The sequence below is a fragment of the Pleurodeles waltl genome, chromosome 4_2 (genome assembly GCF_031143425.1).
Source record: "Pleurodeles waltl isolate 20211129_DDA chromosome 4_2, aPleWal1.hap1.20221129, whole genome shotgun sequence".
Lineage (NCBI taxonomy): Eukaryota > Metazoa > Chordata > Amphibia > Caudata > Salamandridae > Pleurodeles > Pleurodeles waltl.
Genome location: NC_090443.1, coordinates 19948575 through 20236932, shown reverse-complemented (window position 1 = coordinate 20236932; position 288358 = coordinate 19948575). Strand labels below are relative to the sequence as shown.

The 288358-nt window shown below is 46.2% G+C and overlaps 1 protein-coding gene across 3 annotated transcripts; it reads left to right on the top strand.

Moving 5' to 3' along the window:
• The first annotated feature begins 102105 nt into the window (after positions 1 to 102105).
• On the top strand, positions 102106 to 214035 carry LOC138292066 (E3 ubiquitin-protein ligase RNF220-like). Of its 3 annotated transcripts, none has more exons than XM_069230420.1 (13): positions 102106 to 102506; positions 104715 to 105305; positions 183263 to 183389; positions 183528 to 183570; positions 189838 to 189933; positions 195648 to 195690; positions 195784 to 195830; positions 196808 to 196907; positions 198917 to 199013; positions 201708 to 201791; positions 202543 to 202657; positions 206136 to 206210; positions 213312 to 214035. In XM_069230420.1, the coding sequence occupies exons 2-13, from the start codon at positions 104744 to 104746 to the stop codon at positions 213381 to 213383; spliced, it is 1461 nt and encodes a 486-aa protein (XP_069086521.1). In that variant the 5' UTR covers positions 102106 to 102506; positions 104715 to 104743; the 3' UTR covers positions 213384 to 214035. The 3 variants fall into 3 exon arrangements, with proteins under 3 accessions (XP_069086521.1, XP_069086522.1, XP_069086523.1); XM_069230421.1 differs by having other exon boundaries at positions 102108 to 102506; positions 196811 to 196907; positions 213312 to 214034; XM_069230422.1 differs by lacking the exons at positions 102106 to 102506; positions 104715 to 105305 and adding an exon at positions 114280 to 114387 and having other exon boundaries at positions 213312 to 214033.
• The last annotated feature ends 74323 nt before the right edge of the window (positions 214036 to 288358 follow it).

Below are 288358 nucleotides of genomic sequence, written 5' to 3'. Positions count from 1 at the left end.
GCTCCCCTGCAACATACATGGAAGGTGAGCCACACAGTTTGGGCTCAGTAATGTTTTGGCAGGCCAGGTGACAACACTCCACACAGTGCCAAATAGGTCCCCAAGCACCTTAGGACCTACCCTGCACTGCATTGTCTGTTTGTGCCACTACTGAGCCACAGTGAACATTGCTCTGTGGCATGCTTTTTGCCTAGCAGAGTTGGCCTGTAGCATGGCAAGCTAACCCCAAAACATATCTGACACTCGAGTCATAACATCAAGGACACTCTTTTTTCAAGGAGATACATCTATGAGCTCTTGACATATTGGTACTTACCGACAGGCTCACCAACTTGCATGCCCAGATGATCAATCAGATCCGCCTCCCGGCTGATGACATCCACCTATCAATGCTTCGTTTAATGGATAGTCCTGTCTACTCCATATACTCAGTACAGATGGGCCTGCACTTTTGTCCACCGCTCCTGCCTTTCATGTGTAGGGTATCCCCCACTACCCTCTCTCCTGTGGCTATCAGATTTGGGAGGTAGTGGACGATCAGCCACAGGAGGCCCCCAAACTCCTCCTCAGACAGATTTCTGGACCTGGCCATCCCCAACATGTCAACAACGATAAAAAACAGCCTAACAAACACACTACTAAAACTTAGAACTACCCCCTAAAACTATAAACCCTTATTTAGACAAACACCTAACAATACACTACACAAAACAGTACAAGATACAAAGACAAGACAAAAATGTAAGTTTTGTGACACAACAAGAACAGCACAGAAACCAACAATATCAAGGAACAGCGCAAAACTCTCAGACAACCACCAGACACAACCTCCAGCCAGCATAGACAAAAAAGACTGTAAGGGAAAGTGAAAGTTACTTCACACTTCCTGGTTTGCAGCATGGCAGAGTCATTGCATCATTTCCTGGGCGTTTTTTCTGACACATCCATGAAATATTAAGTAATGCGTGAATTACGCACATCGCATGTCAATGCACAATGCTTCCGTTTTGACGCAGTGGCAAGGATGTGGGTTTTTGGGTGACACAACGGGTACAATGTGTCATGCATTAGGCTAATGCCTCTGTTTAAATTGACAGAATGGGCCAAATGTGTGTTCTATAGTGTAGTGTATTGTGCAATGCATGGAAACTCCTCCTAGGATCATTGTTCTGCCTGTAAATTTCTGAGGAGACACGCTCGAGGACTTTTAATGTGTTGAATGTGTATGTTGACAGTGCACATGTGTGACTGATTGCACTAATGGTGTTAAAACTGAGGCACGCAATGTATCAATGTGAAATTGCGTGTCATGTAGGGCCTTAATACGACCTTGACGGAGGGATTTCCTCCATCACAAATATGGCGGCTATCCCGTCAGCCGTATTATGATTCCATTATATTCAATGGAGATCGTAATACGGCGTAAGGGATATCCGTCACATTTGTGATGGAGGTAACCCCTCCGTTAAGGTGGTATTAATGCCCATAGTCTGATCTTGAGAGGTTTACATTAAGGGACTAATTTACAATAGTCCTGTGCTACAGAAGCATCACTTTTTCAGACGACCTGGTGGTGGAGGACTCTCAATCATGTGTATGAGGCAATGCAAACTCACCCTATGTGGCTTTGCATGGCCTCATAGCTATGGATTAAGGCAAGGCAGCACAAACCGCTAGGTTGCCTTACTCTGCATCAAGGAGGCATTCCATGGGTCTTGCAGTGGGTTTTACCATGCAACACACAATGGGTTTTGATGCTGCCCCAGATTTACAGTATCATATAAACCTGGGGTAGCACCAAACCTTTATGCATCCCAGAGCAGGACTAACAAGGATTTTTTTTTCATTTTTTCTTGTTTTTTCTTCTTTCCATGTGTGCTGCATTCTGCAGAACACATAGAAAGTGGGAAACATCTCCAAGGATTGTTTTTGTGCAAGAAAGCTTACATCATGATGCCTGTGTTGGCACTAGGCAGCAACTTCTGTGCCGACGCTGCCTGGAAAGACAGGGATGCAGCGTATCTCATAGATACGGTGCATTCCTGCTGTTTTGATTCGGCGTAGGGCAGTGCAGCAAAACGTCTTGCAGTGCTGCCCCATGCCTAATCTTTTGTAAATAAGGCCCTAGATTTACGTATTCCTGTTAGTATCATGCTTGGGTGAACAAGGCTAGCTTTATTGTTTTTACATTATTTGCCAAAATATAGCTGTTGTATGCAAATGTTGTATCAATACATGAAAATGGACAAACGTCTGTTACTTACTGTAGCCCATTTTTATGGGTGAGTTGTGGAGAACTGTGCTTTGAGTCTTCTTGCAGCGCTGCATTACGCCAATGTGAACATGTAAGAAAAGTAGCATTTTTAAGAATTACAGTACATTCCTGTCTTTCATCTCTTTGTCAGCAGGGAATGTGCTACATTGCGCCAATACAGGCGCCCTTGCACCATACTACTAGGGTACATGTGTTGGAAACAGTATAGTCTTTCTTAAGGTAGGGGCACCTGCCTGCAAAAAACACAATCACAAGAGGTGTGTCCTCCTTCTAAGTGTGCAGCATAAGCCTTTACACATGGAACAAGGTAGAAATTAGGAAATACAGAGCTATGACTCCACGCTACATCTGCTCGGGGAAAGGCATATGCTTTTGTCACAGCACCAGGTTTACATCATTAAGTAAATCTGAGTCCGGCTAAATATGTATGGGTGTTGCCTTGGATTCCAACTCGCAAGACCCCTGAAACACCCACATGGTTCAGAGAAAACTAAGGGGCAGATTTAAGAGCCCCTATTGCCTCCTTGCTCCACGTTAGCGTCATTTTTTTAGGCAAATGTGGCCCAACTAGACCAAAATCGCTGTGCCAAATTCACAAAGTGGTGCAATGGCACTAAGTGGCACAATGCATGCATTGCGCCACTTTGTGACGCTTTGCGCTACATTATGCCTGCTTCAGGCATACTGTATGCAAAGGAGGCGTTCCCCCGTTAGAGGGCCATAAAAATGGCACAAAGAAATCTAAGAGATTTCTTTGCATCATTTTTTTCTGCACTTTTAACGCCTGCTGAGAGTAGGTGTTAAAGGGAGGCACACCATTGTTTACAATGAGCCTCAATTGGCTTTGCAGGATTAGCGTCAACATTTTTGACACTAATGCTGCAAAGCTCCGAACTAGTGTCAAAAAACTTTCTTATATCCAACCTTAAGTCTGTCAAATTTCTGTGCCTTGACTTCACATCTCTGAGACCCTGATGAGTCACCCAAAGTGACTTAGGTGGTCATTACAACCCTAGCGGTTGGTGTTAAAGTGGTGGTAAGACCGCCAACAGGCCGGCGGTAAAAAAAATTCAATTACGACCGTGGTGGAAACCGCCAACAAAGACAGCCACTTTAACACTCCGACCGCCACGGCAGTACAAACAAACAGCACAACGCGGTCACCGCCAACAGACAGGCGGAGGACAAAGTACCACCCACAGTATCACAACAGGCCAATCCGCCACCTTTTCCGGGGCGGATTCACTGCGGATAAAAACATGGCGGAAACAGGACTTCGAAGAGAAAATGCTCACCTCGACACACCCCACGAGGAACGAGGACACCATGGACCCGGAACTCCAAATTTTCCCTGCGATTGTCTTCCTGCTCCTCTACCAGGAGCACGAACACCGGCGGCGAAGACCACGGTGAGTACTGCACCTATGACACAGGGGAGGAGGGAGGGAAAAAACAGGGACACACACATGCAACACCTCCACCCCCACCCTCACCCACTACAACACACACACTAATACATATTGATACATCACTGTTACACCACCCAACCCCCCCCACGGAAGAATGCAAAGACAAAAGGAAATGAGTGTAACCATTGCAATATATAAAAATCAAGTAGGCAAAAAAATATATATACACCATGTACAAAATATATACCAAGCATAGTAGTCCAGGTAGTGCTCCAAATAAGTCTGTGGAACACTGGGCCCACACAGTATGGACGAGGCCCACACAAGATCCCCGACCATGACGGAAAGAACACTGCAGGGGCATCAGAGAGCAAGAAAACAGGCACCTCAGGGGCAGGGAAAGGGGGGCACCTCAGCCGGTTGAGTGCACAACGCCAAATCCACGAGAGGGCCACATGCCCACTGTTCCATCCTGGGGAGTGCACAGCCACAGTCTCTCAAGTCTCACAAGTGGGTGGCTTGCCCACTGTTCCATCCTGGGGAGTGCAAAGCCACAGTCTCTCAAGTCTCTACAGTGGGTGGTTTGCCCACTGCTTCATCCTGGGGAGTGCAAAGCCACAGTCTCTCAAGTCTCTACAGTGGGTGGTTTGCCCACTGTTCCATCCTGGGGAGTGCAAAGCCACAGTCTATCAAGTCTCCCAAGTGGGTGGTTTGCCCACTGCTTCATCGTGGGGAGTGCAAAGCCACATTCTCTCAAGTCTCTACAGTGGGTGGTTTGCCCACTGTTCCATCCTGGGGAATGCAAAGCCACAGTCTCTCACGTCTCCAACGTGGGTGGTTTGCCCACTGCTTCATCCTGGGGAGTGCAAAGCCACAGTCTCTCAAGTCTCTACAGTGGGTGGTTTGCCCACTGTTCCACCTGGGGAGTGCAAAGCCACAGTCTCTCAAGTCTCTACAGTGGGTGGGTTGCCCACTGTTCCATCCTGGGGAGTGCAAAGCCACAGTCTCTCAAGTCTCTACAGTGGGTGGGTTGCCCACTGTGCAATCCTGGGGAGTGCAAAGCCACAGTCTCTCATGTGGATAACAGTCTCCACTGGTTCTGGAGGGGGCATGGTGCCCAGAGTGCTTCATCCTGCTAAGGACAGAGGTAGTGGATGGATCTCTCCACTGGTTCTGGAGGGGGCATGGTGCCTAGAGTGCTTCATCCTGCTAAGGACAGAGGTAGTGGATGGATCTCTCCACTGGTTCTGTAGGGGGCATGGTGCCCAGATTGCTTCATCCTGCTAAGGGCAGAGGTAGTGGATGGATCTCTCCACTGGTTCTGGAGGGGGTATGGTGCCCAGAGTGCTTCATCCTGCTAAGGATAGAGGTAGTGGATGGATCTCTCCATTGGTTCTGGAGGGGTCATGGTGCCCAGAGTGCTTCTTTCTGCCCGTGACGGACTCAGTAGCATCAGTGCCCTTGGTGCTCATAGGCCAGCATTGCTTGATGCGGCGGTGCCCTGTTCAGCGGTGCTTGATGCGGTGGTGCCCTGTTCAGAGGTGCCTGATGCGGCGGTGCCCTGTTCAGCGGTGGTTGAGGCAGCGGAGCCATGTTCATCGGTGCTTGAGGCGGTGGTGCCCTGTTCAGCGGTGCTTGAGGCGGCGGTGCCCTGTTCAACAGTGCTTGAGGCGGCGGTGCCCTGTTCAGTGGTGCTTGATGCGGTGGTGCCCTGTTCAGCGGTGATTGATGTGGCGGTGCCCTGTTCAGCGGTACTTGGAGTGGCGGTCTCCTTTGCAGTGACTCAGCTGCTGGGGGTCCTTCATGGCCCAGCGGGGCTTGTGCTGCGGTCCTCTCTGTCCCAGCGGGGCTTGTGCTGGCGGTCCTCTCTGTCCCAGCAGGGCTTTTGCTGGCGGTCCTTCATGGCCCAGCGGGGCTTTTGCTGGCGGTCCTTCATGGCCCAGCTGGGCTGGTGCTGGCGGTGGCCTCCTAGGCAGGTGGGCTGGTGCTGGCCTCCTGGGCAGCTAGGCTGGTGCTGGCCTCCTGGGCAGGTGGGCTGGTGCTGGCGGTGGCCTTCTGGCCAGCTGGGCTGGTGCTGGCAGTGGCCTCCTGGGCAGCTGGGCTGGTGCTGGTGGTGGCCTCCTGGGCAGGTGCTAGTTCAGGCCCTAGGAGATGGACGGGATGGGGGAGGTGTGGGAAAGAGGTCAAGGTTGGACAGGAAAAGTTTTTTAGAGACACTGGGACGGGTAGCTGGAGGGGGTTTGGGAGTGGAGGAAAAGGTTGTGGTTGTAGGAGGTGTTAGTTTGCTGACTTTGGGTGAAGGTGCATGCGCTGGAGGCTGTCGTGAGGTGGATGGCTGTTGGGTGGGTGTGTGCCTGCGTTTGTTTATCTTGGGAGGGGGCATCACAGACACACTGGGAGAGGACACAGGGGACGTGTGAATGGTAGTGGGGGTGGTGACTGCACGTGAGCGGGGTGTGTTGGTGGGTGTGCTGGTGATGGTAGTAGTGGCTGTAGAGGTAGAGCATGCAGGTGTGAGTGTAGACAAGACTGGGAGGGAGGAGGGAGACGAGGAGGAGGGGGACACAGTGGAGGCAGTGGATGTTGGTGTGTCTGCATGTGTGTGATGCTTGCGTCAATGCCTGTGAGATGTGTGGTGCTTATGTTTGCCTGAGCTTCCCTTGGGTGTTGACGTGTGTGCATGCTGGTCTGTAGGTGTGCTGGGGATAGGCTGGGGTACATGGGATTGGGTCTGGGTGGAGGAAGGTGGAGGGGGGAGGCTAGACACAGGGACAATGGCTGCCATCAGTGCTGAGGCCAGAGTCTGAAAAGCTCGCTGAAGGGCCGCCTGACCAGAATGAATGCCCTACAGGAATGCATTTGTTTGTTGCAACTGCCTTTCTACACCCTGGATGGCATTCAAAATGGTATACTGCCCAACAGTGCCCTCACTGGCCTCCTCACTGAGGGCAGCAGGGGTGACTGGGGCAGGGCCTGAGGTGCCTGGGGCGAAGGTGATGCCCACTCTCCCGGGTGAGCGGGCACGGGGCGAAGGCTGAGGGGATGCTGGGAGGGCGGTGCTGGAAGAGGGAGCTCCCATCAGAGGATGAGTCTGTGTCACTGGTCTCAGCTCCTGTCCCCGCTGTGGAGCTCCCCTCACCCTCTGTCCCACTGATAAAGTCCGATTCTGTAGTGTGGCCCTCCATGGCCATGTGGGATGAAGCCCCCTCGTGCTTCCGTGCCACTGCTCCTCCGCCTGATGATGCTAATGCACACAAGAATAGGGAGACCACAAAAAGTGGGGGGACGACAGAAGAAAGACATGTTGAGTGCATGCATAACCGCTACCGTTGGCGGACACGACAGACACAGAAGCCCCTGGCACTACGCCGCGGTCTTGGGCTCCACTGTTCAATTCCTGGGAAATGGCCTACTAGGCTATGGAGGACATCTGCACACACGGATGACACAGGGGCATGACTAGGTGTACTTGACACTCTACAGAGGTGTGGTGGGGTGCCACATGGCCTGCCTTATGGAGGGACCTTGCCTATGGAACTCGCCCTGGCCTAGGGAAACCCACAGCCCACCTCCCCCACCCAGACACCTCCACTGCACGCAAAATCAGCAGAATGCGAGTGTACTCACCCCCTTGTGGCTGCTGTGATGCCCTCAAGCGCCCATCCAACTCCGGGTACGCCACTGCCAGGATCCTGAGCATCAGGGGGGTCATGGTGCGACGGGCACCCCTCCCACGTTGGAGGCCATCCCTAGCTGAGCCTCTGCCGTCTTCTTGCTCCAGCGGCGAATGTCCTTCCATCTTTTCCGGCAGTGGGTGCTCCGTCTGTGGTAGACCCCCAGGGTCCGGACGTCCTTGGCGATGGCACGCCAAATATATTTTTTCTGGTGGGCGCTGACCTAAATGATTTGTACAGGGGGAAGAGAAACTTATTACCAACTGCACTGTCAAAGTGATTGGCCCCCATCCCTACCCTTGCCATGTGGCACATGCACTCACCGTCGTTTCATGCACGCCGCACTCTCCCCCTTCCTTCTTACATCCACCCCTCTCCACACAGGCATAGCCCACACAGCATGCTCCCAGTGTACTTACCTGTTTGTCTGGAGGACCATAGAGTAGCGTGTAGTGGGGGAGGACCCCATCCACCAGTTTATCCAACTACTCCGATGTGAAGGCAGGGGCCCTTTCCCCAGACACTCGAGCCATTGTCTCTTCCAGACCAAGGTCACAGCAGCAATTGCAGTGTAGGTCCTCTCCTGTCGAAGATCAGGTATTGAGTGATTGAACAAATAGAAAATGGCAGTCACGTCCGCGGCGGTGCGTACCGTCACCTCCGGAGTACATCGTCATTGGCTCCTGGGACCCATATGGTCCAATGTTAACCAATGCAGCATTGCGCCGCGGTCTCCGACCGCCTACCGCGACGGTGTACAACGCCAGCGCAGTTACCTCACATCCCATTGTCCCACTTTACAGGTCAGGCAGCCGCCATTTCAGGGGCCCACATGGCTTAATTTTTAACTGCGTCACACATACCTAGGCCTAGACTCAACACACATACAGGCCACTTTTCGGATTAGGATCCGTGTTCTTTGTAAGCTGTGGGTACGTACCTCTGAGTTGGTTGACTCTATGCTCGCTGTTGTCCTTCATAGGCACCGTCCGCTGGGACATGTGAGGAGATGGCGGCATCCTCCGGTGTACCGACCATTGGTGGACCGGTCAACAATAGAGGAAAGACGTGATTATTACATGCAGGCTTGACCGTGCCACAATCCAGGAACTGTGTACCCAGTTGGAGCCAGACCTGATGTCAGCTATCCGCCATCCCACAGGAATCCCCCCTCAAGTGCAGGTGCTGTCAATGCTCCATTTCCTTGCAAGTGGGTCATTTCAAACAACAGTGGCCATAGCATCAGGGATGTCCCAGCCTATGTTTTCCAACGTGTTGTCCAGAGTGTTGTCTGCCCTGCTGAAACACATGCGGAGCTACATCGTTTTCCCTCAGGTGGAGGATTTGCCTACAGTGAAGGGTGATTTCTATGCCCTGGGACATATCCCCAACATCATAGGTGCCATTGATGGGACACATGTGGCCTTGGTCCCCCCCTGTGGGAGTGAACAGGTGTAGAGAAACCGGAAGAGTTATCATTCCATGAATGTACAGATGGTATGTTTGGCAGACCATTACATCTCCCATGTGCATGCCATGTTCCCTGGCTCAGTGCATGACGCTTACATCCTGAGGAGTAGCAGCATCCCTTATGTGATGGGTCAACTCCAGAGGCACCGTGTGTGGCTATTAGGTGAGCACCTGGAAGCAAGTCAGTGGGAATGGTTATCTGGGTCTGGGGATATCCCTCCAGGTTAATGTATGTCATGGCTACTGACCCCAGTGAGGAATCCCAGGACAAGGGCAGAGGAACGCTACAATGAGGCCCATGGGCGAACTAGGAGGGTGATCGAACGGACCTTCGGCCTCCTGAAGGCCAGGTTCTGGTGCCTCCATATGACAGGTGGATCCCTATTCTACTCACCAAAGAAGGCGAACCAGATCATCGTGGCCTGCTGCATGCTTCACAACTTGGCTTTGCGACAACAGGTGCCTTTTCTGCAGGAGGATGGTCCAGATGGCAGTGTTGTTGCAGCTGTGGAGCCTGTGGACAGTGAAGATGAGGAAGCAGAGGAAGAAGACATGGACAACAGGGACTCAGTGATCCAGCAATATTTCCAGTGAAACACAGGTAAGAATACAGACCTGCCTACTACATGTACTTAAACACTACTGCCTCTCTACTGTCTGTCGTTTCACCCAGTGTATGGTCACTGAGTTGTCACTTTCCCTTCCGATTTCACAGATGTGGGTCCCACTGTGTGACATCTACTTTGATTCCTCATGGACTAGAGCTGTGTGACATAGGTATGTTGACATTACAAATGAAATAGCTTTTGCCACAGTTATTGCTAATACAGTATTCTGAAATCACAGACTGACTCCAGATTGTTTTGTGCTTTAAGGGAGTTTATTTAAGTGCTCAATATTGGAGGGGGTTGTAAAATGGTGAGGGGTGATGGTGGAGGAATGTCCATGGCAGAGTCCAATCTATTAGTCTCACAGGTACATTGCCCAAATGGGCATAGGAAGTGGAGCTGGGGCAGTTAAAGGATGGACAGGGTGACAAAGTGAGACAGTAGGATGACAATCAGGGTGGTCTCATTTCTTGGTGGAGGTCTTGGGATCGTTCTCTGTCTTGTTCCTGGATCTCAGGGACCGTTTGCGAGGTGGTCCTCCCTCTGCAGGGGGTGGGGTGCTGGTGTGGTGGTCCTGTGGCGGCACCTCCTGTCCACTAGCGCCGGCGGAGGTGGTGGGCAGTTCATCGTCAATGCTAGTGTCAGGGGGCCCTTGTAGTGCCACAGTGTCCCTCCTGGTGTTGAGTACTTCCTTCAGCACCCCTACGATGGTGCCCAGGGTGGAATTGATGGTTCTGAGCTCCTCCCTGAAGCCCAAATACTGTTCCTCCTGCAGGCGCTGGGTCCTCTGAAACTTGGCCAGTACCGTTGCCATCGTCTCCTGGGAGTGGTGGTAGGATCCCATGATGGAGGAGAGGGCCTCGTGGAGAGTGGGTTCCCTGGGCCTGTCCGCCCCTGTCACACATCAGCCTTCCCAGTTCCCCTGTGTTCCTGGGCCTCCGTCCCCTGGACCGTGTGCCTACTACCACTGCCCCCAGGTCCCTGTTGTTGTTGGGGTGTTGGTTAGCCTGGGTTCCCTGTAGTGGTGGACACACTGCTGATTAACGTGTCCTGGGGACGGAGGTATGGGCCGGCTGGGTGGGTGCTGTGCTGGTGTTTTCAGAGAGGGGAAGCTCTGTGGTGGCCTGTGACTGTGTGAGGGGAACCGACTGTCCCGAGGTCGCCAATGGGCCAGGCTGGTCATCTAGATCCAGTTGGACAGAGGTGCTGTCATCATTGTGGGCCTCTACTGTTGGTGGTGTGGACATGTGTGGACCCTCCTGTCTGGTGACGTTGGGTAGGGGTCCTGCAGGTTTATAAAAGGATGTTTATTACATCTGTGTGTGGCATGGTGTGCAATGGGTGGATGACCGTGTACCCCAGTGCTTGCATTCCTGTGTGGGACCTTGTGTGATGATGGTTTAGGGGGGTGTATGGGTATGTGCAGTGGCCATGCTTTACTGATGGGTGTCCATGCTTTGTTGTTGCATGCAGGGCTTGGTCTTGGGATGTGTGGTTTGTGATGTTGGGACATTTGTGAGGAGTTAGAGTGATGGGGGGGGGGGGTGGGGGTATGTGCTGGCATGCAGGTAGGGTGGGGGATGTAATAGTTAAGATTTGACTTACTAGAGTCCATTCCTCCACCTACTCCTGCGAGGCCCTCAGGATGCAGAATCGCCAAGACCTGCTCCTCCCATGTTGTTAGTTGTGGGGGAGGAGGTGGGGATCCGCCGCCAGTCCGCTGAACTTCCAGGTGGTGTCTTGAGACCACAGAACGCACCTTCCCCCGTAGGTCATTCCACCTCTTCCTGATGTCCTCCCGATTTCTTGGGTGCTGTTCCACTGCGTTGACCCTGTCCACTATTCTTCGCCATAGCTCCATCTTCCTTGCAATTGAGGTGTGCTGCACCTGTGATCCGAATAGCTGTGGCTCTACCCGGACAATTTCCTCCACCATGACCCTGAGCTCCTCCTCCGAGAACCTGGGGTGTTGTTGCTGTGCCATGGGGTGGTGTGGGTGATGTGTGGGGTGGTGTGTGGGGTGATAAGTGTGCTGATATGTAGTGGTGTGTAGTGTGTGGTGCGTGGAAGTTATGTGGGTGATGGTGTTGTGTGCCTGTGGATGCTTGTATTGTTGATGGTGGTGTCTCTCTCTGGCCTTCGTTCGTGATTTGTTTTCATAAGCGTTTGTGAGTGAAGTGGGTGTATGTTTTATATAGTATTGGGTGTGTGGGAGTGGTGTGTGTATGTGTATCAGGTGTGTGTATTTCGAATTGTCCAATGTGGCTGTGTTTTGTAAGTGTGTGTGTATTTTGAGCGCGGCGGTGTGTACCACCAATGGAATACAGCAGTTGAAAGACCGCCACGTGGATTCGTGTGTCGTGATAGTGTGGGCGTATTTCTGTTGGCGTGGCGGTGGAGGTTTTGTTTTTGACAGTTTATCATTGACCTTTGGTGTGGCAGACTTGTGTGGGTGTCTAGATTTTGGCAGATTCCGAACTGTGGGTTATAATAGCTGTGGTGGTTTTCCGCGCCCGCAGTGGTGTGTTGGCGGTCTTCTGCACGGCAGTAAGCGGCTTTTACCGCCAATGTTGTAATGACCGCCTGAGTGTGGCCTCATCAATATGGTTGAAAGGCTTGTACCATCTGAGCTACAAAATTAGTGAGCTACCAGTGGCACTGGCTTCTAGTAAATAGGCCCATATCTGACTCCATTCTAACCTAGGATGTGCTATGGATGCATTACCCACTCAGGGAATACATACACTAGCTGGATCAGTCAGTCTACAGAGTATGTGGTATCGGGGGACAGACTGACTGTCAAGATATGTAATGTATGTGGCTAGGCCTATATGACACACGTTAATATGTGCAAAACAAAATTTACCAAACAGAAATACCCAACAATCACCCTATCATGTTGTGGTACTCACACATCTGCTGTTTGGGCTTGGGTCTGAACAATATGTGTTACACATGCACACTAGCACTACAAATAAGTCTTCGCCTGAATTTTCATCCATTATTTCTGAGATTATGGGCACCAGCTTTGGTAGCCAAAACAAGTCTGATTACTTCCAAGAGGGTATATTTTTACAATTGGCATGCATCACCACAGTTTGCAATACTGAGGAGTTCAGTGAACTTAGGATGTGGGTAGTCATTCACACAAGATGCTCGTCTGGGCTTTAATGACACATTCTGCCACTATAACCCGGAATGCATCAGCACATGGCACCTTGGCAGACATTACCTTGCATATAGTCATTGCTTCTAAGAACTTGTTTAATTTTTTAACTCTTTGTGTCTTGTTTTTACAAACACACATAGATGGAGCTGTAAGAGTGACCACATTGTTTGAGTAAGACACATCAATATGATAACATACATCCCTCCTGGTGCCTAGTGGGGCAAGTGTGGCAGCATTGGCTAGGTAGCCAATCCTGCACCAAGCACAGTTGAGAAATCTGCATTTATATGTGTTATGTGAGATGCCACAATGAATTTACTATGTGCTTGTAGAGATTGATGGAGCATATGCAGACTCTAAGGGTTGCACTGTGTTCCCTTGCACATCATATGTGCCTCTATTCACAGTTATCAGACTATGGGCCTGATTCTAACTTTGGAGGATGGTGTTAAACCGTCCCAAAAGTGGCGGATATACCACCTACCGTATTACGAGTCCATTATATCCTATGGAACTCGTAATACGGTAGGTGGTATATCCGCCACTTTTGGGACGGTTTAACACCGTCCTCCAAAGTTAGAATCAGGCCCTATGACTTCACTTTACTGTCCTCCACATGAATGAGACTGTACAAATGGCTAGATGTAGAATACACACATGCAGTAATGCACACAATTTACATTTACACATCCTTTGGAATGTGGTAATATGTCTGATGGTCCGTACACTGCACCAGCACACATACTCACAACATATCCACAATGTGCCAAACTTCTATCTTTCTTTGGTGTATATCTTCCCAATGCACATGCATTTGGCACATGTTGTTGACTTGCACACATTTTTGTATACGCATGATGGTGTCCTTCAGTGTTTGTTTCACATTGCTACATACCTTTGTTATGGGCTGATAACTACTATGTGAGATTTGAGTGTTTTGAAGGTTACAGTGACATTTTGGACTTGGTCCTCATCTTCCTCATGCTCATCCGGGACCTTCGTGGTCCTCTTTTCCCTCATCCCAATGGATATTGGTAGGCACACATATGTTGTGAAATATACAGCACACAAGGATCATTTTACATACCAAAGGTGGGAGTAATGCAATCTACCCCGGACATGTCGAGGCAGCGGAAGAGGGACTTAAGAGCTCCAAACGTCTGCTTCACTATGGACTGGGACCTACTAAGTGCTTGGTTGTAGCTCCGCTGGCCCTCTATCTGGGGATGTGCAAATGGGATCATGACACACTGCTGCAGACCATACCCTTTGCCAGCTGAAAAGGCAGGAGAGGAACAATCAGTCAATGATCATGATGGTTGGTGCACCCACATTAAAGTACATGTCTATTTTGTGTCCTCAATGACTCATACACATTTCCACCAGTGTGGGACTTGCACTGACATTGTTTAACACGCACACACACACACCTTCATTTTTGGTATGACTGACACTGTTCTACACATACAAGTATCCTGGCCTGTGTGATACTCTTATAATATGTAATTCTTGTGAGTTCCAATGCCATCAACGTGGTGGATCTTTACTGATATAGAGAGTTTGCCATTGAGGAAACACCTCTTTCACACTTCTCTATTATTTTGATTTGGCACTACTCTTGGCATTTCTGGCCTACTACATGTCTGAATTTCCAATATTTACACAGTGCAGATGATATGGGCCCATTCATTCACACATATTGGATGTGACAGTAGTTGTCACAGTTGTTCAGTAGCTACTGCCATTGATAGATTAGCGAGTGCATGTCAGTGTGGAACATCATTGTCTACACATGGCAGAGCACTGTGTTCACTATGTTGACAGAACACAAGGGGAAAAATATATGGGAGTCTTACGCTGTACAGTGCAACTGGTAAACTATCAACACTGCACTGCCTCACTGATTGAGGGCAACGTAGGACATATTTTTGGACATACACCAATGCCCTTACTTTGAAGGCTACACTGGCACCCAATGGGCCGCATCGCACCAAGACAGGCATGTTAGCAAAATTGTGAATGTGCAGATGCATTTCCTGTGAGATGTACTTTGTGCATTAGGGGTTACTGTGCTGCACAGTCTGAAGCCTTCGAGGACTGATAGAGTAGATCTGTGTGTCACAAAATGAACCACACATAGGATGGCAAGAATGCATCTGATGACTAATGTAATTTTCCATGGTACACATGACCTGGAGAAGGCCAATTATTTGAAGCTTTCTGAATTTTAGAGGTATTGGATACATCACATGCCTCATAATCATTGGAATTACCCGTAGACACACAAAGAACAGACATGGAGGCCCTTCCTTCCACACAGTGTTGCAACACAGAATTTTTCATTGTGTTGTATTGTTGTGGATCTTTCACCATTTCAAGACACACACAGCAGCTTAGCATGTCTTAACATGTCTGACTTGCAGGGATGTACTGCACATGCACCATGTTGTATGGTGCAAGTATGAGGCCCACACCTCTTACTTATACTCAGTCATCCAACACAAAGATGGCTACTTTATCAAACATAATTGACTGTCATGAGGTCTGTTGTGCTCCAGATGTACTTCCAAACCAGTAGTCCATTCCCCTAATTCCCATTCTGGAAGTGCTCATTGATGATGGAGTGCCTGAAGATGTAGGCATCTTGAGCACTCCCTGGGTACTTTGCCAGCACATTTATTAACATCCTCAGATTGTCCACTATTTTCTGCACGTTGATGGCATATGTGTGATTCCTATTGCAGTACTGGTGCGATGTAGCAGTAGGAAGCACAAGTTGCACATGTGTGCAGTCCATTGCCCCCAACACATGTGGGACTCCAGCAATGGCATAGAAGCCTACCTTGTTTTTCAGTTGTTTCTGCTGTGTTGGGGAATATGTTGTACTGGGGTGTGAGGCTTATGATGGCATCCAGGACAGAGGTAGGAGTACTGAAAAGGATAGCTAGGATATTCCTGCCACTCCGGCTGTGGTGGTTTGGAATGGGCCAGATGCCAGTATGTGGAGTACTGACATCAGCTTGGCCTGTGGAGGAATGTTGGTGCACTTCTGGGATGTTGTCTGTAGTCTTGGTGCAATCTGGTACAGGAGCTGGATGATGGAGTCCCTCCTGAGCCTTTAGAAGTTGATGACCTCCTCCTCCCTGCGGTCAATGAGGGTTATCCTCTGGTGATAGCCACGCTCCCTTCTCCTGTACTGCCTATGTGGTGGTGGTCAAGGTGGTCGTGGTGGTGGTCTTCTCATTATTCCTAGATGTAGTATGAGCAGATCCATGGCATAGCTGAGCTTGCCAAAGTGCTTTGGGCATGTTCTATTTATGTACCAGTGCCAAAGCATAATTTCTTATTCCTGGGTTTCTGAGGTGCAGAAATTTCGACACATTTTGGGCTCCACAAGTCATTTGCCAACCGTGCGTCACTTTCCCAGAAACTTGTAAATATCGGTGCTTCGGTTCTGTGTTGAGTTTTAGAGGGAACGCCTACCTAGCATATGTTCAAAGTTATGTGATGCAGCAGGTTGAGGTGCAGGGGAAAAAAATCATGCAGAACAGTGAAAAGTGACGCATTGGGCCTAATGCATCACTTTGTAAATAATGAGCATGGAATGTGCTGCCGCTGCGTCAAACAAAATGAGGCAGTGGTGGCGCAAGCTCCTTGTGAATATAGAGGTATTTATGCAATAGTTTTTCCAAATTAACCAATAAAGTTACTGATCAAATATACAACTGCAGTTCCTGCCAAATTTTGGGAGCTAGTGGCATGAAAGAACGAAATCAAGATGAAGCACAACAAAGGAAGCGATAAGTGAGAAATCGCAAAGAGGCAGAAATTAGATAATGCTGATCGGAACAAGACATAAAGCAGGGCTAGGGAATAAAATAAGTAAAAACAATATACACAAATTGAAATCTGCATTGCACATAAAAAAGAAAGCCAGTCAAGATGAGCATTGATAGGGGAAAAAGGAGCATGGGGGTGGAAGGGGAAAGGAAAGATAAGGTGGATACAGGCATTTGGATGTCTTGGACTGACCCCATAAGGGACCTAGGAAGCCCACACAGAGACAGAATCAATAGTTAAGACACATGGGAAACAAAGATAAAGTAGTCTGAAAGCAGAAAAGGACAGAAAATGTTTCTTTTTAGGATATTATGCAAGTAGAATTTGAAATATGTTGTAACTGCAGAAATGCGTGGGGTGAATCCAAGAGATAAGTTAAATGATGTGCTTAATTTGTGAAATAATACGTGCTGGTGCCCAAAGTGCTGCTTAGAAGTTCACAGCCAGCGCTATTAAGTGTTGGTATGCTGATTACCAAGGATGCGTAGTCCTGAATCCATCTCAGGCCTCTTTAATCCATTGCCAGATACTCCCTGCCCCCATATCTCATGTTCCTGCTTTCTCTCTTGGTGATGGTTTTTCCATCTTTGGCTTCCTCATTCTTTGCCATATGTGTGTTTTTCCTTCTTGCTCTGGTTCAATGTCTGATGATTCACAGTAAGTGTGAGTCATCACAAATGCGTGTCGGCAACCTCCACCAGCAATCACCAGCTCAAATTAGGCAGTGCTAAAATGGAAAACCAACAGTCTGACCTGAAGAAGAAAGAGGTATCTGCACTGGAGGAAACAGAAGAAATGAAGAGGCAGATGATGAATTACCAGGGAATAAAACTCTGTTTTTTAGGTTGACTTTGAAAACAGAAAAAAGGTGAGAACGCATTGCTGTAGATGTGTTTAAAAATAGAAGTTTTGTGAATCAACAGCATAAAAATGAGAATCAAATCCAAATAGAGAAATTATACTAAAAAGAGACACTATGGCTCATTATGACTTTGGTGTTCTTTTTGCAAGACCACAAAAGCCATGGGTGCCACTTCAGCTTTGTGGAAGACAGTGTCTGTCTCATCGTCATTATTTTCCCTATTGCGAGGGTGATGCATGCAGTTTGTTTTTCAAAGGTCCTAATCAATTTTCCTGCTCCCTTTGTGAGCAGTTGTAACAGCTTTTTGAGGTTTTTCTTATCCATTTGTGGTCATGGGACATAATGAGGTGCAACAGGTCCCTTACGTAGCAGGGGCATCTGATGCACTGGGGTAAGGGGATGTTGGGGATTATAGTATCTGGCATACTTTTGCCATATGCACAGAATCTGTTGCATATAGGGAGAGTCCCAGTCTGGATTTACCTCCCCATAGAGGATAAAATCCTCAGCATTTGTCATGGCATGTAGATCAAAGGACCCTTCTCTTGGCCATAGGCTTATCTGTAGGGCTAGGCCTTGAGTCTACCCAGCTAAATTATCTGTTTATGGTACGACATTATACCAACTGCTTTCTCCTTGGCCAACCATCTCATTAGAGGTGAGATCATTGCCACGCGATGACAATTAAGCACTCAGCTGTGGTGTTGGTCTGTCACGTAGCGTCACTCCCCCGTAACCTCACAAGGTCCTTTTCTGAGATATGGTTGACCATGCATTCCCTGAAACCGTAACTGTTTCAGCCCTGTCGCTCTGGGTTTCCTAATATTAGAGAAAGCGCCTGCTCTCCTTCTCTTGTTATCTTTCTAAACATATTAGTGTGACTAGGCAACCTAATTAATACATCCCTATGATCAAGATTGATGAGGGGGCTATCTCAGGTTCTAAGGTTGTAGGTGGGGAGTCTAGTCTCCTGAGATTGAAGTACTTCACCCACGTCATCTGCATACCTATGTACTGATTCTATTTTGACTGCCATTCTCCCAAAATTTCCATGAAATCGTTCTGATATAATATTGTGATGTCCTTCTTTCCCTGTGTTTTTCTCTTTTCTATCTTCACTTCGTCATAACCATTTCTGAATCTTCTCTGGTGTAATTATAATGCTTGCTTTCTCCTTTTTGCCAAGGTGGCAAATCATCCTCAGTCTTTTTAAAGTCCTCATCCTTTTCTCAAGGTACCCGCCATCAGGCCATACCAACAGCCCTATCTACCTAATCATTCCACCTTGCATCATCTGCATCTCTCTTTTGCAGAGTACACACCCGCTCTTTGAGCCTCTTTTTTGTAAAAATGTGCAATGTTGCTGATGAGATATGTGACTGATCGTCAATGTCTCGTGGACCCTGCCCCTCGTCTCTACCCTCTTGGGAAGGGACCCGACCAAACGTAACCGAGAATCACCTGAACTTGTTTGTTGTTTGGGAGTATTTGAGTGTTTTGGCCTTGATGTCTGTAGGGAAACACTAAGGGGTATCTTTGGAGAGAGTGATGGGGTCACAACCTCTGGATTCTCATATCCCACTACAGCTTCTTACAACTGTGCTAATGGCTAAATACTGGGTACCTTGGAAGAGTTACTTGTAGGGTTACATGGCAGTGGGGGAGCAAATAAGGTACAAGAAGTCCATATTTAAAGAGTTTTTAGGCTTCTCACAAAAGACTCACCACAAGGCTATGGAGACTTCTCGCTTCTGTAAGTTAACTCTTGTATATTTACTTTTAAGGTATGTGGTAGTATATTCTAATATGTTATCATCAAATGTCCCTTCGTTTGGCCATGGGAACGAGGGTTTCTGGGTAGCCTTAAACCACAATATTTATAATATTTCTGTAATATTTTCTCCAGGAAAGGTTTTCTTCTTGTGTTCTAGGGGAGTCTCCATAGTCCCTAATTTCTAGCAACTTTTTTATATTAACTTTTTAGCTTTCTATCTAAACACTTGATGTTTTACCTATTTAAAACTCCTTTTCCTGCTTTTTTACAGTATCCGTCAATCCGGAATCTGTCAATTTATTTCTTAGTTACACATTATGGGGGTCATTATGACCCCGACGTTGAGTGGTAATGTGGCGGCAGTACTGCCAACAGGCTGGCGGTACATACCGCCATATTATGAGAATGGTAGGTTGGCTGCAGGCAACGCGCCACTCCTCCACTCAAACTGCCATGGCGGTAGCAGCTGCCGGGCCGGAGATATCAATCTCCAGCCCGGCGGCCGCTATAGTACCACCAGCGGCATTTTGAGCCAGCCTACCACCTTGGTTTTCGTGACGTTAGCAACGCCACGAAAAACATGGCGGTAGGCCCTACCAGTGACAGGGAATTCCTTCCCTGTCACTGATAGGCAGCTCACCTACCCCAGATACCCTCACCCCCCTCCTTCCACACTCCCCCCTTCCGATCCCTCACCCCCCCAGACACGCACACACCCACAGACACGGACCACGCATACAGCTACTCACTCACACTGCCATACACGCATTCATATGCATACATTCAGTCATGCTCACACACAAAGGTACACACATTCACACTGACATGCAGACATGCACTCACATTACCATTCATACACGCATTCACACACATCATACACCCATGCAAACACTACTACATACACAGATGCATTCACGCACACATTCACACATTCATGCACACAACCCCACACCCCTCACCCTCCTCCCCTGTCGGAAGCCCAATTTACCTTCTTCCACGTGGTCTTCCGGCAGGGCACGGGAAGGGGCGCTGCTACCGCCAGCAGCGCCCGCCAGCAGAACACCGCCAGGCCATATTACAGGTCATGATACGGCTAGTGACGGTCTACTGGCGTGGCGGTGCTGGTGGTAGCAGCGCCACCTTACCACCATCCGCCAGTATGATCATTGCCGGATTTCCACCCTTCTTGTGGCGGAAGTCCGGCTGTAGTCATAATTGGGCGGACAGATGGTAGCCGTAGTGATGGTCTTTTGGTGGCTGTCACCTCGGCGGTAGGTGGTTTTTAACGCCAAGGACATAATTAGGGCCTATGAGTCATAACAATATGAAACAACATTACACTTTGGTCTATTTCCATACACATACACACATTCATCACCAACATATTTAAAATATAAACACTAACTATTTCTAAAAGTCAATGACAGTTTTTTACTCTAAACTATATAGTAGGCCGGTAGCAGCTGGTCACTTCCATCCAAATCAAGAGAGGATAACCCCCAAACTCATAAGCCAACTAGGGAAAACTCTCTACTGACTACGTAGCACCTAAACCTAATACTGTGCAATGTTCATACACAATCATGCATATGACAAACCTATTTACACTTCATCCAAATTTACCATTGCCAAATAAACAATTCATAAAATATGCAAACATGGAACAGAGTCTGAGTTTTCCTCACCTTAAAGACAGCAATCTCCAGGTCCTACCTGCCTCCATGGCTAGGAAGGACTTTAGGTAACACGTTGTCTGCTTACCTTGCCAAAATACGCAATTGTCTATGCAGTGTGGGTAGATGGTATTCCAGTGAGAACAGCCTGTCAAGGGCAAATGGGACTCCTGGCTGGCTCATCGACTGTTGTGGGAAAACAGAAATAAAGACAGAAAAGACTTCTCTTGGCAAGGTAAAGGTAGGTGTATTTGTTGTGGCCTTGAGACCTGTTACTTCCCCAGAGGTAAACAGCTGATCTCAATCTGCTGCTGGCAGGCAGGTATTTGTATAGTTGAGAAAGTAATGACCTAAACACAATTGTCTAAAAAAAGCAAATAACAGGTCAAAGAATACATTACTAAATATACTTTTATATAAACATCACCGTACCTGTGTCTTTTAAACTCTCTGCATTCTCTTATTGTAAGTCTAACAAAGCTTTGATGAAACATTAGCTCCCCCTTGAGCCTGTGTGAGTGTTTTTTGCTCTGCTCCCAAGACTCCTTATCAGAGTCTGTGTACTCTTGAATGAAGTTACCTTTCACCCATGTTCTCCAGGTCACGTGTCCTTTAACTAGGAAAATGTGCTTGTGTGCTGTGATCATAAACTCTTCAAGGCTTGTTTAAACATGTGTTTCGATTTCACTGAAATTTGCTGATCTACCGCGGACTATATGACCTCCCCTCCTTTAGACAGACAACCTCAGGTTGATGACTTCCTCAAAGATATTGAACTCCCTCACCCCAATCCCCTGGGAAGAGAGGAATTGAACACCCCACTGACCGTCCAGGAGGTCAGGACAGCCATCAGAGGCGCTGCTACCCAGAAAACCACCAGCTTCGATGGGCTTGCGGTTGAGTTCCACAAAACTTATGAAACGCTCCAAGCCCCGAAATTGCTAGAGCTCTATCAGGCTGCTCTTGAGGAGGGCTGTCTCCCACCAACTTTTCATGAATCACTGCTAGCGTCCTTGCCCAAGCTGAACAGAGACCCATTAGGTGTTACATATTACATCCACTTTCAATGTTAGGGACAGACTGCAAGATACTCAGTAAAATCATAGCCCTTAGGTTAATGGTCCATCTACCTCGCTGGTGCACAAGCACCAAAACGGCTTTGTACCCGGGAGATCCACTACTCACAACATTCAGGGACTTTATAGGCTCATGGAAGTAGCCTTGCATTGCTAGCCATATGTGCCCTTTCTTCTGTTGGTACCTTGAAAAGGTATTCAACATAGTATATTAGACATACCTATTCTCTGTACTGGCCCGATTTGGCATTAATGGCCCACTTCTGAGGCTCATTCACCTTTTCTATACTGCCCCCTCTCCCTGTTCCTGTTCATCATGGCAATGGAGCCATAGGCCCACAGACTGAGCCAGTGGGGCGCGGCTTGAGGGATCCTGTTGCCTGCTAAACTGCATGTAGCGTCACTGTATGCAGACAACAGACTCATATATGTACATGACATCAGTGAAGGGATCACAGAAATTGCACAGATCCTATCAGAATTTCACAGGGCCTCAGGACTTGCTGTTAAATGGAATAACTCATGAGTCTTCCCCTTGAGATGGGAATGCCTCCACAACTCCTACAGGATGACTTCTACACTTTACAATGAGAACCCTTCACCTTTTGTTATCTTGGTATCTGAATATATCACAACACCCAAAATATTATAGATGGCAACCTCCCATGTACCATCTCCTCCCTCCATCCCCATCAAATGCAGTTCTGGGGCACATTACCAATGTCGGTTCTGGGGCGTGTAGCCCTTGCCAAAATGGTGGTGCTGCATCAGTTATTTTTCTTTTCACAATCTTCTTGTTCTTATCCCACAGAACCACCTTTCACGCCCTACAGGCAGCTCTTGGCAGCTTCCTCTGGAACAAATGCAGGAGAAGAGTAGCATTACATAATTTCAGCTGCCACCAGACAAGAGGGGCCTGGGGGTGCTGAATTTTTGACATTATTATTTGACCGCACAGCTACAGCGGCCGGCTCAATGGGTAGTAGGGTGGCCGACAGAGGAAATAGGCCCCATGCAGGTGACTAAGGCAAAGGAAATTGTAGGCACAACACTTCTCCCACAGGCCCGCCTCCTCACAGTGGCTAACTCCTTTTGCTTACGCTTTATGGCAGGCCTTACTCCATACTCACGGGAATATGGCTGGACACTCTTTCAACCTTCTGTACACACATCGGATGGGAGGGTGTCAGAACATTGGCTGAAGCAGGAGAACAAACAGTTGGTGATCTTTTCCATGACGGTACACTGATGCCATTTGCTTAATTACAAGAGGAACATAATCTCCCAATGGGACACTTCCTGGCATATGGGACACTGGTGGCTGAGTTAGACTGCTTATGATACAGAACGTACATAGAGCCGGAACATCACCCGATAGTACATACCCTCCACATAAAGGTCATTGGTCACCGACTTGTCACGTGGTTTGCCAAAGTGCTGAAGTCTAACCCCTGTGATCCCTTAGTTGCAATGCGGAGATGCTGGGAGTGGGATGCGAGTTTACAACAAAGAGTTGGATACAGTCCTTCAATACGTGTGCAAACACTCCAAAAACTCAAAATTCCAGTACATCCAGCACAACGTATTGCACAGAGTGTATCTCACCCCTGTTACTTTGTACAAAATGTACGGTTCCTCCCCTCACTGCCCCAGTTGTTGAGCACCGATCGCCAATATGGTTCACAAGTTTTGGGGTTGATCCGGAATGGGCACTAGATGGAAGGAGATCACTGACACTCTTTCATGAAATAACGGGGCGCACTGATATTCCCACCATGGAGGAACTCCTGCTGGGTCTGTATAAAAAACGCAAAACTTCAAAAGACACCACTAGATTCAGTGACCTGGGACTTTTCCTAGCCAAACGGTATATAGCAATGCATTGGAAAGCGAACACCATTCCTTCCATGCAGCATTGGTGTGCAGTAACCTTAAAATGGGGCAGGGCAGAAGCTGTTGCTCTACATCGCAAAGAGTCCCCCTGGCAGCATCTAGGGATGCCCTGCTGCAAGAATTACAGGTATATGAAGATGCTTTATCCACTTGAGAAGCAGTTACCCCCACCCCTCAGTTTACATTGCTGGGAATCACATGACCTGAGCTCCATCGTCATCGGTGGAGTGGGCCTCCCCGACTGTTGACTCAGTCGTTATTCATGACAAGTGCAGCACCGGGCTTGCCAATGGGAACTCTACCACCTGCATTAGTGTGTTATTGTTACTGTACTATATCCCATAGTAAAGCACCTACCATGTCATACCACTGTTTTTGTTCTATATGTCATGTAGTGATCTGTAGTTTAGCACCTTTTCTTTAACAATGCTGTTACAGAACCATTGGCTGCAGCCACATGGCCAAGCCTCTATATAGTATTAGAGAGTGTAAGTAAATGTTGTTAACTGATGTGACAAACTGTACAATGTATTATAATGTGAAAATCAATAAAAATGGTTAAAAGAATTACTGTAGTGGGATCCTGGAGGAGGAGAAGAAGTTAGTGAACAGAGCATGGCCATCGGCAGGGCCCAACCTTGCTGGACAGCTCACATGGGTAATTTCTACCACTATGGTTAATGTGCTTATGTTGATTTTACCGTAACAGACTGGAGAAAAGCTTATGCACAGTTCACAACCCCCCCTTGTCCCATCCCCCCCCCCTCCCAACTGTGACACAGTGGAAGAAGGATCTGATGGATGGATAATAGCTGATAAAATTCATATTAGGCTTACAAGGTGAGACGAAGCAGTGGAGGACAATTTAGTAACTTGGAGTGAGATGATTCACAGAGTCACAGAACCATCAGATGACAGAACCATGAACATAATGGTGGGGAGGGACAGGGAAAGGGGTGGAAAATGGGATAGGGGAAACCCTGAGAGAAATGGACCTAGAAGTAGGACCCTCTGTACATTACACAAAAAGATGTGCAGAACATAAACTGAGTGTAAGGATATTAATGGAAACCTAGCACCCAAGTAGCTGCTGCATTGCATTGGGCCTGAGTCACAATCTGCATTTTGTCCAGCGTGAAATAAATAGTACTACAGTAGTAGTGTATTACTTAATGCAGTTCACAAACCTATGGCCAGAGACCTCTGCCTCACATATCTTTTCTGTGAAGAGGCCTCTGACACATGGCAGGAAACTCTTCACATTTAAGTCATATATTTACTCAAATGTTTTGCAACACATTACAAGAAACAAAGTTGCTGAATTGCATTGCATGAGAGGGAGAGAGCAAGACAGCACCGTATCTACAGAGATATGGGGGTAGATTTATGGAAAGTGGCACTGCACCGAGTGCAGCGCCACTTTTCCTGCGCCCCTTAGCACCCCCCTACCACCACTATGTGTGTGCCGTATTTAAAATATGGTGCACCGTGGTGCAGGGTAGGGGGCAATAGCATCATTTCTCATGATGCTATTGATGTACTCTGCAGGAGTAGCGCCAAAATGTTGGCGCTACTCCTGCAGAGTACAGAGGACTCATTCTAAAGAATGCAAACCCCTTTTTAATGCCTGCTCTTGAGCAGACGTTAAAAGTGCAGTAAAAAATGGCGCCATTTTTCCAGCTCCCCTAATGGGAGAATGCCCCCTTTGCATACTTTATGCCTGGGTTACAGGCATTGCGCCACTCTGTAAATACAGGGAGTGCAGAATTATTAGGCAAGTTGTATTTTTGAGGATTCATTTTATTATTGAACAACAACCATGTTCTCAATGAACCCAAAAAACTCATTAATATCAAAGCTGAAATTTTTGGAAGTAGTTTTTAGTTTGTTTTTAGTTTTAGCTATGTTAGGGGGATATCTGTGTGTGCAGGTGACTATTACTGTGCATAATTATTAGGCAACTTAAGAAAAAAAAAATATACCCATTTCAATTATTTATTATTACCAGTGAAACCAATATAACATCTCAACATTCACAAATATACATTTCTGACATTCAAAAACAAAACAAAAACAAATCAGTGACCAATATAGCCACCTTTCTTTGCAAGGACACTCAAAAGCCTGCCATCCATGGATTCTGTCAGTGTTTTGATCTGTTCACCATCAACATTGCGTGCAGCAGCAACCACAGCCTCCCAGACACTGTTCAGAGAGGTGTACTGTTTTCCCTCCTTGTAAATCTCATATTTGATGATGGACCACAGGTTCTCAATGGGGTTCAGATCAGGTGAACAAGGAGGCCATGTCATTAGATTTCCTTCTTTTATACCCTTTCTTGCCAGCCACGCTGTGGAGTACTTGGACGCGTGTGATGGAGCATTGTCCTGCATGAAAATCATGTTTTTCTTGAAGGATGCAGACTTCTTCCTGTACCACTGCTTGAAGAAGGTGTCTTCCAGGAACTGGCAGTAGGACTGGGAGTTGAGCTTGACTCCATCCTCAACCCGAACAGGCCCCACAAGCTCATCTTTGATGATACCAGCCCAAACCAGTACTCCACCTCCACCCTGCTGGCGTCTGAATCGGACTGGAGCTCTCTGCCCTTTACCAATCCAGCCACGGGCCCATCCATCTGGCCCATCAAGATTCACTCTCATTTCATCAGTCCATAAAACCTTAGGAAAATCAGTCTTGAGATATTTCTTGGCCCAGTTTTGACGTTTCAGCTTGTGTGTCTTGTTCAGTGGTGGTCGTCTTTCAGCCTTTCTTACCTTGGCCATGTCTCTGAGTATTGCACACCTTGTGCTTTTGGGCACTCCAGTGATGTTGCAGCTCTGAAATATGGCCAAACTGGTGGCACGTGGCATCGTGGCAGCTGCACGCTTGACTTTTCTCAGTTCATGGGCAGCTAATTTGCGCCTTGGTTTTTCCACATGCTTCTTGCGACCCTGTTGACTATTTTGAATGAAACGCTTGATTGTTCGATGATCACGCTTCAGAAGCTTTGCAATTTTAAGAGTGCTGCATCCCTCTGCAAGATATCTCACTATTTTTGACTTTTCTGAGCCTGTCAAGTCCTTCTTTTGACCCATTTTGCCAAAGGAAAGGAAGTTGCCTAATAATTATGCACACCTGATATAGGGTGTTGATGTCATTAGACCACACCCCTTCTCATTACAGAGATGCACATCACCTAATATGCTTAATTGGTAGTAGGCTTTCGAGCCTATACAGCTTGGAGTAAGACAACATGCATAAAGAGGATGATGTGGTCAAAATACTCATTTGCCTAATAATTCTGCACTCCCTGTACAGCGCAGAGATTTCGGCCTTCTTGGGCCACATTAACGTAAAAAATAATGACGGTAATGTGGCGCAAGGTGACACTAGGGCATTACAAATTTGCCACATGGTGCTGTCCTGATCTCTCTCAAGTGCTTTTGTGCCTCACACACACCTTTATGCAGGGGTGAGCTAGAGTGTGTACTTGATGTCAAGCATAGGTTTTGTACTGGAAGGATACCCTTCTAGTACAAAATAGTATGCTTAGACTATATTTTAAACCTTACCTACTTTGTATGTGTATTGTACAGTGCATCACTCAGCTGCAAAGTTGGAAAAGATTAGAGAAATAAAAGTATTTATTCTCCTTAATGCCTATGTCAAAGCTGCATGCTTTTTGGATGTAAAACCCTGTCCATTTTTTTAGTAGCTAGGGTTTTGATTAAAAAACTGTGGGTGGTTGCATTGAAATGCTCATGTACCACCCGTGAGACACACCTTGATGCCAAGTAATACAGCTCTAGGAACTGATTTGCTTTACTTTCAGGCGACTTTCAAGGTTTTCTATTTTTGCGGTGGAAATCAAATTTGAAATAATCATCTTGTGTCAAATTGTGTCACTTTTGTGATGAAAACCTAGTAGAAATTGTTAGTAAATATGTCCCAAAGTATACAACTTTTGAGTTAATGTTGGAGGGATGAAGAGAACCGATGGAAAAATAGGGAAAATAACTTAAAAATGGGTGAGAATAAGGGAAAATAAACTTAATAAGGGGTTTGGGAAGGACATGCTATTTCAAAACACCCAAAAAGTGAAAAACCATTGCAAAAAGGATGATAATGCATATGTATATGTGTGTATGTATATATATATATATATATATATATATATATATATATATATATATATATATATATATGCATATATATAGATATATATATATATCTATGGATAGATAGATAGATAGATAGATAGATAGATAGATAGATAGATAGATAGATAGATAGATAGATAGATAGATAGATAGATAGATAGATAGATAGATAGATAGATAGTGTTTCTTTGGCTCCAACCAACGCTGCCTCTCCTCCATGCCAGGCTTCATGCAACAAAAACGCTCCCAACTAGGAAACAATGACTGGCACTCCAGAGCATTGATTGAATTCTATGTCAGGACCGGAGGTTCCGATTATGCTTCTCTTTCTTTACTACACATTTCACAGCAGCCAATCAAATACAATAACAATAAAACTGTAATGAAAAACTACACATCCCATGAACCCCAGATCTTGTGTCACATGGACCAATACTTCCACCATCCTAACCTCCTCTTTCTTTGCTGCTCAGCAGCCAGATAAGCCACATTTGTTCCTTCTCCTGATGTGTGCATTATGCTAGCGACTGTGAACATTATTGCTTATTTCTAGCGGATGTGAGCGTTGGTCTTGGAATTTCTGTTACTGTGGCAACGGTGTTGCTGACAGCGCTGACTTCGCGGGCCATCAGCAACGCGTACTGCCAGTGGGACATGCGCTCCATAACAGCGTCACTGTTTTTAAATGTTGTATTTATTTCTGTCAGCAGGGAGTGCTCCAGCCTCTCGAGGCTGCTACATCTTGTCGCACACCTTCATTTCTTGTGGAGAGGGAGCAGGAGTGGCCGTCATATTAAGCCGGCCACTAATCCCCATTCTAGTCCTTCGGGACTGTAGCACTCGCGTGCATGCATGTTTTCACTTGCGCATTTTTTGAATGCAGATCTGAGGTGAAATGAATGATCCCAGTGTGCTCTAGAGTCTAGGAGCAGCGTTTTGGGATAAAAAATACAGAAATTGTGTGCTACCTGGCTCCCTACACCCTGAGGCATCGGAAAGTGTCTAGGGTTGTATAAAATTGTGCATAGGCTCTGCCTAGAGTGCTTGCAGGTGCCTCCCTCCACGCTTTAATCTAACTGCTTGCTCCTGCTGGGTTTGCACTCCCCCTTCGGACAGTTCATAGACTGTTTATCGTCAGTGAGTGGCTGCACTCTCTAAACTGCAATATGAATCATCACGATTCCTATGAGGCAGAGTGTGGGGGAAATGCAGGAGATACCCCCTCCTTTGAGGAGAGTCTGGTGGAGGCGTTGGATTCTAATGTTCAACTCTCCATGAATAGGGTTTTGACCAAGGCTCTCGGCCCTCTGACGTCCTACCTTAAAAGTATTGTGCGCCAGCAAGGCTGGTTGCCCTCTATCGCAGCCTCTCTGGAGTCTACATCTCAGCCGCCTAAACCTTCCAAAGGGAAATCCAAGGCTACGAAATGGGAGCATGCTAAGGCATTCAAACGATTGTCAGCGAATGTTCTAGATAAACATGGATATAGCAACCCACGCAATCAGGCGCCCTCCTCAGAAGATTCTCACCATTCTGATTCCTCTCATGAATCACTAGATAGTGTCCAGGAAGAGCGACCTGGCCTCAGCAAAAGAAAGTGCCCGGATTGTGGCTCAGATTCACGCCTGGCGCCTCTGTAGGTATTAACTTTCGACCCTACGGAGATAGTTCATCCCCATTCCACCAACTGGACCCCCTTCCTGAGGGGCAAGCAATGTCCAATCACACCTCAGATAGGCTTCGACAAGGACGTCAGGATGAGGCTCAGGTCTGAATGCCCCAGACCGGAACTTGAGGGCAAGGTTTCAGATACACCAGAGGTGGACCCCACCATGGTGAAATTTATGAAAAAATGGGCCAAGGACCCCCAAAAATGGCTGTCAAGATCGACTACTGGACATTTCAGGCCCCATAACTAAGATATTGGAGCTGGGGTTCCAAGCCAAGGAATCCGGTGTACCAGATGACCCGGATGTGCTTATTGGAGGTGCACAACGCGCCGTTTGTCAGTTGGGCAAAGCCAATGTGGCAATATAGACAGAACGAAGGTGCTCGATTCTAATGTGCATAGATCCCAAGCTCAATGATCTTGCTTCCTCTGAGGCAGGGCCTGTGGTCCAAGGCCTCCTCTTTGGTGGGCCATTTGTCAAAGACTTGGACAAGTTTGCGGCAACCTACAACACCTTGGATAAGGCACGCCTATCTTTAAAGAAGGTCTTTCGAACCTACCTTTTTGGGAGGGCTGGATGATATGGGCCAGTTCATCAGGCCGAAGTGTGTACCAGGGCTCCCAACGAGATGGTTTTAATTGCCCCTGTGGAGGGTGGCAAGACCAGCAGACGGACCAGACCTTCTACCCCACCAGATCTCGTGGGGGCCACCACTGCTTCCGCAGAGGCTATGGCAGGGGCCCTCAAAGAGGCAACTCTGAGGCAGGATACTTAGGTGAGGCTTATACTGTTATCAGAAGTGATTTTGGGGGCAGAATCAGATCATTGCTTCACAACTGAAGATCTCTGACTCAAGATCCGTGGGTCCTCGAGTTTGTAATGGGGTACAAGATGAAGATCTACAGCTCCCCAGTACAGGCTACCCCTCCTCAGTAGCGACATTTTTCCCAACAAGTTCACGAACTCAATTCAGAGGAGATTTCTGCTCTCAGACAAAAAGACGCTGTATGTTTTTCCACCCCTCATCCCGGGGGATTCATCAGCACCATATATCTGGTCAGCAAAAGAGGGGGTGGTGCGCGATTAGTGCTCAGTTTAAAGTTGTTCAATTCTTGGATTGTCTATCAACATTTCAAGATGGAAGGTACCCGCCTTCTTTGAGATCTACTGCAAGAGGGAAACTGGATTGTCCCTCCGGACCTAAAAGACCCATACCTTTCAGTTCCCATTTTTCCTCCGCACAGATGTTTTCTTCAGTTCTATTGGCTCGGTTAATGTTACGAATACAAGGTCCTTCCTTTCGGACTCTCTTCGGCTCCATGGTGTTTCACCAAGCTGATGAGGCCAGTGGTAGAGTCTCTTCGAGCTCGAAGAGTCAGGTTAATCATCCACCTAGACGATATCCTCCTTATGGCCCAGGATCCTTAGGCGGTAACTCTGCATTTGTCATGGACAATTCAACTTCTGCAGGACCTGGGGTTCATCATCAATCAATCGAAGTCGTGCCTGGTTCCCTCCCAGCAGATGGACTTTTTGGGATTCACGATAAATTCGGTGTTGTCACAGTTGATCCTTCTGGCACAGAAAGTCCAGTCGATTAAGAAGGAGTTGAGGTCTGCGTTGCGAGGCCAGACAATATCATAGAGGTCAGTAGCTCTGATTGTGGGTCTATTGGCCTCCAACATCCAGGCCATATTTCTAGGTCCCCTTCATTACAGGATCCTTCAACGCCTCAAGATAAAACATCTTCAGAAGGGGCTGAGTTACTCAGAACAGATACAACTACTGTCGGAAGCCAGTCTGGAGATGAATTGGTGGTCATCCCACATCGAGGCCTGGAATGGCAGAGCAATATTTGGAAGTGCCCCCGACATAATATTGCAGTCAGATGCCAGCAGGTGGGTTGGGGAGCCAGATGCGGGTCCCTTTCCACAGGAGGCCATTGGTTAGAGCAAGAACTTCAGCTCCACATCAATTGCCTGGAACTCCTAGCAGGCTCCTTTGCGGTCAAGAGCTTATTACCGTCCAGGACGGATTGCTGCATTTTATTGTGGATGGACAACATCTCAGCAGTCAGATATGTCAACAGGCTGGGAGGTACAAAGAGAGGTATCTTGGTGTAACGAAAGGAATGCACATCCCTCTCGAGCAGATGCCTGTCTTATAGTCAGTTTTCTATCCTCATTGGAAGAACCTACAGGTCAGTGAACAACTACAGATCGGCTATTTCAGCAGGCCATATCCAGGTGAATGGCAAACCTGTTGGTGAAGATCTCTTGGTGTGTAAGTTACTGAAAGGCATTCGATTTTGTAAACCCCCCCAAGCCAGATACTCAGCCCAGTGGGATGTGAACGGGGTGCTCCGATTCTTGGTATAACGGCCTGATAATAAGTACCTATCGCCTAACCATGCTGCTATGCCTGATTTCTTGCAAAAGGGTCTCAGATGTCCGAGATCTAGATATCAGAAGTAGGACATTTTCTCCATAGGGGGTCAGTTTTTCCATATCCTGCAGAACTAAGACGAACATCAAGTCAGTAACTGTTTCAGCTTTTACAACTGACAAAAAGCTTTGTGCAGTAGACTATATCAAAGCCTATGAGGTGGCTACCAGTGAGTTTCGAGTAGAGCCAGAGGGCCAGTTGCACATTACTCTCCGGAAACCTTTTGGACAGGTACCATCAGCCATCCTGGGTAGATGGATGAGATGGTTGCTTTCTGAAGCAGGAATTGATATCTCTATTTTTGGTGCTCATTCAGCGTGAGGCGCTTTGGCATCAAAATGCTTTCGTTGGGATCTCGTCTGTTAGATATAATGAGAGCAGCAAACTGGTCTTTGGAATCCACTTTCAAAGCTTTCTATTACAAGCCAATTATGGATGTGGCGTCAGTGGTGGTGGCACACCTTTGATCAAGCATAATCGGAGCCTCGAGTCTTGACATAGAATACAAATAATTCTAGCTGACGCGATAAGTATTTTCAATTCTACTAAGGACACAGTGGATTATCCCACCCTGGATTACAGAATACTACGTAAGGTATAAGTATATGGTTTTTGATAGTTCCAATGTACGAAATATTCATTCCCAACTGTTAGTTTATTGCATAAGCATATTATGGATACAGATTTTACAGCTCTGGTTCTTCTCCTAGGTAACAAACAGAAGCAGGCCTGAAGCGGCATTTGGGTTCCAAATAGTTTGGCAGTTTTCCAATGTTTCCTTTTGAAGAACATTGTCTCATTACACATATGGATTTGTAGAGTTCCGGGTCTTGTTGTGTGAATATTCAGACTTTTACTTCAACCTTGCAAAGAAAGAGGAGGTTAAGGTGGTGGAAGTGTCCATTGAGGGGCTGAGTCATTGGGAATTGGTCCATGTGACAGAAGAACAGGGGTTCATGGAATGTGAAGTTTTTCATTACAGTTTTATTGTATTTGAATGGCTGCTCTGAAATGTGTAGTAAAGAAAGGGAAGCATAATCCTCACCTATGTGTCCTTAATAGAATTGAAATTATTGCGTCAGCTAGAAAACATTTTACTTTTGAAGAATTATCACCACAACAAAACAAACAGACTCATTTCAGATCCTGGCCTTCGTCAGTGTCAATAACGTGGACTTCGTCATATCCTTAAGTTCTCTTCCGTCGAGACAACAAAATAAAGAATGGCTTGCTGCTCTTAATAGTCACAGCAGGCAATACATATTGCGGCGCCAGATTGGAATATGTTAAAATTCTTTACATGTCATAAGAATAACAAAACCTACCCGATTGTACCTCAATTGGACACATTGGAATCTCGGCCACCATTCTTACACATTGGAATGTACACTACCTGTTGTGGTGACATTGTTGGAACTTGGAACTTGTTTATAGTGTATTTCATGGTTGTAGTTGGCATAACTCCCTCAATAGAGCCCTGGGTGGGCAACTGCTCACCACAACTCCTCTGCATACCTTGTCCTTTCCGCCCTCGGAAGGGCTCCAAATTACATCAATTGCTCCCTAAATGGGCAGACAGAATTCACCTAAGGAAGTGTACAGAGAAAATACGGAGGCAACTGCAGCTAAACAAAATATGTGAAATATGTGAACCTTACCGAGTGAATTGGTTACAAAGATCCCTCAAATCCAAATTTGATTTGACTCATCACCTATATTAACATTTCATCTCACTACATTTCATCTCATTAAAACAAGCTTTATCAGGTTTCATCCTCTTATCAATTCATTATTGGTTTTAAGGGTGTTAATTCCCAAATCTTTTGTGATAATGTTAAATTCTTTACAAAGTAATTGCTCCCATAAACAAATCTTGTTCCCTTGAAGCAAAGTACAAAAACAATGTTTTGTTCCATGTAGTGTCTAAAAATCACTTTCCATGTACATTAGTGAACTTACAATAAATTAAAACCATACTTGTGACATCTGGATATAATTGACATCAGGCCATGAGAGGCATAAATCTCAGTTATTTCAAGGTTGAATGGACAACTCTTTGTCGCAGGTAATCCCCCACAGGACTACAGTGTTTGTGTCTACTATAAAACAAGACTCTAATCTTCGTAATTATATTGTTCTCTCTCCCCCTCTGATGTGTTTAGGTATATGGTCAATGACAAAAAATCTCAATTTGATCCAATCGATTTCATGACAATCTTTGAAATGTTTGGCAGTACTATCGTTCAAATCTTGATTATTAATTGCCCTGATATGTTTAAGGATCCGTCTTTTGACTGGAAATAGAGAGCTGCCAATGTACAATTTGGTCAGAAACAGCTGATGCCATAAGTTGTGAACTCAGTATTACACGTAATGTGTTTTTTTATCTCGTACTTAATCCCCTGTATTTTAGGATCAGGATGGTTTGTACTTTGTAAGTGCTTCTTTGTTTGGTGGAGATGTGATCATATTTCTGTGCATCAAGAACGCATCTTCAAAATCAGCGGGAAACATGCTTGGGGGCTTTTCGTAAACTCTCCATTACCCTTGGAAAAGGGCAAGAAGACGTTGCATACCGCTAATGTATACGGGGCGGGGCTTCTAGGCCATTTTACATGCTCATAGTATCACTAAATAAGATATTGCGCTCAAAACAGCAAGGATGCAAACATCTCCATCGAGGATTACAAATAACTTTTCAAGGTGGAACTGCAGAGAAAACACACTTGCTTTGCCTTGATCGTGCACAGGAAATTAGGATGATCTGTACTTTACAGAAGTAAGTGTTTCTTTGTTTGGCAGAGATGTGATCATATTCCTGTGCATCAAAAATGTGTCTCCAAAATTGGTGGGAAATGTGCTCGGAGGGCTTTTAGGATGCTGACAATCAACCTGGTAAAAGGGCGCAAAGACGTTGTATACCATTAATGTGTATGGGGTGGGGCTTTTAGGCCATTTTACATGCGTGAGTATCACTACACATGATACTGTGCCCCAAAGAGCAAGGAAGCAAATGCCTCCATCAAGGACTACAGATAACTTTTCAAGGTGAAAAAGCAGAGAAAACATACTTTGCCTTGGCCATGCGCTCGGGGGCATTTTAGTAAGCTGTCCTTCACCCTAGGAAAAGGGCAGGAAGACCTTGACACTGATAGGGATCACGCAAAGATCCTCAAGGACCCACGGTTCCATCCGGCTCCCTACCTCCTACGGGAGCCGGCATTGCTTCTGCACGCAAGTAGCTGCTAAATATGCAGTTCCCTGCATGCATGAGCAATCTTTCATCTGTATCCCTACCCGCATGACAGCAGGTAGGAAAACAGATTGTTGGAAAGTGTATTATTGGTAAGGGCAGGAAAGTATCTACACCTTGCAATAGGCCACAAACTCCCACTAAGGTCCAGTTTGGTCTCAATAAATTAACCCAGCTCAAACCTTGGTAGCCTGGCAACGAGCGACAAGGCTTAACTTAGGAGACAAAGGTGTGTAAAGCATTTAAAAATCACAAAACAGTAAATAAGTAAAACACAAACAAAATCCAACACCAATTTATAAAATAGGTTATATTTTTATCTTTAAAATGGCACTAAATGATTAAAAACGAATAAAGGGAACTTGAGATAAGCTTTTTTTTAAAGAATTAATGTTTTCTAGCACATAGAAGCAACAAGCGCTCAATGGGTTCAAAAAGGTCACACTGGACCGGGACAAAGGCCAGTGTTCAGGCCACTCACAAGGTAACACTGTTACGCTTACTTTCTGAAGTGTTTCTTGATTCGGGAAAGTGGTTCACAGCACCAGCGAAGGGTTCAGGGTCTCTGGTTTGCCTCTTAGGGTCTGAGACTACAACTCCCACAATGCACCTCTCCAACTTATGATGATGCTTCAAACGCCTCCAAACTTCTGGATCTTCTTCCAGAGGTCCCTTTTGGGTCTTTGAAGTGTCTTCAACTTGATCCAAGGTTCCAGAAGCTCTGGGAGGTGGTACAACAATTCCCATAATGCACCTGGTCAGAATCCTCAAATGGCTACTGGACACTGTTCAGCTGGGCTCTTCTTGCAAGACTTGACGCAGGGGAGTCTGGGCAGCTCCTTTGTAACTATAGCAAACAAGGAGTCCCTTCTTGAAGCAGTAAAAGACAGGCAAAGTCCTTTTAGCGATGAAGCCCAAATGTGCAGCTGGTGCAGTCCTTCAGAGTGCAGTGTCTAAGTGCAGGTCAGGGGTCCAACAGGGCAGTCCTTCTTCTTCTTTGTCTTGTTCCTTATAGGGATCTGAGGTGTGGGTGCAGCTCTGCACTATTTATCCTTGCTCCTGGGGTGGAAAGCAGGGAGCTTGACTGTCCAATCACAGGCAGGCTCCTTCCCCCTTTGATGACCAGTTACTGGGAAGTGTGGCAAAAATCAATCCCAGGGAGCAACATTCTTTAAAAATCCATCATGACTGAAACTGATTTTTGGGGGTTAGACCTGGCAAAGCCCACCCACTGGTGTGGCTAAAAATCCTAAACACACCCCTCTCCAGCCCTCTCCTAATCTAATCAAGAGGGCACCCAATTGTCTGGGGTTGCAGGACATGGGAAAGGTCCTGAGCTGCTCCAACTGTCCTTCCCTGCCTTTGAAAAACAGATTGGCTGCTCTCCCTACATCCTGTTTCACCATCTGCTGAGGCAGATCTCCTTCCTCAGGCGCATCCCTTGTGTTCAGCCCAGGACACTTCACACCTCATCAAGGAAGCCTGGCCAGGCTGCCAGAGGCTGGTCAATCAGAGAAGGACACTACAGAGCTGAAAGAAGAGTTTTAAAACTCTTTACCTGAACTAGTTATATTAAATCCAACAAGGGCAAGTGTGGGATTTATTATAACAATTGATGTGATACAAAACTCAAGGTATCTGTCTTTTATGGGAGTCTGTTAATTAATCTAAAGTCTCCCCATTTAAGCCTATGGTGGCCATTCACTACAGTGAGGGGGAAATGATTTTGGCTATTTTAACTCACCAGGGCTTATAAAACATTTTTTATGAGTACCCTGCTTATAGTTACATGGCACCCAACCCTAGGGGCACTTAGGGCACACCTTAGGGGTGACTTATTTGTAAAAATAAGGTAGTTTAAGATTTTGGAAGTACTTTTATCTCCAAAGTCAAATTTACACATAACTTTAGCTTCAAAGCAGCCAGCAAGGCAGGCCTGCCTTAAAAATGACACTGGGCACCTCAGTAGTGCACCTATGGGGCCAATACTTATGCTGGGGTCCCTAAACCTACATGTCCTACCATATACTAGGTACTTATAGGTAGGTTGACATAGACAATTATAATTAGCCTCATTTGCATACTGATTTTACACAGAGCACAGGCCCTGGGACTGGTTAGCAGTACCCAGGGCACCATCAGAGTTAGGAAAACATCAGCAAAAAGTGAAAAATGGGGGCAAAAAGCTAGGGGGCCTCTGCAATCAGTCCTGTTTTCTCACACAGATCAAAATTCTGCTCACAACAAGAAGGAGCACTTTGACAGCTCCCGCTTGTAGGAGCAGAGTTAGTTTGCTCCTGCTTTGGGCGAGCTGTCACAGCTCCTGCCAAAAAAAAGCACACAGCTATCTCCCGAGGGTGGGCACCTTGGGAGATAGAAGTAGCTGGCCCTGGGGGGGTGGGTGCAGTCCCCTGGCTCCAGGAGGGGGACATCTGGTCCCTGTCCTTTTCGTACACGGGCTGGCCCCAAAGAGATGGTGGACCCAAATATGGCCCAGGTGGGGGGCTGCGCGGCCCCACTCCCAGTTTCTGAAATGTTATTTAGCCCTGGTTAGATGGTTGTCCCCAGGGCAAATTGAAGCCACAGGAGGGGGTGTGTGTGACCCCACATCTTTTTTTACATAAAGCCTCAGGGAGGTGGTGGTCCCTGGGGCTTCGAAGAGCCCAATCGAGGGTGGGGTCTGCGAGGCCCCTCTGCAATATTAGCATAAAGCCTCAGGGAGGTGGTGTTGCCAGGGCTCCAAATAGCCCTAGGAAGGGGTTCCCTTGTGCCCTCCTCCTTATTTTAATATAACAATCTACCCCCGGGACCTGACCAACCTGGAGGCCAAATAGTAAATAAATGCTTGTTTTTCTTTTTTTACATTTTTTTGCCTTGGATTCACGAGTCTGCCACAATTTCATGGCAAAAATGTTTTCAAAAAATGCTTTTTTGCCCTAGTGGGGTCCCAGGGGAATTCCAGCACAAAGGCTAGGGGGGGTCAGGATATTCCTAGCCTGCTCCTTTTCTTTTTTTTTACCTTTTTTTTGGAACTGAGCCGAGTCCCAAACTGGCTGCCAACACTTCCTGCTTGAAGTGGCGGCAGCCAATCAGATCTCAGAATGAGATTGGGAGAATTTGTGAAGTGTTTGCACCTCTAGATATACACATTTTGTTTTCTTTTAATATCCTAAGTAACTCTAAACAGATTTACACCAAATAACAAAAAGGGCTCTTTTATGAACCAAGAGCTACCTTCCTGTCAACTTTGGTATAATTCCACTCAGTGGTTCGGGCTGTAGCTGTGTTCAAAATCCCCTGGGAATTAACATGGGAAACACACTTTTTTTTACCCCTTTTTTTCTCAGCCCCGTTTGAAGAATCACCCTGAAACTTACCATGCACAATGAGACACAACGGGGCATTTTTCTTTGGAAAATTTCTGAAATGGCGCCAGAGTTATAGGCAAGTAAAAAAATGCTTTTCCTATGGACACTAGGCTCTAACTAGTGAGCGCAAGTAGATTTTATATATATATATATATATATATATATATATATATATATATATATATTTATATATATGCACTGCTAACTACCCCATAAATTACTTCAGTGATGACTTCTTCTATGGCATTATTGAAAGTATCACTGCAACATTTGCAGTAAAATTAATGATGAGGAAACTGTGCGTGGCAGGACCACCAGTAGAAGATATATACCTTACCTAGCGGTGGTCGCCACCAGGTAGTTATAGTTAGGACCATGTTTCCGCTACAAAAAATGCATTTTTTGACTTGCCTAGATCTTTGCCACTGTTTGATCTTCATGACATTTTCCCCAAAAAGTGCCCAGAGTGATTCTTGTTGTGCACTGAAAGTTTCCAGGAGATCTGTCAAGCGCGGGCCAGGAAAATGGGGGGAGCAAAAATTTTGTGTTTCCCATGTTAATTCCCATAGGGCCATCAAACACAACTACAAGCCCGAACCACTGGACCAAATTATACCAAATTTGTCAGCAAGCTAGCTTAGCTTCTGGCACACAAATTACGCTTTCCCTTATTTGGTGTAAATCCATTCAGTAATTTTTGAGATATTAAAGGGAAAATAAATTTGTATATCTGAGGTTGCAAACTCTTTGTGATTACTTCACTAACAATAACAGCTTGTGCACAGAGCTGCAAAGCTCTTACTGGCTGCCAACACTTCAAACCAGAAAGTGTTGGCAGCCATCTTGGGACTTGGCTTCAGTTGAGTCTCAGAAAAAAATGTTTAAAAAAACCATGACCCTTTAGCTCTGGTGCTGGGGTTCCAGAGGGACCCTCCCTGATCTAAAAAGGGGATGGGGTCCTCAGGGCAAAGATCGGCTTGGGGATGAGGGGCTGCTCTGTGCCTCTCCCCTAAAAACAAAAATATTTAGGCAAGGTTCAGGGATAGGGTCCAGGGCCGAGATCAGTCTGGAAAGGGGGGCGGCACGAATAGTGATACTTCATTTTGTGGCCACTGGATCTTTTCAATACACTGTGGCAGTATCTGGAGGCATGTCACAGCCAACCGTCAGTGGTGTGCCACAAGAAGTCCTTGCTTCAAAGGTGAGACACATCCACAGCTTCATCCAGTTTCCAAGAGCTCAGGATTTCACCAATGTGAAGGGAGAACTTTATGATTTGGGTGGCTTCCACATGTGGTTGGAGCAAATGTTGGCACACATATTGTCTTGGTGCCACCACACACCAAGGAACTGATCTATTGCAATTGGAAGAACTTCCATTTCATCAATGTGCAAGTTGTCTGCTTACAGGGTTTAAACATCTCAAGTGTGTGTGCCTGCTTCCCTGGGTCAACGCATAATTCCTTTGCACTGCGGAACAGCACCATACCTCTGCAAATGTCACAACTTCAACCTGAAATGTCCTGGTTTGTTGGTAAGTACAATATAACTTGAGGATCATGTGCTTTAATCATAGCTCAGGAAAGTACAATGTCTTGATATGATTTTAACCTTCCAATTTATGGTTCTGGCCAGGGGTCCACTTGGCTCTACCAGCCTGCCCCGTGCCCCTGATCCTTCCAACTGCCGCCTGGACAGCAGTTCGAGGCCCTCCTCCACCCGCAGGCACCCGCCTGCGCCTCATCCCTGGTGCCTAGTGGTAGGCTTCTCCGATTTCCGTGTAAGTGATCCTTGTGTGTTTTTGGTATTTTTGTATTCTGTATATGACGTTTTATGTACTCTTGTATTTTGCCGATGCCTTTCTCTTCTGCCTTTTTCTAATTCTCCTGCGATCCTCTCACTGCGCTTTTCTGCCCCCCTGCCCCTCCCCGTTTTGAGCTCTCGCTTCGCTCTTGTGTGTTTTTGGTATTTTTGTATTCCGTATATGCTGCTTTATGTACGCTTGTATTCTGTTTATGCCTTTCTCTTCTGTCTTCTCCTAATCCTCCTGCGTTCCTCTCACTGCGCTTTTCTGCCCCCCTGCCCCCCCTGTTTTGAGCTTTCGTCTCTCTCTCTCTCTCCCGCCCGTTTTCACTCTTCCGGCTCCGGCCGATCTCCGTCTCCCCTGCCGCTGCCTCCCCTGCGGCCCGACCCCCGCGCACACCCATTGGCCCCCTCCCACCCCAACCTCTTAATGGCAGCCGCGCGGAGAAGATGCACCGCTGGCATGCCAGAGGCAATCCCGTCTGCGCCCGTCCGTGCCTGGACTGCACCCAGCGCCGGTCCCCCTGGTCCCCCAGCCAAGATTCCCCCAGACAACAGTACTCCCCATTTACTCTACACTCCGGCAACCCAGGACCACGCCCCGCCTGCATACAATCCAGCCCCACACACACTCAGGGTCCCTTCACCTGCTACACCTGCTAATTCTCCTGCTCCACCTCCCACACCTCAAACACCCACACGCCCCACACCAACCCCAGCGCCCCCACACCAAACACAAAAACCTCAATGCACTAAACTCCCGCACAGCCCCCGCACCCACCAACCAGCCCCACCACAAAACACCCCACAACCTGAACACACCCCAAAACAACACCACCACAACCCACACCAACACTATTGCACAACACAACAACAACACCCCCCACAACCATCTCAACTGCTTGCTCCTAAACACCTGCTCCCTACACAAACACGCCATAGAACTCTGGGACCTCATCACATCACACTCACCTGACATCGTCTTCTTCACGGAAACCTGGACGAACCACTCTTCTGAGCCCCACATAGCCACAGCCACCACTATGGGATACAAACTCCAACGCAAAGACCGCCTAAACAATCCAGGAGGTGGCATCGCCATCCTGCACAAAGACACCTTTAAGGTCACCACCAACACTCACGATACCCTTGACAGCGCGGAACACATGCACTTCCTAATCCACATAAACAACAACACCACCCTCAGAGGCACACTCATTTACAGACCCCCAGGGCCATGCCCCCCTTCTGTGACACCATCGCTGACACCATCAGCACGCATGCCCTCACCTCCACAGACTACATCCTCCTCGGTGATTTAAACTTTCACTTGGAGAACCTTCAAGGCAACAATTCCTCTTCCCTCCTGGACAACCTCACCAACCTCGGACTCAAACAACTGGTCACAGCGCCCACCCACTCAGCAGGACACACACTTGACGCAATCTTCACTTCAAGCCAACAGATAACCTGCACCCACACCACCGAACTCCACTGGACCGACCACCACTGCGTCCACTTATCCTTCGCCAAACCCCACACACCACCACCAACACACCACCCCCTACCGCATGTGGGACAAGATCCCCACAGAACTCCTGAACTCCCAACTGGCACAGACCCCCCCACACCAACGACCCCAACACTGAGGTCCACAACCTCACAAAATAGATCAGTACCTGCGCAGACTCACTCACCCCCTCAGAAAAAACATCAGCCACCCCAATATCAAGAACGCCCCATGGTTCACTACTGAACTCCAAGACTCCAAGCGCAAATGCTGCAAAGCGGAGAAAGCCTGGCGACAAGAACCCTCAACCACCAACTTCTCCACCCTCAAAACCTCCATTCACAATCACAACCAACTAATACGCACCACCAAAAGAGCACACTACAAGGAACGCATTGACAACAACTCCCAAAACAGCAAAGAACTCTTTACTATCATCAAAGAGCTCTCCAAACCCAAAGCCAGCAACATAGACCTCACACACACACAACCCCTCTGCGACTCCCTCTCAAACCACTTCCACTGCAAAATCCTGGACATACACAACAGTTTCATACCACAAACACCTACCCTACACCCCCCACCCGTCCAACACAGACCCCCCACACACACCCCCAACCTACTTATCACCTGTGCCCCAACCACGACAAAGAAACTGAAAAACAAAATGAATTCCATCCACTTTGGATCCCCCTCCGACCCCTGCCCCCATTGCATTTACAATAAAGCCAGCCCAACCATCGCCCCAAGCTTCACGACATAATCAACACCACACCGCCACCTCCCCAGACCTCTGGAAGCACGCAGAAATCACTGCACTTCTAAAAAAGCCCAAAGCCGACCAAGACGACCTCTCCAACTACCGCCTGATCTCTCTCCTCCCTTTCCCCGCCAAGGTCGCTGAGAAACTAGTTAACACCCGCCTATCCCACTTCCTTGAGGAAAGCAACACACTCGACCCCTGCCAATCTGGGTTCCACAAGAACCACAGCACGGAAACCGCCCTCATCGCCCTCATCGCATGTACTGATGACATCAGAACCAGAGTTGACAAGGGCGAGACAGTCGCACTCATCCACCTGGACCTCTCCACGGCCTTTGACACTGTCTGCCACCACACACTCCGCGCACACCTCCACAACACAGGGATTCAACACAAAGCCCTAGACTGGCTCACCTCCTTCCTCACCAATAGAATCCAAAAAGTCTGCCTCCCACCCTTCCACTCCACTGCCACCAAAATCATCTGTGGAGTCCCCCAAGGGTCCTCCCTCAGCCCCACACTCTTCAACATTTACATGACCCCACTCGCCAACATCTCCGACCACACGGAATCACCATCCTCTCCTACGCAGACGACACCCAACTCATCATCTCCCTCACCCGCAACCACACTATCACCAAAACCAACCTCCACGCTGCACTCCTTGACACCGCCACCTGGATGACAATAAATCACCTCAAGCTCAACTCTAACAAAACCGAAATAATCATCTTCGGCCCCAACAAAACCGTATGGGATGACTCCTGGTGGCCCACCGCCCTAGGCCCCACACCTACCCCCGCAAACCACGCACGCAACCTCGGCATCATCCTGGACCCCTCCCTCTCCATGACCCAGCAAATCAACGCCGTCCCCTCCTCCTGTTTCAACACACTCCGCATGCTGGAAAAAACCTTCAAATGGATTCCCACAGAGACCAGAAAGACCGTCACCCACGCACTCATCAGCAGCAGGCTAAACTACGGTAACGCCCTCTATGCCGGCACCACACTCAAACTCAAACGCAAACTCCAGAGAATCCAGAACACAGCCGCACTCCTCATCCTGGACCTCCCTCGCCACGAACACATCTCACCACACCTCAAATCCCTTCACTGGTTCCCCATAGACAAGAGGATCACCTTCAAAATCCTCATCCACGCACACAAATCCCTCCACAACACCGGCCCAACCTACCTCAACGAAATAGTAAACTTCCACACTCCCACCCGCCACCTCCGATCTGCCGACCTCACACTCACCACAGTCCCCCGCATCCAACGCACCACCACAGGAGGCAGGTCCTTCTCCTACCTCGCCCCCAAGGCCTGGAACTCCCTCCCCACCAACCTCTGCAAGACCCAAGACCTCCTGCTTTTCAGAAAAAACCTCAAGACATGGCTGTTCGAACAGTGATCCTCCTTCACCCGCCCCCCCCTTACCCGCCCAGCGCCTTCAGACCCTCACAGGTGAGTTAGCGCGCTCTATACATTTTTTGGATTGATTGATTGACTGAATTTATTGCTGCCATGTAGGAGATTCAGTGTATCTTAACCAACCATGGTTGATGGCACCGCTGAGGAATCCAACAACACCAGGATAAGTCTGCTTCAATAAGGCCTATGGATGAACATGGATGCCAGTGGAGCAGGCTTTTGGACTTCTGAAGACCATATTTTGGTGTCTGGGCAAGACCGGTGGAGCCTTCTTCTACTCACCTATTAAAGTGTGCCAAATCACAGATGCCTGCTGCATGCTGCCTAACATTGCCCTGCGATTGAACATCCCAATCATCGCAGAGGATAGAGACCATGAAGAGCCACCGGGTGAGGATGTTGAAGTGTCCAATGAAGATGTCACTGACCACTTCTTCACCTGAGTGTGAGTGTACCCATACATATGGTAACATTCAGTGTCAGAACAACTTATGACATACTGAACATATCAGTCTGTGATGGTAAATTGGTAGGAATGGTCAGTTCAGGAAAGTCCAAGGCAAAGATGTTTGTAGATCAAAGTTTCCCTTCATTGACTACTGTGTTTGTTAACATAGATTAACTTTGCTTGTACTAAATATATGTGTGCTCCTAACTTATCAGATGAGTCAAATTTAATATATGAAATCGTTAGTTTTCCCTTGTTATTCCTTTTTATGATCCTTCACCATGTCATCTTCATTTGGACATAGCACAGTTGTGACATTTGTAATGATATGTTGCTATTGGAAAGTACAACAGGAACAAGAGTTGATCCTGGGACAGACACCTAATTTGAATGGACAGATCTTGTACATCAAAAACTTGCACTGTGATTGAATTGAAGTTCTTGAGATTGTATCAGACCTGTTTTCTGATGGATGTTGCCACCAAGGCAATAGGTGCCGCTTAAATTGTTCTAACCACATGTATATGTTAAGACATAGCATACTGTTTTCCCTTCACATCGGCTAAATCTTCAATTTGTGTCAGTGTAGGAAGCTGTTAAAGTGTCTCCTCATGGTAAGAAAACGTTTTAGCACACCCCTGAATGGTGGTTCCGACATTGCGCCAGATACTGTGACTGTGTCCTGAAATGGTCATGTGGCCTCAATTTTTGTTACTGCCATGATGTAGACTTTTGGTGTTATTGATATAGGACTTCCATTGTCAGGGCAGGATGTCTGGGTCCAGCTGAGGTCATGAATCAATAATAGTTTGCGTATTCTATTTGATTTTATGAAATTTTCTCTTTCTTCCATGGTGCCAAGGTTCTGGAGCGTCAACTTCTAAATGGCACAGACTGACTTCTGCGTGGTTTGTGAAAAGCATATTTGATTGTGTCACAGGCGTGTCACCTAAAAATGTACGACAGAAATACACTGTGATGTCGTTGTTTCTTTTTCCATCTTTTTTACATGGGAAACACATTACCAAGTTGGTATCTATTATTTGTTTTAGAATCATATTGTTTGACAGGTTTAAAAAATGATGGTGTACAGAAGACATAGAAAATGAATTACCACAATAAAAATAATACCAGTCATTGACTTTGACTTATTTTATGTACATTTATTTTGAACAAAACAAATGAGTGCAATATATTTGAAACCAGAATGAAAAAGAAGAAGAATGAAAAAGAAGAAGAATAAAAAAACAAGGGCCACATGTACAAAGCGTTTTTCTAGACGCAAAAGGGCCGTTTGCAACTAGAAAAACACTTTTTTGGAGATGTTCAAAGGCCAAATTGTGATTCAGTAACTTGTTATCGAATCTCAATTTGGGTTTTGCTATTTAGTATTAGGAGGGGATGTGTTGAGGGGGTCCCTTCCTAATACCCAATGGGAAAGGAATGAACAAATGTTTTGAAACTGAATGCTGTCACAAAACACTCACAGTTTACCACCAATGGAAAGTTGGAGGTAACCCATTGCCAAATGGGAAGAGGTTCCTAACGGACCCCTTTCCCTTTGAGAATGGTGGAGAAAATATTTTTTGAGAGCAGTCAGTGGTCCCACGGACTACTGCCTACTCTTAAAAAACTAAAACGTAAACGTTTCATTTTTTTCTTTTAAAACACATCCCATTTTCCTTTAAGAAAAATGAGCTGCATCTAAAAAAAAAAGATTGCTTTATTTAAAAGCGACCACAGACATGGTGATCTGCTGAGCCCAGTAGGCCACACCCCTGTGATTGCTGAATCCTCTCTTCCTGACCAGGCGGAAAACTAACTGGCTCGATAACTTCTGAGACCATTTTATTGAGCGTTTCTTTCAATACGGCCTCACATCTTCTGGCTAATACCACCAGTCCAGTACCTCGACATCTGACTCTTATTGTGATGTTAGTGTTGTCCCCTCAGGTTCGTAAGGTCATTCCCATATTCCTTGACTCTGTGGCTACCGGAAACTTTTTAGACTTGGGTTTGGCTAAAACCCTAAATATTACGACTGTCAGAAAAGAAGTCCCTGAACCAGTCAGAGCTGTGGATGGCTCAGAATTGTCCTCTGGGCTTATCGTTTATCAAACAACACCCTTGTCCATGCTTTGTGCAAACAACCATACAGAACAAATTCAGTTTGACCTCATAGATACCCCAGTATTTGGAGCCATTTTGGGGATACCCTAGCTTCAGTTACACAATCCCAAAATTGACTGGGCAGCAAGGACAGTGACATTAGACTCTAAACATTGCTGGCACTCCTGTTACCAAGACAAACCATTACTAGTGACACCCTTGCATTGTGTGTCTACACATAGTACGGCTATCAAGCTGGACGACACACTGGCCATTCCTGCAACATATAAAGACTTCCATGATGTCTTTAGTGAACAGAAGGCCACCCAGCTGCCACCACACAGGTCATATGATTGTCGTATAAACTTGCTTCCAGGAGAAACGTTACCATATAGTAGGGTGTATGCTCCTTCTGAGCCTGAGAATTGATACCTGCAAGATTACCTGGATGATCCATTGGCTAAGGGTTTCATTCATCATTCAACGTCACCAGTATCGTCGTCTTTGCTCTTCATGCCCAAGAAGAATCGCGAGCTGCGCCCCTGTGTAGATTATTGCACAGCGAGCAAAGTGACCATAAACAATCGGTATCCACTTCCGTTGATCCTGGTACTTTTAGATCAGGTACATCAGTAGACCATTTATACTAAACTCGACCTCCGGGGTGCCTACCACTTGATCCGAGTGATGAAGGGGGATGAGTGGAAGATGGCGTTCTTAGCTCAATTTAGACTCTTCAAGTACACAGTGATGTCCTTCGGATTGTGTAACGCTCCTGCAGCGTTTCAATTTTTCATCAATGAAGTGCTGCAGGAGTTTCTGGATATCTTTGTAGTGGTATACATAGACTACATTTTGATCTATTCGTCTTCCACAGAGGAACATATAGGGAATGTAAAAGCGGTTTTACAACGGCTTCGTGAACATTGTCTCTTCGCCAAGCTGGAAAAATGTGTTTTTCACGCTACAACTGTAGAACTCCTGGGATATGTGATCACTCCCGATGGAATTTCCATGGATAGGTCCAAGGTACAGGCCATCCTGGATTGGGTAGCCCGAAGATCCATCAAGGAAGTGAAACTATTCCCCTGATACCCGCAATGCCCCACCACCTCCCCCAGGTAAAAGTACACGGGCAATGGGGATTTGAAGTGGCAAAACTTCTTGACTCCAGGTGTGTCCGTGGTGTTCTACACTAATAATTGGCTTGGAGAGGCTATGGGCCTGAGGACAATTCCTGGGAACTTGCGTCCACAGTTTAAGCTCCACGTCTTCCTAAAAGATTCCATCTCCTGCACCCTTCCAAGCCCCTCCCTTTGAGAGGGTCCTTGGTGGGGAGGATTGTCAGGAATCCCCAAGGTGCCTCCTGCGTTATCTGTCAGCATCCCCAGGGATTAGGGTTAAATGATATCTCTGTTCTTGGTTAAACCTTCATGTTTCTAAGTAAACATAATGTGCTGAGTTACACAATTGGTTTTTATCAATGCTTGTTTTACCAATGCTTGTTTGCTAATCTGAGCAGGCGTAGACATGTATTTCTAATTGGGTGTGGTGTAGACATGTGCTTCTAATTGGGTTTGGTTACTCATCCACATGTGGAAACTCAACTGCTTTCCTGATTGGCTATAAATAGAGTGAAGCGTGCCTCCCTGCTTGGCTTTGTTTTGCTTCTTGATCTCAGCATCTGACTTGGCAGTCTAGCCCCTGCTGTCATCCTCATATTCAGGACTTTTGAGGCAATTATTTTCTTCACTCCTGTACCAGCTGATACCAGGCATTCCTCCAGCACTCCGGAAAAGGCTGCAGCTAAGTGACTAATATTCTCCTGGGTGTTTGTTCTTTGAGCTCTGCACTTTGTTCTTTGAGCGCCGCGCTTTCCTAGAACAGCTGGTGTATTTCAGACCTCGTATTTTTGCAGAGTGCTTATCTTTAAGAGACAAATGTATTTCTGAACATTCTACGTTATTATTGTAGTTACTTGCCTAAATGTGCTTCAGGGAATCTGCTTCAGCTCAAGTACTACAAAAAGTGACAGTGCAATTTTAAAAGAGCATTTACATGACTTTTCTTTCTCTAATAGCATAACTCTTGGATTTAAATTCTGTCATTCGGGCCTGTGTTTCAGGTTTGAGGAATATGCTTTTGAAGGGTTTTTCACACACACAGTGAAACCAAATCAAACTGTGCCACCCTAACTGTTTAAACCAAGAGTGGAAATTTGTATTTCTTGGATTGTTTTTGTTCCTTTTAGTTTAACCCTATGCATGCAGGAAAGTTAAATGTGATATAATTATTGCCCTTGTTTGTCTTTCTTGTGCATGATAAGTGCAATCACAGTTCTAATTGCAGTGTGCAAAATTGAATCTCTGTTAAGCCAGCCCTAGTGTAGCAGTACTTATTGTTATGGTACTCAGTTTGGGTTTTTGGTAATGCAGCGTTAGTAATTGTGCCAACAGTTATTATTATCCAAGAAAAGTGCTGGAGCATCCCAGTGTTCTTCTACGCTCCTGTGTCCATATCAGAAAGAGAGATATAGTTTCAAGGAAGTTGAGTGCACTAACTGTACTATCACTCTGTCAGCAACGACCTGCCCCCCGAAGATACAGTGTGCCTGGCTGGACCGGCAAGACGTGGCAGTATTTTGTCACTTTCTCTTTCACGCCCCCTTTCCTTTTGGGACACCTGCCGGGGTTTCTGTGTCCACCAGGAAGTGCCGAGAGGTGTTCCAGGAGGTCGGGGCATACCATCGCCTCTGCAGCTTCATGCTTTGAGTGGCCCCGTCTCGACAACAGACAGGGGTAGATGACACAGGAAAAGCCCAGTACATGTGATGATAAATGTCAAACATCACCCCAGTTAAGGAGCAAAAATTGAAGTTGTGATTCTGCAGCTCAAGAATGTGCTCACTCTTCACCTGCTTATGGTCCTGGATCTCTGTTACAACCTGGCAAGTCATTTCTTGGAACTGTTGTAGGGCTCCCAAGACTGTGACAATGGTGGTCTGGGAGACAATGATGCCAGTGGCCTCACTTTGCTGGCCCATTGATTCCCTCCCATGGCTCCTACCACCACTACCCTGTGCCCTTGAGGCAGTGTGGCCCATCCCACTGTGTCCTGGCACAACAGGAAGTGGTGGTGGTTGCTCAACAGTGTCTAGGACTGGGGGGAAGGGCACATAATGGGAGTTGTATTCCTCTGCACACAGGAAGTAGAGGCATCCATGAGTTGAGTTGTTTTAGCAGCTATGATGGGAGGTGTAGGTGTGGGCCGAGTGTGACCCACTGGGGCTGTCTGCCCAGACAGACTAGGTGGACCAGGCATCCCCTCATCAACCAGGCTTGCAGGAGTGGTTTCCTCACTGAAGGCTTGATCCTGGCCTGGAGTGGAGGTTTCTTCTGTTTCAGACTGTGGCCCACTGGCCCGGGGTGTTGGTCCTAATATGAATTACAAAAACAGACATAAAAGGTCTGTATTATACCTCAAATGTGTCTCCAGTTACAAATGAAGCAACCTAAAAAAATGAAAAACTTATATAATTAATGGGATGTTTAGGCATGTGTGTGATTTTTTACTTTCTACTCGTGCAGGTTAATCTACACAGATGCACACTTCACTAACAATGATGAAGAAATGTCCTGAAATGTTAAATGTTATTTAGAAAGTATATATTACATGTGCAAGACATGCAACTCGAAGCAGTAGAGAGTAGATTTGGGAGCTGAGCCATATCAAGGCCCAGTAGCCTCAAAAACAAACCAAGGTACAACCTATTGGATTATAGGTAATTAGCTATATGAACACTGCAAGTGGATTGTATATCAATACTGCTTATAATTTGCATGCCACAGAATATGGTTGGAAACCTTTGAATACACAAATTATGATTTATGCAAGCACGTAGATCAATTCAATGGAATAACAAGAAAGTGACAACATACTGGATCAGCACAGCATATGACATTTTAATACATACCATGAAATGGTGGATGACAAAGACATAAAGCTTTGACTTTTGTGCATTTGTGGAAGGAAAAGGAAGTTGGGCAGCATCGCATTGCAATATTGTTTTGCAGAGACAAAAACAGGACATGATAGCAGTTGTAGTAATTTTTTAACACTATTGCCAATAATTGTGGAAATGCGAGTAACACAAATCTATATAAATTATTACTGTGAAAGTAAGCACACATTTACGAAATGGACACACGTGTATAATGTGAATAGGTTAAGATACCACTTTGAAGCACTGTACCTTCATGTGAATATAGATGGAGTTTGGAACCTGTTTGTTGAAGGACAACAGCCTACATTGAAATACAGAAAAGGACTAGGCAAATGCAAGGGGTGATCCAAGGGGAACAACACCCAAGCTGACAATACATATTGTTCATTGTTAAATATATAGAAACAACCATGAAGCTACTGATTTGGATAACACAAGGTATTCTGGAAAATGAAATTGCAATATATATGTTTTGATAGGTGTCAAGAAACATTCCGAACAGCTATGTTTAAGGCGAGTACTCCATTTATGATTAGTGAGACATACATAGGTGTAACGTACTGGTCTCCATTCCACCAGGGACTCCTGTCAAGCATTCAGGATTTAGAATCAGCAAGAACTTCTCCTCCCATGATAAAAGCTGTAATGGGGATGGGAGAACCACCACCTGTCTTCTGGGCCTCCAGGTGACACTTGGAAGCCAGGGAATGGACAATCCCCGCAGGTCATTCCGCCTCTTCCTAATTTCCTCCTGTGTCCACAGATTGTTAGGTACAGCATACACTGTTGACCATTCTGCCCCACATTTACCTTTCTGAGACATACTAGTATTTTGTACTTGTACTCCAAACAATTGTGGCTCTACTTTTCTAAGTTCATCTATCATTACTATCAATTCTTTCTCTGTAAAATATTCTGGCTGTTCAGTAGCAAGGTTGTCCTCAGAATGGTGGTCAGCAGTGGAACGGCAAACGATCATGGTCTGAAATGGCGTATGTTTTATAGTGTGCTTTGTAGGTGTTCACAATTCTCCGATATACATCAGGTATAAGCTGCTATCATCCATCCAAGAACTACAGCCATAGTACAATGCTGCCGGGTCCCATGATGGACTCCCGCCATCATGGGACAGCTACTGGCACACTGCCAGCTCAACTGTGCTATCTAAATCTGGTTGGCACAATGCCGCTGCTAGACCTGCCATCCTCAGGGTTGTCTTGTCTTGCATGTGTTTCTTTCGTAAATATGGTAAAATTGGTGTGTCAACAATTGGCATATTTAATTTACATGTATGTTCCTTGTAAAGTGGTATACCATATACCCAGGGTCTTTAAATTAAATGCTACCAGTGGACCTTCAACCACTGATTGTGCCACCTACTTAAGTAGCCCTGTAAACATGCCTCCGGCCTGCCATTGCAGAGCCTGCTTGTGCAGTCTCACTACCACCTTGACTTGGCATTCAAAACCTCTTACCAAGCCTGAAACTCCCCTTTCCTTGGAGATAAGTCACCCATGAGGTAGGCCCTAGGTAGCCTATAGTGTAGGGTGCCATGTAAGTAAAAGGCAGGACATGTACCTTTTAGTTTTACATGTCCTGGTAATGAAAAACTCCCAAAGTCGTTTTTCATTACTTAAAGACTGCTTTTCTCATAGGCCAGCATTGGGAATTCCTTAAAATACCTTTAAGCTGTAATTCCTGATCTAAGAGGGATAGCTCCATCATGTTTAGTATCATTGGAAAGGTAATGATAAATCCTCTTTACTGGTAAAGTCAAATTTTATATTAATATTTTAGTAATGCCACTTTTAGAAAGTGGGCATGTTTCTGCTTTCATTGCCCTATCTGCCTACAGCCTGCCTCCGATACACATCTGACCTTGACTAAGTGACAGCTATACTTGTGCATTCCGTTCAGACACCCACAACACAGGATACACCACTACATCTGCATTCATCTGCATTCTGACGGGTTTTCCTGGAGAGGAGGTTGAGAAGAGCTCACATTTACACTTCAAAGAGCAGTGACCAGAGCCCACTCAAAGGGGCTGATTACCTCCCACTGATAGTCTGAAGCATGGGCTGCACTGAAAGGGGGACCTGTGAGCTTCAGAGAAACCTTTTGAAGTCATCACCCACATTAAAGGTACTTTTTAGTATAAGAACTGGGCCTCTGACCCACTAAAACCAGTAGAATGTGGATCTGGAAAAATCTACACTGAAGTAAAGGTGCTGAAAGACTGCCATCTTGCTGAGCTTCACTGTTCCAAGGGACTGCTACTCTGCCTGACTCAGCTGCCCTACTGCCTGCTGACCTCTGGCAAGCTGCAGGAATCAAGAACTATCCTCAGGACGACTCCAATGGCTTGCTGGCTTGCTCCCTGTTTTCCCCAAGGTCTCAGATTCATCAAAGACCTCATAAGCGGAGCTCCATCATGGGCCCTGTGCCGCCGTGCTGAAGTGGAACTTTGTTAAAGGAAGAGCATGGTGCTCTGCCAAGGTGATGTTTGCTGCGCAAGGATTCCTGCCTACCAGCGAGAGTGGTGTTTCTGCACAATCCTCTGATGCTTTGCTATAGTGGTGCTGGCCGTCGAGGAGGAGCCCGACATGAAACTTCCCCTCAGGACTTCCCTGGGTAAGTGCAGTGCTCTCCCCATGGCCCTACCAAAGCGCACTGGCACTTGAGGGCCGCTCCAACCCGTGGCAGGCTTCCGCTAAACCTCCACCCTACTTCACCTATGATAGCCCGTCCCATGGGAATTGCTCAGTCTTCCAAAAGCAGTGCTTTCCCCACCCTTACCTCAGTGCGGAGTCGCAGCGGGATTCGGAAGGCAGTGGCTCCCCTTGCTCACCGCAACACCGGCGATTACTTGTGTCTGTAGTGGCCTACAAGACACCCTAAGAGGTTGTGACATCCTGGCCCCTTTGAAATCGGAGAGGGCTGACACGCTACAAACAGGTACACTCAGCGCCTGCAAAGAAACATTACCGTATTCCCCATAATAAGAGTACAATTGATTTGTACAGCACTGCTTCAGCATTAATTAATTTAAACAATACCTCATGATGTACTGTTTGCATTTTTGTTGTTTTGGGCTTGATTTACACAGATAACTAATCTTTACATTCATAGACCTGTGGGGAGTTTTGTTGTCGTGTCTGCACTGTGATTGCTGCATGCGTGCTGCACAAATACTTTACACATTGCCTTCTAAGTCAAGCCTTCCTGCTCTGCACCAAGCTACCAGAGGGTGAGCACATGTATTTGACTGACCCTGACTAGGAATGTGGTCCCTATTTGGACAGGGTACATAACGCTGCCAACTAGAGACCCAGTTACCAACAGCTGCCATCCCTACGGCGACGCAATGCTACTCGTCAGCACTGGAGTCTGTCGCATTGGCTGTGTGATACAGCTAGAGTGAGGGATTAAACTCCGGGGACGCAGATGCAGACTATAACTTGTGCCCTAAGGTAACTATAATTCGCATCCCCGCCATGCACAGTTTTTTCCTCAACCATTTTACTGCAAATCTTACATTGATATTATCAAGTATGTTATCAAAAAAGTAATGATTGCCGTAATTTGTGGGGTAATTAGCAGGGCATGGTGAGGGTGCAAGTTATAGTTCTCTTAGGACACGAGCTATAGTTACTTGAGATAACTCAAACTATAACTGGTGAATTTCTATGGTTTGGTATGTTTAAAATGAGAGCCTAACTATAACGTCCCTGTAACCTTTGTTTTTTAGTGAATTTCTATGGTTAATTTAAACGTATAATAATTTTCATGAATATACGTTAATCCAACCAGAGCTGGCCAAAAGTCATGCACAGCAGTGGTTGGCAGACCTATAAGCACCCAACCTTACGCCGTGCATGGCCTTTGCTCGTGTGTAGCGGAGGTTGCCTGCAAGACCTGGCCTGCAACCAGACCCTGCAGCTAAGCCCCCTAACCACCCAAAGCCATGCTGTGCATGGCCCTTTGGCCGTGCATGGCACAAGATGGGCATGGCCTCTCTGGGTGTCAAAATAGGTGTGAGAAGGTGTATCTGGGAGTGAAAATGGGTGAGACAGTGTCTGTCTGGGTATGAGAGTGTGTACATCAGTGTTTTAGTGGGTGCATAAGTGTCTGCTTGGGTCTGTGAGTGGGTGCATGAAGCTGTTAGTGGGTCTGTGAGTGGGTGTATGAGGCTTCAGTGGGTCTGTGAGTGGGTGTGTGAGAGTCTGAGTGGGTCTGTGAGTGGACACGTGAGGGTCTGATTGGGGCGGTGTGTGTGCACGAGGCTCTGAGTGGGTCTGTAAGTGGGTGAGTGAGTGTCTGAGTGGGTCAGTGAGTGGGTGTGTAAGGGTCTGAGTGCATGTGTGGGTGGGAGAAAGAGACTGAAAGAGAGAGACAAAGAGAGCGAGAGGGAGAGAGCTAGAGACTTTTTTAGGCTTTAATGTATGATATATTTAGAATGAGATATTTCAATTTTAAAAAAATGTGTCTGTCATTTTAAAAAAAATGAAAATTATTTTTTACTTTAAAAAAAAAAAAGGGGGAAAAAAGAGAAGTGAGTCCACCCGGACTTGAACCTTGATTGCTCATTGTGAAGGTCTGTGACATCACACTGGGCTATAGCTTCTTTTGCTTCTTTTTTATTTAGCTCTTCGTGGGTTATCTGGTTCCGCGGGCTCCCTTACGGTACCTATATATTTTTTTATTTACATTTTAAAAATTGTTTTTACAGGGTCTCTGGCACTGTGGGTAATGCCTTAAGGCTTCCTTTGTGGTGCCATTGCTTCAGCAAGCAAGGAGCTGCTTTAACAGCAGGTCTCTCCTTGCTGAAGTATTTTATCTCTGTTCCCTGACCGTGTGCAAAGGACAGAGATGAAAGCTTAATTTTTTGACAACTAGAACTATTTGACGGATCCCACTGTCAAAAACCAAAGTGTTTGCTGTGCCCCAAGGGTGGGCACCCCGAGACATAGGAGCCAGCCCTGAGGGGTGGCAGTCCCCATGGCCATCAGTGGCTCATTGAGGTGGGGAGGTGGTGATCCCTGGGGCTACAGGGGGTCTGCAAAACTGACCCTCTTCACTACTGCGAAGAGGGTCAGAATATTTAGCAAATGCCAAGTTTTAACACATGCCCACGGGACTTGGACCAGCTGGAGGCTTTATAATAACGAAATGCTTCATTTTGTTAAAAAGTTACGCCAGATCCATGGATCCACTAAAATATCTTTGCAGCCCTGGGGGGTCCCTTTGAGACCCCACCAGCAGAGCTAAGGGGTCCGGGTGTTGGTACCCTGGCCCCTTTTCTTTATTTTTTACATGTTTCATGCTTCAGCCGAGTCCCAAGATGGCTGACAACACTTCAATGACTTCCTTCTTGAAGTGTTACCAGCCAATCAGATCTCAGCACGAGATCGGGAGGGGTCGCAAATCCTTAGCATCCCTATATATATAAAATAGTTTTCCCCTTAATTTCTCAAAACCTACTGAACGGAATTACACCAAAACAAAAAAAGGTTGCTTTCTGGACCAGGGCCTACATTTCTGTACATTTGGTGCAATTCCGTTCAATAGGTTTGGCGCTATCACTGTTCAAAATCCCTATGGACAAATGAATGAGGAAAACGTGTTTCAGGACACCCCCATTTTTCTCGGCCCCCCCTCGGACGGATCACCCAGAAACTTTACAAACAGCAGCTGACATGACTAGCAAATTATGGGGAAGAGTTTCAAGAAGATTCATCAAGCAGCGACCAAAGATATAGGCAAGTAGAAAAACACTTTTTATATAGAAACTAGGTCCTAACTTCAACTACCTAGTGGCGACCGCCACTGGGTAATACATATATATATATATATTCATTGATGTTACAGTTAGGCTCACATGGTAAATGTACAAAACCATTGAAATTCACCTGTTATAGTTAGAGATGATTCAAATAACTATAACTCGTGAACTAAGGTAACTATTATTTTCACCCCCACCATGCACATTTTTTTTTATAAATAATTCTACAGCGAATGTTAAAGTGATATTATCAATGATGTTATAAAAGATGTCATGAGTGCTGTAATTTCTAGGGCAATTGGCAGTGCATGGTGAGTGTGCAAGTTATAGTCACCTTAGGGCACGAGTTATAGTTATTTGAAATAACTCTAACTGTAACAGGTGAATTTCCATGGTTTTGTACGTTTAAAATGTGAACCTACCTATAACGTCCCTGTAACCTTTGGCTTTTTAATTGAATTTCTATGTTTTTTAAATTTTATTTCCTAACTATAAATGCCCTGTAACCTTTGTTTTTTTAAGTGAATTTCCATGTTTTTTTATCATGAAGTAATTTTAATTACTGTATGTTAATCCAACCACCACCATGCACAGCCACGCACGTGACGGCCAGGCTTTTTGCTCAACCCCCTTTAAGCTCCAAACCCCGCTCCACAAATGGCTGAAGGTGTTTGGAGTTTAAAGGGGGAAACATTAAATATATATATTTAGGGGGACCGCATGTCCCTCCCCAGGGACCACTACCTCCCCGGGGCTACATAATGAAAAAACGTAGTAAAAGGACAAAACCACCCCCCCCCCCCGGGACAACATTTTAAAAATGTTTGGGGGGCCATACAGACCACCCCAAGGACTACCACCCCCCTGGGGCTTCATATTAAAAAAACTGAGTGGGGCCAGGCAGACCCCCCAGGGACCACCACCACCCTGGGACAACATTTAAAAAATAGATGGGGGCAGCATGAACCCCTCAGTACCCAGGGACCATGAGGCCTGGGAATGTGGACCCATCCCCAGGGGCCTGGCCACATGTTACTGGCTGCCAAGGGCATCCAGCCTACAGTTATGGGGACCAGCAGGGGAGCCTCAAGGCCACCGCGGTCCCACTGGCTCCCAGCTCATGTAGGAGCTGACATTGCTCCCACATGCAGGGAGCTGCTACAAATGAAAGCTCCCTGCATGCAGGATCAGTGTTTTCCTCTCTTTCCCTGCACTCATGTTAGTGATCTGAGAAAGAGATGAAAACTCCACTTTCAGCAAGCGGGAGCTGTTCGATAGCTCCCGCTTGCTGAAAGCGGAGTTATGTTTGATTTTGCTTGGTGGGAGCTGTCACAGCTCCTGCCAAGCAAAAGCAATCAACTACGTCCCAAGGGTGGTCACCTCAGGAGCTAGGGTCATATATGGCTTAAGGAGGGGGCCGCATGCCCCCCTCCTTATATTTTATGGGAAGTGGAAGCCCCAGGGTGCGAGAGTGCCGCGGGGCACACCCCTCATACTTGACATTGTATATTGCTCTGGAGAGGTGGCAGTCACTCGGACACAGGGAGCCACGTGGCACACCCTGCATACTTACTATGTATATAGCTCAGGGTAGGTGGTGGTCCCCAGGATGCGGGGGTCTCACGCAGCACCCTCGCATACTTGATATAGTATATTGCACCAGGGAGATGGCTGTCCCGGGGGGTCACACAGCCCCCATTCAAACTTGACATTCTATATTGCCCTGGGGAAGTGGTGGTCCCTGGGGTGCTGGGAGTGCCACGGGGCACCCCCCCACATTCTTACAATGTATATTGGCCTGGGGAGGTGGTGGTCACTGGGGCATGGGGTGCCGCATGCAACCCCGCATAATTGACATTGTATATTGCCTCAGGGAGATGGCGGACCCTGGGGCGCAGGGAGTGCCATGCAGCACCCCTGCATACTTACTATGTATATTTCCCCAGGGAGATGGCAGTCCCCAGAGTGTGGTGGGGCACTGCACGGCCCCCTGCATACGTTCTATGCATATTTCTACTGGGAGGTGGTGGTCCCCGGGGCATGGCCCCCTGGATACTTAATAGGCATAGCCCCACCCAGGGAGGTGGTGGTTCCTAGGGTTTCTGAAAGCCCTAGATGCGGTGGCCCGTTGCAACCCCTTCCTATTTCAACCTCACAATGCCCCCGGGACTTGGCCCACCCGGGAACATAACATTCAGTCACACCGGAGACTGCATGTTATTTTTTTTTATCACAGAGAAATCCGCAGATCAGGCCGTGGATTTTTCCATTATATTTTTTTTTTCAAAATGCTTTTTAGTCTTGTAGGGGATCCCAGGGGAACCCCTGGACCAAGGCTACGGGGGCATGGTAAACATACCCTGATCTCTGTTTTTTGTTTTTGACTTTTTTGGGGGGACTCAGCTGAAGCCAAGTCCCAAACTAGCTGCCACCACTTGAAGTGTTGGCAGCCAACCATGTCTCAGAAGGAGATCTCCCTTGATCCACGGCCTTAGATATACAGATTTCTTTTCCCTTTAATATCTTGAAAACTACCGAACAGATTTACACCAAAAAAAAGAGTGATCTGCAGACCGAAAGCTAACTTATTGCTAAACTTGATGTAATGCTGTCCAGTAGTTCGGGCTGCAGGCGTGTCTACAGAGTCTATGGGAATTAACATGGGAAATGCACTTTTGTTGACCCCGCATTTTTCTCAGTCTTTGCTTGACAGATCATTCCAACACTTTCCATGCACAATATGACCCGAGAGGGCATTGTTTTTGGAAAATGTTATGAAGATTCATTAAATGGTGCCAACACTGTGTAAACTAAGTTCTAACTATAACTACCTACTGGTGACTGCTAGTTTCCATTGAAAAAGTGCTTTTTGACTTGCCTGTATCTTTGGCACCATTTGACTGACCTTCATAAACATTTCCAAAAAAGAGTGTGTCCATGAATCTTGTTACGCATGGGATGTTTCGGGGTGATCCATCAAGCAGGGGCTGGGAAAAAGGGGGGGGGGATAAACAAAAGTGCATTTCTCATTTTAATTTCTACAGGGATTTTGAGCACAACCACAGCCCGAACTGTTAGACGGAATGGCACCACATGTGTAAGAAAGGTAGCTTTTGGTCCAGAAAGAAGCCTTTTTCCTAACAGTATTGAATCCCTTTTTGAAATATTAAGAGAAAACCAAATTTGTATTTCTGGAGTTGAGTAGCCTTTGTTAATATTCCCTATCTAGTTCAGAGATCTGATTGGCTGTCAACACATCAACCAGGAAGTGTTGGCAGCTTGAGGCTCCGCTTCAGCCGAGTCTAAAAAAAAAAGGGAAAAAGGAGCATAGTAGTCTATGTCACATGAGTCAGGATGGTGGCAGACGCAACCCGCATGCTCTGTTGCTAACGCACTCACCTGGCCCCTCCCACAGAACTACATGCAGCAGGGCTCTGGATGACGAGGTCTTGCTACGCTAGAGCTGAAGGTAATGACTGCAATGCTGGAAGACAGAGTGTCGGCAGACTAATCTGCAGGATATGGTCTGTTTTCTTCATGGAAAGACATGGCAGAGGCAGTACGGTTCATGAAAATGACCAGTGAGCCCTCTTCGAGTACATTCCAGGCATACGCGACAAGAGCCCTAATCTTTGAGCTGATTGCGGACCCCTGTGAGGAGTTGGGACTCATCGCCATAATGGATAACAGCTGCTGGAAGTAGTGGGCTCTGCCCAACTGGGTCTAAGAAGAGAATGATAAACTTGTTTTAAAAGGGACTGGAACCCGATAAGAAAGCTCAGAGAAACTCCAGCGCTTGACACAGAGCGAGTTGGGTTCAGTAGTTCTATAGTTGGCATTATAGGTCAACAAATATCAAAGCAAACTAGTGGTCTCGTTTTGGATAGGTGCGAAAGAGGTGTTGTTTGCATTTTCCCTGCTGCCAGTCGATGTTTAAACTGCCATAATTCAAGTAATTTAAGTCTTCTGCAGTCAATAAGACAAGTCGAGCTACCTCAGATTGGGCTTTTATTTCCCAGATCTTGTGTGAGAGAATAACCAGCTGCTGCATGCGAACACTGCAACGCACAAGGGGGGACACTACCTGTACTTCAATTAGCCAATCCACCCTGGTCCAGAAACTGAAGCAAAGAGGGGGCAAAGTGAAACCAGCCATAGTTCATGTGAATAGTTACGAGCAACAAAGGATGGGAATCTAAAGCTAGAGGAGCCTTCTGAGGTCAAGAAGCTCAGGGACCTCAGTACTCAAAGAGAGAGTGAAAAGGGATTTGAAATTGAAAGCAGGGGGAGTTGTCAGGTTCCTAGTTGTTGAATTCCCTTCCAGGTCTGGAGTGCACAGTTAATAACATCAAACTGGGTACCAACACTACAGTAAATACAACAGAAGCTATTTTAAGTGTGGCCGGGCCTAAACAATACCCTCTGTTTTCAAAATATTTGAAAGTAAACACGCAGATGGATGTTCCAGTAATGCCCCAAGTAGAGAAAATAGTGAGCAACAGGCTCTCTTTCCACATCAGGCACCGCCTGTCCCAGTGGTATCCCAGACCAGGAAGTTTGACAAGGAAACAAGATAGATGTCACCCTAGCATGAAGCTATTTCAAGGAGGCCCAATTTGCAGCAGGAATTTGGGAGCACTTGTGGTACTGAGCAGTCAATTAAAGGTATATTTGAATTAATTCTGGCTGAGATTAGAGAGCTGAAAACATCACAGGCACAAGAAATCGTGGCTCTTTGTGAGCAATTGTCAAAGATTGAGGAGGGTATGTCTCTGATCCTGGAAAGATTAATAGAGGCTGAATCTAGAATTTCAGACCTGGAGGACAGCTTTGTGTCTACGCAGCAGGAAGTGGATCAACCTGAAAAAGAGTAAAGGCCTTTCTGAAAATAAACTGCAAGATGTGTAGAACTACAATAGGCGGTTAAACCTTCAAATCATAGGAGTACCAGAGGGAAGCGAAGGTCAGCAGGCACTTGAATGGGTGAATGCCATGCTGAAGAAGGCAATGTCACAATGATTATCTGGAGTTAACAAGCGATTTGATTATCACTAGGGCTCACAGGGTGCCAGCTCAACAGTTTCCTAATGCTAAGTACCCATTTACAATATTGGTGAATTTTGCAGATTATCTAGTTAAGGAACGCAACCTATGTAAAGTCATAGAAAAAAGATCTTTTTGACTTCGAAGGTACCTCATTTTCTAATTTTCTCAGACAATTCTGCAATCACAGCACAGAGATAAAGAACATTTGCTAGGATGATTGATTCCTTAAAAGCCAGGTATCTATTGTATAGCAGGCCAAGTTCAAGAACAATGTCATCTTTTTTCAGACACTTAGGAGGCCCAGGAGCTTCTCCAGTAGTTATCTAATTAGGCTTTGAAACATATATGTAGGTATAAGTAGGTCATGCGCCTTCACTTGGGGAGCGTATGTATTCATAACGATCTACAATTAATTTTACCTCCAGTGTGAGTGATACTCAGTAAAATGTTATATGCTCATTGTGCTTGCTGTGCTACAGGATAAGCATTTCAAGGGTGGTGAGAGTAGGTACACCTGAGGTTTAGCGGAATGCTTGATTGTTGAAGTTTATTTTCTGTTTAACATGTTTTTACTAGGGCTGGATGGGGGACTCTTGGGACATGAGTGCAAAGGGGTACAGTGCCATGGCACACTGGCTGCTTTGGGGTGAGAGGGAGACTATGGGGGTCATTACGACCCTGGCGGTTGGTGGTAAAGCGGCGGTAAGACCGCAAACAGGACGGCGAAAAAAAATAATGGAATTATGACTCTGCGGTTACCGCCGCAGTCATCCTCCACTTCATCATTCCGACCGCCATGGCGGTGAATACCGCTGGGCTGGAGATTGCGCCAACAGTATCAGGACCCTGCATACCGCCATGGATCTCAGGTGGTTGGGAACCGCCATGAGTTCCATGGCTTTAGGCACTCTCATTGCCAGGGAATTCCTTCCCTGGCACTGATAGGGGTCTCCCCCACCCCCGCAACCCCCCATGAATCCTCGCCCCCACATCCCCCATCCCCCTGCCACCCCCAAAGGTGGCACAACCCCCCTCTCCACCCCCACCCCGAACATGCACATATACACACCCCTACACGCACACACCCCAACATGCACATATACACACCCCTCCACGCACACATACACCCCGACAACACATACAAACAGACATGCACACCGTCCGACCCGCACACATTTCCCAAACACACAGCACCCCCGCACGCATACACTCACTCACTCACCCCCTCTACACTCACACCCCATGCACACACACAACACAGAACACCCCCCAGGCCCTCCCTAATGGACGATCAACTTACCTTGTCCGTTGATCCTCCGGGAGGGTACGGGATCCATGGAGACAGCTCCGCCACCAGAACACCGTCACCAGAACACCGCCACACCGAATCATGGGACGTGATTCAGTGGGCGGTGTTCTGTTGACGTGGCGGTGGAGGTTGAGCAAACTCCACTTTCCCGCCGTCCGCCAGCGTTGCTGCTGGCGGCTTTCCATACGAAAAAGGACGGCGGCCTGCCAGCGGTCATAATACACGGCGCGGAAGACCACCACCACTAGCTTTCTTCAGCACAGCGGTACCTCGGCGGTCTTGCGAAAAGACGGCCGAGGTCGTAATGACCCCCTATGTGGGCAACTTCCCCCTCAGGTGGTCACAGTATGAGTCTTAATGGTTGGGGGGAGGTCAGGGGATTACTGCAGATAAAAACAATGGAAGAGTTCACAATTGATTATCTGGAGGCATGCATTCGCTACTGGTAATGTAAATGTAGTAAGAATAGTAGAGGAAGTGTTAGATGTAAAACAGTTAGTAATGTCTAATGAAGCAAAAAGTATTTAGGCACTTTAAAGCCAAAAAGATGAAATGTATATGTGCAATGCAGTTGGGCGAATAGGATGGCAAAATACTATGAAGCATTATGGAAAATAAAATATGGAGATGGATCAAACCAAATGGGCATTAATTGATTGTAACGTTTGAGCATCTGTATACTTTTGCATTCCACTTTAGTTTCCAATACAGCATACTGATAGAAACGTGATCTGCCTTTGGAATTTATGAATGTTCTGGGAGTTTTTAATCTTAAAGCTTACTTTAGAATCGAATTAGAGGTTTGTACATGCTGTCACTTAAATTATGCAACAGGGAATATGCACTCAATGGATACAGTATCTAAACACTGCTCCATGAAGATTTTGTGGAATTTAGATGAAGGTTTATAAAGATAATTTGCGAATTGTTACATTTAATGCAAATGGCCTTAATAATAAGTGTAAGACTCGTGCAATCGAAGACTGGGTGGGAAGGCATTTACCAGATATTGTGCTTATTCAAGAGACACACTTCTAGGACAAAAAGGAACCAAAATGTAAGATGTTTAAGCAATGGGTAGGGCATCAGTGTACTTCAAGTGAGATTGCAGCTCACAAGGGGGTGGCAAGTTATAAAATAGACACCTCCTGAATCAAGTTACCTTCTACCAAACAGATAAAGGAGGAAGGTGGGCTCTGGTTAGTGGTTAATAAGTTTAGAGTGACTATAGCCACAGTCTGTACTCAGTTTCTGATGACCCAGCTCCAATGGTAGAACTAGGCCATTGGAGCTGGATAGTGATGGTGATATTAGGAGGGGATTTTAACTTTCTTCCAAATCCAGAGTTAGACTCTATTTCTGACACTTGCAAGCAAATAAGCTGTGAATGGCCAGAACAATGTCAGATTGTATCAAGATCCTGAATTTGGTGGCTCTATGGCGAGAGTAGTACCCAGTAATACAGGAATATTCCTGCTTTTCCGAGAGGCATAAATCTGCAGCACAATTAGTGTACTTTCTTTCTTCTTGTGAATTGAAGCTAGGCAGTCCAAACAGTTTCTCAGATCACTCTTTAGAAGAGAGGGGAGTGTCAGGCATTAAGGTAGAAAAGCCCAGCGAGAGAAGGTATTTTAGTAAAGTAAAATTGGAGATGAAGAATGGTGTAAAGGGATACAAAGTGAGATAGTAAACTATTTTAAGGTGAATGTTAACATGGCCAGGGTGGAAAACATCTGTAATGCATTTAAGACAACTATCCACGGCTGTATACCGTCCAGAGGAATTACAGAGAGAAAACACCTATTAGAACATAAGGTAGTGCTAGAAGTAGAGCTCCATCAGGCGAACATGGAATATTTACGAATTAGAACCTCCGCTAATAAGCTGGTGCTCAGACAGGCCACACTGCATATGCAAGACTATTGCTATGAACAAGGTTACACTGCCAGCACAACTTATCTTAAAAAAAACAATAAAGAAAGCCAATATGCAGGGAAGCTTTTAGCCTGGCAGACCCATGAGCATCAAGCACAGAACAGGATAGCACCACTCTACAATTAGAAAACAAAAACTCACATTGTAGATCCTATTCAAATCCACGAAAAATTCCTCAAACATTATGAATCTATACATAGTGCACAAGAGAAGGTGGATGTTTCCCGACTCAGCTTTTCATTCCAAAGCTGCGGTTTAGAAAAGCTCAAGCATGGTAGCTAAATTCTCTTCTGAATAAATCGAGGGGACAGTGAAACCATTAGCCAACGAGAAGGCCTGTGGCGAAGACGGCTTACCAGCCGAGGTATATAACAAATGTGCTCCTGTTTTAAATCATGAGACATTAAACCTCTCCAATAGTATTATGGGAGTGGGAGAAATCCTGGCATCATTTTGTACCACAGTAGTGGTCAGTTTCGTAAAAAGGGATAAAAACAAATTAAATTTTAATTCATATAGGCATTCAGCTGTTTAAATGTTGATTATAAGATCGTTACAAAATTATTGGCCAATTGTCCTAGTAGAATCCTTGGTGCAATTGTTGATCCGGATCAGTGCGGTTTTGTTTCTGGCAGACAGTTGTTCTCCAATACAAATTTTTTGATCGAAGCCTTAAATTACTTTTTACAAACACGAGTTTCCAGTCAGATCCTTTTATTAGATTCAGAAAAGGCATTTGACCTAGTTGTTATCCTCAGAGAGTTTGGATTCCCTACTAATTTTGTTCAGATTATATCACTGTTATATAAAGGTGCAGCAGCCCAAATAATTATTAACTCTCCTAACATTGACGCTTTACAGGTCATAAGAGGTACAAGGCAAAGGTGTTCCGTGACACCTATACTTATTGCTCTTTTTATAGAACTCTTAGCTACAGCGATCCGGACCGATATGAGCATAAAGCCACCAATAAGTGGGATGAACAACTTCAAGTTGTATGCCGATAATATAGCTTTATTTTTAAAACTGGGTATAGAGATTCAGAAGAGGATTTTTCACATTTTTAAAGAGTACCAAACACTGGGTGTGTATAAAATCAGTAAGCTGAAAACAGAGATCTTATTATGTAATTGCGCACTCAACACTTTATTTATAGAATTTCGTTCCCTTGGTAACTCGAGGCCTAAGCGATATTTGGGAATACATGTCACAGAAAACATCAATGACTTATATACTTTGAATCACTCCCCTCTGATCAGTAAGAGTAAGGCACTCTTCACAAGATGAACTAATTTACTACTCTTTCAATAATGGGCCGTGTTGTATTGATAAGGATGTCAATTCTACCGCTGTATAATTTTCTGTTTGCTGCTATTCCTTGCGCCCTCCAGATGAAGTCTTTAGGGAAATGGAGGAAATGTTTTCTGCCTTTTTATGGGCCAATAAAATGCCTAGATTCACATTAGACCAATTATGTAAGCCAATGACAAAAGGGAGTCTTGCTTTGCCCAATTTAAAAGAATATTATTGGGCGAATTTTGCACATGGTTCTGATAGGTATTTAAAAACCCCAGGAATAAACCGGATGGATATCTTTTCTTAACTTGATATTTCAGGAATACAAGTCTGATGTTTTTTTTATGCCTCACAAGATCATCTAAAAAGGTTAGATATAAGACTCTGCAGTGATCCTTCAAATGCAAGGAACAACTGTTTAAATACTACAATATCCCTGTCATCAGTGGAGTCACACACTTGGCAGGCATATGTAGTGGGAATCGATCCCTACTAGTTAGGGTTATAGTTTCTAGATAAGAGTGCAATGGATATCGAAAGATCATGAACTTACTTAATTAAGATGCATGGAAGGACTGGTCTGAAGTTGAGCCTTCTATTAGGCATTATAAAACAATGCTGCATTGGTTGTTTATTAGGATAATATATTTTCTGAAAGAGCTGGACCTTTGTAGAATCTTGACAAGTCTAAAACTGGTTGAAGACTTGATAGAAACTAAACCCATTCATTGTTGGGTTTCTATCCTGAGACAAAAGAAGGCCAACAAGATGTTTATGAAGGCCCGAGATAATTGGCGGTCTAAGGAAAGGCCCCAGATCTTAGTGGGGATCTAGAATAAGATAAATGAGTTTCATTTCTCTCTAATAAAGGGAGTGAATTTCCAACAAATGCAATTTTATAAAAGGTGGTTACTCTATAGAAGCCCAGCTTTTTGCATCAAATTAACCCCCAGTTGTTTTAGGTGTTTAATGGAGTAGGAGGGTAACTGGACCCACATCATCTGGGGTTGCTCTGAAGTAAATCAATTTTGGGTGGGGATTCAGGAACATTGTCTTTGAACATTAGGGATTGAACAATCAATAGATGCGCAAACAGTGATTCTAGGGTACTCTCTTGACGTCAAAATAGAACTCTTGCAGAAAAAAAGATTGTTTATCATGTATTAACAGCAAGATCAATAATTCTTCAAAATTGGCATTCGCAGCGATCCCGACTTTCCATCATTGGTGGTCAAAAATGTTAAAAATTTAGAAGTTAGCATATTGATATGTGTTAAGGTCAGGAGATTATAACAAATTTCAGAGATTATGGGGGGTGTTGGGATAGTTGGGGGGATAGAGGGAGGCTTCTTCCCGCTCCCTGGAACAAAACTTATAAGAATAATGAACTGAGATTGGGGACAAACAGCAATGTAAGATTATCTATTGATGGTATCATATTGTGATATATTTTTGTTCTTTCTGAAATTTGAACGCTGTCTTTTTAACATGATGCATTGAATTAATGAATAAGTCACTTGATGGTGGTAAAAACTCTTCCAATAAAAATATTTTTTTTAAAAGGGGAAAAAAAGGGAGGGCAGAGTACCGTTGCACGACTCCCCCCCAGCTGTGGTGTAAGGGGTCCTCCAGGGATCCCCCCCCCCCCCAAAGCTTAAACTTAATTTTTTCTTAAATCACTACTAAAATCGTGGCAGATCTGCAAATTTCACAGTGATTTCAAATTAAAAAGCAAGCGCGTCTCACATGCTTGCTTTTTATTTTGACCCCAGGTGGGCCAGGGCTTGGGGGCACAGCAAAAAAACAGGAGGGGGGTACCCAGGGATCACATTCAAGGGCTTATAAAAGCCCGGGGGACTGTCCCTCTCCGGGGCACTGCTTATTATGTAATTTAGGGGTGTCCTGGGGACCGCCACCTCACCAGGGCAAAAGTTTATAAATTAATGTGAGGGGCTAGCGCAGCCCCAAAGACAGCCACTTCCCCGAAAAATATGTATGCAGGTGGGTCCACTGGGCCTGCCCGCAACCCAAGGATTGCCACTTTCCCCATGGAAAAGTTCTTAAATGAATGCGTCACCCCCCCACACCCTCGTGACCACCACCTCCACTGGGGCAATTTGCACAATTTATGGGCTGGGGACCAGGGGGGCCGCAACCTCCCATGGGCTGAAATACCTTAATATGGGGGTCTCTCGCAGGCTCCTGGTCCCAGGTACCACCACCTCCCCAGGGGTAAATTAAACGATGGAGGGAGGTTGCGCGTCCCCCTCATGGAGCCACAGATGGCCGTGGGGACCTTCAACCCCCAGGGCCAGCTCCTCCTACCTCCTGATGTGCCCTCCCTAGGGAGGTAGCTGTTTGCTTTTGCTTGGTGGGAACCTACAGCTCCCCCCAAGCAAAAGCAAACATAACTCTGCTTCCTGCAAGCAGGAACTGTCAAAGAGCTCCCGCTCGCAGAAAGCGGAGTTTTTATCTGTTTTCCTGCACACACATATGCGTGCAGGGAAAGAGATGAAAACATTGCTCCCACAAGCAGGAAGCAGCCATATAAAGCAGCTCCCTGCTTGCGGGAGTAATGCTGGCTCCCTCAGGATGCGGGGAGCCAGCTAGGATCGCAGGGGCCTTGAGGCTCCCACCAGGGCCCTGTGCTGTCACCAAGCATCTTGCTTGTGTGATGCTTTGAAGTCATTCTATGGTGAGACCAGTGCTATAACAATACCAATGGTTTCTCTGTACAATGATTTCAAAGTGGCACAGAAACAAGGTATTTGGTACAAATGTCACAGTTCATTTGGATGCACAGCAGAACAGCCACTGCTGGTGTAATGGCAACATTCTTTGACTATCTCTCAATAGGTTGAAGGTTCAAATCCTAGTATTTAATGGTAGTGTTTCTGTTTATTTACTATTGTTTTGAATGTGAAACATTCTTAGGGAAGGAGTATTTACTCTTTTTCCCATCACCATCTTTGGGTTGAATGTCATGGATAAGTCTGGAGCCTGTATAGGACGTATTCACTTGTGGCCTAGTGGGTAAGCTCTCAGACCCTCCCACTGAAGGTTGAGGATTCCAGTCTATGGCCCTGATTGAAACCTTTTGGTGCAAAACTGCACTAATGTAGTTTTGCACCAAAAAGTTCAGCACAGCTTGCACCATTTCTGTGCACCAGCTGGGCACCATATTTATGAAATGGTGCAAGCCGGTGTAAAGGGTAGGCTAGTATAAAAAAAAATGACGTTAGTCGGGTGGGGCTGGCGGTATGGAAGAAGGGGGTTTTGCACCAAAAAATGACGTTAAGCAGGTTAGAGTAAAAATAAATGAATCTCACCTGCCTAGAGTCATTTTCTGGCACAAAACCATCCATACCACATGACTCCTGTCTTAGACAAGACAGGAGTCATGCCAACCACCTCAATGGCCAGCACAGGGGACCAGGGTCCCCTGGTCATGGCAATTGCACTGTGTGCCATATATGGGGGCCCATTTCAGGGCCCCCTATGGCACTTTAAAAAATAAAATACTTACCTGTACTTACCTGGGTCGGGGTCCCCCATCCTCCGCTGTCCCTCTGGTGTGGGTTGGGGTTTTTGCACAGGAGTATAAATATGGCATTAAAGCCAGAGAGTAATTTTTTTGCACGGGAACGGCTACCTTGCATCTCATTAAAGCAAGGTAGGTTTCTACATCCCAAAATGACTTTAACTTTATACATTTGGCACTAGATGGGTCTAGCGCCAAAGTATAAATATGGAGTTAGTTTTGCACCAATTTAGTGTAAAACAAAATGACGCTAATTCAGTGCAAACAAAGTATAAATATGTCCCTATGTGTGTTAGTGGTCATTTCCTTGTTTTGATTTCTTTCCAACAGCAAATATTTAAGGTACATACCAAAAGGGGACCTCACTATTTTTATTTCACAGATACATTTTTCTTTTCAATTTGTCCAGAAATGTCTCATTCTAAGTATACCACTCACCAAAGCCTAAAAAAACCCTCTCTTTCTGTCACTCTCTCTCTCAATTTCGGCGTTGAGTGGCTATACTCCAGGACAGTTGCCAAATTGACAGGACGCTACAGCTGGGTGTTCTCAGTTCAGTGGCCCCATTGCTCTCCAAGTTGGCGAGCGGGGGAGATAAGCTGAATATGAGCTCCTCCCTGATTTCCCTGTGGGCCCCATCCAACACAGTCTTTTCCGCTATCACAGAATTGAGGAAACAGATTAAGGCAATACGCAAAACTTGCACTGGCATAGTGGTGAGCCTACAAGGGGGGAGAGCAGTGAAGCTAAGTCATCTGGGGCCAGGACACTTCAATGGTTGAATCAGGTAAAGAGACTGATGGGGGTGGGCTTGGGGGGATGGGGGATTCTGCATCCACCAAAGCAATTGGGGCCATGACAACGTTTTGTTGAGGCCCGGCAAGATGGCTTCCCATGTGTCTGCAGACATCAAAGAGAAGGTATAGAAAGGTGAATTTGTAGATGTTTTTTTCACTATTAAGGGCTAGGAGAGGGGACTGTGAGCACAAAGATAATGGAAACAACACATCAATAAAGGATAGGAAATCTAGAGTTGAGAAGTCTATTACAAATTGGCTATTCAGCTTCAATGTCTGCATGTCGGTAATACTTGAAAAGAAACCGTAGGTCGCAATCTCCATGATATTCTATTCCAGCAAGATACTTAAAACACACCACATATATGGGACACTGTGTGGCTGGATAGTGATCGCGATTTTAGATGGGCGAAAGTGGAAGATCCTGGGATAGGATGGGATCAGATAGGGGTTAATGTCAGGTGTCAACAACAAAACCCCACAGAAGCCTCATTTTCAGCACCATCTCTCCAGGGAGAGGAAGGGGCCATGCTGGGACTTCAATAGAAAGTTATGCTCACACCTGGCAGGGTCATGAAAATACAAGCATGTTTGTTCCTTTTCCGACTACCCTGCCCACCCCAAGTTCACGTGTAACAAGAAGTCCAAAGAAAAAAGAAAGGATAGCGTTTAGCCCCCTAACTAGTTTTCAGTTGTCAACTCCTGTACTGGTCACCAAGTTACTCCCATGGTTGAATGTGTATTCTAACAAGGAGGCTGCAAAGTTGTTGTACTTGGACTTTCCCACTGGTTTCAGGATCCCCGCATTCGGAGTGGCCCCCATCGCACATTGTAACAATTTGGTTTCTGCCCACCTGTATCAAGCTCTGAAAAGTTAGCAAAAGAGAGTGCTTTGGGGAGGATTTCTGGTTGTTTCCCTACTCCCCTTTTTGGGGATTTTGTTTGTTCTCTCTCCCCACAAGGCATCGTACCTATGAAGGATCCTGGGAACTTTAGGTTGATTCATAACCTTTCAGCGCCCAACGGGTCTTCTGTAAATGATGCTATCGACCACCAGTCTTGCTCCATTAGGTACTCCTCAGTTGATGAGGCATTGTTCAGACTGCATAGGCTGGGCCCTAGGGCTTTACTAGCAAAAACAGACATAGAATATGCCTTTAGACTCCTCCCAGTCCACCCTGATGTCTATCATCTCTTGTGATTCCAATTTGGGGACTCGTATTATTATGACAAGTGTATGCTATTGGGCTACATGGTGTCATACATATACTTTGAACAATTCAGCTCACTGCTACCGTCACAACAATGACTGGCCATCAGGAGGTGATTCATTACTTGGATGATTTCTCTAGCTTGGGGCCACCTGGGACCAGGGCATGCTCATGGGCGTTGACTGTATTAACTGCTTTGTTCATGGATCTGGGGCTTCCCCGGGCACCAAATAAGACTGTTGGCCCAACCACTTGTCTCACTTTCCTGGGTATTAAAATAGATACCTAGGCCGGCAAGTGCTGCCTTCCCTTCGAAGAGGTACTCGTTTTAGCCAGTCAATTGACACCATGTTAGCTCTATAGAAAGTGACCCTGCACCAGCTGTAGGTGCTAATTGGTCAGTTCACCTTGCGGTTTATTTTCATGGCAATCCCCTTTTCAAGATCAATTGCAAGAGCAACAGTCATTGCCTCACACACAAATATCATCATACACGACTCCCGGCAGAAGTAAAAGAGAACCTGAGAATCTGGTACAGTTTTCTGCAGCAATTCAATGGCTCTGTCATTTGGCCTGTGCAGCCAATTTCCAATCACACTCTTGGCCTTTTCACTGATGTGGCAGGCAGCGTGGGATGATGTAGGGGCAATTGGCCCTCAGACTGGCGTGTTAGCGGAGTCACAAGGAATGTGACCTTTTTGGAATTGTTCCCAATTGTAGTGGTTATACCCATATGGGCAAATGTTTTCCAAAACAAAAGTGTGGTCTTTTGGTCTGACAACATGGCTGTAGCTGAGGCCATTAATAGAAAGGGGGCTTCTTACCAGTTTATTTTGGGATTGCTGAAACATCTGGTGTTGCCGTGTATGAAGTTTAACATTTTGTTTAGAGCTAAGCCTGTGCCCGGGATCCACAATAACACTGCTGATGCTTTGTCTCGCTCTAAGTTACAGGAAATTCAGATTGTTCACCCTCAGCCAAGAAGATGAAAGATTTTCCATCATATCTGTAGATGACTGGAGTCCCAACTTTCAGGATCTAGTGGCGGCCTCACTAACAAAGCGCAAGCAGCTGTTACATGAAAACTGTTTTGCGCATTTAAGATCCTTTTCACACAAGCATAACATTTTGGGCCTGTTACTGCTGATGTCACCTGTCTCTTTCTCAGCCCCTCAGAGGGCAGGGCAGGCCACTCTCTTACTCAACTGCATGCTAAACTTAGAGGCATAAGGGATCTGGGTGGTTATCTTTTGATTAAAAAAGCATTGTCCGGTTGGGCTACACTAAATGGCAGTGTTAAAGATGGCAGGAGTCCCCTTAATGTGTATATACTGGGCCTTCTTTTAGACGACTTGCACAAGGCATGCAGCTCTCCTTACAAGACAGCAGTGTTTGCAGCCGCATATACAATGGAATTCTGCGTTGCTTTTAGGGTCAGCAAACTTGTGGGGTCTCCTAAATCTGATTATATGGGTGGCCTACACTGGGCAGATGTCTGTTTAGACTGGGATAGGATCTGCATCTGGTTAAGGGAATCTAAGGGAAGGGGAAATCAGTTGAACTCAGATCAGCCACTGTCTCGCCTATTTGTCCAGTGTTTCACATGTAGTTCTACCTCTTTGTCCAGCTCAATCTCACTACTTCAGCATTATTCATACATGACAACAGAGCTGAATAATGCTACCAGTTTGTTGCAGTCATGTCTTGCACCCTTAATGCGGCAGGTGTCAATCCTGATGGCTACTCCTCAAGCTCTTTTAGGATAGGTGCGGCTATGTTCACAGCTGTGACAGGCCTGTCTCATAAGGAAGTTCATGTTTATCACTTTATTTGACAAATGTACTTGATTCTTGCTGTGTGATGTTATTCCAAGTGTTTCGACCCTTACAAAGTTATGTTCATTTTGTGTGCTTCTCACCTATACTAAATATGACTTTCCCACCAAACACTGTATGTACTGTCAGTGTCTTGTTTGGGTTTGGAGGGGGGTTTCTTCACCGGAAGGTCCTTAGGCTTGGTTTTGGGAGGGGGTTGGTCCTTGCCCCTCCGTTTAGGTGGGGAGGTGTGGGCTTGGGGCCGGAGAGCCACTCTTGTGCCTCTTAGTGGCAGCTGAAGTATCAGGGGAGGAACAGGGCTTGATTTTGTGCTTGAGGTACTGGGCTGGGGGGGTGGGACTTTTCACTTACAGGCAGGACAGGGGGGAGTTTGAGGGATGAGGTCAAGGTGGGAAAGGAAAAGCTTCTTAGGACCAATGGGGTGGGTTGTGGGAGGAGGTATGGGAGTGGAGGTAGAGGGCGTGGTTGTAGGAGGAGGAGGTGTGCTGGACTTGGGTGCAGGTGAATGGACAGTGTGCGTGTGTGAGGTGGAAGGCTGTTGGGGGTCTGAGTGCGTTTGTGTCTTTGGAGGGGGCAGACAGGGTGGGGGAGGTCAAACAGGACGTGTGGATGGATGTTGTGGTGATGTCTGCAAGTGAGGAGTGTGTAATGCATGAGGTGGTGAGGATGGTGGTGGTGGTGGTGACTGCGCATGTGGTGTGTGGGGTGCATGTCTGCGGGTCTGAAGTTGTTGTGACTGCGGGCAAGGCTGTGGATGTGGCAGGATCTGGGACTGTTGATGCTGTGTATGCAGGTGTCAGTGCTGATGTGACTGTGAGGGGGGCAAGGGGGGACAGTGAAGGTGGTGGGTCTATTGTATGTTCTTCTGTGTGTTGGTTATGTGTGTGGACACACTGCCATACCGTTGGCTACATACTACAGCAGTTAGGATCCAAACACTGCCATCTGCACACCTACTAGGACCAACTAAGCACTATCTGCCAAGGAAAGCCAGTGATCTAGAAATTAAAAAAATGCATACCACCCAACATACCAAAGCTGTACCATGCAGCAATGTCTAAACTGGCATATTGGGGCATCCGCTGACTAGAACCCTGCACCCAAATCCCATGCCTGGCAACAAATGATGAATGTCTCACACACACTGTACTCACCCCCTTGTGGCTGCTGTGCTGCCCTCAAGTGCCCATCCACCTCTGGGTAGGCCACCGCCAGAATGCGGGCCTTTAGGGGGGCCAGGCTCCGACAGGCACCCCTGCCTCGTTGGGAGGACGTCCCCAGCTGGGCCTCCACGGTCTTCCGGGCTCAGAGTCTCAGGTCCTCCCACTGTTTCCTGCAGTGGATGCTCCACCGGCTATGGACCTCCAGGGTCCACATGTCCTTGGCGATGGCACACCACAACCCCTTCTTCTGATGGGCGCTGACCTGCAGAGGAAAAACAGCCAAAGGGACATCATGAACCATACAATCTAGTCTGTCACACCTATGGCCTACATACAGCATTTGCCCCTCATCAAGCACACACATGACCCGTACCCCATCTTTCACATTGCCTGCAGCCATACCCCCCAAATGACACACTGACAGCACACACATACACCTACATGCAGCCATGTTGCATGCAACATACCCATGATGTACTCACCTGTTGGTCTGGAGGCCCATACAACTGCCAATACAAGGATAGTACCCCATCCACGAGCCTCTCCAACTCCCCCGACATGAAGGCTGGGGCCCTGTACCCTGTAGCACAGGCCATGGCAGGTACAAGACTCAGGTCACAGCGGCACGCCCAGTGAAGATGTAGTCCAGTGGAAAGTCAAGAATCAAGTGAAGTAGTAGGAGGAAAATGGCTGTCACGGCCGTGGCGGTGAACACTGTCACCGCTGACGTTGATCATCGTTGATTCCTGTACTCCATAGAGCCCCATGTTAGCCAATGAGGAATTGCACGGTGGTGCAGGCCGCCTTCCGCCATGACACCTAACACCGGCGGAGTGAGGTCACTTCCACCTGTCCCTGTATACAGGACAGGCGGTTGCGATTTTCTACTGCTAGTACTTGTGTATTGAATTTAAAAGTGCGTCATTGGTGTTGAATGTACACACCTAGACAATTCTAGTGTCCAACATACATACATGCTCTGTGTACTCTGATGTTGTGTGTCCATAGGTCCTGTTGTCACTCCCTTTTTACTTTTGTGTCCCTTAGGGACCAACCACTGCGGAGGAATAGGAGGAGGAGGCAAGCACCCGTGTACAGACCCCTTGTGGACTTGGCTACACTGGAGGACAGGCACATCATACTCACCTATCGTCTGGACAGGGCCACAATCACAGAGCTGTGTGCACACTTGGATACCTGCTATCTGTTGCACCACTTTAATACCCCTTCTTGTGCAGGTACTATCAATGCTCCATTTCCTCGCAACATCCACCAAGGCAATTGGGGCCATGACAACGTTTTGTGGAGGCCCGGCAAGATGGCTTCCCATGTGTCTGCAGACATCAAAGAGAAGATTTGGAAAGGTGAATTTGTAGATGTTTTTTTCACTAATAAGGGCTAAGAGAGGGGACTATGAGCACAAAGATAAAGGAAACAACACATCAGTAAAGGATAGGAAATCTAGAGTTGAGGAGTCTATTACAAATTGGTTATTCAGCTTCAATGTCTACATGCCTTCCCTCATTGCAGATGTTGGTGTGGTACAACAGTGTAATGCTGTGATGTGTACAGACTGCTGAGACACATATGTAGGATGGATGAACACATTACAGGACATTTGCTCAGGACCATGCAGCTCAATACAGTCCAATGCATTGTACATTTCCTTCAGATAAAGCACTATTACTCAAGATGTGACCAAGGGTGTTTATTTATACATTTGGTATACAATACAAAGTGCAATAGGGTGGGGTGATGGTTGGGAAAAGTCCAGTGTAGTTGCCCAGTCTGTTTGTAGCACAGGTCCAGTGCACAAGGGGCCATAGGAAGAGGAGCAATGGCATTTGAAAGTGGACAGGGTGACACAGTGGAGCACAAGGGTGACATTCTGGAGGGGCTCATTTCCTGACAGTGGTCTTGGTCTTGGCAACTGTCTCTGGTGTCTGCCTGGGTCACAGGGAATGTTTGCAGGGTGGTTTACCTTCTGCAGGGGAAGGGGTGCTTGTGGCCTGTGGGTCCTGTGGCAGGGCCTCCTGTCCACTAGCTGCAGCAGATGTCGAGGGCTGGTCAGTACACTGGCTAGTAGTAGGGGCCCGCTGGTGTGCTGTGTACTCCTGCATGATGTTGGCCATGTCACCCAGCACCCCTGCAATGGAGGCCATCGTGGTATTCAAGGCCTGCAATTGTTGCATGATCTCCTGGTGGTGTTCCCCCTGCAGCCGCTGGTTCTCCTGCATGATGTTGAGCACCTGACCCATCCTGTCCTGGGATTGTTGGTATGCCCCCAGGACATTTGTGAGTGCCTCCTGGGCAGTGGGCTCCCTGGGCCTGTCCTCCGCCTGGCACACAGCTGTCCAACGACTGTCCCTGGCCCCCTGTGCCTGTGTCCCCTGAATGGTGTGCCCACTCCCACTGACAACAGGACCCTCATTGTCTTGCCTTTGTGGTGTGGACTCGGGTCCCTGTTCAGGTGGGCACACTACTGATTGACGTGTCCTGGGGACAGAGGTCTGGGGGCGTTAGCTGGCTGCTATGGTGTTAGATTCAGAGGGGGAGAGCTCTGTAGTGGACTGGCTATGGGATGGGGTAGCCAACTGACCAGTGATCCCAGATGGGCCAGGGAGTTCATCCAGATCCAGACCTCATGAGTTGCTGTCATCACAAGGGGCATCTTCTGGTAGCTGTGGCACTGGGTAGCTGTGGCACCTCCTCGCCGTTGTGATTGGCTGGGGCACCTGTGGTGGTGTGAGTGATGTGTTAGGGTACTTGTCTGTAACATATTCCGCATTCCTAGCTTTCCCAGTGATAATGGTGGTGTCCTCCCACCTTTGATAGTGTATGGTGATGGATTGTGGGATTGGTTGTTCTACCTGCTGTGCATGCATTCGTGGTGGGTGTGCATGCAGAGCTGGAAGAGATGTGCTTGCAGTTGGTATGTCATGCAGGGGTTGCAATTTGGGTGTGGTAAATAGGGTGGTGCACTGTGTGAGATGGAGTGGGGTGTAGGGAGTCAGGGTGAGAGGGTTAGATGGCATGCACGTATATGGGGGTGATAGGTTGTAAATGGTGACTCACCAGTGTCCAGTTCTCCGGCTACTCCAGTGAGTCCCTCAGGATGCAGTATTGCCAAGACTTGCTCCTCCCATGCTGTGAGCTATGGGGGAGGAGGTGAGGGTCCACTGCCAGTCCTTCTAATGGCGAGCTGGTGCCTTGCTGCAATGGAACACACTTTCCCCCGTAGCTCATTCCACCTCTTCTGAATGTAGTCCCTTGTGCGTGGATGTTATCCCACCGCATTCACCATATCCACGATTCTCTGCCATAGCTCCATCTTCCTGGCAATGGAGATCTCCTGTATCTGTACTCAAAACAGATGTGGCTCTACCTGACTATTTCCTCCACCATGATCCGCAAATCCTCTTCAGTAAAATGGGGGTGCTTTGTGGAGATATGGGTGTTGTGTGGTTTGTGTGTTGTGCAGAAGGTGAAGTGTGATGTGGTGGGGTGTGTGGTGCGTGACGGATGAATGGGTAGTTGTGGTATGTGTGTGCAGTTGTCTCAGGGATTGACCTGGCAAGTTGTGGCGGTCTTCTCATGTTTGGAAAGGTTTGTGGGAATTGTGGGGGGTTGTTTTATAGTGCCATTGGTGGGTGTCTGGGGTGGGTAATTGTGTCAGGTTTGCTTTTTTTTGTTCTGGCCAATCGTGTATTGTTTTGTATTTGGGTGGCCATTCCCACCTTGGCGGTATGCACCGCCAATGGTTTACTGCCGTTGAATGTCCGCTGTGGTGATTCGTGGGTCATTATTTGGAGGTCGTTGTTTTGGTGGCATAACGGTATGGGTGGTAGTTCTGACAGTTTATCGCATTCAGTGGGTCTAGTGGATTTGTGTTTGTGGCTGTTTTTTGTCAGTTTTGTGTGTATGTGTCATAATCTGGCGGACGGATGTTCGCCTTCCCAGCGGTATGTTGGCGGCAGTCACCGCGCCGGTATTTGGTATTTACCACCAATGTCATAAAGAGGGCCTTCGTTTTTTCATGGAATATATAACGTTTTTTCTCATGTCAATTTTACTAAACACTTATAATAAATATTAAACTTGTGTTTGACCTTTGCTCTGTAATATTGTGTGAATGTGCATTTACTAGTACAGTTGTTCTAAATAGCCTGTGTAATTAGACCATATTGGGCCTTATTTTCACTGCCATGGCACAAATCACGTGCGGGGGGGGTGTATGTGTGTCTATGTGTACATATACACACACAAACATATATATTTTAAGATACATCAACCCAGAGAAATAGGCTTGCTTATTTAAGCACGGTTCCCTGTACAGCTTCAATGTCTATATCGTGGTTACTTTTTCATGTTCTTTTTCTCCATGTATACTAAACAAAACTAATCCTTCACCTACAGTTAGCCGGTATTTCCCCAGTGCAGTTTGTTATACCTAATTCGTAACTTACCCTGATACGTGAATCACACATTTCTCCTAGCTAACCAGTTTTTTCTTTTATTTATGTTTTATGAATGTTTTTGGCTACTCCATTATCTTTATAACGTTGGATTTAATTACTTTCTTTTTAAAGAGAGTCACAAAGCTTGGTATCAGCAAGTGGGGTGAACGAAGAAACGTTAAGGCACACAAGTAATATGAGTACAAACAGTAATGAGAAATGTCCACTGTCCCAACATTCCTGGGAGCTCAGTAAGGGCGGGGAGCAGCCACTCCCATGCTCTCCAAGTTCAAAAATAAACCCCAATTCAGAAACAAAACTAGTTCAAACACACCACTTGAAATAAACAAAGTTGCTTCAATCTATCAAATATGTTTTCTTTTATTCCAGCCTTCTTTGGGTATGCAGTGTTCTAACTGGACAAAAAGTGTTTAATTTAAGCAGGAGTAACCCATTTACATCCTCAGGACTCAAACTCTTATTAAGTGATGGTTTGAAGTCAGGTTGCTTATTTCAAGTAGTGCCTTGCCTGAGGTTTGTTTACAAAATTTGGCGTAACATTTTGTTCTCATAAAATGGAAAATGCAGCCCTCCTGTGGGTAATTTATGAAGTGTACTCAAACTTTTTCATTCGTAATGCAATGAACTTCCATCATGTGTCTGAATAGTTATTTTTGTGCAGTTGTAACCGAATCAGTACTAATTGGAATACTGAATCCATTTGCGGAGCTTAAATTTATGATTATTGTGCCCTCAAGTGAATTGGTTCTAACAAATTCTCATTATCACCATATGGCAATATTATTCCTGTATGCAAGTTCTACAAGTACGCTTTACTGTGTGCTATTATTGACATGGCAGCAATTGTTTTGTAATATACCCTCCAACGGGCGTGTGATAATGCAAAGGCAACTGCAACACATTTTAAACATCATTTGAATTAATTACAGATGTATGATCAAAATGTAATCCCAAGCATTACCTTGTTTCCAATGTTATACTGTATGATTCCAATTGTCATAACATCCTCAATAGATCTGCACATCTTCTTATTTCATCGACCGCACAGAATCTCAGACTGCTTGAATCATTCTGTCGTCCATTATAGTTTTGTGATTATATTGCTAAAATCCTCGATTTGCAGAGCCTTGATAAATTCAAATAGTCTTTTTTGAGAACACGAGTGGTACTGCAAACATATTCAGGGACATTCAATGACATACATTACAATGGTGTTGCTCCAGTATAAAAAGAGTTCCAGTTCCTTGCTTTTGCCCAATCTCTTGTTTTGCCGCTTCTGAATGTAAAGCTTGGTCCGTTTCTACCATCTCTGCATGCTTTGTGCTAGCCATAGGTATTAAGACGTTTAAGCTTTCGTGTAAGCCATGTGGCTTTGGGCCTCCCGTCTCTAAAATGACTCTTCGGTAGGCAAGCTTGCATCGATTTGGCCTTTCAACATGATATTTGTTGGGCCTGCACCTTTCCCTGACATTATCTTAATAAGTACCAATAAGATTTTTCTATTTTTTGAGGATCCCTTTGTGTAGATCTAAACCGACATGGTCTTTTCATTTCCACCAGCTTTGTGTCCTTGTTTTGTCTTTTAACATATGATGCTTCCTGTTTCCTCTGTTTGGGTTGTGCCTTTCAGTTCTCAATTGAATTTCTGGTATGAACTAGGTTAAAGAATAAAAACCTTTTGAGCTTATGCGTCAAGAATTTTCAATTCTATTAAGGACACTGAGACGAGGATTATGCTTTCTCTTCTTTTTACTGTCTCAACACAGAGGCCAATCAAATAACAGTAAAACAAAAAACATCAAAACCCATGATGTTTTGCATTAAATCACATGTTCCAATTACAACTCTAGACCCCTGTCCATATAAACCATGACCCCTTAAGTCACTTCCTCTGTCTTTGCCAGAGTCAGATAAACATCAAGCATCAGAAACGAAACTTCTTACAGATTAACTATTCCAACGATCACCAGATCCATAATTCTGGAAAAACACAAGCCGAACTCAACAGGAGCCACATCCAGAAGGAAAAACCTTCCAACAATAACAAAGTCCACAGAGCTTTCTTCTCCAATAGCTGAGCAGCGGAAGATGCAAACTTCACAGTGTCTTCTCATCAGACCCTAAAATAGCAAAAATAACGGAAGGTAATATCTCCCGAAATAGATGTACCAATATCAACATTTCTGTGAGCAAATCTATATAAATACAAGGGAGGGCAAAATCCATAAACATGTATAACAATAAAATACCAAAGATTCTTCACAATTAAATTCTCATGAGAGTCGTAAATATATTTATATGGGAGGGATAATCCTCGCCTCTGTGTCCTTACTAGAATTGAAAATTCTTGACGCGTAAGCTAGAAATTCTTTTATTCTATGTCAGGACCGGAGGCTCCGATTATGCTAGTTTAAAGCTGTCCAAATACCACTGTAGCGACATCAACAACAGGTTTGTGATAGAAGTTACGAAAAGTAGACTCAGAAGACCAATCTGCCGCCCTCATAATGTCCTCTAAACGAGAACCTAATGCATATGTCTTGGAAGCCATGGCTCCTCTTGCTGAATGTGCCCCAAATTTTTTGTATCTATACCAGCCTCGTTCATTAACCATTTTGTCCATCTAGATAATGTAGCGGGCAAAACCGCCTTAAATGGTTTCTGTAATGAAATTAATAATTGACCCCTGGAGTCTTGTCTGAATTCTTCAGTGGCCACTTCATAAACTTTGAAGCATTGAACTACACACAATTGTAGATTATCAGGAAACACTGGATAAGTTACTGACCTGCTATTAGTCTTAGTCCTTTTCGTGATGGTACAAGTTAAACCTTCAGGAGAATAAACTCTCCCTGCCAGATCCAAAGCTCTGACATCTGATACTCTTTTACAAGAAATAAGGCAGAGTAACATAGTCAATTTTGCTGAAATCTGTTTTCGAGAAAGATTCCTAGTAGAAGGCCAAGTGTCTAAGAACCGCAACATGACATTCACATCCCATAAAGCAAAATATCGGGCCTCAGGAGGATTCGACATGTGGATACCTTTCATAACCTTCCATACCAAAGGATGTTCCCCTACAGGCTTACCTTCAATATGCTCATGCCCAACAGAGATGGCGGATCAGACATTTTTAATCGTTCTATATGCCAATCCTGAATCTGCGAGTTCAGCTAAGAAATTTACAATCAACTCAACGTCCAACCCCATGGGATCGAACCCTGCCCGTCATGCCAACTACTCCATCTACGCCAGGCTGAGGTGTGTTGCTTATGAGTGCCTGCCGCCCAAGCCTGTTTGATGAAATTTGCAGCTTGCAAAGAACCGCAACGAGATCCTCAGCCCCAATGGCCGGCATCCGATTCGATCACCACATATGGGTAAGAACCGAAAATGGCTTGGTTGTTCCAAGCTTCCATATGCTGGAGCCACCAATCCAATGAATCTCCGACCTCACTTCGTCGGATAACAGAATCTGCTCCGAATAATTCAGACCCTTCCGCAAGTGTTGAATTTTGAGTCTTTGCAAAGCACGATAGTGAAGGGGAGCTGGAAAAATGGCCTGAATAGACGAAGCAAGAATACTGACTAACCTGCCAATCGTCCTCAATGACACAGTCTGGCTGACTAATGCAGACCTCAATTCCCTCTTGGTGTTGCAAATTTTCTGAGAGGGAAGAATACGCTGAGAGCGGACTGAGTCAATCCTGAAACTCAGGAAGTCTATCACCTGAGACGGACTTAATAGTGACTTCGGCACATTGATAAGGAAGACCAGCTCCTGTAAAAGATGAATGGTCCAATCTAAATGCGTCAGGAGAGTCTGTACTTCCTGAGCCATCAAAAATATGTCATCCAAAGATATGATCAATCGCACCCCTTTGGCTCAAAGAGATTCCACCACTGGTCTCATCAACTTCGTGAAGCACCAGGGGGCTGACGACAGACCGAAAGGTAGCGCATTGAACTCCAGGCAGTGACTCCTCAACAGGAATTGTAAATATCTCCTGCGAGGATGAAAAATGGGAATCGAGAGATGGGCATCCTTTAGGTCCAGGTGGACCATCCAGTCGCCTTCTAATAGAATATCTTTCAACATGTGTATTCCTTCCATTTTTAAGTTTTTGTACAAGATCCAATAATTGACTTCTTTTAGGTTTAACACAAGACGATGACCCTCGCCTTTCTGGTCTACTAAGAAAATGGGGCTGATAAAGCTGTATGGGCGAGGGGAAGAAAAACGTACTGCCCCTTTGTCGATCAGGGCTTGAACCTCTAAATTTATAAAGGACTGATGTGCAAGGGAAAAATACATTTCAAGAGGGATTTTTAATTGCTTCTGAGTACTGAAAAACTCCAACCGGAACCCCAAGACTGTCTGAAGAACCCAAGGATCCCCAGAAATCTGTTTCCAATTGCCAGAAACAATCCCACTCTGCCCCCCAGAAGTACCTGAGAATGTGGTGTAATGCTTACCAGAGTAACCAGCATCTTGAATTGCTCCCTGTTGTCCTCAGCAGGGCCCTCTACGGAATTTGGAGTGTCCTCCTCTGGAGCAGGTGGGATAGAAGGTGGAGTCTGCAGATTGATCTCCATACCAACCTCCTCTCCCTCTGGGGTAGTAGTTCTGAGGACTTGAGAAAGATCCTCAACTGGACATTTGCCCTCCATAACTACCGACCCTGAGAAAAAGGTTTCTTTTCACAACCTTTCTGAGGGACATCTGTGCTTTATCGAGGTAGGAACAAGTAGAGCAGAACTTAACCAGTTCTTTATTTAATGAAGCCCCAAATAGTAATCCATCGGCAGAAGGGCCAGCCTCTGAGGTAGCCAAATCATTTAGTTTATGGTCAATATGCATGAGTATGGTAGAGCGCCCTCCCAAAATGGGGGAGTGCGGCCCCTTAGGACTCGCGCCGTCGTGGCCCAAAACCTTGCACACTAGTCATGCGTCGGGCTGGCCTAAAACACTTCCGCCCCTATACCTCGCGAGGTGTGGGGGCGGAAGTGATTTCCTGGGAGTCACAGGGGGGCCACGTCATTTCTGGGCCCCAGCCGCTACCACGTATAGGATGGGGGTGGCTATTTAACTGCCCCCCCCAGAAAGGCCTCAGCCTTTATTGCTGTGGCGGCGGTGATGGCACCAGGAGAGTTGGAGAGTAGGCGGACCTCGTGTGGCGGAAGACATTGGAATTGCACGCAGCACCAGGGACGTCCATCAGATCCTGAGGAGCCGCACACACGCTGCCCGGATTCGTGCTTCACTACCTCCCCTTCCTCCTGCCGCGTAGAGCCGAGTGTTGGAGGATTTTGGACACGGACAAGGTTTGCAAGCAGCCTCCCCTCCTCCTGCAGCGTACACGCTGTACCTTGGCCCGATAGAGCTTGGTGTAGCGCGCATGCTACACTATTCCCATGTCCTCATTTTGCACAGAGAGCCCTAGTGGTGCTCTCGGTTGTAGCGCGGTATCTTGGGTTGTCACGCTAGCTGCCTTATCTGCCCAATATAAGTCGAGGTGCTGCTGGAGGGAAGGTTTAAATCATCTTCGCCCGTTTTTGTAAAGGGAAAAGCTCCCAGTTGCTCTGCATGATTTGGCCAAGCTTTTGATTACCGCCAGTGCTGCTTGGGCAGGTTTTTTCTTATTTTGGCTGGTGCTATACCCCAAGTACCAGGCATTGTCCCCCAAATGCGTTCTACCCTGCATTTATTAAATATTGTTTAGGCCTTCCTGACCTGGCTGGGTGACTACCAGGTTTTTTCATCTGCGCAAAGTCAGCCCGATATGGCCCAGGAACGCTCATCAGGACCAGGGTAAGTGGGGACATTGCGGGGAGGAAGAAATGAAGAAAAATACCATGTAATTATTTATTGATATTATTCGTGGCTACAGTAGTACTGTGTTGTATACATTTCATTGCGCATTTAGAAAGTGAAGGGAAGTGGTGCTTAATTAATTACATTGTGTAACACATTTGATTGCGCATTAAGGGTCATGGCTTGCAATCGCAGTAAAGTTGGTAAGAGAAAGGGCAAAGACCCTGAATTGTGGCAATTGTTGAAATTGGTGTTAGCCAAAATAGGGGATGGGGATTCAGACAGTGGGAACTCCGCTTCAGAAGGGGAAAACAATGGGGCAGGGGGTGACCGCCCTAGGCGTTTGCATGTGCCCCCTCATGCACATTCCCTCCTGTGAAGCGTAGAAGTAAGAAACAGGTTTCAAACAATCATCAGGCATCTGCCACCCCTGCATTAACTCCCCGTCCTGCGCAGTCCCCTAGGGCCGATACTTTAATCGTATCTTTATGCACTACTCCAGAGGACCCCCCCGGTAGAGCAGAGAGCAGTGCCTACGCTGGAGTTAGGGGTCATGGCCATTCTAACACATATTCGGCAGGCATTGGCAAACTTAACGTCACCCCCTTCAATACCAGTAGTCCAGACTACAGCGCAAAGGGTCCCTCCCCCGATTTGCAAGGGCATGGCAGCGCCACTGCCCAGATAACTACCCAAGATGCAACCATGCAATCGCTGCTGTCGGCGGTACAGCTTTTGTCTAGCCTTGAGGCTTCCTCTGGCCCAGTTCCCCCTACTGCTCCATGGGCCACAACTGATACACTAAAGATAGGGGTGTGTTCTGGCCCCCATGCTGTTCAATCTCTATATTAATAATGATGTGGTTGACCAGCTGATGCACTGCAATCACGAAGCCCCAAAGTTAGCAGGAATTTCTGTCCCTATTTTAATGTTCGCAGACGATACCTTACTGATCTCACAAACTCCAATGGGCCTCCAAAACAAACTCAACGCCTTTCTTAAATTTTGTGTAAAGAGGGGCCTAGAGATTAATTTTTCTACAACTACATTTGTGGCTTTTAATCCTCATAAGTCTTTTAGGGGGAAAATGACTCTGGCAGACCAACTGATAGAGCGAGTTAAGCAGTTCGATTATTTGGGGATCAGGATATCTGATGACCAAAGGTGTTGGGCACAGAAGAGTGTGTCCATCCTACGACAGAGGTCAACTGCGATAGCTAGAAAAATTGCCAGCACCACGGAAGGAGAAATTTCACCTGCTATCACAGTATACAAGGCAACGGCCGTGGCTGCTTCAATCTATGGCGCTGAATTATGGGGGCACTGTAATTCCAGCTGCTTGACGAAGGTGGAAAATCGCTTTACGTGTAATTTTCTGCGCTTACCGACAAGTACCCCTCTTATACCCCTAAGACTGGACTTAGCCCTAAATGAGATCCATAATGAGGCCGCCTTAAGACCCCTTATGTATTGGGTCCGCCTTTGGACATCCGAATACTTGTCCCCCTATCAAACAGCAGTTGCTGAACTCTTAGCGGACCGCGGTGTGGTAAAAGTTCCCTGGTTTAAATACATCAGAGACACGTGCCAACTCAATAAAATGGATGAGGTATGGAAAGACCCCATAGTTTGACAAAGGAAGTAAAGGCACGGATAAAGCGGTGTTACCGGGAGTTCATTTTGACACAGCTTTGGTCCAAAAAGGACCATGGTAGTAGGACGGTACAGTTTTTGGACCACAAGTGTAGTCCCAGGTTCGAGGTCTTTATGGGCAATATCAATCCCCCCATGCCAAATCGCTATTTATTAAATTTAGACTTGGGGTATTGCCTCTCAACACATTTACTGTAAGATGGTGCAAGGAGGTTCAAAAATCGAGATTCTGCCACTTCTGTCCTGAACAATCTGAGACATTGGCCCATTTGATGTTTTTTTGTCCTAGATATTTGGCGCCCAGGAAGAAATGGATAATCCCCTTATGCAGATCAATGGGGATAAGGAAATATAATATATCCTTGCAAATTCTTACTAGTTACACAAGAGACAAGGTGGTCTTTGCCGTTGCTAAGTACCTACAAAATGCTTGGGCTATAAGAATCAGAGAATACACCGCTGATCGATTGGATTAGCTATAATTAACCTAGGCCGTAGCTGACCATCATGGGCATCAAACCACGAAGGATTGGTTGTTAAAGAAAAAGGAAATTTGGCCTTAGCTTTGCACTGTTGCTATAACTATGTGTATCAACAGCTCATTTTTTTTGCACAACCTATTGTAGGAAGAAATAGACTATTTTATGGAATCAATTTCAGGCAGGCTTTCAGGTCTACAAAACGAGATAGTTGTCCTGTATTGTTTTAACAAATTAGTTTTTAAATTTTAATTCAGCATAACTATTTGTTTCTCTTTTTAATGTTTTTGTGGAATCTGTGTCTTTTTATTTATAATCTTATTGCATGGTATTGTTTGTTATTTATTGGATACTTTTATGGCTTTTAGACAAAATAAAGTTATTTATTGATTGATTGATACACTAAAGAATACAGTGGCGGAACTCAAAAGCCAGATAGAGGCAACTGCAGCAGCGCACAGTGTTAAACCAATGGCTACTGGAACTACAGGTCTGAGTGACATCCAGTCACCGGGCGTTAAGTCTCATATCCCCAACAATGTAAACAAAGGTAAGATCACAGAGACCAGCACAGATACATCTGGGGGGGTACTGCAGCAGTGGTCACCAAGCAAGACACTTTACTATCCAGGCCAGGTAAGCTCACGGCCCACGTTGCGGCAGATGTGAAAGAAAAGATCTGGAAAGGGGATTTTGTAGACATCTTTTCGCTCATCAGAGCTAAAAAAAGGGAGGTAGAATTGAAAGATAAGGAGGGGAACGCATCATCTTCCAGTGACAAAAAAAAACAGAGTTGAAGAGAACATAACAAATTGGCTGTTTGGGTTTAATATTTACATGTCTGTCATGCTTGAGAAGAAACCGGATTTGGCAACGTCTATGATTTTCTATGCTAATAAGATTTTGAAAGCACACCATATGTATGGGGGTAATGCTTGGATGGAATATGATACAAACTTCAGGTGGGCTACGGTTGAGGACCCAGAAATAGGTTGGGACCAAACTGAAGTGAATGTATAGCTGGAATGGTTGAACAGCAAGCTGCCTGGGAAGCATCCCTTTCGCACACTTCGGTGAGAAAAAGGGGTTGTGCTGGGCATTCAATAGAAAGGTGTGTTCTTGACCAGCGGGGTCCTGCAAATTTAAACATACCTACTCCTTCTGCGGACACCTTTCGCACCCAGAGTTCAAGTGCATTAAGAAATCCAAGGAAAAGGTTAAGGAAGGGAGTGAGCCCTCTAGCTGACATAACTTTGCAGTCACCCATACATATTAACGCTTTCCTCCCATGGTTACAGTCCTATTCTAACAAAGACTCTGCAGACCTATTGTTAAGAGGCTTCTTTTGTGGTTTCAGGATCCCCGCCTTAAAAGTGCCTTCTATTCCGTATTGCAACAATTTCCTGTCAGCCCGGAAAAAGCTGGGGGTGGTTGCAAAGAAGGTTGGGAAGGAAAGGCTGTGGGCCCCTTCTCCTCCCTTCCATTCAAGAATTTTGTCTGTTCTCCTTTGGGGTTGGTACCTAAAAAAGAGCCTAGCCAGTTTAGATTGATTCATAACCTCTCAGCCCCACGTGGATCTTCAGTGAAAAAAGCAATTGACCCCCAACTATGCTCAGTCCAATATGCAACGTAGACCAGGCCCTTGAGAAGTTGCGCTACCTAGGACAAAGGGCCCTTCTGGCAAAAATTGACAATGAGTCCACTTTTCGGCTCCTCCCAGTACATCCAGATGATTACCATGTATTGGGATTTCAATTTCCAGGGTCTTATTTCTACGATAAATACATGCCAATGGGCTGTAGTGTGTCCTGCAGTTACTTTGAACAGTTCAGCTCCTTCTTACAATGGATCTTCACCAAGCACACTGGGCACAAGGAGGTGATTCACTATTTAGATGATTTTCTGGTACTGGGCCCTCCGGGGTCTGCAAGGTGTCTGTGGGCCTTACGGGCTGGGGTGGACAATCTCTGTGGGATCAAAATCTAGGACCTTAAGAGGAGAAGCTTGCTTTTTAGGTTTCTTGGTGGGTCCCGGAATCTCAGAGTCATTAGAATCCTCCGAACAGGAATTTTTGTTTGACGAAGATGGGGAAAAAACAGTCTTTTTTGGTGCTATAGTTATGTTCATTAACTTGTTTACCTGGAAGTTTCTCAAAAGCGTCAGCATGGACGTCCACAGACGCAGAATACAATCCCTTATCTAGGTTCTTGGGTTTTGATTTAGATTTAGACCCCTCGTTCTGAGTCTGGGTCTCCTGCAGCCAACCCTGGGTGTGGGCAAAATCAAATAATTGGCCAGAAAAAGGTCCTAAAGCCCTGACAAGGTCATCATTGACAGAGTGTTGAACCCTGCAATCAAAGGCTTCAACCAGGTTCATCTCCAACTGATATCCAGTTTCCACAGGGAAATAACCTGATTCATGCTCATCCCATTGAGCCATTCTCCGGATATATATATATATATATCGTGATATATAAAATCAATTAAATCCAAAAGATATACAGGAGATATTAATATAGGGGAGTGCAAAAACCTCTGACAGGCTTAAAGCCCAATAAAATGTGAAGGGAGCAGCCTGTGGGAAAAAACAAACACTCTACGCAAAGCCTTTTACTTGATTACAGCCCATGTTCTCAAGGTAACAGGGTGTATAGGGAGCACAAAGAAGGGTCAGAGGGGTGCCTCCACACGCACACATCCCAGATACATGAGCTGATCTCCTAGAGGAACACTCTGAACAGATCGGCTTGCAAAACTGCAATGCGACGCCACGAGGAGGAGGGAATTAAAAATAGATATAGGACTAGCGCTCGTCGCATAGTCTGCTCCCGCTCCCACTCCACAAAAGGGCCAACTCGGCAAGAAGCTGATCATAAAATAAACAATGCGCGAAAGTGCTGAGAGCATCAAAAATGTAAGCGAGCTGAATCGCTTTGCTCCAAAGATCAAACAATCGCCTATACAGTGCAAAAAACTATACTACACAACCATAAATGTACTGTAAACAATCGAGTACTTATCTGCTGCAGAGCAGCAAAGAAAGAGGAAGTGACTTAAGGGGTCATGGATTATATGGGTTCTCAAGTTGTGATTGGAACATGTGATTTAATGTAAAGCATCATGGGTTTTGATGTTTTTTGTTTTACTGTTATTTGATTGGCTGCTGTGTTGAGACAGTAAAAGAAAGAGAAAGCATAATCGGAGCCTCCAGTCCTGACATAGAATCTCTTTTCCATATTCTCATTATGTTGGTCAAATTATTCACTTGATGTACAGTTTTTTCGTAAATGGAGGAATTCATCATAAGGGATACTATGGGCCTCTTTATGACTATCGCGGTCTACAACGTAGATCGCCGAAGTCCCGGCAGCCACAAGACCGCCAGGGATGGGGGTCTTCAGACCGCCATATAATGACTGCTGGTGGCTCTCTGCCCAAATCTGGGCGGAGAGCCACCAGCAACCAAACTGGCAGTCGGCGGTGCAGAAGAGGCTGCTCCGCTTGCACCGCCACGTCATCACAACACTGCCACACCTATTACAAGTTGGTAATAGGCGTGGCGGTGTTGTGGTGATGGGGCGCTGGTGGCGGAGCAGGCCCCAAGGATCCTGTCCCCTCCCGGATGACCACTGAGAAAAGGTAAGTGTCCATCCATGGGGGGGGGGGTGATGAATGGTGTGTGCGTGCAAGGGGGTGTGCGTTTGTGTGATTGGAGGGGGTGGTGCTTGTGTGCGTGTATTTTGTGATTGTGAGTGTCTGTGTGAGTGCGTGAATGGATACGGGGTGGGGGTGTGTGCGAGTGTCTTTATGAGTGCGTGAATGCCTAATGGCATGTGTGTGTGTGTGTGGATGCTTGGATGGGGTGGGGGTGGGAGGGGTCTCTACGGGGTTAGGTGGTCCCTACGGGCTTAGGGGGGACAGTGGCTGTGGGGGGGGGGTGGGGGGAGTCACATACTGGCGACAGTAACGTAAATTCCTGTCGCCAGTATCCTTTTTGCCAGGGAGTTCCGGGCAGGGTTGACTCCAGGAAATCCCTGGCAGAAAGGAGACTACGAATACCGTCGGCGGCACAGGCGGTGAACTGGCAGCCTGTTCACCGCCGTGGTCATAATCTGGTGGTCCAGCACCGTAACGCCGTCGGCTGTGTTACCGCCACCACCAGCATGGTGGAGCAGGACCACCAGATTCATAATGACCCCCTATGTTTAAAATTATGTTGGTTGAATATGCTCAGGGCTAGTTAATTATGTGGCAGGGGAGGACCAAATTATGCTGCAGGGGAGGACCAAATTGTACGGCAAGAAAAGACAAATTATGTGACTTAATGTGCCATATTTTGTGATAGTAATACGTCATGAATGTGTCATTTTTACACGTTAACACTGTCTGGGCAAAGGCCTCACCCTATTGATTGCTACCAGTTTAATACCCAAAATACAGCAATAAGCAGCTGGATTTTTTCAACATTTTGTGTAAGGAGATGGCTCCCTGTTGCAGTTACCCCCCACTTTTTGTCTGATACTGATGCTGACTTGACTGAGAAGTGTGCTGGGACCCTGCTAACCAGGCCCCGGCACCAGTGTTCTTTCACCTAAAATGTACCATTGTTTCCACAATTGGCACACCCCTGGCACACAGATAAGTCCCTTGTAAAAGGTACCAGTGGTACCAAGGGCCCTGTGACCAGGGAAGGTCCCTAAGGGCTGCAGCATATGTTGTGTCACCCTCAGGGACCCCTCACCTAACACATGCACACTGTCATTGCAGATTGTTTGTGTTGGTGGGAAGAAAAAGGCAAAGTCGACATGGCATCCCCCTCAGGATGCCATGCACACAAAATGATGCCTGTGGCATAGGTAAGTCACCCCTCTAGCAGGCCTTACAGCCCTAAGGCAGGGTGCACTATACCACAGGTGAGGGCATAGGTGCATGAGCAATATGCCCCTATAGTGACTAAGTCTATTCTTAGACATTGTAAGTACAGTGTGGCCATATTAAGTATATGGTCTGGGAGTTTGGCAAAAACAAACTCCACAGCTCCATAATGGCTACACTGAATACTGGGAAGTTTGGTCTCAAACTTCTCAGAATAATAAACCCACACTGATGCCAGTGGTGGATTTATAAAAAAAAGCACACAGAGAGCATCTTAGAGATGCCCCCTGTATTTTACCCAATTGTTCAGTGCAGGACTGACCGGTCTGTGCCAGCTTGCTGCTGAGAGACGAGTTTCTGACCCCATGTGCTGAGGGCCTTTGTGCTCTCTGAGGACAGAAACAAAAGCCTGCTCTGGGTGGAGGTGCTTCACACCTCCCCCTGCAGGAATGTAACACCTAGCAGTGAGCCTCAAAGGCTCAGGCTTCGTGTTACAATGCCCCAAGGCACTCCAGCTAGTGGAGATGCCCGCTCCCTGGACACAGCCCCCACTTTTGACAGCAAGTCCAAGGGAGATAATGAGAAAAACAAGGAGTAGTCACCCACCAGTCTGGATAGCCCCTAAGGTGTACTGAGCTGAGGTGACCCCTGCCTTTAGAAATCCTCCATCTCGATTTTGGAGGATTCCCCCAATAGGGATGTGCCCCCTCCCCTCAGGGAGGAGGCACAAAGAGGGTGTAGCCTCCCTCAAGGACAGTAGCCATTGGCTACTGCCCTCCCAGACCTAAACACACCCCTAAAATCAATATTTAGGGGCTCTCCAGAACCTAGGAAACTAGATTCCTGCAACCTGAAGACGAAGGACTGCTGACCTAAACCCCTGCAGAGAAGACGGAGACACCAACTGCTTTGGCCCCAGCCATACCGGCCTGTCTACCCACTTCAAGAAAAACTGCAACAGCGACGCGTCCCCCAGGGTCCAGCGACCTCTGAAGCCTCAGAGGACTACCCTGCAACAAATACTTACCTCCCCCAGGAACTGTTGACTTTTGCAGTGTCCAAATTTAAAATAGCTTATTGCCATTTTTGCCAAAACTGTACATGCTATTGTGATGATTCAAAGTTCCTAAGATACCTGAGTGAAATACCTTTCATTTAAAGTATTGTTTGTAAATCTTGAACCTGTGGTTCTTAAAATAAACTAGGAAAAGATATTTTTTCTATATAAAAACATATTGGCCTGGAATTGTCTTTGAGTGTGTGTTCCTCATTTATTGCCTGTGTGTGTACAACAAATGCTTAACACTACCCTCTGATAAGCCTACTGCTCAACCACATTACCACAAAATAGAGCATAAGAATTATCTCTTTTTGCCACTATCTTACCTCTAAGGGGAACCCTTGGACTCTGTGCATGCTATTTCTTACTTTGAAATAGTACATACAGAGCCAACTTCCTACAGTTTGCATAAGGCTTTCCACTGTTCAGAAATGTGTTGCTGCAATTTTAGTAACTTGTGATCCGTTTGAGCTAGAAACTATTTTTTGTTAACACCTGCAGAATATGCAGCAAACCATGAATTTGCCAAAAGTGACAAACCCATAATTATGCAGAAAAGGCCACAATCGCATATTTCCTGTGGACCTGAATATGCTGCATTTAGTAAACAGTTCGTGGTTGTCTCTTTTTGATAACGGGTTGCTTGGATGTCCAAAAAAAACATCATTCCTCTTTTCACTGCTGCCATACCTGAATGCCAAATTTCCATGGCTACCGACCAGCTTTACAAACATTTTTCCATCTTTTTTTGCTCCATACCAATGATCAGTAAATTGTCACAGTATTTGCTGTGGATTTCTCATTCTCTGCAGTGGTGTAGGTCCATTGTATTTACCAAAGCGGTTCAGGTATAAGCAGCAGGATTCGCCCCTGCTAAAACATGCAATATTATCCGCCTGCAAGGGTAAAGCGCCCCCCTCCAACATTGGGAGTGGGGCACGGCCCGTTAGGAGACGGGGCCAGCGAGGCCCAACAATCCCCTCCGCACTAGTTGTGCGGCAGGCTGGCCTTCGACTTCCTCCCTCACGCCTCCAGAGGCGTGGGGGCGGAAGCTGGGTGTGAGTGAACGTAGCGGCTGCGTTGGCCGCTAACCAGTTTTAGCCACCATGCACCGGTGGGGGGCTATTTAAATGCCTCCTCGAGAAGGCTCGACCTTCTTCTTGTGGTGGCACGGCGTCTGGAGCTGTCAGAGGCTGAATCGTCACGCTGGGAATTGGGAGTCGCGTAGGATTGCGAGCGCGTTTCTGGAGCGATCGGGAGCTGTGCCTGTGAGCGCGGGCACATTTAAACGTTCGTATCAGAAGGAGCAGAGGAGCCGGGAACAAGTTAAAGGAGCATCACGTAAGTGTGGAGAGGGGTTATAATAATTAGCGCGGATACCAATTTGTTTCAGTTTTTTTAAAGTGCTTTCTCCGCACGTATTGTGTATGTTGCATCGGTTGTTTTTAATATATGTATACCACGTTGATTCCGCTTAAATAAGTGTACATTTTTTATTCGAACTGTTGTTGTTGTCCCTGGCTACAGAAATCTTTGGTTCTATAGACGAATACCACACTGGCTACCCCCTTTTTTAAGTGTTTTTGCTGAACGTTTAGAACGGTTGTTGCTTAACCCCTTGCCTCTGACAACACTTGAATCCTTTGTCAATGTTTTATTTATTACTGAATCCTAATAACGGTTTTGCATTAAATGACTGCTGGGGCAGTTCAGTGAGAGTATTATTATGGACATGATCATTATGTAGCAATTGGTTAGATTCTGTTTAATAAGAACTGTGTGCGCCTCGGTTTATTTAAAGAAGCATCGTTTTTTCTTTAATGTGTATATTGCTTCGCGCAAAGGTTTATTTAAAGAAACATATTAGTCTCTTCATGTGAAGTTGCTAAATCAATGTGCATAATACTTTTTGCCAGGTTTCTGGCTTGGTGAAAACGAGCTGGACAGGGGGTCTTTAACTGTGGTCTCATTGGCCTAGTCTCATGACGGAAAAGTAATCCATGATGATTGTAATGGTGGATGTATAACTCTTAAATATTGTTATTTTGTTTACAGGTACATCGCTAAGACCTTAGTATACACTGCGCTGAGTTTTGCGTATAAAAACTGTTTAAAAAAATGTGCTGCAGGTTAGGCGTTGTTAATTCCTTTAAATTATGCCGTCTAACAAGGCTACTACAGGGAAAAGAAAAGGGAGGGACCCAGAATTATCCCAGCTCTTAAAGATGGTTCTTGAAAAATTAGGCAATGATGATACAGACAGTAGTGATGCAGCATCTGATAACGATGTTAATGGGATGAATAGCAGTCGCCCTAGATGGTCTCACGTAACTCCTCGCGCTGCGTTCCCCCCAGTGAAGCATAGAAATAAAGGGAGGGCTCCAACTTCACAGTCTTCTGCTACGGTGGTTAATATCCCGGAGCAGACTGTTATGCCAGAGATTCCAGTCCCCTCTTCGAGTGGGGCGTCCAAACAGCAAGGTGGGAACGAGGGTGCGATCACGACACCAGGTCAAGATGTGGTTGAAGTTTTAGCCAATATACGTAAATCATTGGCTTCTCTGTCACCTGTAATGGGGCCAGCGGTCCCGCCATCCCCCTTGCCAGTAGTTCCAAGGTCAGCAACACTAACCACGGCACCCCCTACTCCTCAGTTACCCCTACAGCCTGCGCAGGTGCAAGATCCAACCATGCAAGCCTTTCTTGAAGTATCTAGGTTACTAACAAGTATTAACGTCCCAGCTAGTAACCCCCCCCACCTACAACTCCTTGGATTTTGAATGATTCTTTCCAGAATTCAATAACAGAGCTGAAGCGCCAGGTAGACGCGTTATCATCAGCACATAGGTCAATTTCAGTGCAGGCGGCAACAAGTAGCCCGAGTGTCACTCCGGCACCGGGCACAGTGACCCCTACTACACCTTTAGTTAATAAGGGGTCTACCGAAACTAGCAAAACTCCAGAAAAAGATAATTCGGCGAAGGAGGGGCCGGCCATCGACGCATTACTGTCAAGACCAGTTAAGCTGGCAGCGCATGTTAGTGCGTAAATGAAGGAAAAGATTTGGAAAGGGGAATTTGTTGACATATTTTCTTTAATCAGGGCAAAAAGAAGGGAGGTAGAAAACAAAGACGTTAAGGGGTCTTCAACAGGGGACAAATAAACCAAGGTGGAGGAGAGCATTACGAACTGGTTGTTCGTTTTCAATGTATTCATGTCAGTATTGTTAGAAAAGAAACCTGATTTGGGTATTTCAATGATCTGCTATTCCAACAAAATACTGAAGGCACAACACACTTATGGAGGTACTGACTGGTTAGAATACGACAGGGATTTTCGCTGGGCTAAAGTAGAAGACCCATCTATTGGTTGGGACCAGACGGAGGTGAACGTCTGGTTAGAATGCGTCAATAACAAGATGGGGAGGCAACCCTTTCGTGCACAGTATTCAAACGAGAAGAAAGGGTCTTGTTGGGCGTTCAATAGGAAGTTATGTTCGAGACCCGCAGGGTCTTGCAAATTCAGGCACAACTGTTCCTTTTGTGGACGCCCTTCTCATCCAGAATTTAAATGCATCAAAAAATCAAAACAGAAAGGCAGAGATGGGAACAAACCAACTAACTGAATCACCGTTGCCGTCCCCCATTAACATTGACGCTCTGCTCCCGTGGTCACAGGCTTATCCTGCGACTGGGTCGGCAGAATTACTAGCACATGGTTTTTCCTTTGGTTTTAGAATCCCGGCCTCTAATGTACCCCAGTTGACCATTGCAATAATCTAGTATCCGCATTACGGAACCCAGGAGTGGTGGCCAAGTTATCAAAAGAATGCTCCTTTGGCAGGTTAGCAGGCCCCTTCCCTTACCCGCCTTTAAAAGGCTTTGTTTGTTCTCCTTTGGGCGTAGTGCCTAAGTAGGAGCCTGGACAGTTCAGGCTAATTCAGGCTAATTCATAATTTATCTGCTCCTCGGGGAGCATCAGTGAATAAGGCTATCAATCCACAACTGTGCTCGGTCCGCTACGCGACTGTTGATCAAGCATTGGAAAAATTGAGGGCCATGGGGCTTTGTTAGCAAAAACTGACATAGAATAAGCCTTCAGACTTCTCCCGGTTCACCCTGAAGATTACCACTATTAGGTTTCCAGTTCCAGGGAGGGTACTTTTCGGATAAATGCATGCCCATCGGTTGTAGTGTATCTTGCAGTTATTTTGAGCAGTTTAGCACCTTCCTGCAGTGGATCTTTTCAAATCGCACTGGACACCTCGATGTCATACATTATTTGGATGATTTCCTAGTACTGGGCCCACTTAGGTCAGAGAAATGCGGGTGGGCACTCCAGGCCTTCAACACGATGTTTAAAGACTTTGGAGTTCCACTGGCTCGTGAAAAAACAGCAGGGCCCGCAACTTGCATTACTTTCCTAGGGATTGAGATTGATTCGGTGGCTGGTGAGTGTCGCTTGCCTAAGGATAAGCTGCAGGTATTCAAGGAGTCCATAAAAAAGATGTTATCTCAGAAAAAAGTCACCTTTCACCAATTGCAGGTTCTGGTGGGTCAACTGAATTTCGCCCTTAGAATTATTCCCATGGCCCGCCCCTTTTCAAGGTCCATCGCTAGATCAATAGCTGGGTTGTCTGAGAGGCACCATCACACTCGGTTGTCGTGAGAAGTCAGGGAAGATTTAAAGCTGTAGGAGGTTTTTCTGCAGGACTTTAATGGAGCTGTAATCTGGCCTCATACAGCGGTTTCAAGCCCCACTCTGGGGCTTTATACGGATGCAGCAGGAAGCATGGGTTTTGGGGCAATCTTGGGGCCCTTGTGGTGCCGGGCGGATTGGCCAACCAAGTGGGTTAGCGTGGGCTTGACGAAGAATATAGCCTTTTTTTTAGAACTCTTCCCTATTATTGTCGCAGTCACCATCTGGGGGGAAGATTTTAAGGATAGGTCTGTAATCTTTTGGTCTGACAACATGGCTGTGGTAGAAGCCATTAATAGACAAAGGGCTACATGCCCATTGTTACACTGTCTTCTCAAACATTTAATCCTAACTTGTTTACAGTGCAACATTACATTCAGGGCTAAACATGTGCCAGGGATATATAACAATGCTGCTGACGCCCTATCTTGCTCGTTGATGCAGAACTTTATGTGGTATCATCCTTAGGCGAAGGAGAAGATGACGGAGTTCCAAGAATCTCTGTGGAAGATTGGTGTCCCGCCCTCCCTGGCTTATTAGCAACATCTATAGCAGAGCGTACAAGAAGGGCTTATGAGAATGATTTTTACCAGTACAGGAGGTTCTTGAAGGTACAACAAATTTCAGCCTTCTTTTCAGGATCAGCTATATGTGCATTTTTGCAGCACCTGAAGGACAGGGGGAGACCAGTTTCTTGTGCAAAAGCATACCTAGCCGCCATCCGTTTTTTCACTAGAATCAAAAACATGGAAGGCCTGATAAACACTTTTATTATTAAACGGGCTGGTTGGGCCAGGGGAGACAATGTTAGGTCAGACTCTAGCTGCCCGATAACAGCAGTATTGCTGGAAAATCTTCTCCACACTCTCCCCGTAGTGTGTTCTTCGCAGGCTGAGTCAGCCCTATTTTCAGCAGCATTCGTGGTAGCCTTCTACGGTGCATTCCACATCAGTGAACTGGTTGGCTCCTCCAGAAGCGATCACGCAGGAGGGTTGCAGTGGAGTGACGTGTTGGTCAGTCCAGAATTTTTGTCTATAGTGCTGCGCAAGTCTAAAACAGACCAGCTTAAAAGAGGAGCGGGTATTACCCTCAGTGCAGCTAATGGGTCCCCCCTTTGCCCTGTGGAGCTGATGTGGTCTTACCTTTCTGTCCGCCCGCCGGCAGGCTCTTCCGCTTTGTTCATCCACGCTAACGGGGAATGTCTTTCACGCTATTAATTCTCAGAGGTTTTCAAAGTAGCGCTGAGGTCAATGGGAGTGGACCCATAAGGGTACTCCCTGCATTCCTTCAGAATTGGGGCAGCTACGTTAGCAGCCAGTGCGGGGCTGCTAGTGTCCAAGGTGAAGTGCATTAGTCGTTGGCCGTCTAATTGTTATAGACGGTACATTAGGCCGGAACTAGTCTAAGCAAAAATTCCTTGTTAAAAACTGATTACTGAAGTATGATCTACTCGTGCAATTTTCTTTCATTTCAGTTCAATGTCACCTCGGGTAGTATGGGTCTTGGGGCATTCGTTTGTTCGACGGGTGGCCTACAGGGTGCAACAACTCTGTGAGCCGAATCCGGCAGTGGTTCAAGGCCTGGCTTTCCGTTGGTGCGGGGTTGGCAGAATGGGAATCGCGCAACTTCAACAGCTCGTAACATTGGCGAGAGGATTTAAGGGACTCCAGTTCCCGGATCTCATCATTATTCACCTGGGAGGCACTGACTTGGTGCGAATGGGTCGCAAGGCACTGAGAGAAACGATATTTATCGAAATCACGAAGTTGGCAAAACAATACCCAAATGCGGCCATTGCATGGTCTCACATAGTGCCTCGCTGAAGGTGGGGTGCAGGAATTAAATCAAGAACAATTAATGTCTCAGTACTCCGACTTAATGTAGAAATGGTTAAGCTATGCCCAGGTCCAGGGCGCTTATGGAACATCCCCCACAGACTCTTGAAGGGCCCTAACATGTTTCACAAGGATATGGTGCATTTGTCTGATGCCGGTACCGATCAGTTCATTTCCGACATGTGTTTTTTTACTCGCAGCCTTTTTGCGGGTGGGGAGGGCGAAGGACCTTTGGGGCCCTGGTCGCACTCGTAGCGGAAAGTGAGGTATTAAAGTGACCAGAAACAACAGAAGGGTCCCCAAGGCTGGGCCCCGGGAGGACACCAAGGATAGGATCCTGAGGTCCTGAGCCAACCTGCGGATGTACACACCAGATTAAGGGATAAGGGAGCCCAGGTCGCTGGGGGGGGCCATGGGGCTCTGCTCCTGGCCGCCCCGTTACATCCCGAGTCAGATTGGTGTTTGGAGGGGGGGCGGAACCCTGAGCGTGGGGACAAGGAACGGTGTAGTCAGGGTAACCTCCCCTCCTAGGGATACAGGTGAGGTACGGTTCACTTGTGTGGTCCAATGGTGGTTCAGGACAGGAACGGATCCTGTCAGGTAAGATTTATGGTTACTGTTTGTATCTCATGTTTTTGTAAATATTACTGTATTTTGAAGTGGAGTGATTTGTGATTTGGTGTAAAGAGAATACCATAAAAATGTTGTAATACAAAGCTTCTTCCAACAACTAAGTAGGTCGGTCTGCGTATAGCTGGTGGGGGGATGAGGGCTGTCTGGTGGTCTCCGGATCCTAATACCGAGTGAGGTAAAACTACGCCATTTGTGAATCCTAGGGGAGCAGTAACTCCTGTTGCTGTTCCCCTTTGGAAATTTCGGGCCAAAGAGGGTTAAAAAGGAGGGAAAGGGACAAATGGGTTGAGAAAAAAAGAGAGAGGGTAAAACAGAGGAGTAGGGTTCAAAACAGAGAAGGAGGGAAACTGTAAGTAAAAAGGGAAGAAAAGCAAGGGCAAAAAATGAAGGAGAGAAATGAGGCAAAAGAAGAGTAAGCGAAATGGGGCACATAAAAAGGAAAAGAATAAAAGCGTCAAGAAAAGAGTTAAATAAGGCGAATAAATGGTAACAGACCACAAAAGAGAATACTAGAAAAAATGACTGATAAATAATAGAGGAGAGAGGAAGTAGCGAGAAAGGGTAAAAGAGAGGTGCGGAGGACAACAGGTAGGAGAAAAAGTGGCAAAAAATGGTGGAAGAGAAAATGAGCAAGAAAATAAAGAAGGAGGCACGGGTCAAGAAATGAAGGTGGGGACGAAGAGGGCAGAAAACATGGGACTAGAGTACATAAGGAGAAAATGAGGAAAGTAGTGACATTGGTTAAAAAAAGAGTGGGAAAGGGAGCTGGTAAGAAGGATAGAGAAAATAAGAGAAAGGGGAGGAAATAAAAGTGTGAGGTGAGACAGGCGGGAGGAAAGTAGGGTCGAAAGAGGTTAAAATGATTGAGAGGAGGAAATACAGGCATCGGGGATAAGAAGGGAGCTTTTAAAAGGGTGTGAATAAAGAAAGAAGGAAGAGGCAAGTACTGTGAGAAACGGGGTAAGATAAGAAAGAGAAGAATGTGGGCACGAAAAGCGAGAAGCAGAAGAAAAAGAACGAAGGAAAAAGAGCAGAGAGAGAAGGAGTGAAAGCGAGGGTAAAAAGCTGAGACTGGAGGCAGGAAGAGGGGGAAGAGTGAAAGGGCCTAAAACAGATAAAAGGAGAACGATGAGGCAAGAAAAGAGAAAGGGGGGCATAATTGGGGCAGGAAAAAGCTGGCAAAGGAAGGTAGCAAGGAAATGGTCAGGAGAAGAGACACGACAGGAGGGAAAGGGCAAGGAAATGGTGGAGAGTGAAAGGGCCGTAAGTGAAGTTGACAAAGAAACGACCCAAGAAAAGAAAGGCGGTGAAGACGGAAAGGATAGAACAAGGCAAGGTGAGAAAGAAGCAGAGGGGGTCAAGAAAGAGGCCAAGAAAGAAGGAATGGAAGGAAATGTAGGTCGGCAAATAGAAGAGAGAAGAGGAGTAAAAGGAGGACAAGGGAATGTGGAAAAGAAAAAAGAGCAGGCGAGAAGGAGCAACAAAAGAAAACGACATGGGGTGCCCTAAGAGAAAAGGAGGGGCATTGTAAATAAAATAATGACGACTATAAAGTTGAAAGGAGAGAAAGTGTGGGGGAGAAAAGAGAGAAATAGAACTAAAGGGGGAAAATAGAAAAGAAAACGGGAAGAATGTAGGAAAGAGGGCAGGGGTGAAGAGAAAAGAAACCTGTTGGTTGCGGAACGGAATACAAGAAGGCAAACAGACAGTGAAGAGTGAAAACTTGACTACAAACGGATGGGAGCAACGGACGTGGGAGTCTGAAGTGACAGTTGACGTGGAAATGGGGAAGCAAGAGAAAAGAGGAGAAGGGAAAGAAACAGAAATCTGACAAACCCGGTGAGGTCTGGAGGTCTGGGGGTCTGGGGTGAGAGCCGGGGGAGCAGGGTGGGCAGGGGGTCGCGAGGAGCGACTTGCAGAAAGCAAATGATGGGGCAGAGAGAGGGAAAGTTCAGAGACAAAGCGAGCGTCAGAGCCCCCTCCCCTCCTCCGGAGGAAAATAGGGGAAACAGAAAAAAGGCAGAGGGAGGGGCTCGTAGAACGAGGGTGTGGGGCTGCGGGGTCCCCTGCACTGAGCACACACATCCCAGACTGCCCAGGGAGCAATAGGCAATCTCTTCGGTGCAAGCAAAGCGCAAGAGAGGCATCTGGTCTCAGTCGGGCACACACCAGCCTGTACCCCCTGGAGCAACCTGCACCCCGCGCCATACACCAGTCTGAACCCCGCACCTGCCCCTTCCCCCGATCCGGAGCAGCAGCCTGTACCACTCGACGTCGAGCAGTCTGCAACCCATGATTGGGGACCTCTATGACCTCCCTTTGGAACAGTCTCGGCCTCTTTTCCAGAACAGTGGATGCTGCGGAGTGTTAGGTGAGTACCAGTTTATTTCTCACACGATCTGGTGCAAATAGCGCACGGGGACCCCTCTCTGGGATAGGTCTCACTGCTAGTCGAACTGTGCATAATCGAGAAAATAGTTTTTGCTGTATGTTGCGTCCTTAAGCAACAGGAAATAGACAAGCTAATTTTGTTCAACTTTTCAAATGCGAAAGACGGCGCTAGCTGGGAAGCCTTAAGGCTGTTCGGTATGACAAGGTTAAGTGCACGATAAAGACTGAGCTGTCCACATGTCAAACGTTAATAATATTCACCTGAATGATCATCAGAAGTGTGGAGAGGAAGATTGTGTGTGTGTTTGGAGGAGGTGCGATATTCTACTGAACCTGCGACCTGTAGCTAACATAGAGAACCATGCAGCAGTAAATTGATCCATCGAGCTTCAAGGGTCACGGCGGAGTGTCACGCATCTACACAGTAAACACTTTCAGATTCCCCTTTTTACCTGCCACACCTCCATTCTGCGTCACTTCGGCTGTCACAGTCCCACTCGGTGACTTGTATCATGTGTCATTTCACCCGCCATAGCCCTCCCAGTGAGCATCTTCATGGGTCACACGCCACAGAGCCACTCACCGAGTATTATAATTTGTCACATCACTTGTCACACCCTACTCACTGAGCATCTTCAGTTGTCACATCACCTGTCAGACCCCCACCCCCTACGTTGAGGACCTTCAGATATCGATTTACCTGTCACTTCTCTGCTTTGGAGTGGGGAGTAGGGGCGACCAGACTCAAGTGGGCCATTCAAATTCAGAAACTAGCAGGTCACAGGAGGGGGCAGGTTTCACGAAAAGGCTAGCTAATCACAGGCCCAAGTGGAGATTATCCCCTTATTGTTTGACTAATGGGATTAGGAGAGGAGATCCTAGTTATAGGGGGGCGGTGGTGGGACTGGCTGAAGAGCTTTTGTGTGCATACACGACTGGCTACCATCCATCGCCCTCTCGCAGTCCCTGCTGTGGAGGTGCTGACATTGTCTGCCTGACTTTTCTCACAGTCTCTTTCGAAGCCTGTCCGCTATCTCTTCCTCTCACAGTCCATGTACTGATGCTCTGCTGTCCTCCCCTCTCTCCCCGCCACCGAACATGCTCAGAGCCCGCTATGCAGACACCAGCCTACCCTGTCTAAATCTCCATCTACTTCTCTCTCCATCATCCTTGACCGCAAGCCAGCTCAGCTGTTGCCGTCTTCGCCCACCATCAAACAGGCCTACTGGTCAACCTGGGCTATCTTTAGCCCTCTCCAGGCCTTCTATCTCCATCTACGTCCAGTAAACCAACAAGTGTCTTGTTCACCTTGCTGGTAGGTGTCTGGTTGCACAATAGCTCTCCTGCCCGCCCTGCGCCAAGCCTGGCATCACACAGTCATTCTATCGCTATCTATGTCCCACAAAACATCAGGTCTTCTGTGTTCCCTGCACTCTCCTGCGCTGCAGTCATACTTCACCTCACCACCTAACCAGTCTACTGTCAACTCTGCAGCTCCCGTAACACATTTGTTGATGCACTCTCGGGTGATTAGTGAGCTATACAAATCAACATAATATAACATCACATCAGTACATCTTAGATGCCACTCACCATCAAACAGGCCTATCCCGTGCATGTCCAACAATCCGCAGCCCCATCTTTTCATGAACTAACTGGTACCCTCCCTTGTGAAGGATGGAGGCAAAGGCCGTCATTACTTGTTAGGTGGAATAGGATGAGGTAGTTACCATAAAAGTTAAAAACCTCCTACTCTGAGTTTTTAACTTTTACGTAGACCATAATATGCAGAATTGGTATTGAACTCCTCAAACTTTGCATGTTTTTCCTTTTTTATATCTCTCCCCCCTTAAATTCTGACAGGTTTGACCTGACAGGGGAAAACTGCAAGGGTCTGATAATTATCACACAACTACTAATTCTGATCCCTGTGCAAACAGGAGTTTACTTAGGTCTCATAATTTAGGCCCACATTTGTAATGAAGGCCTGGCAGGGAGGGAGCATGGGGGCAGGAGGGACAGTGAAAAATGTTGCCATTGAGAAGGAAGATGGATGATGTACATATAAAAATGTCTTGGAAGTTAGGGAAATAATGCGAGGGGGAGAGCAGTCTGAGGAAGGCCTTGACACTCACAAGTGTTGAGTAAAAAAACAGATTGCCTTTGACAAATCTCTTTCTTTTAACAGGTCTCAGTAGGAAAACCCGCTCCTGATTCATGGATAACTCCTCAGGCCTCATCAATACACTCTCATCACCTGCACTCTTGGTGTTAGCATCGACCGCCGAGGGCACACGCAGCACCAACACGCCCTGCCAGCAAACCCGCCATTTTGGAGTACCCATGGACAAGTCAAACCACATGCCCTTCCTCAGTACAGCCTACTCACTCATGTACCATCACCCAGACCGTTTGGGCACAGCAGCACCAAGCAGGGAGTACCCACCCCACCTAGTCTCACTGCACCCACAGTTTGGGCACCCTAGCCTGGACTGTGGGCCAGTTGGGATGCTTGGGTACGGGGCGCTTCACCCCTTCCCTCCCTTCCACCTTCCAGAGGACATGGAGTGCTTCCAAGCTGGATACCTGTCCACCAAGAGGCCGAAGATGTTGAGTACCTCGGAACCCCCCCAGGTGCGGTACCTGGCTCTGGAGAAGGGTCTGGAGACACCACGCACCCCACTGTCCCGGGAGATAGGGAATGGGCCTGAAGGCCTCTCACCAGGTTCTGCCAAGTACAGGAGCTCACCACCCACGAGGCAAACAGTGACCAAGCGAGGTAAGATGTTCTCTTAAACTATATCATGCTCCCCCAGCACCAGTGGGGTCAAGAGAATCTTTCACAGTAACACCCAGAATTATATCACATTCCAATAGAACTGCTATAGATTCAGCAATGCGGTAAACTTTTCTGACATGATCATTCAAGTACCACGTTCCCCAGGCACGACATTCATACAGTCATGTAGTAGAGAGCCTCTCTTTAAGTATCATCCAAGTACCGACCATCCGACCTATGGAGGTTACACAGCGATGTAGGTAAGTGCCTCACTTACAGTTCCATCCAAATACCACATTTCTCTAGAACAGTTATTCATGTCCCAGTTTAATCAAATGACGTTATTAAAGTACCATCAAAATATCACTTTCCCTCAACAACTCACCTGAAGAAATGGAGTAGAAAGCCTCTCTAGGGCACTAATTACATGTCGGCATAATGGAAGGAGGCGGTATCTACCAAATATGGTAAATCCGCAAGCCCGGGGTAAAGTATTTAGCATATGTGGCAAAACCTTTTTATTTCATGTAAATGAGGCATCACACTCAGATTAGTTTTTTAACACATTGCCTGGTTTTCTTTTGTTGCCAGGCCTTTCCCCCCTGAATTGAGTAGGTTTTACCTGTTGGAATCTATCAGGAGAAAACTGCAAAGATGTGATAATCATCACACAAACTGTAATGTGGTCCACAAAGTGTAATTAAAGATAATTCAATGTCCTCTGCCTCCCCTTAGTTCTTGTGGTATTTTAGTACATGATGCTATCTGCTTGTCGTAGGCCTTCATTACTCGAGAGATTAGGATGAGCTGTACCGATCCTAAGCATTGTAGTACTTCAGTTTGGGATGCTCGCTGCTTGTCTTAGACTCTAAAGGACTCCAGTTTGCAATGATTTGCACCTTCCCTCTGCCCTGTACTTAGCTATATGAAGCTCCTTATCCATTGGGCCTGCAGTACTCTTGTTTATGATAATCTCTGTACGCTGGGCACAGGGCCCGTCCCCGTATAAGGTCGGGCCGCGGTGGCCCCGGGTCCTAAATGCCACGCCTCCCCATGGGGAGGCGCTCTGTCAGAGTTTAGAAACCCACTACCTCTCCAACCACTCAATGATTCCATTCTTGCCTTTCACCTTGCACAGCTTTCTGCTAGCTTTTTTTAGGTTTGCTCTACACAGATATCACATATTACATACATAAAAATACATGCATACTGTACTTTCTTACACTCTCTGTCTGTCCTGGGGCGGGCCCTATTCCAGTGTAAGATGCTCTCTACTTGCTACAAACTATGGATATTCTGGTGCAGGCTGCCCTCTGCTTCCCACGTCTTGCAGTATTCCAGAACAGAAAGATCTCTTTCTGCGCTGACCATGTAGATAAATGCTGCCCTCTGGCTATACCAGGGTCTGATGTAGTCCAGTGCAAGATGCTCTCCAACTGCTACTCTGGTATAGGCTGCCCTATGCTTTCCACAGACCCTGCAGCAAGCTAGTATACAAAACTCAGAGTCCCAGGTCATATTACCTAGGCTGTGTGTGTTTGCCTGGCACCTGATGTCCATAACGCTCTTTGACTCCCAGCAACTCTATGGCACTCCGACGAAGACTGAGTCTGCCAGTCACTAGATATGCAGTGTCTTAGTACACACTTGTACATTTAGTACAACGTCTTAGTACCAAGACCATGACTGAGATCAACAAACCATCGAGAACAATATATATAAAATAATTACCTTAACAGAGAACTCAAGAATAAATTAATACAAATAAAATAAAAAAAACTTTAAAAATGTACAAATCTTACAGCTTACATACTAATTTTGAGAAAGCTGCTAGAATTTTCAAGCACCAATCACTGATTTTACACAGTTGTAGGAACTTCAAATGTTGTGTTCTTATGGTATGACAAACAAAAACACAAGATTAAAATCCTCGATTCCATTGGCACACAGTACTATGTTCACAGTGGAACGACACACCCCCTTAACCCGAGTTGCACTCTGCATACATTGTGTTCAGGTGACAGTACAAGGTATGAAGGCTGATGTCATTATCACTTTGCATTTCTTAAGTTTCGAACAGTATTCTGTGCCTGTTTAAGGCTCACATGAGAAACCACTTTTTTCAGGGCTATTTTTAAATGTCCAGGAGATAACTCAAGAGTACCTTCTGAAAGAGTCGATAGATTTGCAGAGCGTTGTTAAAATTTGTTCGGAAGAAGTGCTTCAAATGACCCGGTACTGTCCGGTACTGAGTACCGGTACTGTCCGGTACTGAGTACCGGCACTTTTTTATTTTGAGAGGGAGAGTACCTGCACATCTAAAAAAAACGTAATACTTCTAATTGGAGATTAATGGCACTTCTCTGAAGCAAGCAGGTGCAGAGTACCTGCACTTCAATTTTTCCATTTCAAGCACTTTTCGGAAGGAACTGTGATTCCCTTCCTCGTACATAAACTTCATTTTCGATAGTTCCTCCAGCGACCCCTCAGGAGAATGGAGCAGTCGTTCCCCCTAACAAATCATGCCAGCCATCCCCATAAAGAAAGAACTCTGCAGTCCATATTCCCGTTTCCGTGCATGTGCCGACACTGAAGGTTCAATGAGCAGAGCTTGACTAGTTTTACCTTCTGCTTTGTGTAAGTATCTTTAGCTAACATTTGGATATACTGCGCCATACTTTGGTGCAGTATAAGATATTCTGGCCAGGCCCCAGTGGCTGTGGTGCTCTGGTGTGCACACTCTCTTCCTGTCTAAGTTCCTGTGAATCTCTAGTATAAGGTATGTTGTACCTCTTTCTCAATTCCTGTTGTGCTGTTTAATACACATCCTGCCTTTTCCCTGGTCCCTGTGATACGCAGAGGATAAAAAGCGGACTCAGGGAAATTGAACCTGTTGATGAAAATTCTTGTACATGGGATTATCTCCTTCACTTTTCTTCGTGAGGCTTAAATAATGTAGGATATATTCCACAGAGGAAATATTCAACTGCAAATATTTACTGGCTATTTATTTTGTCTGAAATCTCATAGTACACCCTACACAATATACACATTGGGATTACTCCTTATACGGTAGAGTCAGGTAACAGTGATGCTAAGGTCCTGAAGAAGGAAACAGGCCTGCTGTTTGTAGCGGCCAAAACATGTTGACCAGTAGACGGAGGGTTTAATACATTTTCCAAAATGTTCTACCTTTTTATTTTTAATGTTAGCGGGGCGAATAGAATAAAGGGTTTTTTAGTTTAGCTGACAGATGATTTTGATCTCAGTTAGATCCCACCATTTCTATTGAACAATCCTCCTTCTAACGGAATTAAACATAGTTCCTGATAAGAGATCCTGTGGAGCCAATTCAGGACTGATACAATGCATTTTCTGAACGAGGTGGTAAACCAGTGATGAAGCATTGATGGGCTGAGGGTCCCTTGTCCTAAATAAAGAATATCCTGTAGAAGATGTTTAATCTCTCTGTGTATCAGTTTGTTTTGCCTTGCTGCTTTTGTGTACATATCATTCAGTACACCTGCCCCTGGTAGTTGTGGTGTCTATGACTGTGCTCTGAATGTCTGCCACCCCTAAAAGTACTCTATTATATGATGCTTTCTGCCTACCTTCTAGTTTTGCATGGATCTATATTTCATGCTTTATGTTTCTCCTTATTCCTGCAGTACTCTGATATATTATGCTCTATCATTGGCACTCAGTCCTGCAGTTCTTTAATATATATTGGGCTCTTCCTAGCCTTCAGTCCTGGAGTACTCTGGTATATTATGCTCTCTCCCTGACCCTCAGTCCTGTAGTACTCTGGTATACTATGCTCTCCCTCCCCCCAGTTCTGCAATGCTCTTGTATATTACGCTCTTTCCCACGCCTTCAGTCTTGTAGTACTTTGGTATATTGTGCTCTTCTGGCCATTAGTCCAGCAGTATTCTGGTATATTATGCTCTCTCTTTGTATTTTAGCCCTGCAGTATTCTGAAATATTGCTCTCTTTCTGGACATCAGCTAGTCAGCATTGTGGTATATTACGCTCTCTTCCTCGCCTTCAATCCTTTGGTAATCTGGTATTTTGTGGTTTCCTTTGCCCTCAACCCTGCATTCTCTGGGATAGTATGTGCCTCCTGTCTTTCAGTCCTTAAGTTCCTGGTATATTATGCACTCCCTGGACTTCCATCCTGCAGTACTCTAGTGTATTATGCTGTCTCTGATCCTCAGTCCAGCAATATTTGGGTTTATTATGTTCTGTTCATATAATCATTCCTGCAGTATTTTGGTATATTATGCTCTCTCCATGGCTTTCAGATCTGCAGTACTCTGGACTATTACACTCTTCCTGACCATCGGTCCAGGAGTAGTCTGGTATATTACACTCTCACTGCCCTCACTCCGGCAGGACTCAGTATATTCTGTGTTTCTTGTCCCTTAGTCCTGCAGTTCTTTGGTGTATTATGCTCTCCCTCTGGCCCTCACTCCTGCAGTACTCTGGACTCCTGCGCTCTTGCCCCATCCCTCAGCCCTGCAGCACTCTGGTATATTATGTGTTGCCTGGTCATCAGCTCTTCAGTTTTCTGTTATATTATGCTTGAGACCAGCACTCAGTCCTGCAGTATTCTGGAATATTATGCTCTTCCTCGGCTCTGCTGTACTCTGATATATTATGCTGTTCCTCTGGTCTTCACTCCTGTAGGGCTCTGGCATATTATGCTCTCTCCCTGGCCCTCAACCCTGCAGTACTCTCGTAATGATGCTATCTCCCTAGCCTTTGGTCCTGGAGTGCTCTTGTATATTATGCTTTCATCCTGGGCTTCAGGCCTGGAATATTTTTGTATATTATGATCCCCCTGCATCCAGTCTTGTAAAACTCTGGTATATTACACCCTCTCACTGGCCCTCACTCCTGCAGTACTCTAGTGCATACTTCACTCTCTGGTCTCAGTCATGCAGTACTCTGGTATAGTATGCTCTTCCTTACCCTCAGCCCTCTAGTACTCTGCTACATTAAGCAGACGCTCTGGCCTCAGTCCTGCAGCACTCTGGTATATGAGGCTCTCTCCCTGGCTCTCGGACCTGCAGTACTCTGGTATGTTGTCCTCTGTTCCTGGCCTTCAGTGCTGTATTACTCTAGTATGTTCTTCTTTCCAAGGCCCTTTGTTGTGCAGTACTCTGTTATATTATGCTCTCCCCCTGGCCCTCAGCCCAGCAGTACTATGGTATATGATGCTCTCCCAGGCCCTCAGTCCTGTACTGCTGTGGCTTCCTGGTCCTCAGTCCTGCAGTACTCTGGTATATTATACTCTCTCTCTGGCCCTCAGTCATGCAGTATTTTGGTATATTTTACTCTCCCTAGTCCTCAGCCCTTGAGTACTCTGGTATAGTGTGCTCTTCCTGGCCCTCAGCCCTGCAGTATTCTGGTCTATAATTATTTCCCTGGCACTCAGCTATGCAGTATTCTGGTATATTATGCTATCTCTAAGGTCCTCAGCACTTGAGTACTCTGGTATAGTGTGCTCTCCTTGGCCCTCGGCCCTGCAGTACTCTGGTATATTAAGCTCTTTTTCTCTGGCATCAGCCATAGAGTACTCTGGCATATTATGCTCCCTCGCTGGCTCTCAGTCCTGCAGTACTCGGGTTTATTATACTCTTCCTGGCACTTGGCCTTACAATACTCTGGTATATTATGTTCTTTTTTTAGTCCTGATTCCTCCAGTACTCTGGTATACTACGCTCTCTCCCTGCCCTGCAGTACTATTGTATATGATGCGCTCCCTGGCCCTCAGCCATGCAGTACTTGGTAATAATGCTATTTCCATAGCCTTCTGTCCTACAGTGTTCCTATATAATATGCTCTTCCTGGCCCTCAGTCCTCCAGTTCACTGTTCTTTCACTCTGGCCTTCAGATCTATAGTACTCTTGTATATTATGCTCTCCCCTGCCTTCAGTCTTGTAATACTCTGGTCTATTTTAACCTGTCCCTGGCTGTCACTCCTCCAGTTCTCTGGTACATAATTCACTCTCTGGCCTCAGTCCTGCAGTACTCTAGTAGATTATGCTCTTCCATGCCCTCAGCCCTCTAGTACTCTGTTATATTATGCAGACACGCTCTGGCTCTCAGTCCGGCATCATTTTGGTATGCTCTCTCCCTGGCCTGCAGATCTGCATTACTCCAGTATGTTATCCTCTCTTCCTGGCTCCCAGTCCTGCATTACTCTGGTATGTTATGCTTTCCGATACGCTAAGTTGTGCAGTACTCTGGTATATTATGCTCTCTCCCTGACCCTCAAACCTGCATTGCTTTGGTGTATTACACTCTCTCCCTGGCCCTCAGCCCTGCAGTATTCTGGTAAATGATGCTGTCTCCCTGGAACTCATCTGTGCAGTACTCTGGTATATTATGCTGTCTCTCGCTGGCCATCAGCCCTGCAGTACTCATGTAAATGATGCTCTCTCCCTGGTCCTTAGCCCTCCAGTACTCTTGTATATTATGCTCTCTCTCTCTGGCCATCAGCCCTGCAGTACTCTGGTATATTATACTCTTTACCTGGCTCTCAGCCCTTCAGTACTCTGGTAAATTACGCTTTCTCCCTCGGCCTCAGTCCAGCAGTGTTCTGGTGTATTATACTCTCCTTGGCCCTTAACCCTTCAGTACTATATTTTATGCTCTCTCCCTGACCCTCGGCCTTCCAGTACCCCGGTATATTATGTTCTCCTTGGCCCTCGGCCCTCTAGTACTCTGGTATATTATACTTTCCCTGCCCCTGAGCCCGCCAGCACTCTGTTATATTACACTCTACCCCTGGCACCCAGCCCTTCAGTACTCTGGTATATTATACTCTACCCCTGGCACTCAGCCCTCCAGTACTCTGGTATATTATACTTTCCCTTGCAGTCAGCCCTCCAGTACTCTGGTGTATTATACTCTCTCTGTGGAAGTCAGCCCTCCAGTGTTCTGGTATATTATACTCTCTTCCTAGAAGTCAACCCTCCAGTGCTCTGGTATATTATACTCTCTCCCTAGAAGTCAACACTCCAGTGCTCTGGTATATTATACTCTCTCCCTGGAAGTCAGTCCTCCAGTGCTCTGGTATATTATACTCACTCCCTAGAAGTCAGCCCTTTAGTGCTCTGGTGTATTATACTCTCTCCATGGAAGTCAGCCCTCCAGTGCTCTGGTATATTATACTCTCTCCCTGGAAGTCAGCCCTCCAGTGCTCTGGTATGTATTATACTCTCTCCCTAGAAGTCAACCCTCCAGTGCTCTGGTATAGTATACTCTCTCCCTGGAAGTCAGCCCTCCAGTGCGCTGGTATATAATACTCTCTCCCTAGAAGTCAAACCTCCAGTGCTCTGGTATAGTATACTCTCTCCCTGGAAGTCAGCCCTCCAGTACTCTGGTATAGTATACTCTCTCCCTAGAAGTCAGCCCTCCAGTGCTCTGGTATAGTATACTCTCTCCCTGGAAGTCAGCCCTCCAGTGCTCTGGTATGTATTATACTCTCTCCCTAGAAGTCAACCCTCCAGTGCTCTGGTATAGTATACTCTCTCCCTGGAAGTCAGCCCTCCAGTGCTCTGGTATATATTATACTCTCTCCCTAGAAGTCAACCCTCCATGCTCTGGTATAGTATACTCTCTCCCTGGAAGTCAGCCCTCCAGTGCTCTGGTATAGTATACTCTCTCCCTGGAAGTCAGCCCTCCAGTGCTCTGGTATGTATTATACTCTCTCCCTAGAAGTCAACCCTCCAGTGCTCTGGTATAGTATACTCTCTCCCTGGAAGTCAGCCCTCCAGTGCTCTGGTATATATTATACTCTCTCCCTGGAAGTCAGCCCTCCAGTGCTCTGGTATATATTATACTCTCTCCCTGGAAGTCAGCCCTCCAGTGCTCTTGTATAGTATACTCTCTCCCTGGAAGTCAGCCCTCCAGTGCTCTGGTATGTATTATACTCTCTCCCTAGAAGTCAACCCTCCAGTGCTCTGGTATAGTATACTCTCTCCCTGGAAGTCAGCCCTCCAGTGCTCTGGTACTTTCTGCTCTCTCCTCGCATAGGTGCACTGTGCGCGCCCGGCGCTTGCTGCCCTCCCCGAGCCCTGCACCCGTTGCCCTCCCTGGGGAGCGCTCTGGCTGCAGCGGATCTAATCTCGGTGTGAAATTGCTCGTATTGAGGGCACTGGTTCCCCTGTCATCCTTGCTGTTCCCTTAACTGCCGCATCCAAGGGGAGGGGCTCGAGGGCAACGATTGCTCTGCGAGGTGGGTGGGATTCAGAGGGGCCCCGAGCTGCGGCCTGACTCACCCACCCTCCCTTACCGCACTCACTCTGCCTTTACCCGCCCTTCATTCTCATTCATGTTACTTCCTCTCGCCCGTCTTCTGCTTTCTCTCTCTATCATCCCCATCAATCTTGCTTCGCATTTACTTCTGCTCCCTCTCCATTCACTCTCACGTACTCCTCTTTTCTGTCTCTCACACTGTTCCTTCACTCTGAGTCTGTCTCCTCAATCTCATTTGTCTTCGTTCTGACATACTCTACCTTTACCCCCCCCCTCCCATGCACATGGTTTGGGGGTTATGGATCAGTCGAGGCAGATATCATGCGACTCCCCCCTGCATTACTGACCGTGGACTAGAAGCCCTCTCCATGTCAGGGGTTCGACCTTAAGCACACACACCTGCAGTGGATGCATGTGAAAGAACCGGCGCCATTGTTGGGTCTCTGGATTGGGGCAGTTTTACTGTGCATGGAGGCCCCCACCCCATCATGGTTCAGATTGGAATTGCTAATCACTACGGCAAACACAAACGTCTGTTCTTCCCAACCCTAGCCCTTCCGCCCCCCACCTGTGTCTACAGTCATACATCCATTGCGTCAGATATAAGATATAGGGCTTCAGGTCTCTTACGTAGATTGGGCGGTCCTGGAAGACGAAGACCCTTCGGCAATTGGCGGGATTGCTACTTGTAGAGGTATTATATGGCGGAATGCAGTGAGATATTTACCGCACCTGGTCAATGCAATTCTCCCGGCAATGAGGTACTTACCATACGTGGTAAATGCTTCCCTTTTCGACTTTTCAACTTGCAAAAGAGGTATAACACTTGGAACCGTTTTTTTTTTTTACCACATCAAAGTCTGCTTGTTTCGGGTTTTGTCAAAGCCCTGCACCCTAAAACAGTTCGGTGGGTTTGGCCTGCCTTGTACAGGGATCAGTATTCACAGTTTTTGAAGAAGAATTAGTATTCACATGCTATGGATTTGGGGAGTCAGCGGTCGCACACTGAGGAGCAGAGGGGCCAGTACTGACTGACTCTGGAGAAGCGGTTTCCGAACGCATAGGCTGTGGAGAGGAGGGGCCCAGTACTCACAATCAGTGGATATAGGGGTTAGTACTAAGGGGAAGTGGAGGTGAGGAACAAACAACTATACTCAGTGGAGAGAGGGCTCAAAGGCGGTGGACAGCACAGTGATTATATGTAAGTTATATGTAGGAGGTGTAAGGGGCACTCAACCCCGAGGGTCAGTACTTCTACACACGGAAGAGTAGGGGGCGGTGTTCACTGGCAGGTGAGATCTCCATCCTCACTCGTTAGAGACGCCAGGTCTCTCTACGTCGAGGCTTGTGAGGAGGACGCAAGCCGGCATGGGGGGGGGGGGGGGGAGAGGACAATAGGCACGGGGAAAATACACGGAGATGTGTGGGCTGACAAACACCGAGAAGTGGTAAGAGTGGGGAGAGAGCACAGTGAGGCAGTGCTGGGGTGACGCGAGTGGGGTCACGAGCGCTGAGGTAGGGTGAGAGTCGGGTGTGAGGAGGGAGGCTTGGGCAGACCCCCCCCCCTCTCAGAGGTGGAAGGTTAATGTGTAACCGGCTCCGGGTGAGCACCGACACTGGGCCTGTTTGTCTCCCAGCAGGGGGCAATGACACGGTACAAACACTCGCCTTTCAGCCAGGCCGGGGCTCCCCCTGCTACGCGCACAAAGCAGCTTCTGGTGGTCTATTCCCCAGCTGCCTTTTCATTCAGCCCCCTCTCCGGGATCCTGCCCCTTTGTCATGGTAAAGCCTCGGCCTCCATTCATGCCCGTCCTCTCTATCCTCCGGAGAGGGCCGTGGCAGATGGGGTGGAGGACTTCCAAAGGGCTGGGCCTGGAGCGGGACCTGTTACTGTTGGAGCACTGCGGAGGGTGGGGGTGGGGGGGTGTACTCTGTCTGCAGGGCAATCAATAAACTAAACTGGGGCAGCTCATGTCATGAGGAACCCTTCCCTCTACCCCAGTCTAGGGAAGAGAGCTTAGGAGAAGAAAACTAGGGAAAGCAGGTTGCGAGGGGAAGTCGGGAGAAGGAGAGAGAGGAAGGCGAGAGCACTAAGAAGATATAGATACGGGGAGAAAGAGAAAGCATGTAGGAAGGAACGAGAGCGAGCAAGTGAGATAGGACAGGGAGAGAGGGAGGACGATAGGAGGAAGACAGGAGAATGATTTTGAATGTGTGTGTAAGAGAGAGGATCAGTGAAAGAGAAGCAGACAGAGTATAAGGAAGAGAAGAAAGGAAGTGTGAGGTAAGGGGGCAAAGAGAGGTGCAGAGAGAAAGAGTGAAGGAGGGATAAAGAGAGATTGGGTGACGGAGTGCGTGAGAAGGAGAGAGAGAAGGCAAACAAGAGGGTCCTTGTGAGCAGTGCTTTAAATGGGCCGGTACTGAGTGCCGGCACTTTTTTATTTTGAGAGGGAGAGTACCTTTTTATTTTGAGAGGGAGAGTACCGGCACATCTCAAGAAAAACATAATACTTTTAATTGGAGAGTACTGGCACTTCTCAGAAACAAGCAGGCACTCTGGCACAGAGTACCTGCACTTTAATTTTTCCATTTCAAGCACTGCTTGTGAGTGAGTGAGAGGAAGCAAGACAAAGTGGACCAGATGGAGAACAAGTGAGAAAAAGGGGTAAAGAGAAAGAATCAGAGAGGAAGAGAGGGTAAGGGGTCGGGAAGGAGAGTATGTGTGAGAGAGATAGGTCACTGCGTTCTCGTGCCCCCGCCATGCACAGCGTTGTCTTCAATGATGTCATTTCAGATGTTGCACTGATGCTCTCAATGGTGTCCTAGAACAGGTCATGAGTGATGTAATATGCCAGATCATAAGCTGGGCAATCCAAGGGCGCGATTTATAGTTACTTGAAATAATTATAACTAGTACATTTCAATGGTTTTATTAGATTAAACCATTTGTTTAAACTGTCCTTGTCACCGAAGTATAACATCACTCTAACCTTTGTTTTTTCAGTGAAGATAGCTAGATAGGAGTTTAACTTACCTTAACTATATTTATCTTGTGTTGTAAAGGCATGTTTGTGATAAAGGATGTGTATTAAAGCCATGCGTGGTAAACGCATGTGTTAGAAAGTCATACATCCTCTTTTGAGTGCTTCTATGGTATACATTACAGGTTTACATTCATAGCATGGGGGTTGTACAGCACAGTATTATATTGACACAAGTAAAACCTTGCTAAGATACAAAGGTTGTATAGTACAACTGTGGTGACATTGTGCAACCTCTGTATGTTAAGTTTTGAACCAATGTGACATTACATGTGCATTGTTAGAAATTGGGTTTCTGGTTGGCAGAAGTATGCACCCTGTCCAAGCAGGAACCACAATCCTAGTCAGGGTAAGTAAATTAACCTGTGCTCACTCCCTGGTAGTTTGGCACAGACCAGTCAGGCTTAATTTAAGAGACAATTTGCTAAAGTATTTGTGCAACACTTCAAACAGTAGAAGAGTCAAAACATCACGCAAAAACATACCACGCCTGGTTAGAAAAACAAAACTTAATTTATTGAACACAACAGGACCAAAACAACAAAAATACAATAAGTAGAACGTGAGTTATGAATTTTAAAAGAATAAACTGAAGTGTAGTGCTTAAAAGGAAAAAGTGCCAACCAGGGCTATCTCGTTGCGCTTCAGCAGGTCAAATCTGAAATGTCACACAACTGCAATGTAGTGCAGATCGGATTAAGGGAACGGCCTTGGCCTGCTGAAAAAGTACCCTGTTTGCATCAACGTCTTAGAAGATGCAAGGAGCAGAGGAGGCAATGCGTCATCGTCAATCCTTGAGATGGAGGTTACGGGTCGGCTCAAAGCCATGCATAGTTGGAGATCTGTCAGAAATGGAGGTGATGTACTGCACAGTCAGTGATGCATTGAACTTGATCCTTGCAGCAGCTGTGATTAGTCGGGATTGATGGAGATGTGCCAGTTCCAAGTGGCGCAACAACGTCAATGCGTTAATTCTTGGCTGGAGCAGCACTTTATACCCACTTCCAAGGGCCCAGGACTGGATTGGCACCACGTGGCAGAGCAAGACTCACAGCTTGTAGAGACCAGGTACCATGTGTGATGAGTGAGAGTCTTGTGTCCCTGAGACTTTAGAAAACGGGAGGCAAGCCAGCAAGCCCTTGAAGTCACTCAGTTCTGGGTTCAAGTGATGTGAGACCTTCTCACACAGGCAAGGAGGGCATCAGGCAGAGCAAGAAAGCAGTTCTTCCAGAGCAGCAGTCCAGCAGAGTGGCAATCCTTCAGCAGCACAGCAGTCCTTCTTTTTAGCAGGCTAACCATAGGTCCATAAATGTACTGAGATGATAGGGTTAGATGCCCAGTTCTTATACTCAGCGGTGCCTTTGATGGGGGCAACTTCAAAAAGGGCTTTAAAGTGCACAGAGGTCCTCCCTTCCTGTCCTGGCTCCAGACTCAGTAAAGAGGGTTAAGCAATCCTTTGTGTGGGAGCAGAACACTGCCTCTGCAGTTATAAATGTCAGTGCCTCCTTCCCAGGATTACCCAACAACATGCAGATGGCACTCAGTCACACCTACCCTTCCTTTGTGTGAGGCTGTCTAGAGGGAATGCAGGAAACCAGCTGTCACCCCACCCCAGACATGTATTGGAGACAGGTTGCAGGCACACGGGGCTGAGAGCAGGAAAATGGCAACCTTCTAAATGTGGCATTTTCAAAATTATAACAATAAACCTGACTTTACAATTAAAGAGTATTTGTTATTTAAATTCCATAGCTATTAAACATGATATCTCTACCCCTTGACATTAATGAATTACAGCGTATTGAATGTAATAAGGAATCCCCAAAGTTATCCTATGAGAGGGGTAGGCCACTCAGTATTAAAAAATGAATGTGGGTGTTTTTCACCACCAGGACATGTAAAACTCAAAAGTATATGCCCTGCCTTTTAATTGCATAGCACCCTGCAATATGGGAAACTAGAGGCAACCTAGGGCCTACCCTAGGGGTGACATATATAATAAAAGGGGAGTCTAAGGCTTGGCAAGGAGTTTTAAATGCCAAGTCGACATGTCAGTGTGATTGTATTCAGACTGCAATGGCAGGTCTGGCACATGCTTTAAAGTGCCACTTAAGTGGGTGACACAAACAGTGCTGTAGGCCAACTAGTAGCATTTAATTTACAGGCCCTGGGCACATGTAGTGCACTTTACTAGGAAGTACATTAAATATGTCAATTATGTGTATACCAATCAAACCATGTTTTAGGGAGATAGCACAAGCACTTTAGCACTGGATAGCAGTGGTAAAGTGCACAGAGCTGTAAGGTCAACAAAAAAGAATTCAGTAAATGTGGAGGAAAAAGGCAAAAGATTTTGGAGGTGACCCTGCTGACGGCGTCATTTCCAACATGCATGAATGCACTGGGTTAAAAACTAGGAAATAGCATCTTGCATGCCTTGCATTACCACAAATTAAGTCTAAAATGGAGTATTCAATTTAGAGAATTTCTGAGACTTAAAATTAATTATCCACTGGAGTGTGAGTTTTGACAAACACACAACAAAAAGGAAAATGCGTTTTGAAGATCAAGGACATCCTCAGGCTGTGATAAACGGTGGTCTAGAGAAAACAAAATTGAGGGTTAACAGTAACTCGGAACGTCTAGTAAGAAAACTTCAGAACCAGGAATTATAGGAGCAACAAAATCAGGGCACCCAGACTCGAAAGATACTGACATACAAAATGGGTTCACATAAAGTAAACAAACTTTTACAAAAATACTATAATTGAATAAAAGGCAACACTGGTATTAGTGATTACTTGGAAGTGAAACCAACAGTTACAAAACAAAAATGCAGAGCATTGACAGATATGTTAGTACAAAGTTGTTTCAATGAAATCAGTTCTATAGATACCTTGGCTGAATGACATGAACATGGAATTCATCCTCTGCAGACACTGTAGGGGTTGTAAAAATTGGCAAAACACAAAGATATTGAATTTTCCCAATGGAAAAACAAGAAATCAAAGGGATCACAAGCAGTAAACATGTAGTCTGTTTCTTAGAATTCTTGTGTCAGATAAAAATCAAAATATTTTATTAGGCTCTTAGAACAATGTTTCCCCTAGGTTTGAATACACGTGAATTACATAGGCATTTTAAGTGAGAGGATTTACTTTAGCCTTATACCTAATGTCTAAAGTGAAGAGAACAAGTACTTAGTAGACTTCAAATGGTAGGAATATTGAAAAGTTGGAAAACATTCTCAGGCAGCTTAGTGGCAGATATGATTAAAGGCGACAAGAAAAAAGGACACTTGAGGGCTAAAAGAAAAAAAATGAGAAGTCCTAATTATATGAGTAGTGCGATTGCCATTTAAATAAATTAAGTTGAAAATGCAGAACACTAAAATATAGTAATGCCCATAGAACATACTTATGAAAATATAAAATAAATAGGAGCAATGATATTTAATTGTACAGGTTTTAACTGATACTGAGGAATAGCTGAATAGTGGCAAAGGATTAATAACTGCAAATCTCAGAAAGTATTTGGAGGTGAAGTTAAAAATATGAATGTGGTGAAATAAAAATGACTGAAAGGGAAGACAAACTAAACCCCAGAATATGAGCAAAACTTACAGAGGGTCAAAAGCGAATTACAGATTTGTTTAAGAAATACATTTTGTGCCCACTTCCTCAGGTGTTGGTTGCTAATATAGCCTTAGAACCCGCCGTAGCGGGCTCTACCGGCTATTAAAGGCCCGCTCCCCGCGTTAAATGCCCGAGCCGAAGGCGAGGGCATTTAACAAGGGAGAGGGACTTTAATAGCCGGTAGAGCCCGCTACGGCGGGTTCTAAGGCTATTAGAACATTCTGCCACACAGGGCAGAATGTTCTGTTAAAAAAAAAAAATGTTCACGGAGCCCGAGGGGATTTAAATCCCCTCGGGCTCCGTGAGGCTTTGTTCACAGCTGTTGCTGTGAACAAAGCGAACATTGGAATGTTGGCGCTGTGGGCTTTTACCGGCCAGTAAAAGCCAGCAGCACTCCATTGTTTTCAATGGAGCCTCCAGCATTCCAATGTTCTAATTGATCTTCTCATTGAAGAATTAAGTTATAGTTAGGTCTATGTTTCCATAGGAAGAGCATTTCTGGTTTGCTAATAACTTTCACGCCTTATGAATCTTCACAAAACTTTAAAAAAAAATGTTCCTCCACCTCAGCTATTTCTTACAAAGTTTCAGAGTGATCCAACAAGAGGGGCAAAGACAAAAAGGAGGGTGAATATTGCACTGGGCCCTGAGGAATGGGATTCCCAAGGCTGTGATCATCTCAGCAAGGGAGGCCTTTCATCCGCTCCCCTTTCCTAATGTCAGGGTCTGGGGAAAGAGGTGCCCAGGGCCCTAATCAGCTCAAGAAGGGGAGCCCCATGCACCCCCCACCCAATAAATAATTTAATTGAACCCCAGGCCCTGGCCTACCTGGGGTCCTTTTTCTTTTAAAACAATAGGCAGCAAAAAACACAATAAAATATTATTTTACATTAATAAAGAATCCTACAAATTCACAAAAAAAAGCAAAGTTTAAAGTGACATTATAGTTAGAAATTATAAGTACATCTTAGCTTACATAAAAAATGCTGGAAATTCCCCCCAAAAAACAAAGGTTAAAGTTACCTTATAGTTATGTGAAAGTTTCAGTGACAACATAATGTTTTAAACGAGGGTTTGGTGGGGAGACGTGGCTGGGAGCTGATGGAGTGAGCAACACCCGCGGGAGCTCTGGCCAGTCAAACCCTATCAAGTGGCTTCCTGACCTCTCATGAACTCTGGGGGGCATCAGAGTACCAGAGCAGGGATAAGTGTGTTGGGCATCGACTACGACGACAATAGTTGAACAGAGGCTATAGAAGACTGACCCCCGAAACACCGAAAGGACCATGAGGCTGTGAGCTGCAGTAGAACTTCATCTGGGTCTGCCCCGCCCCTCCGGAGCCGATCAATGGTGTGCTCGACTAAAAGGTTGTGCTGGATTACTGGGTGGGTCCCTGGGACATCGGGCCACCTCTGGATTAGGTCAGACCCGGGCTGTGCAGGAGGAGACTGGGCCTCAGCCGAGAGTCGGGGGACCGCAACCTGGGCTCTGATGCGCTGCTGCAGGAACTGAAAAGATGGTGGGTGGCACTGAGGCTGCTGCTGCACCTGAGGAGTGGGCCAGACCTAACTTCAGAACTTCAGGGGGGATCCCTTTGTGGGGATGGCTGAGGGGACAAGAGCCCTGTCTGGAGTACTCCCGGAGTTGGCGGCTGCAGCCAGAGGCGTCTGGGTCCATGTAGGGTGGAGTGTAAGGCAGACAGTGGCTTGCAGGGTGCAGGCGGCTGAGCTGGCACCTGTACTATGGAGGAGGTGAGAGAGGTGAGTCAGGCGGGTTCCCAAATGAGCATCTGCACCAGGTGAGAGTCCCATGAGGATGGGGACAGTCTGTCTGATCTGAAGGAGGGGCCCTGGGGAGCTGCCAATAAGGGAAAGGCTAGCCAGCGGAGACTGCACACAAGGGGCCCCAAACCTTGCCAAGCCTGTCTGACTAAGGGGCCCTGTATAAGCCCATCGACCCTAGGGGCCTCAGGACTGAGTGCCCATGCTTAACTGCTCAGTTAAACAGGCAAATATGGCGAACGTGGGCACTATAAATAACCCTGGAGGGAGCAGGTGAGACTAATCCACAAGGCCAGTGTGGCACAGAGGACATGGCCACTGGAGGGACTTCTAATTGAAGGACTGGCACAATAGCATGACACGTGGCATTTGAGGGTGACATTCACAATCAACAACCTCGAGGGGGATGCCAGCATTCCTTAGCTGAATATATTATATGTGAGCAGGGGTGTGGAATTTATTAAAATATCTACTTGTCCACGGGACAGGTTGCTTCTCAAATCTACTTGTCCTGTAAAAAGATCTACTTGTCCCTTTGGTGCCATGTAGTGTGGCGCCAAATTATAGCAGCAATCTCATTATGTAAGAGCTCTGATAATAGCCTCTCTGATTATGCCAGGGCTACTACCATAGTAGGGCTTGAATACTAGCAGTTTCAATCCCTACTGTAGCAATTTCCTTATTTTTCCACCTTTCTGCAGATCTGCATACTGGGGCTGGAGGAAGCAGTAAGCAATAGTTCCAGGGCTGGAATGCATTTGAGTCTGCAAACCTACTAACCTGCATGTTTTAAAGATTTTCACCAGCTTCTCTCTAATATTTTCCCATAATAAGAAAGGTTGGACATTTACTCCTGACAATGGCAGAATTAGAACTTCTTCCAGGGTTGGGAAGAAAGTGGCTGGAGGGAAAATGAACTTGCAAATGCTCAATAGATTTTCACATGAGCAAATCTACACATGCGTATTTACCCATGCTAAAATACAGTTCACAAATATTTTATAGGGGTACGACATATACCATGGGTGCACTTTTGTGACTTTCTTTAAGAATTTGGGGCCACATGTAGGTAGGTTCAGATTTGTGACCCGCAAATTGCGAGTCGCAAATCCGAATGTAGGATGGTGTCCCTGACACCATCTGTGATTCGCAAGGGCTTCTCAAATGCTCACCTCATGAATAATCATGAGGTGGGTCGCAATTTGCGACCCCCTTGCGAATGGCGGCCTCACAGGGATGGTGGCCTGCTGGAGACAGCAGACCACCATGTCTGTGACTGCTTTTCAATAAAGCAGTTTTTTTTTTTTTTTGTAATGCAGCCCGTTTTCCTTAAAGGAAAACGAGATGCATTACAAAAACGAAAAATGAAACGTTTTCGTTTCATTTTTTCAGAGCAGGCAGTGGTCCACAGGACCACTGCCTGCTCTGAATTTTTTTTTACAGTGACATTCACAATGGGGAAGGGGTCCCAGAGGGACCCCTTCCCTTTGGTGAAAGTGTTAGCACCCATTTGAAATGGGTGCAAACTGAGATTGGTTTGCGCCCGCATTCGCAAAACAATCCTACATTGCACTGCGAGTCGCAATTAGGAAGGGAACACCCCTTCCTAATTGCGAGTCACAAACCCGTTTTGCGATTCGGTAACCAGGTTACTGAATCGCAAAACTGGGTTTGTGCATCGCAATGTACTTTTTGCACGTCGCAAACAGCGAAAGTCGCTGTTTGCGACATGCAAAAAGCTACCTACATGTGGGTCTTGGTCCCTAATTAGGTCTGGTGTTAACAATGATATTTTGTTTTTATTAAACTTCTATTTCTCTCTCTTTCGGCTGGCTTTACTGTGAGTGATCGCATTCTTCTCTTCCACAAGGAGCATATTGGCACACAAAGTAGTTTTGTTCAGTGTCAGGAACTACAGTGGCAATCAGTGACGTAATGAAACTGGAGGGTGCCCCTTTGCAAAGAACATGGAGGAGCCCCCTCTCCAGACTCACTCAGGGCAGGTGCTGTGCTGAAGGGACCCCCTGGAGGGCAGCTGCGGGGCCTTTGTTATGCCACTGGTGGCAACATGTGCTTTTAGAGTTCAAAAACGTTTTGGTTTTTTTTTGCCAGTGTTTGTTACAATGTTGAGGACCTGGTAGCTCCCACAACAATAAAGTGTTACAAAAGCCATGTCAAAACAATACACGCATTGATGAAACTAAAAGACTTATAAAAATATGTCAGATCAGTTGGCTTTGTCAGTGTTTGTTTATTTTCATGCTTCCCATAATCGTGTTGAAAATGGTTACACTGATTTTCCATTAGAAATATTTTTGAGAAATACTAGCATGCATCAAAACATTTTACTAAATGACACTTCATTTGCATATAATCAGAGAGCATTCTGGGAGCATTATACTTAGCCTCATAACCTAAACTTTTCAAACATGTGTATACACGTTTTTTTTGTTGTTGTACTGGAACCAACGTCAGTAGTGAAGTGTGACATTAAAACATTTATTTACAGCACTCACCCTAATAATGAAGGTTTTCAAATAATGAACCATAAATACAAGTTCGAACAGCATTATCTCTTGGAAACACATTACCTCAACTGCAGAGAGTTCCACTCTCTGTAAACAGGCAGCCAAAGGGTTTGTGCTGCAGAGAGTTGGGTCTACTTGTCCCAAGGACAAAGTAAACATAAAATCTTGTTGCCCTTGACCCCAAACAAGATGTCCCGGGCGTCGCGTCGGGCGATAGGAATTCCACATCCCTGGTGAGGCTCTATTGTTGCCCTCCTATCATATCACCCCTGATTAGCCACAGCTGAGGGCTGGATACCTGGGTCGCAAGTGAGACCTACTTGCCCGAGACACCCTTCTACAGGCCTCATTTGGAGGGGTATTGAACCACATTTTGCCCTTGAGACCTGACACTGGTGAATCTGTTGCAGATTACCTACTAACAACGGCCCTCATACCAGTAAATGTAGGAAGGCGAGGAGGAGGAAAGACCGGGATACTGAGGACTCCCAGGCAGGAGCCCTTATGGACCTCATCAGAGATGCTGGTGATCATGATAACCACATTGCACAACTAAGAGCCTCAACTCTCCAAGATGCTGTCCAGGCCATCATGGCCTCCCGGGAGGCATTAGAAACAAAGATAGACACCTTAAGGGCAGATTTGGGCCTATTATGAGATGATCAGTGCCACCTGGCTAATGGGGTCTCCAATGTGAAATGCGACCTGGCTGAGGTCCCATCTATCCTCACCTCAACAAATAGCAGACTCACTGCTTTGGAAATGAAGATCTGCACACTGGAGCTCCGAGCTGAGGATTCTGAAAACTGCTTCTGGAGAAACAACATAAGACTGGAAGGATTACCAGAGCAGGTAGAAGGGGGCAGCATGCTCACATGCTTAGAACAGTGGCTCCATTACCGGGTCATGATGGAGGGACTGTCTTTGCTCTATCCACTGGAACGGGCCCATAGAATGCCAGCAAGACTGCCATTCCCGGGGGCTCAGCCGAGACCGATAGTCGGGCGGCTCTTATGCTACCGGACAGGACACAATTTATTCAGGCCCTGCAGAGGATATGGGACTGGCTGGTACAGCAGTCTCGGCCAGGACTTAGCTGTGAGTCCTAGAATGTGCCCCCAGAACAGCCTTGGTTGAGGAGAAGAAGCAGATCTCCCAGCTCTGCCACCCTGTCATAGGATGAGACTCAACTGGAAAGGTAGCTGGCAATGGAGGCGGTGGCGTTCTTGAGTGGCATGGGAACGGGGCCCTCCTCGACAGGGCTTTAGATGCCTTGGACTCTGATTTTGGGTCTGGCACCTTGGTGGTCTCTAGTTTCATACTTCCGAAGGTCACGCCCTGGGATGTCAGATGAACTCATATGACGTAACCACAGAGGTGGCACAGCCCAGGAACGTAACTATATTTCATTCAACTAACATTGGGCAGCCACTGAGGGAGGGACAGAGCTAATCACATTACTTCCCCCGGGAATTATGATAGCAGACTGGTAACAGTGCTGGATGGGGGGGACCCATGACCGGGATGTCTCACTAATACCACCCCTCTACCAGTTAGGCTTGTGGATACTCCACGAGTACCAACAGTTTGTTATATTAGTTTGGATGCAAGGCCCTGACCTATTTATCCTGAGGCGTGGAAGTTGGTTTAACTGTTATGTGTTTAAATTTAAGGTACATATGAGTTGTGACATCCTGCATTACTTGCCCACAGGCCTCATGAGAATGATATTTGATAACAGAGATGGGGAGGGGGAGTCTGGAAGGGGGGTTTCTATCAGTCCACATCATTCAAAGGCTACACCACAGACATACAAGTCCCTATCTTGGAACATACGTAGAATGCACACTATATCTAAAAGGTATACAGTGTTTTCATACCTGAATAGAAGGGGCGTTCATGTAGCACTCCTGAAAGAAACCCACTTAACAGGCAAGGGGGGGTTGGCACTGCACTGCCGCTGGAGAGGTTAGGCCTATTACACCACCTACTCTGCATATGCCAGGGGGGTGCTTATATGGATCAGGACGGGGACAAGGTTTCAACACACAAGCAACATAATAGACTCAGTGGCCCGCTATGTGGTAGTGACAGGCAGACTGGAAGGCTGGGACATAGTCATAGTAAATGTCTACGATTGCAATGCAGACCAGGGTAAGTTTCTGATGGGGCTGTCAGGCCCCCTTTCCCGTTTTCTCCAGCAACCCACCATCATTGGAGGGGATTTTAATTGCGTGGCAGATTCCTTGCTGGACCGCTCACACCCCGCTATTGGGATTTCAAGTAAATAGAGTAGCCCACAAGCTCACAGACTGGCAGACACAGTGGGGATTGGCAGACACATGGAGGCAAACTAACCCAGAGACCCAAGACTATTGTTTCTTCTCAGGCTTACACAAGCTCCATGTTTGCCTCCACACTTTCCTCTGCACCCCTGAAGTGCATAGTCAGGTCCACACTACTGAATAATTGACCTGCTCACATTGTTGGCTGCTGCATAATGCAAGGAGAGGGGTGGGTAGGGACAGAGACAAGGTTAAAAAAAAAAAAGAACTTACCATGACTCTGTCCCTGCCGCCTCCTTCCGCCTCGTGCTCCTCTTCGTCTGATGCAGATGTCCTAGAATTCACTGGGACTCCAGCACAGGCTCCCCAGCAATTCTGGCACTGCTTTCATGCAAAATCCTGCATGAAAGCAGCGCCAGGATTGGTCTGAGCGGCAGTGACTGCTGGTTCAACACAGCCAGGCTGGAGAAACCTAAGTGCGCATGTGTGTTTGCACTAAGGTGCACTCTCCCCTGCCCCCCACCCCACCTCTGGTGGCCCAGCCCCGCCCCTCCCTGTACTGCTGGCTGTGCTAGAAGCAGACAAATAAAATAATCTATCTGTTTATTTGTCTGCTTCTGGTGCAGCCTGTGGGGCGACGTTCCTTTGCCATAGCGAAGGAGCAGTCCTGCCTGCACGATCTCTGACCATAATCTCATTCTGCTCCACCTAAACTGGACTCGAAACAGGGCCCACATCCCTATGTGGCAGCTGAAGCCAGAATACCTGAAGGATCAGGCCTTTAGGGAAGAAATTGGTTCTGGAATGGCGCAGTATTTCCTGCAAAACAATGGAACGGCCTCCACTCCTCAAGTGAAGTGAGACACCTTAAAGACAGTACTCGGGGACACTGCATGGTGAGGTCAGTCTGAGTTAGGGGCACCCTGTTTCACAAAGTAACAGAGGTAGAGCACACCCTAGAGGTCCAGACGCCTGGCGGGCCAGACTTCCAACAAGCCCTCATAGATAAGAGAGAGGAGGTGGTGACTCACATAGAGTGGTTGCGCAGCTTCGATTTCCAAGTCTACATGGACCACACCCATGCTGAGCTCGACTGTACTGTGACCCTGTGGTCCTGGCTAGCCTACCCGTGAAGCAGGGCTCACCAATAATGGAACTGGTAAATATATAGCCAAGGGGGGATCAATAGCCACTTCTACCGATATAATTCGGAGTTGTATAGAAGCACCAATTAGTATGACAGAGAGGCAGTCAGGGATTGCATGGAATTATTGCTCCTTCCGTGCATTACCATAGAGGATGCAGAGGATCTAGGTAGAAACATGAATCCACAGGAAGTAAAAGTGGCTATCAAAAACCTAGTGCAGGGAAAGACTCCGGGAATGGATGGATTCCCTGCTTGGATCTATATGACCTACACTGAGGAGCTGACCCTCAAATTTGTTGCGCTCTCTGAGGTCAGTAGTGCTTCTGGATGTCTACTGGTTACCTCTAGGGAGGCTCTGGTGATCCCCCAGCTAAAGCTGGGAAAACCTGCTCATGGCCACAGGGCATATAGTCCACTATCAATGTTAGGTATCAACTGTAAGAATTTGAGCAAGATTCTGGCGACTAGGCTTCTTCAATACATGACAGAGTTAATCCATCCAGATCAGGCGGGTTTCATACCAGGCTGGAACACAGCAATTAACATTAGGTGACTGCTATCAATACTGGAGGCATGAGATTATGACATTACGAGCGCAGCGGTTTTCACCATGGATGTTGAAAAGGCCTTCAATAGCCCAGAGTGGGGATACCTATATGCTGTAATGCAACATATGCAGCTAGATGAGGGCTTTGTTGCATGATCTAAACTGCTATACATTGACCCGATAGCTCGGGTCCGCATGTGTAGAAGCATCTCTGAAGCTTATACAGTGGGCTGTGGAATATGGCAGGGATGTCCCCTGTTACCCCTCCTCTTTGTGCTGGCCATGGAGCCGCTGGCTGCATGTGCGAGGTGAGGGGTATATTATCAGGGGTTGCATATACATGGCCTTCGACACTGGATAGCCTTATACGCAGACGGCTTACTGCTCTTCCTACAGAAAATTACTGGGGCGCTAGAGCCACGTTAGTGCAATTTGGGCCAATGTCGGGACTGCAGGTGAACTGGCAGAAATCCAGTTTGTTCTGAATCACTCCAGAACTAACCCACCAGGATGGCTGGAGTTACTAGTCTGGGGACCCCAGTGTTTATTGTATCTGTGGGGGGCGGGGGGTCAAGGTTTATCATACCAGACCTGACATACTAGGTGGGAAACTAAGCCAAGTGATTAGGGTGCTTTAATATCACATGGGCCTCTGGAAAACCCTGCGAATATTGATGATGGGCCGAATAGGGCTAATTAAAATGATTGGGCTCCCCTGACTCCTGTACCTCTTCAGGACGATCCCTGTGTGGATCCCTAAAGCAACGTTCATGGCTTTTATCCGGGATACAGGAGAGTGGCTTTGTCATTGCTAAAACATCCAACAGTGGTTGGGGGACTGGCAGTGTCTGATTTTGAGAATTACTATCTCTCTGCCCAAATTCAATGGTTTGTGCAATGGTTGGCAGGCAGGTGTATCCCTGTTAGAATTATGAAACCTCATGTTCTAGGTCTCTCAAACGTCACCAAAGTCCTCCTACAAGTGAAGCACCCCTCAGCTGAGGACACCCAGGAGATCAAGGTGATTGTGAAATGCTGGTCTTGATGTCTCCAGAAAACAGCAGCAAAATCTCACATGCACAGGACCTGAATAACACCATGCTGACAGAATTGCCGCTCAGGGTAGCCTGGAGCCGGTTGGAGGACTGGGTAGTAGTGGGAGCAGCACAAGAGGATAATGGATGGAGTGCTGAAACTTTTCAAACACTCACCCCAGTCACAGACCTGGGTTTAATCCATTGTTTTTTTGCTCACTATGGCACCCCAGTTCGGACCCAGCCATATGCAAATCAGTCTTGACCCTGCAACGGGAGCAACCACAGATGGGGACCTCTACCAAGCAGCGGAACTAATGCCGTTCGAGGGATTTCACTTCCATTTTGACCTCCCTCAGAGCCCCTTTTTGCTCCACCAGGCTGTCATGACAGCGCTCCACATACACTGGTTGGGATGGGTTTGACAGAACCAAACACATACTGTAGTTGCCAGTACATAACTCTTTCCTAAAGCACCATAAAAGCTGCCACATGCTTGCATAGGGCAATAGGGATGGAAAGCCACTGGAGCAGTTGAAGGCTAACTGGGAGGAGGATCGTGGCACCCCAGCACCTGAGAGGGACTATGACACTATCTTGGACATAGTTCAGGTTATTTAAGAAGTTAACCCTCATCACCTTTGCTTGGGTAAATGATGTAACATGACAATGTATCTGATTTAGACAGTTGACCAATATTCAAGGGAGGAATGTTGTAATACTCAATAAAGTTTGTTAAAAAAACATGATATTTTAAACAAAAGCACTGACGTTCACCAGGTATAGGTACCTTTAGTAACTTCAACTCATGCCCAAAGGTAGCTATAACGTGCCCTCTCGCCACGAAGTGCTAATTATGCCACATAACAAAAACAAAGCAGAGATCTCTGGGCAGTGTCCTAGTCGCAAGTTTGGTGGAGAGCAGTCCCTAGATGGAGCAAACTACAACACCAGCGATTGTTGCAAATTGTTAGATATTGACTGTTTCTGTTCTTCGTAGAGACGCCATAGCAGTATCACAACTCATACACAGACAGTGTATGGTTAGACAGATCATCCATGAGTTGTACAGTGAGGCATTATGTGTGCACATGCTGTACATGATTAAGTATATCATAAAAGGGTCACGCTGCACAGCTTTACATACATGCATATAGTAGAGTGTTAAATGCATCATACATGGCCTATACAGTTCTGCATCTCTTATAGACATGGTGTACTGCATTACGGATATTCAGCACTTATTGTATTGTATTGTAATCGTATTTATATAGCGCTTACTACCCCTGACGAGGCGTCGAAGCGCTTTTCGATGAGTAGCACGCTACTCCGGAACCCAACAAGAATTAGTTATGGATTAGTATCATTTAATAATGAGTACAGTTTTAGTATTATTATGAGTTAATTTGAGCCGCGGATATGAGAGTTTGTTAGTTAGATTGACTGGAGTAATGGAGGGGTGGAGGAGGAAAGAAATCCAGAAGTGTTAATTGGGAGTATATCCTTCATTTACTCAATCCTAAGGCTTGGGATGAATAAAGGGGGGTGGAGGGGGGAAGAGTATGTGGAAGGGTTAGGGAGAGCATAGTAGCAGGGTGAGATGAATGCAGGAGAATTTAGTAGGGTTGTGTGGGAGGTCACAGAGGTAGAGTGAGGTTTGGTGAGTTAGATGTGGAGGTGGAGGGAAGAGCTTAGGCAGAGTTATTTAGGAGATGAAAGTGCTCGAAGGGATTTTGGGATGAGTCAGAGTGAGAATGGAGGATAGTTTGATAGAGACATGACATAAGAGTGATGAAAAATGAGAGCAGAAATTCATAGATATCTAGTATAACAACCCAAAAACCAGGAGCCATGCAATGATCCACAAACATGCCAAGCACAGAAACAACATATACACATACATACACATATATATATATATATTTATACACACACACATGAATACACACACATATGCACATACAAGACATAATTAGAATCATGGGTAAAAAATACTTAGTCAGACAGGTTTAAAAGAGTGTGTGTGTATTTTATTGTTATGACAGTGGCAATACATATTTTCCAAAGAAACTATAAGTATACTTATAGATACAAACAGTATAGGTTCAGACATATCACACAATAGTTGTACAGTGAAGCATTACATTCAGACATACAGTACAGGATTAAATATGCCATACATGAGTAGTACAGTGCAGCATTACATATACTCATACAGCACAGGGTTATAGCTAACATAAATGAGTTGTAAAGCGCAGCATTATATACACACAGACAGCACCGATTTTAATATATAGCACAGTTGTACAGTGCAGCATCACAAACACTCATACGGGACAGGGTTAAATACATCAGAAGTTGTTCAGTGCACCATTACATACAGTGCAGGTTTGGATATAGAATGCAGGAGTCATTTAGTGCAGCATTACACACACATACAGTGCAGAGTTAAATATAGCATAGTGGAGTTGTACGGGGCAGCATTATAAACATGCATATGGTACAAGGTTGAATATTGAATACAGGAGTTGTACAGTGCAGCATTATGAACACATACAGTACAGGGTTGATACAAAATACAAGAGTTGTACAGTGCAACATTACGTGCACTCATACAGTACAGGGTTAAGTATATCATATAGGAGTTGTACAGTGTCGCACATACATACATAATAAGGCTGAATATTGCATAGGGAGTTGTACAGTGCCCCACACACACACACACACACACACACAGTGCAGGGTGAAATAGCATACATTGGTTGCACAGGCAGCATTACATATACACAAACAGGAAAGGGTTAGAAATTGACAGTCCTTTGTGAGGTCGCTATAGAGGCCCCTAGAGGAATGAAGAGTTAGGACTCGGAGACCACCAGACGGCCCTCACCCTTGCACCTGCCACACGCAGACCGACAAACTCATCTTTGTTGGAAGAATTTTTATTCATAACTTTATCAATTACTTCTTAAAATACCGTCAGTAAAAATTCAATTCAAAAAGTAATTTTCAAATCATATTTACAATCATTCATAGAGCCATTTTAATGAGATTAATCAAATAACCATAAATCAATGTGACAGGATCCCTTCCTGAACCTTTTTTGGACCACACAGGTGAACCATACCTCACCTGTATCCCTGGGGGTGGCGGCTCCCACGACTTCACCGTTCCTTGTCCTCATGCTCAGGGTTCCGCCCCCTCCCCAAACACCAATCTGCCAAGGGGGTGTAACGAGGCGGCCAGGAGCGGGAGCCCCATGGCCACCCCAGCGATCTGGGCTCCCTACCCCCAAAGCTGGTGTGCACATCCGCAGGTTGGATCAGGACTTCAGGATCCTACCTCTGGTGTTACTCTGGGGCCCCAGCCTTGGGGACCCCTCTGTTGGTTACAGTTACTTTAATACTTCTTCTCCCGCCGTGAGGGCGACCAGGGGCCCAAAGGTCCTTCGCCCTGCCCACCTGCAATCAAGCTGTGAGAGAAGAACCTCATATCTGCAATAAATTGATCTGTCTCCGCATCGGACAAATGTATCATGTCTCTCTGAAACATATCTGGGCCCTTTAAAAGTTTATGCGGAATGTTCCATAAACGTCCGGGACCTGGGCATGGTCGTGCCATTTCAGCATTGAGCCTCCGAACCGACACATTAATTGTCCTTGATTTAATGTTTGGACCCCAATTGCAGCGAGGTACCATATGCGACCATGCAATGGCTGCGTTCGGGAATTCTTTAGATAACGTGGTTATTTCCGCAAAAATTGTTTCCCTGAGTGTCTTGCGTCCCATGCGCACCAAGTCACTGCCTCCAATATGTATAAAGATGAGATCCGGGAACTGAAGTCCCTCGCATCTCCATGCCAATTCGACGAGTTGCTGTAGCTGCATGACTCCTAGTCCACCAACCCCTCACCAGCGAAAAGCCACATCCTCGATAGCCACCACCTTAGGCTTATGGAGCTGTTGCAACCTGTAGGCCTCCCCCGAACGAAAGAATGTCCTAAGACCCAGACCACATGAGGAGCCATTGAACTGCAACGAAAGAACATTGTATGAGAAACCAGCACGCATTTTGGAATTCATAGTAAGGGAGCACCCATCATTGCAATTCAGGTCTAATGTATTGCTTGTACCAATTGGATGACCATCTCCCTATGGACTTTACCTCAGCTACAGACATCCCTGCGCCAGCCGCTAGAGTCGCTGCCCCAATCCAGAATGAATGCAAAGATTACCTCTGTGGGTCCACCCCCGCGGCCCTAAGAGTCACCCTTAGTACTGTTAAAAATTGGTAGCGAGATAGGCATTCGCCGTTTGCATGAAGAAAAAGGGCAGATGACCCAGAGGAAGGGCGGGCCACCAGGTAAGATCCCAAGTGATCCACCGGACATAACGGAGATCTCGGCGCAGCTCTAAGCTCAATGCGTGAGCCCTTACTCAATTGATCAGTTTTGGACTTACGCAGTCGAATTGTTGCCATTCCTGGAGTGATATGTACATCTGCCCACTGAAGACCTCCTGAGTGGTCCCCCTTGGAAGACCCAACTAATTCACCAACGCGAAAAGCGCCATAGAAAGCTGTAGTAAAAACGGCGGCGGAAAATGTCGCCTCAAAACAGCGAGGATCACACAATAGGGATTCTCTCTAAGTGCATCCCTAGTAAGGCAGAAGTTATTGGGCGCCTAGTGTCTGTTTGGGCCCTCTAGTCGAGCCCAACCAGCCACCGCCCTTTTAATGATAAAGGTTTTCAAATGTGACTCCTGATTCTGAAGCTTTGCGAAGAAACAAATAGCAGATAAGTGAGCCTTGGCGCATGAAACTGGTCTGCCCCTTTCTTTTAAATGATTAAAAAAAAAACAAATGGCCTGCGTAGAAAACAATTTAGAAATTTGTTTTGAGTTAAAAATTATCTGTATTGCTGAAATGATCTCTCATAAGCCCCCCTTGTGTGGGCTGATAGGGATGCAGCTACTAAAGAGGGAAGGGAGGGGGTCCAATCTTCCACAGATATGCTGGGAACTCCGTCATCTTCTCTGCTGCCTGTGGGTGGAACCTCAGAAAGTCCTGCATTACTGAGCGAGATAGAGCATCAGCAGCATTGTTATGGACCCCAGGCACATGTTTCGCACGAAAGGTAATGTTAAGTTTCAAGCAGATTAAAACCAAGTGTTTCAGGAGACGAAGCACCATTCTGCAAGATGCCTTTTGTCTATTAATCACCTCTACCACCGCCATGTTGTCTGACCAGAATATTACTGACCTATCTTTAAATGTCAGGGCCTAAATGGTGACAGCGACAATAATGGGGAATAGTTCTAAAAATGCTACGTGCTCAGTAAACCCCTTCTCAACCCACTCCAGGGGCCAGTTGGCCCTGCACCAGCAGGTGCCCAAGATGGTGCCAAAACCTACACTGCCGGCAGCATCAGTGAAGAGCCCCAGGGTAGGACTAGGAACTGGAGGATGAGGCCAAATGTCCGCCCGTTAAAATCTGGTAAAAAGGCATTCCATATTTTCAAATCGTCCCATACCTCAAGCGACAGCCTAGTGTGATGGTGTTTCTCAGTCAAACCAACCATTGCCCTGGTGATGGACCTGGAAAAGGGACGAGTCATGAGAATAATCCATAAGGCGAAGTTCAGTTGACCTACCAAAACCTAAAGCTGGTGCAGGTTGACTTTCTTTTGAGACAATACAGAGCCAATGGAATCCTTAAATACTTGTAATTTATCCACCGGTAAGCAACACTCACCCGCTATGGAATCTATCTTAATCCCCAGAAATGTGATGTGGGTAGAGGGTCCTTCTGTTTTGTCATGGGAAATGGGGACCCCAAATTCATCAAGCATAGTAGCTGGCCCCAAAAAACCACACGCCGACGCAGCAGAAAAGGCTGAGCCTTTTTTGGGGGGGTGCTTAATTAGCCCCCCCCAATCTTGGGGGGGGGGGGGCGCTTTACCAAATGTTGCATATATTCTTTATTGGTCTGGATGCTGAGCACACAGACTGATACAGAAAGTTGTCCTCTTATACCTCCGTGACTCTCAGGGTCCAGACCCGCCAACTCAGACGATGCCACCGTGTGTCACACAATTTCAGGTCCCTTAACACGGTCACCGGTGATGAGTTGAAATCCCACTGTGGCAGGAAATGCGAGCTGGAAACCACCACAGAGAGTGGATTTCCAGCTGGTCTTTTGAGGCTGCAATCAGGTGATGTCCGTTAAGTGTTGTAAAACACCTCAGGATATCACCAGCAACCTCAAGAACCTTTTGTTTTAACTTTTTTTAGGTGGAGCGTGCAAGTGCTCTGACTGTTGCGATCTATCTGTGGAATTTTAACCACAGCCCACAGCACGCCCATCACGGTCACTCGTTCATGGGCTTGCCTTTCCAAAATCCTTTGTTATCACTGGTAAATGCTTGACGTTTGTCCCTCCTTGGGGCAATTTTGTTACTGCCTTGGCCATCGACCCTGTTACATGGATAAATGCACGTTTGCTGATAAGTTTGACTGCGAGCAAAATTCTTTTTCATTTTGTCTCTCTTTTGCACTCACACTCATGGCGGCCATGGCGCTTTGAACTGGCTCGCTTATGTCAACTGTTTTACTTTTACTTTTCAATTTATGTGGCAAGAAAAGTACAGTTAGGAATTTACAATGATAACTCGAGCAAACTTGAGACCCATTGCAGTGCAAATGCTTGTTTTTAATGGAAGGAGGAAGTCGCAGGGAATGGGGGAAGAATGCCCTCTCTGGACATTCTCGGCACAAAGCCCCCCACCTTCCAAGGCCATGCCCCCTCATTACCCAGCCAATTTTGTGGGCAAGTTGGCAGGTCTGTGGGTCACTTATTTGAGTTGGTGTAACAGATACACAGATCACATTCTATTTTCACACCCTCTTTCATAAGTACCTAAATCAAATAGAACTAAATGCATAAAAATGTCAAATATGAACATTTGAACCCCTAGCTGGTACACTAGATGTACACGCACATAGCACTAGGCAGCGGGAGTAGTGAGGTTTCATACCTTTTTCCTGCCAGAAAAATACACAGACAACTCTCTCACATGTATAGTACATATATCTGTATTTATTGCAAGGGAAATGAAAATACAAAATTCAGATTCAAGATTAGCATTGAAATTTTGTGGAACATTACATAATATTTAAGACACCAGACAAAATCACCTGATAAAAACAAGCATTGTCAAAACCAATAGGTCTTGCCTATGCGATCTATTGCCTTTGTCAATGTTTTGAGCCATGTTGTACAGCAGCCTGCTTTACCGCTTCATGCCAAAATAGAGTAGAGCCTACCACTACCACCTCCCAATCTACACCAGTGCAAGGGAATGGGTGGATTTTCATGCACACATCGCCCTGCTGATCTTGGAAGACAAAATGCCCACCAAAATAATAATTTCCTCCCTTCCTGCAAAACCAGTTGGCTCAGGATGCAGAGTTCACGCCAACCACTTCCTGCTTGCCCCGTCAGCCAGAGCCTGGTCAAATCTCGCACAAGTGGGAGTACAGGAAGTAACTCCCAGGCCACACAGTTGGGGGCCGCACTGAGAGCTATTCAATTACCATCCAGTGCCTCCCACCGCCCCCTTTCCAGGGTGGCAACTTTACCCCGTAGAATGACAGAGACAAGCTAAGGACATTCTTGCACTTAGAGAATATAAGAATTCTCAGGCCATATTTATTACAATTCATAAACACAACATTAAAAACATTCATAGCATTCTTGCATAATATTTACAATATGTACATCACTTCATTGGGATAACTAATACCTGGAATCTCCTAACAATAGCTTTCAAAGGAGTCATGGTTGACTGGCCCTCAGGCACCCATGGCATAGACTATTCCAATTGACTCAGGGCTAATGCCAGCCCCCCACACAAGTTGCACATCACAAGGCGAACTCACCTGCCTCTTCAAGCTAGAGAGAGCGCAGGCCAGCATGAAGTTTGGAACCCCAAAAACAGTAATGTCTAACCAACTCAAAAAGGTACCCCCGTTACCCAGTGGGAGATGGGTTTGGGCAACCCGGTCATACCTTGGGCCTCTGGTGAAGTCAGGATCTGCCATCATTACCAGGGCCTTGGGAGGCTTTGGACAATTGCTGTAGCGGTCGTTCAGAGCCCTTCTCTATATACCACAGTACCCCAGCTCTGGTTTGAGTCAAAGGCTTCCATTTCCATCTTGAATTCACCTGCACGTCTATTCCTGATGTCAGGGCTGTCCACCAGCTTTGTTTCTAAACATGACTTCTTCACTGCCAGAGCCCACACCAACTCCTCTGAAGGTACCATCTACAGGGTTCGGCGAGTGGGGAAAGAGTGAATTCCTTGCTGGGGCGGAACGAAGGCCCCACAGTGGAGGCACGTTGGCAGTCATCGGGGGCAACCAGGTAGTGTCAACTAGTGCTTTGTCCCCCTTTTAAACTTGTCTGGCTGCCCTTTCAGTCCACCCGTGTGACCCATTACCCTCCCACTAGCCATTGGATGGCAATGCATGATGCCCATGAAAATTTAAAGCATGCCAGCTGCCACCTTTAGCCGGTACGATCTGGCCCGCACCTGTCTTTGGGGCCTGCCATCACCTAGCACTGCCCCTGGTCCAGAGTCACTAGAATGGGAGAGGAGCGAGGATCCACAGGCTCTCCTACCCTAACACCACACACCCCTAAATGTGGTACGCTTGTCCAAAGTAGTCTTTCATGCCATTCAATGCAAGCACTTTAGTGGAGGCAGCAGAATGCACTCAGCCAATAGCATAAGGTGGAAGATGAATAGTCCTCTGGGGGGGAACAGGGCATGATTGACAAATTTCAACTCAATAGCTCAAAGAGACTGGTCGAAGAAAGTTAGTGGGTTGAACAATGATGCCTTTTCATGCGTATTGGTAACAATAGGTCTGTTTGACAGCTGTGCTGTCAAAACCCACACTTAACCAATGTGATCTCCAAGAAACACATTTGGGCACTAACAGGTGAATTCACATTCCTATTGATATGACCAGGTCCCTGAAACCACCAAACCCCACCCACTCAACATACCAATATCTATGACAAAGCCCAAGTTCAGTTCTTTGGGTTAGGGGTCGTAAGACCCCTGGCCATATTTATTACACATATACACAATACACAACTGTTAATATTTTATGCACACTACAATATTTTATGGACAGTAACCCACAATATATACATCTTGTTTACAAAATTGAGACTTAGCCTTAACGGAGGCTCTAGTACATGGGAGTTACCTAATTATAACTAGTTTATTCCTGTGCAACCAACAAAACATAACCATTCCAAGTGAGATTATAGATGGTTTCAGGACCCTTCCTCTTTAAACCCCATCATCCATAATGGGTATGGATGGGTCCCTCCTTATGGGAGGACCCCACCAACCGTCCTCCCATACTGGGAGTTCTTGTGCAGGGGACCCAGAGGCCCTTAACTACCTTGGGCACCCACCTACATCCACTCCCTAGTCCCCCAAGAGCCTGTGCTAGCTTGCACCAACTGTGCCTGTGTGGGTGGTTACCAGGTAAGGACCACGTGTCAGTGACAGCTCCAACTCTCCGTGCCACTGCAAACTCCTTTCGACTTGCTGCCATCACTCCTTGGAGGACCCAGTGACACTGCTGTGATTTTTCATATAAAAGGATGCCGCACATAGACCCATAATGTCCCCACCAACCATGACTTCACCCGCCAAACAACTCAAATATGACATACCATTACATCCTGCAAAAGGTGAATAAACAATACATCTGCCCCTTATGCTATAACCCACACCTGGGCACTCCCTCCCCCATGCCACTTGCTCTAGAAATGGTGGGTGGGAAAAACAACTCGAGCCCTTGCGACTCCTGGGAACGCCATTAGGCCGAGCAGGGGCTGTGGTGCCGAGTAGCTGCAGCTGGAAGTGGGTACTCATTGCCGTGTGTGGTAGGGGAGCGAGAAGGCCTTCGATGATGCACTGATGGTGGCGAGTGGAACCAAGAGATCCACTCGCTGCTGCGTGGCACCTTTTGAAGGGGTGAGGCGGGCCCTGCTAGGTGGGAGCAGCCCCGGAAGCATTTTTGACTTGCCGCTGGCACCCCTTAGAGGGTTCAGTGACACCGCTGTATTTTTTTTGTATAAAAGGATGCCGTACATGGACCTGAAATGTCCCCGCCAATCATGACCTCACCCGCCACAGGTCAGCATAATTCACCTACCATCTGGCTCCCCCACCATACCGTGAATGTTGAACTAACCATGCCTAAAAATCCTCAAGAAACATTGCATTACTTTCCTTTGACAAGTAGACCCCATCCTGCAAGAAAAATTGCTTGCTTTTGATGCACCCGTAAGGTATAAATGACAACCAAGCCATCCTAAATACCTTACTAACCTCCAATTCAACTACTTAACAATGCCATTGAGGGCTCTGACCGACTTACCACCTCTCCAATGCAACCTGGGGACAATGTTGGACCACGTGATCATGGTCTCAGCAAACTTTTTTGCAGGTCAACAAATCTCAGAGATAATCAGTTCAAATAAGTCCTTCCTTACAAGCTCCGTCAAATCATTGCCTCTCTGATGCACAATTGTAATCCCAGGGACAGAAGCCCCCAGGGCAAGATTCTATCCAATGCAGTCCTCAAGTAGACAAAGTGTAGCACTCCTTGACCACAGAAAGTCAGCTGATATTCTGCTTTCCTTGCCATTCCTGCGTTATCTCCTGTGGAATAGAAAAGCTTTGCATGCCTCAAGTAATAGTGGCCCAACACCAGCACCTCTGTAGCACTCCACAATCTCATGCTGACAGGAGGGAATGAGGTATCCAGTGGCTGCATCAGCTCCTCATTTTTTCCAACTGCGTTAACAGAAGAGTACAAAAAAGGAATTGAAAAATTAGTGGCAGAACATCTACAACAGGTTCAATCTCACGTAGCACTTGTAGCAGTCAGACTTCAACCTGCCAATCATTTGCACTGCTTGCTCTGCCAGCCCCATACCCCCAACAGTGGTTGCTGCCTCAATCTTAAATTAATACGAGCTGTACACAGTAGGGTCCAACATTACTGCTCTCAGGGAACCACTAAGCACTCTAGAAAACAGAAACCTTGTGAGTGGTGTCCCGTCTTCATGAATCAAAAGTGAACCAACATTCCTGTGTGGTGGGTGGGCCAGAAAGGCTTCTAAATTCCCTAGCAGACTGCAATCATTCCCTGGGGCCCTCTGTAGGAATATGTGGTCGACCCTACCCGTTTGGCCAGTCTTAATAGTGACCGCCAAGGAGCCGTTTGGCCACTGAATATCTGCCCGCTGCAAACCAACACTTATGTCTCCCTTATTCTTGGCCACCAGATCCCCTATACTTAATGCCTCATAAAATACCAGGGAAAAAGCTGCCCTAAAAAGTGAGACCTCATCCTGTGATCTTCAAATGTTTTCCAAGCTGGCCTTGATAGCTTCTAGCTTTACTGTGTCTATTGGACGCCTATAGTCTGACCTGCCTCCCTCCATCTGCTGGCAACCCTACACTGCACTCTGAACCAGGAAAGCTTTTGTCACATCTATGTACCCCAGCATCTTTGCAAAGAAGGATACTGCCGTAATATGGCGCTTGGAGTAGGAGACTGATTACCCCTCCTCTCTCAAGGACCTCAGAAACGCTGTAACCGACTTGGACGAGAGACAATCCCTGACCCCAGTGTTCTCCTTAAACTTGCATTATGTGCAACATGCCCCCTCGTAGGCACACCTTGTCCTGGGTGCTAAACTGGCAGCCTCAAGGTCTGGTAAGCTGGGGCACCAAGCTGCCACATTTGCTCTGGGAACGGTGTAGGGAACCCTGCTGCTTCTGGGTGGTGGTACCTGAAGGCCTGCATCTTAAAACTAGACAAAGCATCTGCTGCATTGTTCAATACACCAAACAAATGTTTGGATTTTAAAATAGCATTCAACTTTAAACACAGAAGTATAATGTCTTTCTATAGCCTCAGGATCATTTTTCATTTGGCTGCTTGTTGATTAATGCATTCCACCAGTCATGTTAACTGCCCTGACCAAATCATAAGAGCCACCAAAATGGGAAAGAGTTCAAAGAAACCAATATTTGCCACCAACCCATACTCCACTCACTTCCTTGGCCAACATTGGGCCAATTAACAGGTGCCCAGAAGGTGCCAAAGCCCTCACTGCCTGCTGAATCTGTACAAAATAAAAACATATGTCCTCATTGGTCCTAGCTGGGCTTGGCTAGACTATTGTACCATTGAAAGCACTTAAAAATGCCTCCCAATTTCTCATATGCTGGTGGACCTCGCTTGACAACCTAATATGTGGTGCTTCAATTCAAGACCAGACATGGCCTGAGCAATCAATCGGGAAAATGGGCAGCCCATGGGAATGATGTAGGGAGTCATTTTCATTTGCCCCACCACCACCTGCAACTGATGCAAAGTCACCTTCTTAGCAGCAAGACATTCCTCCAATGCCTGGGAAAAGGCTTTAACTTTCCACTGGGGAAGCTTAGATTGGCTGATTAAGAGAGGCATACTTGACTGAGCATAGTGCACCGTTGATAGCCTTATTATCAGGTTGACCCCTAATAGGTTGTATATCAATTAGAACGCTCCTGGGTCTTTCTTTGGGACCACCTTCAACGGGGAACAGACAACATTCTCAAGCGGGACAGACTCTAAAGAATTCACCACCCTCCCCTGGTTCCTTTCTTTCAGAATCTTGGCCGTAGCGGTGTTATGTTTGGCCCTGGGTGACTGGCGGTTTTCAGAACAGGACCCCCACACGTCCCTCAGACAGGGTCCTGAAACCATCTTTAAAACCCTCATACAAGGGTTGTTGTAGACATTGAACCATGGCACCATTTCTTGCCAGTTAACCAGGGGGGCCTTGACCAGAAGGGGGTGATCATCCCTGATTTTTGGGGCCTCTATTCTTTGTCCTTTTGAAAAACTCTGAATTAGGGTGTGAAGGAAGGCCGCAGACGGAACAACATTGTTTGAACCTGCATGCTCCAGGAGCAGGATCTCTCATTGAAATCCCAACAGGACCTCTTCTTCGCCCCACGCTCCTGCACTATCACTCGCCCCTGAGCATGCCCAAAAGGGCTAACTAGGTGCGGCCTCCAGCCACTGTGACTTTATAAAGCACAGTCAGGCCTTGACATCAATCTGGTCCCAAGCCAGCGTTGGCCTACTGGCCTCAATTCTCATAAATCCCTTATATTCCCTCCAGGCCTTGTCCCCAAACGCTTCGTGAACACATACTTTCCTACTCAGGTAGCATGCCAATTGTGCCCCCAGGGCTAGGAAACGTTCTGCTATGATTGCTTGGAAAATCGCGAAGCCCTTAACCCAATTCAATAATGTCTCCTCAACCCTCTTTTTGTAAGGCCAATGGCTGCTATCCCTAGAATGGGTGCATTCTTTGCACCATTTGCTCTCCTCCTGCTCAGATCTATCCGCAATTAACATGCACATATTCCCATAACTGCCCTTCTGAATGTTCTCCTTCACTTCCATCGGCAAGTATCTGCTCAAGTGATCGTGTTTTCAATGCACATCCCCAAACCAATGCTTGTCAATGTACCTGCTGGTGTTGACTGCTGGGGAGCGGGTGTGGCCCACAATATCGCCAGTACCGCTTATGTCAAGCTGCTTGCGTGTGAGGTACCAGCAGATGTTAACCCCTGTGCCACTTTACTGCCCAATACTATCCCACTGGCTGCCTCCACAGGAGCGCCTCCAGTCTGGGCTTGCACACCTTGTCCCCCTAAACTATCAAGATGGGCCACCAACCTTCTGGCCCTTTCATCATTGTCGCCCTCCACCATGCTGGACAAGGTGCCCCCCAATTGAAGGTGCGGACTACATCCCTACCTTTGGAAGCCAAGGCAAGATACTGACTAAATTTACAACCAAATTGGGCTGTCCCGCGCCCCCCGCAGGAGTGACCCCAAGCGCTATGCAACTATTGCCATTCTGGACAGTGGTATAATTTGCTGCTGACACCTTCACAGTAGAAACGATACCCTGAGCTACCCCTCCCTCTCTTGCGAGGCGTGGTGTGGGAAGTCCTGATTGGCCAGCACATAGTTGGACGGCTTCCAGAGCCCAGGCCACGGTGGTCCTGGGTCCTAAATGCCACGTGCCCTCCCTCTGATTGGGAGAGCATTCTGACCATAGGATCCACATACCCCCAGACTGGCCCAAGCCCCAACACAACCCATACGAGGCACCAGCAGAAAGAAGAGAGATTTTGAATTTGGGTGGGACAGTTTATTGCAGTCATGCAATGAACTCAAGTGATAAGGATGAAAATTACTCATGTGAGAAAACTATCTCATGCAAACAAATATGTGTCAAACCATATCATCAAGGATTAGGTACTCGTGGAAAGAAAATTAAACAATATTATGAATCATTGCAGAATATATGTAAGGATTGATATGAACACCGGAGACATTCTGCAATCCCAAATGCCATTCGACCACACTGATGAAACCACCTGCATCCATGGGGGGAGGTCCAACCTCACCATCCCTTGTCCTCATGCCATGCCCCCCCCCCCCCCCCCCAAAAACACCAAGCTGCCTGAGGGGTTGCGATGAGGTGGCCAGGAGCAGCAGCCCCAGGCCCACCCCAGTGATCTGGGCACCTTAGCCCCCAAGCTGGTTCGTACGTCCTCTGGTTGGTTCAGGACTACTGAATGCCATTCTTGGTGCAGTTCTTGGGAACCTGATTTGGAGGACCCCTCTGCTGCCTAAGGGTGAATTTAGGATTTGAGATCCCGCCACAAGGGTGACGAGGGTAAAGAAGTCCTTCGCCTTCCTCCCGCTCAGCCTTCCTCCTGCTCAGCCTTCCTCCTGCTCTTACGCCGAGACTTCTAAGCCTCCCTCATTCCCCAATTTTATCAAGACCAGCATCAGCAGATATGCCGATTCCGGGTCTTTACCCTTTCTCTTGCCCACCCAACCTCCCTTGAATGCCATGAGGAAAAACGAATCCCAGGAATAACCAAAAACAGCAAAGAGGGCACGACCTAATACCCACGAAGTGAAAGTGTCAAGCCAGCAGCAAAGAGTTAACAGTGCACACAACTCACATGCATTGACAGTGCAAAAAACTGTTTAAAAAATAAAGAAAATATTGGCAAACAAATTCTCTTATCCCCACACTTACCCCAAGATCGCATTCCTGCCCCCTGAGGTTTGATCCACATATCTTTCACAGGCACTGGATCACAAGCACTAGTCAGCCACACAGGGCAGGAAAGCAGGGGATGGGCCCAAAGTATGGGAGACTGATGACCGCGCTGATGTGGTAGCCCTTTAAGTTGGAAGGGTGTGCAGACAAAATTGGAGTCTGTGCTTTGAGCTCCCAAACAGACCCCCTTCTTTCGCCCATTGAATCTTAAACCTTCAATCAGACAGCTTGGGTTGTACTGGTCTGTTTTTTAGAAAACAGCGGTTCCCCCAAGAGAAGGTTATGTGGAATGTTTGGGTGCATGGGGTTTTTGGGACGGGGGTCTAAAACATAATTCACTGAGCCTCCTCATTTGTGTCCATCACTATAGGGTGACCCCAAGCCCTCTACCTCATCCATGTCCCTCCCCTCCAGGCTGGGTGGTGGGGCATAGTTCTTGGTAAATTGCACATGGAGGAATGCATTGTCTTCCCCAGGGGCGGGGTAGCGGGGTGGGGGTGGGGGGAGGCAGATTTAGTGGAGGGCTGAGTGTGTTAAAACTGGCATTCGACTTGCCCAGCTGCCAGAGAGCAGGGAGTAGTTTGCTGTGAATCATGGGCAGATAAATGCACCCCCTGTCTTCCCGCCTTCCCCGGGTGAAGAGAATGGAGCAGAATGTGAATTGTGTGAGGTTGTGAGGAGGGGCAGTCATTACGTGTCACTTACCAGAGATTAGGGAGGCATCCGCCCCCTCCCTCTTCTGAAAGAGGGTCCTGGTGCGTCCTGAACCCCCTACTTGGAGATCCACGCCCCTAATTTGTCTTTTTCACACCCTGTCAGTGAGGAGGAGTTAAAGAACGTTGCATAGGCAAGTGCTGCGGGAGGTCCCTATCTCGGCTGTACACAGCCCCCACCCCCTTCCTCTCCAGGCTCTGAGTTCGTCCCGTGCCCCCTCCTCATAGTGCCTAGCAGGACTCCCTTGTTGACAATCATGTTGCTTCCCCCGAGACTCAGTCACTGCTGGCTGCCAAGCGGCCCCGCGTCTCACTTCCAACCAGTCATGGCTTTTTAGCAACAATACGTTGCATTCTTGGACTTGTCTTTTCTTTTAAATATTATAGGCGTCAGCTCTGTATTCCAGGATGCCAACCAATGTTGACGAACAAGCAACAACTGCTGACTGGAGGTGTTACACGTTTTACGCAGCTGTCAAATCCCTAATTTTGCAGATCTCGACAACAGTAAACAACCCTAAATTACATTGAAATCTTCCTCATTATGCCAAAATTCGTTTCTGTGGATTGACTTTGGTCCGGGAAGAAGGGAGGGCGGTGGCGTTGCTGGTTTACTTCTGTGACCTGCAGATATTTCCAGATGTCCTTCTGCAACCACAATATATACAATAAAATACAAAAACACTTTATTGGCATGACATTTCTGACAAACAGTATCACATTAAGTACATGGGATGCATGCAATTATACAAGCATTCACGAATCCAATATGTCTCGTCTAAATGTGCCGACCATATACTTGCAATAAATATTTAAAATTAAAAAATGAATAATCACTGCATATGATGTTAAAACACGGTGCAGGTGCTTTATAACACACAGGCGTATTTATAAAAATTGCAGAAACTATTTTAGTTTTAGTGCACATCACAGGAAAATATGGTTCTTTTTGGTGCTAAGAAAATGTACTATTGGCTGTGAATTACTGGAACCCAAGGACATGGCTTAAACACACAAGCATAACAAAAAAAAAAAAAAAGATTTGCAGTGCAATGGATCTCACGTTTGCTCGAGTTAGAGCTATTAGTGTTGTACACTGCTAACTGGACTTTTCTTGCCACATAAACTGAAAAAGAAACGTAAAGCAGTTTCACATCAGTGAGCCGACGGCTGCCATGAGCGCGAAGCAGACACACAAAAGGAAATAGAAGTTCACTCACAGTCAAACGTATCTGCAAAAGTACAATTATTCATGTAGCCGGCAAAAATGCAAGTATCCAAGAAACCGGCAAAAGTGCAATTATCTATGTAACAGGGTCAATGTCATGCAAAGCGCGAGATCGCGCTGCCTACTAAATAAAAAGAAAAAGTAGTCCAGAAACCATCCGGAATACATGGAACCTTATATGTTTTGGAAAATACTCCAAAGGAGTCATGGTTATCCACCCCTCAGGCCCTTGTGGCATCGACTGATGCAATTGACTTGGACCCAGAACAAATTCCCACTGGTCACTCCATAAGTTGTCTTCTATAAGGCAAACTCACCTGCCCCCTCAAGACAGAGGGTGCTTGGTCCAGGCTAAGAGCCGGTCCCCTGGGTGTTTTCCATTAGAAAATTCTGTAACACAGATACAGTTTACACGGACATTCAGTCTCAAACTTCCTGAAAAGGTGTGCTCTGGGAGCAAGCCTGTGTCACAAACGAAAAACAACAGCTGTTTCACTCATTTTAACTGGCAGCCAAGCGACACCCGACTGGTTTAAAAACTACCTAATTATGCTTTTTGCCGCATGGAAGAGGACCAAAGCATATTGTCCTGCAAAAACCTGCAGTTAGAAATAGGAAACTATCTGTGGTTACTATAAAGTAACCCTACCTTCTGCAGATATTACAATACTACACTGACGGTGCTTCAACACTGTATTAAAGGCAAGCTGCACACTCCCCGCTGATTTTGTGTCTCTGAATACATGCTGCATGCAACATCCCAAAAGGTCTTAGGGGTGAAAGAGAATACGAGATGGAAAGGAGCAACTTCTCGAGACTTGCCGCAATGAGGCTTCCAAAACACTGGCAATGAAAAAGATCTAACACATGGTGAAGATTATTTCTTCACCAGAAATACTAGCAAATCAGTGAGGAAAGGTTTCCAATGTTTGGCCGAGCCTCTGAAACCAATCTCAAAGGTGTGTAAGGAGCAGGCAGCAGGTGAAGATCAAGATCAATGGTTACAAAGTGTTGTGCACTTTTGTATTTAATATACAGCAAGAAGGCTATACTGTCACTGTGGTTGCGAAAATGCCCCAAAATTTGTTTTCTTTTCCCCTTTTTATTATGCAGTGCAAGTTTTACCGCATCTCCGTCACCAGTATTTGACTTGAAACTAAGACCCCCTTTTTGTGTAAATAAACAGTGTTGTACAGATGGTATCTGAGGAGGGTTCCCTTGCTTTGCGATATGAGTAAAAAAAATAAAACATTTTGCAGCTGCAAAGGGTCCACATCGATAATCTGCTGGTGCCCGGAAAGAGTTTCAAACGTTATAAAGTAGCACCACCATTAATAGCCCTGTTGAAGCAACAGCCATTAAAAATGATCAAATGTAAAAACTAAGGGCCGTATTTATACTTTTTTATTGCCCCATTTGCGTAGTTTTTTTTATGCAAAATCAGCGCAAACAGAAAATACAATGGTATTTTGTACGTTTGCGCCGATTTTGCATAAAAAACTACGCAAATGCGGCGCTAAAAAAGTATAAATATGGGCCTAAGAATGAAGTGTAAACGAAACATAAACAAAGCACCGGCCGGACAAGAAACATTGCACTGCCACTAAGGAAGCTGATCTGTACCGCAGTCAACTCTAGAGCCCACCGACCAGACCCTCCCCACCTCATCTCTGTTTCTGCATCGGCCGCCTCCAAATAAGGTCCCCGACACGGCAACCAATGGAACCTCCAAATAAAAAAGGAGAAAAGGTTTTTCACCCATCGCCGCATCTGGAGCCCCCGGGAGGCGGCCTTCCAGCAGGCCAATGGGAGCAGCAGTGAGCATGTAGAACTCAGGTGCTGAAAGGGCAAGGCTGGCGTCAGCCGTCGTCAGGGGCAATCAGGCTGCGATGTGCGACCAGGTTGCCTTGCCAATTAGTTAACCTTCCCTGCTGCCCCTGATGACTGCCTGGGCAAACTCGTCGATTTTGTGGTAACCAATGGCTGCTCACTGTGCAGGACTGCGAAATTCAAAACGTGGCCACCGTTGGTCACTGCTTTGACCAGTCTGATCCAACCCAACTCTCTCGGATGCCTGCGATCTTGTGCCGTGGCCCCTCATCCAAAATCCTAAAAGATATGAGAGAAAGCAACATCAAAGCAGGATATTAAAAAAAAGAGAAATGTCTTAATTTCCCTTCCAAAGGACAGATTGGTTTTAAGATTGCATCACTAGATTGTTACATATTATCGGAAAGTTATCTAAAAAAAACATCAGCCCTACCCTTCTGATACAAGAGATGTGGAGCAAAAGCACATTTTTAGAATGCAGAGATCGGATTAGGGCTGCTACCTGACTCGTTCTGTACCAGCACCACTGGTAAGTATTGGTCCAAGGCAGTGCAGGTAAGACTTTTCTTAGATCAGCCGGTTAACAAGTGCGCTAGTCCGAGGGAAAGAGTGCAAAACTATAATATAATCACTGCGGTATTTCGAACATCAGTAGCATTCATGAATGACAATGGTCACACGTATGGTGCAAATGAACATTCCTACAATAGCTTTTATTCTGGGCATGTAACGTCAAGGACATCATGTCAAACATCTGAGCAGGAGGAAAATGTTACCAAGAGCCATAGCTAGGTCCACATATGCATTGGTGTATCACTGTGCTCTTTAATTAGGCCAACATGGGAAATTACACTCTCAAGATATACTAATTTGTCCAGGATCACACAGTGCGGCATAGGCTCTCCCTGTAGTCTGACTTTTAATAGTGTTCACCAACCAACCACTCTTTTTTTTATTAAACCTCCTCTTGAAATATCTGTTTGTGATACTTCACTCTGAATTTGTCATTCCAGATGATGGTGTCTCTGTTCAAGTGGGGGGCAATTATACTGAGGAAAGTGGACAAGGGGCCACAATGCAATACTGCAGACCACGGCTGTATTGTATGAATTTCGCAGGCTAACCTGCGGTTTGTAACAGTGGGTCACTGGGTGGGGCAGCCTGGGTGATCTCCAGGTGCGCTAGGTCAGGATAAATAAGGGAGAAATTATCACAGCATCATATTGCTATCTGGCTACCCCCGACAACTGCTGATGCCACCTGTCTGGTTTTTTTCAGCCCACATTGCTGCTTTTCCCATCCACTTGTCCCTGCATGTAGACTTACTGGGAGAAGGGTTTTTTAGGGAAGGAAAGTCGTGTTTGGACACAAAAAAAATTAGGATATCCTTGGCATCAGGAAGATTAGGACCCGGATGCCCCCAGTAAGCCCCTGCCCCAACACCCGCCAAACGCAAACCGACAGAGTCTGAGTATCTTTGGCATGATGAGAATTTATTAAAGATCACACTCCTTCAGTACACACTGTGCAAGTATAACTAAATCACACCATAACTCATCAACAAAGGCCAAAAAACGTATAACCTGTAAATCAAAATCATTACTCAATATTTGACACCCAACCAAGGATCCGTCCGCGTCCCGAACCACCGTTGGACCACACAGGTGATCCATACTTCACCTGTATCCCTGGGAGGGGCGGCTCCAACACCTCACCGTACCTTGTCCTCGTGCTCCAAGTTCCGCCACCCCCCAAACACCAATCCGCCATGGGGGTGCAACGGGGTGGTCAGGAGCGGGAGCCCCATGCCCACCCCAGCGATCTGGGCACCCTAGCCCCCAAGCTGGTGTGTACATCCGTCGGGTGGTTCAGGCCTGCAGGATCCTACCTTTGTTGTTATCCTGAGTACCCTGCTTTGAGTACCCCTCAGTTGCTTAGGGTGCATTTAGTATCTCTTGCCCCACCACAAGGGCGACCAGGAGCCCAGAGGTCCTTCGCCCTCCCCATCTGTGAACAAACAGTGAGCAAGGGCCCAGATGGCCTCGATGAATGGAACATGTCTGTGCCTTTGAGTAGTTTATGTGGGATATTCCGCAATCGCCCAGGTCCCGCGCACAACCTTGCCAGTTCTGAATTCAGACGTCTCACAGACACATTGATAGTCCTTGATTTTATCTCATGCCCCCAGTTACGCTGGGGTACCATGTGCGACTATGTGATGGGGGTGTTCGGAAATTGTTTGGACAGTTGAGATATTTCTTTAAAAATGGCTTCCCTGAGTGCCTTACGCCCAAGTCGGACCAGGTCATTCCCTACAATATGTAACACGATAAGGTCTGGGAACTGCAGTCCCTCGCACCCCTTTGCTATTCTTACGAGCTGTTGTAGCTGATTAACTCTCAGCCCTCCAATCCCACATCACCGGAAGGAGACGTTGTGAATTGACTCTGGCTTAGGTCTTCGGAGCAGTTGCAACCTAAAGGCCGCTCGCCGGATAAAGGAGTTCCTGAGCACCAAACCACATGTGGCGCCATGCTACTGAAACGGAAGAAAAACAGAATGAGTGATGACAAGGCATGATGCTTAAGCACAATGAATGTAATGTGTATTACTGCAAATCCTGCCGAATGTACTGCCTAAATCAACTGGAGGACCAACGGCCAATTGTTTTCACTTCTTCTGAAGAGATGCCAGCCTCAGCCGCCACAGTGGCTGCTCCTTTACGAAAGGAATGCAGCGAATAGCCTGAGGGATCCAACCCAGCTGCCTCCAGAGTGGCAGTCATCACTGCTGAAAATTGATATCTAGACAGGCATTCGTCGCCTTCGTGAATGAATAATGATGTGGCACCAGTGGCGGGGCGGACCACTAGGTATGACCCCCAAGCAATTAAGTGGACATAAGGGGGAGCATGGCGCGGCCTTTAGCTTAATGGCTGACCCTTTCCCCTCCTGGCCGGTTTTAGACCTACGCAATCAAATCGTTAGCACCCTGAATCAATGCGTACATCAGCGAACTGTAGCCCCCGGCGACATCAGTCTTGGATGAACCCACTAACTCACCCACCCAAAATGCACTGTAGAAAGCTATTGTGAATGCTGCCGCAAATAGTGACACCTCAAATGAGGAACTGCAGACTTTGTCAAGGGAGGACAAGAGGGTACATAAAACGGAAGGCGAGAGGGGGCGTCTGCTGTCCTTCCGGGGGCCCTCCAGGCACGACCATCCCACCAATGCTCTTTTAATTACAAATGAGTTTAATTGTCCCTCTCTGCCCTGTAATCTTGCGAAAAAACAGATAACAGCAAGGTGAGCCCTAGCGCAAGATACAGGTTTGCCTAACTCCCCAAGATTCTCTAAAAAGAGACAAATGGCCTCTGTTGAAAACCAGCTGGGTACTTGCATAGAGCGCAAAAATGCTCTGTACTCATGAAATTACTTTTCATATGCTCTCCTAGTCCCATTCACTAACGATGCTGCCACTAGTTCTGAGTAGGCGGGACTCCAAGCTGCCACAGATATGCAGGGAACTCTGTCATCTTCTCTGCCGCTTGCTGATGGAACCTCCGAAAATCCTACCTCAATCAACAAGACAAAGCATCAGCTGCATTGTTATGAACGCTGGGAAAATGTCGGGCCCGAAATGTGATGTTGAATTTCAGGCACCATAAAACTAAATGTTTTAACAACCTAAGGACAAACCTACAAGAAGCACCCTGCCTATTGATCGCCTCAACTACTGCCATGTTGTCGCACCAGAAGATTACTGTTCTGTCTTTAAAAACGAGGGCCCAAATAGTGACTGCAACAAAAATGGGGAACAACTCCAAAAAAGCCACGTTCCTTATGATACCCTGTGCATCCCACTCATTTGGCCTGTCCCCCCTGCACCACTCGGGCCGAGTATTGCCCCAAATTCTACGCTTCCAGCAGCGTCGGTGAACAGAACCAGTTACACAGGACATATAGGCCATATGAGCACGCTGTTAAAATGTATAAGAAAGGATGCCCAGATATGTAGATCGTCCTTTACCTCAGCAGACAGCCTAGTCTAGTGATGTTTCTCCTTCAGACCAGACATTGCCCTAGCTATGGACCGAGAGAAAGGGCGAGCCATGGGGATGATTCCCAAGGCAAAATTGAGCTGACCCACCAAAACCTGAAGTTGATGCAGTGTGACTTTTTTCTGTGTTAGGACTGTGTCAGTGGATTGTCTGAATGTCTGAATTTTATCTAATGGGAGGCGACACTCGCCTGCTACTGTTTCTATCTCAATGTCTAGAAAAGTCAGGCAGGTCGCAGGGCCCACGGTTTTCTCTGGAGCAATGGGGACCCCAACTTCCTCAAAGAAAGTCATCAAAGCTCTTAGGGCCAACTGGCACTTTCCAGAGTTAGAAGGACCCATGACAAAGAAATCATCTAGGTAATGAATGATGTCCTTATGGCCTGCCCGCTTAGTGAAAATCCACTGCAGCAACAAGCTGAACTGCTCAAAATATGTACAGGGCACGCTACAGCCCATGGGTATACCTATCATAGTAATATGACCCCTCAAAATGGAAGCCCAATAAATAATAATTGTCAGGGTGTACCGGCAAGAGGCAGAAGGCAGATTCTATGTGTGTTTTTGCTAGTAGTGCCCCTTACCCAATCTGCGCAACATATCCAGAGCATGATCAACTGTTGCATAACATACTGAACACAGTTGAGGGTTGATGGCTTCATTGACAGAAGAACCACAAGGGGCAAGAGGTTATGGTTCACCCTGAACTATCCCTGCTCCTTCTTGAGGACTACTCCCAAGGGGGAGCATACAAATCCACCTGGGGAGGGGGGAGGAATGGAAGGGACCCGCTATTCGACCCAACAACCTCTCCTTCTCTACTTTTTTAGGCACTACCTCGGGATGCCTCCAGGCTGACAATAAATTGCTGCAATGGGGTATGGGGGATACACCCAGAGCCGGGATCCTGAAACCAGAAGAAAAACCTGAAAGCAATTGCTCTGTCACATCTTTTTGAGGGTACGCATGTAACCAAGGAAGGATTCCTGAAATCAGTACTGGCGTGGGCAACTCCAATTCAATTTGAAGGCTTACTCATTCTTTTCCCTTCTCTTTGGGCTTCTTATTGCATTTAAATTCTAGGTGTGATGCATGGCCACGGAAGGAGCAATTATGCTTGAATTTACAAGATCCCGCTGGGCGAGAGCACACCTTCCTCTTGAATGCCCAGCAGGTGCCTTTTTTGTCACCCGACTGGTGGTGCCGAAAAGGCTGCCTCCCTGTCACTTTGTTGTTCACGCATTCCAACCAAACATTTACTTCAGTCTTGTCCAGCCTTTATCTGGGTCCTCAACTTTTGCCCATCTGAAGTCCCTATTATACTCCAACCACGCATCATTCCCATAAATGTGATGCGCTTTCAATATCGTATTGGAGTAGAAAATCAGTGATGGTGCCAAATCTGTTTTTTTTTTCCAGGAGAACAGTCATGAACACATTAAAACCAAACAGCCAATTCATAATATTCTCGTCGACTTTAGTTTTTTTTGTCATTTGAAGATGAACCCTTCTGTGAAGAAATATCTACAAATTCCCCTTTCCAGATCTTGTCCTTCACAACCACATCGCTTTCAAGGATGCCCTACGCAAACATCACCAACTGATGGCCACCACCAAAAGGACCCACTTCAAAAACCGCATTGACGCCAACGCTCACAACAGTAAAGAGCTCTTCGGCATCATCAATGAGCTCTCCACCCTCAGGACCTGCTCCAACGAACCCCCGCCATCACAGGAGTTCTGCAACTCACTGGCAACCCACTTCCGTCGAAAGATAGAAGAAATCCACAATAGCTTCAAACCCCAGACCCACCAGCTGACTACAAACACACCCAAGAACCCAAGGCTCCAAGCAACACCCACCTCCTCCACACCTGGACCCCCGTCAACATAGAGGACCCCACCACCACCATGGCCTCCATCTACTCCAGATCACCATTGGACCCCTGCCCACACCATATCTTCAATAAGGCAAACATCCTCATCGCCCCCCATTTCTACAAAACCATCAACAGCTCCTTCGAGTCAGCCACCTTCCCAGCAAGATGGAAGCACGCATAAATCAACGCCCTGCTGAAGAAACCAAAGGCAGACCCTACCGACCCCAAGAACTACCGGCAGATCTCCCTCCTCCCCTTCCCAGCCAAGGTTATCAAAAAAATCATAAACAGCCAACTATCCTGGTTCCTGGAAGACAGCAAGGTACTCAACACCTCCCAATCCGAATTCCGCAGAAACCACAGCACCAAGACTGCACTCATTGCTGCCACAGACGACATTAGGACCATGCTTGACGAAGGAGAAACAGCAGCCCTCATCCTCCTGGACCTCTCCGCAGCTTTCGACACGGTATGTAATCACGCTCTCCGCACACGCCTCCACAACGCTGGAATCCGCGACAAGGCACTCGACTGGATCTCGTCATTTCTCTCAGGCAGAACCCAGAGAGTCCGCCTCCCACCATTCCTGTCAGGACCCTCCAGAATCATCTGTGGCGTTTCCCAAGGATCTTCGCTCAGCCCCACGATCTTCAACGTTTACATGGCCCCCCTCGCCAACATCGCATGAACCCACCACATCAACATAGTTTCCTACGCAGACGACACTCAGCTCATCCTCTCCTTCACGAAAGACCCTACAGCTGCAAAGAACAACCTCCACAACAGACTTCATGCCATCGCCAGCTGGATGGAATCAAGCCACTTCAAGTTAAACACAGACAAGACAGAAATCCTCATCTTTGGCACCAACCCCTCAACTTGGAATGACTCCTGGTGGCCCACCTCCCTAGGAACCGCGCCCTCACCCACCACCCACGCACGCAACCTAGGCTTCATCTTGGGCTCCACACTCATGCATGACTCAGCAGTTCAATGCCATCTCATCTTCCTGCTACAACACTCTCCGCATGCTCCGCAAAATCTTCGAGTGGATTCCAGTTGAAACCAGGAAAATTGTCACCCATGCCCTGGTCAGAAGCCGATTGGACTACGGAAACGCCCGATATGCAGGAATAACAACCAAACTCCTAACAAAGCTGCAAAGAATCCAGAACGCATCCGCCCGCCTCATTCTGGACATCCCACGCCGCGACCACATTTCCCCCCACCTCAGAGACCTTCAACCAAGCACACAAGGCCCTCCATGACACAGGCCCAGCCTACCTCAACGAAAGACTCACCTTCCACACCCCCACCTGCAATCTAGACTCCACCAGCCTCGTCCTCGCCTCCATCCACCGCACCACTGCCGGAGGAAGATCCTTCTCTCACCTAGCCGCCAAGACCTGGAACTCCCTACCGCTCCACCTTCGCCAGACCCAAGGCCTCTTGACATTCAGGAAACGGCTCAAGACATGGCTCTACGACCAGTAGCTCCCCCCCCCCCCAGCGCCTTGAGACCCTAACAGGTGATTAGTGCGCTCTATAAATCCTTGATTGATTGATTGATTGATTGATCTGAAGGGACATGAGATGCCAATTTTCCCCGCCTTGATAATAATGTATCCTGCCCTCTCAATCCTGCCAAACATGCACTCCCTGTTGCACTGGCAGTGGATTCAGCTTACCTGTTGCCGCTTCTGATGCAGCAGGTGCCTAAAGGTGGGGTGGAACTCTGAATTCTGTCCTTGTTACCTATGCACGCCACCCCTGCAAGACGTAACGCTGCCACGGCATTGATTTGCCGCTTGAGCTCTGCCAGTGCATTCTGAAAATTGTCCCCAGGGGCCCAGGGTACAGCGGGAAGAACTGGGGCAGAAAGTCCCTCTACTGAAGACAGTAGCTGGGTAGCTGATAATAAAACTTGTGTTGATGCATCATGCGGCTGAGGAGTAACTGTTACGGGAAGGGGTATAAAACCCTGACTTTTAGTGACAGATGGGACAACTTGCTGTGTTATGACCGCTTGCCCTTCCCCCTGACCTGTAAGGGGCATAGCACCCGGATGCCTCCAGTAGGCTCCCGCCCCAACACCTGCCAAACGTAAACCGACAAAGTCAGATTGTTTTGGGATTGGAATAATTTTATTTGCAAATGTAAAATAATTAACAATCATAAATCATAAAACATATCATGTAAATCCAAATTCAATCCTGTCATAAATCTAATTAATCATGATAACAACACAAACAAGGATCCTCCCACATCCCGAACACCGTTTGGACCACACAGGTGAACCGTACTTTACCTGTATCCTTGGGGGGGGGGGGAGGGGGGAGAGGGGGGAGTTCCCAACACCTCACCGTCCCTTGTCCTTGTGCTCCGGGTTCCACCCCTCCCCCCAACACCAAGCTGCCATGGGGGTGCCCCATGCCCACCCCAGCGATCTGGGCACCCTAACCCTCAAGCTGGTGTGTACATCCTCTCGTTGATTCAGGACTGCAGGATCCTACCTTTGGTGTTATCCAGGGTACCCTGCCTTGGGTACCCCTCTGTTGCTTAGGGTGAATTTATTATCTCATCTCAAGCCACAAGGGCAACCAGTGGCCCAGAGGTCCTTCGCCCTCTCCACCCCCAAATGAACTGTGGAAAAATACCCCAATCATCCTCAATGCAACGGTCTGTGCCCGCCTCAGAGAAATGCACCCTCTTCTTAGCACCTGTCTGCACCTTCAAACAGTCTGTGTGAGGTATTCAACGCGCACCCTGTACCGCTGAGGGTATTCTGGGACAATACCGCAGTATACTTGCCTCTCTCAGGTCCAGGTCTCCCCCCGATATACTTGCCTCTTCCAGATCTAGGTCTTCAACTGTACGGCAATGAGGTCCGGGAACAGAAGTCCCCCGCACCCTTTCATCCTCTGGACCAGTCGCTGCAGCTAAGAGACTCGGACCACTGATCCCACACCATTAGGTATGCTGCAAAATGATTCAGACTGAGGCTTGCGGGAAGGTGGCAACCTGGAAGCCGCCTGCCGGAAAAAGGAGTGACCAAGCATTCATACTATATACGACGTCCTGCTACTGAAAGAAAGGAAAAAAGCATGAGTATGTTGTACAGAAGTGAATCATAAGCAAAGCGAAAATAACTTTTGTCATTGCAGCACTGGACGAATATAACGTCCATAGCAGACGCAGGACCACCGGCCACTCGTTTTCATTTCCCCAGAGGACATACCGTTGTTTGCCACTACAGGTGCTGCCCCTCTATGAAATGACTTCACAATTAACCAGCTGGACTGCCCCAGCTGCTCCTAAGGCCACCGCCCTGCCGGAAGAGAACCGATACCGTATCAAGCACTCTTCACCCATGTGAAGGGAAACACTGGTGCCCCAGCAGTATGAAGGCGAACCGCCATGGACAATCCCCAATTATCTCCCGGGGCACAAGGGCGAACCTTGTGGAGGTCAAAGTTTACTGGCTGTCCCTTACCCCCTCTTGGGTCGTGGCAGCACGACAACTTGGTTGTGTAAGCCATCCTCAGGGAAGGCGCTCCAAGTAGACCCGGCATGGGGTTACTGGAACATTTGGTCTTAGTGTGCCTGTAGCTCCATATTACAATCTGCGCGAGGCATGTACCTATTGTATCTATATGCTCGTAGATGCTTGTTTTCTTGTCTCCAGCCCTGTGCTGGAATAAAGTGACCCGTTTCGCCACCGCTACTGTGAATACCTGTCAGAGGGGATGCAGATTCCCAGATTCCTAGGCAGGTGTGGCAACTTGTGTTGTTGGGATGGCCGGTATATTTTTCCAGCAAAGGTGGCAACCCTAGATCGAGTGTGATCAATTAAGTTGATCACATTCACCAGGTTACATTTTTTTGGGCAGTAAAACGGTTTGTGTACAAGGAATTCCGAAATTAAGGGTGCACAAGATTGTGCCTGGGAATCTTCATCCCCTCTGACAGGTACTCACAGTAGCGGTGGCGAAGTGGGTCACTTTATTCCAGTGCAGGGCTGGAGACAAGGTCACATTAGCCAATTCGAATTTCCCTTGGCCGTAAAGAACTTTGCAAACGGGGAATCCCAAATTTAGGGGTGTAAAGGAGGGCCGGGTGGCAGTTAATGGTCTGGGGAACCAAAGGTTCGTGCTTTCTCCGTTAGGTACATAGAATGGCCTTAGTGACTCTGGGCACTTCTTTGTTACATTGCCTGATGACTTGCAACATCACTTCTGGCACCAGCTGGGTGCGATGTCTCACTAACCTATCTGAATTTAACTTGGTCGTAAAAAGGTGTCCTAATCGGGCATTAGCAGAGCTATAAGTAGGGCGGGTCCTTCAGGTTTTTGACCCAAAAGTAATTAATACCTGATTTTGAAACATTGTCCTTGTTTTGCCCAATATTCTAATGTCCCTGGTTTTACAGGAAAACACACTGGTTAATTTCTAGACAATGACTGTAAAAGTTGTTAAGGTAATCATTTAATTGATGTAGTTGCTGAGCAATTTTCATTTGTTTTATTTATCCATAAGATTTTTCCGGGAAGCAGGGTTTGTTTTTTTCAATGCAGCATGTTACTCTTGTATACTCTGTACTGTGAACTGAGTCACCTCTAGGTGTCTGTGTGAGATCAATTTGTGGGTGGGTGTTTATAATTGGCCATATCTTGGGAGATAAGGATGAACTCAATGCAAGTTTCTTACAGTTCCTAAAAGGGCGTCATAAAAGTGTTCAGAAAAAATGCAATCCTAAATCTCTCTATAAAATGCATAGAGCCATAGTCACATTTGGCAATTGTAATTGTGATTCTGTGTGTAAAGGAGATACACAGCCATCAAAATATTGACAAGAAAAAGCAAAAGAAAATGTTGTGCTAACAGTTGAGTGGTTTAAGGGTTATGGGGAAGTGACAAAGATACAAAGAAGTACATGTAGTAGATAATGAAAAGAGGGTTCTGAATATTAAGGACGAGGTATGAGATAGGTAGATGGAGGATTTCACAAAGATGTGGGGAAAAAAAGGAATAAGTGTTTAACAGGGTGAGAGACTGAAGAGAAAAGTGGTATGAAAGGAAGAACTGGGAGCAGTTAAGACACTCTGAAAACCACTGCCCCTTCCACAGACCTTAGTAATGTTTATCTCGCAGTCTCATATTTTCAGAAACAAAATATTTTCAATTCTAATGATTTATAACAAAAATCATTGTTGTTACTCATTTATTTGATACTGTTAATAAGCATTGGCAATGCCAATAGGTTTGGCTTGTATTAGGTGCATGTCGTTATTATAGCCTTATAATCTGCTACCGAGGTCTATACCGGTTGTTAAAGGCCGTGAATCGGAGTAACGAGGTAGAGCTCCTTTAACAACTGGTATAGCCAGATGCATAAGGGATATAAGGCTATTGGAACATTCCACCTACTAAGGGTAGAACGTTCTGAACTAAAAGGTGAGAAACATCAAGACAAACACTAAAATGTTTTAGCTCCAGGCTTATACTAGCCATTATAAGCCTGGAGCTACTTTATTGTCCTCAGTGGAGCTCTTAACATTCCAATGTTCTAATGTATGGTATATCTGAATGCCATAAAAGAAAGCTCATAGAAAGGCACCAAACTACTGGTCCGGGGGCATGCTATGAGAAGTACAGGATTTTAGTTTACATATTTTAAGCCACACCTTTATTTACATAGGTGACACCTGGTGGAAAGGATTCCTTGTTACGTTTCTCAGGCCACATGCCTTTTAGAGAATGCCCACCTTTTTCATTCTGCTTAAAGTATAGCCATAAGCTCTTCAAACTTACTTTTTATTCCACAGCCAACCTGTCGAGATAATAGCCATTGCTAAATAAAGCAACAAAATATGAATTTGATCGTGGGTCTTATAGGACCTAGGGAACTGGAAAATGGAATTGCAAAATCTTATGTTAGGAAATACTAGCTTTTTTTTTTATTAAGGGTCACGTCAATCTGGACAGACATGGGCCAATTAACTTTAATTAGTACTAATACTGGCATAATAGGCCTGATCAAACAAGACCAAACTAGAAAATAAGCAAAAAATGTGCCCTTGTGAAATAAGATGAAAGCTGTATAGCCAGTATTTGTAAAAGCATTTCTGAACGTGTAGCACAAAGTGAACCTTTTTAAGATAGCAGTAGAAAAGAGATAATCATTGATTCTGCAAATTGATTGACAGGTGGTCGCAAGGGAGGCTAAGCACAACTGGCTACCGGGGCTCCTTCTGCTCACTGAGTGATACAGTTGAGTTTTACCAGGGTCTTTTTATGTCCAAACTTCTTAACACCCTTTAAAATGATTTAGAGATTGGCGTTAGTACTTACTAGAAGTGGACGAGCCAACATATTAACAGGGAGAACCGAGACAGAGCCTAGCCAAAGGTCTGACTCGGATCTTAGCGCCTACCCTGAAATTGTTTGCTATGTGAATCATACAGTAAACATCAAGTAAAATATGATAAACTTTTTTGAACTTTGAAGAAACTTTATTTCTTTAACATGTGGAGGCTTTGATATTGTCACATTATAGCACTGCACTGAGATGTACATCTTAAAAGTGATAGTTTTTAAACATGAATCATTAGTGAACTAAAAGACTAGACAATCGTCGTGTAGTCCACTAATTGAAACATATTAGGGTTTTGTAAAGCTGGTATTCTGAACACATACTTAAAATTGCTTTTATATCTGACAATGAACAAGAGAGATTTGGTGAAATCAAGTAGTTGCCTAAGGTCACACAATTTAAGCGGCGAAGCCCAGAGTTAGACAGGTTTTCTGATCTCCCTTCATACAAATAAGCCAGTAATTTGGTACCTAATTGTCTTTCCTGATATTAAGGCTTTGTTTTACCTCCTTCTTCCTTTTTTTATATAGTGGGACCCTTTACATGAGCACCGGTTACATTACAAAATGATTTACAGGGATGAGAAGATTAAATGATTTCCCCTTAATCGTAGGATGTTGAGCTGACACTGAGACTCAAACCTGGTTCCCTGAGCCACAGTTTGACATCTCTGGCCGTAAACCACGTCCAGGTTACTGGAAGAGAGACCGGTAGAAGCCACATGAAATTTCGGCTTGTTATGGGCTCGAGGTTCCAACAGGACCTCTAGCTGAGCCAGAGACAGGGTACAGAAGGAGTTATGTGGATGGAAACTAGTTGATGCACACAGGCAACGAAGAACCAGGCACACGACACGCACAGGGTACAAGCGGAAATGCCTTAGAGCACGCGCCAAGTGAACCATCTGGGGAGACCCGATGAACTCAGACTAAACATGAAAGCGCAATGACGTGCTACGGCCTTCAACGCTGGCCGCATTCAGTTCTTCACAGAAAGGCATAGGACCCGGATGCCCCCAGTAGGCCCCCGCCCCAACACCCGTCAAATATAAACCGACAAAGTCAGATTGTCTTTGGCATTGGGAGAATTTATTATCAAATGACACTCGAATGACGCACACTGTGCAGGATTAATTAATTAATTCATATCATAACTCATAAAACTCATAAAAACACAAAAAACATATCATGTAGATCAAATTTTCAAGCAGTCATAATTTTTATAACACCTGTACAACCATGGATCTGGCAGCGTCCTGAACTACCATTTGACCACACAGGTGAACCGTACCTCACCTTTCTCCCAGGTTCTGCCCCCCCCAACACCAATCCGCCGTGGGGGTGCAATGGGGTAACCAGGAGCGGGAGCCCCATGCCCACCCCAGCGATCTGGGCTCCCTAACCCCCAAGCTGGTGTGTACATCCGTCGGTTGGTTCAGGACTGCAGGATCCAACCTTCGGTGCTATCCAGTGTACCCTGTCTTGGGTACCCCTCTGTTGCTTAGGGTGCATTTAATATCTTATGTCACGCCACAAGGGTGACCAGGAGCCCAGAGGTCCTTCGCCCTTCCCACCCCTAACCAAACTGTGAGCAAAGGTGCATATGTCCTCGATGAACCTGTCTGTGCCCAGATCCGGTAAATGCACCCCATCCTTATGAAACATGTCTGTGCCTTTTTTGCAGTTTATGCAGGATATTCCATAAGCGCCCTGGTTCTGGGTACAACCTCGCCAGCTCAGAGTTCAGACGCCACACAGTCACATTCATAGCCCTAGATTTGATCTTGTGACCCCAATTACGCTAGGGTACCATGTGGGACCATGCGATGGCGTTTTCTGGAAAATCTGAGCTATTTCCACTAGGATTGCCTCTCTGAGTGCCTTACGCCCAAGTCAAACTAGGTCATTTCCTCCAATATGTAAGACAGTGAGGTCTGGGAACTGGAGTCCCTTGCACCCTCTCACCATCCTAAGGAGTTGCTGTAGCTGAGTGACCCTCAGACTGCCGATCCCACACCACCAGAAGGACACATCGTGAAGTTATGCTGGCATAGGCCTACGGAGCAGTTGCAACCTGTAGATAACCCGCTGGACAAAGGAGTGACCAAGCAGCCATACCACATGTAGCGCCATACTACTGAAACAGAAGAAAACAGCCTGAGTATGTCATAAAGGCATGAAGCATAAACATAATGAATGTGATATGTATCATTGCAACTCAGGCTGAATGTACGCCTAAAGCAGCCTGAGGACCATTGGCCGATGGTTTTCACCTCCTCAGAGGACATGACAGCACTTGCCGCCTCTGTACCTGCCTCTATATGAAAAGAATGTGGCAAATAGCCCACTGGGTCTACCTCAGCTGCCTCTAATGCGACAGCCATTATTGCTGAAAATTGATATTGAGACAAGCATTCTCCGCCCCTGTGAATGAATAATGATGGGGCACCAGTGGCTGGGCGAACCGCCAGATATGACCCCAAGCAATCAACTGAGCAGAAGGAGGAACCCAGTACAGCCCATAATTTAATGGCTGACCATTTACCTTCCTGATCAGTCTTGGACCTACACAATCAAATCGTTAGCCACCCTGATCCAATGCGAACATCGGCCCACTGCAGACCCCCAGTAAAATTGCTCTTAGATGATCCCACCAACTTGCCTACTCGGAATACACCATAAAAAGCTATAGTGAAAGCTGCCACAAATAATGTCACTTCAAATGAAGAAGTACAGACCTTATCAAGGTAGGACAAGAGAATACATATAACTGGGAGCTAGAGGGGGTGTCTGCTGTCCTTCCGAGTGCCCTCCAGGCAGGCCCAGCCAGCCACTGCTCTTTTAATGACAAAAGGGTTTAATTGGGTCTCTCTACCATGTAATCTTGTGAAAAAACGAATAGCAGATAGGTGAGCCCTCGCACAGGAAACTGGTTTGCCTAATTCCCTAAGGTTCCCTAAAAAGAGACAAATGGCCTCAGTTGAGAACCATTAAGACACATAAAGAGTGTGCAAGAATGCTCTATATTTCTGAAAGGGTTTCTAATAGGACCCCCTAGTGCCTCTCGTTAAAGATGCTGCCAGTAATTCTGAGAAGGCAGGACTCAGAACTGCCACAGTTATGCCAGAAACTCCGACATCTTCTCCACTGCTTGCTGGTGGAACCTCCGAAAATCTTACATCAGTGAGCGAGACAAAGCATCAGCTGCACTGTTATGAACCCCAGGGACATGCCTTGCCCTGAATGTAATGTTGAGCTTCAAACACAATAAGACCAAATGTTTTAACAACCTTAAGACAAACCTACAAGAAGCGCCTTGCCTATTGATAGCCTCAACTACTGCCATGTTGTCAGACCAGAAGATTACTTATCTGTCTTTGAACACCAGGGCTCATAGTGTGACTGCCACCACAATGGGGAACAACTCTAAAAAGACCACGTTCTTTGTGATGCCTTTGTCATGCCAATTGGGCGACGAATCCCCCCTGCACTAGTCGGAGCCCAAGATAGCCCCAAACCCCACACTGCCAGCAGCGTCAGTGAAAAGACCTAAAGTCGCACTGGATACAGGGCGGGTAGGCCATAAAACTACCCAATTTAATTGTTCCAGAAAGGATGCCCAGATATGTAGCTCATCCTATACTTCAGAGGAAAGCCTTGCATGGTGATGTTTCTCTTTCAGGCCAGACATTGCCCTAGCAATGGCCCGTGAGAAAGGGCGAACCACGGGGATAATTCTCAAGGCAAAGTTGAGATGGCCCACTAAAACTTGTAGCTGATGCAGGGTGACTTTTCTCTGTGTAAAAACTGTGTCAATAGATTGTCTAAAGGCCCTTATCTTATCCAACGGGAGGTGACACTCGCCTGCCGCTGTATCTATCTCGATACCGAGAAACGTTATGCAGGTCGCAGGCCCGCGTGTTTTTCGGGGGCAATGAGAACATCGAATTCCTCAAACATGGTAGTCAATGCTCGTAAGGCCCACTGGCTTCCCCCGGGAGGGCATAAGACCAGGACATCCTTATGGCCTGTGCGCGTAGTGAAAATCCACTGCACCATGGAGCTGAATTGCTCAAAATAGGTACAGGACACGCTATACCCCATAGGCATGCACTTATCATAATAATAAGACCTTACCAATTGGAAGCCCAGTAAATGATAATCCTCAGGGTGCACAGGCAGAAGCCGGAAAGCGGATTCTATGTCTGTTTTAGCCAAGAAGGCCCCTCGGCCAAGGCTGCGCAATCTCTCCAGAGCATGGTCAACTGTTGCATAATGAAACTGAACATAGCTGGGGATCAATAGCCTCATTGACCAAAGAACCACGGGGGCCAAAAGGTTATGGATCAGTCTGAACTGTTCGGGCTGCTTCTTGGGGACTAGTCCAAGGGGGGAGCACACAAACTCACCCAGTAGGGGGGAAGAGAAAGAGCCTGCTACTTTGCCCAACAACCTCTCTTCTCAACCTTCTTAGCCACTACCTCCGGATGCCTCTGGGATGACAACAAATTACTGCAATGCAGGATAGGGCTACCCTGAGGGGGGGGGGGGGGGGGGGGGGGGGGTCCTGAAACCAGAAGAAAAACCTTTGAACAATAACTCCGCTGTGTCTTTTTTGGGATATGACCGCAACCATCGAAGGATTGATGAAATCAGTACTTACTCCCTTCCTTACCCTTCTCCTTGGGCTTCTTATTACATTTGATCTCTGGGTGGGATGGATGCCCGCAGAATGAGCAACTGTATGTAAACTTGCAAGGTCGCACTGGGTGGGAGCATACCTTCCTGTTGAATTCCCAGCAAGAGGCCCTCTTGTTGCCTGACTGTTGGTGCAGAAAAGGCTGTTTCCCTATTATATCACTGTTCACACATTCCAACCAAACATTTACTTCGGTCTGGTCCAAACCTATGTCTGGGTCCTTGACTTTAGCCCATCTGAAGTCCCTATCATACTCCAACCAAGGGCTAATCGCATAAAGGTGATGCGCTTTCAATATCTTATTGGAGTAGAATATCATAGATGGTGCCAAATGAGATTTCTTTTCCAGCAACATGGTCATGTAAAGGTTAAAACCAAACAACCAATTCATAATATTTTCCTCCACCATAGGTTTTTTGCCATTAGATGATGAACACTTACCCTCCTCATCCTTCTGGTCCACTTCCCTTCTCTTAGCTCTAATCAGTAAAAAAAGCAACAGATTCCCCCTTCCAGATCCTGTCTTTTACATCGGTGGGGACATGGACACCAACTTCCCCCACCAGGATAATAATGTATTTTGCCCAGCGGCCCCCAGCAAACATTCACCCCCTGTTGAGCTTGTAGTGTGGTCAGTGACCGTACCTGTTGCCACTTCCTATGCGGCAGGGGACTTCACACCCGGAGACGGGGTGTCACTCTGACCCTTGTTATCTTCGCCCGCCTCCCCGGTAAGACGCAATGCCGCAACGGCATTGATCTGCCGCTTAAGCTCAGCAAGTGCATTCTTCACTGTATATGCAGGAGCCCAGGGGGCGTTAGGTAGGGCCGGGGCAGAAAGGCCATCTATCGAAGACAGTTGCTGGGCTGCTGACATTAACACCTGCGCGGTTGCATCTTGAGCATGTGCCTGAGGAAGGGGTGTTAAGCTCTGAATTTGGGAAGTAGCTGGAACAACTAGCTGCGCTGCAGAGGGCTCCTGTATCTGACCCTGAGCTGTAAGGGACAATTGAACCGGGGTGTGGAGAGCACATGCTGAGGGGGAGGAAGCAACCCGGGGGGGCGCTAACCCAAGGAGTATTTGCGGACAGAGCTGCTATTCCCCATTATCGTGGTGAGACCCAGGGCATCTGCTGTAGGTGCAACTCTGTCCACAAGCTGAGATGACACTTAGCAGGGATTACCTAGGGAGTGATTACCATTGACCTGAGATGATACCCCTTCTAAGTTCTGATAATGGTGACAAAGCGGACGCTGCCACAGGGAGCAGAGGTTCCGTGGGAACTAAGGTGGTTTGCTGTGCCGAGCCCTGGGCCCTTCCAACTGGGGTAACTGGGGCCTGTTTCCTAGCCTTGCGTTTAACCGGGGACAAGGTGGTGCAGGGGGGCAATCCGCATTCTCTGACCCGCCATCCCCTAACTTTGCAAGAACTAGTCTCAATAATTATGACAATTCAGGGATCCTTACCCTTGCTCTTCTCCACCCTACCTCTACCTGAAGCCATGACCAGGCCAAGATGTAATGTCAAAAGAGCTGACCCTCTCCTCCTCAGGCTACTGCGCTTTAGACCAAACAGGTCAAACAGTCGACCTTAAAAAATCTAAGTGACCAGAACCCACAATCACTGACTTAAGAGGCAGGAGGCTCGGCCCTTAAGCTATTAGGACACACTTCAATGGAAAAACCCACAGGTCCTACCACTTTTTGCATCAGCATTAACACATTAAGGGGGTGATTCTAAGTCTGGCGGGCGGCGGAGGCCGCCCGCCAGACTTCCCCCTCCAAAATACCGCTCCGCGGTCTCAAGACCGCTGAGGGTATTCTGGGTTTTGCACTGGGCTGGCGGGCGACCGCCAAAAGGCCGCCTGCCAGCCCAGTGCAAAACTACCTTCCCACGAGGACGCCGGCTCCGAATGGGAAGGTGCGACGGGTGCAGTGGCGTCGCGAATTTCACTGTCTGCAATGCAGACAGTGAAATTCTTTGTGGGGCACTCTTACGGGGCCCCACGACAACCCATTCCGCCATCCTGTTCCTGGCGGGCGAACCGCCAGGAACAGGATGGCGGTATGGGCTGTCAGAATCCCCATGGCGATGGAGGATTCAAATGGGCAGCGGAAAACCGGCGGGAGACCGCCGGTTTTCCACTTCTGACCGCGGTCAAACCGCCGCGGTCAGAATGCCCAGCGGGGCACCGCCAGCCTGTTGGCAGTGCCCCCGTCATTTTAGCCCTGGCGGTCTTGGACCGCCAGGGTTAGAATGACCCCCTAAGACTGCCCCCCCAAAAAAAATTCCACACTTACCCTAATTCCTAGTGCATGTTCCCAGGCCCAGGCCGGGGCCAATGTCGGTCGTGCTCTGAGAATGACCTGTGCCACCCCCTTAGGTCAAGAAGGCAGGCCAGGGGTAGGTAGGTAATTAATCAAAATTGGGGCTTAACTAACCCTCCCGCCAGTAGGCCAATGAGGGACAGAAGTGTTCAGAATTGGCGGGGATAGCTCAACTCGGGCTCACACAATTAAATACAGGCGGCCGAGCGAGCGTGGCATCACGGGCGCGGGGGAAGGCCAACAGCCGTTGGGCCCTAGAAATGGCGCAGACGCCGCAAGAAGGCCCAAGCATGGACTTCAAGTTGGCCCGCACAGAGGGGCAAAGACCAAGCTCTGGACTCGGACTCCGGTAGGAGAGGAATGCGGTGCTGGCTAGAAGTGACACCCCTCCCGTGCAACCCCAATTTTTACTCTTCCGCCCTCCTGCCTCGTGAGGTGAGAGCAGGGTGACCACCCCTCCGTAAATTTCACGGACTGCCCGTAATTTCGCCCTGCAGTCCGTTGTTCATGATGAAAGGCTTAAAGGACGGAATTAGTCCATAATTTTAGCCTTTCACCAAAAGGACATTGGACGGTAGGGCGAAAATACATTACAGGCAGGTCAGTTTCACCAGCTGGACTGAGAGGCAGGGAGTCTCCTGTGCTCGGAGTGAGGGATTGGAAGACAGATAAGAAACAGACCTTCTTGCCAAGGTGTCTCCTTCCCTAAAGAAATGCAAATGTAGGCAACTGGTAATTTTGCAAATCAAAAGGGGCTTGAAAACCTACATCCACTTTAACCAAAGGAGTCACTTGAAGCTTTCTGATGACAAAGATATTTTCTTTTAGAGGGGTACTGCATTGGTGTTCCATTGTATTTATATAGCGCTTACTATGCCTGATGAGGCGTCGAATGCATGTTTAAAATAAGGACTTACACATTCACAGTTCTTTCGGGGGCCTCTGTACCTCATAGCGCTAACAAACATTGGCAAAGCCAATAGGTCTCGTCTATGCAAGAGTTATTGGCTTTGCCAATGTGTTTTAGTCATGTTGTACACCAGAGTGGCTGCTGTTCATGGCTAAAAGTTAGTGGTGTGGAGTGGAGTAGCGCGGCATAGGAGCAGTGGCGTAGAGCCCAGTGGTGCAGGGTACAGTGCAGTTGTTTAGAGTGCATTGGCGTAGAGTGCAGTGGTTTAGAGAGCAGTGGCATGGAGTGCCGTGGGACAGAGTAGAGTGGCATAGAGTGCAGTGGAGTAGAGTGGCATACAATAGAGTGGCAGAGAGTGCAGTAGTGTAGAGTGGTGCAGTGGCATAGAGTGCAGAGTAGACTTGTGTGGCAGAGAGTGTAGAGTGGTGCAATGGAGTGGAGTATAGTGCTGTAGAATGCAGTCGCGTAGAGTGGAGTGATGCATATTAGAGTAGCATAGAGTGCAGTAGTACAGAGTAGATTGGTGTACAGTACAGTGGCGGATAGTGCAATGTTGCAAAGTAGAGTCAGTGCAGTGATGTAGAGTGGCACAGAGAGTAGTGGCATAGAGTACAGTGGTGCAGAGTAGAGGGCAGTGGCATACAGTGCAGTCGTTTAGAGTGCATTGGCGCAGAGTGCAGTGGCATAGAGTGCAGTGGAGTAGAGTGGCATACAATAGAGCGGCAGAGAGTGAAATAATGCAGAGTGGTGTAGTGTCATAGCGTGAAGTGTAGACTCATGAGATAAATGTAGAGTGCCAGACATACACTCTAGTGCTGTGAGACTACAAGACAAGTTGTGGGTACCTCACATCCTGACATTAGGTACAAGACTGTCACCCACACCATCTGCCCTGCCTCTTTAAAAAAAAAAATAGGTTGAAAGTTGATGGACGGTTGGGGTAACCAAATGTTTTTGTTCAATTTGTTTAAACTTACATAAGGTGTTAATTACCTTAATGTTTCCCAAATTGTTTGCCAGGGGTTTTAAAATGTTCAGAAACATAATCAAAAATTTGCTGTTACTTTCTCTTCAGGAAAGAATGGGTAGATTTGGGCAGGGTCTGATGGCCTTGCTGCAGTACTGAAGGGCATTAATTTACTACTGAACAAGGACGTAATGTGACACCTGAATGCAACATACCTGGAGGCAATCACAAAAAGACCACAGTGAATAAATAGTATTACGTTAAAAAGGAGTAAATAAATGCACTGACAACATAGTGAGGCATGACCTCTTCCGTGTGTCTGTAAAACTGACGTTTCTTCCCTTCTTTAATTTTTGTCCTGAATGTTGACCCTTTGTCCTGAATTTTGACCCTTTGTCCTTAATTGTTTACAGTCCTGTCCAGAATTTGCATCAATGCCAGGTGGTCACCCTAGGTGAGAGGGCGGCAGTACCTAGGCCAGCAACGCAGGACCTTGTACAGGGCCCGGGCTACGGTGGCCCCGGATCCTATGAGCCGCCATCCCCAATTGGGGCCATGCTCTACCAATTTAACTGGTGACAAATTCTGCAGACATTCGTTGTACCGTGTATGAAAAGGGTAATGAGAGAACTGACCAAGGTTCAAGCGCGACCCCCGACCCTGATTAACTGAAAGAAAGCAGATTAAAATAGCAGCCAGCCACAAAGCCACGCTGGAAAGAACTAGACTGTCAACCAAACAGTTCGCTGTAAACACACTTCATAGGCTGTTTGAAGACCCACCTTTTACGTTTTAACGTCTGTTTTGGATGACTTTTTAGTGAGGTGACCCTTGTAGGGACTGGGCTTTTCCTAATATTATTTAACCCACACTAATTGTGTAACTGTGGTACCCCCCAGCCTCTCGCTCCACGTTTTCTTTCAAACTACTCCATTTCAGCCTTTAACTGTCTCTCCTCTTATTCTTTCTTTGCCCCCCATTCTCTTGTCTGTGGTGCCTTCTTCCTTATGCCTGCATTTCATTTTCTTCTCTCTCTCTCATTCTTTTCTGTCTTTCCTTGTCCGTGATCTCGTGCCTCTGAATATCTATATTTCTCAATGTATGCTTCCTTGCTGCTCTCCTCAATTCTCTTCCCTCATTTTTGGTTCTTCCGTCGTCCATTTCTCTTCTTTCCCTACTCTATTTTTCTTCCTTCTCCATCCACCCACTTCAGTTTTTAACTTCCCTTACATCACCTTTGTGTTCCTTGTCTCTCCCTACTTCCTTTTTCTTCTTAGGTTTACGACCCCTCTACTTCCTCTTTCACCCTTCTCGTTTCATCTACCCCATACCGCCAACTCTAATGCATTTCTTCTTTCGTCCTTTTTCCGCTCTCTTACTCTCCCCTCTGCATCTCCATCCTTCCTCCCCGTCACATCTCTCCCCCCCGCCCCCCCCCCCCCCCCCCCCCCCGCTCCACCACCATGAAGGACAGCAGGTGCTTTATCCCCTTTTCAATAAGTGAGTCGGAAACTGCGAGGGGACTCCGGACTCCCCAAGCAGATATGACCCTGGTCTGAGATGTAAGGGCGGGGGTGCCCCATTTGCCCCCCACGCACATCTGGGCGAGGCGGTGCTCAGTACTTTGTGATGGAAAATCGAATGTTTGTTCAGACATCAGGGGGTTGTCAGGCCAGCAGGTTCTCTGCTCTGTCAGAATTACCAAGCACCCCATCCCCCACACTGCTTGAAACAGCGAAACTCTCCACTGTTAGAGGCCTGCTCACCTCCGCCATAAACGCATAGCAAAGGACGTAGCATCTGAGACGTTTTAATCGCATAATCTCATCCCTCAATCATTCCAAGTTTCTGTCTAGGGAGTAGCTGCCCCCTGGCGTGAGACTAGGGAGGGTGGATAAAAAGCTGGTGTTTTGTAGCTGTCAGTAATATGTAGAGCAGTTGCCTCGGGTGTACTGTGGTGATACATAAATAATTGATGTCTGTTGCATGGTGGAAGGGACATGGCACTGGGTGTCAGCCCTTGGTGGGTGAAAGTGCCTGGTCCACTGGTTGGAGATATTTTTAATGCTTAATAATTGCTACAGGGCTCCCCAGACTCTCCTTAGGCCGCGGTACCTGCAATAAGCAGAGTGTACAGAAGATGGCGCCCTTCCATAGTTGTTTGGCTTCAGTTGGGCTCTCAGAGTAGCACCGGTGTTTGTGGACGCTAGAAAGGCTAGCTCATTATTCTAACGCTAAACGTGGAATATATAAGGATAGTGCAACTTTCCCCAGTATAGACCAGGTGCCTTGTTTACTATTCTAACTCCAGTCCTGAAATATTTTGGGAAACGATAAAAAGCACTCATATATGTTTAAAATGGTTGACATTTTGTAATGTAGCAAAGCAGGTAGTCCTGTCCTGGGAGCTAAATTGAAGGTAACAAGCATTTGCGAAGTCAGTAGGTCTTATCTTTGTGGTCTATTAACTTTTTTTCATTGCGTTTTAGAGACGCTGAACAGGATCTGCAATGCTGTAGCCCTTTGAATCGTCCGCCCACGTGCTACAAAATTACACTGTGCTTTTTTTTCTTTTATTTACCTATCTGATTTGGATCGATAACAAAAAAAAAAAAACATGCAAAAACATTTTTTGCCAAAACAGGTGGGCAGGAAGAGTGGAAGCAACATTGGTGTCAGTTGGGGGGAGGAGTTACGGTGTAACAAAATGGGGGAGGGGGAGGTGAAGTACACCGAAGCAACAAGAGGAGGGGATGCGAAAACAGGGGGGCAGGGTAAGAGTGACAAAACATGGGTCTGGGGAAAAACAACACAGAGGGGATGAGTGGGGGAAGTAAAGGGGAGAAGCACACAGGTTAGTGAAAGAGGGAGGAGGGCAGAGAGAAGAGGTTGAGTAAATGACTCCACAGTAATGTGGAGTACAGGGGGAGGTAAGTACAAGAGGGTCACGTTCAAAACACACACACACACTCTAATGAAGGGAGTGCTTCACACAAAAGAGCAAGCATTTGCAATGCAAGGGGTCTCGTATGTGCTTGATTTAGAGCTATTGGTGTTGTAAATTCATAACTGGACTTTTCTTGCAACATAAATTGGTCAACCCTGCCTCATAATTTGGTCTTTTCCTGCCACATAATTCCAGTGGCCCTACATATAACCAATGCACTCCCATTTACCTTCTTCCTCTATCTGCAGGCAAAAATGAAAATGTTGCCATTTAGCATCTTAATTTAAATCTGCCATGCTAATTCCAATGGAATACCACTTTCACCACCCCACCATTAGAGTTTCTGTCTGGCTAACACAATTCCCAAAACAAGACAGCCAGTGAGGAGTAACAAGAGAAATAAACTAGAAGGGTCATCCAAATATATCAAGAGTGTCCAAACAGTCATAGTGTAACAAGGATGTCAAATTGAACTGACTCAAGGTCATGATTGCGATAAGGCAAGATTAATAAAACATATATAATTATCAAATAAACCCAATAAAAACCTTTATCAGAAATAAATGTTTGAAATTATACTGTAATGCTCAGCACAGCCCCTACAAAACACCATAATGAAAATAGTATTTGTAAGAAACATGGTCATGTTATCATATAGTAAACCCCTAGAGGGCATAACCACCCGAAAAGAAAATGACTGAAAACATTGCAGTATAACCATTTCTTTAGCCTTTAAAGGGTATAATGCATTACACATTTTCAAAGATAGCAGCCATATTGCAATGATATTACAACCAAGACCCTTAAAAAGCAAACTACTCTCACCTATAAAACAAAAGTTCCATCCATGAGAGAGATTGAAAAGACAATGCATGGAGGGAGGAGTTATTATTTTGGGGTCCCCACTAACCTAATGTGGGGACCCAAAGATGATATAGGTGGAAAGAGCAGGTTGTGGTGAATTTTTTGAATGTGGTCTCATTGACCTAGGACCACCACAGGTTGGTTTGTGAGCAAAAATGTTTTGTAAAAGAATGCCCTGCAAAGCATTATGGGACAACCAAGTGCAGCAAATATTGTAGTATGTTGACTGTAATGTTCAGAACAGCCTGTAGAGAACACCACACTAAAAATATAATTTATAAGAAACCTGGCCATGTAACCATATAATCAACCACTAGAGAGCATACCCACATGAAAATAGAATGGCACAAAGTAATTTAGTGCAACAATATATTTAGGCCCTAGTGAGTGTAGTGCCTTATGCATTTTGCAGCCTATCATACCAACTGCAATACTAAGGCCCTTAGAACACAAACTGCTCCAAGCTATAAAACAAAAGTTCCAGCCATAAGAGAATTTAAGAAGAGACAGCATTGTGGGAGGGGTTATTATTTTGGAATCCCCACTAACCTAGTGTGGGGACCCAGAGATGACATAACCAGAAAGAGTACGTCATGCTGAATGTTTTGATGGTGGTCCAATTGTCTTGGGACCACCACAGGCTGAGTTATGGGCAAAACATTTTTGAAAAAGAATGCTTGCAAAGCATTATGAGGCTACTTTTCCTGAGTGCAGTGAATTTTATAGTATCAGTGTGCCGGGAGAGCCCATCTTGGATATCTGTGTTTTTTAGTAAAGCATTTATCAATTATAAGTGGTTTTGGGAAAGCTATGGAGTGTGAAGGGGAGAGACAAAAGAAATGACTGTGATTAGGTAACAGTGTGAACAATGTGACCAGCGATCTTATACTGCCAAAGGAGTTTGCACTGTTGGTTCTGTTCCCGCTGTGAGAGCCATGGCTGCCATGGAGGGGGAAAGACAAAACAAAAAAAAAATAGTCCCCCCAGCTTATGTATACTGGCAACCGTGCAATTATCTATGTAACAGAGTCAGTATGGAAGGAGGTAATAAAACCGCCCCAAGGTGAGGCAAATGTAAAGCAATTACCAATGATATCAAGGGATTTTTGAAAGGCAAGCCCACAAACTAGTGAAAGTGATGGGCGTGATGTGGGCTTGGTTAAAAGCCCACAATACTTAAAACAGGTCAAAGCGCTCGAACACTCAACCTAAAAAGTAGTGCTTGAAAAGCAAGCAATGGAAGCAGAGATACTGGTCAGTCAAGGAGATTGTAAAGAGGCAATGCTCCATGAGAGGGCCAAACACATGATTGACAACCTGGGACAGGAATAAGGCACAGGTAAATGAGAGTGGGAAGAAAATACAACCAATGGTAAGAAATTATCAGGTTCCGAGCTCTTCGTATGTTCACAGTATGCCTCACAACAGATAACCCATGCATTGTCTTGTAGGCTCAGCCTAAAAACAAGCATTTTCAATGCAATTGGTCTCACGTTTGCTCGAGTTAGAGTTGTTATTGTTGTAACTTTCTAACTGGACTTTTCTTGCCACGTAAATTGAAAATGAAAAGTAAAATAGTTGACATAAGCGAGCTGATTCAAAGCGCCACGGCTGCCATGAGCATAAGCGCAAATGAGAGACACGAAAGGAAAAAGAAGTTCGCTCGCAGTCAAATGTATCTGCAAAAGTGCAATTATCCATGTAGCAGGGTCGGTGTTCAAGGTAGTAACCATACTGCCACAAGGAGGGACAAAGGTAAAGCATTTACCAATGATAACAAAGGATTGTTGAAAGGCAAACGCCACAAACGAGTGATAGTGATGGGCATGCGGTAGGCGCGGTTAAAAGCCCACAGATAGATTACAGCCAGTCAGAGCGCTTGCACACTCGACCTAACTAGCAATAATCTTTTCTTCACACTGGAAAACTGCAGTGCTCACACTGTGCAGCAGATGGCATCTGTGCATAAGTAAAGGTCATCCCAAAAGTTTTGGGTTAGAATCTTCCTCACTAGGGGCTGACACTCAACATGCAGTTTTAACCGAGCACAATTGAGCACTTGTTCAAAAGTACAGGATGTAGCATCAGAGACATTTTAAGACATGGCCAAAGTGGGCAATTGTTGCGGTCTCCCACCCTCCCTCGGAAAGTGAAGTTTCTCTCTAGTTCACATCTGTGTACTTTTGTATCTTAACCTTTAACATATACATCAATATTGTTAGCCAACATAGCACTTAAATTAACAAATAATGTGTTGTGAATTTCAAAGTTGTTTGAAACAGGGACCCGCAAAATATTTATTGCCCTGGGCCACAAATATCCTTACGTTGACACTCCTTGTTTTCGTGCTTCAAAGGCTGGCAAACCAGCAGTGCTCATACTGTGCAGCAGAGGGCGCTTTTGAATAAGTACAGGCTGCCCCTATTTCTACAGGGGCTAGTGAACACTCAGTCACAGATTTATACATTTTAACACAAAACTGCCTTTGCGCAGTTTTGCATCAAAAAGTATAGTGCTGGCTTTCGTCATTCCAGGACGCCAGCCAGATGCCATATTAATGGAATGCCGAAATCCGGCGCAAAGGCTGGGCTAGCATAAAAAATAAAAAATTTTAGCCAAGTGGGGGTGGCGGTATGGGAGAAGGGGGTTTTGCACCAAAAAATGACATTAACCAGCCTAGCGTCATTTTTTGATGCAAAACCATCCATACCACATGATTCCTGTCTTATAAAAGACAGGAGTCACGCCCTCCACCCCAGTGGCCAGCACAGGGTACAAGGGTCCACTGGATATGGCCATTGCACCCAGTGCCATGTAGCGGGGCCCATATCAGGGCCCCCAATTGCACGTAAATATTTTTCTTTAAAATACTTACCTGGTATGGGGTCCCCCATCCTGTGGTGTCCCTCTGGTTTGGGTGGGGGCGTTCCTGGGGCTTGGGAAGGGCACCTGTGGGCTCTTTCCAAGGTGTTTGGCCAAGTAAATTGGTCCCCAGGTCCCCTAACGCCTGCCCTGACGCAGGTGTTAAATACTGGCAATAAGCAGGCTTAGTTCCATTATTTAGGCCCGCCTCCCTCCTGTGCACCATTTTTGCACAGGAGGATAAATAAGGCGCTAGGGCCTGAGAGTAATTTTTTGGATGGGTACGCCGACCCTGCATCTCATTGGCGCAAGGTGGGTTCACGCATCCAAAAAATGACTTTAACTCCAATATTTTGACGCTAGATGGGTCTAGTGTCAAAATACAAATATGGAGTTATGTTTGCGCTGAATTAGCATTAAAAAATGGCGCTAATTCAGCACGGAGTATAAATCTGGACCTCAGTGCTCAGTTCTGCAGAGAGCATCTTGTCATAAATTGAGGACACGCATTTTACATCTAGTGCATAAGCATTGGTTCACCAAAATGCCAGTTGTAGCAGAAGTGACAGCGTTAACATAGTTAAGACAAGGATCCAGCCACACAGGCTTCAGTACAAATTGGCCTGTCATAGCCCCATACCTTCACAAATTTTGTATTATTTATTATTTCCTTCGGCTTATCTCAGCCATCCTAAAAATAAAAAAAAACGGATAAGACCTTTTGCACTACTTATGCACATGAGGGGACTATACTGGCCCACCACTTCGGGCACCAGTGCAGCCTGTCTTTTGACACGGAGCCTGCATACAGCCTTTACTTTCTTCAACATTACCGCCCATATAGTATTTCCTACTGCTCTCCAACTCTTCGCCTTTGTGAGCCATACCACAATAACATACGAGAAACCTTCTGCCATCCAGTTGTCTCACCTGCTTCTTCCTCTGCAGCCCTACAGGCCTTGATAAGGCCCATCAGGCGAAATACGCGTTGGCTGCCCTTCTGCATCAGAAACGTTTCTGTACTTGGCCGTTCCACCTTGGCCAGAGCAAGTGAGGCATTGAACCCTCAGGGCATACTGACCTTCATGAACTCTATACTTTTTCTTCGTGTGCTGAGAGTCCTGCCTTTCTGAGATCATACATTTAAAAGCATTTTTTACTTAACTCTGCTGCAAGCGAAGGTTCACTACCATCTCCCCATGGCCCATTTTTAATTACACTAACAGTGAATACTAGAGGAGTGTTATTCAATTTCACTATAATAAATAATGGGCAGAAAACAAGGAGGGAGAACTCCCGATCTCATGAAGGCATGTTCATGGCACTGTTTTTTCCACCTCTGAGACTAGGAATCGTGAGAGGCAAGCAAGAGGATCGCCGGCGACCAATAGAGAGTGTCCCTCAGCACCCTTGGACTTAGGTAGTTCAGGTAAGACATTCCATGTATTGGAGAGGTACCCAATGTTTATCCTGGGAATGTATCTCCCATGGAGATCGCTGGGTTCTGCAGGCGAAGCAGCATACCCACCATACGAGTGTCCATAAAAAGTTTCACAAGTTCAGAGCACAGCACCACCATAATCAGCCAGGAGCACCAGCAATTGAACAGCACCAGCTAAGCGCAACATCGGAGGCTGCACTAACCCAGAACACTAACATCAAACCCAAAACCAGTGCTGTACATAGAATGAAAAATGAAAAGAGGCAATGTTTTGCTACATGAACAATTCTGTGCCAAACCTTCGGGTGAGTGGTTGTAAAAGGATTGCAAGCGGGCACAAAGGGCAATCCAGGGGACACAACTCTAACCTCCTGCAACCGCTACATGAAGTCCATGTGACTGCTGAACTTCTAGTGAATATACTAGGCCACCTGCACCAGTTCACCCTCCTAAATACACAAACTCAGACCACACCAGTTTACCTTTGGAATAATTGTGGCATCAGTTTACTAGACAGTATCCAACTTGCAGCCAATCCTAAGAACCATAAGCCTTTTTTACTCACTGAGTCCATGCCCACCTTACCTAGTTAAACCTTGCCCTGCCACCGACTTCTCTGTCATACGTTCAGTACTTGGTATGTCCTTCCTGCTTGAGCCTTGTGCCATATATGCTGCGGTTTGTTACCTTCTGCTACTTATCCTTGCATTATTTATGGGAAGCATCTAATTCCAGCCCAGCTGGGTGACCTTTCTCTTCTGGTGTACCCCTTTTCCCTTCTACCTCCGGACCGGTGTCTCCTTCCTGCCCAGCTATTAGAACATTCACTTCTGGCTGAACCTTTTACTTTCTGCTTATGAGGAAGTGCATGTTTTCAGCCCAGCTGGATCACTAACCAGTTCTGGCATAACCTTTGACCTTCTACTTCTGGGAAGGGTTTGCTTCCAACCCAGATAGGTTATTGCTCTTGTCCAGTTTTCACCTTTCTTTCAAGGGTTTGCTTTTACACCCCCTCTCCACACCCCACCACACCCCATCCCAACTACTAATCCTTCCTAGTGAATTATCCCCTCTAGAACTTCCCAAACACTTCAAAATCAAGGAACTGTGTGGGCAGGTTCCCTGATGAATACTATGACAAAAGAGTGCCCCCTTGCAGGCCCCCGGAAGTTAAATAGACTCTGCCCCAAGCCCAACTTACGCCTGTATAATTTATGAGTGGGATGGGCCTCGAGTCCAGTTAGGTACCTTCCTGCATTTTTTCATTCATATAAATTTCAGCATTCCTTCCGCTATTATCCTTGACCTCTCCTGGCACTTCTGCCTGCATGGAAGCGGCTTCAAGTATGGCCGAGCCATATTTCCATCCCTTTGTGAAGGGCCTCCGGTCTAAGAGGCAAAAGTGGGCAGTTTTGGGCATATTCAGCCTTGCCTCCTCCTGGGGCTAGTGAGCTCTCAATGCTAATGCTCTGCAACAGAGGCGCTTCTATATAACTACAGGCGGCACTGCATCACCTCGAGGGGGAGATGACCTGCTGAGCCCACATCCTACAGCAGATAGTGATTGTGCTAAATCAACATAGCCACAGCTCCTGGAGTAATGGACCTGTAGTGCCTACATCTGGCAGCAGAGGGCACTTGTGCAGCGCTGTATGGCCTCGCAGAGACGGCAGACTTGCAATGCCTTCATCTGCAGTAGGGGAAGCTCCTCCCGTATGGTAGTTAAAGGTGAACCTGCAATTCCCATACTCTAAGACAGTGGTCTTCCAACTTTTTAAGGCTGTGCTCCCCCAGTGGAAGAAAAAAAATAACCCCCCCCCCTCAGAATATTTCACAAGTATTCAGTTATGTTGGCAATGTTGAAATATGTCTAAGTTTATTTAAACATTGTAGTTAAATTATGCCACCTTTTTAACAATGCAATACATTATTTTTTGCTTAAGACAAGACACTGTTATCTGCATACTGCTTGTTTTGGCCAGAGCACGGCCCCCCTCCACCCCCGGATCATTTGAGGGCTTCCTAGAGGGACCTGCCCCCAGTTTGAATACCCCTGGTCTAATGCATGTTAGTAAATTCCCGCATTCCAACAAGATTAAGAGATTATCACTCAAATATGTGGCACATGGCTGAGTTCCTGAGGGTGGACCTAAGGGAAAGCAAAAAAGAGTGTGTTCATCACTCTGACTTCCTGCACAAACGTAACTTGCAAGCTCTTTTTAATTCTAGCGCAATGTCCTATAGGCCTGGCTCCCTCTGCCCTGATTGGGCTGCACTGCCCCTGCAGTAATTATTGTAAAAGGTGGGTGGATAGAGAACCCAGTGGAGACCCTACCGCCTCCTCAACCCGCTGGGGGTCAGTTCCCGGCGTCAGACCCAGGAAGTAAAGTTCAAATCCCTAACCCGGAAAGCATAACAGATAAACTCGAGCAATTGAGATGCTGAGAGCGCAGGAGACAAACTCTGCACCTTCGGGGCTCCACAAGGACCAGCTCAGAACCGCAGCAGGACCCCTGTGAACAGCTAGCAAGGACACCTCACGCAGAGTAAGGGTGACACGAGGTGGGTCTTGAATGCTCGAGAGTTGTTGGAGCCTGAGGTGACTAATACTCATTACCTCCGAGGACTCTACAGTTTACGCCACTAAGACTTCTCAAGTTTCCCAGGTCCACATCTAAGTAGGTCGGTCAGTACATGTTTTAGCTTTGGATTCTGGGACATGTAGTCTTGTTACCTTAATATAGTCTTCTTGCCTCAATATAGAATCAGGGCTACAACTCCCAGAATGCAAAGTAAGAACCTAATCTGAATCGGCACTGATCTGGGAAATTTGAGCGTTCTCAAGATATACGGTTATAGATTTAGGAGCTGCTTTCAGTGCACAAAAGAGAGTAAATATTTTTAAAAGAGTAGAAAACAAGACGTTTTACTTAATTTGTTGCCTAAAATTAAGTTAAGCACTGTTAATATGTTAACAAATTGTGAATCAAGGGTAAAAATGAATAACATAACATATTGTGTTATTTAAGGAAAAGAGCAACAGAAATTAAAACCCTTGAAAACTCCCCAAGCATTTGTAATCCAGAACGAGGGGTGGGCACACGAATTTTATAAACCACCCACAAAACTACACAGTTCACAGTTCCTGGTAGGACTACCAGCAGCTGTTTACCTCTTTTAGTTTCTGTGGTGTGCGTGAGCCATTTGGCGAAATGTCACTGCTTTATGTCGCAATTTGCTACTGTGGAATGAAAAACACAGTTAACTAGAGTTTACTACTATGGAATGAAAAAACAGCACTTTCAGGACCCTCGGGTTTCTCCATCTCTATGTAGAAAGTTTTGTTTGTACTTAAGCACAAACCAGCCATACTAGTGCAGAGCGCTCCAGACTCTGCAGTGGTCTCCAAACTTTTTAATGCCGCGCCCCCCAGTTGAAAAATAAAAATCATTGCCCCCCCTCAGAATTTTTCACAATTATTTTATAAAGATGCAAATGTTTAAATATTTCTAGACCTATTTAAACATTGCAGTTAAGTATGTTACCTTTTAAAAAATGCAATAACATGCTTCTGCTTAAAACAAAGGCCTGTTATCTGTATAACGCTTCTTTTGGCTAGAGTCTGGCGCCCCCCCTGGGATCACTTGAGGCCCCCCTAGGGGGGCCCACCCCCAGTTTGAAGACCTCTGGCTAGAGCATGTTGTGTCTTGCATGATTTAGAACCCCGACGACTCCATATCCGTGACGTAATCTCTAGAATAGAATGTAATGAAAGCTTGCTTTAGAATGTTGGAGTTCACAAGTACAGGTAGAGGAATAAAGACATGATTTACAGCTTTGTGTGTGACCTAGTCATTCAGGGGTACCAGGCTGGTGAAGATGCTACAGTGTCCAAACCCGGGTTAAATTGGTCCAGCGAAGTGCACTCTAGTTTCCCATCTGTTTAATTCTGATTAGTAGGGGGACTCACCTCCTATTCACAGTTTGTGGCTGGTCACCTACTGCTCACCCTAATAATGGATGCATTTACAAAGGTAAAGAATGCTGCCTCTGTTCTAAAACTGATTCCTCACCATTGCATTACACCTCACAGAAAAAGCAATTTCAGAATTGTAACTTGTTACTCGCAGTCACGTACTATTCACTCAAAGTGGCACACATATTGGGTTAAAGTGGCACGCATTAGGATACTGAAAACATGGAAATGTTGCACATAAGCAAACTTATAAGTTGACAGCTGTGCATCAGCAAAGAAGAGTCCTTTGGACATGTATTTCACCATGCATGCCTGACCTCTTCAGTCAGGGAATTAGCTCATGCTACAGAGGCAGAGACTCTGTTGGCACTCATTGCGCTCATGAGTGAGCCACACTTTGTAACACTTCATTAACAGCAACATGTCTCTGATACCAGCCTTATGCAAGGTTATAGCCCCAGGTCTGAGACTCTCACCCAAAGAGTGACACTGTGCTCCTAGATGTGAGGCTCACAATCAGCAATTGAACCTGTACTGCAAGGTGTAAAACTCACACAATATGACTGAGTCTTTGGTCCTACATATGAGACTCACATTAAGGGGCAGATTTAGAGGAAAGTGGCGCTTCAGCACTGATGCACCAGTTATCTTGCGTCGCCTCTGCCCCACCTAACCACACCATGGGTGCACCGTATTTACAATACGGCGCACCATGGCAGTCGTTGGGACAATAGCGGCAATATTTTTGACGCTATTGTGGCGCTTTGCTGCACTAGCATCAAAAGTTTTGACGGTAGAGTAGCAAAGTGCAGGGACGCCCATTGATTTCAATGGGTGTGTCATTTTAATGCCTGCTTTCAGCAGGCGTTAAAAATGACAGAAAAAATGGTGCAGTCAAATCTTGTAGATTTCATTGCACCATTTATTCAGACCTCCCTGCACCTGAATGCCCCCTTTGCATACATTATGCCTGGCGCAGGCATAGTATGGCGCAAGGGGTTGCAAAGTGGCGCAATGCACGCATTATACCACTTTGTAAATCTGGCGTATCAAAGATGCCTTCCTAATGCCACATTGGCATGATTAAAATGACAATGTGGGGCAAGGAGGTGCTAGAGGCTTGTAAATATGCCCCTAAGTGTGTGAAACTGTACAGGTAAGTGTGATGCAGTCATGAAAATGTGAGACTGTGCTAAGAAGGGTGAGATTCACACAAACTGATCAAGGTTTTACTGTGAGCTGTGAGACTCACGCCCAATGACGTAAAGTTGTTGGACTCTGATCCAGTGAGTGAGATTGTGAGACTCACATTCGATGATTGGAACTCTTCTCTTATGTGTGTTCTTGATTCTGAAACATGCTTTTTTCCCAGCCGAGAAGAAGCCGGAAAGCTGCCAACCTTTCTTCTGCCCCTTATGCCACCGGGCACTCAAGAGAGTGGAACTGGCCGACCACCTGCAGTATGAGTTGGGCACGTTCTCACATCACATATCGGACAGGTAATGAACATTCACTCTCCGCCTGCACTGTATGGAGTCCCCCGCGAAGCCCCACAGTGCCTGAGGCTTTTCCTACTTAAAAACAATCAAGGTTTGCAAACATCCTGAGTAATTGTCCCACTTGCTTTCACTCCCCAGTGAGCCAGAGATGTCACAAGAGAAGGAAGCAGCCTCTGTGCCGGTAAGTGTGACTTCAGCCCAGAGAACCGGCACCGGCACCAGCATCAACACTGTCTACAGGCGCCATCGTCAGCCCAGAGCACCGAACTCGCCCAGCAAACCAATACTAGAACCAGCACCGGCCCTAGCCCGCGCTAGGATCACTGCCAGCTCTGGGGGTTCAGCGTCAGCCATGGGATAGAATCACTGCCAGCTCTGGGGGTTCAGCATCAGCCCTGCGCTAGGATCACTGCCAGCTCTGGGGGTTCAGCATCAGCCATGGGATAGAATCACTGCCAGCTGTGAACTTCCACATTAGAACCAACACCATAACGGGCAGAGTCTGCATCACCAGCCCAGAGGACCAAAACCGTAAGAAGGCCAGAACACTAGCATTAGAACCAGCACCAGGCTTTGGTCCGAGCATAAAATCACTGTCGGCTCTGAGTTCCCACTCCACAACCAGCACCCCAACGAGCCCTCACACCAGAACAAGTGTCAGCCGCGAGTCCTCACACCTATACCCACACCAGCTCACAGGAACACCCGAGAGCACTAAAACAAATACCACCACCAGCTGAAAAAATGTCAACATCAGAACCAGTGCCAGCCAAGCCTTGACACCACGACCAGCAGCGAGCCAGAGCGTAAATAACAACTGAAAGCATTTATAACCAAAGAAGAAGTTTTGTGGTAGTCTTACTTCAGAGCCAACACCAGGTTAGAGAGCTGACACCAGAACTGTCACCTGACCAAGAGTACCAATGTCAGTACCAATACCAGCCCATAGCAAACATACCAGTGTTAAAACCAGCACCAAGAACTCAGCCTGCTCAGAACTCCAGCTTCAGAACAAACACCATCTCATAGCACAAACACTAGCGCATTGAAGGCTCAGAATAGCAACAATAAAACCACAGCAATGGAAAGTTCAGATTTCTTGGGTGTTTTTATATATTTATTTAGGCGGTCACACATCCCATTGGTGCTGCTCCAGAAATAATAAAAGATTAATGCACCAACACTAGAACCAACACATAGCACCCCACTAGCACTAGAAGCCACACCAGCTAAGAGCATCATTACCAGCTCAGAATCCATACACCAGAGTAAATTCAGAACACCTACAAAATAGCACCAGATCAGAGCACAACATCAGAACCAACATCAACCAAGAGCAACAGAACACCACGAGCCCAGAGAACCAATACAGGCCCAGAGCAACACCAGCCCAGAATACAAACATCGAACCCTAAACCAGCGCAGTATGTTGGTGCCAGACACTTGCAACCGAACACCACTAATCCACGCACCTTGACCGGAACAGGCACCAGAATATTTACATCAGACATATTTTTCACTTGCAAATAGGGATTCGAAGTGAGTTTTTTCAAGCCTCAGCGCATTCTAAGCAGTGTCCCAATTAGACACCTAAGACCCTAGTTTGCTTTTATCACACCAGAAAAAACAATACCCTGGGGGATGTTATTTATCATTAGCGACGAATAGCACTGGCTACGAGTTTCTGGGGCATGACGTGGATTTTGTGGTAATTGCAGTAAAATCTGCATGGTACCATGAATATCATACACTTTTACCTGTTCAATTCTGGCTGGTTTTTCATCTGAAGTTTAACGAAGGGTAAAATATTTAACACACCTGGTAATTACCGTATTCAGTCAATATCACCCATCTCGTAATTCCAACAGGGGTTCACACAGGGGTAGATAAAAAAACAACCACTCAATATCAGGTACCCTGATGACAGTGCAATCTGTAATCCGTTTATTGTGTTGGGTAGGACGGTCATACCCAGCAGAGTTAACTGCTGCAGTACCTGCCCCAGGGTAGCCATAAAACAGGAAATGAGGAAACCATTGTAGGTTGCATTACTGTCTATGCTCAGAACTTTTCCTAGGCTAGAGCGGCACACAATGGTAATCAGACCTCCACCAGTACGTTTTTTCTTCATATCCATGTACCTGTAGTTTTGTTGCTTTGGTTATAAACGCAGCACTACAAGTACCAGAACGCAAAACACAGGACTGCATGAACTGCTCATGCATGATATGGTTTAACTTGAGAGCACTGAACCAGCTGTGGTGGGCCAACCCAAGATCATGCAGCCGCGGCTTTGTAGCTCAAAATGTCTGCCAGAGGACTGCTACTTCTGCAAGTAGAGGTTTGAAAAGTTGAAAAAACTATTGCAAGTGTTGCCAAGTATTATGGAAAGATGGCACCTTTTTTGTATTGGCTCAGATGCTTGTAAATATGAACTCCTCTGAATTGCAATGAACAATTCTGCAAGCATTTGCCATTTGCAAAAGGTAAATTTGAAGATAAATATTCTGCATACGTTGTCCTTCCTGGTTGGGTCTGCTTAAAGTGAAAATGTCTCGCTGTTCAGCCAAAATAATCTCACAGTGCAGAAAAAAACTTTGCTATGAGATAAGGTTAAAGTAAATTGGGAAATGTACAACGTTTTCAAAAGGAAAAAACAAACAAATACGGTGCTAGCAAAAAGATCTTACGCGCCAAAAGGTGGGACTCTCCTAGAAAGTGAGCGGGTAAATCAGACACTCCAAGGAGGAGTGAGCATGCAGAGCTGTAGGCAATTGAGCTGTAAGGAAAGTATGCCTGTTACATGCCACAGACCTGAGTGATCATATTGTAGCTGACCCGACTAATTTCAGTGAATAAGGTACAGGAGAGGTGCAGATATTTACTCACAGTAGTCATAGGGGAACTCCCAAAACGAAAAATAGGCTAGACAACAACTGTACAACGTGTGAATTTGGGGAAATTCCGGGTTTTTAAAGCCCAGAGACTAGCGAAATTAACAATGAGGAAACGCAACAAAACATAAAAACAGAGTAGATGGAAGAATGCCTTCCCTGAAGCAGCTGAGGGCATGGTTAGGTGTGTGGAAGTCCTAGGGCGGAAAGAGACAGAACAAGCACTGCCAAAGCCAATCATTATCGCCTTTGTATAGTGAAAATAACTCTACATTTGTCACACACAATAAGTGCATGCTCCAGGTACAACAATATGTAAACCACAATAAGGGCTGCCCTACTTAGCAAGAACCCGGGCCGTACGGTATTTTTCATTTCAATGTTTTTGGATTTTTTCATTGTGCTTTATATAAACATGATCCATAGGGTACTTTTTACGGGGTTGTGCTTCTTTCAATAGTAGTGTAGTTCCCTTTCATTTTTCCTACAACAGTCTATCAATGCGATTGTGCGAATTCTCATTGAGTATACACACATTGCCAGTTAAGAACCATTGTTTTGAAAAATACGAGGTACGACCCTCCCAGAACGAATAGGTGTGGAATATTCTGAGTACATCCTAAAACGAGCAGAGGTCACAATGTTCCTGACCGACCACCCATCCACACATTAAGTACAGCACAGATAACACCAATGGACGGTCGCCTCGCAGGATACTAGCTAACTTAGAGACAGCAATGGTGAAATGATTCTTCACTGAGGACCGCTCTTGCACATGTCTCGCTGAGGACAGGTACACACTGGCAGAAGCCATCCAAACGTCCCATACAAACAGGAAAAGTGCAACCCAATTAGCAGCAGTAGAAGCATCCTCCTCACATGGATCAGGAGACGCTCGACCTGCAGAAGGTCAAGCTGCACAAACACCCATTCTCACTGGCAATGATGCAGGAATGCCAGCAACAGCACTCGTGTGCACCAGTATGCAGACTTAAATCTGTTGATCCCAAGCCAATGCTCCCACACCAGAACCAACCCTAGCCTTCAGCACAAATACCAGAAAGAGTGACATTCCAGAATACTGACAACAAAACCAACCTAATCACAGAGCAGTGAATACAAAACCAAGGCAAAGACACCTTACACATCCTGGTCAAGAATACTGCCCTTAGCCATCCTATGCAGTGAAAGTGGAACCAACCCTGGATGGTCACTGACACAAGAAAGCATGTTATATGCAAGAACACTACAAAAAGAACCAAACTAACCACAGAGCAGTGACAACAGAACTAAAGCAAAAACAACGTATGCATCCTCGTCAAGGGTACTGCCCTTAGCTGCTCCCCTGTAGTGAAATTAGAACCACCCCCAGACGATCAGTGATACCAGAAAGAGTAAACACAAGAACACTAACAGCAGACCCAACCTGATCACAAAGAAGTGAGAACAGAACCAAAGCACCAAAGTCAATAGTACTGACCATAGCCATTCCCATGCAGTGAAACAGGAACCAACCCCATATGAGCATTGGCACCTGGAAGAGTAATACACAAAGACACTGACAACAGAACCAACCTGATCACAGAACAGTGACAAGAGAACCAAAGCAAAAACACCGTACACATCCAGTCAATAGCACTAACCATAGCCAGTCCAATGCAGTGAAATAGGACCAATGCTAGATGAGCACTGACACCACAAAGAGTAATATGCAAGAACACTGACAACAGAACCAATCTGATCACTGAGCATTGAGAAGAGAACAAGCACTAGCTGACCATACAGGCACTAGCACCAGTTCCCGCCCTGAGTACTGACACCAGATAGACTACATCCTAATGTAAAGACAACAAAATGAACTCCGACTCTGAACACTGACAGCAGAACTAAGTGCAGCACTGCCCACTGACACGAGAGATTCACTCATCCAGGGCATCTGATTACCACCAGAAGCTGTACTTCTTCTGGATTCAGTGTAAGAATCCAGAATCAAGCATCAAAGACAATTCTCTTTAGGTCGAGATAGGGTCCTGTGGATTTCACTATCCTGTCTTTGGTGGGATTACTATGCACTCTGAAAGCACTCTGTTGAAGAGTAACCCAGGTCCAATTTGCCTCTGTGTGTAGAGGTAAGCCCATCTTTTTCACTCATAGACTCTGTGACCCCCTCGAGTAGGGGGCACCACCTCATGCGAATTCTCTGTTGCCATTGCTCTGTGGAGTAGGAGTACACCATTTCACATATGCTTCCTGGAGCCCTTGGTGTGGGAGCAACAGTCTCAATGTGCTCTCTTAGAAAATGCGAAAGAGTGAATTATTGCAAGGTGCTCCCTCATTCAGTTCCTTGAGAGGAGCAACACTGCTTCATTCACGTTACCTTATGCTTGGGAAGGAGTGATAACGTCATGTAAGCATTCACTTAGTCCTTGCAGAGAAGTTACATCCTCCCATGAGTGTGCTCCTAGCCCCTGCAGAGGACTGACACCTTCCCATACACATTCCCTAGTCCTTGAGGATAGAGCCACTATATTATACGTGCTGCCATAGTCCTGGGGAGGACTTACACATTTCTCTGTGTGCTCTCTTAGTCAATGTGGAGAAGTTACACCTTGCATTGTGCACTGCCTTAATCCCTGAGGGGAGTTACACCCTCCCATAAGTGTGCCTTTAGTTAGTGCTGGGGAGTCACACCTTTCCATGAGTACTCCTTTGCTCTCTGGTGGGGTGTTACATCTTCCCATGAGAGTTTCTTTAGTTGCCGCAGGGGAGTGACATCTCGACACACACCCTCCCATAGACAATTAAGAGAAGTTACAACTTCCCATGAACACTCCCAAATTCCTGCAAAGGAGTGGCACCTTACACATACCTTCACCTAGCGTCTCGTTAGACATTACACCCTCCTGTGAGGACTCCCGTAGTCACTGGGAAGGAGTTATACTTTCCCATGCGCCCTCCTATGGTACCCTTGGAAATTATGAACAGACATCTCACCACTTCTAGGAGAGAAACCATCTATTATCTTTTCCCTGCAGTGACCTTGTGGACGAGTGACGTAATACCAGAAAGATTTCTGTAGCACCCTTGGGAGACTGGCCAAATCTCATTCTCACACCCCTTGCCCCCCTTCTGAGGAGTTGTATCATCCATGTACCGTGAACGCCGAGGGGGCTCCATGTAATAGTACGCTCTGTAGCCCTTGGAGGGTAGTAAAACATTTATTTAAAAGTTCCCAGGTGCGTCCTGGTGTGTAGTGACCCCGCCCCACGTGGCCCCTGTAGTTCTTCCAGAGCAGTAGTCACCTTGTCCATCTTCATATCAGATCATCGTTTTGTGGAGTGGTTGCATCACATACATCAATACATGGAAATAGGATCAGTGATATGATATACTGCATATCCCTATCATAGGGGGTACGTGACGTGTCACATGCACCCTACGGATAAATAAGCCTGCAGCATTCCACACCTGGTCTCCCGGGAAAATGGTACTCCTTCAATGTGTGCATAGTCCACGCGTCCCAGTGACCACATTTTATTTTTTTCTCTTTTCAGTATCCAGCAGGAGGGAGTGCAGCTCACGACAGAAGAGACTCTCCAAAGATGTCTCCTTGCCCCTCAGAGGAAGGATCAAAAGTTAACCGGCACCAGGTAGGGTGTATTCTAGACCTGGATGGAATTTTAATTATGCCTGCGAAACTCCCAACATTCCAGAATTTCACTTTATACGTAATTCACTACATTTCTCAACTTTTGATTTTTAGTGATTACAAGTAACTTTTCAAATTGAGTGTAAAACTGCCAGAAATGTGTCTCACGAGATACCAGCGGGAGACTGGTTTGCACCGGTAATGCACTGCTAAGAGGCATTGTCTGCTCGAACCAGTCTGCTGCCTGCTTTTCATACGCATTTTGTTATGTGAAGTGCACGCTGCCTTGAGTGAAAACGTCACACGAACACCAACAAACAACATATTGCTACAGCAAAATTTCGAGTAATTCCACGAAATGTTCATGCAATTTGACTAACTATCATAAAAATCTAAAGCACGTCACATAGCCTTGGTGAATTCACACCATGTTGCATTATGAAGGGATGATACAGAAACTCAGTCGATACATCAGCATTGGCCTCTCATAAAAGATCAGAATATATCATGGAATCGCATAACACTATGTCATCTCAGCATTATTTATTGGAGTCTTAGCGTAACTCGGTTAGACTATATATCAAACGTATGGGGTTCTTACTATACCCTATTGAAGAACTGAGATGATCTTAAAAGTGCCAGCAGGCAGAGAATTATAGATGCGGATTATGCAATTATGGGGAAGAATCGATGGCATAAATCACCTGCTGTTGTTCTGGCTTGTATAGGGAAAAACACATTGTATTGAAACGCATGTTCTTGAAACACAATATCAGACATCGTAAGGACCTCTCAAGCACTTTATTAATAACCCGCTAATTACATATGCATGCTAAGCGATTATTTTTCAGAGAAGTTGTCATGAAAATTGTTTAGAATTACATTTCTGTTTCCCATGCATACATTCTATTACACCGTTGTTGTTTAAACTATGATAATATATTTTCATGTTTGCATCTGAAATTTGATGTAGCAGACTATGAAGATCACAGCAATATAATTTTAGATATTTTAAATTAGATCTTATTATATTTAGGCTTACTATTTGAATTGTATCGTGATTATTTTAAAGTGTATCTTATGTAAGGTTGTAATTAATTAAACATAATGAATTACTTACAGCCCCTAAGAACTCTACTCTAGAACTTACTTTGAGGAGTAGGGATGTGCAAAGGAAATACTCCCAAAAATGAATGATGAATGTGCTAGATTCCCCTGCAAAAATATTCCTTCAGTAAATAGAAAAGGCAACATAAAGATACTATTTAGTTTTCTAAGACACTTTAAAAGCATTCCAATAACCTGTGTGCCCCTGAAAGTTCAAGCTTAAGCAGCTGGATGAAAATGATCACAGCTTTGTGGAGGGCATCCACTTTTTCTGGAAGAACACAACTTACGCTTAATCAAAACATGCACTTCTGCCTCCCAACATGTGAGCCGAGCCAAAGCTATCTACTGGTGCTCATATAATTGTCTGGTGACAGCGGCACTGTCACGCGGGGCCATAAAAGTCAACCAAGCATTGAAAAAGACGATTCCATTTAATTAAAGTTATCGTGAATTGAAAACAAATATCATTTTGCCAAAAAATGCATGACGAGTTGAAAGAAATGGACTTTATTAAGGGGGAATCTAATTCATTCAAAATTTTAATCTACTGACTGAAATTCTATATGTATTGAATTAACGCCCTTCTTTAGAAGGTTGTCATTTTTGCAAACCCATAAATCAATTGGTGATCAATCTAATTATTTTAATCTTACGGTCAAAAATACAAAACATCAACTCATTTCCTATTTTTACAAAAATCTCGAACCTTTAATTTCACAAATTCTGGGCTAAATCTCAGATTTCCCTTTTCCCCTCATTGTTACTTTACTCAGGAGGGAACCCTAGGTAGCCCACACAAACCCATCAAAAATCTTAACATGCACATTTTAACCCTAAAATTAATAGTAAAACTAAAACTCCTCCTAACAATAAGTTTTAACTGTGACCCTCACTATATCCATATTTGTATTGGTTACTCTATGCCTAATCTTCTCACAAGCATTAAACTTGAAATTAAACATAGCTGCATTCAGAACTGTCAATCCATTTCTTAAACTAATACTAAAGCTTAACATAACTATTTCTTGATTTGCACCCTAAACTCAAACCATACAGTAGCTCTCCATACCTTATCCCAAACCTTACCATATCTCTCTTCCTTAACCTAACCATAACCCTTCACCTTACCATGGTGCAATCCGTTACCCTAAGCAGGGCCGGCTTTAGCGCTGGTGGCACCCTGTGCGGCAGCCTTTTTTGCTGTGCCCGCTCCATGACCACCTCCTCGGATTCACTCACTACCACCCGGCAAATGCGCCCCTCATCTCACTATAGCCCCCCTCACATATATTTCATTTGTTTTAAAGAGCTTATAAAGGCTAGCTTTACTAAACCACTGAGCTATCCAAATAAAATATAGTTCTGTTCTTTGTAGCATGCATATTAACCCTCTACGCTACTTTATGGCAAGTCAAAGCTGCCACTGGACAAAACTCCCATCTCTCTCCCTAGCAGGAACATTACTCACAAGAGGTATCTTGACATTTTAATTTTTTCCTGAAGGGTGGACGCACAAGGAGCTTTTCAGCAGGTGCTTTTAAATCGCAAGTTTTGTAAGTCATTGCTAAACACAGCGCCCCCCTAAGGTCAGCACCTGGTGCGGCCTCACTGCTCGCACTGCCCTAAAGCCTGCCCTGACCCTAACTCTAAACCTTACCATAACTTTATCCCTTACTCTAAAGTTTACCATAAATGTATTCCTTGCCTTATCCCAAAGCCTTACCATACAACCATCCTTACTCTAAACCTAAACTTTACCATAACACTAACCTTTACCCTCACCATAACATGAACCCCAACCCTAAACCTTACCATAAATCTGTCTCTTACCCTAACATTAACCATAACCCTACACATTACCACCACTCTATGCCTCCCCCTAACATGAACCCTAAACCCTACTATAACTCTATCCCTTACCCTAACCTTTAACCTACTGTAAATCTATCCCTTACCCTAAACCTTAACATAACTCTACCCTTACCCTAACTCTAAACCTTACCAAAACTCTATTCCTCACCCTAACCCAAACCCTGACTATAAACCTTACCATATAACTATCTTTTACCATAACCTGAAACTTAACTCTAAACTTCACCAAATTTCTATCCCTTACCCTTACAGTAAGCCTTAAGCATACACCTTAGCATAACTCTGTTCGATACCCAAACTCTAAACCTTAACATAACTGTATCCTTTACCCAAAACCTAAACCCTACTTTAAAATTGCTACTTATGCCTAACACCCATTCACGTCTATGAGGTCTTTCACTTCAGTTTTTTTTCTAATCTATTTTTTGTCCCTAGTCCCAGTAGCTTACTAGCAATCCTCCAGGAATTGCACCACCAGAGTTGGTCTCAGGTAGAACCAGATTTAAATGGGACCATTTCTTTAAGAATCCTGATGGATAATGGGCCAAAGCAGGGCTGTGTTCCGGCTCCCATCTTTTTCGCCGAAAATAGGTGATGGGCATTCCTTGCATCTCCTCTATACAGATGATTTGGCCATTTTAGCTCTGACACAGGTGGGCCTCCAGAGGAAGCTGGAAAGGCTTACTTTATACTGTGGGACTAATAAACTGAAAGTAAATCTGGATAAAACAAACAATTAATTTTGGGAAAAAAGCAAAAGCATATAAGTGGGTGCTAGGCAATTAGACATGGAGGTGGTAACATTATACAAATACTTACAAATGATGTTTAATATTAAATCAAAGTGGGCCTTGCATAAAGAAACTCCAGGGGCTTGTGCAATCTCTACTATAGGAGGTCTAGTAAAATTTAAAAACACATTCAAAAGACCATCGTTGTCCCCGGTATTTTCTGCTTATAATGATATGGTTCCAACACAATGCTTATATGAAGCCTAGCTGCTGACCCTACGCACAGAGGCAAGCTGGGAGAGGTGTGAGGGTAAATGCCTGAAAAATACTGTTAGGGCTACCCAAAGCACAATGTGCCTGGCGATACGACTGAAAGGGCACCTGCAGGCATGGAATTTTTAAGCCGATAAAGCTACCATACCCTTTTGGGATAAGCTTTGATCCTTGAAGGCTCTAAAGGTGTCAAGCCTTTGTGCTATGGAAATATCAAGAAGTGAACTAAAGTGAATTGTGCAAGTTAGAACTAGATTAGTGAAAATCATGGCGACAATGAAGGTGGGGAAATTTAGAGTAATGGATGCATCCCACCTATCAACGGGGGAGCTGAGGAAGGCCTGTAAGAGAGAATCTAGGGCAGCAGTGGATTTTTATTATGTTTAAAGAAAACCCTCAGTGAGTTAAACGTTGGAATCCTGGGTTGCAGTCCTAAGGCTGTATCCCTATATAAACGTGTTCCTGAATCCCCAGTTGCGTATGCTGCTATTCAAATTTAAAGTGGCATTGAATTTTCAATAGTTACATCTGGAAGAGTTCAACACACTTTTCAATTCTGATAATAATTGCACCCGTGGATTATGGTCCACACATTTTAATCTTCGTCTTTTATTTCATTGCTTGCACTTTTATAGAATATTCTGTCAGATTTTAAAGCAACTTAAAAAAATATAATATTTGTCATCACAATGAGGCACTTGCACTTCCCACGAACATGGCATTTTTAGATGTGGCCTGTTGTTTAAATTCTTATAAGCGAGCATGGGCTAGAAATATTGTTGAGATTAATACTGGTTACTAATGGTCGAACTCCATGTTAGATGCTGCAGGAGGAGCGTTGGCAGCAGTAAATTGGATACTATGTAAGATTATGCTATATTGTTTATTTTGTGGGTAGGTGTGGGGGAGCGAGTAGGTCATTCTCAATCAATCAATCAATCAATCAATCAATCAAGTAATACTTGTATAGCGCAGCTTATCACCTGAGAGGGTATCCAAGCACTGTGCTGCAGGTTTCAATTGAAGAGCCAGGTCTTGAGTCACTTCCTGAAGTGGGTCAACAAGGGTGAGGTGCATAGGTGAAGGGGTAGGGCGTTCCCGGATTTGGCGGCGAGGCAGGAGAAGGATAGTCCTCCAGAGCAGCAGCAGCAGTGGATGCTTGGTATTTGGGAAAGGGCGAGGTATACGGAGTGGAGGTTCCTGAGAGGTCAGTGGAACTATAGGCGGGGCTTCATTTAGGTGGTGCTTGGCCATGGAGGGCTTTTTACGTGTGGGATAGAAGCTTGAATTGGCATCTCTTATGAACGGGGAGTCAGTGGAGGTCTTTCAGGTTTGGATAATGTGGCTTCTGTAGGGCAGGTTGAGGATCAGTCTGATAGCTACGTTCTGAATCACCTGAAATCTTTTCATAAGTTTGTTGCCGTAGTCTAGCCAGCTGGTGATGAAGGCCTGCTTACTGTTTTTCTGGTGTTGATAGGGAGCCACTTGAAGACTTTGCTAAGCATGTGGAAGCAGGCTGAGGAAATGGCGTTGACCTGACATTTCATGGAGAGTTTGCTGTCCATGATGATGCTTTCCAGGGCTATTCTCAAAGTTTAAGTAGCCACAAAGTTGTCTAAAGTTAATAATTTTTCCACTTGAGTTTTTCCCCTAAAACTCTTTTGACTCAAGTTTCTGAATACTTTTGGTGCCCCTGGACTAATTTCTCTCGTTGTTTCACCTTTTCTAGTCATTCCAGCAGGTGAAGTCCAACCGGGAAGCTCGCCTTGGAGGTGAGGACTATGACTTCTGTGGGCTGGGTATCTTTATTGCTTGTCTCAATTGGTTGGTGAATTATTCTCACTCCTTTAAATGTGTTTTTACAGCCAGAGCCGGGAGGTGTAAGAGAATGAAGGGTGGCCTGGAAGAGCAGGTACTGTGCTACCCCAGTACCCCAGTTTGAATGTTATAGAGCATGTCTGGCTGTGCTTTGACACTTCATAAATTCCCTCCTTCTGCCCACCTTTTGAGCTTATCTCTCACCCTCATGTACATGTTGGACATTCTGTGTCTTCCCTTCTGTGGTGCCCATCCTCAATGCACAGTGCACAGAGGTTACCATCTTTAATTTCGTAGTACATTGTGTATGCCTTAAAACGCAGTGCACATTATGCCATTGACCTTCACCTGCAGTACACAGAATGCTTTTGCTTTCCATGCACAGTATGCACTTACACTCTACCCACAATGCACGTCACATTCTTTTCCTACACCCATAGTGTGCTGTGTGTAACTCAGTGTGTAACTGCAACAGACTCATAGCACAGTGTCTTCCTTCCATTGACCTACAGGACAGTATGTCTGTCCTTGACCAAAAGTGCACCTTCTTGTGTGCCTGCTTGCAAGTCTCCACCAAGGTACACAGCCCATGACCATCCACAATCCACACTTGAAAGTGGGTGCTTACCCTCAAGCACAATGCCGTTTATATCTGTGCCTGGCTCACCGTACAGAGATATGTGCCTTCCTCCAATTCACAGTTCACCGTGCCTGCCTATCCTTGAGTACAATGTTTTTTTCTGCCATTGAGAAAAAGTGGACTGCATATGTCTGTCCTCGACCTATAGTACTGATGTTTCTGCCTGGTCTTTCCCACAGTACACAGCGTGTGCCTGTCTTTGTCCCATAGTCCAGAGGTGTGTACCACGTTTGAGTCAAGGACCACCTTCTGTGCCCTCTCTTGAATCTACAGTGGGCTCATAACACAGTTTGTATGCACATCATCTGTTTGTGTTGTACAATATTATCAAGACCCGCCCTAAGTTATGTTCTTTCTATGTCTCCTCTTGTTTTGTGTCTGTCCTACTTCTCTCTTCTTGCCTGTTTTCCTACCAATTCCTTTGCTGACAGCAGCTGGTGGGCTCACTGCTGAGGATGTCTAGAGAGGGCGAGGAGGAGCTCTCCGAAGGAAGCCGGTGTGGCGACGAGAAAGGCCTACTTGAAACGAAAGGTAATAGCCTCTTGGAGTGAAGGCCACAAAGCTTGCGTGGGACGTGAGCTTCTTCAACAAGAGAGCAGGAAACTGCACTGAACTACAGTGCGCAAGGCACATGACAGGAGTTCACACTGAATGGAGCAGCAGCTTCTGCTACATGGGCAGAAACTTGCACTGTTTACAGCGGGGTAGGGGTTTGTATTGTATGGGGTAACACTACATGAGGAAGGGTTTGCAGTGCACATTGCACAAGGCATGTGGCGGGAGCTCACACTGTATGGAGAGGTGGCTTGTGCTGCATGGTGCACAGTGCCCTCTCCTGAACTAGGGTTGGGGAGGTCTGGTGACTGTAGAGATTTTTCAGCTCTAATCCAATGGTGTCCAGACTGCCGGTGCGCCAAGAGCTACCAGAGACTGTGATCTTGTCAGCCAGATAGGCAGGAGTGCCGGTTGTGATAGCTTTGTAAATGATGCAGCTGGATATGGAAATGGTGTAAGCTGGCAAGGTGAGCTAGTGGGGTCCATTAGGATTGGGGTGATGTAGCCAAATTTCTTTCGGCCCTGAATGAGATATGCAGCGGCATGTGAGGTGCACTTAATTAGGGCCATTGTGGAGTCTGGGAAGACATGGAGCAGGATGTTGCCACCACCCAGATGCAAGAGTACAAGGGCTTGAATAGTAAATGTGAAGTCACTTTCTAAGAGGAATAATTCTACCTTCTAGCAGAGAGAGTTGATACCAAGCTCTCTTTTTTTCTTGATCTGTTGGTTTAGGGTAAGCTTTGTGCCTTGGGTGAATTCAAGTGACTGAGCTTCACATGAAAGTTGTGGTTTGAAATTATGCAAGTCTTTGATTTTGAGCCATGTTTGGACTAGTTGTTGGTAGTTGCTCTTAGAAAATGGCAGGAATTGAGTCTACCTGAGATTGACCCTAAGTTGGGGGGCAGACATCCATCTGGATGAGGTGCAGGCATTGTTTGAGGAGTCAGCAGATAATTTTAAGTAGAGCTGTGTATTGTCAGAATATAAGTTAATATCGTGAGTAGGGGACTAAGGGGCCCATTTACAGGCTGAAGATGATAGGGGAAAATATAAAACCTTAAGGGAGATGGTAGGGCCCTTCTGGGGCAGAGAGGTGCCCAATGAAGGATCTTCTTTCAATTTGATAGGTAGGAGGATAACTAGTGAAGATGTTAACAATAAATACAATCTGAGACTTCATGATGTGAATGAAAGTGGATTGGTCAATGGTGTCAAAGAAGGTTGAGAGGTCCAGAATGATCAGAACGCTGAGGACATTATTTTATACTGCAGAGATCACAAGCAAGCAATGCAAGGGCCATAACTAGATAGATAGAACTAGCTTTGTACTGTCCGAGTGCTTTTGCTGTACGTAGGACAGGATTGGCACTATATGGAGGGTGGGAAGGCACTACGCATAGGAAGCAAGACTGCACACAGATATTGTGAGTGTATTGTGAGTCTGTCAACAGAGCGACATTTGGGTCCTCATTTGCAAGATGTAGCAAATCACGCTGGCAGGACTGTTACTTTGCTGTAATTGACCAGCACTTGACTGAAGGGTCTCTTTCACTGCAAGACTGAGTGGGGCACATCTGGGGACCCGGGAGATTAATGGTCTGTCTTGTGGTGGCGAAGTACCAGCACTAGTCTAAAGGGCCCCTTTAAGTGTGTAAGTGAGTGGGGCACAGTCAGTAAACCGGGAGATCCATGCACTGTGTGGAGGGTGGCACCGAGTACCCATTCACTGCATAGGAGGTGAGGCTCCATCACTGAACCCGGAGGTCCAGGCACTGTGCGGTGTCACCCAGTACCCAGTCACTCAATAAGAAGTAAAGTCCTGTAGTTGAAACGGGCGATGGGGATTTTGAATATCCATTGACTGCATAGGGAGTGAGGCACTGTCACTCAACTGTGGTTTAATTGCAGAGTCTTGGCATCTACTCATGGTGAATGGCCTCCAGTTTTCTAGTGTAATTGATTTTGATTCTCACCTTTTACAGATCCGCAGTTGTTAACACCCAAGAGCACGTCTAGCAGGGAGGACGATGTGGACATTGAGTCTGAAGGGGATGAACTGCCGCCGTTCCTTCCACATAAGTATCCTTTACAATTTACAGATTCCCTGTGACTCTGTGTGCATCTGTTTCCTCAGCCTTGTGCTTCGCAAATCGTGAGGTACTGGGAAGTAGTGATTGTGTCTTTGGAATATGGGCTCTTACAGGGCCTGTCCACACCAGGGCTTTGAAGTAAGTCTCCCTTATCTTCCCAACAGTTCACTCTGAGTTTTTTTCAAGGTATATAAAACTTTTCAGTATTGCACCTTGCAGTGCTAAATTTATTTTCATTCTCGCCAGCTTGTTTTCCCATTTTTATTCCACTTTGTTGTACTTTTGTAACAATACAGTGATCTTTTGCGCCACGTTTTCCATTTACTGTACCTCTTTTTGGATTACAGTGTAATAGTAAACACAACACAGGCAAATACCTGCCCTTAGAAACCAAAAAAAAGTTAAGGACGCTAGATGTAGCTATGGTCCTGAAGATCGATGGTTGTACTGTCATCAGCTACCCAAGTATTGCTATACAAAAGGCCAAGCAGGCATTTCAAAATATTGCATGCTAAGAATTCTGTGTAAGATTAGTTTGCAACGATTAACCTTCTAAGTCATACTTTAGCCTTAAGCTATGTATTACTTCCTGTGAGCCTTTGATCAATAACCTCTTAAATTTATTCTGGGAAAAATTCAAAACAACACACCCTTATGACTGACCCCACCCCGCTCACAGCCCCCTGTGCAGCTTTTTTAGACATCAGGGTAAAATATTCCTTTCATAAGGATTTACTTTCTTCAGAATTTCAAAATTTCCTGTAAATGTGGAGGAATATGAAATTTGAGGCTAAACATTCAGTTAGTATCATCAGACTGATTCTTCGGAGCAGTGCAGGGGCCTCAAAAATAATATAATATGGACAGTGAGTGGCCTCAATTGAATTTAGAAAAGCTCCAACCTTCCTATTAAAATCTTTTTTTTTCTTTTTTTTATATTTTCTTGTGAATTATATAAAATATGTAATCATTTGTATTTTTTTTGGGAGAATGTTTATTTCTATATATTGTATGTGTTGTTTTGCACTTCATATTATCGAAAGTGCATTGGCTGGTGTCTCTACCTTCCGATAATGACTCAGTGGGGGTCCCCGATTTTCAGTAATGACTAAGTGGGGCCCTCAGAAGTCAAAAGGTTAAGAAACACTGGGGCAGATTTATGAAAAGCGGTGCTGCACTCAGTGCAGCGCCACTTTTCATGCACCCCCTAGCGCCCCCCTAATTCCCCCATGTGTGCGCCATATTTAAATTTGGCGCACCATGTCGGTAATTATGGAACTAGCGTCTTAATTCTTTACCCAAGCTCGGCACTTTGCAGGACTAGAATCAAAAACTTTGATGCTAGTCCTGCAAAGGACCCAGAGACCCAGTAAAGCAAATGGGAGCCTCCTTTCAACACCTGCTCTGAGCAGGCATTAAAAATCCTGGAAAAAATGACACAAACAAATCTTTTAGATAAATTTGCACCATTTTTCCAGCCCCCACTAATGCCGGAACACCCCCCTTGCATACATTATGCCTGGCGCAGGTATAATGTAGCGCAAGGGGTTACAAAGTGGTCCAATGCATGCATTGCGCAACTTTGTAAATATGGTACGGTGTTTTTGGCCTTCCAACCCCACATTACCGTAAAAAAATGTACGCTAATGTGGCATTGGAATGACGCTAGACCCAGCCCTCTTAAATCTGAGCCAGTGACTTCGAGGATTAGTCTCAGTAAACAGTTATACAAAAAGAATTAAAATTCATCAAAATGTATATGCATGGGTCATGAAAAATGTTCACCTGAGTCTTGAAATAACAGCAAAATCCGCAAGAATATACCTTATGCACAGCAAAAACACTCATTGTCCTTTTATGTATTTATGGAATCTCATCCTATGTCTGCGTATGAGGCATCCACATAGTCTACTCATTTATTTTCTACATGAGATGGAGCCAAACATCCCCCGATGTGGTCATGGGACATTATCCCGTGAGTTCTAGGAAAATAGATAGTAGAGGCTATAAATTTAACACATGGTACAAGCTGAATTGTGTTTTTATGCCAAGGCAAAATAAGTCATTATGTGTTGCTCCACTAAATATTGCTGTCAGTGTGTGGCTCATCTGTGGTTGACCTTCAGGGATCCAGGTGATTTTAGAAATCTGTCTGTTCCAGTGATAAGGCGGGGATAACTCTCAGGTTTCATTGCTAGGTTTTCAGTGTTTCAGTTCTTAATATTTCTTGAAGTCATTCAATGCTGAGACCTGGATTTTGATTAAAGCCCCTTGACTTCCTAATGTTTCCGAGTCCCTTGGTATAGCTATTTAAGGAAACCCGCTGGCCTCAATTGAGGAGTTCTGTGTTTTTGGTGGGCCACCTCGGTGCTCATTTGCTGAGTTTGGAGTTTCCTGTATTCCCTTTGGGATCATTGGTGAGTGCTGAATAACTCTGGAAGTTTTTGGGGTTCATTTTCTGAGTTCTGGACGATTTTATAAGGCATTTGGTTTGTAGTTTTTTTTTTTGGGAAACTACTGTTTGTGGAAGTGTTTTTCACTTCTGTTGCTAACTTGTAGAATTTCCGGACTCCCTGAGGTTCGACTGTTGCTTTATAAATGCTTTAGCAAAAAGTTTTTTAACACTGATCACTGCCAGCCTCTGGCTCTTTTTGAAACCGTTCCTTCACCAGCCTTTGCTTAGATTCCAGTCCCCCAGCTCTAGCACGTCGCCAGTGGCACAAGATGGCACTCTTACGAGTCTAGGATTGGACACCACATTCAAAAGGTAATTAAGACGCAACGGTAGAGTAATGGATGCAATTTAAGTGTGATTGAAACTGGGAACTGGGGCTTGTGCAACTCTTCTGCAGCTAGAGAGATGCAGAATAGACTCAAAAATATGCTCTTTCAAAAATATCGACCATTCAGAAATATCTCCGTACCGAAATTCGACCTATTTTCCACCTTTAAATCCAGCCAACCCACCTTTCTCCTACTGTAGGGCTAGATAAATTCATTATTTGTCGCCTATTTTTTATATTTGGAGCCCGGTGTTTGATAATAGGATTAGGTGCATCTTGACATGTTTTTGGTGATAATTGTGCATGCTTGACATTTTAGAAGTGGACGTTCTTGGGTCAATGTATTTGAAGTCTTTGGTTTTTCAGCCTGTTGTCAGTGCCACGCTGCCTGATGTCTGCAGTTCTCCTGGCTGTCTCTTCCACTATTGTGTGCAGCGCTTTCAATGCAAATATAGAAGTGCTGGTGCTCACTATTTAGAGTATCTGCTTGCTCCTGAGATGTGCAGGTAGACCCCACTTAAATGCAGTAGTGCTGAGTACTCGCCCTTTCAAATTAAGGAGGTGCAGGCACTCAGGACTGGGCGGCACCTGCCAATTTAAAGCAGCGTTTGTGTGGTGGTAGCGGAGCTGTGGGCTTATGCTTGATGTACCTCGATTCCTCGGTGTCACTCTGAGCTAGGGGATGCTCTGTCTTTGCGACCAGTGTTTGCACATCTCTTGTCTCCATCTCCGCAGGGAGGAAGAGGAAGCTGGCCTCGCTGCCGTAACAGTGCAGATGTTGAAGGAGCAGATTCAGGAACTTACACAACGCCTGCAACGGACGGATTCATACAAGTGTCATATCTGCTTGGTGAGGAGAGCTTGTTACCCTCTAACTAGGGCTGTGAAAGGTGCAAAGTTATTTTTTTAAATCTTTGCAAAATTTCACTGAATTTTTTGCAACTTGCAAAGGCTGCAGGTTGTATGGTTTACTACAGTTGAACTAAAATCGTGACTTTGATGACAATTTTTGTTGCAAAAGATACAATTGCAGAAAAAAAGCATTCATTTGCCACCGTGCAAGGAAAGTCTCTGCCAAAGGTAGACTTGTAGAACAACGGTGTGCATAGAGCTTTCTTGGCTACATTTGACTAGATCGAAAATGATCTCCCAGTGCAGTCACAATGGTCGGGCAATGTCCTGTTGATCTTTGGATTAGAAGACACTTGAACATTTACAGGTGCTTGAAACACCAGGGGGCCATTGTGAGGTCACAGACGTTGAGGCTCTTCTGAGTCTCAACAAGATAAACTCTGTGTAGGTTACATTTGTCTTTCTGTCTTTCTGCCTGTTTATTCATCCTAGTCTGCCCTCACATGGTTGTCTGCTTGGCAGTGTGCCTACCTATCCGTTTGTGTCTATTTGTCCAGCTATTTGACACTATCTGTCTGTCTGTTCATCCATCCACCAACCCAGCTGCCCGATCCAACGCCCATTGTTATCTATCTATCTATCTATCTATCTATCTATCTATCTATCTATCTATCTATCTATCTATCTATCTATATCTATCTATCTATATCTATCTATCTATATTTGTATTTCGGCCAAACAGTCCATTGCTGGCTTTGTATCTTCTGTTTATCCCTGTCTGTTTATGCATGTCTCCTTGTTTGTCTGTCCTCCATCTGCATCTATCAGTCCATAAATCTTGCTACCTGCCTCTCTGAATAGAGATATATAGTGTACATACAGATCTACAGGGTGTAATATTTGATTATTTCCATTGTTGAGTATTGGGAGGAGGTTTGACTCAAGAGTTATTGGCCTCGAGTTGGTTATGATGCCTCTCTCCTACTCTGGTCCGTCCATTATACGCTTCGAAGACTGCGTTCCGCACGTCTCCACTCCTCTCTCCAAGGCGGGACTCCAGGCTTATCAGGGCCTCCTCTACTTCCCTAACCATACCTGTTCAATACCTTACTCACCTACTGCTGCTTGGGCAGCTTCGCCTACTCACAGGTCCACTTTAAGAAGCCTTGATGAAGTCACCTAAGTGACGAAACATGTGTTGGCTGTATCTCGACGATGGCACAATGATCAATAGTACCTACAAATAAAGACACCTTCTACAAAAAAGACTTGAGACTTTTTCAACCTCTTGCTTCCTCCGACCTCCAATACACCATCAGGGATACTTATCCTTGCTACACTGTTGGACTATACATTCTGTGTGCTGCAGTGTTTTGTTCTTTCCAGTTTTGCTATACTGTGATAATAAAATGGAATCTGAACTTTGTGCTATAGTCATAAATGCTTGAATGTGCATTTATTAGCACAGTAGCTCTAAATAACATGTTATTGGGCCACATTATAGCCTTATACCCACTATAAAAGGCCATTCTGCTCCTTAATGGTCCAGAAAGTGAGTTATAGGCCTGAGCCACAGACAAGGGCTTATAACAAGGGAGAGGGCCTTTAACAAATGGTATAGCCTGAGGCAGAAGGGCTACAAGGCTACTAGAGCATTCCACCCACTGAGGACAGAATATTTTAAATTAAAAGGGAGGACCAGGAAGACAGACATTGGAATGTTCGAACAGAAGGCTTATACCAGCCATTATTAGCCCTGAGTCATTTCATTGTCTTCAGTGAAGCGGCCAACATTCCCATGGATGTCATTTAGGGATCGCCCTCCTAGCCTGCCCCTTGTGATCCCTTTGATTACCCATTGGAAACCCTGGCACTTCTTTTGTGACCCCTTGCCTCAGAGGTGGTAAAATCAGTGCCTGGATCCCAGCAGCAGCTCAACCTTGTGGACGTCCATTGAGGGTCCCTCACCTTGTTTTCTGTCAATTTTCTATTACACTAACAGTGAATAGCATTGCATTATTCAATTTTAGTGTAATAAAACTGGAGCACAGTTAGCTGGACTAAGACCTTCCCTGGTAGCTGAGATAAGTATAAAAAAAAAAAAAAAGCTTTTAAATCCATGTGGTGTGTGTGTTGTTGGAGGGTGAGAGCATGTTTATGTGAGAGGGAGCGTGTTTGTATGTAAGCATATGTGTGTGAGTGAAAGTGAAGGGTGTCTGATGCTACTTCCGGTACCTTTGGCATTTTGGGCGAATTGACATCCATGAACATTCCAATGTTCTAATTATATAAGGGATAAAGTACGCCACTGCAGTTCGTTATAAGGATATTGCAAGTCACCGAAAAGTTCCATAACCATATAGAGGAACAACACCAAAGGCCATGTTCCTGTATACGTTTATGGGACTCTGAATCTACTTGCAACATCCTCATCACCAGAGGCACTGGAATTATGCACTAGGTAAGGGCCAAAATATGCAGTAGGGTGGGGTAAATTATGCGGCAAGAAAGGCAAATTATGCAGCACATTCTAAATTAGAATTACTTGACTATTTTGTCATTTTTAATCTTGAAAACACTTTCTGGCATTGGTTGCACCTCATTAGTACCAGTTTAACACCCAAATATAGCAATATGCAATATAGAGGTGACCAGTCCAGCTTTGCAATGGGCCCTCCCCTGCACATCAACAAGTACCACTACATTTGTAGTAACCTTTGAACCATCTGAGCTAGAAACATTTTTTTTGTTAAAATCTGCAGCTGATGGATTATGTTGCAAATCTAGAATTATGTGAAAATTGCCTTAGCTGCACAATCGTATAATTCTAGTGGCTCTGCTTATCATGTATGCCGGGGGAACTTTATCCCATATAAAATACAGTCACTTTTCCCACAAATCACTTAAAACCTTGGTGCATACCTCTTATGTATGAAAGAGCAAGCATGTTTGCAAACATGAAGAGTAAAAATAAAACCTCTAGTGCAAAATTAAGCACATCCAAAACTTGTTATTGGTTGTGAACAGATATTAGAAACAGTTCAATAAAAATCATTTTTCTGAAAAAATAATTTGCACTAGCTAGGAAGGTGTAGAAGCATGCAGAACGATTCTGTTTTTTTTCACTCTAATGAGTGCAAAATATTAACATGTTCTCTCTGCTTGTCATTGTAAGGTAAAAAATAGAGCAGAAGAAAGAAAAGCAAGGTTGCTTTAAACAGCTGCTTCCGTTATGCTCCTTGACCTGACCTGCCTTTCACCTTGGCTGCTGGCTCCGGCAGCAGGCATTGTGACTTCGGAACTCAACAATGATAACTATAGTAGTTGAGTTCTGACGACTGGGTTCATCACAAGTTTCAAATTTAAAGAAATCCGAGACTGCCATTTATACAGGGGTTACAGAATCCCATGTATTATAAATATATATGTATGTCTGTGTATAGTATTTTCAACAATTGGTGTTCTTTCCATTGCAGGACTCCTATTCTGCACCACTTACTTCCATTCAGTGTTGGCACATACATTGTGAACTGTGTTGGCTGCGAACTCTGGTAATGTATGCATTTTGATGAATAACATCTATTAAGCTCATCCACTGATCAAGCATGTTTTGAAACTATTTTCCTAAATGTTCTCTTAGAGTCCCCCATCAACCTAGAAGTCAGACTAGCCTTCTGTCAGTGAGTTCGATTACTTTAAAATCTCCAAGGTCATTGAGTCTAGTAATTTGCAGACATTTCACTGCTGGGCAAACACTGACACACTCTTGGCAATAGTAAATGCCTCGTAGTGATTTCCATTTTCATTTTTTTTGTTTCTTTTAAGGGGGAAGTCTCAACGTACCCCTGCTTCCCTCTCCACCCTTTCCAGGGGCATTTGCCCACCTCCATCTACGGCAGTTTAGGCAGCTGAATGTTCACTGGCAATAAACATGGGGCACAAAATCTGCATACTTTGTCTGGCCAACAGTATGGGCCTGATTCTCAAAGGTAAACTTAGACGTCTGATCTCCGCCCTGAGTGTGGATATAAAGATATTAATCGTAAATGCCCTTTGTGAATTCCCAAAAGTCATAAACTTAGACGTTTGGTCTACGTTTAGACCAAACGTCCAAGTTTACCTTTAAGAATCAGGGCCTATGTCTTTCCTTCAGTGACCCACAAATGAAGACAAATGCATATTGAATAACGCAATGTGTAAGTGTACCATGCTGTGGTGTCTGCAGATAGTTGAAAAAAAGGCTGGCACTGCACAGAATTCTTGTTTACATGTGCTAAATAGAGGTGTCTTGAGAAAAGTCATACTCCGCTCGTGTTTACCTGTGGCTGTAGAAGTGCATGAAACCATTTTTGCTTGGGACATGCACTCTTCTTGAGACTATTGTATTCCTGTGTCAAGTTGTGAAGTTTAGTGCTTCCCAATTACATACATTCTTAAAACACTTCACTAGCTTCGTGGAGTAAAAAACTAATAAGAAAAAAAGACAGATATTGACAAAGTCAGTAGATCTTGTCTTGGGACCCACCAACTTTGACAATAGTTTTTGGCATTTCTATACAGATCCACAATGCTGTGCATCATGGCTTAAGAATAAACATAAAAAGACACTATGACGCATTCGCACACCTCAATTTATAGGCGTGCACACCTACAAAATGAAGTGTGCATTTATTTTCTTATTTTATCATCCCAGTTTGATCAGTAAATACAAATAAAATAAAGAGCACTAAAGTGTTTCCCTCCCTTTGTGGGGTGAAGGAACACAGAGGATACTAGTGGAGAAGGAGCTGCATGGGTGGTGAAAAAACACAGGGGTGCAAAAGCAACATGGAGGGCAACATGGATGAAAGCAACATGTAAGACACTAGAGGGGAAGCAGTATGGAGGGCAAGAGAGAGTAGCATGGGTTAGAGAGTGTTAGACCTGGCATCCTTGGTGTGGTTTCTCCTGTCTTTTTGCCTCTGCTTCCTGTATTTTTGACTGTGTGCTGGATTTAGTTTTTGCTGGTTTTGGTACTCTCAGCACTCTACCACTTCTGACCAGTGCTAATGTGCAAGTGCTCCCTGTGTAAACTGTGCTTATAATTGGTTATCCCTGATTGATGAAACTGATTTAATAGTAAGTCCTCAGTAAAGTGCACAAGCGGTGTCAAGGGCCTGTAGATCAAATGCTACTAGTGGGCCTGCAGCACTTATTGTGCCCCCCACATGAGTAGCCCTGTAAACATGTCTCAGACCTGCCACTGCAATGTCTGTCTGGGCATTTTTGCACTGCCAATTCCAGCTGGCAAGTGTACCCACTTGCCAGGCCCAAACCTTCCCTTTTACTACATGTAAGTCACCCCTAAGGTAGGCCCTAGTTAGTCCCATGGGCAGGGTGCACTGTATTTAAAAAGTAGGACATACATTGGTGTGTTTTACATGTCCTGATTGTGAAAAACTGCCAAATTTGTCTTTCACTATTGCAAGGGCTCTCTCTCTCCTATAGGTTGACATGGGGATTGCCTTTAAATATCTTTTAAGAGTAATTTCCCATTGGGAGCAGACAGGCATATGGAGTTTGAGGTCTCTGTTCTCACAATTTTTAAAAAGACATCCTTTGGTACAGTTGGTTTTTAGATTGTCTGTTTAAAAATGCCACTTTTATAAAGTGGGCATTTTCTTGCTTAACCATTCTGTGCCTCTGCCTGCCTGTGGAAAGTCTGTCTGGGTCAGATTGACAGCTGGGCTGCTTGTGAATTCCCTCTAGACAGTGACACAAAGGAAGCTGAGGTGTGCTCTGCATATACTTACGGGTCATCCTGGGCTACAGTGGGAGAGAGGAGCTGACACCTGTACCTGAAAGGGCTGTGCCTGTCCTCACACAATGCAGTCTCCAACCCCCTGGAGTGTTTCTGAAGCCAGGCCTGGGCAAGGCAGGATCTTGTGAACAGCAAAGACTTTCCTTTGAAGTTTGCCTACTTTTGGATCAAGAGGAACCTCTGCTAAGGAGAAGAGCTGGAGGAGGAGTACTGCCCATTTGCTGTGTGTGCTTTGCTGGGTTGGCCTGCATTGCTGCTTCTACCTTATAGAGGACAAAGACTGGACTTTGCTGTGTATCCTGCTTGTGAAATTTCTTTAAGGGCTTGTACTGAGCTTGCCTCCTGTTAAGAAGTCTCAGGGACATCAAAGACTTCGCCTACCAGCCTCTGGGTTTGTTTGCCGTGGACCCTAACTCACCAGGCGGTGACAGTTCCAGTTTCTGGGCCCCTGGGACGGTGGCCTAAAAACAAGAAGAACCAGGTGCACCAACTCCGGAATGACTCCAGGACAGATGCCGCTGCCTGACTCTGCGACTCCACCTTCCCCCAAAGTTGTGGTTCATGCTGGAGTGCGCCGACCACAACTAACACTGCAGGCCCGACACCACCCCAGCTCCGCTGATGTCTGGTGACTCCATGAGTCCCGTGTGCTGTGTCACCAACGTCCGTGACACCTGACCCCGCTTGGCGCTTGTAGCCCCATGTCATGACCGGGACCCCAAGAGGTCGCCCATCGCATCTTGACCCTGCAGATTCATAGACCCCGCTGGATCGTCAGGAACCAGCGCCTCACATCGAGGCCACATCACCTCCCCTGCTCTGCAGATAGGAACTAATGTCTCACAGGATCTTGTGATGCCCCACCTCCTCGACTCCGTGCACCAGCTTGTGTCTTCGATACTGCACCTGGGGCCCATGCAACTCCATGACCGATGTTGGATTGTTGGGAATGACTCTGTCAATGATGCCCTGATAGCCCAAGTTGGAGCGATTGTGTTTCTAAGCGCTTTATTGAAGTTTAGTCTTTCAAAATTTATATTTTTCCTTGTGTATGTTAGATTTTTTTCATTTTGGTCTTGTTATACTCAGATAAATATTGGTTATGTTTCTAAACTGGTGTTGAGTACTTTTGTGGTGTTTTTCCTGTGTTACTGTGTGTGTTTGTACAAATACTTTACACATTGCATCTGAGATAAGCCTGACTGCTTGTGCCAAGCTACCAAGGGGATGAGCAGAAGTTATTCTAGGTTTGTATCTTCCTTACTCTGACTAGAGTGAGGGTCCCTGCTTGTGCAGAGTGCAAACTGACTGCCACACAGAGCCCTCATTTCTAACAGAGAGAGGAATGTGGAGCGGCGGAGGAGAAACACACAGGCTAGAGGAACATGGAGCTCTTTAGGGAAGCACACGGTCAAGAAAGCAAAGTGGGGGAGAAGCAAACAAGTGCAAGCACAAAACGTAGGGGCATGGGAGTAGTACAACTGCAAGAGAGAGCAGCACGGAGCACGATAGCGGAGCAGAAGACAAGTGAAACACCTGTAAAACATATGTATCCTGTTTTCTTAATGAAACAGAAGAAATTGGAGGTTCAAAGTGAGAAGTGGAATGACACAAGTAATGCATCTATTCGTCAGTGGAAAAACAAACTCAAGAAGAGGAAGTAAAGCCCACACACAATGACAAACAAAAAGCAAGCAAATGAGAGTCACAAGGAAACCAACTAATAGTAAACGAGGGTTGGGATCAAACTCACTGTAACCTAACAAAACGTCTTTTTGCCAGTAGATAGCTTGCACTGTCTGGTAGGCAAAACCTAAAAAATAAATTTTAAAAATGAGTCATACATGGCAGCTGGAATGCTCTTGCTGGCTCTCAGGGCTGCTATTATGGCATGCTGCTGCTGGGTCCTGACATTTAAAGTTCTTAAACTCCCCTAATGCTGTAAGTTCCAGGGAGGAGCCTCAGGCAGAATGAAGCACAGAGTTTATCAGGCAGTGGACATTGGATTTCCTTGCTCTTATTGAGGATTAGTAGGCAAGAAACCAATTTCATGCAGCTTGGTGTCCTATAAGACTCATGGCAGGAAATAAACCTTGGTGGAAAAGGAAAAGTTTGCAAAGGTGAAGTTTTTCAACTCCTCCCAATTATGTAGGTAAAGCTTACAATTTCCACACCCCGGTGTTTCAACCATGAAATGTTTGGTTATAAAGAGCACTTGATGTGGGTGATTTTCAAACAATTCCACATGCATGTTGCAATGGGTGCAGATTCCAGTCAGCACTCTTTGGAATGTTGGGGACTAATCTAAAGCAATGCATTTTGCCACATGATCAAGTGCATTTTATGTTTTTTCCAATTACAACTACCAATTTCTGTGAATTGAGCTTGCTAATTGAATCTTCCATTCAGTTTTCCTGAATGGATAAGATCCACTAAAATCTATTGTGCCTTAATGCTACATTCCCATCGTTTATTCTCAGAAGCCCTACTAGTCATCAGACTTGAAGGTCCATTTGAATCGTAAATAGTCCCTCTGGGAAAGAGACAATAGTTGTCAGTAGAAGCAGGGGATGTAAATCATTTGAGCACAAAATGCCTTTCAATAGGAATCCAGAAGCCTCTTCTAGAAATGGATGGTGGATGAGGATGTAACACGATGGATAGTGAGTCAGTTGGCGGGAGGACCACGGATGGGGAAAAATTAACGATTAGTGGAAGGACACAAGCAATGTGTCCATGCTCCAGGGGAGCGACAAACACACAAAAAGCAAGGAGGCCTTTTGCACCTGACCACTAAGAGGCAATGAAATAAGAGTGGCAATGAAGCTAATCAATGGTAAGCAATGAGTAGCCTCTAGGGCCACTGTTAGAGAATATGTCTCCCAAGAGACAGATCATGGGCTGTCTTAGGTGACACCTAAAAACAGATTTTGTAGGAATCAATCAATTTAATTTGCTACACCAAGAGTAGTATGGAAATCCTTTAATACTTTATACGAATATACAGGGAGTGCAGAATTATTAGGCAACTGAGTATTTTGACCACATCATCCTCTTTATGCATGTTGTCTTACTCCAAGCTGTATAGGCTCGAAAGCCTACTACCAATTAAGCATATTAGGTGATGTGCATCTCTGTAATGAGAAGGGGTGTGGTCTAATGACATCAACACCCTATATCAGGTGTGCATAATTATTAGGCAACTTCCTTTCCTTTGGCAAAATGGGTCAAAAGAAGGACTTGACAGGCTCAGAAAAGTCAAAAATAGTGAGATATCTTGCAGAGGGATGCAGCACTCTTAAAATTGCAAAGCTTCTGAAGCGTGATCATCGAACAATCAAGCGTTTCATTCAAAATAGTCAACAGGGTCGCAAGAAGCGTGTGGAAAAACCAAGGCGCAAAATAACTGCCCATGAACTGAGAAAAGTCAAGCGTGCAGCTGCCACGATGCCACTTGCCACCAGTTTGGCCATATTTCAGAGCTGCAACATCACTGGAGTGCCCAAAAGCACAAGGTGTGCAATACTCAGAGACATGGCCAAGGTAAGAAAGGCTGAAAGACGACCACCACTGAACAAGACACACAAGCTGAAACGTCAAGACTGGGCCAAGAAATATCTCAAGACTGATTTTTCTAAGGTTTTATGGACTGATGAAATGAGAGTGAGTCTTGATGGGCCAGATGGATGGGCCCGTGGCTGGATTGGTAAAGGGCAGAGAGCTCCAGTCCGACTCAGACGCCAGCAAGGTGGAGGTGGAGTACTGGTTTGGGCTGGTATCATCAAAGATGAGCTTGTGGGTCCTTTTCGGGTTGAGGATGGAGTCAAGCTCAACTCCCAGTCCTACTGCCAGTTCCTGGAAGACACCTTCTTCAAGCAGTGGTACAGGAAGAAGTCTGCATCCTTCAAGAAAAACATGATTTTCATGCAGGACAATGCTCCATCACACGCGTCCAAGTACTCCACAGCGTGGCTGGCAAGAAAGGGTATAAAAGAAGGAAATCTAATGACATGGCCTCCTTGTTCACCTGATCTGAACCCCATTGAGAACCTGTGGTCCATCATCAAATGTGAGATTTACAAGGAGGGAAAACAGTACACCTCTCTGAACAGTGTCTGGGAGGCTGTGGTTGCTGCTGCACGCAATGTTGATGGTGAACAGATCAAAACACTGACAGAATCCATGGATGGCAGGCTTTTGAGTGTCCTTGCAAAGAAAGGTGGCTATATTGGTCACTGATTTGTTTTTGTTTTGTTTTTGAATGTCAGAAATGTATATTTGTGAATGTTGATATGTTATATTGGTTTCACTGGTAATAATAAATAATTGAAATGGGTATATATTTGTTTTTGTTAAGTTGCCTAATAATTATGCACAGTAATAGTCACCTGCACACACAGATATCCCCCTAACATAGCTAAAACTAAAAACAAACTAAAAACTACTTCCAAAAATATTCAGCTTTGATATTAATGAGTTTTTTGGGTTCATTAAGAACATGGTTGTTGTTCAATAATAAAATTAATCCTCAAAAATACAACTTGCCTAATAATTCTGCACTCCCTGTATAGCCGAACAGAATACTTGCTTACAGGGATTGAAGATTAGAGTTGCGAATGTAATATTTATTTTTTAAGCTTTTATTAAACCGTAATAAAAGAAAACTATATTTTATCATGCTGAAATTCAATCAGAACATTCTACTTCCTGAACCTTATTGTTTAGAGTCTGGGTGGCATGGAGTAAGTATGTTTTTGACAAAGGTTCATGAAATAGAAATGAAGGTGAGGGAGATGATGATTTTGCTGAAAAACAATGCATATGGTTTATATTATTTCTTCTTTCTCTGCAGGGAACCAAAAAGCTCTGCCCGCAGTGTCACACCATCACATCTCCCGCCGACCTCCGCAGAGTCTACCTGTGATCTTGCTAGATGACGTGACGTCACAAACAAAGAGACATGTTGATTTTCACTTAGATGTGTTTGTTTAGTATTGGTCAAGGACCAGCCAAAAAGGACAGCGTACGCTGCACATTGAGGAATTCAGAGGACAATGAAGAACAGTGGCGAATTTCGTCCAGGAAGGATTCAAGCTGGTAAAACAGCCTCAACTGCCTGGTCGCTTGGGGGAGCTTTTTAAAATATTGGGTGACTCGGTTTTTGGCTCACGTCCGGGGATATGGGAAAACACGGAATGTTTGACGCCCTGGAGGACAAGAACATTCGATGAAAAAGGTGAAGCATACGGATCTCGAGAACAGGAGATGTAGACCCCTGGAGATAAACTAGAGTGATGGAATCCACTTGAAAACAACGATAGAAGTTCTGATCTATTTTGCATTTTTTTCAAACTATGTTTCTTTATACAGGATGTTTTAAAATGAGTCGGATAATTGACACATCTCTAATTGTCCAGGAATGTCTTTTTTCAATTTTTAGCCTTCATGTTTTCAATCTTATCTTTTATAAAAATGTGCTAGAATATTTAAAGGCTTCTTTTAAACATGTGTTTACTGTAAACAGATGAGTAACGTGTTTGCATTTGCCAAGGTCAATATTGACCAGTTTTATTGTTTTGCTAATAAACGTTTTGTAAATATATGTTTCATCTTATTTTACGGTCTCTCTTTGCAGACATGCCAAATTAATTCTGCCTGCTTCTCCACAGATAGTTGAGGGTGTGTTTTTTGTTTTTATTCTTGTTAGAAAGGACATTGCTTGCTTCCAAATAACTCATGACTTAACTAGCCAACTCTTAGCTATGCATCTTATTAAAACCTTTCTATGTATGTATTTTCAAAGTACGACAGCACACAACATAAACACAATGATATTGTTTGATAGAAACATAATTAACCAGTGTACTGCCATTAGCATGTAGGCTCTTGAATGATTGAAAGCGAAGGTGGTGGTGAAGTGTGTTGTTGTTAAGAAGCTGATGCAACCAGCTGCCATTGTAGATCTGAAGAAGGCCAGTACCTTTGGAATGCCGACAATTTCACCCATTATCCTTTCTCTGAGTGAATAAGTAAACATTCCCTATGGAAAACAAGGGATATTGATGATAAAACAAAGAGCTACTATGGACAACAGAAAGTAAAATATTTCTCTTTCATTACAATTTAGTAGAGGTGTCCAGGGCTCTCCAGCTGTTTATAGATGTGAGACAGTGAGGGCTCAAGGTGGGAAAGGATAACAATGTATGTTTAATTGCCCACCAGCGGGTAAGAGTTTTAAAGTCATGACAGAATTTTGGCGAGAGATTCGGTCTAGTGGGTGAGTAGGAAAGATCCAAGGGCTGAGCCTTTGGGTGCCTAGTGTAAGAGAGGTGGTGGTGATGAGGCAAAGCCCGAAGAGCTGGTGATAGAACACTGAGAGTGAAGAATACGAATCCTGAATGACTCTGCACTGAACGTGGCGCGCAAGGATATTAGAATGACAGATGAAAGACAGCTGTTATTGTAAATTGCAATTATAAATGTATTTTTATAGCGCTTATGACCCATTGAAGCATTTTTTTGTTGAGTAGCACGCTGCTCTGAAACCCAAGATTAGCAGGTAATAAGTTATTAACACTTGTTTTGTTTTGTTCTTGTATATTAGTTGTGTAGGTTTGTGCACTTGATTTCATGCATGTTTAGTAGAGTTTGGAGTAGAGATAGAATGACAGGAATGGGTGTGAAAAGGGTGATTTTTGAGCAAGGATAGAATGACAGGAATGGAATTGTAAAGAGAAGTAGTAATTTTTTTGCAAAGTATTGGTCATGTGTGCTTCTTATGTTGGATTGGATGGCTAAAGGACTAAAGGCGGGTTCAAAGCTTGAGAAGAATGTTGAGAGTTGATAGTCAGAAAGGTTTGGGATGAGACAGAGGGAGGAGGAATGGGAAGGGAGGAAGTTTTTTGTTATTTTTTTTATTTTTTTAAGATCGAGATGTAAATAATTTATACATGTACATATACACACACACATATATTATAAGTATAGCTATAGATATTATTATATATAGATATGTAGGCAGGAGGTAGTTATAGCTAGGAGCTAGTTTCCATAGAAAAAGCATTTTTGTTTTGCCTCTAACATTTTGCGCCTTTTGACGAATCTTCACAAACGTTTCAAAACTAGTTTGCCACTCACTTTTGGTGCTGTCTGGAAACGTTTGGGATGATTTGTTAAGAGGAGGCTGAGAAAAAGGGAGTGGGGATCCCAAAATGTGTTTTCCCCATGCAACTTCCCATAGAGATTTCATGCACGACTAAAGCCTGACTGCTAGACGGAATTACACCAAATTCACAGACAGCTAGAACTTGGTCAATAAAGTGTGCTGTTGGTAAAATACATATTGATATCTAGGGACTAAGACCATTTGCGGATCAACTCGAGGGGGATCCGGGGAAAAGTATTACTCTGATTGGCTGGCCGCAACCTGATAGGACAGTTGCCGCTGCCATTTTCTTTATCCCTTGGGCCGGGGGAGGGATAAAAAAGGAGAAAAACACATAAGTGGTCAATATACAGGTATACTGATCCCAGAGGACACATGGAGGGGTCCTTTAGGGACCTCCTATGGGCCTGCAGCCAGACCCGGCAGCCAAGCCCTATAACAACCCAATCCCGTGCTGCGCACAATCTTTGACCATTAAAATATTAAATGCCCCAAGGACCTGGCTCACCCGGGGGCTTGATAAAAAACAAGTGCTGGAGCCCATGCGTGTTTTAAAAAAAAAAGTTTTTGCCCAGATTTGTGACCCCGTTGCAAATTCACAGCAATTTCTTTTTTAAAGTGCTTTTTAGCCCTGGGTGGGTGGGCCTTCTAGAACCCCACCACCAGAGCTAAGGGATCAGGGTGTCCATGCCCTGGCCCCTTTTCTTTATTTGTAACCTTTTTTCTGGGACTTGGCTGAAGCCGAATCCCAACATGGCTAACAATACTTCCTTGTTGAAGTGTTGGCAGCCAATCAGATGTCAGCACGAGACCGGGAGGGGTTGTGAATCCTTCGCATCCCTATATATAAAAAATTTGACTTTCTTTAATTTCTCTAAAACTATTGATGGATTTACACCAAATAACAAAAAGAGTTCTTTCTGGACCAACAGCTTCTTTTCTGCCAAATTTAGTGTAATTCCATCCGGTGGTTTGGGCACTATCACTGTTCAAAATCCCTATAGAAGAATGAATGGGGAAAAAGTGTTTTGTGACTGCCCCCTTTTTCTCAGCCCCCACTTGACGGATCACCCGAAACTTTCCAGACAAACGCTGAAGAGAGTGCCATATTTTCTTGAAAAAATTTGTGAAGATTGATCGAACTGCGCCAAAGTTATTAGCAAAACAAAAAACGATTTTTGTATTGAAACTAGGTCCTAACTATAACCACCTAGTGGTGCTTGGTAAAGTGAAGCTTCATTAACCCCCCTATATATGAATACTGATATGTACACTGAAGCTGCAATATTTACATGTTCTGCTGTCCACATTAATCTTGTGGTACATTGTATGATTTCCAATAAGTGTAATTAACTTATATATATATATTTATATATATATATATATATATGTCACTTATTGTAGTTACTAGTAGCAGGCATAACCCTTTATATACGCAGGTATATGTCCATAGAAGACATCAATTTGAGATGGTCTGATATGCACATGTATCTAGGGGTGCAATTTATAGTTTTTCCCATGTACAAATGTATCTACTTATAACAGGATGAATAGTTCAAAGTACAATGAGGTGTACTTGTATAATGACAGATATTTGCCTTTACTGGAGAAATATAGGCCCGTATTTATACTTTTTTTGTGCCGCATTTGTGTCATTTTTGATGCAAAAATGGCGCAAACTTGCAAAATGCCATTGTATTTTGTAGGTTTGCGCCGTTTTGCGTCAAAAAGCGGCGCAAATGCGGCGCTAAGAAAAGTATAAATACGGGCCATAGTTTGTCATGTCTGAATATACTGTTGTGGTATAATCTTGAATTGTTGGTATGGTGGTCATGGGGGAAAGGGTCAGATCTTGATTAATATTCTGAAGTGGAAATGGTTGTCTGTGGATCTTATGTTTGTGGGTAGGTAATTCCACTGCTTTGTTGCTTGAACAGAAAAAGATGTTGCGTCAATGGTTTATTGCCTGTATCTTGGAATTATGAGGTGGGGAGCTATGCTTGGGCGTAGGTTGCTTTGTTGTATGTATTTGTTGATTTTTTTCCCTGATGGAAAAAGTGGTAATTTGCCATGTATTGCATTGTGTGTGATACAGAGCAGCTTGAGGAGGTAACCAGTGAATTCCTCTCAAAGCGGGGTAGATGTGTGCTTGTAGCTTTACATGTAGTAGGACAGCGCTCGTGTATTCTTTGTAGTCTTCTCAAAGTTTACAAAATTGAGCCATGATACTGATTATTTGCATAGTGTAGTTTTCATAGGACAAGAGATGGTAGCTTGAACCATGTGTAGGAATCCTAGGTGTGGGAAGAGGTGTTGCAGTGTTTTCATTGTGAGAAAGTTTGATTTGGCTACCTTATCCACTTGGCTACCTTATCCACTTGTGGATTCATTGACAGTTTGGCATTGATGTTAAGTTTTTTTACCTCCTTAGATATTTTATGAAGGGCTGCTATCATCAGGCTAGGTGTAGACGCGTACTCGCGCTTCGGTGTTTCCGTATGCTGGACAACGCCGTTTTGAAAGGATACTACAAATATGAGTGTAGTATAAAGGATGAATGTACAACAATATTGAATATACATTACTTCTTCTGGATGCTGGATGTCAGATCTGGATAGTTCGCCATGCAATAAGAAATATACACAACATTAGATCAAATAACGGATAATCAATAATGGACTATCCAGGAATTGTCTAAATAAGAGCCCTGAAGAAGTCGTCCGGGATTTAAAAAAGGAATTTCCCATGACGAAACACGTGTTGGCTGAAATTCTATTACCACGGATGGATTTCTAATTGTTGTGGATTCTTAATGTTTGGTTCAGTTTGGACAATTTAAACTTGTATTAAAATTGATTGTTTGTTTCTCCAAAACTACTTATAAATATTTCGTTTTTTTCGTGAGTGGAGTGCCACACACTGCATTACCTGATTGTTGGGTTTTATGAACCTTGAGGGGATGGGTGTTCTCCCTTGTGTAGGCACCCCTCATTTCTTCTCTTAATTTGTGCGATTTAGGATCCTGAGCGCCTATTTAACCCCAACATTTCACCCCATCAGCTAGATTAGGTGTAGACGGGGTCCTAGGTTTTTGAGTTGCCACAGGTGAGCATATAATTTTCAGAGGCATTCCGTTTGAGGTGTCTCAATGTTATCCATTGGTCAACAGCTTGGAGGCAATTGAAGAGTTTTAATGTGTTAATGTCTTTTGGGCTTTCCAATTCGAGGAGTATCTGCATGTCATCTGTGTATTCATAGCAGGTGATGTTATCCCCTTGATCATATCTGGTAATGATTTCCTGGAGATGTTGAAAAGCATTGGTGAGATAATTGAGCCTTGAGGGACCTCTGCTTTAATGCTGTATTTTTTATAGGGGTGAAAATGATGAAATTTGTGACTTGGTTTGTAGGGTAGAGTGTAAACAGTGAAACCTGTTTGAAAGGGGTCACATTGATTGTAGTTGGTGGTGTGCACTGGGAGTTATTGGAGTACTATTTTGTTCAAGAATTGTGGTGAATAGTGGTAGGAGTACCATGGGATGTAGTTAGGAGTATTGGGTGAGTTCTGCAAGCCTGGGTATGACCACAGCTGTTTTTAGTGACTGACTAAAAAGTTGGCTAAGTTGAGCACGGTAGTGTGCAGAGAGAAGGTTCTAACGTTTGGAGGGGTGAAGGGGTCAGTGGGGCCCAGATGGTGTTTCTTGGCCTAAGGGTGAGTTTTGAGGTCAGATGGGGAGTTGGTTGAAGATACAGAGTGCTGGTGGATGAGGGGAGTGAAGCTAACAGTGAATGTGAGTGTAGGTGGGAATCCGGGGAAGGTGCCAAAAACAGTGTGATCATTGTGACCATGGATGAGATGTATTAGGTAATGCTGTTGGTCAAGAGACAAGTTTGGGATGAAGTAGTTGGGCAGATGGTAGAGGGATTGGAGAGTCTTTGAAAAGTTCTAGGGTGAGAATGAAGGAGTGAAATGAGGATCTGTAGATAAGTGGATTTGACTACATCTAGGGCAATGGTGCGAGACACCTGTGACTAACTAGGAGGTAATGGGTAGTCAGTGGTGCAGAATTTGGCCTGTACTTGCGGTGTTCAGACCGTCATCGCAAGTTTAGCTCATAGGACTGCCAAACTCGTAATCAGGCCCTTCTTCTTTAGGTTGCAGGTGATGCAGGTGGCTCAATGCACATCTGTAGAGGGTGAAGATTGGGACTGGCTAAGAGGAGTTAAGTGCTGATCAAAGAGAGTTTTTGAATCAAATGAATCACTGGGAATGGTTCACAGAGTGGTGAGGCCAGGGCGTAAGTATTCAAATCTCGCAAATCCAATGCATCAGTGTTGAGAAGGCGTTGTAGAATTGGGGATATGAGACTGATGGCTACATGTATCGGGATGTGATCAGCAGGGGTGTAGCTGCATGTGGGCAGGGAGTGAGCTACAGAGGTGGATATGCAAAGGAGTTGATTGAAATCAGAAACAGACCAAATTGTTGGGTTAAACTATTAAAATGATGTGATGAAGAAGAAAAGGACCTGCCCCTTGAAGCTGTATTCAGATATCAGTAAGATTCACTTTTTGAAAAGTTTTTCTCTGGCTAGTGAAGCTCTCAAATTCCTCAACCCAGTTTTGACCTGCCATATGTTGCACCAGGCGGGGTTGGCAGCCTTAAAGTTACTTATTTGCAAGAGTGTTGTTTGTAAGAGTTGTATGACATTACAACGAATGCGTTTGAAATGCATGCTATAACCATACATCCTTTACCACACAATGTGTTTATCACACATGACTTTACCACGCATATAAATTTGCATTAGATGCCTTTTGCAATGCAAGGTAAGTATATATAATGTGAGTGCACACCCTACTATATATATATATATGTATGTGTGGGTGTATATATGTGGGCATGTATAGCCCATGTTGTGAGGACCGGTTCAGTCCTCATAGCGTGGGTAAACACTGTTAGTTCCAGACAAATACTGTCCTTGTGAGAAATGGTGAGTTATAAGGACAGCTCCCCTTAGTGTGTTTACGTAGTTTCAAGCAAGTGTATCAAAAAACTATAAGTGCAGTTATATTTGCCTCGGTCCGATTTATAACCTTCCCTACTATCATAGCGTGCATGGAGTTAGAATAGTAAATACACACCTCATTATGGTTAATGGTAGGTCCTCATAATTATAGGTTTGTCATGTTGCATGTGTGTGTGCATACACACCCACCCACACACACATATATTATACATACATATTACTTAATTGTTTTTTATTTTTAGTTAGGGAAACCCCGCAAACCCCCCAACACATTTTGTAAACATTATTGTACATTTCAATATTTTTCTAATTGGAGGTGACTCCTCTCTTTTTATTCATTTGAAAAAAATATATTTTCTTTTTGGGAAGAAAACTCCCCAAATCCCCTTTTTTTGTAACCTTACCACCCTTTACCCTTACCCACCCCTAAACCCTACAAACACCCTTACTGCCACATACCCTTACCCACCCCTAAACCCTATATTTTGTGTATATATAGTGCTACTTTCTCTTTTCTCAGTTATAAGAGGGACAGCACTCGGAGATAACGGTGAACTGCTTAATCAAAGTGAAAAACACGACACGTTTCAGCACTATGGGGGTCATTCCAACTTTGGCGGGCGGCAGAGGCCGCCCGCCAAAGTTCCCCTGTCGAAAGACCGCTCCGCGGTCAAAAGACCGCGGGGGTAATTTCGACTTTCCAGCTGGGCCGGCGGGTGACCGCCAAAAGGGCACCCGCCGGCCCAGCGGGAAAGACCCTGCAACAATGAAGCCGGCTCCGAATGGAGCCGGTGGAGTTGCAGGGGTGCGACGGGTGTAGTTGCACCCGTCGCGATTTTCACTGTCTGCAAAGCAGACAGTGAAAATCTTAATGGGGCCCTGTTAGGGGGCCCCTTCACTGCCCATGCCAGTGGCGTGGGCAGTGCAGGGGCCCCCAGGGGCCCCACGACACCCGTTCCCTCCAGCCTGGTTCTGGCGGTGTAAACCGCCAGAAACAGGCTGGCGGGAAGGGGGTCGGAATCCCCATGGCGGCGCTGCAAGCAGCGCCGCCATGGAGGATTCTCTGGGCCAGGGGAAATCCGGCGGTAAACCGCCGGATCCCCTTTTCTGACCGCGGCTTTACCGCCGCGGTCAGAATGGCCCTGGAAGCACCGCCAGCCTGTTGGCGGTGCTTCCGTTGCCCTCCAAGGTTGGAATGAGGGCCTATGTGCCTTTCTCAACTACCGAGACGCCATCTTTCCTCTCCTTAAGAGCTCATCATGTGATAACCTCCACCAATCTCATAATAATACCAAAAAAAAATTACACTCATTTATTTTATTTTCAGAATGTAAATCATCTTTGAATACAGCTATAAACACAACTTCCAATCTTTTAAATCGTAAACAACGTCACAGAGGCAAAATTCATAACACATACAAGTACATTTCAAGGTGAAAGCACAAAATCAACATTAGAAAATGAACTTAGAAACCAAGAAAAACAAATAATGATGTAAATGGGTTGAGAAAACATAAAGGGCCTCATTATGACCCTGGCGGGCGGCGGAGGCCGCCCGCCAGGATCCCGCCCTCCAAATTACCGCGCCGCGGTCAAAAGACCGCGGCGGGTATTACGAGTTTTCCCCTGGGCTGGCGGGCGGTTCCAGTTAAACCGCCCGCCAGCCCAGGGGAAAACGACCTTCCCACGAGGATGCCGGCTCGTAATCAAGCCGGCGGAGTGGGAAGGTGCGACGGGTGCTACTGCACCCGTCGCGTATTTCACTGTCTGCAAGGCAGACAGTGAAATACATTTTGGGGCCCTCTTACGGGGGCCCCTGCCGTGCCCATGCCATTGGCATGGGCACGGCAGGGGCCCCCAGGGGCCCCGCGACCCCCCCTACCGCCATCCTGTTCATGGCGGCTTTCCCGCCATGAACTGGATGGCGGTAGGGGGGGTCAGAATCCTCATGGCTGCGGAGCGCGCTCCGCAGCCATGGAGGATTCCAATGAGCAGCGGAAAGTCAGCGGGAGACCGCTGACTTTCCGCTTCTGACCGCGGCTGAACCGCCGCGGTCAGAATGCTCATTGGAGCACCGCCAGCCAGTCGGCGGTGCTCCCGTGGTCGGTGGCCCTGGCGGCCACCGGCCGCCAGGGTCAGAATGACCCTCAAAGTCTCAATACCAAACGGAGATTGCCACAGGCTCAATAACAACAGTAAGACAAAAAATATAGCCTAAATGGACGTGGCTTTCACCATGTCTGTCACCCACTGTCACCTCCATAAACAGTCTACACTTGATTAAGCCCCAGTGAGCTAGTAGATATCATAGCTCCTTCGCATCGTCCCCAACAATCCCCCTTCCCTTCTGAAAGAAAGATTAAAACACAATTAAAAAAAACACAATTTTCACATTTTTCACTTCTTACATATGAAGAAAGCATAAGGTCACAAATGCCAGAAATATGTTACATGCATTACACACAGGTATTCAGTATTATTCTCAAAAAGAACCCAAAAAAGTGTCAAAAAGTAGGGAAAAATTAACACAAAGTTGAAGCTCCCACTGTATACCCTAACTGTCACCTGCAATAATTAGACATGGACATACAGTTCTTCCCCTAAATTCATTTCTCCGGGTTCTTTACTTTCAAACGCGACAATATATTTGGATTCCATGATCCTCAACGCTTTTTTCTCTATTGCCACCTTTTTTTTTTTCCACACCATCAGTAACCAAGCACTTCTAATCTCCCTTCATGAACCTCATTTATATGTCGAGCTATCGGATATGGAGCATTTCTGTTCTTAACTGCTCTCAGATGTTGTAAGATTCTCTTGTGTACCTGAAGGGTAGAGCTCCCCACATAGATTTTGGGACAAGTACACATTAGAATGTAAACAACATGATCACTTTTACAGTCAAAGGAGCCATGGATCTGGGGTACAATCCGACTTTTCAATAATACACTCTCGGCACTCTCCCCATTCCTACATGTCCTACATGCCTTGCACCCAGTGCACCTAGTGAAGCCATTGCTCTGAGACAACCACGTTTCCTCCCTTTGTGGGACATTACATCTAACTATGCAATCTCTAGTAGATGTTCCTCTACGGAAGGTCAGCATCGGCCTGCGTGGAAGATCCTTCCCTATCAATGGATCATTCCTCAGGAGCTGCCAATGTTTATTCAATATGGCTCTCACTTTGTGGTGTACCCTACTGTATGTCATAATAAACATCTGTTGAGGAGTGGATTTCACTTTCTTAGGAGAGTAGTTGAACAGGAAATATTCTTGCTTCACTGTCTCTACTTTTTTATACCCTCTCATTTTCAATCTTTGCAACACTAACTGCTTCTCCTTCTCATAATTTTCTGGTGTGCTGCAATTTTTTTTAGTTCTCAAAAGCTCCCTGTTGGGTATACTTTTAATAAGTGGTGACAACGGGAAATAGAAGCATGCAGAGTGCTGTTTGCTGCACTAGGTTTCCTATATAAGATACTTTTAAAGTCTCTGATTCACCACACAGCCCTTTACATCAAGAAACTCAATCTCCTTATCACTGAGCTTGCTAGCAAATTTCAGATAGGTTTAAATCATTCTCATTTATCATAGATACAAACTCCTCTGTACTTTGCTCATCCCCTCTCCAAATCACAAAAATGTCATATATATTTAATGCTGCCATAGCACAATGTGCATCTGCCACGTAACCAAAGGGGGCTATTGAGGACCTGCTCCTCCCACCAGCCCATATGCAAATTTGCATAGCTGGGAGCAAAGCAGTTCCCCATCATGTCCTATTTTTCACTTCAAATAAAATGTTCACCGCTATCTCCAAGTGCTGCCCTTCTTATAATTGAGAAAGGAGAGAGTGGCAGTTTATAAGACACTGTGGCGCGGGGGTCAGGCACTCCATGGCAATATAATATAATATAACATTATATTATATATATATATATATATATATATATATATATATATATATATTTGCAGTGACGTTATAGTTAGGTTCTGCCCAAAACCTCAGAAATGCAGCTGTTAGGGTTATTTCAAGTAACTCACTTGTGCCCGAAGGTAACTATTACTAGCGCCCCCACCATGCACAGTTTTCTCATCAATAATGTAGATTTTCCTAGTAATTTTTGAAGAAAAGTCTTAATTTTATTAGAGACAAGGAGGCGAGTATTATGCTTTTCTTTTATTTTATTTTAAACAGCAACTGCAGTCAAGAAGAATAAACTACAGAATCCATAAGGCGAAACAGCAGTAGCCAATGGGAAACAAAGTGTAGTCTGACATAATGCACCAATCACCAACGAGCAGTCCTAATAATATCTATCTTGACTGAGAACAGCCCTCTTTTCTTGTGCAAGACTAATAAGTAACAAATAACAGAATAATGGTACAACAAATACATATTGCCATGAGAACAGATAAAAGTTCCTGTAGAACCAACAGAAGTCCAGAACCAAAATTCGGATGTCTCTGTGGATCTGAAAGATGGGTGTTCCAGAGAGTAGGTGAGGTCGATATTCCTTTAAGTGGAGGATTGAAGAAGGGATCTCTAAGAAGAGTTCTGCTGAGTCGTTGAAGATGCTGTTAGGGAGGGAATAAAACAAAACGTAAGAATTTGTAGAGGCTGGATAATACTTGCCTCCGTGTCTCTAATTAAATTAAGACTTTCCTTCATAAATTACTAGGAAAATCTACATTTAATGACAAGACTGGAGGCTCCTATTATGCTATTTTAAAGCAAATCGATAACATTTAATGAAGCATGTTGTATTGGCTTACAATAAAACACTCTGAAAACATTATTATTAGACCGGTCAGCCCATCTGAGAATGTCCTCAAGACGAGAGCCAGCTCAGAAATCTTTAGAAGCCATAGCTCCTCTAGCTGAGTGGGCACCAAAGGCAGAGGTATCTATACCAGCAAGGGACATGATCCAACTGACCCACCGGGCCAAGGTGGGAGAGGACACAGGATTGAAGGGTATCCTGAAGGAAATGAGGAGTTGGGACGCAGAGGTGTTTCTCAAATCAGCTGTCTGTTGTTCGTAAACTTTCAAGCACTGGCCTACACATAACTTAGGGTGGCAGAAAAAAAGGGATAGAAAACTGATGAAAGATTAGTTTTAGTACGTCTATACACATTAAAAAGAACACCTGTTGGGGTAAAATGACAAACCGTAATATCTAACGCTCTAACATCAGATAAACATTTGAAAGAAACAAGGCATAATAATAGGTGAGTTTAGCAGATAATTGTTTCAAGGAAAGCATTGGATTGTCTGGCCAGGAAACACAAATGTTTAAAACAGCATTTACATCCCACAAAGAACTATATTTGGGTTTCGGAGGATTAGAAATTTTTACTCCCTTTAAGAGACGACAAACCAATGGATGTTCTCCAACGGCTTTTCCATTGATGTAAGCGTGAGAAGATGAAATCGCAGATCTGTACAGGTTGATAGTATGAAAGGACTTACCTTTACTGGCTTCTGCCACCAAGAAGCGAACAATCAAAGTTATATCTGTTGCAAAGGGATCAACGTGTTTTCCCACGCACCAGCTATGCCAGAGAGACCAAGCTGATCTATACGCTTTTTTCATTCCTGGAGCCAGGCCAGAACGATGAAGTTTGAAACTTCTGTTGAAATAGGTAGGAGAGATTGGGATTCCCTGATATTTTCCAAGCCGGAAGGGTGAGGAGATTCTGTAGTATCAGACTGTGTCAGAGGCCGAGGGGGTTGGTCAAGAGATCTGGAAAGGAGGGAATTAGGAAAGGAGCATCTATTGAAAGTTCCAGGAGAGTGGGAAACCACACCTGGGAATTCCAGGATGGAACTATGAGAACTAACGTGGCCTGTTGTCGTCCGACTTGAGCCAGCAACCTGGAGATCATGATGAAAGGAGGGAAGTCATAATTGAGGGAGGATGACCAATCCTGAGAGAAAGCATCAAAGGCTAGTGCTAATGGATCCGGGCACCAGCTGAAGAACTGTGGAAGTTGTGTATTGAGACAGGATGCAAAAAGATCTATGTGAAAGGGACCCCATTTGTGATGTATGGTTTTGAATACCTCGGTGTGGAGCTTCCAATCGCTCCACTCTGAAATGGCGAGAATGCCAATCTGCTACCAAATTGAGATTGCCCGGTAGATACTCTGCTTGGACTGAAATTCTGTTTTGAAGACAAAACTCCCAGAACCCTTTCACCAATTCCGCTAAAGGGTTGGACTTTGTGCCTCCCAGATGGTTGATGTAACGAACTGCAGAAATGTTGTCCATTCTGAGAAGTACCGAACAACAAACTCTGTCTCTTGCAAGACTTTTGGTTGCAAAGGAGCCGGCAAGCATCTCTAAACAGGTGATGTGCAACCTTGACTCCTCTAAAGACCATGTGCCTCCAGTCGAGATTAGACCACAACGGGTTCCCCAACCCAACAGACTTGCATCTGATTCTAATACAAGATCTGGGGCTGATGCGAATATAGTCCTGCCATTCCAGGCATCTAAATGGTCTATCCACTATTGGAGCTCCGATCGAGAGTCCTGGTCTAGCACGATGGTATCTGAGTAAGCTATACCTTTTTGGAGATGATAAATTTTTAGCCTCTGCAGGGCCCTATGATGTAACGGACCTGGTGGAAAAATGGCTTGGATCGACGAGGAAAGGAGGCCTACAATCCTTGCTAGGGATCTGAGGGACAGAAGAGAACTGCGTAGGATAAGAAGGATTTCTGATTTGCTGGATTTTATTTTTGCTGACTGAAGGAGAAGAGTGGCTGAAACGGAATCCACTAGAAAACCTACAAACTAGATTTTTTGAGCCGGAATTAAGAAAGACTTTTCGTAGTTGATAATAAAACCAAGATCTGAGAGAAGAGTGCAAATTAGATGAATGTGAGACAGAAGGGACGTACGATTCTGGTTCATGATAAGGATATCGTCCAAGTAAATGATCAGTCTGATCCCTCGAGCTCTGAGAAAGGCCACTACCGGTTTCATTACTTTTGTAAAACACAATGGAGCGGTGACAGACCAAAAGGCAGGGAAGTGAAGTGAAATGTTTGATTGAACCATTGGAATTGAAAAAATGTCAGTGAATCTGGGTGCATGGGAACTGTGAGGTACGCATCCTGTATATCTAGTCGCATCATCCAGTCTCCTTGAAGCAAGAAATCCCTGAGATGTAGAATAGTTTCCATCTTGAAGTGGCGATATACGACAAATTGGTTGAACTGTTTTAGATTGATAATGGGACGCATCTTTTTGTTCTTCTTTTGGACTAGAAAAACTGAGCTGACGAAACCGAAGGATCTAAAGAATAAGGGGCAATTGCCTGTTTTTGCAAACGAAATTGAATTTCTAAAGTGATTACGTTTGTTATTTGAACAGAAAACTGAGGAGGATGGGGAAAAATTTATTGAAAAGGCTCTGAGTAGAGCTCAATAACATATCCCTGAACTGTATTTAAAACCCAAGGATCTGCTGTGAGATCTCACCATTTTGGAAGGACCAGAGAAACACGACCCCCTACGACAGGAAGAGAACAAAGTTGACTATACTGTGTTGTGATGAGAACCTGGAACTGCGATTGCCTTTGTTTCTGAAACCCCTGTTCCTTTGAAGATAAAATTGCGGCCTGTACTCCTGGTATGAGTTGTTTTCTGTAGAAGCCGTGGGAACCTTGGTTGTTATAGGAACGGCCAGCAACGCGGTTCCTGCCTCTGCGGCCCTGGAGAAAACCTGAGATGAAAACATCTTTTTCAACGACTGTTGTGCCTTATCCTGTGAGGCAAACATTGCAACATATTTGCTAATCTCTTTAATGAAAGAGTCACCAAAAAGTAAACCTTCAGCCTTAATGCCTGGATCTGTGACGGCGAGGTTTACCAACTTGGCGGCAAGCTTCAGCTGGAGTCCCTTCCTGAATTGGTGGGTAATTGCCGAGTTAGCATTCCCAAGCAGACATAAGGCATGTTGAGCCCACAAAGATAACTCCAAGGGATCAACCGCGGCATGTTATAAACGGGCTCTTTCAGCCATGCCAAAAATACGGGTTAAGGGCCCCACAATGTCCAAAAAGCTTGTCTTGGCAGGTAGACCAAGCGTTATCTACCCCTTTGCGAGGGTCTTTACCAAACTTAGTAAAGAAAGTTATCAGGGACGAATCAATAGTAGGTGTTGTCGCTATTGTTTAAGGTAAAGCTAGATGGGGACATTCTGACTTAAGTTTTATCCGTACTTGTTTGTCCAAAGGAGTACGCAACCTAGACGTTACGTATTCTGCTACATGGTCTGCAGGAAACCACTCGGTAGAATGCGGATGTTGAATGTCATTTGGGTCAAACATTGGAACCCCTTGTGCATCCATGATTTTGCATGACCCTGAAAGTTCCTGGTTCCCAGATTTGGCTCTTTTGTGAGGAGGAGGGGAGAAAACATCTCCATTGTACTTATCGGGATTATCCGAATCCGAGTGATGGTCAAGCATCTTATTATCTGTGTCAAGTATCTTGGAAATAATAATAGGGGAGGATATATGTGTGGATTTGGCCACGTATTTTTTTGAAGGTCTAGAAAATAGTAACCCCTCCTTTAAAGGAGGCCTTTGAGGAGCCACGTCCTCTGTCCTGACTGAGAAATTCTCACCTCCCAATAGCGTTGCTTTAGAATCACAGAAAGTGAAGGAGAAGCCCAGGCTCCGCCTAGGGGTGGGGAAACACCATACACAAAGCCGAGGAGCTTCGGTGAAATGAAGCACACAGAGCGCTGCAGGAGGCCTGAACCAAACAGTAAAAGGTAAAATACACACAGTAATTTGAAAGAAGAGATTTGCTGGTAACTCGTTTCCCCTCAACAGCCGGTTAAAATGGCACCGCGCGTTCAGGGGAAAAACTGTAAAAATATGCAGATAGAGCGCAGGGCGCGAGGCAGCAATGCGGCTACAAGCCGACTGAATTAACAATAAACGTGTGATGTACAAAGCGCATGAAACACAATCACATTACCGCATTAGCGATTAATATATACAAGTAAAAGCAGCAAAAATAATATTTATCTTGATTCCGAGCAGCAAAAAAAGAGGGCTGTTCTCAGTCAAGATAGGTATTATTGGGACTGCTCGTTGGTGATTGGTGCATTATGTCAGACTACACTTTGATTCCCATTGGCTACTGCTGTTTCGCCTTATGGGTTCTGCAGTTTTTTCTTCTTGACTGCAGCTGCTGTTTAAAATAAAAGAAAAGAATAAGCATAATAGGAGCCCCCGGTCTTGTCATAAAATGTTATTACAAATGTTGCAGTGATAATATCAATGATGTTGGAAGCTGGCCTGGTGTGTGGTGAGTCCTTATGGAATTATCACCTTATACCAGGTCCAGGTATCCCCTTATTAGTGAAGTGTAGGCAGTGTCTACAAGCCAGGCTCTCTAGAGGTAGCTGTGGATGAGCAGCCAAGGTTTATCTAGGAGACATGCAAAGCCCATGCAATGCCACTCTAGTCACACAGCACTTACACACATAAAAAACAAACAGTGTTACAAAAATAAAGGTAGTTTATTTCAGTGACACAATTCCTAAAATACTAGATAGGCAATTCTCCAGTAGGAGTTGAGTAAACACACTATATATGTACAGTAACAATCAGGAAATATGCATAAAAAGTACTAGAAAACAGTGAAAAGCAATAGGCATTACTGGGGACCTGGGGGAGACCAAACCATATACTAAGAAAGTTGAATGCGAAGGTTGGGTCCCCACCCAAGGAAGTAGAATCGGTAGAGCAGAGCTGGAGGTACTAGGCAACCCAAAGGTAAGTACTGGAGTACGCCCCAATGACCAGGAAGAAAGAGGTAAGTTATTGGTTTTACCTAAACCAATCCACGGGACTTCAGAAAAGGATATTGCAAGACCCAGACCAGACTGCAAACAACAAAAGGTGGATCCTGAGAGAGGAAGACCTGGAAAAGAAGGGGACCAAGTCCAATTCTAGTTGGAGTGACCGGTGGTGGCAGGAGCCCTACCCACCTGTCTGTGGATGCACGAGTTGGTCGACAGGGAGACAAAGACGGTCAGCAATGCAGCACTGGAGCAGATGAAGAGTTCCTGGGTGATGCAGTCCACATCCCACACTGGATGAAGGATTCGAGTCAGTCTGTGGTGTGGAAAAACCGCCAACAAGCTTTGGCAAAGGCAAATGTTGCAGTTGGAGGAAAGTGGAGCTGCCGGGGACCAGCAAGGTCCAAGCGAGACTCAGTCCATGGGAAGACCCTCAACAGTGCAGAGAGCTCAAAGAAGAAGAGGCAGCCCCCACAGAAGACCCACCGGCAAGGAGCCCAGGAGTTGCAGAGAGGCCCATGCAGCACACCTCGGGAGAGGTCCCACACCCCAGGAGAAGCACGCAGAGGGCTGTGTGTCACAGGGTAAAGTGCTGGGGGCTGGGGCTATACAGAGTCTGAAGACTCCTTGGAGGAGATGCCAACAAGCCTTGGTAGCTGCAAGAGAGACAGTGCAGGGGGGTATTGTCCTGCATGCGAAGGCAAGGGCTTACCTTCACCAAAGTTGAACAGCTGGTAGGGAGGACCAAGGGGACTACTTCAGACTACCACCCGTGATGCAGAATCCATGCAGCTCAGGATGAGAGGAAATACACTCAGCCGGCCATCGTTGCTGTTGGTGCCTGCGAATGCAGGGGAGTGACTCCATCACTCCAAGTGAGATTCCTTCTTGCTGCCCTCAGAGGGTGAATATTTGGGGATATGTTGCTGGACAGAGCTGGAGAAACAATGTTGCAGAGTGAAGCTGTCGATATTGCTGCAGATTGTAGGTTCCCATGTAGTCCAGTTCCGGTTCCAGTAGTCAGAAGTCGAAGTAAATGGTGCAGAGGAGTCCTGCTGGAGTCTTGCCTGTCAAATCTGAGGATCCACCCAAGAAGGAGACCCTAAATAGCCCTGGAAGAGGGATTGGTCACCTCGCCAGGTGACCACCTATCAGCAGGGGACTCTCATGTCACCTGCCTGACCTGATCACTCAGATGCTCCCAGAGGCCTCTGCCCACCTTGGAGTCAAAACGGCAGAATCAAAGATACCTCTGGAGGAGCTCTGGGCCCCATCAGTGGGGTGGTGATGGACAGGGGGGTGGTCACTCCCCTTTCCAGTGTCCAGTTTCACGCCACAGCAGGGACTGGAGGTCCCTGGACCGGTGCAGACTGGTTTATGCAAGGAGGGCACCAAATGTGCCCTTGAAAGCATGCCAGTGGCTTGGGGAGACTACCCCTCCCAAGCTATGAAACACCTATTTCCAAAGGGAGAGGGTGTTGCCTACCTCACCTAAAATAAATGTGTTCTGGCTTCCTGGGCTTGAGCTGTTCAAGCAGCAGAAGGACAGAAACTCATTTGAGGGGTGGCAGCAGCTTGGGCTACCCGGAAAACCCAGAAAGCTGGTAGGAGCAATGCTGTGGGTCCTATAAGGAGCCCCAGAGTGCATGGAATCATACTTCCAATACTGGCAACAGTGTTGGGGTATGATTCCAACATGAATGATACCAAACATGCCCAGGCTTGGTGTTACCATTATGTAGCTGGAAATAGGCAGTGACCTATGTCCAGTACTCGCGTAAAATGGAGTCCCTGCACTCACGAAGTCCATGGAAATGGAGCTGCATATTGTGGGGCCACCTCTGCTCATGCAAGTGTGCCCTCACACACAGGTACCTGCACCCTGGCCTCTGGCCTAAGAGGGCCTGCCATAGGGGTGAGTTACAGTGACCTGGTGCAGTGACCTGTAGTGAAAAGGGTGCATGCACCTTTTCACACAGGCTGCAATAGCAGGCCTGCAGATACACTTTGCGTGGGCTCCCCATGGGTGGCATAATACATGTGGCTGCTCATGGGGGTCCCCTGGTGCCCCAATACCCTGGGTACCATATACTAGGGACTTATAAGGGGAAACAGTATGCCAAATGTGGGGTGTTTGTGGTCCAAGCAACCAAGTTTAAAGGGAGATAGAATAGTCACTGGGGTCCTGGTTAGCAGGATCCCAGTTAATACAGTCAAAAACGTACTGACAACAGGCAAAAGTGGGGGTAACCATGCTAAAAAGAGGCTAATTTCCTATAAATGATGCCATAGAAGATCTCATGAATTATGTTATCTAGCTATAACATCTGAATTGTTATGGTTTTGTGTGTGTAAATTCAGAACTTAACAATAAAGTCCCTATAACCTTTAAGAACACATATCCAAAATCTACAGAAAACATGCTGAGGGGTCCTTTTGGTAAGCTGTCCATCATCCTGGAAAAAGGCGAGAAAAAGTTGCATAGCACTAACGTGGGATGGGGACCGCAGTGGGAGTCTAAGGCCTTCAGGGTCCCTGCTGGCTCCCCACCTCCAGTGGGAGCTGGCATCGCTCCTGCAGGCAGGGAGCAGCTAAACATGTTGCTCACTGCGTGCAGGAGCAATCCTTTCATCTATTTTCCTCCCCTCTTGACAGCGATCAGGAAAACAGATGAAAAATCTGCTCCCAGTGAACGAGACGACATTTCATGCTCCCGCCAGCTGGGATCAGATTTACAGTTTGCTCTAGCTTGGCTGGAGCTGTCAAAGCTTCTCCCAAATGAAAGAAAACTGCTATCTCCTGAGAGTGGACACCTCGGGAGATAGGGAGCCAGCCCTGGGGGTAGACATCTCCAGGGCCATTAGTGGCTCCAGGAGGGGGGCTGTGCAGCCCCCTCCTTTTGTTTGCACAGGGCCTGCTCCGGCAAGGAGGAGCCGTACGGCTTTCCTCTCCCTTGGTATATTGGCAATGCGCTGGGGATGTGGTGTTCCCTGAGGCCAAATATGGCCCTGAAATATGGCTGCGTGTCCCCCTCTCCCTTTTGACAATTTGTGCACCCGGAAAGGTGGTTTGCCCTGGGCAATTTCCCAGTAAAGAGGGGGGCCCATGCGGCCCCACTCTGTTGTATATAAGCCTAGCCCCAGGGAGGTGGTGATCCCCGAGGGCTTTGAAGGCCATTTTTTCACTGGATCTGTGATTCCACCGTGGTTTTGAGGCAAAAGTTTTTTTTTTTTAATGCTTTTTTGGCCTGGTGGGGTACCTGGTGAAACCCAGCACCAGGGCTATAGGATCAGGGTATTCTGATTCTGCTCCATTTTCTTTTTGTTTTACTTTATTTTTGGGACTCAGCTGAGTCCGAGTCCCAAAAAGGCTGCCAATACTTCCTGGTTGAAGTGTTGGCAGACATTCAGATATCAGCACAGGGACTGGTGGATCCGCGGAGGGTCTGCAACCCTCGATATCTATATTTCTTTTTTCTATAATATCTGAAAAACTACTGAACGGATTTACACCAAATAACAAATAAAACACTTTCTGGACCAAGAGCTACCTTTCTGCCAAATTTGGCAACTAGTACACAAGTCACTTTAGCTGCTACGTAGAAAGCCCCAAAATGTGTTTTCCCCATGCAGTTTTTCATAGGGATTTTAGACATGACTACAGCCCAAAGAGGATGGAATAACACCAACTTTGGTAGAAAGCTAGCTCTTGGTCCAGAGCAAGCCCTCTTTAGGGTAGAGCGCAAAGCGCTCTGTCCCTGATGTAATCTCTTTGTGGTCTTTTAACCCCACCCATGTCAAGCCCATCCGTTTGGTTGGTTTGTTGGCTTAACTTTTAAAATTAGCTTGATTTCATTTGTGGAAGCATGCATACCTCATGCCTCTTCCGGTGTTTAGCCTGCCTTGAGTGCACCGGCCAACTACTGAAAACATACGAGGCTCCATATTTTCCATATGGTTTCTGCACTATTTTTTCTCTTTATTTCGTAGGCAGCACGATCTCGCTGGGCAGAAGTTGAGCGCTTTGCATGACATCGACCCTGTTGCATGCATATTTGCACTTTTGCCTAAATATATATTTTTGGCTGATCCGCGGATTTGCGCATCCATTGCAGAGCTCAGCGGGACCCCCGAACTCACGAAGATCTGTGGAACCAAAAGACAATGAAAAAAAAAACACCCACTCACATGGCAAATCCCGCTGCACACAGCCAAGGCTGTGCGCAGTGTGGGGTTGGGTGCTGGGGGGGGTTGTCCGTAGTGCCTGGCCCTGCAGCCAACCACCACTGCACATGGTCGAAGCCTTGCGCTGCGATGTTTTTTTTAACGTGTGATAATTAGATATTACTTTACATTATATAAATTCTTTGAAAAATCTATAACTACAATCACTGAATTTCTATGGTTTTGTATGTGTAAAACATCAACCTAACTATAAAGTCCCTGAAGGCATAGTTGTGGTAAAGGCATGCATAGTAAAGCCATTTTGTTGGAAAGACAGCATTGTAAAGGCTATCCCCCGTCTGTAAGTTCACGTCATGACATCAACCTAACTATAAAGTCCCTGAAGGCATAGTTGTGGTAAAGGCATGCTTAGTAAAGCCATTTTGTTGGAAAGACAGCATTGTAAAGGCTATCCCCCGTCTGTAAGTTGGGGGGGTGAGGTATTTTTGGACACGTCATGACAAGAACATACATGCCAACTTTTTTAGAACAGGAAAGTTGGCGATTTCGAAAAATAAATCGGGGAAATGTTTTCCACAATTGCCTTCTACTGAAGCAGACACAAATTTAGACTGCAGACCGCTAAAATAAAGCCATTTTGGCAAAAAAAAAAAAAAATGGGGAGTCTCCCGCATGGATCGGGTTTGATGGTATATATGCAACAATGGGCTTCAGGCAGGTCTGGACAACGGAGAACGCCCGCGCCTTTCACCCTCCACGTCACGGTTTCCAGCATAGTTGCTTTATTTCATGTTGAGACCTGGGACTTTCTTGTCAAGCTGCCGCGGTGGGACGATTGCTAGTGTTTACAAGGACGATACCAGAAATGCTGGGGGAGGTGGCTTGCGCTGACATTGTGAAACCCAACTCTCTGTTTTTTTCAGTTACGTTCCCGCAGGCCAGCCCATTTTGTTTGAGATTGTCAGCATTTTTTGAAATATATAGATTGTAAAGATTTGAATATTTTGCAAACGTTCTTATGTAGTGTAGTACAGAACTAGTATATTTTGCTTTTGGTAATACACACGACTTCTGTGTTAAACAGTATTTGGTGCTCTTTGTAGACTGGCTGAAAGACCAGCATATGGCAGGTACAATCGAGGGCGCCTTATCTGTTTTTATAAGTAGTGTGCACTGTAGTGCTTTTTAAGTCTGACTTTAGAAAGGATGGATGGTGTCCTGTCAAATGATATGTGTGATATACTTACTTATAGGGACATTCAGCCGCCCCTCTTCATCCATTTGTCTGTTACTCTCATACACTTTTTCTTCTCACATTATATCATCCTACATGGGGCAGTGGGGCAGCTCACTTCAGCCTTTGTCTAACTTCATTGTCACGGCATCCTGGCCTTTCACGAGGAGCACATCCACACACACAGGACTTCCCTTCAGCGCAGGGGTATACTGTGGCAACGTGTGCTTTTTGATACAAAAATACTTTAGCTTTTATACCATTTTTTTTAAAAGATCGACGGAGGACCCGCAGCTTCCTCATCTGTACATTTTTGTAAAAACCACGCCTGACCTATTTGCTGTGCCATCATAGGGAGGAACACTTGGAGATATTAGTCACTATAATGTGGAATTAAAGTTCTAAGTGAGTCACTTTGGAGTAAACCCAGAAAAGTGTATGATACTGATGAAGCAGAAAAGGTTTTGATTTATTAACGCATAAACGTAGTGCTGAAATAATCATGTGTGACATTAACCGAATTATTAAAGATTGTACGGGGACAAAATGTGCCCTCAGAGTAGTTTGCCATCATTTATACGCGTGCTTTATATAACGTGGTGTATTAGAATTGCACTAATCCGACATAATCATAAACGTGTGCTACGATTTTCTTATTTGAAATGCCTTAGCTTAGCATTACTTTAGCGGAGGCTTTGGCCTAGTTGCCTGGTCTCACGGTTTAAATGTTCGTATTTTTCCACTGTGCTATTAAACGTGTATTTCTGCTTGAAGCTGTACTTTTCCACAGAGACTGTTCGCATGCTTATCTTAAAGTTGGTGCCAGCATGGCATATTTTCTCTTAAATTCAAGGTCGGCTTGCAGGTGCGGACAATGGAGCCTCTGAGAGTAAGCTAATCGAGAAACAATGTTGCAAATTGCGTACCCATCTCCAAGGATAATGTATGCTTAAGTAAAAGCTTGAGAACTGTCGTTTTTGATTGGTCAATTTGAAGCTAACCTATGAACCCTCCAATGAAGACCCTACAGGACTTGAACTGTTGTCTATAAAACCCAGGTGCACGAGAGGGAAGCTCTCTCTCTCTATCTTCGGACATCCCGCCATTTTGACTTCGTAGCTACTATGACCCATTTTGCTGCGACGCCATTTTGAGAGACTTTGATGCTTTCTCTAGTCGAGAGAAAGAGACTTTAATGATTCTTGCCCTAGAGACTTTAACTTTGATTTGTCCCTTTGCATGAAGTAGTAGCCTTAACTTGCCGCCGTGAGGCAATTGCCCCGTTCACCCCTGCCCCTTTGTCCCGTCCCATGCTGATCGAGAAACGGTACCTGTGAGACGAAGACTTCATTGATTGCTGATTGGAATTGGTAATTATGAAAGGAAATTGTAAAATTGCATTGTGTTTCTTTTAGGTAACCAACTGCTGATTTTGATAAGGACCCTAGCTAGGAGTTTTCTAAATTGATGTTGCCAAATCGTTTTTGCATGAAGTCCCACATGCTGATGCTAATTTGAGGTTAGACGAGGATTCCATATGTCGCACGATGCAATTTGAGATCTTGTTATGCTGACTAAATGTACGCAATTAGCCCATTACAGATTATCGTATTAGTGATTTGCATTGCTATTATCGAATGCCTCGTGATTCAAATGCTACATAGATTACACTTGTTCCGACGATATGGACAGCTATTAATGTTCATATATGTTTATCATTTGGTGTTGAGACACATTTACATTGTGATAGCTTTGTTAATATAGGGAAATAAATTCACTAACTTTGCAATAAACTGGTGTGGTTATTCCTGACTGAAAGGTCAGGGTTCGCCGAAATGTATTCTGGATTAATTGTTAAGTGTTATGTTGTTCAAGGTGTTGCTTATGTTCGTTATTGATTATCAATAAGAGGTGATTGATCGATTAATAGTACAGAGAGTTCCCACTTAGTCAAAAGATTCATCGACCTAAAGAGCGTCCGAACGCAGGTAAATTGGTACCACGTTCCGCTCTATCAGTAGATGGTAGCAGAGGACGGTTACGTCTTTTGGGACCCTGTATCAGTAGAGTACATGGTGTCGAATTAACGGTTACGCATTTTGAGACCCCATTCGAGAAGTTGAATTAGATTTTCTTGGGTAGAACGGATTGACAAGATGATGATGGGCTAGGTCCACCGCGACTTTCCCGGGATCTCGGAGCTTGCGAATGGAGAGAACGGAGATGTGGAATCAGCGCTGGCGGTACTAGTGATGGTATGAGTGAAGTTAGGGTTTTGCGCTTGCACAGCTTATTGCCGCAGGGTGTGTGAAAAGGTTGCGAGGATTTTCTTTTTTAAGGATAGCGGAGGTGCGACTCCGAGGGTAGAAGTAGAGAAGTCGTCGAACTTCATAGAGTTAGCGGAGGTGCGGCTCCGAGTGTGAGAGTAGGGAAGTCGTCGAACTTCATGTGCGTCTGGCGCTTTGTGCATAAAAAGGTCCACGTGGTTGTTGTTGTTGAGGCGGGCCCTGCGAGGTCAAGAGACTCCGGAGTATGTTGATCCATGTTGTGGTCTGGGCGGTTTAGTAGGTTGATCGGGCGTGGTCAACGAGTGGGTACGTGTGTTAGGGAGTGATAGGAACTTCGACTTCGGACTTTGACAAGATTCTAAGTGCACTAGAACAGATCATTGACAAGTTGAGAGTAGGTCTGCGGGTCAGATTTGCTTGCGAATGTGGGGATTGAGAAAGACGGAATAGCGGCCGAGGCTGGTGAAAGAGATCGAATAGTGGCCGAGGTTAGTGAAAGGTCCCTAAGGTCCTGAAGCGACTGTGTTACCCTTCCTGTAGTAAACCGACAGATCTGTTTTGGTTTTTTTTTTGGTAGCTCGCGATATATGCAAAAAGTTGTTACGGGAGGAACTGAGTGAAGGAGGATTAGCCGCGAGGCTTTGTCAGCTGCAGTGTGTGTGAGTGTGACGTCACTAAGAGCCGCGCTGGGATAGGTTGGTTGGAGAGAAGGGTCGCGCACGGATTGGACGCAGTCCGTGGCACTCGATTGGAAGGGGAAAGGCAGGTGAAGAGTATTCCGGGAATTAAAGTCACCTATTGATTACAAATTTGGTGGAATAACAGTGACCTATCGATTATAAACTTTGTGAATTAAAAGACGAGAAAATGAAATTCCTTAAAGCGTTTAGGAGTGCGATGAAGGGGGAGACTTACATTAAAGCGAGCGTAGGAGAGGAAACGCCGCCCGAGGGTACACCAGCTTACATTGTAATGGAGGAAAAAGGGGTAGCTCCGTGTCTTTGGCTAAAGCAATGGCACAAGTGGACAGAGAAACATGGGAGCGTAGCATTCCCGATACATGGGACATTCAATATAAGGGTCCTAGAGAATTTGAGATTCACGATGTATGACATGAAAGTACCTCCAAGGCCAGCACAGTTTGAGGCTCTAGCAATATGGGAACTCATGGCTAGACAGCAACAGAAAAACAAGTTTGAAACAAGGATGAGGAAGGTAGAAAAGACACTAGCGGATGCTAGGTGGGATAATGCGCAGAAGGTGTGGAGGTCAGATGTATTACAGGGAATAAAATTGTTCCCCGCAATTACTAAGGATGAAGAGGAGACAGGTAAGAAAGCTACCTGTAAGACAGACAGGAAGTGTTCCAAGGACAGAGAGGACGAGGAAAAGTTGAGAAGAGAAGAGGAATTAGAGGATGAGGAGTTGATAATGCAATTGCTGAACGACCGTCCACCACCTTATGCAGAGAATGGACAAGGTCTAAGTACCAGTTCTGCCCCTCCGGCATCGGTACAGAACAGTGAAACGCAGAATACAGGAGTACCATCGGGATCTAAGGATCCGAGCTTACTGCTCACCCCACAGATACCGCAGGTCAGGAGAATGTATCCAGATGTGCCCGTGTTGAAACCAGCAGAAAATTATCAACCGCAGATGCCAGGGTACTACAGCAGTGATAACAGTGGAGGAATGATTCTAGATCCGACCGTAAGGGGCGTACAGAATGGTTACAACCCAACAATGGCACAAGCTGAATCAACTCAGTTTATGATGCCTCAAAAGCAGATGCAGGGAGGAAATGTTCATGCTCAAATGACGGGGAGTCAGATGGGCATGCCGGCAATGATGGCCCATAATATGGGGATGAACGTGCCTCAGAATATGGGAAATGGACAGAATCCAGATGCAATATCACTGCCCATTACTGTAGGTCCAGTGGTACCTTTGTATAGTCAGCCTAACTTAGGTATGAGCAGTCAGGGACAGATGCTGCAGAATGAGACAGAAAGAAGGTGCATAGAAAACATTCCAGGGATAACTCCGATAGCGGCTCAGCCAACTGGGTCTGGGTCCTTGATGGAGTTTAGTCCCGTATGCGCTCAGTCAACACTGGTGAGGTCGAGCCCCCCACTGATAATACCTTTAACATCGAATACTGAAAGGTTGCCACAACCATCGATGGCAGTCGATGTGAATGCTACACTGATGGGGGTAAATGCGCAACAGCTGACACAGTGGTTCAACAGTCTAAATTCCACACAAAGTTCAGACAGTGGGAAAGGAGACGATTACTTGAGCAGGATGAGGCTGAACATGGAAGCACAAGAATTGGTGGAAGGGAATATGGGTGTGAACAGGTTAGAATCCTACACGGAAGAGGAATTGAGGTATCTATGTCCAAAGATCACGAAAGAGGTAAACAAGGTACATAAAAGTTTGCAGGAAGTAGCAGACAGGAACGGGATTGACATAGGCAAGACGAAACACTTGAGCAGGAGCTATAGGTTGGATTTTGGGACCACAGATTTTGAACACATGAGATCAGCAGGCATGAAGGCACACCTTAGAGAATTGTTGCAGAGTGCCCAAGTGTGGAGGTGCTTAGACAAGTGGGAAAGCAGATGGGTAAAGAGGAAGGATAAGAGGAGGGACAGTGCCACAGAGCACAATGAGAAAAGACCGCAGAGCAGCGAGACCGTAACCATGTTACCAATGAGGGAGACGGCAGGAGGAAAGTTAGTGCATGTACCATGGCACAGGAGTGATATTCAGTCCTTTACGAATGATTTTCCCAAACTGAGAGAGAAGCCGATTGAATGGTATCAACAGACTGATAGGTTTGTGAAGCTTGCAAAATGTCTCTGGGAAGACCTGAACACTCTATTCGAGATTGTGGTTCCGGCAGATTTGTGGGAAGATTGCAAAAGAGCTGTAGGTTGGCCGACAAGTGAACCAGAGAGAGACAGAGAAACGGGTGCACCATCACCTATGGTGATGTGTCTGTACTATAAGGTGATTGAGCATTTGAAGACGAAGGTTGCCGCGAAAAATGTGGATTGGCAGAAAATTGATCGAACTGCCCAAGAGGCTAAAGAATCGATTCATAGTTACTATGAAAGGTTGTTGAAGGCGTTCAAGAATTACAGTGGCACGGAAGCAATCGAGGCGAAGGATATGCTTCATTTTGTGTTCAGATTTGTGGAAGGGCTGAGACCAGAGATAAGTCAGATGATAAAATCGCATTTGATCTGCTGGCAGTCGAAACCGATTGATGAAGTCTTGACTTATGCGAAATACTGTAGCGACGAAATTGAGGTGAAACAGAAAAAGCTGAAAGAGAAGGTGATGATGATGCAGCTTAAGGCGGCTCAGACAGGCTTGCAAGGTCTGCAAGGACTGCAAGGGTTGCCAGGGATGCAAGGGTTCCAACAGCAGGTACCGCAACAGCAGCCGCAGTTGCAGGGGAACATGGTGTTTCAGCAACAGCAACCGCAGTTGCGAGGAAACATGGCGTTTCAGCCACAGGCCAGAGGCAGAGGCAGAGGAGGTTTTGTGAATAATGGTCCGGATTTGAACACTGTTGTGACAGGTGTGCAGGCAATGAAGAAAGTGATGCCGTGTCACGCGTGCGGAAATGTAGGTCATTGGAAACGCGAGTGCCCGATGGTGGTGCAGGAAGGTGCAGGTGCAGGTGTAGGTGTTGGTCAGCAAAACAATGATGTCAATGCATTTCAGACAATGAGAGGACCGAAAATGAGAGGTCTAAACCCAAATTTTCAGACCATAAATCAATTGCAGGGATTACAACCTATGCAGCCGCAGCAGATGCAGATGCCCCGTGTGCAGATGACGCAAATGCAGCCGATGCAACAGCAGTTACCTTTGGTACCTAATCAGCAAATGCAAATACCTTTGGCACCAATGAGTCAGCAGCAAATGATGGTTCCTCCACAGGTAACAGGTCAGGTAATGAGCACAAACGGCACAGTACAACAGTTCCCATTACACAGTGAGAGTGGAATAAACAATGTATGGGAGAGTGAAAGTTCAGAAGAGGAAGGAGATTGTATGCTTGCGGCATCCCTAGAAGTTGATCAAAGGGGTCCGTACGTAGAGGGAAGAGTAATGGGTCATCGTGTCTCATTCCTGGTTGACACGGGAGCCACACGTTCAACAGTTAAGAGCAGTGAAGTACCAAATTTGCCACTCTCAGGGAGGACAGTTCAAGTGGTGGGAGTAGCAAACAGGCATCTGACGAACCCAATAACAGATCCGATACCAGTCAACATTGGTAACTATCAAGGGGTACATCAGTTTGTAGTATGTGACTCAAGCCCGATTGCACTGTTAGGAAGAGACCTATTGTGCAAGTTGGGTTGTTCGATAATGTGCTCGAACAAGGGAATAACAATACAGACGAGCAGTGATGGGGAAGAAGAGGACAGTATAGAGGGCGATGAAATAGAAACAGTGGACGAAGAGTATCCTCTGATTTGTCTTTTACCAATGATAACTGAAGAAGATATCCCAGCAGAACTACGGGAAACAGTCGGAGAGAAAGTGTGGGACATGACAGGGAAAGAGGTGGGATTGATGAAAGGAGTAGAACCAGTAAAAGTGATGGTAAAGCCCAATGCGATCTTTCCCCAGACCCCACAATACCACATGCCACAAGATACCATCATGAAAGTTGCCCAACTTATTGACGAATTCGTGAAGCAGGGAGTACTGAAAGAAGTATTAAGCAGCCCATGTAATTCACCGATAATGGGACTAATAAAGCCAAGTGGGAAAGTCCGACTTGTACAGGATTTGAGGAAAATAAATGACATCATAATAAAGTGCTGCCCTGTCGTACCGAATCCAGCTGTGATAATGTTTCAGATCCCTTGCGAAGCTGAGTGGTTCTCAGTCATCGATTTGTCACAAGCATTCTTTTCTGTGCCTCTTCATGAGGACAGCCAATTCCTCTTTTGTTTCAAATTCCTAGACAGAGTGTACAGTTGGTGCCGAATTCCTCAGGGGTTTTCTGAGTCACCGTCGATATTCAATCAGGTTCTAAAGAAAGACTTGGAAGAGTTAGAGTTGCCATTCGAGTCAACCCTAGTACAGTACATTGATGACTTACTGGTTGCATCAAAGACAGAAAGTGGCTGCACAGCCGATACCATTGCTCTGTTGAACCATTTGGGAGAGAATGGACATAAAGTGTCTCCTTCCAAACTGCAGTTCTGTCAGAAGAAAGTGAAATACTTGGGTCACCAGATAGAGAAAGGGTCACGGAAAATAATGAAGGAAAGAATTACAAGTGTACTTCAAATGAGTCCACCAAAAACAAGGAAGGAGGTGAGGAAGTTTTTGGGAATGGTGGGATACTGTCGCCAGTGGATTCCCAACTTCTCGTCTCTAGCGAAGCCTTTGCTGAAATTGACCCAGAAGGATGCCTTGGATCAGATCGAACTGAAAGGGGATGAGATGGATGCTTTTGTTGAATTAAAGGAGTGCATGTGCAGGGCTCCAGCTTTAGGTATGCCTGATTACACGAAGCCTTTCACATTGTTTTGGCATGAACGTGATGCATGTTCTTTGTCTGTCTTGACTCAAGCCCATGGTGGCGTAAACAGACCAGTAGCGTATTTTTCAGCTACTCTGGATCCGGTTGCAGCAGCACTCCCAGGGTGTTTGCGCGCCATAGCAGCAGTTGGTATCAGCCTCACTCAGAGTGAAGGAATAGTGATGGGACACCCAGTAACAGTCATGGTCCCTCACTCAGTTGAGATACTTTTGACCCGATCCCGAACGCAGCACATGACTGGAGCAAGACTCACAAGGTATGAAACGACTATTCTGGGCTCACCGAATGTGCAGCTGAAAAGGTGCACTACGTTGAATCCAGCTACCTTGCTTCCTGGAGAAAATGCTGAAATTGAGAACGCTGAAGACGTCGAGCATGACTGCCTTCAGGTGACTGAATTTTGCACAAAACCCCGACCGGACATCAAGGATACAAAACTTGATGAAAATGACCAAATTTTTTTGTTGATGGTTCATGTCTAAGAGATGGGGTGGGAATTTTGAAAGCAGGATATGCTGTATGTACTGTAACAGGGGTCTTGGAAGCGGGATGGCTCCAAGGAGTCTATTCTGCACAAGTAGCAGAACTTGTAGCCCTTACTAGAGCATGTCAATTGTCTGCATTGATGAAAGTCACCATTTACACTGATAGCCAATACGGGTTTGGGATTGTGCATGACTTTGGACAACTGTGGTCACAGAGAGGTTTCCTGACTTCTTCAGGATCCCCAGTGAAAAATGGGGAGAGAATAAGGGAGTTGTTACATGCCATTCAAGTACCAGCTGAAGTTGCAGTGGTAAAGTGCAGTGCTCACACGAAAGGACAGGATTATGTGTCTCTGGGAAATGCCTATGCAGATCAAGTCGCAAGATTTTGTGCCTTGAACTGTATATTGCTAAGGGATGATTGGAATACAATAAGTGAACCAGAACTCGAACCAGCTGAAGCATTTGCTTTGAAGGTCATAGATACAATAGAAGAACTAAAAGCACTACAGAATAATGTCAGGGAGGATGAAAGAGATTCCTGGATTAAATCACAATGTATAAAGAGACAAGACGAGCTATGGGTTACACATGAGGGAAAATTTGTTTTGCCAAATAGTCTCTTATCACAGCTTGCGCGGTTCTATCATGGGCAAGCTCACCTAGGGAGAGATGCCATGATAAGATTGTTCAAAACTGATTGGTTTAACCCCAGATTTCGTCAAGCTGCCGAAGCAGTTTGCCATCGATGTGTCACTTGCCAACAGATGAACCCAGGAAAGGGAACAGTTGTGAACGCGAGCCACATTGGTAGGGCAAGCGGTCCTTTTAGTCGTATGCAGATGGACTTCATTGAGATGCCTGTACATGGAGGTTTAAGATATGTGTTGGTGATTGTGTGCATTTTTAGTCATTGGATTAATTGTTAAGTGTTATGTTGTTCAAGGTGTTGCTTATGTTCGTTATTGATTATCGATAAGAGGTGATTGATCGATTAATAGTACAGAGAGTTCCCACTTAGTCAAAAGATTCATCGACCTAAAGAGCGTCCGAACGCAGGTAAATTGGTACCACGTTCCGCTCTATCAATACTCGCTGAGTTGTGATAATACTTGCGTGTGTGTATGCGAAATTAACTTAAGCATATTTTTGTCACTTTAGGTCCTTGCCAGAGATATGGGGCACCCTAAGTTGTGAGCCATGTGTGTGGTACGCAATGGCAAATGATTATGAGTATGATAAATGCCTGGCACATTAATTTATTATGCCTTAAGCTGAGCTTAATAGTACAATAACTGTCTGATGTGTAACTTGATTACTGGCACAGAAATGTAGAAGGGCATTGTTACCAGTTCAAGAAATGCCTAACGTGGAACTTATTGATGGCACAATATCCTATGGGTCAATGTTTACTAGTGCAATATAAAAATGTGTACTCAGGTACTATGTCTGAATTCATGATTAATTGTGAAATAACTCTTATTTGGATTTGCATAGTGGAATAATATCTAATGGGGGTCATGATTACTTGTACTATATTTGTGTGGTGAAGATATGGTTACTGGCACAATAACCTAGAAAAGGCATGCTACAAGCATTATAACAGTCTGAATGGACATTTGTTGGCACAAAAACATATCTATGTATAATTACTGGTACAACTGTCTGATGTATGCATCCCTACTGGCATGATACCTTATTTGGATATGATTAGTAGTAAAATAACTGTATGGGGGGAGCATCATTCTAGTATTGTAATGCATGGGGACACGGTTACTAGTACAATAATTGTCTGATTCAGATGTGATTACTGGTATAATGAATCATAGAAATGGGGTCTCTAGTTGGCAGTCGGTTTGCACCCTGTCCAAGTAGAGACCCTCACTCTGGTCAGGATAAGGGAGATACCCAGCTCAGATAACTCCTGCTCACCCCCTTGCTAGCTTGACACAAGTAGTCAAGCTTATCTCAGAAGCAATGTGTAAAGCATTTGCACATAACACACAGTAATACAGTGAAAACACTGCGAAAGGACACCACGCCAGTTAAAAAAAAATAGCCAATATTTATGTGGAGAACAAGACCAAAACAAGAAAAATCCAACTTACAATAATAAAGATATGAATTTTGCAAGAACTAAAAATACAGTTCCTTGAGGTTGATAGCTCCGTCTGGGGCTATCACGGCTTCATGAACAACAAATCCAACACTTCAGGCCGGACTTGCTGTGAATCCAGCTTTTGAGGTTCTCCAAGGGCTTGGCATTTCTTCTGTTGCAGCACAAAACTCACAGTTCCCAGTGCTGTAGGCAGATGAAGCTGAAGTCTTTGATATCCCTGTGACTTCCAACAGGAGGCAAGCTCTACACCAAGCCCTTGGAGAACCTCACAAGCAGGATACACAGGAAAGTCCAGTCTTTGCCCTCTTTAAGGCAGAAGCAGCAACTTCAGGCCAACCTAGCAAAGCAAAGGGAGAGTACTCATCATCCAGCTCTTCTCCTTGGCAGAGGTTCCTTTTGATCCAGAAGTGTTCTTGGGGTGATCTAAAGTCTGCAGTTTTGGGTCCAAGATACCCGTTTCTGCCTTTGAAATTGCCCAATTCCGTAGAAAAAGTCCCTGTTGTTTACAGGATCCTGACTTGCCAGGCTCCAGACACACACCAGGGAGTTGGAGACTGCATTGTGTGAGGGCAGACACAGCCCATTCAGGTGTAAGTGACCACTCCTCCCTCCACTCTAGCCCAGATGGCTCATCCGGATATGCAGGCTATACCCCAGCTCCCTTTGTGTCACTGTCTAGAGGAGATTCACAAACAGCCCAACTGTCAGCCTGACGAAGACAGGGAATCCACAAACAGGCAGAGTCTGTCAGCGAGACCGGATCCTTGGGGTTTGCGCCTGTTCCCAATATGTCCACCTCTTGGCAGCTCCAAACTCTACTAGCTATCATAGCACAGAGTTAAAGAATGGGCAAGTGGGGGAGGGGGTTTAGGTTGGGAACAGCGGGGAAGGAGACCTGTGGAGGCAAGAGTTAAGAACACAATAGCAAGGTCATTCACATTAATCTTCATAACTTTGTTTTAATTCTTTATGCTCTAATAACATGAGAGATCAAGAACTTTTCAATAACTTGACCTTTCTATATTCATATGCTCTGAACATTGAACTCTCTCAAGTTAATCCTTAGCATAGCAATTACATCACAACAAGAATCAATGAGTACATTAGTTCCCAAAGACTTAACTGCTATTGGATTCATGAATGATACTGTAGAATAGGCAAATTTACTAAACTTGTTTTATCTAGAAAGATCACACTCGGTTTGATCTAAGTTTCAAGATTCAATTGCCCAGAAATTATTGTGCACCTTATTGCCAGACTGTGCATCAAGACTCAAGTACCTGGAATGATCGTGCGCTCTGCCGATCTGAACTGCAAAGGTTAATTGCCAAGAATGAATTGCACACACTGTTGCCGATTCAACCATCAAGATTCAAATGCCTCGAAATGATCGCGCAGTCTGCAGATCCGAACTGCAAGGGTTAATTGCCAAGAATGAATCGCGCACATTTTTGCCGATTCAACCATCAAGATTCAAATGCCTCAAAATGATCGTGAACTCTGCCGATCCGAACTGCAAGGGTTAATTGCCAAGAATGAATCGCGCACACTGTTGCTGATTCAACCATCAAGATTCAAATGCCTTGAAATGATCACGCACTCTGCCGATCCGAACTGCAAGGGTTAATTGCCAAGAATAAATCGCGCACACTGTTGCCGATTCAACCATCAAGATTCAAATGCCTTGAAATAATCGCGCACTCTGCCGATCCGAACTGCAAGGGTTAATTGCCAAGAATGAATCGCGCACACTGTTGCCAATGCAACCATCAAGATTCAAAAGCCTCAAAATGATCGTGCACTCTGCCGATCCGAACTGCAAGGGTTAAGTGCCAAGAATAAATCGCACACACTGTAAATCACAAAGCCAAAAACTGAAATGTTTCTAGAAACAGAGTCGAGGGCCTTCCCCGAACTCCGCCTTACCGCCCTGCTTGAAGATTAGCAAGATAATGAGGACAGGGCCAGGAAATGTCCAAGTAGGCCTCCGGAACAGGAGCCCTGGAAAATGCTGCTGCTCTGCACCAGGACCTCTGAATAGTGAGCACGTGGAGCTGGGCTGAGTTCCTTAAATAGACCCAAGCCCAGCCCACATGCCACACCCAGCCAGGCTGCAGGAAAGGCTTGAAAATGAACTAGCTTGAAAATGAACAATACATTACAAACACCATTAGTGACATTTGAAGATAAATACCTGCAATGCAAAAAGTTAATATGCAATATCAGCACACAATGCATGAATTATTACATTGCATAAGGTTTGTCATTTTGCATTATGTTGCCCGTAGAGCGCGCACTGTCCTGATGTTGACAGAGTCATAAAATGGTTTAAGCAAGAAAATACCCACTTTCTAAAAGTGGCATTTTCAAACTAACAATCCACATACCTAATTAACTAAAAGATGTATTTTTAAATTATGAGTTCAGAGACCCCAAACTGCACATTTCTATCTGCTCTCAAAGGAAACTGCACTTTAAGGATATTTAATGGCTGCCCCCATGTTAACCCATGAGAAAGCTAGGCCTTGTAACAGTGAAAACCTAATTTGGCAGTGTTTCACTGTTAGGATATGTAAAACACATCAGTAAAACACATCAGTACATGTCCCACCTTTAACGTACACTGTACCCTGCACATTGGGCTACCTAGAACCTACCTGCCTTACATGTAGTAAAAGGGAAGGTTTGGGTCTGGCAAGTGGGTACATTTGCCAGGACGAATTGGAAGTCTAAAACTGCACACACAGACACTGCAGTGGCAGGAATGAGGCATGTTCACAGGGCTACTCATGTGGGTAGCACAATCAGTGCTGCTGGTCCACTAGTAGCATTTGATTTACAGGCCCTGGGCATCCCTGGTGCACTTTACTGGAGACTTACCAGTAAATTAAATATGCCAATCATGGAAAAGCCAATCACCACCACAATTTACCTTGCACTTTAGCACTGATCAGCAGTGGTAAAGTGTGCAGAGACAATAAACCAGCAACAACAGAACCAATATACCATAAAAACAGGAGATCAGAAGGCAAAAAGACAGGGGAAACACAGCAAAAGATACCAGGTCAAACAATAACTTATCAGCACACACATTTTAGTACACTACCTGCCTAGTGTGTACATAATTATGGATACCACAAGTTATGAGGGAATGTTTACCAGAGCAATTATTGTCTGGTGTGGCTATGCTCATTTGAACAACGTACCTTATGAGTGCATTATCACTAGTGCAATAACTATGTTTAGTGGATATGATTACTAGAACAATAACTTGTGAGTTATCAGTAAAATAACTTACCAGCAAAATAACTGCAAGATAGAACATGACAACTGGGACAGTAACTCTCTGTTCTAGCCATGATTTCAGCCAATATAACTGTTTGGTAGAGCATGACTTGAAGAATTAAACGTTTCCAATGTATGCAGGATTATTAGGTAAATAGCTGTCAGATTTAGGCTGAATGCATGATTACAGGGCGTCAAAAACAAGATGGTGGATGGAATGCTGGAATTAATCTCAGCTGCTGTTGGAGTGGGAATAGTCAGTCTAACCCCTACCAAGTCCAACACATTCCCTACTGTTGCTTAGATTGAAGTGGGAATGGCATATATCTGCTTAAAATGTATTTGAATATTTTTATGTTGTGAGGTATTTAAATGTTTTTTACATGATTAGAAGTTGGAATTGTATATCTGACCCTTCCAAGTAGGAGCCCTCCTAAATTGAACACTTTCCCTAATTTTGTGTATGCTGGAGTGGGAACAGTGCATCTAACCCCTGCAAAGTCCATTGTTTCTCCCTGATTTTGCTTATGTTGGAGTGGGAATAGCCAGTCTAACCCCTACAAAGTCTAACACATTGCCTACTATTGTTTAGATTGGAGTGGGAATTGCATATATCTAACCTCTCCAAAGTCCAAAACTTCCGTGCTGTTTCTGAAGTTGGAGTGGGAATAATAAATCTAACCCTTCCAAAGTCTAATGCATTCCTTGCTTTTGCTTATGTTGGAGTGCAGATAGTAAATCTAACCTCTGCAAACTATACCACTTTCCTTACTTCTGCTTAAGTTGTAGTTAGAATAGTAAATCTGACTCCTGAAGTTCAACAGTTTTGTTACGGTTGTTTATTTGAATTGTTGTTATTTTTACAATATATTTTTAATTTTTTTTCTTTAAGACATATTATTTCTTTAAAAAGAATTGTATTTTGTTATTTACAACATATGTTTAGAAATTTTAACTTTGTATTGGGTGATATATGTTTTTGTTACTATATGTTTGCTAATTTTAACCTGTAAGTTAAATGTAATATTTCTAATGTGAATTCAAATGGTTTAAATATTGTTATATTTTTAAGGTATATGTATATATAGTTATCTATATTTTTAGGTTGCTTAATTCATTAAAACAATGTGTTACATTCTTTTAAATTTTTAAATCATATTGAGTTTTTCTCATATGTATATTTGTTAATTTCTACTTTTAAATTATTGTTAATATTTTAATGTAATGTTTTTAAAAAATGGTTTAATCATTCTTTGTATATTTTTAGAGAATATGTATATATATATATATTTATATGATATATTTATACATATAAATATATATATATATACATATATAGAGAGATAGATAGAAAGCTAGGGCCAGATGTAGGTAAATTGGGTTTTGCGACTCGCAAATTGCGAGTCGCAAAACCCTATGCACAACAGTGTCCCTGACACTGTTTGCGACTCGCAAGGGGGTCGCAAACGCCCACCTCATGAATATTCATGAGGTGGGTCGCAATTTGCGACCCTCTTGAGACTCGCAGCACTCACAGGGATGGTGGCCTGCTGGAGACAGCAGACCACCATGTCTGTGACTGCTTTTAAATGAAGCAGTTTGTTTTTTGTAATGCAGCCCTATTTTCCTTAAAGGAAAACGAGATGCATTACAAAACTAAAAAAATGAAACGTTTTCGTTTCATTTTTTCAGAGCAGGCAGTGGTCCATAGGACCACTGCCTGCTCTGGAAAAATGTTTTTAATGCCATTCACAAAGGGGAAAGGGTCCCATGGGGACCCCTTCCCTTTTGCGAATGGGTTAGCACTCATTTGAAATGGGTGCTAACTGCGATTGCTATGCGACCGCGTTCACGGTCGCAAAGCAATCTGGGATTGCACTGCGACTCGCAATTAGGAAGGGGACTCCCCTTCCTAATTGCGACTTGCAAACCCGTTTTGCGATTCGGTAACCAGGTTACCGAATCACAAAAGGGGTTTTGTGCATTGCATAGTGCAGTTGCAAATCGCTGTTTGCAATGTGCAAACTGTTACCAACATCTGGCCCCTAGAGATTTAATTTACATTATTAAATAAAAACTATTTCTATTTTGATTTTGTATTTTAATATGTTAAATAAATTACATATAATGGTATATTTTTATGAATATTTCAATATTGTTACCTTTTTTATCGATATTTTGTTCACTAATATTTTTGACTCAATAGTTTAGGAGTTTACATACAAAGTATGGAAACTCAATATTTTTGTAGATTATATTTTTGACATAATATTCTGGTGTCACAATATTGCTCTCATACAACTGCTGTGAGATTCCAGGGGGAAAAAAACAGAAATTGGCACAGTAAGGTTGATTTCCCCATGTTAATCTCCAATGTGTGAATGTGTGTGCCGGCCACAGGAATGGAAATTCCTGTCACTGGGTACGTGAAAGCCAGGGTTTTCATGGCTGGGTTACTGCCACAGAAAGCCTGGCATTTTGCAGCCTCGTCATCCGGATGGCAGGCTGAGGCCTGCCGCTAGATTGGAGCTGCTCACTGCCGGCCACTGCATTGCGACCGCACCGGCGGGCCAGGTGGGGTTGTGGAGGCTTGGCGTCTGCCAAGCCTCACAACTCTTAATGTGGCGGACCTTACTGCCAGGTCCGCGGTGGAAAGACCACCACGGCGAGGCTGGCGGTCTCATGACCACCAGCCTCGTAAGGAGGGCCTTAGTTATTAATAATACATAAATATGATCTGACAGCATCTTTCTTTCTCTTGTAACTTCATACAACCCACATACTCACCACATTTGTCTTTTCTCCTGCTGCTTAAAAGCTGCCAGTCATTCAGTGTCCACATTTATCATTTTACATGTGAACTGCTGATGCACTTATAGATGCACAGCTATTATATATTAGTTGAAAGTAGGGACCACCAGGTCCACCTATGTTGGCCCTTTTCCTACCCGCTATACCTTAATTCACTCTACTTGGTATCGATCTCTGTCTTTGACCTGATATTATATTTATAGTTTATTTGAAGACCAGTATGTATTAATGTGTGCTTCCATGTATGTAGCCACCTCTTCTTTCAATTTTTCTGCAGTTTGTTAGCTTATCTCAAGTCGCAAGCTCTGTCTTTGCCTGACACTATAGTTAAGCCTTATAAACATGTAGGGTAAGGGTAAGGTGGGGGTCCGTGTGTCTGTGTGTGTGAGAGAGAGGAGAGACAAATTGACCACCCTATTGTGCACGTTTTTCTATATCCTGCAACATTATCTACAGTCTCCAACCCTGTCTTTACTATTGCACTAAACGCTAAGCAGAGAAACACAGAGACATTACATTTTAAAAGAGGCTGTACATGGCCAGCTAAATCCCTCCTCCCCCATCCTGACTGCTATGGCCTTATAGACCTCTGTGACATTATACCCACCTCTGCCTTTCCTCCTGGTGCTTTGAAGCTGCCAGTGTGTAATGTGCATATGCAGTAACTAAGAAAATATGTATAGGCTACCTGAAAGCAGCATCCCCTCGAACCTTGAACGAAAAATCCATAGAATCACTGGCAGTTAGTGAAATTGAAAAGATTTTGGCAGCAAGTCCGGTGGGAAAATTAGGGAAACAGGGAAGAGTGACCACCTCAGCCAGGACCACCCCTAAGGTGTCCAGAGCTGAGGTGACCCCCTACCTGTAGAATCCTCCATCTTGGTTTGGAGGACAGGGACCAATAGGGATAGGAATGTGCCCCCCTACCCAAAGGGAGTGGACACAACGAGGGTGTAGCCACCCTCAGGGACAGTAGTCATTGGCTACTGCCCTCTGACCCTAACATGCCCCTAAATTTAGAATTTAAGGGCCTCCCTGAACCCAGCTCACGAGATTTCTGATGATCTCACAAGAAGAAGAAGGACTGCTGAGCTGAAAACCCCACAGACAAGAGAAGGAGACAACAACTGACTCGGCCCCAGCCATACCGGCCCTTCTCCTGCTTCAATAAGCTGCTAAAGAAGAGTGACACGTTCTACAGGTCCAGCGACCTCTGACAAGCCTCCAGAGGACTGCGTGCATTACAGGGGACCAAGAAACTCCCATGGACAGCAGACCTGCCCAACATGAAAGAATGAAGGAACTGCTTCTCAAGGACTCCCACCTTACTCCAGAAGCGTGAGTCCTAACCCACCCTGCACCCGACGCCCACGGGCCGTTTCCAGGTGGCCCAATGAGCAAGAGAGGATCCCCACGCGATTCCGAACGGAATGTCCACCCTGGGCCGACCTCTCCCCCCTTCCACGACAACGCCTGCAGAGGGAATCCCGAGGACACCCCTGACCGCGACTGCCTGGTACAAAGGTATCCGACGCCTGGAGAAGCACTGCACCCGCAGCCCCCAGACTCAAGAGAAACCGACCACTGGTGCAGCTATGACCAGCAGGCGCCTAAGTGACCCACGGGAGCCCCCCATAGAGTTCCTTTGGAAACCCGACACCTTGTTGGCACTCCGGACCCGGCCACCCCTGTGCCGCTGAGGGTGTGGGATTGGTATCTACTTGGGGACACTCCAGTGCTCCTCTAAACCCCCCTGATCTGCCCAATAATATGGCTACGATATTAAGGTATAATGATATTCAGGACCCACCCCTTTCTCAGGGTCTCTCAATTGGGCAGCAGAAGGCAGAGGTGGGCGGACAGAACATTCAACATTTTTTAGTGCATGCCTGGTTAATACTCATCTCCACATCAGACCCTAAACCCCTCTATTTCGGACAGTGAAGAACAGCGCATTAACTCAGTGAAGGCTGTATAAGCACTGGCAAAAAACGTTCATGTGGGTATATATATTAGCACCAAAACTACCTAGTGTTGGCATGTATGCTGGCATGGTTCCTATCTGCCAGTTGTTGACTTCTAGTAACACGCCATTATGTGATGTATGGGTAAAACCCCTGAAACTATGAGATTTTGAGATTTTTCCTGCTACAAATCATCTTTGATTGTCGTAGGATTTTTGACATAAAATCTCTTTAATGGTTGAAAGAGTGAAAAACTGAACCCTTCCAGGGTGCATTCAACTAAAACCAACTCCTCTGGTACAGAGACTGAACATCTTTGAACAGCAATTCTATCTTCAGTGTTTGACCTACCCTGCAGGAAAATTGATTAAAAAAAGCTGGCAAATCTGATATCTTTCTAAGACAATAGGTTCAGCATTGATGCAAGAAGACATACTTGGATGGTTGAAAAATTGTATGAATTACAGATAAAAGAAAAATATTTGGATTTACTTATATCTATAAAGCAAAAGAGGGATTTGATAAGACTCAGGTTTGGTTTTATCCCACTACGCAGCTACTGCTATGGCAGGCTCAATGAAGAGGTTGACTGCTTTTTTCAGCTTTGAGGCTCAACAATCGAAACTCTAATACACAGAGGGCCTCATTATGAGTTTGGTGGTCCCACAACTGGACTGCCAAACTCACAGGAGGACGCCACTGCCATGGTGGTGACATTCCCCCCAAGTGTATTACAATGTTCCTACCGGGCTGACCAGTGCGCATTCCAACGGTGCTGGGCAGGGGGGCCCCCGGCACTGACTTTCCGCCAGCCTTTTCCTGACAGGCTCACTGCCATGAAAAGGCTGGCGGAAAGAGGGGTTCCAGTTTGCCAGGCGGGTTTGAGATCAGCGACGCCATGGCTGGTTACAAGCCTGACCACCATGGGGGACGGTGGACTTTAGACGGGTCCACCTGCCAGTCTTGTAATGCAGCAGTTGGACCGCTGCAGCGGTCCGACTGCCACCGCGGGGCTCGTGGTCCTAGGACCGCCAACCTCGTAATGAGGCCAATAGTCTGCTCTTGTGAATCTCTCATTATTTTAAGAAGGATCTGGCTTCGACTGGTGATGTTTATAAAACTGAACATATGAAGCCATCAAGAAGCAATTCTGGCTTTCTTGATAGGTTCAGGCCATCAATTAACTAGTCATTTTTATTGTCTGGCTTCACAGCGCAGCTGTCACCAGCCAATTATGTGAGTACCACTCGAGAGGGGCTTTGCCTTTGTTCACATAGCCAAGAGTATGTTTTGATTGGACAGAGGTTGTGTGCTTCCACAGAACAAGCACTTGCCCTCCACCAGCCGTTATCATTTTGTTTATTTATCCTTGTCTTGTTTATTTATCCAGTTGACTAAGTTTGAACTTCCAAGGACACACACAGGGCACTGTGATGCTGCAAAAGTGTGTTAGATAACTACATAATTTAGGGTGTTTTTTTCTGGCAGTGGCAGAGTTGGGAGGAGGGCAGTCATTAACCTACATGGACTTTTAGTTCAGGCTTGACAGTGCAACTGTCACTTGACCTTTTAACCCACACCAATATTATTCTACTATTGTTTGGTTCCGCTCAAATGAATATTCTATTTACTCGTACTTGTTAACATTAGTATGCAATTACCCAAGTGATGTTTATGAGTCGGTACACAATCACTAATTATTATAATAATAATAATAATAATAATAATAGTAATGTGTTATATGTTGCTCAGCGAGATACTCGGGGTTTCCCAGCGCTAAAAACGTCAGGTGGGGTCTAGCCAGAGGCTCGCTAGCTTGCAAACAATCAGGTCTTTAACTGTCTGCGACAGTTGGTAAGCGAAAAACAGTTTCTCAATAGTTCTGGGAGGGAGTTCCACAACTTGGGGCCTAGATTGGAACATACATTGAACTGAAGCCAGAATACACATGTATTGTCCACATGCGGAAGTAAACACTGGAAATACCAACAGAATGAGTAAAATGCGATACGTACAAATACTGACCTAAACGTGTACAATAATGTCATGAAAGCAGGAAGCACGAGATCTAATGGACAGAGGGGGATACCCGAGGCAAACTTGTTGATCACGGTCGAGAAATGTTTAAAAGACGATGTGACCTTTTCAGAGGAGAAGTGAAACATGCAGAAGAAAGGCTCACATTCTGAGGTTGTGAAGTCAGAGCACGCTGTCTTATCTCGGCCTAGGGGTTAAAGAGGAATGTCCTTCTGCAGCCAATCAGAGCGGACACGCTGGGAAGTGAAGCAGCCGTCCTGCATTGGCAACTGAAGAGCGCGCGCTGCCTCAGTTCATCCAGCGGTGCGCCACGTGCTTGACTGTGAAAGTGTGGGCGGCTTGGGAGCCAGGCGGCTGGGAACTTCCTATATAACGTCACCTAAGGTAGAGTGGCGGAGGAGGCCAGGGAGGCTTTTCTGTCAGGAGCACGTTTCCGATGTCACTGCCGAATGATTAATGAGTCAGAAAGAGCGTGCACAGTCCCCGACAGTGTACGGATATTTTGGATGCTTACATTAAAACGTTCATAAGGGTTTCTAAAGAGAGCGCATAGATGTGTGTAAATGTCAGTGATGACCATTAGGCCTCGTCTACTACTGGATTAATTCGTGGAAGTCTACAAGTGCCAAATTGCAAAAGATATGAGTTACAAATGAATAAACAAACTTTAGAAATGAAGGAAATTTCACTTGCACCATCCGCGCAGTGGTAAAAAAAATTGTTGATCATATACTAGGGCATGCTGGTTATTTGTACACAGGAAGGAGGGAAAAGGAGGACCAGGAGAAATGAAAGGAAGGCTTGAAAATGGGACTGCCTTTCTTTCAAAGGTTAGCATCTTTCAGGAGGGAGCATTAGTGATTTGTGGTTCACTGGCTTTGGTCATCTGGTTTACAGGTACACAGACAGGAAGTAGGAGAGGTAATAGGATGGGGAGAGCAGTAGGGAAGAGAAGAGAGAAGGAGGAGCAAGTCAGGGCTTTAAAAGAAATCATGTTATTACCTACCTCATCCCTTTTCCTCGTCCCAGTCCTAACCAGTGAGCCCTTTGTGTCTCACCCAGAGAATGCACCCAGGCCATACAAGAAGAAAATAAATAATTATTCCTTTTCAAAATTCTAGGGCCTCATTTACTATTGCGGCAAATTTTGCAGTGCCGTGCTGCGTCGTTTCAGAAAAGCAGGGAATCGGCATATTTACTACAATATGGTGCACGCCTGTGTTTTCCCCAGTGCTTGTGCTAAAATTAGTTGCCTAGCGCCAACGCAGGCACCCTTGCAGCATAGTGCAAAGGTGCCTGCATTGCAGAGAATGATGGTTTATGTGCAAGAAGGTGTCCCTTCCTGCACATAAACAATCAATAATGGCGATTTGTTGCTTCTATGTTTGATGCAGAATGCATCACACATAGAAAAGGTGAAAACAAGGAGAAATATAAGTATTTCTCCACTCTAAAGGCACCCGTGGGGTGGCGTTAGTTTTTGGTGCTGCCTCAGGTTTACAATTTCTCGTAAACTGGGGCAGCGTGAAAATGCAATGGGTGTTGCAGTGGAACACCCACAGCAACACTCATTGTACACCCCTTTCACGCAAAGTGATGCGTGTAAAGGGGCCGTATTTACAAGACCATGTTAAGCCACAAAAAGCGGCTTAGCGCTGGCTTGTTAGTATGGATACGGCCACAGCGCCACCATGACGCCCCAGTAGCACTAGGGGCTTGTAAATGAGCCCCATAGGTTTTAGGGGGAACAGAAAAGCCCCAAAATACACCTGGCATATAGGAAATGAAAAATTAGAGATGCACATATCCCACATCTAGGAAATTAAAAATTAATACACATATCTTGGCAAAACCTTCTGTGAAAATCTAAAGGATGGGGTGCACACAACTAATTTACACAACAAAGCACTTGGTCATGCTAATTCTTTGCAGATCCTTTACTGTTCTATGGGTAGCAGGCATTTTGATCACCGAATACAAATCTTTAAAACAAATATTTCCCCTACATTATCCTATGCATTAGAGCACACCCTGATTGAATCTTGTGCATTCCTAAATAAGTGTGAAGGGAAAATTCTGAGAACATTTTGCTCATAAAGTTCAGCCATTACGGTCCAATTATTAAGGCTAGAACCTGAATTGGTGGGTACATTTGTGCAATCCTTAGCTAATATTATTAGATGGCGATAGAAATTACTCCATGCCACAAGTACTTCCCTGAGATCTTTAGCTAGAAAAGAGATTTTGGGGGTCATTATAACCCTGGCGGACGGTGTTAAAGCGGTGGTAAGACCGCAAACAGGCTGGCGGAAAAAAAAGGGAATTATGACCGTGGCAGAAACCCTCAACAAAGACAGCCACTTTAACACTCCGACCGCCACGGCGGTACAGACAAGCAGCGCGGCGGTCACCGCCAACAGACAGGTGGGAGACAAAGTACCGCCCACAGTATCACAACCTACCAATCCGCCACCTTTTCCGGGGCGGATTCACTGTGGATAAAAACACGGCGGAAACAGCCATTTCAATGGGAAAATGCTCACCTCTACACACTCCACGAGGAAGGAGGGCACCATGGAGCCGGAACTCCAAATACTCCCTGCGATAGTCTTCCTGCTCCTGTACGATCATCAGCAACGCCGGCGCCGAAGACAACGGTGAGTACTGCACCTACGACATAGGGGAGGCAAAAGTCAGACACACACACACGCAATACCCCCACCCCCACCCTGACCCTCACCCACTACAACACACACACCTATGCATATCCAAACATCACAGTAACAACCCCCAGCCCCCCGGAAGAATGCAAAGACAAAAGGAAATGAGTGCACCCATTGTAATGTATCAAAATACAGTAAGCTAATATATACAGATATATATACACATTCAACAAAATATACATCACGATTAGTAGTGCAGGTATGCACCATTCAATGTCCGTGGACCACTGGCCCCAAAATGCATGGGCGAGGCCCACATCAGATACCTGAGCAAAACGGAGAGAATACTGCTGGGGCATCAGATCGAAATACAACAGGCACCTCAGGGGGAAGGAAAGGGGGGCACCTCAGCCGGATGACAGCACCACGCCAGATCCACGAGGGGGCTCCATGCCCATTGATGTATCCTGGGGAGTGCAAAGCCACAGTCTCACAAGTCTTTTCAGTGGGTGGTTTGCCCACTGCTTTATCCTGGGGAGTGCAAAGCCACAGTCTCACAAGTCTTTTCAGTGGGTGGTTTGCCCACTGTACCATCCTGGGGAGTGCAAAGCCACAGTCTCACAAGTCTTTTCAGTGGGTGGTATGCCCACTGTACCATCCTGGGGAGTGCAAAGCCACAGTCTCTCAAGTCTCTACAGTGGGTGGTTTGCCCACTGTACCATCCTGGGAGTGCAAAGCCACAGTCTCACAAGTCTTTTCAGTGGGTGGTTTGCCCACTGCTTTATCCTGGGGAGTGCAAAGCCACAGTCTCACAAGTCTTTTCAGTGGGTGGTTTGCCCACTGTACCATCCTGGGGAGTGCAAAGCCACAGTCTCTCAAGTCTCTACAGTGGGTGGTTTGTCCACTGTACCATCCTGGGGAGTGCAAAGCCACAGTCTCACAAGCCTTTTCAGTGGGTGGTTTGCCCACTGTACCATCCTGGGGAGTGCAAAGCCACAGTCTCTAAAGTCTCTACAGTGGGTGGTTTGCCCACTGTACCATCCTGGGGAGTGCAAAGCCACAGTCTCACAAGTCTTTTCAGTGGGTGGTTTGCCCACTGTACCATCCTGGGGAGTGCAAAGCCACGGTCTCACAAGTCTTTTCAGTGGGTGGTTTGCCCACTGTACCATCCTGGGGAGTGCAAAGCCACAGTCTCACAAGTCTCTACAGTGGGTGGTTTGCCCACTGCTTTATCCTGGGGAGTGCAAAGCCACAGTCTCTCAAGTGGATGACAGTCTCCACTGATTCTGGAGGTGGACTGGTGCCCAGAGTGCTTCATCCTGTTAAGGACTGAGGTAGTGGATGCTGTTTTCCACTGGTTCTGGAGGGGGACTGGTGCCCAGAGTGCTTCATTCTGTTAAGGGCTGAGGTAGTGGATGACAGTCTCCACTGGTTCTGGAGGGGGACTGGTGCCCAGAGTGCTTCATCCTGTTAAGGACTGAGGTAGTGGATGCTGTTCTCCACTGGTTCTGGAGGGGGACTGGTGCCCAGAGTGCTTCATCCTGTTAAGGACTGAGGTAGTGGATGACAGTCTCCACTGGTTCTGGAGGGGGACTGGTGCCCAGAGTGCATCACTCTCCCCGTGACGGTCCCAGTTCCGTCACTGCCCCTGCCACACATGGGCTACCGGTGCTTGAGTTGGCGGTGCTTGCCCTGTTCAGCGGTGCTTGCATTGGCGGTCTTTGCCCTGTTCAGCGGTGCTTGCCCTGTTCAGCGGTGCTTGACTTTGCAGTTTCTGACCTGTTCAGCGGTGCTTGCACTGTTCAGCAGTGCTTGACTTTGCTGTCTCTGACCTGTGCAGCGTGTTTGCCATGGCGGTCCCTCATTGCCCAGCGGGGCTGTGGCTGCCGCGGCCCTCCTGGGCACTGACTCTGGAGGTGGTCTCCTGACCAGTGACGATGTAACTGCCCTCCTGGGCACTGACTTTGGCGGTGGTCTCCTGACCAGTGACGATGGGACTGCTCTCCTGGGCACTGACTCTGGCGGTGGCGTCCTGGCCAGTGGCGATCAGGCTGGCGGTGGCCTCCTGGGCAGCGGGGATGATGGCGGCCTTTCCCCGCCGTGCTTCTCTTCCCAGTCTTTGGCGCTTTCTTCTGCCCCTTCCCCACCTTGGGAGGAGTCACAGCTGAGTCGGCACTCCCCTCGGGACCGTTGTGAGCGGCTTTGCCGGCTGGAGTCTTCCCCCTATCCCGTCGGGCACTGTCCAACTTCTGGTGCTTCACAGGGGGGGGACTGGCTGTGCTTTGGCTCCATGTCACACTGGCTGCCCTGGTGCCCGGTGCACTCCACATACCTCTAACAGGCACCACTGGTACCGGAGATTTTTTGGCTGAGGTGCTAGTACGGGACCTATGAATTGGAGGGGGGCGGGGTGGGAAAGAGGTCAACGTTGCTCAGGAAAAGTTTCTGATGAACACTGGGACGGGTAGCTGGAGGGGGTCTGGGAGTGTAGGAAGAGGAGGTGGTTGTAGGAGGTGTAACTTTTGATGATTTGGGTGCAGGTGCATGTTCTGGAGGCTGTTGTGAGGTGGATGGATGTTGGGTGTGTGTGTGCCCATGTTTGTGTACTTTGGGAGGGGGCGTCACAGACACAATGGGAGAGGACACAGGGGACGTGTAAATGGTAGTGGGGTGGTGAGTGCAGGTGAGCGGGGTGTGGTGGTGGGTGTTCTGGTGCGAGTCCTAGTGGCTGTAGTGGTAGTGCATGCAGGTGAGAGTGTAGACGAGACTGGGAGGGAGGAGGGAGATTATGAGGAGGGGGACACAGTGGAGGCAGTGTATGTTGCTGTGTCTGTATGTGGGTGATGCTTGTGTGAGTGCCTGTGGGATGTGTGGTGCCTATGTTTGCCTAAGCTTCCCTTGTGTGTTGACGTGTGTGCAGGATGGTCTGATGGTGTGCTTGGGATAGGCAGAGGTACAGGGGATTGGGTCTGGGTGGAGGAAGTTGGAGGGGGGAGGCTAGAGACAGGGACAATGGCTGCCATCAGTGCTGAGGCCAGAGATTGCAGGGTTCGATGATGGGCAGCCTGACCAGAATGAATGCCCTCCAGGAATGCATTTGTGTGTTGCAACTCCCTTTCTACACCCTGGATGGCATTCACAATGGTAGACTGCCCAATAGTGAGTGACCTGAGGAGGTCAATGGCCTCCTCACTGAGGGCAGCAGAGGTGACAGGGGCAGGGGCTGAGGTGCCTGGGGCGAAGGTTATTCTTCAGCTCCTCAAAAGCTTTCTGACAGTTTGATGTCCATAATACCTTTTTAGGCATTTTCTTAGATGTGAGGTCATTAAGAGGGGCTGCAATGGAGCCATAGTTCTTTATGAACCTCCTGTAGTACCCAGTGAGGCCTAAGAAGGCTCTCACCTGAGTCTGAGTTGTAGGGGGAACCCAATCTATAATAGTTTGGATTTTCCCCTGAAGTGGTGCAATCTGTTCTACACCTACAAGGTGTCCCAGATAAACCACTTTACCCTGCCCTATCTGGCACTTTGAAGCCTTGATAGTGAGGCCTGCCTTTTGCAGGGCCTCCAAAACGTTCCATAGGTGGACCAGGTGATCATCCCAGGTGGAGCTAAAGACAGCTATATCATCTAGATATGCTGCACTAAAAGCCTCCAATCCTTGCAGGACTGTATTCACCAACCTCTGAAAAGTGGCAGGTGCATTTTGCAATCCAAAAGGCATTACTGTGAATTGGTAGTGCCCTCCAATGGTTGAAAATGCAGTTTGTGCTTTAGCATCCTCTGATAACTTGATCTGCCAATACCCTGCAGTCAAATCAAAGGTGCTTTGATACTTGACAGATGCCAGTGTATCTATTAGCTCATCTGCCCTGGGTATAGGGTGAGCATCAGTTTTAGTTTCTTGGTTGAGACCTCTATAGTCTACACAAAATCTAATTTCCTTCTTTCCATCTTTGGAATGAGGTTTTGGTACAAGTACCACAGGAGAGGCCCATGGACTTTCAGAGTGCTCAACCACTCCCAGTTCAAGCATTTTCTGAACCTCTTGTTTTATGCAGTCCCTGACATGGTCAGGTTGCCTATAGATCTTACTTTTGACAGGCAAGCTGTCTCCAGTATCTATAGTGTGCTCACACCAAGAAGTGGTGCCTGGCACAGTAAAAAATAGTTCAGAAAACTGACCCAGGAGATTTATGCAGTGGTCTTTCTGCTCAGCAGTAAGACAATCTGCCAAAACTACACCTTCCACTAGAGCATCTTGTTCTGTGGAAGAGAAGAGATCAGAGAGAGGGTCACTCTCTTCTTCCTGTCCTTCATCTGTTGCCATGAGCAGCCCTGTCATAGTAGGATTGTAGGCGATTGACATTGAGCACCCTAAGGGGACTCCTGGCAGTGCCTAAGTCAACTAAGTAGGTGACTTCACCCTTTTTCTCAATAATAATGTGGGGTCCACTCCATTTGTCTTGGAGTGCTCTTGGGGCCACAGGCTCCAAGACCCACACTTTCTGCCCTGGTTGGTACTGAATCAGAACAGCCTTCTGGTCATGCCATTGCTTTTGGAGCTCTTGGCTGGCCTGAAGGTTTTTACTGGCCTTTTCCATGTACTCAGCCATCCTAGATCTTAGGCCAAGTACATAGTCCACTATGTCTTGCTTAGGAGCTTTTAAAGGTTGTTCCCAACCCTCCTTCACAAGTGTTAGGGGACCTCTTACAGGGTGTCCAAATAGGAGTTCAAAGGGGCTGAAGCCCACTCCTTTCTGGGGTACCTCCCTGTAAGCAAAAAGGAGGCAAGGTAACAGGATATCCCATCTCCTCTGGAGTTTTTCAGGGAGTCCCATTATCATTCCTTTGAGAGTTTTATTAAACCTCTCAACCAGTCCATTTGTTTGTGGATGATAGGGTGGGGTGAACTTGTATGTCACACCACATTCCTTCTACATGGCCTTTAAGTAAGCAGACATGAAATTGCTTCCCCTGTCTGATACCACCTCTTTTGGGGCAGCCCACCCTGGAAAAGATTCCCAGGAGAGCCTTTGCCACTGCAGGAGCTGTAGTGGTCCTTAGAGGAATTGCTTCAGGATATCTGATGGCATGGTCCACTACCACCAAGATAAACCTATTGCCTGAAGCAGTAGGAGGGTCAAGGGGGCCAACTATGTCAACCCCTACCCTTTCAAAGGGGACCCCAACCACAGGTAGTGGAATGAGGGGAGCCTTTGGAGTGCCACCTGTTTTGCCACTGGCTTGACAGGTTGCACAGGACTTACAAAATTCCTTTGTGTCCTCAGACATTCTAGGCCAATGAAACAAGGGGACAAGCCTGTCCCAAGTTTTCATTTGCCCTAAATGTCCAGCCAAGGGAATGTCATGGGCCAGAGTTAGGAGGAACTCTCTGTATTGCTGAGGAATCACCAATCTCCTGGCAGCTCCAGGTTTTGGATCCCTTGCTTCAGTATACAAGAGGTTGTCCTCCCAGTAAACTCTGTGAGAGTCACTGACATCCCCATTTGCTTGTTTGACAGCTTGCTGTCTTAGACCCTCTAGTGTGGGACAGGTCTGCTGTGCCACACTCAGCTCCTCCCTGGCAGGCCCCCCTCCACCCAAAAGCTCAGCAGTGTCTGCTTCTAGCTCCTCTGGTGTAGGTTCTGCACAGGGTGGAAATTCTTCTTCCTCAGAAGTTGAATCCACTGTAGAGGGAGGGATAGTAGGTAGTGTTTTACCTTTACTAACCCTAGCTTTAGGGAGCACTTGGTCCATTCTTCCAGGATCCAAGTCACCCTGTCCTTTTTTGCTTTTTGGCCTGAGCCCTTGTCAAAGCAAAAATATGCCCAGGAATGCCCAGCATTGCTGCATGAGCCTCCAACTCTACTTCTGCCCGAGCTGATGTCTCTAAATCGTTCCCTAGTAGACAGTCTACAGGTAAATCTGAGGCAACCACAACTTTCTTTGGACCAGTAACCCCCCCCAGTTGAGATTCACAACAGCCATGGGGTGGCTAAGAGTGTTGTTATGAGCATCAGTCACTTGGTACTGGTGACCAAGTAGGTGTTGTTCAGGGTGGAGCCGTTTCTCTATTACCATTGTAACACTGGCACCTGTGTCCCTGTAGGCCTGAACCTCAACACCATTTATTAGGGGAAGTTGCTTGTACTTATCCATATTAAGGGGACAAGCAACCAAGGTGGCCAAATCAATGGCCCCCTCGGAGACTAACACAGCCTCTGTGGTCTCCCTAACAAGACCAACCCCAACTAAGTTACCAAAAGTGAGCCCAGCTACTCCCTTGGATTGGCTATTAGTAGGTTGGCTCCCACCTCCACTGCTATTACTAGGGGCACTAGGTGTAGCAGCAGGGTTTGTAGTGGTAGGAGGCTTGGTGCTTTTCTTTGGACAACTGGGATCAGTTGTCCAATGGCCTTTTATTTTACATAAATAGCACCATGGTTTCTTTACTTGATTTTGATTTGAAGAGGATTTGGGCCCACCACCCCCACCAGAGTGTTTTTGTGGGCCTGATGAAGACTCATTTTTAGATTTGTCCCCACCCTTGTCAGAAGACTTACCATCCTTCTTGCCATCCTTGTCACCCCCTGTATGAACTTTTCTGTTCACCCTTGTTCTGACCCATTTGTCTGCCTTCTTTCCCAATTCTTGGGGAGAGGTCAGATCAGAGTCTACTAGGTACTGGTGCAACAAATCAGACACACAATTATTAAGAATATGCTCTCTCAGGATTAAGTTATACAGGCTTTCATAGTCAGAAACTTTACTGCCATGTAACCACCCCTCCAAGGCCTTCACTGAATGGTCAACAAAGTCTACCCAGTCTTGTGAAGACTCCTTTTTGGTTTCTCTGAACTTGATCCTGAACTGTTCAGTGGTTAAGCCATAACCATCTAAGAGTGCATTCTTAAGAACTGTAAAATCATTGGCATCCCTTTCCTTAACAGTAAGGAGCCTATCCCTACCCTTTCCACTGAAAGATAGCCATAGGATAGCAGCCCACTGCCTTTGAGGGCCCCCCTGAACATTACAGGCCCTCTCAAGTGCTGCAAACCACTTGTTAATGTCATCCCCCTCCTTGTAAGGGGGAACTATCTTGTGCAGATTCCTAGAATCATGCTCTTTTACAGGATTACTATCTGTAATACTGCTGCTGCCACCATGGGGTCCAAACCCCAACCTCTGTCTTTCTTTTTCTAAGTCAAATGCTTGTCTATCTAAATCCAGCTGTTGCTTCTTGAGCTTCAGCCTGGATTCTTCCACTCTCAATCTATTGAGTTCCCTTTCTAACACTCTGTCTTCAGGGAGGGTGGGTTGGGCATGCCTTGACACAGAAGAATGGTGTGAATGAACAGAGGGAGACCTGTCCCTAACAGATGGCACTCTAACAACCTGGCCTAAAGGGGTAACCTCTATACTATGATGAGAACTCACATTAGTACCAGCCATGCTAGGTGGTCTGCTAGGGGGCAGGTTGGGAAGGTCCCCTTCTAACCCTCTCACTGGGGGTGCCCCAGAGTCAGAGTGTGAACCATCAGCCAATCTCTCACCAGAGGTGCCAACTAAGGTCTTATCCTGTTCAATGAGCATATTGACTAACAGTTCTCTTGAGGGATTCTTCCCTACCCCTAAACCTCTTTCAATGCAGAGACTCCTTGCTCCTTTCCAGCTAAGGTGGTCATAAGCAACTTTGGTCAGATCAACAGTTTGACCTGTACCAGACATTATAGAAAAGGTTTAAGGGACAGAAAAAGAAAGAAAAAGTTTTCAGAACTTTTTTAAGGAACAGAAAAAAAAACGTTAAAAACTTTTTAACAACTGTTTGAAAGTTTTTAGAGGTACTTTTCAGCACTTAGCAAAGGAGTAAGAGAAGAAAAGCAAAACTTTTTGGTTAGGTGTACATACACTGAACTTGTTTTGTATATTTTTCTCTTATGAAAAGTACAAAATGACAAAGTGGTAAGTAGTTGCAAGTACTTATCCCACCGCTGCCACCAATGTAGGAGGCTGGCCTGGCTTATAGTGGGTACCAAGGGGTACTTACACCTTGCACCAGGTCCAGGTATCCCTTATTAGTGTAGAGGGGTGTCTAGCAGCTTAGGCTGATAGAAAAGGTAGCTTAGCAGAGCAGCTTAGGCTGAACTAGGAGACGTGCGAAGCTCCTACTATACCACTGGTGTCATATGCACAATATCATAAGAAAACACAATACACAGATATACTAAAAATAAAGGTACTTTATTTTTATGACAATATGCCAAAAGTATCTCAGTGAGTACCCTCAGTATGAGGATAGCAAATATACACAAGATATATGTACACAATACCAAAAATATGCAGTAATAGCAATAAAAAGCAATGCAAGCAATGTACAGTCGCAATAGATTGCAATGAGAGCACATAGGGATAGGGGCAACACAAACCATATACTCTTGAAGTGGAATGCGAACCACAAATGGACCCCAAACCTATGTGACCTTGTAGAGGGTCACTGGGACTGTAAGAAAACAGTGAGGGTTAGAAAAATAGCCCACCCCAAGACCCTGAAAAGTGGGTGCAAAGTGCACCTAAGTTCCCCAAAAAGCACAGAAGTCGTGATAGGGGAATTCTGCAAGGAAGACCAACACCAGGAATGCAACAACAATGGATTTCCGGACGAGAGTACCTGTGGAACAAGGAGACCGAGTCCAAAAGTTACGATCAAGTCGGGAGTGGGCAGATGCCCAGGAAATGCCAGCTGTGGGTGCAAAGAAGCTGCCACCAGATGGTAGAAGCTGTGGATTCTGCAAGAACGACAAGGGCTAGAAACTTCCCCTTTGGAGGGTGGATGTCCCACGTCGTGAAGAAGCTTGCAGAGGTGTTTCCGTGCAGAAAGACCGCAAGCAAGCCTTGCTAGCTGCAAGGGTCGCGGTTAGGGTTTTTGGATGCTGCTGTGGCCCAGGAGGGACCATCATGTCGCCAATTGCGTGAGGAGACAGAGGGGGCATCCAGCAAGACAAACAGCCCACTCAGAAGCAAGCAGCACCCGCAGAAGTGCCGGAACAGGCACTACGAAGTGGAGTCAACCGGAGCTCACCCGAAGTCACAAAGGAAGGTCCCACGACGCCGGAGTACAACTCAGGAGGTCGTGCACTGCAGTTTAGAGTGTCGGGGACCCAGGCTTGGCTGTGCACAAAGGAAATCCTGGAAGAGTGCACAGGAGCCGGAGTAGCTGCAAATCACGCGCTACCCAGCAATGCAGTCTAGCGTGGGGAGGCAAGGACTTACCTCCACCAAACTTGGACTGAAGAGTCACTGGACTGTGGGAGTCACTTGGACAGAGTTGCTGAGTTCAAGGGACCTCGCTCGTCGTGCTGAGAGGAGATCCAGAGGACCGGTGATGCAGTCTTTTGGTGCCTGCGGTTGCAGGGGGAAGATTCCGTCGACCCACGGGAGATTTCTTCGGAGCTTCTAGTGCAGAGAGGAGGCAGACTACCCCCACAGCATGCACCACCAGGAAAACAGTTGAGAAGGCGGCCGGATCAGCGTTACAAGGTCGCAGTAGTCGTCTTTGCTACTTTATTGCAGTTTTGCAGGCTTCAAGAGCAGTCAGCGGTCGATTCCTTGGCAGAAGGTGAAGAGAGAGATGCAGAGGAACTCTGATGAGCTCTTGCATTCGTTATCTAAAGAATTCCCCAAAGCAGAGACCCTAAATAGCCAGAAAAGGAGGTTTGGCTACTTAGGAGAGAGGATAGGCTAGCAACACCTGAAGGAGCCTATCAGAAGGAGTCTCTGACGTCACCTGCTGGCACTGGCCACTCAGAGCAGTCCAGTGTGCCAGCAGCACCTCTGTTTCCAAGATGGCAGAGGTCTGGAGCACACTGGAGGAGCTCTGGGCACCTCCCAGGGGAGGTGCAGGTCAGGGGAGTGGTCACTCCCCTTTCCTTTGTCCAGTTTCGCGCCAGAGCAGGGCTGGGGGATCCCTGAACCGGTGTAGACTGGCTTATGCAGAAATGGGCACCATCTGTGCCCATGAAAGCATTTCCAGAGGCTGGGGGAGGCTACTCCTCCACAGCCCTAACACCTTTTTCCAAAGGGAGAGGGTGTAACACCCTCTCTCTGAGGAAGTCCTTTGTTCTGCCTTCCTGGGCCAAGCCTGGCTGGACCCCAGGAGGGCAGAAACCTGTCTGAGGGGTTGGCAGCAGCAGCAGCTGCAGTGAAACCCCGGGAAAGGTAGTTTGGCAGTACCCGGGTCTGAGCTAGAGACTCGGGGGATCATGGAATTGTCTCCCCAATGCCAGAATGGCATTGGGGTGACAATTCCATGATCTTAGACGTGTTACATGGCCATGTTCGGAATTACCATTGTGAGGCTATACATATGTCGTGACCTATGTATAGTGCACGCGTGTAATGGTGTCCCCGCACTCACAAAGTCCGGGGAATTTGCCCTGAACAATGTGGGGGCACCTTGGCTAGTGCCAGGGTGCCCACACACTAAGTAACTTAGCACCCAACCTTTACCAGGTAAAGGTTAGACATATAGGTGACTTATAAGTTACTTAAGTGCAGTGGTAAATGGCTGTGAAATAACGTGGACGTTATTTCACTCAGGCTGCAATGGCAGGCCTGTGTAAGAATTGTCAGAACTCCCTATGGGTGGCAAAAGAAATGCTGCAGCCCATAGGGATCTCCTGGAACCCCAATACCCTGGGTACCTCAGTACCATATACTAGGGAATTATAAGGGTGTTCCAGTATGCCAATGTAAATTGGTGAAATTGGTCACTAGCCTGTTAGTGACAATTTGGAAAGAAATGAGAGAGCATAACCACTGAGGTTCTGGTTAGGAGAGCCTCAGTGACACAGTTAGTCATAACACAGGTAACACATATAGGGCATACTTATGAGCACTGGGGCCCTGGCTGGCAGGGTCCCAGTGACACATACTACTAAAACAACATATATACAGAGAAATATGGGGTAACATGCCAGGCAAGATGGTACTTTCCTACACACATAGCCTGCATTATGGAGGGGCCTAGCCTACGGAACTCGCCCTGGCCTAGGGAAACCCACAGCCCTCCTCCCCCACCCAGACCCCTCCACTGCACGCAAAGTCAGCAGAATGATGTTTGACTCACCCCCTTGTGTCTGCTGTGATGCCTTCAAGCGCCCATCCAACTCAGGGTAGGCCACCGCCAGGATCCGGAACATCAGGGGGGTCATGGTGCGACGGGCACCCCTCCCACGTTGGGAGGCCATCCCCAGCTGAGCCTCCGCCGTCTTCTTGCTCCAGCGGCGAATGTCCTCCCATCTTTTACGGCAGTGGGTGCTCTGTCTCTTGTGGACCCCCAGCGTACGGACGTCCTTGGCAATGGCACGCCAAATATCCGTCTTCTGGTGGGCGCTGACCTACATGACATGTACAGGGGAAGAAGAGAAGTCATTAACAACTGCACCGTCGAAGTGAGTGGCCCACATCCCTGCCCTTGCCATGTGGCACATGCATTCACAGACCTTCATGCTCGCAGAACTCTGCCCCCTTCCTTCTTACAACCAGCCCTCTCCACCCAGGCATAGCCCATACAACTTGCACCCTATGTACTCACCTGTTGGTCTGGAGGACCGTAGAGTAGCGTGTACTGGGGGAGGACCCCGTCCACGAGCTTCTCCAACTCCTGTGCAGTGAAGGCAGGGGCCCTTTCCCCAGACGCACATGCCATTGTCTCTTCCAGACCGAGGTCACAGCAGCACTTGCAGTATAGGTCCTCTCCTGTCGAAGATTAGGTATCGAGTGATTCAACAGACAAAAAATGGCGGTCACGTCCGCTGCGGTGACGTCCGCGGCGGTGTGTATCATCACCGCCGGCGCACTTCGTCATTGGCTCCTGGGACCCATAGGGTCCAATGTTAACCAATGCAGCATTGCGCCGCGGTCTTCGACCGCCTACCTTGACGGTGTACAACGCCAGCACAGTTACCTCACATCCAATTGTCCCAGTTTAGAGGTCAGGCAGCCGCCATTTCAGGGGCCCACATGGCTTCATTTTCAACTGCGTCACACATATCTAGGCCTGGACTCAACACACTTACAGACAACTTTTTGGATTATGTTTCATGTTCTGTGTAGCTGTGGGTACATACCTCTGAGTAGCTTGACTCTGTGGTCGCTTTTGTCCTTCCTAGGCACCGTCAGCTGGGACATGTGAGGAGATGGCAGAATCCTCCGGTGTACCGACCGCTGGTGGATCTGTTGACAATGGAGGAGCGACATTTAATCATCACCTACAGGTTTGACCGTGCCACAATCCAGGAACTGTGTACCCAGTTGGAGCCAGACCTGATGTCAGCAATCCGCCATCCCACAGGAATCCCCCCTCAAGTGCAGGTGCTATCAGAGCTCCATTTCCTTGCAAGTGGGTCATTTCAAACAACAGTGGCCATGGCATCAGGGATGTCCCAGCCTATGTTTTCCAACGTGTTGTCCAGAGTGTTGTCTGCCCTGCTGAAACACATGAGGAGCTACATCGTTTTCCCTCAGGTGGGGGATTTGGCTACTGTTAAAGGTGACTTCTATGCCCTTGGACATATCCCTAACATCATAGGTGCCATTGATGGGACCCATGTAGCTCTGGTCCCACCCCACAGGAGTGAACAGATGTACAGGAACTGGAAGAGTTATCATTCCATGAATGTACAGATGGTATGTTTGGCAGACCAGTACATCTCCCAGGTAAATGCTATGTTCCCTGGCTCTGTGCATGATGCCTACATCCTGCGGAATAGCAGCATCCCTTATGTGATGGGTCAACTCCAGAGGCACCGTGTGTGGCTATTAGAGGACTCTGGTTACCCCAACCTGTCATGGCTATTGACCCCAGTGAGGAATCCCAGGACAAGGGCAGAGGAACGCTACAATGAGGCCCATGGGCGGACTAGGAGGGTGATCAAATGCACCTTCGGCCTCCTGAAGGCCAGGTTCAGGTGCCTCCATATGACAGGTGGTTTCCTATTCTACTCACCAAGGAAGGTGTGCCAGATCATCATCGCCTGCTGTATGCTTCACAATCTTGCTTTGCGACGCCAGGTGCCTTTTCTGCAGGAGGATGGTCCAGATGACGGTGTTGTGGCTGCTGTGGAGCCTGTGGACAGTGATGAGGAGGAAGCAGAGGAAGAAGACATTGACAACAGGGACTCAGTCATACAGCAATATTTCTATTGACACACAGGTGAGAACAATTATTTTACTAATACATTCACTTTCACACTTCTACCTCTATCCTGTCTGTCAATTTGAAGTAGTATCTGCTAACTGAGTGATACATTTCCATTACGGTTTCACAGGTGTGGTTACCAACTTGTGTCATATGCATGCATCCTTCATGGACTTGTGATGTGTGACATAGGTATGTTGACATTACTATTGAGAACGGATTTTGTCACTGTCATAGCTAATACACATTTTCTAAATCACAGACTGACTCCAGATTGTTTTGTGGTTCAAGGGTGTTTATTAAAGTGCTAATTATTAGAGGGGGTGGCAAAATGGTGATGGGTGATGGTGGAGGAATGTCCATGGCAGAGTCCAGTCTATTAGTCTCACAGGTGCATTGCCCATATGGGCATAGGAAGTGGAGCTGGGGCAGTTCCAATCTGGACAGGGTAACAAAGTGGGACAGTGGGAGGACAATCAGGGTGGTCTCATTTCCTGGCGGGGGTCTTGCCATCTTGCTCTGTCCTGTTCCTGGATCTCAGGGACCTCTTGCGGGGTGGTTCTCCGTCTTCAGGGGGTGGGGTGCTGGTGTGGTGGTCCTGTGGCGGGGCATCCTGTCCACTAGCGCCGGTGGAGGTGGTGGGCAGTTCATCATCCATGCTAGTGTCAGGGGCCCCTTGGAGTGCCACGGTGTCCCTCATGGGCTTTTGTATGTCCTTCAGCACCCCTACGATGGTGGCCAGGGTGGTGCTGATGGTTCTGAGCTCCTTCCTGAACCCCAAATACTGTTCGTCCTGCATGCGCTGGGTCTCCTGAAACTTGGCCAGGACCATAGCCATCGTCTCCTGGGAGTGGTGGTATGCTCCCATGATGGAGGAGAGGGCCTGGTGGAGAGTGGGTTCCCTTGGCCTGTCCGCCCCCTGTCGCACGGCAGCCCTCCATGTTCCCCTGTGTTCCTGTGCCTCTGTCCCCTGGACCGTGTGCCCACTACCACTGCCCCCAGGTCCCTGTTGTTGTTGGGGTGGTGGGTTATCCTGGGTTCCCTGTAGTGGTGGACACACAGCTGACTGACGTGTCCTGGGTATGGTGGTATGGGCCTGCTGGGTGGGTGCTGTGCTGGTGTTACCAGAGGGTGGAAGGTCAGTGTTGGGCTGTGCCTGTGCGAGGGGAACCGACTGTCCCGAGGCCCACGATGGTCCGGGCTGGTCATCTGGATCCAGTTGGACAGAGCTGCTGTCATCACTGTGGGCCTCTTCTGGGGGTGGAGTGGACATGTCTGGACCCTCTTGTGTGGTGACGTTAAGTAGTGGTCCTGCAGGGGTATAAAAGCATGATTATTGCATGTGTGTGTCATGGTGTGCAATGGGTGGGTGTGCGTGTACCCCAGTGCAAGCATTCCTGTGTGGGGGCTTGTGTGATGATGGTTGGGGGGTGTTATGGGTATGTGCAGTGGGCATGCTTTAGTGATGGGTGTCCATGCTTAGTTGTGTCATGCAGGGCTTGGTGTTGGGATGGGTGGTTTGTGTTATAAGTACATTAGTGAGGAGTTGGAGTGATAGGGGAGGGGGTGAGGGTGGGGGTGTGTGATAGCATGCAGGTAGGGTGGGGGATATGATAGTTAAGATTTGACTTACCAGTCTTACCCAGGAATAGAGGCCAAGAGCACGGCGTAGTGCAGTGGGCTGCTGTGTCTGTATTGTCCGCCAACAGTAGCGTTAAGCCATGCACTCAACCTGTCTTTCTTCTGTTTACCCACCCTTTTTTTGTGGTCTCCCTGTTCTGTTGTGCATCAGCATCATCAGGCGGAGGTACAGTGGCACCGGAGCACGAGGGGTCTGCGTCCCACATGGCCATGGAGGGCCACACCACGGACACTGAATACACCAGTGGGACAGATGGCGAGGGGAGCTTGACGTCGGTGACCGGATCAGCAAACAGCGACACGGACTCTTCCTCCGATGGGAGCTCCCTTGTGGTGGCGGCACCATCTGTGCCCCCCACTTCTACAGGTACAGCCGCCACCCCCCCTACCAGCACTGCCCTTCCAGCAGCCCCTCAGCCTTCGCTCCGTGCCCGCTCACCCAGGAGGGTGGGCATCACCTTCTCCCCAGGCACCTCAGCCCCTGTCACCCCTGCTGCCCTCAGTGAGGAGGCCATTGACCTCCTCAGGTCACTCACTTTTTGGGCAGTCTACCATTGTGAATGCCATCCAGGGTGTAGAAAGTGAGTTGCAAAAAACAAATGCATTCCTGGAGGGCATTCATTCTGGTCAGGCTGCCCATCATCGAACCATGCAACCTCTGGCCTCAGCAGTGATGGCAGCCATTGTCCCTGTGTCTAGCCTCCCCCCTCCAACTTCCTCCACCCAGACCCAATCCCCTGTACCCCAGCCTATCCCAAGCACACCATCAGATCAGCCTGCACACACCTCAACCCACAAGGGCAGCTCAGGCAAACATAGGCACCACACATCCCACAGGCACTCACACAAGCATCACCCACATACAGACTACAACATCCACTGCCTCCACTGTGTCCCCCTCCTCGTCATCTGCCTCCTCCCTCCCAGTGTCGTCTACACTCTCACCTGCATGCACTACCACTACAGCCACTAGAACTTGCACCAGAACACCCAGCACCACACCCCGCTCACCTGCACTCACCACCCCCACTACCATTTACACGTCCTCTGTGTCCTCTCCCAGTGTGTCTGTGACGCCCCCTACCAAAGTACACAAATGCGGACACCCACACACCCAACATCCATCCACCTCATGACAGCCTCCAGAACCTGCACCTGCACCCAAATAATCTAAAGTTACACCTCCTACAACCACCTCCTCTTCCTCCACTCCCAGACCCCCTCCAACTACCCATCCCAGTCTTCGTCAGAAACTTTTCCTGAGCAACCTTGACCTCTGTCCCACCACCCCCACCCCTCCAATTCATAGGTCCCGTACTAGCACCTCAGCCAAAAAAAGTCCAGTACCAGTGGTGCGTGTTAGTGGTATATGGAGTGTACCGGCCACCAGGGCAGCCAGTGTGACACGGAGCCAAAGCACTGCCAGTCCACCCCCTGTAAAGCACCAGAAGTTGGACAGTGCCCGACGGGAGAGGGTGAAGACTCCTGCCGGCAAAGCCACCCACAAGGGTCCCGGGGGGAGTGTCGAGTCAGCTGTGACCCCTCCCAAGGTGGAGAAGGGGCAGAAGAAGTCTCCAAAGTCTGGGAGGAACAGCACGGCGGAGAAGGCGGCCATCCACCCCGCTGGCCAGGACGCCACCGCCAGCCCCATCGTCACTGGTCCGGAGACCACCGCCAGAGTCAGTGACCTGGAGGGCAGCACTGTCGTCACTGGTCCGGATACCACCGCCAGAGTCAGTGCCCTGGAGGGCAGCACCGTCGTCACTGGTCCGGAGACCACCGCCAGAGTCAGTGCCCTGGAGGGCAGCACTGTCGTCACTGGTCTGGAGACCAGCGCCAGTGCCCTGGAGGGCCCCGCCACCCACAGCCCCGCTGGACACTGAGGGACCGTCATGCCACACACTGCTACACAGGTCACAGACAGCAAAGTCAAGCACCGCTGAACAGGGCAAAGACCGCCATGGCTAGCACTTCTGAACAGGGCAAAGACCGCTGAACAGGTCAGAAACGGCTAAGTCAAGCACCGCTGAACAGGGCAAAGACCGCCATGACAAGAACCGCTGAACAGGGCAAAGACCGCCATGGCAAGCACCGCTGAACAGGGCAAAGACCGCCATGGCAAGCACCGCTGAACAGGGCAAAGACCGCTGAACAGGTCAGAAACGGCTAAGTCAAGCACCGCTGAACAGGGCGAAGACCGCCATGGCAGGCACCGCTGAACAGGGCAAGCACCGCTGCACAGGTCACAGACAGCAAAGTCAAGCACCGCTGAACAGGGCAAAGACCGCCATGGCAAGCATCGTTAGCCCATGTGCGGCTGGGTCAGTGACGGAACTGGGACAGTCACGAGGAGCGTGATGCACTCTTGGCACCAGTCACCCTCCAGAACCAGTGGAGAACTGCATCCACTACCTGAATCCTTCACATGATGAAGCACTCTGGGCACCAGTCTCCCTCCAGAACCAGTGGAAAATTGCATCCACTACCTGAATCCTTCACAGGATGAAGCACTCTGGGCACCAGTCCCCCTCCAGAACCAGTGGAGAACTGCATCCACTACCTGAATCCTTCACAGGATGAAGCACTCTGGGCACCAGTCCCCCTCCAGAAGCAGTGGAGAACTGCATCCACTTGAGAGACTGTGGCTTTGCACTACCCAGGATGTAACAGTGGGCAACCCACCCACTGTAGAGACTTGAGAGACTGTGGCTTTGCACTCCCCAGGATGGTACAGTGGGCAAACCACCCACTGTAGAGACTTGAGAGACTGTGGCTTTGCACTCCCCAGGATGGTACAGTGGGCAAACCACCCACTGTAGAGACTTGAGAGACTGTGGCTTTGCACTCCCCAGGATGATACAGTGGGCAAACCACCCACTGTAGAGACTTGAGAGACTGTGGCTTTGCACTCCCCAGGATACATCAATGGGCATGGAGCCCCGTCATGGATCTGGCTTTGCACTCATCCGGCTGAGGTGCCCTCCCTTCCCCCTGAGGTGCCTGTTGTATTACTATCTGATGCCCCTGCAGTGTTCTCTCTGTTTGTGAACAGGTATCTAGTGTGGGCCTCGCCCATGCATTTTGGGCCTAGTGGTCCACGGACATTGAATTGTGCATACCTGCACTAGTAATCGTGATGTATATATTTGGAATGTGTATATATTTCTGTATATATGAGCTTACAGTATTTTTATTCATTACAATAGTTATACTGATTCCCTTTTGTCTTTGCATTCTTCCGGGGGGGTTGTGGGTTGTTACTGTGATGTTTGGATATGCATTCATGTGTGTGTTGTAGTGGATGAGGTTCGGGGTGGGGGTGGGGGTGTTGCGTTTGTGTCCCCCTGACTTTTGCCTCCCCCCCCTCCCCTATGTCGTAGGTGCAGTACTCACTGTTGTCTTCGGCGCCGCCGTTGCTGATGTTCGTAGAAGAGCAGGTAGACAAGCGCAGGGAGTATTTGGAGTTCGGGCTCCATGGTGCCCTCCTTCCTCGTGGCGTGTGTTAAGGTGAGCGTTTTCCCATTGTAAAAGCTGTTTCCGCCATGTTTTTATCCACGGTGAATCCGCCCCGGAAAAGGTGGCGGATTGGCCTATTGTAATAGTGTGGGCGGTACATTGTCTCCAGCCTGTCTGTTGGCGGTGACCGCCGCGCTGCTTGTCTGTACCGCCGTGGCGGTCGGAGTGTTAAAGTGGCTGTCTTTGTTGGCGGTTTCCACCACGGTCATAATTCCCTTTTTTTGTCCGCCGGCCTGTTTGCGGTATTACCGCATCTTTAACACCGTCCGCCAGGGTTGTAATGACCCCCATAATGTCTAATGCAGAAGAGAATGTGATGGAACTCGACATCACCCCTTACCTGAATCTTAGGATGAAAGAGTTAAGGTCTCTCTGCAAAATAAAAAAGATTAGAACTGGTTCAAACCCTACCAAAATACAGCTCCAGGAGCTTTTGGCAGAGTTTGCCAAGAACAACCCCTCTGAGGATGACCTCACAGAGGAGGAAGCTAGTGATGTGGAGGAAGTCCCACCTCCAGTCCTAGTTAGGGAAGTCAGGGCTCCTCAAACCCTGACTCCAACTGTGATAGTCAGAGATGCTGCTTCTCTCACAGGAGAGTCCAGCACCTCTGGAATCACTGAGGACAGCCTCAGTGAAGATGACCTACTGTTAGCCAGGATGGTCAAAAGATTGGCTTTAGAGAGACAGCTCCTAGCCATAGAAAGGGAAAGACAAGAGATGGGTTTTGGTCCCATCCATGGTGGCAGCAACATAAATAGGGTCAGAGATTCTCCTGACATGTTGAAAATCCCTAAAGGGATTGTAACTAAATATGAAGAAGGTGATGACATCACCAAATGGTTCACAGCTTTTGAGAGGGCTTGTGCAACCAGAAAAGTAAACAGATCTCACTGGGGTGCTCTCATTTGGGAAATGTTCACTGGAAAGTGTAGGGATAGACTCCTCACACTCTCTGGAAAAGATGCAGAATCCTATGACCGCATGAAGGCTACCCTGATTGAGGGCTTTGGATTCTCCACTGAGGAGTATAGAATTAGGTTCAGGGGGGCTCACAAATCCTCGAGCCACACCTGGGTTGATTTTGTTGACTACTCAGTGAAAACACTAGATGGTTGGATTCAAGGCAGTGGTGTAAATTATTATGATGGGCTATACAATTTATTTGTGAAAGAACACCTGTTAAGTAATTGTTTTAATGATAAACTGCATCAGCATTTGGTAGACCTAGGACCAATTTCTCCCCAAGAATTGGGAAAGAAGGCAGACCATTGAGTCAAGACTAGGGTGACCAAGACTTCCACAGGGGGTGACCAAAAGAAAGGGGTCACAAAGCCTCCCCAGGGGAAGAGTGTTGAGACATCCAAAGGGAAAAATAGTAAAGAGTCTTCTGTAGGGCCCCAAAAACCTGCTCAGGAGGGAGGGCCCAGAGCCTCTTCACAATCCAATTTTGGGTACAAGGGTAAAAACATTGATCCCAAAAAGGCCTGGTGTTGTAGCTGTAATCAGCCTGGACACCAAACTGGAGACAAGGCCTGTCCCAAGAAAGGTTCCACTTCTAGCTCTACTCCAGCTAACACTGGAATGGCCAGTCTCCAAGTGGGATCAACAGTGTGCCCATAGCAAATCAGGGTTCACACTGAAGCTACATTAGTCTCTGAGGGCGGGGTGGATTTAGCCACACTGGCTGCCTGGCCCCCTAATATGCAAAAATACAGGCAGCAGCACTTAATTAATGGGACAAGTGTAGAAGGCCTGAGGGATACAGGTGCCAGTGTCACCATGGTGACAGAGAGACTGGTTTCCCCTGGTCAATACCTGGCTGGACAAACTTATCCAGTCACCAACGCTGACAATCAGACTAAAGTACATCCCATGGCTATGGTAACTTTAGAGTGGGGAGGGGTCAATGGCCTGAAACAGGTGGTGGTCTCCTCAAATATCCCTGTAGACTGTTTACTTGGAAATGACCTGGAGTCCTCAGCATGGGCTGAGGTAGAACTCAAAACCCATGCAGCCATGCTGGGTATCCCTGAACTGGTGTGTGTCAAGACAAGGGCACAGTGCAAGGGTCAGGGTGAAAAAGTGGTGTTGGAGCCTGGAAAAAGGGCCCAACCATCCAAGAGAAAAGGAAAGAAGACTGGGGAACCAGCTTCCACACAACAAGAAAAAGAGAACCTCTCTTCTCAGGAAGAAGTTCTGCCCTCTGAGGGAACTGAGCCTCTGGAGTTAGAACCTTATCAGGTTGAGCTCTTAGGCCCAGGGGGACCCTCAAGGGAGCAGTTGTGTAAGGGCCAAGAAACCTGTCCCTCTCTTGAAGGCCTTAGGCAGCAAGCTTCTGAAGAGTCCAATGGAAAAGTAACAGGAACCCATAGAGTCTATTGGGAAGATGGACTCCTTTACACTGAGGCAAGAGATCCCAAACCTGGTGCCACTAGGAGAGTGGTAGTGCCGAAGGAGTTTAGGGAGTTCATTCTAACCTTAGCTCATGACATTCCTCTTGCTGGGCATTTGGGACACACCAAGACGTGGGAGAGACTAGTCAACCACTTCTATTGGCCCAACATGTCCCAGAAGGTCAAGGAGTTTTGTGTCTCCTGTGCCACCTGTCAAGCCAGTGGTAAGACAGGTGGACACCCAAAGGCCCCCCTCATTCCACTTCCAGTGGTGGGGGTCCCCTTTGAAAGAGTGGGTGTGGACATAGTGGGTCCACTTGAACCTCCCACAGCCTCAGGGAACCAATACATACTAGTAGTAGTGGATCATGCTACTAGATACCCTGAAGCAATTTACCAGAGTGGGATTTCCTAAGGAGGTGGTGTCTGACAGAGGTACCAACTTTAGGTCAGCATACCTGAAACATATGTGGAATGAGTGTGGGGTGACTTACAAATTCACCACACCATACCATCCACAAACCAATGGTCTTGTTGAAAGATTTAATAAGACATTGAAAGGCATGATCATGGGGCTCCCTGAAAAACTCAAAAGGAGATGGGATGTCCTCTTGCCATGTCTGTTTTTCGCCTACAGAGAGGTGCCTCAGAAGGAAGTAGGGTTTTCCCCCTTTGAACTTCTGTTTGGCCATCCTGTAAGGGGACCACTAGCTCTTGTGAAAGAAGGCTGGGAGAGACCTCTTCATGAGCCTAAGCAAGATATAGTGGACTATGTACTAGGCCTACGTTCAAGGATGGCAGAGTATATGGAAAAGGCAAGCAAAAACCTTGAGGCAAGCCAACAGCTCCAGAAGTTTTGGTATGACCAAAAGGCTGCTATGGTTGAATTTCAGCCAGGGCAGAAAGTCTGGGTTCTGGAGCCTGTGGCTCCCAGGGCACTTCAGGACAGATGGAGTGGCCCTTACCCAGTGCTAGAAAAGAAGAGTCAGGTCACCTACCTGGTAGACCTAGGCACTAGTAGGACCCCCAAGAGGGTGATCCATGTGAACCACCTCAAACTCTTCCATGACAGGGCAGACGTGAATCTTTTGATGGTAACAGATGAGGACCAGGAAGCTGAGAGTGAACCTCTCCCTGATCTCCTCTCCACAGACCCTAAAGACGGCTCAGTTGATGGAGTGATCTACTCAGACACCCTCTCTGGCCAACAGCAATCTGACTGTAGGAAAGTCCTGCAACAGTTTGCTGAGCTCTTTTCCCTAACCTCTGGTCAGACACACCTGTGTACCCATGATGTGGACACCAGAGACAGCATGCCTGTCAAAAACAAAATATTCAGACAGTCTGACCAAGTTATGGAAAGCATCAAGGTGGAAGTCCACAAGATGCTGGAATTGGGAGTCATTGAGCACTCTGACAGCCCCTGGGCTAGCCCAGTGGTCTTAGTCCCCAAACCTCACACCAAAGATGGAAAGAGAGAGATGAGGTTTTGTGTGGACTACAGAGGACTTAATTCTGTCACCAAGACAGATGCCCATGCCATTCCAAGAGCAGATGAATTGATTGATAAATTAGGTGCTGCCAAATACTTAAGTACCTTTGACTTGACAGCAGGGTACTGGGAAATCAAAATGGCACCAGGAGCAAAAGAACAGACAGCATTCTCCACACCTGATGGGCATTATCAGTTTACTGTTATGCCCTTTGGTTTAAAGAATGCCCCTGCCACCTTCCAAAGGTTGGTGAATCAAGTCCTTGCTGGCTTGGAGTCCTTTAGTGCAGCTTATCTTGACGATATTGCTGTCTTTAGCTCCAGCTGGCAGGATCACCTGGTCCACCTGAAGAAGGTTTTGAAGACCCTGCAATCAGCAGGCCTCTCTATCAAGGCATCCAAATGCCAGATAGGGCAGGGAACTGTGGTTTACGTGGGTCACCTTGTAGGTGGAGGCCAAGTTCAGCCACTCCAGCCTAAGATCCAGATTATTCTGGACTGGGCAGATCCAAAAACCCAGACCCAAGTCAGGGCATTCCTTGGCTTGACTGGGTACTACAGGAGGTTTGTGAAGGGATACGGATCTATAGTGACAGCCCTCACAGAACTTACCTCTAAGAAAATGCCCAAGAAGGTAAACTGGACTGTAGAATGCCAACAGGCCTTTGACACCCTGAAACAAGCAATGTGCTCAGCACCAGTTCTCAAAGCTCCAGATTACTCCAAGCAGTTCATTGTGCAGACTGATGCCTCTGAACATGGGATAGGGGCAGTTTTGTCCCAAACAAATGATGATGGCCTTGACCAGCATGTTGCTTTCATTAGCAGGAGGTTACTCCCCAGGGAGCAGCGTTGGAGTGCCATTGAGAGGGAGGCCTTTGCTGTGGTTTGGTCCCTGAAGAAGCTGAGACCATACCTCTTTGGTACTCACTTTGTAGTTCAGACTGACCACAGACCTCTCAGATGGCTGATGCAAATGAAAGGTGAAAATCCAAAACTGTTGAGGTGGTCCATCTCCCTACAGGGAATGGACTTTATAGTGGAAAACAGACCTGGGACTGCCCATGCCAATGCAGATGGCCTTTCCAGGTTCTTCCACTTAGAAAATGAAGACTCTCTTGGGAAAGGTTAGTCTCATCCTCTTTCGTTTGGGGGGGGGGGGTTGTGTAAGGAAACGCCTCCTTGGCATGGTTACCCCCTGACTTTTTGCCTTTGCTGATGCCAAGTTATGATTTGAAAGTGAGCTGAGGGCTGCTAACCAGGCCCCAGTACCAGTGTTCTTTCCCTAACCTGTACTTTTGTTTCCACAATTGGCACACCCTGGCATCCAGGTATGTCCCTTGTAACTGGTACCCCTTGTACCAAGGGCCCTGATGCCAGGGAAGGTCTCTAAGGGATGCAGCATGTCTTATACCACCCTGGGGACCCCTCACTCAGCACAGACACACTGCTTGCCAGCTTGTGTGTGCTAGTGGGAATAAAATGACTAAGTCGACATGGCACTCCCCTCAGGGTGCATGCCAACCTCACACTGCCAATAGGTATAGGTAAGTTACCCCTCTAGCAGGCCTTACAGCCCTAAGGCAGGGTGCACTATACCATAGGTGAGGGCATAAGTGCATGAGCACTATGCCCCTACAGTGTCTAAACAAAACCTTAGACATTGTAAGTGCAGGGTAGCCATAAGAGTATATGGTCTGGGAGTCTGTCATGCACAAACTCCACAGCACCATAATGGCTACACTGAAAACTGTGAAGTTTGGTATCAAACTTCTCAGCACAATAAATGCACACTGATGCCAGTGTACATTTTATTGTAACATACACCCCAGAGGGCACCTTAGAGGTGCCCCCTGAAACTTTAACCGACTACCCGTGTAGGCTGACTGGTTTTAGCAGCCTGCCACACACCAGGCATGTTGCTGGCCACATTGGGAGAGTGCCTTTGTCACTCTGTGGCTAGTAACAAAGCCTGTACTGGGTGGAGGTGCTTCTCACCTCCCCCTGCAGGAACTGTAACACCTGGCGGTGAGCCTCAAAGGCTCACCCCCTTTGTTACAGCACCCCAGGGCACTCCAGCTAGTGGAGTTGCCCACCCCCTCCGGCCACGGCCCCACTTTGGTGGCAAGGCCGGAGGAGATAATGAGAAAAACAAGGAGGAGTCACTGGCCAGTCAGGACAGCCCCTAAGGTGTCCTGAGCTGAGGTGACTCTGACTTTTAGAAATCCTCCATCTTGCAGATGGAGGATTCCCCCAATAGGATTAGGGATGTGCCCCCCTCCCCTCAGGGAGGAGGCACAAAGCGGGTGTAGCCACCCTCAGGGCTAGTAGCCATTGGCTACTAACCCCCCAGACCTAAACACACCCCTAAATCGAGTATTTAGGGGCTCCCAGGATACAGCAAGATAGATTCTTGCAACCTAAGAAGAAGAGGACTGCTGAACTGAAAAACCTGCAGAGAAGACGGAGATACCAACTGCTTTGGCCCCAGCTCTACCGGCCCGTCTCCCCACTTCTAAAGACACTGCTCCAGCGACGCGTTCCCAGGGTCCAGCAACCTCTGAAGCCTCAGAGGACTACCCTGCATCTAGAAGGACCAAGAACTCCCGAGGACAGCGGCTCTGTTCCCCAAAGACTGCAACTTTGCAACAAAGAAGCAACTTTGAAACAACACACGTTTCCCGCCGGAAGCGTGAGACTTTGCACTCTGCACCCGACGCCCCCGGCTCGACTTGTGGAGAACAAACACCACAGGGAGGACTCCCCGGCGACTACGAGACCGTGAGTAGCCAGAGTTGACCACCCTCTTGGTCTCCCATTGATTTCTATTGCGAACCCTACGCTTGTTTGCACACTGCACCCGGCCGCCCCGTGCCGCTGAGGGTGTACTTTCTGTGCTGACTTGTGTCCCCCCCGGTGCCCTACAAAACCCCCCTGGTCTGCCCTCCGAAGACGCGGGTACTTACCTGCTGGCAGACTGGAACCGGGGCACCCCCCTTCTCCACTGAAGCATATGCATTTTGGGCACCACTTTGACCTCTGCACCTGACCGGCCCTGAGCTGCTGGTGTGGCATCTTTGGGGTTGCTCTCAACCCCCAACGGTGGGCTACCTTGGACCCAAACTTGAACCCCGTAGGTGGTTTACTTACCTGCAAAAACTAACAAACACTTACCTCCCCCAGGAAATGTTGAAAATTGCACTGTATCTAGTTTTAAAATAGCTATATGTAATTTACGTGAAAACTGTATATGCTATTTTGCTAATTCAAAGTTCCTAAAGTTCTTACATAAAATACCTTTCATTTGAAGTATTACTTGTAAATCTTGCACCTGTGGTTCTTAAAATAAACTAAGAAAATATATTTTTCTATACAAAAACCTATTGGCCTGGAATTGTCTCTGAGTGTGTGTTCCTCATTTATTGCCTGTCTGTGTACAACAAGTGCTTAGCACTACTCCTCTGATAAGCCTACTGCTCGACCACACTACCACAAAATAGAGCATTAGAATTATCTCTTTTTGCCACTATCTTACCTCTAAAGGGAACCCTTGGACTCTGTGCATACTATTCCTTACTTTGAAATAGTACATACAGAGCCAACTTCCTACAGGTGGTTTGTGTTATTAGTACATTAGTGAGGAGTTGGAGTGATAGGGGAGGGAGTGAGGGTTGGGTGTGTGATAGCATGCAGGTAGGGTGGGGGATATGATAGTTAAGATTTGACTTACCAGTGTCCGTTCCCCCACCGACTCCTCCGAGGCCCTCAGGATGCATAATGGTCAAGACCTGCTCCTCCCATGTTGTTAGTTGTGGGGGAGGAGGTGGGGGTCCGCCGCCAGTCCGCTGTACCGCGATGTTGTGCCTGGAGACCACGGAACGCACCTTCCCTCGTAGGTCGTTCCACCTCTTCCTGATGTCGTCCCGATTTCTTGGGTGCTGTCCCACTGCGTTGACCCTGTCGACTATTCTTCACCATAGCTCCATCTTCCTAGCTATGGAGGTGTGCTGCACCTGTGATCCAAATAGCTGTGGCTCTACCCGTTCGATTTCCTCCACCATGACCCTGAGCTCCTCGCAGAACCTGGGGTGTCTTTGACGTGCCATGGGGTGGTGTAGGTGATGTGTGGGGTGGTGTATGTATTGATGAGTGTGGTGATGTGTAGTGGTGTGTGGTGTTTTGTGCGTGGATGTTGTGTGGGTGATGGTGTTGTGTGCCTCTGTGTGGTGGGGTTGTCTATTCTGTGCTCTCTCACTGGCCTTCGTCAATCAGTTTTGGTCGTATTGGTTTGTGGGTGATGTGGGTGTGTGTTTTATATTGTGTTGGGTGTGTGGGAGTGGTGTTTGTATGTGTATCAGGTGTGTGTAATTCGAATTGTCCAATGTGGCAGTGTTTTGGAGATGTGTGTGTATTTTGAGCGCGGCGGTGTGTACCGCCAATGGAATTCCGTGGTTGAAAGACCGCCGCATGGATTCGTGGGTCGTGATAGCACGGGCGTGTTTCTGTTGGCGTGACGGTGGAGGATTTGTTTTCGCCAGTTTATCACTGACCTTTGGTGTGGCGGACTTGTGTGGGTGTCTGAATTTCGGTGGATTCCGAGATGTGGGTCATAATAGCTGTGGCAGATTTCCGCAGCCGCGGCGGTGTATTGGCGGTCTTCTGCACGGCGGTAAGCAGCTTTTACCGCCAATGTTGTAATGACCCCCTTTGTGTGATACTGCAGCCTACACAATTGTTTGGGGAAATTTGCCTTGTGCTTTGAAATATTTTGATTGCAATCTATGTCTTCTAGAGGGATGGTCACCAGGGCACCTCCAAACTCAAAATTTCAATCTCATCTCTGATCTTTACACATTCCTTAAAACACCCAAACGGAGGACAGTGTCCTAAGTGCAGAAACGGGGGGAACGGGAATGTGAGCACGCTTTTACGCCTAAGGATTGTCAGATACAATACAGCAAAAGCGGACAACGGCACACAGCACCGACAGCCTAGAACAGTTTTTGAAGTTAGTACACTACTGGTATTACACCCCTGCCAGAATCACCAAATGGAAACAAGGCACAACAGAACATGTTGGCGACACTGTGGGCAACTCAGGACACTGACACACATTCTTTGGCATTGCCCGTAATTGAAAGACTTTTGGCACAAAGTTTTGACTGACGTTGACCAAATGTACGGCACGGAACTACACTTCCCAAGTTACATCCTATTGGGAGAGAATGAAGGCACACGACTCGATTCACTTGTGTGCAAAAGGCCGCTTTATTGGAACAGGTGCCCCTGACAACTACCCCCCTAGGCCTTTGCCTTACAAAACTAAAACCTCACTAGACAATGAAATAACCTGGCCCCTGCCCCTCCCCTTCCCCTACCCCGCTCTCCCCCCCACCCTCGTTCTGTCTTTCCTTTTTCCTCTCGTTTCTTTAATTTTCCCCGTCCTACCCTCTACTTTTGAACCTGTCCGCTAATGAGCAGTCCCCTGCCTGTCATGTCTAAGTAATGCTCCTGCCCCCTCTAATACCTAAATTGCCCTGCCAACTCCATCCTCCACCGAGCTTTTAATAGCTGCCTTGCAGTTGTCACCGCCACGGCACGCACCTGTCCAAAGCGACAACCCACTAAGAACAGACACACCTGTTCCAACAAATACGCCTATGAATGGGAATGAGGGAGGGGAAAAAGACACCTGACGCAGTACCCCACCCTGGCCACCAGGTCACCTTTCGTAAAATGGTGACGGTGCCCACAAAATGTCCGGCTTTATTGCCGGACCGCCCACTAAGATAGACAGCACCGGGGCCCAACCGAGTCGAAGGAGAAACCATCTCTCCCAAAGATCCCGGGGGGGGGGAACTCCTTGTTCCTCCTTCTCCCCCCCCGGGACCACCATTGGGAGAGAATGAAGACACACGACTCGATTCACTTGTGTGCAAAAGGCCGCTTTATTTTATTGGAACAGGTGCCCCTGACAACTACCCCCCTAGGTCTCTGCCTTACAAAACTAAAACCTCACTAGACAATGAAATAACCTGGCCCCTGCCCCTCCCCCTCCCCCTCCCCTACCCCGCTCTCCCCCCAACCCTCGTTCTGTCTTTCCTTTCTCCTCTCGTTAATTTAATTTTCCCCGTCCTACCCTCTACTTTTGAACCTGTCCGCTAATGAGCAGTCCCCTGCCTGTCATGTCTAAGTAATGTTCCTTCCCCCTCTAATACCTAAATTGCCCTGCCAACTCCGTCCTCCACCCGAGCTTTTAATAGCTGCCCTGCAGCTGTCACCGCCACCAGGAAAAGTCCCTGACTTTTCCTGCCCCCCAGGGCTCCTTAAATAGTGCTTTAACCTGCTCCTTCAGCTGCAGCAAATACAACTCCATCCCCACAAATGTGAGATGAACCCCATCGTCCCGAAAAAACTCAGAGTCCTCGAAACGTAAATCTGCGTATTCCAAAAAAGTCAAACCTTTCTCTGCGCAAAAGGCTTTAATTTCCTTGTTCAATTTTCTCCTGGCCCTTTCTATAGCCCCCGGCTTCCTGGCCCCTCTCCAAATCCGACACGGAACAAAACCCGTGAAGATCACGTGACAGCCCCCCCACTGTTCTAACAAGACCTGTAATTCTTTCTTCATAACTTTCAAAAGGTTAAGCCCTGTGTTGACCACTAAGTCGTTTTCCCCTAAATGAATACACACTACATCAGGACAATGGCCCTTCCCCTTAATCGCCTGCAAGCGCGGCAAAAGCTCGCACCATTTCATCCCCCCTTTCCCAAACCATCGGACGCGGTATCTCACAGGGTCCAGGCCCAGATTGTCCCCAAGAGCAGTTCTCCGTGCTTGGCGCTGAGCCCATTTTATAAAAGAGTGGCCGATCACCCATATGGACAGGTACTCCGCTTCAGGACCCAGGACCACACCTAAAAAAGAAAAAAGAAGTGAAGCCACATACCCATTACAAACCAATCCCTTCCAACTCCACGCCTC

Excerpts from the sequence above, each read along its gene's own strand:
- LOC138292066 (XM_069230420.1), top strand. The coding sequence starts at position 104,744 with ATGGATAACTCCTCAGGCCTCATCAATACACTCTCATCACCTGCACTC. Across the intron at positions 183,571-189,837 it reads AGGAAGCAGCCTCTGTGCCG|TATCCAGCAGGAGGGAGTGC; the intron begins GTAAGTGTGACT and ends TTCTCTTTTCAG. Across the intron at positions 201,792-202,542 it reads TTGGACACCACATTCAAAAG|GGAGGAAGAGGAAGCTGGCC; the intron begins GTAATTAAGACG and ends CCATCTCCGCAG.